Genomic DNA, 288358 nt, shown 5'->3' on the forward strand with positions numbered 1-288358 from the left:
TACAATAGAGTGCTAAAATCAGGTGGATGAACTGATTATACTTAAAATCATATAAATGTGTTTGCCCCACTCCCCTATACTCCAAAAACAAAAGGTGCATTCTATATCCCCCATGACAATCAAATTTCTTGGTTTCTTAGGAAGAAAGGATTTTCCATGTCCTGGTGCTAATTTTTAGAATGTAACACAGCCAGATAGATTATGCTGGGTGCGATTGGTAGCAGCAGGATCTGATGCCAGCAACAGAAGGGACACACAAGCATCACTTAAATAAAAGGGTGCAAAGACATCACCACATTAAAACAAAGCAGAAACACGTTCTGTTACTTTAAATCAGTAGTTTTATTACAATATGCACTGACCCACAATTAGAGAAGGAATGTCCTGCTGTTTTCTGAGCGTCTCACGGAAAGCAAATGTAACCATCCAGGCAGCTGCGTCATTCACATCGTTCCAAACACAATGAAAGGCTTTTGTACGTGATAACTCAGAAGGCAAAGTTTTCCTGTTCTTGTCTACGAAACTTCAGTGTCAGAAATAGTCACTGTGAAGTGGGTATTTCCAGGGCAGTGTTCCCTACTTGATGTTCCAAATCCTGGCTCTCGATTTCCCCTCCTGGCTTTCTAGGTGACTTTTTAGGGTGCTACGGGTGGTAGTGTGTTCAGGGGCTACATTGGCCTATTATTCAATATGGCCAGCTCTTATACTTCACTATAATTTAAAAGAAAGGAAAAATTAAGAAAGTTAACTGCTGAAAAATGCACAAAGGTAAGAAGAAATAGCTGGATGTATTAAAAATGAGATGCTCTTTTCACATTAACTCATTTAAAAGGTTACAATTACCATAAACACTTCAATTCCATTAAAGATCACTGGCAGAAGGTTGCTCTTACGTCAGCAAAGGGCCCTGCATTTACACAGGCTCAGGAGAAAGCCGCGTGCGGCGCGAAGAGTCGCTGACCCTGGGGAAGGAGACAGCAGACCACCTGGAGCTGCGCAGGTGTTTTCTCAGGTCTGTTCTGGACAAGGCACCATGGGGCCTTGACAGGTCCCACCTGTCTGCAGTCAGTGTTGCAGTCGGGTGTGTCCGTCCCTTCAGCGCCCAAACGCACCAAAGTGTTCTGGGAAAGAACCCTACAGTGGCGTTTTGGATAAGTTCACTGTCTATTTCAGACCCTGAGAACAGCAAAGGAAAACACCCCAGCATGACACTACTATTTCACATAGAAAAGCACTACTGGGGAACACTTTTGTCTAAAAACATTTAAACTCAGGTGAATACAAATACATTTTTGGTTAATCTGTGCTATAACGTGTGGAAATCCTGTTAGATATTCAGCCTGCTGGGTAGGGTGTTTGGATTTTCTTTTCTGACTGAGTTAGTAGAAGAATATGCACTGTTGTGCATATTACCACATATATGCATAACATATATAAAATTCATATCAGGAAAAAAATTTACATACATACACTTGAAACCTGTACCTCTAAAAATAAATACATTAGTCTCCAACTGGCTAATTCCTTCAGAAACCTATCAGAACACAGTTTCTCAACAATGGCAGATGACCAATTAGCTGCTCTTTAATTTATTATCTACCAGCAAACGGTTTAAAATTCAGACATAATGACAGAAATAGCATTCCCAAAAGAAAATGTAGATAGAATTCTGGCTTTGAAAATAAATGTCTTGACTTCCTTGGTGTTCAGCCCCTGTAGATGTCTGCTCTCTGCATTTATGAGATGGGGGAGAGGGCTTTGTAGCAACAGCGTTCTGGTCCACTGACACCCAAAGGAGTCAGCTGGCGTTTCCTTTGCTGTCCGGTTCGAGGGAACTAAAACAACATTGCTTGTGTTGGGTATCACTCCTATAATCACAGTGAGCTGTGTGTTCTAGTGTAAGTTACAATGTGCTGATACCACTGAGGTACAGCAGCAGCAGCCCTGGCATTTTAAGAAATGTCTCCCAGGAAATGCTGCATGAAGGACCTAGTGGTGTATATCTAAGTTCTACAAAGTAACTCAAAACCACTGTGGCATGGACACACTGGAGATCAGATATTGTAGTTCTAACAACAGAAGCAGATGCAAATCCTCAATATTCTTTCTTTAGAAAGGATGCAGTTGACAAAATTGGAGCTTCACTTTTTTACTTTAACATTTCAAAAAAAATCTCCTTAAAATGATAAAGCCAGACCAAGTCGTTTAACATAGCACAATACTTAACCTTGTCATTCGTTTTTTAATACAAGAATCTCAGAAATGGAGGAAATCCATGATAAACGATAGCAAGAATGTTTAATGCCATTGCCTAAATTTTTTGAAAGGAAAATTTACCACAGCTGAAATACAACTTCTAAAAAAATACAGTGTTCTAGGCTCTTACAGTTCCAGATTGATAACTTTATAAATTAAAGGTAGAAGTTATCCATATATAAACAAGGCCTCTTTTTCATTGATTTCAATCTTGTTCAAACCTTTGGACATTTCAATCTTCAGATTCCACAAGGTAAGGCTGAGTTTACCAAATATAAATAAAATGTTTAAGTCCATGATGTATTTATTGTAGCACTAAGAAAACGAATGCATCAAATATTTACAGGCTGGCTACAATACTTTTCTTTAAAAAATAAAATAAAATAAAACAAAACATGTATCAATGTCAAGCCACGTCCTTGGTTGAATTTCTCTGGCGTAAGAGGAGTGGCAGCATGCTCCTCACGCATCTCTCCTCTCAATCCTGAAGGCAGAGGCAGGACTTAGGTCACAGGTGCGGCCTTTTGGGGGGCGGTGGAGGCATGAGCTCCGTGTCAGGGTCCTGATGGTGCTTTCGTTTCTGTCCTTGAGAAGCTGCTGCACATCTGTCAATGAACTCAAACAGCATCTCCTTGGTGACAGGGTTTGAGATGCTGTTGCACACAGCTGTGGACAAAGGCAGACACGTGTCTCACGTGAGGGTTAATTAAAGCGCTGACTCACCACAGGGAGACGCCGGGCAAGGGGAAAGGTCTGCATCCCAGTATGCCAGCCACTTCCACTGCACCAACCCGAGCGACACGCTTCAGCTTCAACTCTTCTCCACCCCACCCCACCCCCGTACCCCCAAAGTGAGTCGTTTTCCACTGGCTAGTCTTTACTGCTCTATTAGTTTTAAACCCAAACGTTACATACTTGGGTTACAAGGATGTATTCAGTAGGATTTTCTATTCCTCAAAAACAGTTTTATAACATTTTAATCTAGCAAGTGCATCACATTATAGACCGTATTCCAGAATGTCTACTGTGTGCTGCAGTCCTTCAGTCTTTCTCTCAGAAAACAGTCCACACTGAGAAGCCACCATTCCCACTGAAGAGGGAGGTTTTACTGGAGCTGGCAGGTAACACTATTTTATCTAAACTTGTGTGAAGTAAGGTATTACAACAAAGTTACTAATAAATAAAGCATCTTTTCTTAGGTGATCAACATTTAGTGCCAGTCCTTTTCATTTTATTTATCTATTTGGTTTTGGGGAAAAAAGGACATTGGCTTAATTATTCCTATTTTCTAAATTAATTCATCTTGTCTGAACATATCTTCAAGTTTCAACAAAAAGTTTTAAACACACAAAGCTTTACACTTTTATGCTGTAAAACTCAAACAAGTAATTTCTATATTTTCTCATAAGCTTATCATATAATCATCATCATCACTGACTGAGTAGTCTAAAACTATATGATTCTATTAACCTTTACTCTTAGTTTTAATCTTTTATTCTCAATGCCACTAAAAATGCAATCCAGAGCAACAACTACCACTAACAGTTTACCTTATAAATGTAATTTGTGTTGTTCCCCATGAAAGAAACTTACTACTCTGAATTCCCAAAGTATTCCTATTGTACCCAAAGAACACTCAAGGATAGCATAGCAGGTTTTAGGGTTGTTTTTTTTTTTAATGGCTTTCATTTACTTTGTTCTCTATTGTTTGTAAAGCTATTTTAGGATCTGGAAATTATATTTTCCCCTGCTAATTTCGTCTTTTACCATCTGGCAAATAATGGTTGTTATAGTTTTGAATAGAACTGAAATTGTCATGGCTTTTGTTGTTGCTGTTGTTCAACAAATTCAACTTGTATACAGTCCGTGGTCCTGCCCTTTAAACCTCCCTCGGGCACATGGGCACAAGCCCACAGGTCTGTCTACAGAGGAGAACCCGCACACCAAGTGGAGCCAACCGAGGCACAGGCCTGACACAACCCTGATCCTGGCAAGCAAAGGCGGGGCCCAGATGAGTCTGGTGCATCAGGCCAAACAACAGAGACGGCACACTTCGGTTCTAACACTTTAACTTTTTTGTGGATAGGTTGTCATACTCACCCATGGCAGTGTTATAGGCATTAGGAAAACTTTTGTCTGTTCTCTGTCTCATGAAGACCCAGCTGTTGTTCTCAAATTTGCATTCTATAATTTTGTTGTCATACTGTTTTAGCTCTTTAGTCACCTGTATTAAAAGAGAATTGAGGAAAATATTTAAATCACTTGAAAAGCCTTTTGCTTCCACTATGTGACAGACAGATGCATCAGGAAAAGCCGAAAGCACCTCAGTAACTCTTCAGGCGTAGCTCTTTGTCATCTGAGGTGTCTAATCAAGCCTAAGGCTGCAGTATGCACGCCCTTCTACACATGCTCATTAACCTGACATTTTATATATAGTTGTAAAAATGGCTGTCAATATACAGCAATTAAAAGAAGCTAAGCAGAAAAAACAGCCACATCTGGGCCAAAGGCAAACATGTTACCACAGGATCCATGTCTTCAATATTGTCTGCGTCCCTATGGCTTTCAGAAATTGAGTCTGTTGTTTATGTTTCATTGGCTTTCAGAAATGTCTTACCATCTAAATTCCTACATCAAAACCTCAGAAATGCCATTTACTAGTTTTTAAAAAGTTACATATAAAGACTAATATTAGAATCACATTCAGGCAATGTGTATCCTAAATATCTTGCTTTTCAAGAAGTGCTAATTAACCAAAAATCTAATCTTTAGGCTATTTACTCTTTCCATTTCCAAGCTAATATAAATTTAGAGATGAAGCTACTTTTGCTTTTAGTTGGTAGGGGTTTTTGTTTTTTTTTTTTTTGGCTATTTTACCTCAGATGATTAAATATAGATTACAACTTACTCTATAAAGCTAACAAGTAACCATGGTAACTACAAAACCTTTTAAAAGATATTTCATCAGGCTGTGAGATGGTTTTCATAAATAAGAACCTAAGCTTATCTTTGCAGTTTTCAAATCAAATGCCAGTCATGGTAATATTTTAATTCTGTCCTCATCTTTCTCAGCTAACAACTTTCCCTCACAATACGGTAGATTGCAATCATTCAACTTCACTTGCATTATTTGAAATGCTCTCATTTTTCTACCCATATATTCACTACCACCTAGGATTATGAAGGGAAGCAAATTTCAAAAGATGCTTTCAATTCACAGATTAGACAGTGCATGTCTTCATAAAAACTTTCAAACTGTATTGCTTCTTCCTTAATGAGTATTACACTTGATTGAGACTATTTGCATGTTCAACAAACCCAACAGGCCTAACATATTCAGGGGCTCTGGAATCACACCAGCCCGAAAGACTGATATTCCACTTAACAACTTGCTAAATTAATTCTCAAGTATTCAGTATTCTAGTCAAGTCCCCTCCCTTTCTTCCTAGGGATCCATCCCCTTTTATTTTGATATGTTATCTATATTCAAGTACTGGGCAACTCATTCAGTTAGGTAACCCATTCATATTAAACCATATGTAGGCTCTAACAGAGTTAAGCTTCTAAACCTTTCAGTTTCCATTTTCTAATTTCTAAAAAGAGCAAAGGCATTCCTAATTTTACTAAATAGTGTCTTAGTACACACTGGAAAATGAGTTAAAGTGCCTGGCACATGGTAGCCAACCAATAAACTTCTTCATTAAATATAAAATTGGGAAGTAAAAAAAAAGACCTTGCAAGGAAATTCACTAAAGACACCAGGATGACATGGAAAGGTACATTTTGGAAACAGATGCCAAGAACACTGTATCACATGCATTTTATTAAGAATGCTTTGCTATCCACAGTAAGCAGTCTGTACTTTTATTGACTAACAACTGTAGTAAGTCTTTATCATACAACCTACCATTCTTATGTTCCTAGTTTCAGAACTCCTATAAATTATGTGTTGCTCAATCTGACTACAGGAATTAAGCACTATTATGAAGTATCTGTGTGTCTACTTGGGCATGCATTAACAATCTGGAAAACAGAGCTTTCCAGAAAATGCATATACCTTCCACTACACTAACCTAAACCTATTTCCATGCTCAAGAACAAATACATTGGCTTTCACTGATGACACTTAGTTATGTCACCAAGACACACCCACTGCAAGGTACTCATTTAGTTAGATGGTAAAACATATTTAACTGATAAATGTAATACCTCCAATATGTACACAAATTAAGACAGTTTTCACTAATGGTCAGATCAATGGTCATTACATCTACCTCTGTAATGACTGGCATACAGAGGTAGAGTTTAATTTTAGTATCCAAATTCTATTTTGTTACTATGACAATAATCATCCTCAGCCAATTACGTATTATTGGTACTGTTTTAGTAAACAGGACTTCTAGAATAAACTCTGGTTATCCCAGTTGGAGTTAATAAGAAATTGAAAATAATAAGAATAATACTTATAAATCAAGATTTCATATCTGTACCCATTATTACATTCAGCTAATGATATTTTACTATTTTTTAAAAGAGTAATACATAGTATATTTTTTATTGACAAATATTTTTATGTGCCCATTTCACTGAGTACCACACTTTTTATACTATTTGAATCTCCCAATAATTTGGGGTTAAGAGCCAGTCAGATGAAACTGAATCTAGTAGATTTTAAGTCAGCATTTCAATGGCAATACCTGGAATGAAGGGCAGGTAGAAGCACCGTTGCCCCACTCTGCACTAATTTTAGAGAATACTTTTTGCAACCTAGGTTCTGGGTATACTACCAAGTCACAAAAGGCAAACCATCAGTGTTGGCTAAACTGACCCGTATGGATCCTGAGAAAGAAAATACCTACTAAAAAGGGTTCCTGGTGGCTAACTGGGATCAAATTAAAAATAAACCAACAAACAAAAAAATCCAGCCCAGTAGCCATTTCTACACAGGGCCTTTCATGAAAACCACTTTAGGGAGAAGCCTGCACTGAACTGCCTGCCTGCACTGTGTTTCAACCAAAAGGACTGAGGCTTTCATCATCCGACTGGCTCACAGTGACATCCTCATCAGCTTCTTCACTGACCAGAGTGGCTTCATTCTGACCAGTCTGGGCTGTGCCCTTTGGGCCAATCAAACTGTGAGAATTTGGGATCCTTATTGCATGAGGACAGACCAATCAGGGCCAGAGGTGGAGACTTGCATCTAAGTAAGTCAGCTTCCCTCTGGCTCTGGGAGCGTACTTTCCCTTTCCACCAAACCCTGTTTTCCTGGCTGGATCTGAAACAGCAAACATGTCCCACCAGAGCCAGAGAGAGCAGACCAGCACGGAGCAGAGTAGAGCGGTCTAGCTGGAAAGGGGCCTGGCCCCAGGGCTGCCTCACATCCACACTTTCTTCACAGCTGTGCTGTGTCATAATTGAACTGTTTTTCACGGAATAAGGTTTCCTTCTTCACTCACCTCAAATTGGGGATTCCTATTGGCAGTGAATTGGTGTCAACAACCACCAGTTGCCACCTGCACAAAGTAGGCAAAGATGCATTTCTAAACCTACGGTGTGACAGAAGCTGCTAGGTACAACTCACTGTCCTTGCGCTGTGTGGGCTGTGTGGGCTGTTTTGTTATCAAGGGCTCATCCTCCTTTTAGAGAAACTGCACAAAGGCTTGAGGAGAGGGGGATTTCTCTGAACTGGTTTGCTCTAGAGACACTTTAAAATAACAATAATAACCTTAAATATCCTTAGAATTAGAAAGCCACCAGTGAGTTGTTTTTTAAACTTTTGATTTTGAAATAACTTTTGATTCAGAGAAAAGTTGTAAAAATAGTATAGAGGGTTCCAGTATTCCAGTCAACCTTAATTTTTAGATTTTCCATATCATGCTACATTTATCAACTGTAAGACATTAACACTGGTACAACACAATTAACTGAACTGCAACCTTCATCCCGACTTCATCAGTTTTTCCACTGTCTTTATCAAGGATCAATCCAGGAAACCTCATTGCATGTAGTTGTCATGTCTCCATGTTCTCTTCTGATCTGTGACTGTTTTTCAGATTTTCCTCAACACTTTTGAAGAGTACTGGTCATATATTTGCAGGGCATTCCTCAATTTAAGGTTTTCTGATGATTAGACTGAGGTTATGTATGGACTTTGGGGAAAAGTGCAAGAGAGGTGTAGTACCATTCTCACTGCATAATATCTGGGGGTATGAGACATCAACGTGGTGATCACTGGTGAGGTTTGCCCTGACCACTTGGTGCTGAGGGGTCTGCCAGGCTTCCCTACTGCCACGCTGCTATCTTTCTCCTTTCCACATTCTATTGGTTAGTTACAAGCCACCATGTTCAGCCCCACTCAGTGAAAACAGAAGTAAACCCCACTTCCTGGAAGAATTTGTGGACATTCACTAAAAATACCACAGAAATTAATACATTTTTTGATAAAGATATTTTAAGGCTGTACAAATATCCTGTTTCTCCTTAAAGTTTCACCCATTAATTTGAGCATTCATCCATGAATTCTACCTGCAGCAATCACTACTGTGGTGTTCTAATGGAATACTCTACTTTCTCCACTTCTTCTATGTTTATTATCTATACTTCCCGCAAGGAAGATTTGTCTCTTTTCCCTCATTTATTTATTTGCTTATTTATAATAGTATGGACTCATGAATATGTATTTTATTCTTTAGTTTATAATAAAATACTACTGTCATTTATTTTGTTGCTCAAATTGTTCCAGTTTTGGCCACTGGCAATTCTCTCAGGTTGACTCCTATGTCCTTTTAACTTGCTTCTACCTTTACTTACACAATAAATATATTTTAGCATTTATATTCTAGTAATACCAGATACTACTCCAGGCTCCAGGCTCATCTTATGTTTTCTCTGCTCCAGCCCTGGAGTCAGTCCTGGAGTCCTCTACCAGGATTTTGTAACAGAATTACTCTTCAACAGTCCTGGCTATGCTAAGGAAGACTATGCCACTACTTGTTTTAATCAGAATTTATAATTATTACTGAGAAAAAGAGAAGGAGGAAGGAAAAAAGGAATGAGAGAAAAAGAGAGAGAGAGAGAAATGGCAATGAACAAGATATGAATATGTCTGTACTTATGAGGTTTCCACCTCATCTTTTGTGACCTGCTCTCTGAAACTAAGTTGGCCATTTTTTCTTTTCTGAAGTTATCATGTTACTTTCTGACAACTCAAGTCCTACCTCCATAGTGTGACAGAAGGTATATTTAAAAAACATATCTCAAATAGATGAACTCAAATCTTATTTTTATAAAAATAAGATTTACATAATTTCTTCACTTCAACCAAAGTAATTTCTTCAATTTCTAGCACTTAACGAAGGCAGAGAAAATAAAACAAGTGAATCAGAAATAAAGTGGTATTATAAAAGTTTCCCTTATGGTATAATAACAAGACAAATTAAATCTGAATTATTAGACATATAATCTTTTAGAACCACTACATTATAGTAATATAGTAAGCCCACGACATATTACCTTTAGAAAATGTACCCATTTACCAGAGGAAGTGAAGCATTTCACTAGTTGCCCATTTTAAAAATATGCTAGACTGTATCTACCAGTTAAAAAACAAAAGCTCCTGTGCTTTTTGGTTTTTAATCTGCTTGTGCCTGTGCCTCTGTAACGAAGAACCACAATGTAAATGCCATACCTGGCATCTGCTAGGTTAGAAACACAGCAGCAGGGAGTCTCTACCTCATGTACAGAAGGGGTCTTCAAGCCCTGCAACCAGGCGTTCAAATAAAGAAAGTAGCCAATAAAAAGAAAGCACCTAAAATTCTGTCATATTTATCCTAAACGTTATTAGAGATAAGTCACAACTTCCGGATATGAGACTTCCATTAAACTATAGATTATTACCTTCTAATAAAAGCAGTTAGTCACAGTTATTCAAAATATAATAAATTGTCATGTAAAATAACTGGACAGATAAAACAACATGTTAGTAGTGAATGAAGGAATAGGACTTCTTTTCTCCTCTGTGTTTTGCTGCATTTTCCAAACTTCCTACATTATACATACTTAACTTTTAATAACAACTTTTTTCAATAACAAAATATTACAGATAATGTTTCATAAAAAATGACAAATATTAAGTTGGCTTTTAATGAAGAAGTAAAAAACAATAAAAAGCGATAAATATTTAAATAGAAAAAAAAAGTCCTAGGAAAAGGGCCTAAGTCCACAGCTCACAAACTACAATCAGGCACCCAGGGTGCCACAACACCATCACAGAGGCACTGGAGGGCATTTGAAATGTTTAGGGCAACACAGTAGTATGTGGTGGATACCATGCAAACTGCTAGTTGGAGGGAGTCCACAATTTTCACGTGAGATTCCTTTAAATGATGTTATATCTTTGCAAAGCTATGTGTCTGGCAGTTATGTGACAAAAACCAGGTTATCACCAAAATCAGTGTGGAAAAGCAAATGAGACCAATAGTGTACCGCCTTACCCCAAGGTCTGAGAAGTTACGCAGTCCTTAACATGTGCAAAATTGTTAGGACATAAACACTTAAGTTGAGTGGATCTATCCACTTCATAAATGGAACCCATTAGGTATTTCTTGTGACTTACAGGTTCTGTGTATGAGGCAAACTCAAGAAAGTTTGACAACCTTAGCCCTAAATTATTTTCATCCTTTCCCGGTCCCTAGTCTCTAAACCACAGGTGGCAAACATGAGGCCCTCGGGCTGAATCCACCCCTCCCCCTTGTGTCTACCCGGCCTCAGCGCTGAGCTCTTGCTTACCTGCTAAGGAGTAGTTACATTTATGCAGTCCTAAAATAACATTCGGCCCTTTGAAGGCAACTACGAGGCTGATGTGGCCCCTGGCGAAGATGAGTTTGAAACTCCTGCTCTAAACCCACACGTAGCCTTGTATCTAGCACTTAGTAGAAACCAGAGTAGTGAAAAAATCTGCCTGAGGTGCGGAAAATAGAGCTGGTACAGAATGTGAAGTTCAAGTTAATGTCATTCATTTCATCTAGATCACTAAAATATGTACTCCTCATTGATCCCTCCATCCTCAGCACAGTACCCAATCCAGGGTAGATTCTCAGGGAGAATGTTTACTGAATTCATGAGAATCATGAGCCTCTGTTTATCAACCAGTTTGCCTGTTGATGGCTGATCAGGAAAAGTAAGCTAGTAGTCCAGTCTCTAGCCTTTCTCTGCTTCCTTCCCCATTCTCCTTTCCACTCTTTCTCCAGCCACCTCTCCACCCTCACCAACAAAACAAAAGGTTTAAATATCTTGTATCTCCCCAGTTTATCATTTGAATAAATACAATGCATTTGTACTCTCTATTTCTAGTACCAAAAGAGCAGGTGACGCCATGAGTAGTCTTGCTATCCTGGGAGCAAAGGCAGCATCTCCCCATTGACAGCGAAGAACAAGTAGAAGGAAGGGAAAGATAAAGAGAGATTTCATGTCCACCCTCCCTTTATTGATCAGGCACTATCAACCATGTCTAGAACTGTATGATTCACCTTTATATAAGTAAATATTAATTATTTATTTATTGAGCAATTAGTATGTGCAAAGCATTAAAAATTCATGATCCATATACATAATCTCATTTAATTTGCACCACGACCTTATGAGGCAGGAATTATATTGCTACCCTTCGATAGGCTTGGAGTCTAAAGCTTAAAGCAGTTAAGTATCTCACCGAGAGTGACAGACATATAAAATGAAACAAACAAGTCTCAATAGGTCTTCCTGTCCAATGTCAAATGCTATTTCATATCTTACTAGCTATTACAGAGCCTGGCACTCTATGGACAATAAACATAGAGTGAAACAAACAAGGTTATTTTCCTACCCAAATTTTGCTTGATATTGGGTATAGAAACCTCTGCACATAGAAGCATAAAAAATCAGTTATATGAAAACAGAAAGTCATTGGACCTAACTCGGCCACAGTACTAAGCTGCAGAACCATCCTTTCTGCCATCTGACAAATACTGAGCAGCCATGTCCCAGGCACCAGGTCGTAGACTGGTGATACAGACACAGTCCCTGCCCCTCAAAATGTATAGTCTAGTAAACAGTCAAGCAAATAACTACAAATCATGATAAGGGCTATGAAAAAAAGAGACTATATAATAGAGACTAGTGCAGGAAAAAAGATACCTGGTTTTAGGTGGGTTAGTTTTGAGGAATGATATTAAGGTTGAAATTTAGAGGATGATAAGAAGTTGGTTTATAGAAAGAAGGAAGGTAGGAAGGAGAGAGGGAGGGAAAAGTAGTTATTAACAGGATGTCTGAAGGCCTACAGTGAAAATGTTCGTAAGATATTAAAGGAACCAAAAATAAAGAATGTTCTCTAGGACAGGGCAGGGGAGAGCAATGGCAAAAAAGGTGGGACAACTGTAACTCAACAGCAATAAAAAATGGGGGGTCCCACATAAGCCTGATTTATTCCCAAACTCTCTTACACCATTTTATATCACATATATACAGTCCAGCTGTCTAGCTGACATCTTTATTTGAAATTCCCATAGACTTTGTAAACCCAACATGTTCAAAATTCAACTTATCTTTCCCAAATCTATTTCTTCTCTTGTCTTCTCCATCTCAATAAATGGTAATTGCATTTACCCAGCTTCTCATGACCAAAACCTTGGTGTCTGGGTGATCCCTTCCCTTTTTACTTCTCCTCATAGTCAATTCACTACCAGGGCTACCAATCCAACCTCTAAAATGTATTCTAAATGTGTCTATTTGTCTCCTCTCTTCCTGCCATTATCACAGTCCAAGCCATCACTGTCTCTCAGATTCCTGCAACAGCTTCCACACCAGTGTCTTCTACATTTTCCCCATCTTATCAATTCTTTATAGTGTAGCCAGATTACACTCTGAAATATCTACATCCAATGAAGTCATTCCCTTGCTTAAAAAAAAAACAAGTAAAAGGCATACAAGTAAGAAAGGGCGAAAAAAGACTACCTCTCTCATAGGAGACATGACTACTTACATAGAAGAAATCTATAAAGATGCTTTTAGAATTAATAAGTATGTTTAACAAGGCTGCAGAATACAAGCGTAATTACACTGGAACCAATTTTATGTCTATATATTAGCAAAAAGTAGTTGGTAATTTAAAATTTAAAAAGTATCATTTACGATAACAATCAAAAACATCAAATACTTAGGGATAGATTAAAAAAAACATGCAGGACCTGTATGTTGACAACAAAACACAAATAAAAGAAATCAAAGGGTGAATGGTTTACAGGAACAATTATAAAGGACAGTGGACAATAATGGGGGGATGGAAACAGGGGAGGGAGGTGGGAAGTGGTGGTTGGGAACAGGCAGAAAACTGTACTTGAACCATAAATAAATAAATAAATAAATAAATAAATAAATAAATAAATAAATAAATACCAAAGAGTATCCAAAAAAAAAAAAGAGATATACCATACTCACAAACTAGAAGTCAATATTGTTAAGATATTGGTTCTTCCCGAACTTATCTATAGATTCAACATAATCATAAGCAAAATCCCAACAGGATTTTTTATAAATATAGACAATCAAATTCTAAAATTTATACAGAAAGCCAAAAAAACTAGAATAGCCAGGGGAAACAAAACAACAACAATGAAGTTGAAGGGCAGACTGGCATTAACTGATTTTAAGACTTAGTAAACAAGACAATGTGGTACTGGTAAGTGGAGAGACACATAGATCAGTGGAACAGACAGAGAGCCCAGAAGTGGACACATCTTTAGAAAGTCAATACTGCCCTGACTGGTGTAGCTCAGTAGATTGAGTGCGGGCCTGCAAACCAAAGGATCGTGGTTTGATTCCCAGTCAGGGCACATGCCTGGGTTGTGGGCCAGTTCCCAGTGGGGGATGCACAAGAGGCAACCATACATTGATATTTCTCTCCCTCTCTCCTTCCCTTCCCCTCTAAAGATAAATAAACAAAATTTTTTAAAAAGTCAATTAATATTTGACAAAGCTATAAAGCCAATGCAACAGAGAAAAGATAGTCTTTTCAACAACGGTGCTAGAATGACTGGATGTCCACATGCAAAATAATGGACCTCAATGCATAGCTTTCACCTTACACAAAAATTAATTCAAAATGGAAAATACATCTAAACATAAAACCTAAAACTATAAAATTTCTAAAAGAAAACATAGAAGAAAATCTTTGTAATATAGGGTTAGGAAAGATTTCTTAAAAACACCACCAACAGCATGATCCATAAATATAAAGTTGATAAATTAAACACTGTCAAAATTTAAAAATTATGCTCTATGAAGAATATTAAGAGAATAAAAAGATAAGACATATATTAGGATAAAATATTTGCAAATCACATATCTGACAAAGAACTTGTATCCAGAACACACACAAAAAACCTTAAACTCAATAACAGGAAAACAAAAAACTAAGTTAAGAAATGGGCAAATGATCTGAACAGACACTTCACTAAGGAAGATATATGGATGGCAAATAAGCACACAAAAATATGCTCAGCACATCACTAGTCATTAAGGAAATGCAAATTAAATGACAATAAGATACTACTATACATGTATTAGAATGTCCAAAATAAAAAATATTGAAAATATCAAGTTCTGACAGCAATGCCAAGTAAATAAACTCTTAGACATTGTTGCTGGGAGTGCAAAATTGTACAAACACTTTGGAAAACAGTTTGGCAGTTCCTTTATAAAGCTAAACATGCACTTACCATAAGAGCCAGGAACCCCACTCCTGGGCACTTACCCAAGAGAAATGAAAACATGTTCAAATAAAAAAATGGAACACAAATGTTTACAGTACTTTTATTCATAACCACCCAAAGCTGTAAACAACTCAAATGCCCTTCAGTTGGTGAAGACAAATTTTGGTACAGCCATGCAATGGGATACTATCCAGCAACAAACACTACTGACAAATGCAATACATGCACAAACTGAGAATATAGTAGGCTAAGTTAAAGCAGCTATACTATACTCTAAAAGCTTTAGAGTATGCGATTCCATGGAGACAACATCCTGGAAAAGGCAAAATTATAGGAATAGAAAACACATCAGTGGTTGCAGAGTTTGGGAGTGGAAGGAATGGTCGATTACAAAGCGATGTCATGTGGGATTTTTTGAGAGATGATGAAATTGTACTGTATCTGGATTCCAGTGTTGTCTACGAGCCTGTATGCATTCCTCTAAACTCATTGAACTGTGCACCAAAAGGATTGAATCTGTTGTGACTCAAATTTTAAAAGGTGAACTAAATAAAAAGAAATGAGAAAAATAATAATTATAAAAATTTAAATCCAATCATGCCCTCCCATTGTCAATGGCGTCCTATTACAAAGCACTAAAAAACACAGACCCTGCTTATTTTTCTAGATCATTGGGACTGCTGTAGAGCACTCTCCACCTTTCCTGTACTGGATTTATTGTTATTTGTAAAAACAATTTTTGTTGATTATCTATTTAATAAATGTGAACCAAAATGGTTAATAATGACAAAATCCTTTCTTGGTATTAAGTGCTGTTCTAAGTGTTTTACATGGATTAATTTAGGCCTCATGACAACCCTAGGAAGTATCCCCATTTTTACAGATAAGAAAAGTAGAGGCACAAATTAGTTAAGAAATTTGATTAGGGTCTTGAAGCTAGTATGTGGCAGTGAAACATACTGCATCCCTGCTACGTTTCTAACAGTGCCTATTTAATCTGTGTGAGAATCTAACGAGAGTGGATCCAAATGTGGAGACTGAGGCCCAGAGAGTTTAACTAAGTTGAAAGGATACAGAGCTAATTTGGTTTAGTATCACAATTCAAATTCTAGACATTTGTGAATCAAAAACCTGTGTTCTACACCTTTTTGGGGATTCTCTGAGCTTCCTGGATATCTTAAAAGTCTATTTCCTTTGCCAGATTGGGGAAGTTCTCCTTCATTATGTTTTCAAATAAGTTTTCCATTTCTTGCTCTTTCTCTTCTCCTTCTGGTACCCCTATAATTCACCTGTTGGAATGTTTAAAGCTGTCCTGGAGGTTCCTGAGCCTCTCCTCATCTTTTTGAATTCTTGTTTCTTCATTCTGTTCTGGTTGAATGTTTATTTCTTCCTTCTGCTCCAAATTCTTGATCTAAGTCCTGGTTTCTTTCCTGTCACTGTTGGTTCCCTGTACATTTTCCTTTATTTCATGTTTCACAGCCTTCACTTTTTCCTCTATTTTGCAACCATACTCAATCAACCATTTCTCTGAGCCTCCTTATTACCAGTGTTTTGAACTCTGCATCTGATAGGTTGGCAATCGCTTAGCTGTATTTTTTCTGGAGCTTTCACCTGTTCTTTCATTTGGGCCATATTTTGTCGTGGTTGCACCTGTTATGTAGTAAGGGGAGGAGCCTGATATATTCACCAGGGAAAGGCAACCCACACTGCTCCATTTTGGTGCTTGTTATATGTGGAGGAGAGGTCCAAGAGGGGTCCATTTGCTCAGCCCTCAGCTACCTTTCAGGCACTTCCTCTCCTACCCACAGGCAAATTGGGCCCTTCTGGTATTGATTCCCAGGTGGGTGGGTTTGTGTATGCTCTAGAACCCTGTGGGTCTCTCAAGGACACACACACCAAGGCACATCGTAATTGCATTACCCAAGATTAAAGATAAGAAGAGAACCTTAAAAGCAACAAAAGGAAAGGAGACAGTTACCTACAAAGGAGTTCCCATAAGACTATCAGTTGATTTCTCAAAAGAGACCGTGCAGGCAAGAAGGAGCTAGAAAGTATTCCAAGTCAAGAAAGGCAAGGACCTACATCCAAGATTAATCTATATAGCAAAGCTATCATTTAGAATGGGAGGGCAGATAAAGTGCTTCCCAGGTAAGGTCAAGTTATAGGAGTTCATCATGGCCAAGCCCTTATTATATGAAATGTTAAAGGGACTTATCTATGAAAAATAAGAAGATAAAAAATAAGAACAGTAAAATGACAGCAAACTCACAACTATCAACAACCAAACCTAAAAAAAAACAAACTAAGCAAACAACTAGACAGGAATAGAATCACAGAAATGGAGATCACATGGAGGGTTATCAGCAGGAAGGGAGAGAATGGGGAAAAACGTACAGGGAATAAGAAGCATAAATGGTAGGTACAAAATAGATAGGGGAAAGTTAAAAATAGTATAGGAAATGTATAAGTCAATGGACTTATATGTACAACCCATGGACATGAACTAAGGTGGGGGAATGAAGGTGGGAGGAAGGGTACAGGATGGAGGGAAATAAAGGGGAGAAAAAAATGGGACAACTGTAATAGCATAATCAATAAAATATATTTTAAAAAACCAAAAAACTTGTGTTCTCCTTTCCCTGAGAATCTAGGCTCTAAGTTGAAAAAATATTCAAGGAGGCAAAAGTAGATTACAGTTGTGGACGCTTTTACTTCTTGTGTAATAAAGTGTAATTTAAGTAATTATTTCCAAAGATTACATTCCACGTGGGAGAGTGCCTGGGAAGCAGATGAAGTGACGTGTAATGGATGAAGGGCAGGAGGGCATATTTATTGGCTTGAAGCACGATGACTATCAAGTTTCTTTTCCTTCACTTTCCAAATGCACACCACTCTGACCTGCATCATCTCTCTGATGTTTGCTATTCTAGTTGCAGCACAAACCACAAATCATAGCAAATTGCAGAATTTCTCAATCATTAAGGATTTACAATAGGTTAATTTTAAAATGGGCTGCACTTCACAGCTGCAATGCTTTTGTCTGATTTCTAGACCAAATGAGAAGTCATTATTGGACTGAATGATCTTTCCATAGGCATGACTAGAAAAAGGAAAAGGTCATGTGGACAAAACAGGTAGCTCTGCCAGGTAAGGTAAGGTAAGGTAAGGTAAGGTAAGCTAAGGTAAGGTAAGCTAAGGTAAGGGCAACGGCTTACTAAATAGACTGTCAAATAGGCAGCACAATATATTGCTCCCTGTCTGTTAGTACCAAGCATGATAAGAATTACAAGCAGATCATGAATTCAGTGCATGCTTGGGATAACAAAAACGACACACAACCAACGAAAGCTTTACAATCCAATATGCATATCTAACACTTGTTTTTCTCTCTAAATGGTTTTAAGTATAAATGACAGGCTTATCTGAGATTGCTTGTTTTTTAAGATGTCTTTGCCACAACCAATACAGATAAATAAATCATAGAGTATGTATGTCAGACTGAATTTGACAGATGATTTAACTACTTCTGGCAGTAACAAACACCTATACTAAAATCATTTTAATAATCATTAAATAGCTAGCTTAATGAGGTTCATAATATACTGAATTGTTTGTGAACTAGGCAATTCATTAGGATGTCAATGCATAGCTCAAATTTACCTCAATGAGTCCATTTACTTTCCAAGGACTTGCTAACAATTTGAATCCAACCATCATCAGTTTAAAAAAAAAATTCTTTAGCAACATGTCCAGGTGTATATATATAAATTTATCTCCTTTCTCTCACCCAACTATCCAACTATATACTTTTTAGAGACCTTGAGGGAACTGTCCTCCAGAAAGATCTACATGGCATGTGGCAATAAACCAAAATGCTACAATAACAAGTGAGGATTTCTTTCCTGTTCGCCTACCATTTAGGGCACCAACAAAAATGCTAAAGTTCCTCCCTTTTGATCATCAGCTCTGCAAGATGTCTCAATTTGCTCGAGCAGTATGAACAGGCACCACAGTCCACAGACCCATACATCTTTGGATTATTAGCTTGCGTACACAGAACTCTCTAGTTTTGTTATAAAGTCTGGTGATGATGAGGACTCATCTGAGCAAACACAGCTTTCCAGGATTCCTTTCGGACAAGTCTGTACCTCAGGTCAATGCCTGCCCCCACTGTGATCTTCTAACTACAGGGGCAGTAAGCTGCCTCTGATATGTCCAATCGTCCATCCAGTCATTCATTTACTCTTTGCCAGGCACAATGAATTCTTATTTTTATACATGCTTTCTCACCAACTACATTTCTTCTTTAAGAAAGAAATCCTAGAGTTATTGACAAAGGCACTGCATAAAGACAGAGTGATAATAACACTGCTCAGAACCCTTGGAGGCTCAATTTTGTGACTTCATGTACTCTCTGAATGACGTTCACAACGGGAATGATTGAAATCTGCTTCATCAGCTCCAGGACTGGGGAGCTCAAAAACCATTCAGAAGATGTTGAGTTTGAAAAGTATTATAATAAATGATCTGCACCAAGTTTCACACACTCTAAATACTTCCCTTAAAAGAAATTTTTCTCCCAAAACACATCACAATTACCCTTCATAAAACCCATCATTTGGAGACGATAAAGAAAACCTGGAGCTCATCAAACCAAACACTTTCATTCTAAAATATCCAAGTCCTAAAGTACATCATCCATTATCTCTATTAATTAGTGTATCATTATGTGTGAACATTTGTGCACATCAAATTCATTATTCTGGAAACTTGTACTCAAAGTTAAGTTAATGTTTTTACCTAAGATATTATTTTCATCAGAGATACTTTTAAATTATTGACTGAGTTTTTTTCCCCCTTCATGTGGAAGGGGAGGGGAGAGAGCTAACATTTACTAACTATCTGCTATGTAGCCAGCACTGTACAGGGCACTTTATATACATTATGATTTTTACAATTATGAGGAAAGGTTGTGTTTGGTTCTAGAGCTCTACATCACTGCTTCTTGGTAATATCTAGAAAATTCAACACACGTGAAGAAAAGGAAAATTTTATTATTATTCACTCCTAATCAAGAAATTACTAAATTAGCCCTGGCTGGCATAGCTCAGTGGATTGAGCGCGGGCTGGGAACCAAAGTGTCCCAGGGTCGATTCCCAGCCAGGGTACATTCCTGGGTTGCAGGCCATAACCCCCAGCAACCGCACATTGATGTTTCTCTCTCTCTCTCTCTCTCTCTCTCTCTCTCTCTCTCTCTCTCTCTCCCCTCCCTCCCTCCCCTCTCTAAAAATAAATAAAATCTTAAAAAAAAAAAAGAAATTACTAAATTATTAAACCAAAGAGTTAATGGAATATCCTTTGCAGTCCCCATAAACTAAAAAAGATATGTGGACTCTAGTAGGTCATGTTAAATTTAATATAATCTTCTAAAAAAGAAATGATAATAATATACAGGCTGCATGTTACACACACACACACACACACACACACACACACACCTACCAGCCTCAAATGCACCACTGGTCTGAAGAAAAGAGGTCTGGAAAGAAGTCAGAAAGAATCAAGTGATAGAAATCTTAAAAGTGGGTAGGGAGGAGACAAAGGAAATTCTAAGTGTTCTAAGGCAGGTCTGTGGAATGGAGATAAAGTGCTTTTCAGTTCAGTAATATGCAACAAAGAGAAATTCCAGTGATGATTAGAGCTGTTTAATTTTTTAGTAGGCTCTAGCAATTTATAAGTCTTTTCTGTCTTGGCAAGTGGTTTACCCGCTTTTATTTCCAAACTTGAAAAAAAGGAAGAGGGGGATCATTGCAAAGAATTATGCATCTATATAACATGTAAAAAAAACTAGCTATTATCTAAAGATTTCTACATTCAGAAATATCTTCCTGCCTAATCTTTGAGAAATCAGAATGGTCACAATTCACAAATCCTGGAGATTTCATTAGAAACCAGATTAAATTTCTCATTTAGTTTCTTCCCTCACCACCCCGCACACTCCCTTAGGTTATTGTCCTGTCTTTGAGGAGGATAACGAGATTGTCTTGTAGTGGGAATAAAGAACAAAAATCAAAATCAACTGGGTAAAAAAATTCCTGTACCTTTAGACATTCACCACTCAACTGCTCTAATCAAGCCTTCAGAGACTCTACTTCAAATAAGGTGGCAGTGTTACCTATTAGAAAGGAGGTCTTTTCTGAACTACAGTGCTAAACTACTTGGAATTAAGTCTGGGGATAAATAAAATAGGTGTTTTTACATCTTTTCTCTAAAAAGTAGCACAATCCTGGTGTGTAATAAAAATAATATATCAGTTAAGTGGTATGTTTGGCAGGAATGCTTTTAAATCATCAGTATTTTATGAGATAGTCTCACCAGTGCACCTCCTTCTAATGTTTAAAAGTCAGCTCAATTCCACGACTATCAGAAATCGCCACATGAGTCTCTGAGGAGTGCTCCCCCTACTGCTGCCATGCTGTCTGTGTCCTTGCCAACTTTTAAGCCAGTACACCTGCGACCCTGGGCTCCTGCAGCTTCCACTGCGGACGGGCACAGGAGGGTCTACTCTAGCCAAATGACAATACAGGGAGTATGTTTGTTTGGAGGTTTATTTAAAATTGGAGAACACTATGGAGTGTTGGAAAGTAACAAGCTGAGAACACTTAGAGCATCTGCTTTGTTTGCCAGCTGCCACAGAAGACCTGGTGATCCCCTCCTGGTACAGTTCTCTGCCCAGAGGCCCCAAATTATCACTGCTTTAACTGTCTTGTCACCACACTTCAGATGTTACCACCATCATTTCCATTTTTGCTTTCAGAATATTCCAAGAACAACAGTTCTTTGAATTTTACCATCTAATTGGTGCTAAATTTACATATAGTCATGCTTCCCCAACTTTGGTGTTAAATGGATATTCTAGTCCTTTTCTGTCCTTAGGAAAGGGAAGGGAGGTAAGTCCCTGTTTTAACTATCACACAAGCCTACAAATTCACTAGCACATGAAAGCTTTGTAGCCCCACTCCAGAGCCTGCTGATGGCAGAGCAAACAGCTGGATTTAACCCCGAATTAAATTATGAAATATGAACTCCAAGTTACACAGGCTGGCAATGGTTTGGCAAGTTAGGGGAAGTGGCAGAGTGAACATTTGTGACTTAAAAAAAAACATCTAATATCAAAAAAGTAAAAGTGCCATATTTTGCCATGCATAATGAGCACCCACATTCTTGAGTGCATTGTACATGGGATTATCATGCCCGTTATTATGCCCACTGTCTGTGATCGTTAAACCCATGTATAATGCACACCCTTATTTTTCCCTGAAAAATTTGGGCAGAAAGTGCACATTATACATGGCAAAATATGGTAGCTCGTTCTTAGTTATATTTCCTTTGCTGGTTTTGTTTTTTACTGACTTGGTTTTTTGTGCTTAAATAACTTTTTAGAAACCAAACCCAACAGTGAGAACAATTATGTTGATAATGCCAGGAAATTTGTTTGCTTTGTTAAATTGAGCTTCAAAAGCACTTCAATTGAACATACATTTGTGATCACCAGTAATGCCTATTCTTAAATCCATTTAAAATGTTTACTTTATTACAGCTTATTATAAATGTGAGTCTGCAATGCAGCACCATGGCTGCTCAATTTCCAAGCCATAATTTTATGATAATCATATGAAATGTATTCATGTGTCAACACAACTGCTGACAATGCCCCAAATGGGACTGTTTGCAGCTCTGAATTTCCAATGGCTGCACAGTTCTATGCTCTGTAACACTAAGAACCTTCACAAGTAAACTCTTTGTCTGAGATTTTAATTTAGTTTACAACATGTACTATTTTGCCACACTTAGCTCAGTTAAACTGCTACTATCCCAGAATACAGGCGAGCTCCTACAAGAACACTGATCCTAAATACTCAAACATATGAATGGGTTAAATGAGTTCTATGACTTTATTTTATGGCTGGATTTACAAGTTTTAGGCAGCCTTCAAGTACCAGAGGGAGTGACACTGGAGAATCCCTCTGTATTTGATGTTTCCTACTGCACATTGAAATACCTGGCACCTCGCAAAAGGGTAAGCAAACACATATGCAGGCTCAATAATGAAAAATGGACAATGGGTCTAGAGGTGTCCTTCGCTCTAGTGGTTTCTCTGTAGCACTCACAAAGAGGCTGCCCTGGCAGGCACACCCACTCACCCATCTCTTCCATAGTCCCTTTGGCACAATGTGCTGGCAGAGAAAAGCTGATGCTTGACCGAATAATTTCAGGTGATATTTTTCTTTACAGAATTGAGCCTGTTTTGTCAGCTCCTGAAATATCACATGATACACTGTTTTAGAGTAAACTTCCTTTCTCTCACCTTAGATGATAGGCTCCTTGAGCAAACAAAACAAGGACCTTCGTTTTGTTCACTCTCACATGCCCCTGAACACATGAAGGTGTTCAATGCACATGTTGGAAAAAAAAATTGGTGAACATTACACAAGGAAATGATAAGAAAAACATTTGATTTCAAAACATTCCAGGCATTATTCAATGACTTCCATCCCCTGGACTGACCACTCTCTGGCTCTGGCCTTTGTACTTATCTTCCCTGTAAATGGCAGGCATACCATCTTCTCTCCCCTCTGGCCCAATTCTCTTTCACCAGGTCACTTTCTCTGGGAAGACCTCTCGAATTCCAGATTCTTGTGCTTCTTCGAGACACTCTCATAGTACCTTATCATTCCCTTCTTTTAGAAAGATGCCTACTGAATTCTCTCCAGCCTGACAATAAAGCTCAATCAAGATGAATTTTAATACAGTACCTAGCACATAGTATTAAAATTTTCATATGTATATACATGAAAAGTTATGTATTTCGGGCCTGAAAACCAAACCAAAATAGAATAAGCCCAACCTAATTATATAGTCATATGGGTAATTAGTAGTTAAATCAACCATAGCTTTTTGAGTAGAAGTCCCTTTAAACCATGCCGCCACATAAAATTAGGTTTCTCCTACCTTTGTGGGTGTGGGTATGATTTCTAGTCAAACTGAAAATAGGATGTTAGTGATTGGGGAGAAGTGAAGTGGGAAACAGGGAGGAAAAAAAGGCAAGCAAACCATATACTATGTATTTTTATGTCAGGTGGGAAATGAACATGCAAAATAGTCAAGGCATCCTACTACACCATCTTCATTATAAACCAAGCATTTTCTGCTTCCTAAAATATGAAAGCTAATGACTCATCCACCCAGCACTTATCGATATTGTTCACGGTAAGAAAAAAAGATAAATGTGTCATTCCCTTCTGCATCAAGTATCCAAATAGATGAAGCACTGTAAATATGCAAATTTTAAATAACTGATTCATTTACACAGTTTCACTGATAGAAACTCAAAGGTCTTTATAAACATTAACCCTTCACATTCTTGTGAGATAGTTGTGTAAGATTCCTATTTTAAACAATGACTTGGGACCCTATAAATAAAAATGAATATACAATAGGTTTCTACCTTCCTGTCTCCCACTCTATAAAAATGAGCCTACATTTCCTTCTGAAGTAATTTTCCACAAGAAAAAAATCCTAAGAAATATCTCCACCAAAATTTCCCACCAAATCTGCAAACAGAGGAGATGGCAAACTGTCTCACAAAATACGACTTGCAGAATTAGTTCAGAGTGGCCTCAATAAAAATATTCAATAGGACTGCACAAAGCTGAAAGGCTGCAGACCAAGAGAAGACAAGACATATGACTTGCCACTGAGAGCCTGCCCTGAGTATACAAAGGGTTGGCTACAAGTCCCTAATAATTTATCACTTTATTAATTATCCAACAGATGACTTAATGAATAGCCTACTAATAAGATATAAATTAAAATTTGGAGGGTTTTTTTAAATACCCATTAGGAAAAGTAATAATGAGACAATTTTAAAGGAGGCATTTTTGCAAAAAAAAAAATTGCAGAAAATAAAACTTGGAAAAATATAAAAGATTAACTCCTGATAAATATTTAATATGTAAGGGAAATGGAAAACCTATAATCACCATGGAAAGAGAAATGATAGTAGACAGATTATCAGAACAAGAAGTAAAATGAGACATTCCATTATATTTATATATTATTGTTATTATTAATAGTTTTTACTTCTTTTAAGAGGGAGGGGGAGCACATATTACTGTAATAAGAGGTAGAATTTCAGTGAAGACACTTGAAGGAAGAAAAAATATATTACTGCTAGATGTAGAGCTGGGGTTAGGTTTGAGTACTAGTTTGCTAGGCTCACTCTTTTTTTCCATCCTTTCACTCTATATTCACCTAGAAAACTACAAAATGCCTAGATAAAATAACAGGGGAGAAACAACCACAGAAGCAATAAATCCCTTTGTATTTGTTTTGTGTTGGGGGGGTGTACTTACTAGTATATCTGTATGTATATGATGCAATTGTATATAATGTATTTGTTTTTCAGATTTTAAATTCTGAATCCAGAGCTTATAGAAGCATGTAGGAAGTATAGAGAGGAGTAAGTCAAGCCTTCCAACTGAGGCTAGGGTAGGAACAGAAAGCGTGTCTTTCATTTTTGAACCTTTCAAGGCCTAGAAAGATGAACCTTGATGCACATGTATACAACTGCCTGTGAGGTCAGGAAAGGCCAGAATCAGGAACAGTATCCTATGCTCTGGACCACCAGCCCTGCAGGCTTTACTCTATATCCTGCTGCCCAACATACACATGAATTCAGCATTTGGATGTATGTGACTGTTTTTATGTACAGTCTCCACATCTGTCGACACAAAACATGTGGTAGCTAATACCTGCTTTGGTATCTAAAAATGCATCATGGATCTAACCCTCTCCCGGTATTTGATACAGAAATGGGGGCACATTCTACTTTTTAAGAGATATGGGTCGTTTATACAACAAATATTTCTTCAGCTTATTGTGCATTCATATTCTGATAAACCAAAAAGGTCTTCTCTACCACCACCTGCAGGGAGGTAGGTAGAAGTGTATTTGTAGCAGAAAGAAACCATCAGAGCGCTTTTAGGGTCAGGGCTATCTCTGCCCTGCCAAACGAGAGGAAGGCCTCATTTGACCTCTGTCTTTGGTATATACATTTGCTGAATATCTTGGAGTGAATCCAGTTCTTTTAGGGAAGCCAGTATGGTTGCAGCCTCTGATAGACCTAACTTATTCTTAATTCTGCTCTATGAGAAAGGCTGTTGTAGAGTAGTTCCAATCCATTACTGCTAATTAATATATCATCCTTCAGTAAACTAGATCAAATTTATGAGGAGGAGTAGATGTATGTTACCATAGGCAGTGTTTACAAATTCAATCAGTCAGTCATTGAAGGTTTCAAATTTACCTTCCTCCGATTCCAAAGATCTTACCCATGCAATCCAAACAAAATTCTCAAAACACTTACTATTTTATTTGACTCAGTATTTTCACCTTTGTTTTATAAATCCTTAAAAGTCAAATAATCACAAATGACTGTATTTTAGTTTTGGTTAAAAAAAACAAAACTAGAAAGGATCTTGGGCATGATTTAATAAAAAATAACATTTTTAATTTTAAGAAACTGTTTTAGGACAAAGAGGAGAACCCCAAATCTCACATCCAAGGTATTCCCTTCTAACATACCACAGTGCTTCTTTTTTACTCCCTCACATATTACTACAAATCATCCACTTTAAAGACAATTCAGTACACAGTAAGTATCATCCTCATTTTGCTAGATTACAGAGACAATTTAAGAACAAATACTACAAGAGAATATGAAGAACTCTGGAGTAAGTGGAACTAGACTAAAATCCTGACTCAAGGGCTTTTAACACATGTGCATTGTGCTCCAGGCTGCACAATCGTCAGGCTCCATGCTACCCTGCAGTATGCTACATAGTTCTTAAACTATGTAACCTGGAGTGCAAGGCTCAGATCTGCCAGGTGGTTGCTATTGGGACCGAATGTGTTAACCTATGTAAACACATTGGGGGAGGGCAACTGTGTTAGTCTGCTTTCCTGTTTTTACCTAGGATTATACTGTACTCAGTTAATAAAGAAAATTATGATAATGTATTGATTAAACAGAAGAATTTTTCTTTCATTCCATTTCCTTCAACTTCCATTTTAAACAAGAAAATAAAACTAAACAAAGTGAAGAAACTAAACCCTGTGTGGTTCATTCTTACTTATTCCATATATGCCTCAGCTCACAGCTATTAATGGTAGGAAATGAAAGCAAATAATACACTATATGGCTTATTTTCATTCTATTTTTTCTCAACCTAAATTGGAGAAGGTTAACTCTTCAATGAGGTTATTTATGCATTAAAACCCAACTAAAACCTGGCTTTGAAACAGCACCTGGGGCTCAAAACGTCTCCTTAGGTTGGAACCCGGGCACAGACAGGAGCTCCTGAGCCCAGCACACCCACACACCACAGGCACCAAGTTTTAGGGAGCCCATGTCTCCTAAAACAAACATTATTTTTTTAAACAGAAAAACATGATTTTAGTTATTTCTTCACTTAGTTTCCTATACCACAATTTCTCAATGAAAGAAAAAGAAAAAAGTACATCTGAAGATCCTAATGATCTGGGTCCCAAGGTGACGAAAGAATAAGACCCCTACTTGTAATGGCTGATTAAATGCCTTGGGGGAGGGCGATGGGGTAGAAGGAAACACCATTTTTCAACCTAACCTTTATAAGCGGGGTATTTTGTGCTAGGTGCTTTATCCATACAATTTATACAATTCATACAGTTTTTCTAAGAAGCAGATATTTTCATTCCCATTTTATAGATGAAAAACAAGGTATATCCACTAAAGTCCATAAATTGGATGAGAATCCTACCAGATGTGTCTAATTCTAAAGTCTACCCTAAGGTTCAGGGATTAGTTTGCTTTTCAATTGAATGGCAAATCTATGCATTTTAATAGATTCATGAAAAAATTTCCATAAAGATTTCTAAAAACTAATTATGAAAGTTAATCTCACATCCCATAAAGGGCATAAACATGTCTCACACACCAGCCTGCCACATTTCTTAGAGTTAGATCTAAACCAAAAAAGCACAAGAACCAAAACAAACTGAAATACTGAAGGGTTCTATTCTTTTGGATAAGATAATATTTTTTCTCTCATCTGCCAAATGCCCCTATTGGCTACATAGCATGAGCAATTTTCTCACAGGAAATTTCATATTTATAGCAAGCTAATTACTCTCTAGAAGTGACTGTCATATGTATGTGGATGGTTTTAGGATTCGATTTTATCAAAAGCTGAAAAATTAATTCATGCATTATCCCATATAAGCCTTATGTTTTAAAAGATTAAAAGCCACTGCAAAGAGCTATTCCAGGGAATTTCTGAAGACTGCCCTTTACTAAAACATCCATTAATCTACTCTTTGGGGGGATTATATAATCTACAAGGCTGTTTGCTATAATAAATTCAATATTCAACCTAACTGTGGAGAAAATAGCTGTGTATTAAAAGGAGTGTTTTTATGTTTTAAAGCTGAGAACAAAAAAACTTATATCTTAATCATGTTGTACTATAGTAAAACATAAAAACAAGAGATTCTAGCAAATAAAATGCTCACTAATTTTCCTTTCTCTTAGTAAATCAGATATGTAGGTATTAGTGGCTCACATGTTTACATTGCTTTCTACTAGTTAGGCAGAGGCACTTGCCCATTTTTACAGATGTTTTTAATATACACTTTTCTCAAAGCTACACTATGCTATTTGCCACACAATAACTGTTTTCTCTCAAGAGAGAAATGTTAACAACATTTTGAAAACTTCAACTTATTGAAACATGTACCTATCTGGGAGCTTCTCATTTTTTATCTGCGTAAGTGAATTATGCTACTTTTGCTACTGTCAAACAAAGGAAAACATTTAAAATGATTATCAATTTGATTCTCATTCTTAATTTTTCCCCTTGAATATAGTAATACATTTTAAAAAATGATGTCAAAGATGCTACTTTACTATAGCAAAATATTAAAACAGACATTTGGTAGAATCAACATATGGTGCATCCCTGAAGAATATGAGGAATGTTTATTTTTTTTTATTTTTTTTTAGAGAGGGCATCATTTATTTCTTAATCAACACTGAGTCTCCCTAAAGTGTGTGGTATTATTAAAAGAAAGGTCTTCAGCCGTTATAAGGCTTTTGTATAAGCAATCCAAAAACATTTTATACATTTCCAAGTCTACTCACTAACATACAGGGAACCTGCTATTCATATACTTCAATCTGTGTGATGTACACTTCCTCACTTCAAACATGGAAAGTTTCAGAGGCAAATAAAGATATATAGAAGTAAAATCTTACAAGGTAAATAAGAATACAGGCAAATATAAGATTTCACAGGCAGTATATAGGTATTTGCCAAGTAACATACATTGCTTCCAAAAGAAAGGATTGTCCCTTGCCAGAAATTGATTCATACCTCTCTATGGCTATTTCTGTATTATTACTATTTGCTTTTTTGCTATTTGTGTGTGTGTGTGTGTGTGTGTATCTTAAGTTCCTGGAAAGATTTTACATTTTTTATTTTTGAATCCCACCACAGTACTAAAAAATACCTAGCACTTGGTACATGCTCAACAAACATTTGAATACCAAGGTAAATGAATGATGGATGATGATGATAAATGTGGTGAAGATAGCAGCCATACTCGGGGCCAAGCACTGTTCTAAGTGTTTCACATGCATTAGCTAATTTACTATTACTATCCCTGCCTTTCTCTTGCTATCCCTGCTTTACAAATAAGAAAACTGAGGACACAGAGCACAAATAGCTTCCTCCCACTCATGTAACTTCTTCATGCCCTTCAATTCTTGGCTTAAGAATTAAGTGACATCATTGGGAAGGTCTTCCTTGACCCATGAGACAAGGCTAGCTACCCTCGCTACCCATTCAAATAACCCCTTCACTTTCCCTGTCATTACAGGCATCACTCCTGAAGAACTTAATCAGCAGAACTGTACATTACACAGTAAGCTCCAGGAAGGCAGGAACCCCTTCGGTCTTTTTCACTACTCTAACCCCAGTACCCATCAAAGTACTTGGCACATAACAGGGCTTAATGAACAGAAGTTTAATGAATGATGCATAAAATATGGCAGGTATTCATTAAATGTTCATTTAAGGAATAAGTAACAAAAAATGAGTGAATGTGAAGGGACATAGACACAGATGATGTAATTGCCAGTAGGCATTTGAAAATTCAAAACAGATTTAAGAATGAGGATTAGCTGGTAAAGATTTGAGAGTCACCTATAGACAATTACTCCACAGTGATAAATAACCACAAACAGTTCCAACATTATGGATGATCCATTTCTGAATACATATTATTTGTCTATTCAGTAGAACTCAACGTCATATTTAAGTTGTAAGCCCCTAAAATAAAATTCAGAAAGGGTCCTCATAAATTATAAGATAAACGAAATCACTCTTTAAGGGTTTCCTCTTAATAATAATATATTGCTTTTATGAGAGTGCCTGGAATCTGCCATTAGCATGTTCCAGTTGGGCAGAAAATCTCCCCACTTACATTACACCTAAGGAGTGTCTACTTGAAGTTGACCCTGGTGAAGCTGCACTGCACTGCCTCCAAGGTCATGTCCCATAAGTACACAAACACTAGCGATAAGTTCTGTGTTGCAGAGCTAGAGCTAAACCTATCTCAGTTTGCAGATGAACTTAAAAAAGCAGTATTACAAACCACACTGTACTGCAACTGCTAGACAAAAGTGAAAATTCCTGTAAGGCACTGACTAACAGCATAGAAAGCAGAACTGGTTTAGTCATTTTATTCAAGAAACTTAAAGATGTGCAAGTTAAATTGGAAAAAGTATTTGAAGTTTCAAACCTGTTTGTCATCACTTGGTAAAACTGCGAGTAGCAGTGACAGAGACATCAGCCACTGCCACAGTAAAGAAAGGGCGACTGAGTAAAGGCAGCAGGTTCACTGAATGAAAGAACCACTGCAAACAAAAGAACCTTCTTTCTGAGCATATCTGTTGGTGCTTTTTGCCTTTGGGGCTGTATTCACACATACCCAGCCTGCAAGTAAAATTACATTCAAAGATTTAGGATCACAAGAGCAGTGTATGTAATTAAAAGAAATAAAGGTTAGTCTGAAGGCTCTTTCAACAAACAAAAACATTGCCAGTGTTGTACAACTGCCTTAAGAAAAAAAGAAGTATTAGCACCCTCTCATAAAAGAAAGGAAGGCCCCCAGCAACCACACATTGATGTTTCTCTCCCTCTCTTTCTCCCTCCCTTCCCTCTCTAAAAATAAATAAATAAAATCTTTAAAAAAAAAAAAGGAAGGAAGGAAGGAAGGAAGGGAAGAAGGGAAGAAGAGAGGGAGGGAGGGAGGCCATGTCAGTGAATTGCAGTACTACACTTTCCTCTGAGGATGCAGTAACACCTTTAGGCCCACTGGTCAAAGCTTGTGGATATATGTAATTGGGTGCAAATTAAGGCTACTGAGTCAACATGTTTAGTTACCTAATTTTCCCTATACCTTTTGGTACTTCTTAACTTACTGGCAGAAAAAAAAAAGAAGCAACAAGAAAGAAATTGCTTAACTTTGATTTTGAAAAATGACATCTCACAGCAAATCACCATCCACAAAAGCACAGTAATCTTGGGCCACTTTCTGAGGCACTAACTGCCTTAAGAGACTTTAAAAATTCCTGAAGCTGGCACTTTATTAAAGCCTAGACAAAAAGCCTAAGATGAGACTCAAAAGTTACACAAGTATATATTACAGAATATGTTAAGAAGGTAGAAATGCTTCTAATATATCAGAGGAAAAACATGAACATAAATGCTTAATTTAAAAAAGCTACATGGGAAAGAAATATTTCATTAAATTATAATGATATAACTAAAGTTTTTAACTGTTACATTTCTATAGATTTTTTTTTCAATGCATTGCTGTATGGGCTGACTCCCTTAAAATATTTGATCAACATTCCTGAATGAAAAATTTAAGTCACCCATCCAAGTACTAACCAACTATATGGGAAAACATATTTGCCAATGATACCTCAGACAAGGGTTTAATCTCCAAAATATATAAAGAACTTACACAATTCCACTCTAGGAAGACAAGCAACCCAATTTAAAAATGGGCAAAGGACTTGAACAGACACTTCTCCAAGGAGGACATACAAAGGATCCAGAGACACATGAAAAGATGCTCAATATCACTAGCTATCAGAGAGATGCAAATTAAAACCACAATGAGATACCACTTCACACCAGTCAGAATGGCCATCATAAACAAAGCAACAAACAACAAGTGTTGGAGAGTTTGTGGAGAAAAGGGGACCCTAGTGCACTGTTGGTAGGACTGCAGACTGGTACAACCACTATGGAAAGCAGTATGGAACTTCCTCAGAAAACTAAAAATGGATCTGCCTTTTGACCCAGTAATTCCACTGCTGGCATTATATCCTAAGAACCCTGAAACACCAATCCAAAAGAACCTATGCACCCCAATGTTCATAGCAGCACAATTTACAATAGCCAAGTGCTGGAAGCAACCTAGGTGCCCATCAGTAAATGAATGGATCAAAAAACTAAGGTACATTTACACAGTGGAATTCTACGAGCAGAAAGAAAGAAGGAGCTCCTACCCTTTGTGACAGCATGGATGGAACTGGAAAGCATTATGCTAAGCGAAACAAGCCAGGCAGTGAAAGACAAATACCATTGATCTCACCTTTAACAGGAACCTAAACAAGCAAAATACAGCCAAAGACACTACAATAGAGAACAGACTGACAGTGACCAGAGGAGAGAGGGAAGGGAATTTCAGGGGAGAATGGGAAGGGTTTATAGGAACAAATATAAAGGACACATGAACAAAAACTAGGGGGGGTAGAAATGGGTGGGAGGTGGGGAGGGCTGGGTGGGTGGGCTGGGATGGGAGTAAAGGACAGAAAACTGTACTTGAACAATGATTAAAATAAAATTAGAAAAAAAAATTTAAGTCAGCAGTATTTATCCAAAACACTGGTATGAGAACAAAAAGAGTGGGCTTAGTGAGTTAGAAACCCTAGGGTCCAATCTCAAATGTATCATTTACTGGCTGCACAAGCACAGGCAAGTTACTCAACTTCTCTATGTCTCAATTTTCCCCTTTAACTAATATTTATAAGATGTTGAAAATATCAGGAGGAATAGATAATATGTCCTGGGTACATAATATGTGCTCAATAAAAACAATTTCTTTTGCTCTTAATAAAAATATCTTATTATTTTCTACAGCTAGTACAATTAAAGTCTTATGTTACAATTCCATTTATGCCAGAGCTAAGTTTTTAAAATAATCATTGATCTTAACACAAACATGTAACTGAAAATAAAAGCAAAGGTTATTTCAAAAAGGAAGAATACACATCAAACTAGAAATACACAAATTCTATTATTGGGTAGCATATGGCCAGAGGCGAGGTTTCGTCTTCCAGGTTACCCTGCAGAAACACTGACAGGAGTGTATAACAGTAACAGGACTCTATAGGAGTTCGGTTTTTAGATTTATTTATGTATTGCTTATTAATAATTATTATTTATTTTTACTTGATTTCCTGATGCTACATGTTTAAAGTCACAATTCTGAAGATAAATGTCTGAAGAAGATGTGAATGAAGCACAAATCACCTTTGGTGGAGAGAAGGGTGTGATGAACTGATTTCTTTCTCACAATAAAACTCTACACTGAACAAACATGAACCAATCAATCTGTTGTTTTTTATCCAGCATACAATTCTGTGAAAAATAGGTTTAATCTTAACTTCTTAAGCTGCACATGCATTGGCACATACACACTCACAGATGAAAATAACTGAAAAAACTACAGAAAGGCAGGCTCTCCCATGTTCTGAACGGCCAGATTCAAAGATACAATTAGCCACATTAAGAAAGGTGCTAAAGTGCATTCCCTTTATGGCACAAATAATAGCTCAACTTGAGCAGCAACCGAATGTCAGAAAAAACAAATGGAAACATTAATTTGAATTGTTTTTATATTAGTTCCACTTCTTTGTTTCTCTTAGAAACACTTCAAATAAGAAGAAGACATAAAAATATTTTACCCCCTGACAGTTATGACTTTCAGAATCTGGGACCATTCTGTTATTGTCCATGTCAGTAACCATTATTATTAGTTTCTTTACCTGGGGCATAAAGAAGCCATCTGAAATAATATGAATTATGAAGAAAATGCCTGTTCTATGTTTAGTTTGGCTCTTACCTAAAATGTTGATATTTCTCTAAAAAGGTATTATGGCTCCCTAGTTCCAACTTAAGTATTCTTAAAGTGATCTGTATAGTTTTGCTTTTTTTTTTTGTAAATTCTCTAACACCAATTTACCTCTTCAATCATATCTCCTATCACTTCCTTACATAAACCTTTGCTCTTGTGTCCAAGGCAAGTCTTTATAGTTCCACACCGCATTTCCTATTTTCCTAAAGCACCTGGCATCCTCTATCCCTAGAGAGGGCAAACAGAAAAAGGCAATCTACTTCTTCCTTTCTCCTCCATCCACCCTCCACCAACAACCTACCACTGCCCTGATTGGTAGGAAAACACAGTTCTTACTTCCTTTGTGAGTCCTACCTCACCTGCCCCAGTCCACAGTTCTTCCTCAGCTTTTGACATTTATAGCTAATTCCAAGTATCTGACACATCATATTCTAACTTGTGGTGTTAGATATATTTTTGCAAAGAGATTTCTTCCATCTCTCCAATCAGACTATAAATAAGTTGGGGACAAATAAAACATCCTAATAATCTTTATATCCCCAGGATCCACCAAAATACCTTGTACATATATACTTAATGTTTGTTTCTTTTGACTATCAGGTAAGTCTTGATGCATATAATGGAAAAGAGAATGGTATGTATAGTCAAGGGAATAGGGATCTATAAACATTAAAGAGGAGTGGGAGTTAGGGAAAAGAAGGGTAAAACAGAATGGGAAAGGCTGATAGAAGGAATTTACATTTGCTACAGAGGGCAACAGGAAGTCACTGTTGGTGATAATTTAAAAATGAAAAAACAAAAGCAAACCCAAACTAATGTAAGACAAACTTATGACAGGTTCTGAAGGCACATGAATTAAATAGGAGACTGAATTCATGCAAAGTCAAGATGCCTAAAATAGAGACTCATCAAAGAGTGGAAAGTTTTGTGGAGAAAAGTGGTATAGGTCTACTTCAAGTCCACAGACGAAGCAGGTATCAACTGTCCTGGTCAACAGAACAGAACAGAGCAGAACAGAATAGAACAGAAAAGCAGAGACCTGGCCTCAAGGAAAGTGGATCTTTTAAGGACATCTGGAACTTTGCCAAGAATGTGTGGCATTCAAAAAAATAGACTTATCTTCACTTTTTCCTCCCAAACTATAACTTTTCATGATTTTTCTGATTTAATAAATCATTCAGGCCAGCATCTGATAATCATCACCAGACTTAAGACTTTATTTAGGGTGAATGACTACTACAAGAGCTTGGGTGTCTGTATCTTTTAACAGTGTACAACAGCATGGAACAGTTCATCACTAAAAGTGACTTACCTTGACCAACACAATTTCTGTCTTTCCCTTGTGTGACCTCATTCCTCTCCAAAAGTCTCCATGTTGCGACTTCTAATGACCATATCCCATACATGTTGCCTTGCCTCGTCCATGCTTTTGCTAAACCAGAACTACTGTGAGAACATCTCTGGGCTTATTCTCAGTCACTGCCTTTTTCATCATCCAATTACCCTTCTGCTATGTAACTAACCTGCTCCTCCTGAAACTTAAAAAAATATGTTTCTTCTTCAGGCAATTTTATTGTAATTCTTTTTTGCAGCTAAAATCAGCCCTATGTAACCAAAATGCCTCTAAGATAATCAATCTTGAAAAACATTAAAATGTTTTAATTCCAGCTATGCTCACAAAGCATACTCAACTTTGAGCCAGAAAATGAGAAACTATTTTTCACTGTACCTAGCAAAAATGCCACACCTTTCTGAGCTAATCAGAACACACAAAATGTTTATATACCCGATTTCTTTATATAGCCGATTTCTTAAAGTAAAGTAGATTTCTACAGACTATTTCAAATTACTAACTATACAATACTTTCACCCAAATCTCCTGGATATCAAGAATAACAGTAAAACAAAAAGCATTTAATGCCAAAGAAAAATAAGTAGTATTGGTCTTTCTAAAAAAATGATGGCTGAGGAAAAATATATGACACAATAAACTTCAAAATAGATGCTCTGGGAAAAAGAAAGGAAATGTTCTGTTTTGTTGTTGTTGTTGTAATTAGAAGCCTTTTAACATCTCAGAGATTCACAAATGTTCCCAATACAAGAACTCTCCACTCTTGCTATGAAGAATTGATGAACATAAACACTCAACACAGACTAAATAAGTAGCTGAGTAAGATTTTAACTGAGCTCTTTATAGTCCCATCTCTTCACGTAAACAAACCGCAGTGACTATTCTAATTCCTGTGGTGGAACCACATTCCCTTCGGTCAAGTCATTTAGTGCAGTCATTGTCCTAACTAGTAGTGTATTGACTGCAGGGATAATTTTGGCCTACTGTGCAAGCAAAACTCAGAAGGGCTTCAAGGACTATAATAACTGCACATGATAAAAGTGCAACAGAAAGAGTAACTAGTATATACTAAATACTACACTCTAAACTAATACTCAACAGGAGACAATACTACCTGTAGGCGGTATAACCTTGGGTTTGTCACTCAGTCTTATATGTCTTCCTGATCCATAAAGCTGGAAAATGCTAAGGACAGCTACACTGTATAGGATGCCTAAAATTAGTAGTCAGCAAATGTTGGCTATTACCGGTATATCTTTCTGTTTGATAACAATACTAACTGTAACTATTCACATTTTGCTTTTAAACAGATTATCCTGTTTTCCTTCTTCATATTACAAAGTTTCCAATTACTAACAAAGAAAAAAAGATACAATATCCAAAGAGATAGCAATATGTTCATAACATTTGATGATAAAAATTTAAAAATTATTATACATCAGGAATACATTAAATATTTTTCTTTGCTTTTCAAAGTTTCAGACTCCTTTGATCAAAAAACAGTTTTATATTAAATGAATTTTTCACTAAATAACTTGCTTTTATTAACTAAGACTTAGAAAGTCAAATCTAATTCTAAAATATTACAATCTATTAAGAAGAAATTCTGGATAGTCAAGTAATCTAAAATGTCATTTTTAAATTTTATTAGGCAAGGGTATGCGTGAATATTCCTTCATAACTGACTATTTACTGAAGAAATTATTTTTCTCCTTCTGTGGGAATAAAATAAAATATATATAACTTCCAGGTGTCTAATATAAATCTAGATGAGAAACTGGCATTGTCAGAAATATGACTTCAGTAATAGTCATTTTAGATATGATCTTTTATATTTACATGGTTATCAGTGCCTTTGACATTCAAGTCAGAGAGCTACTTCTTTTTGGAAGTAAAAAATTGGTAGGAAAAACACAATAGGATGTTATTTCCTTTCACCAAAATAGGGGGTCATTGTATTATAAATACCTAAGTAGGCATGACACCATCTACTTTTCTGATAACATTACAACATTACAAAAAAAAAAGAATTGTTTATTCTTTTTTTCCAAACTATGTTTAACAAGAACTCAGTCTATTTTTTTAAATTATAATATGCTAAAATAATTTCTAATATTTTTCAATAAAATGTCTAGTTCAAGATGGAAAGCTATTGAAATTTTCAGCTAAAAAAATGCTTTCTTAATTGAAATTAATTTGAGGACTATATTTAAAAATGTTCTCCAAGTAATATATTCACAAAATCTACATTTCAAATAAAGCTACTGATATTAATAATTTACAACCACAATCTTAAATTAGAAATAAAATTAATTTAAGTATTTTTAAAGGGTATTTTTTAATTTTTTTATTTTGCTTTTTGTGTCTGCATTCCACAAAGGGATAATCACATCCACCCTTATTACTACAATTTAAGACACTGAAAACTTGCCTCTTAATTTACAGTACTACAGAAAATTTGGCCATAAAATCTGTCACACAAATCTATATCTAATTCCACTGCTTCCTCTCAGTTTCTCACTCGTCTCCATTTCTTTCTATTTTTTTTTTCATCTAGGGGAAATCTTACCTTTAATTCTTTCTCTACCCTCAAAATACACAGAATCATTTGGAAGACAGAGTAGGTGTGGAAGGCTCCCTTCTGTTCTTGAGAATTAGGATTTTTTTTGAAACAGAAAAAAGCTTTCTTTGGCTCTATAAACCATCTTAATTCATTTTCCATTTATCCCTCCTAGACTGCCCTCCTCCCCCTTCCCAGGAACTGACATCTCATCACTCTCTTCCACTCCAAAGCCACTTCAAGGGCTATCACAGAATCAGGGGCAGGACAGCTTCCGCTATCATCTGCACTGCGTAAATGTGGCATTCTCCTTCCTGCCAGAAGCATATGGCAGCATTAGCTGGACAAGTTCTACCCTGCAGCAGTGTCTGCCAAGCTGTGAGTCGTGACCCATTTTCCAAGAGAAAAGTATATTTAGTGGGTTGAGACTAGCATTTAAAAGTCAAACGAACTGAAAAATAAACAGAGCAGAATGGAAAATACAGCTATTGCATCACACTTATTCTGAAACTTTGGTTTACATTTTGTACATATAAATATGTGTACTGGATCTCTATGAAAAAAACATTTCTTACATTCCGACAAATCATGGTTAAAAGCCTGTAAGCCGCTCTAGAATACTAAGTTCTAGGGACTGCATCTTTATCTAATGAAATACTTCAGATATTTTAGAGGTGTAAAATATAGATGTTAAATAATTTCTTTTAGTAAAATATGTTGATCCTATAAGCCACATATGTTCTATAAGGTAGCAAAAAAACAAACCAGATTTCCTATTTTTTTAGTATTTCATAGAAAAACCTCAAATAAACAGTTTACCGTTAAACTTAATTTACCCTAAGAATGAAAACTGAATAAGTTATGTCAGCTCCAAAATATTTTTAAGCAATAAATAGCAATCTGAGCTCATTATACCTTAAAGGAAAAATATTCTCCTCTATTTTGATAGAAAAAAGTCTGAAGAATGATTTGATAAGTTTTCCAATATAATTTCAAAAATAAAGAAGAAATCATTATTGCCTTATATCTGTTGCATATACATAAGAATACAAACACCAATCCTATTCCTCCACTGTAGAGAGATTTTCAAAAACTCAGGCTCAGGAAGCTGATCACATGAGACTAAGACTAATGGTACTCAGTCTCTCAGCAGGAACAGGACCAGGCTGAGGCAGAGAATAAGTATTTTCGGTGTATAGTGTGGTCCCTCTTATCTGCAGTTTTGTTGTCCATGATTTGTTACCCTCAATTAACCCCAACTCCAAAAATATTAATGGAAAATTCCAGAAATAAACAATTCATAAGTTTTAAATTGCAAGTGATTCTAAGTAGCGTGATGAAATCTTGCAACTTCCCACTCTGTCCTACCTGGGACATAATTATCCCTTTGTCCAGTGCATCCAACTCTTGTGTATATTACCTACCCATTCGTCACTTAGTAGGCCTCTCAGTTATTAGACAGACAATCATTGCTTGTGTTCAAGTAACCTTTACTCACATAGGCATTTTATCACCTCCTACCATCTGAAGAAGGGTGAGTAGAATTCAGTAAGATATTTTGAGAGAGACCACATTCACATAATTTTTATACTGTTAATCTCTTACTGTATCTAATTTCTAAATCTATTTTTATCACATGCATGTATATATAGGAAAAAACAGTCTATAGAGAGTTTGGTACTATCTGTGGTTTCAGACATCTACTTGGGGTCTTGGAACATATCTCCCATAAGTAAGGAAAACTACTATACTGATCAAAAAATAACTACCTCAGAATAATGGCTATATTCCCTACTTTTCACATGGTTACTGCATGGAATTCATAGTTAAAATACACAAGACATTTCTTAGCTGTTCGGCAGTGTCAGAGTGGAAGCTGTCTGACTCAGCCTCACAGTCACACACTCTTCTTGGGCTGTCAGAACTGGAAGAGGCAACTAATGCCAAGACCTGCAGTGGGGGCAGCCCTGTGGCCTTGAGACTTTTCATAACAGCCCTCGAGTAGATTGAAAGTGATGTTGACAAGCTTCAGTCCCTCTTGGTTTCATGGAATCTGGTTGCTAAGTGAAGCCTCAAGGACTAGAAACCTATGAGAACAGCATTAGTATTTACTAGACTACAAAATGCTCTAGAAAACAACACGGAAAAATGGGTCTAAAATGTCAACTACTGCTTAAACCTGAATGTCTTCAAAAATAAACTATGAATAATAGTAGATATATATATATACACACAAGTAAGATAAAGGTATTATTCAAAGATATGCAGAAACAACTTCCTCTCCAAAATAATAGAATTCTGAAACACTTCTGACAGCTTGAAAGCAAATACATAGGAACTCAACAAAATTTTATTTTAATCAGAACTTCCCTTTTTAATTTCAAAGACTGCAAATAAAGGTATAATAAATTATAGCTCTTAAGAAAAGCCTAAGTCACATACAGTCCAGTACATTTAGAATCAATATCTCAATAAAGTTGAAAGAAGCTAGTCTTGAATGAGGGTGAAATCTGCTTCATTTCTACCACAAAACAATAGCTATGGATGTGAGGCAATTCCTTTCTTACTCTATATTACAACTCATTATAAAACAACCAGTGTTCCATTTAATTTATTCTATTTTAGGGCAAAACAAGAGAATTATCATGCAGGTTCAAAATCAAGCTTTTCAAATAACAAATTTGCCCTAAAAACTTAAAATTTATATGTTTTCAATACCTTTATGGTTAATAGTAAAATATGGGAAAACATGTTTTATTTATTTGTTAGGGTTCTTAATTTGGGGTCCTTAAATGCACTTTAGTGGGGTCTATGCACCCTCTGAAATCATAAGTAAAAGTGCGTGTGTGTGTAAATTCACAAGATTCTCAAAGAGATCGGTGAAGTGAGAACGGAGTCACTGCCTTGGGTGAAAGGTATATATAAAGGACTGAGTTTATTTTAAAATAGGAACTTCCTGATGACTGATAGCAAATTTATCAACTAATTTAACATTTTTCCAAATATCTATTAGCCTTTTTGTTTTTCTTTTTCTGTTGATCTTTATAAAATAGAGTTCCTTTTACAAAATATAATTATAACATGTCTTTTTAACAAACAGAGCCCCTAACACTAAGCCATTCATACTTAGTCCTGTGTGTTAATGCATGAGAGTTCCTTTTCCTAAATATTCCAGTGAACAATTTCCTACCTTTATTCAAAAAATTTCAACAACCACTATTCCTTAAGAAAAGCAAAGCAGTTTCCATTTATCAAAGGTTACATCTGATGTCTGCAACACAAAACATAGTACTGTTACATTTAGTTTAATGGGGAAAAGTGGATATAACAAACACTGGTATTTCATATCTGAAAGAAGTCAGACACAAGGCAAGGACAGAAATGAGCCTTAAATTTCTAGATTAATCAAAAGCATTTAAACTATGATCTTTTTATTGTCCTTTAGTTAACTTATAAATATCCAGTAAGGTAGAAAATGATACAGCATATTCAAAAGAACCATAGGAATTATGAAAAAAACCTAAATAATTAATAAGGATAAGAAATCCTTCCACAGTGTACAAGAGAAACCTTTCCCACAGCAACATTAAAGGGACAGATGCCCTAAAACAATGGACATTTTCTACTGAGTTGATTATTCCAGGCATAGAGGGTTGACAAAGGATCGACCTCTGTCACTGGGCTTGTTAGAAAAGGACTGGATAAAGAAAATGCTATGTTAATGAATCAGGTAAGGGATGGAGAAATTACCCTCATATACACACTTAAACTAACACACTGGGAAAAACATGTAGAACATACACACAAACAAATTCTATACTTCCCTAAATATATCAAGTATACTTCTCATTTTGTAGTTATTTCAGTTTTAATATGAAAAAACAGGATTTTCCAAACCAATGGACAGTGGGGAAAAAAAACCTGAGTTATCAAAAATGTTCCTGCTGAAACTTATTAGAATTCCTGGCTATACAATGAATTTAATGAACAGAATAGTGAGAGAGGTTTATGAAGAGACTCTTGCCAATTTCATTCATGTTCCAGGTATATTAAAAATAGAAGAAAAATACTTTATCTAAATGCTTGTCATTAAGGAATCAGAAAAGTTCAAGAAAGTCCACAACTTAAGATTCTGATGATGGACTTTTTAGAGTGTTTTGATTTAAGATGCATTAATTAAGGTATTTTATTAAAGAGGTGCTGATTCTATGGTAACTCAGATTTTTCATTTAAAAATGTCAATAATGTGACGAGACCTCCTCAGTATTAGGCATCATGAATGTTCTAGTCAGGCTCAGTCTATTCTGAAAAATTTCTGGGTTTCAAACCATAAAAATATATGCAGTGGAAAGGAATTTAAACTCATACCTCTCAAATGAATAGGAGAAAAGTAGTTCATAGAGCCAATAAAAAATGTGAAGAAAAATAAAAAAAACTAAATAAACAAAAAAAAACAACAAACCAATAAATTGTATAGACCTGCCAAAAAACATTAACAAAAAGTTGTAATGAAGAAGAAGAATGATCACAAACCTTTCTTTTCATTATCTTGAACATTCATAATATTACTCCATTGCAATATTACTCCATTACTCCATACTTCTTGCAAGAAGGCCTAGATAGAATCTACAATTAACCCCCAACTAATATTACTACAACACAATTTTTGATGAACGAGTGAATGCTTTCTAAGATCAGGAATAAGGCAAAAATGTCTCTTCTCACCATTTCCATTCAACTCTGTATTGTAGGTTTTAGCCAGTGTAATAAAGCAAGAAAAGCATGCAGATCAGACAAAAACAAGGAAAACTATCCTTATTAGGTGGCATGATCACTTATATAGAAAATCTTATGAAATCTATGAAAAAGCCACCAGAAATAGTATAGTAAAACTGTAGGATTTAAACAAAATTTCATCATCTTTATATACTTGCAATGAAAAAATTGAAATACTTTTATAATAGGATCACAAATATAAAATATCTGAAGGTAAATTTATCTTAAAATACCAGGACCAATACATGGAAACAACAAATATTGCCAAGAGATATTAAAGATCTAAATAAATGGAAAAATATGTAGTCTTCATGAATCAAAAGATTCAATATTGTTAAGATGTCATTTCTCCTCAAATTGATTTATAGAGCCAAATCAAACTTCTAGCAAGCATTTTTATTGAAACTGACAAGATGATTCTAAAATTCACATGGAAATGTGAACCTAGATTAGCCAAAACAACTCTGAAAACAGAACAAGGTGGAGGATTACCACTCCCGGACTCTGCACAACTTACTATAAAGCTGCATAAATCAAGACAGTGTGGTACTGGTAGAAGGACAGACACACAGGTCAGTGGAACAGAATAAGAGTCCAGAAACAGACTCATACGTATATTTATGGGTAACTGATTTTTAACAAAAATGAAAACGTAATTCAGTGTAGAAAAGTATTCTTTTAACAAATGGTTTTGGAACAACTAGATATCCATGTGCCCCAAAAAAGGTGAAGGGAAGACATTCCTCCATACCTTGAAACTTGAATCATATACAAAAAATTAACTCATATAGATTATAAACCTAAAATTATAAAAATTCTAGAATACATAGGAGAAAAATCTTTGTGACTTTGGGTTAGGCAAATATTTCTTAGGTCAACACCAAAAGTATGAGCCGTGAAGAAAAGCTAGAAAAATAAAAATAAAAATAATTTTTTTAAAAAAAGCTAGTAGATTTACTTCATCAACATTAAGAAATTCTGCTCTTTGAGAACCCTGTTTGGAGAATGAAAAGACAAGCCACAACTCGGAATAAATGTGTACAAATCACATACTTGATAAAGAACTTAAAGCCACAACATATGAAAGAATGCTCACAACTCAACAGTAAGAAAACAAAAAACTCAGTTTTAAAATGGCAAGGTCTGAACACATTTTACTAGAGATGTATATAGATGGCAAATAAGCACATGAGAAGAATCTCAACATCATTAGTCATTGCAGAAATTAAAATTAAAACTACAATGAACTACCGCTACATACCTACAAGAATGGCTAACCTTAAAAAGACTGACCATATCAAATATTGATGAAGATGTGGAGAACCTAGCACTTGTACATCTCACTGGTGAGAAAATAGGTTGGTAGTTTCTTAAACACACAACTGCCCTTAACCCAGCCATTCCTGTCTTAGGTATTTACCCAAGAGAAATGAAACTGTGTATCTATACAGAGACTTATATTCAAATGTTCATAGCAGTTTTATTTTAAATAGCCAAAAAGCAGAAACAACTCAAGTGTCCATCAACAGGTGTAAAGATAAAGAAATTGTGTTCTAACCATTTCATGAAGTACTACGCAGCAATTAAAAAAAAAAAGAATGAATTTGTTAAGTGGAACCCTGTGGATGAATCCCAAAATAATTATGCCAAGTGTAAGAAGCCAGGAGGGGTGGGGGCACAGAATACTGTATGGTTTCACTTACATAAGACTCTAGACAATGCAAATTAATCTATAATGACCACAAATCACATCAGTAGTCACCTGAGGACTAAAAGGGGAAAAGGAAAGGCAGGGGAGGGGGTACAATTTCAAAGGGACACAGGGAAACTTTTGGGGTGATAGTATCAGAAATGTAAGCATATAAACATTTATCAAATTATACACTCTATGTATGTACAGTTTTTTATGTTAATTACATCTCAATAAACTGTCAATATTTTTTAAGGGCAAACGGGTAATCTAAAAGATTAATCAGTAGCTCTAAACTTTACTTTTTTGAACTAATCACTTAATCACTTAAGTGTTTTCATTAAAAACCAACTCTATCCTGGGCAAAAATATTAAAATAATTCTTAACAAAACTGAGTTAATTCTTCAGCAGAGATATGCAAAAGCAAATAAAATTAATAGTTTACCATAACAATATCTTTGATATGTTGATGGTTACTTGAAAATTTTTGGTGAGTTTTGGACAAGTGAACTACATCTATGAAAAGTATACTGGAAAATGAACAATCATACCTTGATTTGTGCAAAGGGTCTTTCATAACCTCCAACATAGAGAAGGCCAACATTCTGAGGAAGTAACCTATAAAAAAATAGCATTATTTTAAAAAATACTCTTCCTTAAGTGTAAGGTTACATAATCATCAAAGTTATATAATAGATGAAAAATAAATACAGTGAAAAATGACTATCTATGCAGTTTTTCTTGTCTTTTGCACCATGAAAGAGTAAGTAGCAAAGAAATAATTCTTATACTTCAGAAAATAGTGGGTAAATGTAGAACAGCCTAATATATTACTAATTCTAGCTAAATTACTATGTAGTATCTCTGGGGGAGAATTAAATGAAGTAATGCATACATTGAATAATCTATAAGGATTCAATTCAAGAAACACTCATTGCATGCATTTACTTTTCACTAAAGGAGAAAATGCAAAACTAAATAATTAGGTCCCAAAATCTAACAGGAAAACCAGACATATAAATAATTAACCCTAACAAAAGGTGGACACTGATAAGCGCTATACAGGTATACAGGCATTTGTCATTGCAAAGCAGTGAAGTAAGAGGTACTTGCTATGGAGGGAACTGAAAAAGTTTTCATAGTTGGAAATTGCGCTTAGCTTTATAGGGTGGGTAAGGCAAACAAATTTAAGGGAAGTCGTATGGATGGAGTAAAGGATAATTTGGTTGGAGGTGAAAACCCAAAGGAAGTTTGGAATGGAACATGAAGAATGTTGAATGCCTATGTTTATTTTGTAAGCAATATGAAATCACATTTTTATAAGACATACTTAATTCTAATAAATGCACATGAAGATAAAAATCAAACCATACATAGGGTAGAAAAAATAATGGTTACTTTCCCTGAATAACCCCGCCCTTCCTATTCCCACTTCAAAGAGGTCCATTATGCATGGACCTGAATGCATGAAGACACTGTGAATGAAGAAATACCAGCATTAGAACGGTGCTTGTAGAATGTGTAGTGGTGCTAGGCAGGAAAAGAGCGTAATTAAATATCTAGTGTTTATTTCATCTATTATCATAAATATTTTCCTAATGGACACCTTGAGTTAATGGACACAATATCAGTCTTAACATTGTTGTACATAAATACAGAGAAAAAATTGCCTATACCCCACCCAAAGCAACTAGACCAAAATATGTCGCCTCAGAATCTAGACAAAGTTAATAACCTTTTATGGAAGGTAAAAAAACATTATCTCTAGGATGAATGTAAATTCTATTACATGAATCTGAGAATGGAATATTGAGTAGTATCTAATGTAAAGAAAAAAACTGCAAAGTCAAAACAATCAAATGGAAAATTCTCAGTGTACCATATTGGTCAAATCATAGAAAATACGAACACAACACTTTGCCTCCTTGCACAACCAAAAGAAGGACTATGACAAATTTAAAAACAAAAAAATAACCAGGACTGCCAGAAAATCTAATTGTATGGAAGTCGCATAACCAAGCAGTTAAAGAAGAAACATTCATTCAGACTGGTAGGAGAGGCGGATACAGGCATCCGGGGTGGAGAGGACCACAGCAAGGGGGTGGATGGTGAACCAGGTGGTCCCATAGTTGCTTGCAGATAACTGGGAAGAACAACCAGGGAGCAAGACAGACAGAGCAATCCAAGGTTCCAGCATGGGGAAATAAGGCCTCAAAACCTCTGGCTGGAAAACCTGTGGCAGTTGTGGCGGCGGCAGAAACTCCCAGCCTCACAGGACAGTTTGTTGGAGAGACTCCCGGGGTCCTAGAACATACACAAACTAACCAACCTGGGAATCAGCACCAGAAGGGCCCAATTTGCTTGGGGAGAGTGGGACAAGTGACTGAAAACCAGCAGAGAGTGGAGCACGAGGCACTGTTCCCTCTCTGACTCCTCCCCCACATACAGCACCAGAACGCAGCAACAACTGGGTTGCCCCAACCTGGATAATACCTAAGACTCCATCCCTTACAATGTAATAGCTACACTGAGATAAAAAAATATGGCCCAAATGAAAGAACAGGTCAAAGCTCCAAAAACAGAACTAGGCAATGAAGAGATAGCCAACCTATTAGATGGAGGGTTCAAAACACTGGTCATCAGGATGCTCACAGAAATCATTGAGAATGGTCACAAAATAGAGGAAAAAGTGAAGGCTATGCAAAGTGAAATGAACAGAAATGTACAGGGAACCAACAGTGACAGGAAGGAAACTGGGACTCAAATCAAAGTTTGAAGAAGGAAGAAATAAACATTCAACTGGAACAGAATGAAGAAACAAGAATTCAAAAAAAAATGAGGAGAGGCTTAGAAACCTTTGGGACAACTTTAAACATTTCGATATCCAAATCATGCAGGTGCCAGAAGGAGAAGAAGAGCAAAAAATGGAAAACTTATTTGAAAACATAATGAAGGAGAACTTCCCTAATCCAGCAAAGGAAATAGACTTCCAGAAAGTCCAGGAAGCTCAGAGAGTCCCAAAGAAGTTGGACCCAAGGAGGAACACACCAAGGTACAACACAATTACATTACCCAAGATTAAAGATAAGCAGAGAATCTTAAAAGCAGTGAGAGAAAAGGAGACAGTTACCTACAAAGGAGTCCACATAAGACTATAAGCTGATTTCTCAAAAGAAACCTTGAAGGCAATATGGGGTTGGAAAGAACTATTCAAAGTCATAAAAGGCAAGGACATCCATCTAAGATTGCTCTATCCAGCAAAGCTATCATTAAGAATGGAAGGGCAGATAAAGTGCTTCCCAGATAAGGTCAAGTTAAAGGAGTTCATCATCACCAAGCCCTTATTATATGAAGGGACTTGTGTATTATGTAAGTATTTATATAATATGAGTATTATATAAAGGGACTTATCTAATAGAAGATGATCAGAAATATGAAAAGTAAATAACAACAAGCTTACAACTATCAACAAATGAACCTAAAAACTAAGCAAACAACTAGAACAGGAATAGAATCACAGAAATGGAGATTTCATGGAGGATTATCAGCAGGGAGGGAAAGGGGGGAGAATGGGGGAAAGGTTCAGGGAAATAAGAAGCATAAATTGTAGGCACAAAACAGAACAGGGGAAGGGTAAGAATAATATGGAAAACGGAGAAGTCAAAGAACTTGTATGTATGACTCACGGACATGAACTAAGGTGGGGGGAATACTGGTGGGAAGGAGGGTGCTGAGTGGAGGGGAATAAAGAGGAGAAACAAACAGAACTGTAATAGCATGATCAATAAAATATATTTAAAAAATAAAATATGAACAGAAGCTATCCTTTTAAAGTTAGTGACTTCAAAACCCTACTTCAACAATTCCAAGATTTGCATTTATTTATATTTTAACTTCTCTGATATTAGGATGCCCCTGATACTCTATGTTTCTTATAATCATTGTCACCTGGTGATGGTTTTAAGGTGGCTGTGTGATTATTTCCCACTTATTCAGTTCAGTAAGACTAAGCATACTCGCAAAGCACTTCCGATTTTATAAAATACAGTAAGTATTCAGTCTCCTGGGAACATCCTATGCTCCTGGACATCCTTTAAAGGCCTATAAAGCATTAAAGGCCAGGGAAAGAATGTTAATAGTTGGTGAACATAATCCTAAATTAAGCCAATTTAGCAAAAACTACTTAAATGTAGTGATACTTGTAGTAATTCATTTTATTTAGCATGTTGTTGAAGGTTATAAAATGACAAAAGGCATTTGTTCATTGGATATAAGTAGAAACCATAGAAAATGTCCCCAAATCTCAACTGTGAAATGAAGAATTCATTAGCCATCAACTGATAAATCAATTACTCCCACTAACAAAACTTTAAATCTCTCATAAACCATTGTTAGCATCATAAATTTAATGTTAGTTAAATGTAACAGTGGTAATTTATTTCTTATATAACAAGCATTCACAAAAAACCTTGATAAACCCCTTTTAGAAGTAAAAATAGCGTACATACAAATAGATTCTATAAAACTAAGTGAATAAAAGCTGGCTGACATTTAAAAATCAATATGCCTCTAATTACTATGCAGATGAGTTTCAGGAACCTTGCCAAAACACTAGTAGTGTGTCCTTTGTCCTCTAACATGTCTATCTAATAATTACTTTTTTCCTAAACAAGAAATTTCTTAAATATATCACTTACACAGCATATATATATTTCACTTTTTAAGTACTCTTTTTTCTCATTCATGTACCTATTATTCCTCACCATAGATTACACTACCACCACCTTTTGAGTGGGTTTTAACATGTATCTTAATTTGAAGGCCTGCCAGATTTAAAGTAATGAATACTTTGAGAATACAAATTCACACTTCCAAGATGGGACATTTCTTAAAATGTTTTTACCTTTCAAAAAAAATTATTTTGCCAAACTGTATACATAATTATTGTCAAATAATAGGCACCATTTTATGATGACAGAGTACTTGTGTATAATAAATAAAGCAATCACATTTTTAAATCTCCAGAATAAGGCATTAATTCAACACTGATAGATGTATTTATACGTATATGTTAAAATGGAAACCCTGATAACTGTTTGCCCTAAATTACATGAACACTGACATAACCTTTATACAATAGCTAACAACTCTCAAAATATTTGCCTGTAACTAAATGCTTCTATAACGTGCTACCAAAGCAGCTGGTTTGGCAAGGAGCAGTAAAGAGGCACTGTTGAAGGTAGGGGGAGACTCTACTAGAGTTTTTTGGAAAAGGGAAAGACAGACAAGACTAATGTTAATGTTGTTTCAATTTTCGAAATACAAATATTAACAAGTATCTATACTAGAGAAAGAAAGCTGTAAAATTATTTTCAGAAAAGCTTCTTACATAAAGGAAAATAAAATTTGTCAGGTAATCAAATAAACATTGTTTTAAAAAACACCCATTTAACATAAACTAATGATGTATGAAATATTGCTTTAAAAGAAAATTGTCTATAATTATTTCAAACTGAAAGTTTAAAAAAGAAAAAGGGAATCTTTTTAAAAATAAGAATAAGCAAAATAACTTAAAATTAACGGTTCTATGTATAAGCCATAATTACAATACCCACTAACAGATATATTTTTAAACTACAACAAAAAACAACAACAACAAAAAAACAAACAAAATATAACCAGAGACATTGAAATTAAGAACAATATAACAATAGCCAGAGGGGAGGGAGAAGGGGACAGTGGGGAGAAGGGTTTTCAGAAACTGCTATAAAGGACACATGGACAAAACCAAGGGGGAGGGTGGAAACAAGGGAGGGAGGTGGGTTTGGCTGGTGTCAGGGGGATTGGTGGGGAGAAAATGCAGACAACTGTAACTGAACAAAAATAAAGTAATTAAAAAATAAAATAAAATAAAGATTTCAGAACTTTTAGGAAAAAAAAAAAAACCTTGAAAAAACTTATAGTATCTTGAGTACTGATTTACGGAAAATCACACTTCTTAGCCAAACAGCAAGTTCTACAAAGAGTAGACTGCATCTAATAGACCTACCTCTAGAAGGAAAACAAAAAGAGAAAACGAATGCACTTAATGTGGGATCAATAGTGCTCTTTTGAATTTGAGAAAATGCATAGTACTGAGAAGGCCTACATTCTTTGGGACATCCAGCAGAAAGTAAAAAAAAGCAACACATGTGCTTTAGGCTCAGATAAAACTCGGATGAGCCACTGAGTGAATTTATTATTATCCTTAGAAACTTTTCATAACTTATTCTATACTGCATTGCTTTCTAAACTCTAGGAAACATAACAAATGCTCTAAACTTTTGTAAAAAATAAACAAAAACTTGTCATCACCAATAACATGTTTAAATAATGTATGCGTTAATAGAAATAAACTACCTAAAAATGATGTTTGATTAAGTGAAATATATATTGAATGAAATAAATAAAATAAATAAATAAGATGCTAAAGTAAACAATAGAAAGCTGGATCAGTCCTGATGGGTATGGCTCAGTTGGCTTGGGCATCGTCCCACAAAGCGAAGGCTACTGGTTCAATGCCCTGTCAGGACACATGTCTAGGTTGTGGGTTTGGTCCCAGGTTCAGTGTGCATGAGAGCCAAGAGATCAATGTTTCTCTCTCATATCGATGTTTTTCTCCCTCTCTTTTTCCCTCTCTCTAAAAATAAATAAAATCTTTTTGTAGAAAAGAAAAAAAAAGCTGAATCATTCTGCAAAGGTATATAAGAAATGCTGAGCTACCAATATTCAGAAAATACCCTATCTCACATCATACACAAAAATCAACTCAAAAAGGATTAAAGACTTGAATGTAAGACCTGAAACCATAAAACTCAGTTGTTGATTGGGGTGCTGTCCTGTAACCAAAAGGTTGCAGGTTCAATTCCAGGTCAGGGAGCACATGAAGGCAACCAATCAATGTTTCTTTCTCTCTCTCTCTCAGCAATGAAGAAAATGTTCTTGGGTGAGGATTTAAAAAAAAGCCCTCCTAGAAGAAGGGCTTCTTTGACACTGGTTTTAGCAAAGATTTTTTAGATCAAACACCAAAAGCAAAGAAAGGAAAAACAAAAACAATAAAACAGTGGGACTACATCAAACTAAAAATCTGCACAGCAAGCAATCAACAAAATGAAAAAGGAACTACAGAATGGGAGAAGATATTTTGCAAATCATGTATCTGGATAAGAGATTAATATCCAAAATATATGAAGAACTCACATAGTAAAATAAATTAGATAGACGATAGATAGATAGACAGATAGATAGATAGATAATCATTGAAAATGGGCAGAGGAACTAAAAAAACATACAAATGGCCAAAAGGTACATGAAAGGTACTCAATATCACTAATCATCAGGGAAACCTAAATCAAAATCACAACGAGATATTACCACCTCACACCTGTTAAAAGACAAAGATAAGTAAGTGATGGTGAGAATGTGGAAAAATAGGGAACCCTCTGCTCTTTGCATTGTTGGTAGGGATGTAAATTAGTGTGCCCGTTGTGCAAAACAGTATGTGGGTTCCTCAAAAAAATTAAAAACAGAACTACCACATGATCCAGCAATTCCACTTCAGGGTATAAATCTGAAGGAAATGAAATGACTCTCTGGAATAGACACCTGCGCCCCCACATTCACCGCAGCATTATTTATAACAACCATAAAGAAGAAGAAAATCATGCCATTTGCAACAACATGGGTGGAACTTAAGGGCATTAGGGTCATTTTATTTAGCATCCCTTTATGCTAAATAAAATAAGTCATACAGAGAAAGACAACCACTATGTGATCTCATTTGTACATAGTATCTAAAAAAAAATAATCTCCTAAAAACATAGATCATACTGATAGTTGCCAAAGGTTGGGCAGGGGGAAAACTGGGTGCAAGGAGCCCAAGTTATAAGCTTCCAGTTACAAGATAAATGAAATGTAAAGCATGATGACTACCGCCAACAATACTATAGCATGCATCTAAAAGCTCTCATCACAAGCAAAGAAATTATAACTATATCAAGTGATGATTGTCAACTAAACTTAGCACAGTAAACAATTCACAATTCATTATAATATACACCTTAAATCAATACAATATTGTATGTCAATTCTATCTCAATCAACTAAGTGAAAAAAGAAATACTAATTTACAAAAACATTATTCACATACTGAAAGAAGCCACCAAGTAAAAGAAATTTATAACATGCATTATCTCCTAAATTGAACACACACATAACCTAGGACCTGGCAATTCCAAGTTTAGGTATATGTCTGACAGACGTGTATGCATGGTCTTAAACACACACACACAAAAACATGTTTGGCTATTACGGCTGATCACTCTGGAACTGCCATCCTTCCAAAAAACATATTATATTATGTTTTATATATGAGCAAAAAAAGCCAAACACAAAAGAATATAGGTTTGCATTTAGGTAAGGTTCTGAAACAGGCAAAACCAAATCCTACTGTTTAGAGTAGGATAACTCCTTGGTGGGAGGAAGAAGTCTGTGAATGAGAAAGAGCATGCTGGAGGCATCTAAGATGCCATTTCTTTCTTGTGCTGAGTAAATGGGGTTGCTTACAATGTAAGATGTACATTTATGTTTTCTGTACATTTCTATGTGTATATTTCATAATACAAAAGGTCTTAATATAAAAAGCACTAAGGAAAAAACCAACATAAGCAATCAGTAAGAGAGTAAGAGTGACTCTTAACTTAGGGGCATAATATTAATTGCTACATTAACATAGTTTAATATTCCTGTATAAACAGATGCATATTTTAGGAGATAAGGAATCCAAAAGTCACTCATCCCCTTCTCTGTATTGGAGCTACTTATTCTATGGCACAAATACAATGTGAAAACACAATAATCATATATCTAGACATAGTGGTTTTAAATACAAAGGCATTCAAATTCAAAAGAGTAACAATTACATTAAAAATGTATAGACAAACGTTCCACCCGCAGCCAAGACAGAGCAGAAAGGACTAGGCTAGGCCCTCCTCCTACTAAACAACTAAAAGTGCAGGGCGGCATAACGGTTTTCAGAATTTGGACAAGAGGCAGCACAGGTGAGTCGTACCTGAGAAAAGGAAAACAAATTAAGTGATTCCTACCACTGCCCCAGCTGACTACCTGGAGTTTTTAAGACCATAACACCTGGGAGAATCCAGGCCTATAGAGACTAAAACATTTACCATCTGGTCCTCTAGAGAAAAAAATGGCCAATGAAAGCACATGTCCACAACTTTCACAGAAGTGTATTCTTAGTAGCTCCAAACTGGAAACATCCCAAATGTTGATCAACAGATGAATGGGTAAGTAAACCATGATCTATTTACGCAATAAAATACTACTTATCAATACAAAGAAATGGACTATTGATACACATATAAATTTAATACTAAAAGAAACACTGGGGGTAAAGGGAGGAAATGTATGTTTCCATTTATATGAAACTATAAAAATTACTACTTCCATTTATATTGAATTCTAGATATTAATCAATAAAGCTATAAAAAATGTACAAACTTCATCTTCTAAATTCTGTTAACTATACTAAAAAAAAAGAAAGTCTACAACTGTTCATAGACCACACAGTGAACTGAGCCTACGAATTAACTCTAAATTAATCCACCCTGACTAGTCTACATGGATAGGTGACTCATTATTTGAAGAATTGCCTGTGTAAACATGCACAGAATAGGTTGTAAAGTGGATTTTAATAGGGAAATCATTAAACACATATAGCTCTCTGCCTAGTTTGTTATTTAATGATCCTAAGAATTATTCTATGCTGACTTCTACCTACAAAAGAAGAGAGGGGAGAGTGATTTATGTAGGGATTATCCTCATATCTATAAACATCTGGAATCATCCGAATCATCATCATATCCATAAATTTGCATCTCCTTGATATTGACCCCATGATATATGTGTAAATCACATTTGTTGAAAGGTTAAATGGAATAAAATTTTCATTTCCTGTATTGGGAAATCCCAAATCTTATTTTTTTCTCCTCTGTTTTTGTCGTATAAGTTCCCCTGGTACACTTCAAACAAGAATTTGAAGTCTTCCTTTTCCCCTGGGAAAATGCAGGAACATTATGTTAAGAAGCTGTCTCTGCAGAAAAAGGAATACAAAAGATGCTTTGGAGAATAGAAACAGAAATTTAAGCTGAACAAATATAATTTACAATTCAATTCTTTTTAGTCTAAATTACAGCACCATGTCACATGTTACCAGCAATTTCAATAATAGCTATGATCAATCAAAAGGAAAAATGTTGTTTTTTAAAACCAGAGACCCCAGAATGACTAAGATTATCATATTCTACACTGAAAAGAATTACCTCAACTCTGAATTTCAGCTTCATAGAACTCTCCACAAGGCTGACTGACACATTAACTAACCAAAAACAGAGAACTGCCTAAAGTGTCTCATTGATAGAATTCACATTAAATTCTCATTGATAGAATATACATTAAATTGGTCTTCTCTTTGCTATTAATTATAATTTGAATACTCCTCTAGTAAATACTACATATGCATCCCTTTTCTTAAAATATGGATTGTGTTATTACCTTTTTCATTGCTGGGCATGTACTAGCTACCTTTATTTTTAAAATAAATTAATTCTTTATCATTTTCATGTTTTTAGTTATAAATATGAATCAGCTTATTTTGAGTTAGCCCAACAGCTTGTTCCTGCCTTATCTGAATCAGTTACATTCTTTTGTTTAGAGTAACTACTGACTGGTTGTAGTTTGTAAAGCCCTTAAAAAACTTTTTACCTAGCTAAATAGCTCTGTAACAGATTTTGAACTATGACAATTCATTTTATCCTTTATTTTGATATCTGCTCCAAACACATTTATAACTAATGATAACACTAGAACTATTTTTAATTACTTCTAATTTAAAAGTAGTTGACTAGAATGTTGACCTACATGTCAATTATTTTGCTTAAAAATTATATTTATACTTGATATATGCCTTGATCAACTAACAATTAAAAGTCAACATAATGTGTGATATAGTTCAACCTCAATAATGTCACAACTATAATCTAGTCTTGGTATTCAAGAGTCCCATTGTGCTGGGCTAATACAGGAATTCATGAGAGGCCCATAGTGTTGTCCACACTATAAAGCATGATAGTTTTAACATTTCTTAAAACCATGAATAATGACTAAATATTACGTAGCTGACTAGGCCCATGCTTTACAAATGACTTAAAGACCCTCCTATCTGTATGGTGAGACTAATTTGATTAGTCTCAAAAAATGAGGTGGAGGTATCTAATAATCCAATACATTTTCATTCACTTTTCCATTATATTAAATGACTTAGGTGAATTCTTGAAGCAAGTTATGGTCATTACAAGCTTAGAATGTGCTCAGCAAAAACATGCGGGGTAGTCACACAATGTTATCTTCTCCTCAAACTAACCAGTCTTTCAGAATGACTTAAATAGCATGGAAGCATAATTAGTCATTTCATGAAAATATTTTGAAGATGCTTTAAAAATCCATTTATCTGTACACCATTGTTCACAGCAGCATTATTCATAATGGTTAAAAGGTAGAAACAATTCATATGACCATCAACAACTGATAGACAAAATGTGGCAGATGCTACAACACAGTGAACTCTGAAAACGTTTCATACACTGAATGAAATAAGCTAGTCACAGAAGGACAGACAGTGTGTGTTCCCACTGATATGAGGTACCTAGCATTGTCAAGTTCACAGAGACCGAAAGCAGAATAAAGTGACTGGAGGCTCAGTGAGGAAGGAATGGGGAGTTATGTTTAATGGATTCAAAGTTTGGGACTGATAAAAAAAGTTCTGGAAATGGATGGTGGTGATGGCTGCACAACACTGACAAGGTGCTTAATGTCACTGATTTGTGCACCTAAAAATGATTAAAACGGTACATCTGATGTTATATATATTTTATCAAAAAATTTTAAGGGCCAAAAATATCCATTCCTAAAATACAAGTCTATGAGAACAACTTCCAACATTTTTCTCTTTTCAATTCCCACAAAGGTTGCCCCAAACCTCCTCCTTTCTCCAATCTTCTCTGGCCCGTCCCTTTCCCATCTCACTCCAAAAAACACTTTCAGTTCCCACTGAATGAAGAAGATCCCATCTTGAGTTTATCCAACCTTCAGTTCATCTGTGTGTATAAATACATTTAGCTTTTCTCCTCATTTCTTTGCTAAAGCTATCTGGTCCTCCATTTATTTGATACCTTCCCAACTTCAACACTTAATCTTTCTTTTCTCAAAGATCTGTAATCTTTTATTTTCTTTCTTTCTGTCAGTTAATCAAGAGCTTACAAGGTCAGAAACTGTCATTCTGAGGCTGAGCTAACTAAAAATCACTACAAAGTGGATAATATTTATGGGCATAGCCCTAAGAGAGATGACTCACAATGGAGAGTTCTGGGTCCTTTCTACGCAGGCTGTGCCAATACCATGGAAAAGGTGGTTTCAAACCATTACGTAGGTCTGATTCCTAACTGTGGTGTCTATTAACCACTGTAAGCAATTCATTTAAATCCTCTTTAGCATCGATATTTCGTTGGGCAAATGAGTATGATTACTTCACAGAGATATTTTGAGGATTAAATTAAATAATATATATATATTTAATGTTTGTTCAGTCTTTATCAGTTGAATACATGAAATAACCACGGTATATTCTCAAAATATATTACATTTAAAAAGAAAAACATGTCTTATATACAATATTGTAGTTTGAAGTTAATGACAAATAAGTGAGTATAAATATATGAATCTGTCAGATTTATATGGCACATGCATGTGCAAAAGAGGGAGAAAGAGAGAGGCCACCAGCAGTCAGAGGGAAGATGAAGACTGACATAACAGCACAGATGAGTTATCTGAATGCTAGAAAAGTACATACTAATGTAGAAGACCTAATTTTCCACTCTGTTGCGGCCAGGCTCACCTAACTCTTTTTCTTTGATGACACAGTTACAAGGCAAACTTCTGATGACTACATTTTCTGAGTAGTTAGATTAGAAATGAGATGCTGAAAATAGCAGGTCTGAGTATGTATATATATGTATTTATGTGTGGTACACACATGCACATGCAATAACATATTATAAATTAATACTGATACTTACAAAAGCAAAAACAACAATGACTGTAGTTGTTATTTACTGAGAACTTCAATGTGCAAGGCCCTGTGTTCAGTGTAACTACATTACATTGATCTTCTCTCTGGTGACTACTCTTTAGTATTAGAAATTTAGGACTGTAATTTAATTGTGTCAAAGAATCTCATGGATTAGATGCCATTATTAATTATCTCCATTTAATTGATAAGGAAATTAACAGAAATTACTAGTTGGCCTAGGAACACATAGCTTGTCAGAGGTAGAACTGAGAATCAAACTTCTCTTCCTCCAGCTCTTTGATCTTAACTCTTATTTTGTACAGGCACTGTTTTAACAATGAACAAGTTTGGTTAAGGATAATTAATTCCCCATAATACGAGCCACTCTGAGTGACAAAATCAGTGTGGGGCCTGTAAAGCTCTATCCAACCTCTTCAGGCGTGCAGAGTATCTCTTCTGCCAACCTACTTCTTAAAAAGAAAAATAAGAAAAAAAAGAGAGAGAGGAAAAGGCAACAAGGGAGGAAAATTAGGTCAAGCTTCTATGCACCTTGACTCTCCCTCATCTTCTCCCTTTATGGAAATGGAATCATTCATTGCATGCTATTGGTTTCCAGGGCATGCCAGACTCTGGGCCAGGAACCAGAGACCATCCTGGCCCTCAAGAGCTCAAAGCCTTAGGGAGGCAGATGTTTGAATAAACTACAAGAAACTAAGACAAACTGGCAACACCCACATAAATTATACACTGTGGTAATCTTCTGACCTCTATAGACTTATAAACCTGGAAACTCGAGGCTTGCATGTCAAGTACAATTCCACATGCTGGTTTTTAGAGAATTCCTTTAGATATGCTCTGGCTCAACTTTGGAACCACTAATAACAAACACTATTCAAAGGCCATGAAACATCATCATCTAACATTTTATACCATAATCCCAAGCCCCTAGTACACTGCCTGACCCAAGGTGGGTAAATCAATGGTTGCTAAGGAAGTTAAAAAAAAAAAAAAAAAAGAGAACAACAGAACAAAACAAACAAAAAACACCCACATCTACTTAGGGAAACCACTGATATTAAGTTAAGCCTAAAAAAATACTTGAGAAATGTAATGCAGAATTTTAAATGAATGCATGTGAAACAAATTTATATGTAGATTACTTTGCCAGAAAATATTTTAATATGCAAATCCAAAACTGACAGCTTAAGTTGTTACATGATCTAAACAAGATAAAGATCACCTGGTCATAGGGAAATTTAAAGTAGGATTCCCACAAATGAGATGACAGATGAGACATAATAGAAATAGTGAAGATGCTTTATAGCTTCCTAAAATTCTTAATTCAGTTTTAGAAAAATAAACCTGAAATATTCATACAAAATTTTAAAATATTGCTGCATTACATCCTTAGCTGGAATAAAACATCTGAAATCATCTATGACATTAAGAGTCAATAAACATTTTTTTATAAATGTTCTGGCTATGACTAGTAGGGCCCAATTTATTCCTAAAATTAAACTTAAGTCATATACTTCATACCCTAAAGTTTTGTTTTTATTATAGAAGCACCAAGTTTAGAGCCTCCTTTCACTTTCTAAAAGATAATTTCAAAACCATTTGGAATTCAAAATAGCCTCTTTATAAGACTAGAATTTCTACTTCAGAAATCTTACTTGATTATAGATTAGTTATTGGGATTAGAAATGAGAATTAGAGATGGAGAAAGAAGTCAAAGTCAACATAAGCAATCCCAACCATAAAAGGACTTTGGTTAACAAGCCAAGAAGAGATCATCTGCTAATATTCTTTAACTTCAAAAAGTTGTTCTCACGACTGTTTTAAAGTAATGAGAAAGAGCAAGGCAGCAACTGCTGGCCATTCTCAGCATCAATATGAACATCGAGTATGTCATCAATGCAGTGAAATGCCCTTTTGCGGGGAGGGAGAGCAACCGTTAGGTCTGTTTTGGGTGGTTAAATGAGATAAAGCAATGTGTTGCCCTGGGATCAGATTAGTTTTACAAGAAATTGTAGCTTAAGATAAAATAAAATAAATCCATATGTTACAAAGTGCAAACAAAAGTAAAATCTGGGGAAGGGATTATTAGTCAAAGAACATGTATAAAACACATGGACATGGACGGCAGGGTGGGGACTGACTGTGGGAGCGGGGCAGTGGGGCTGGGAGGAGGAGCATAAAGGGGGAAAGAGTGGGACAGCTGTAATAGAATAACAATAAAAAATTAAAATAAGTAAAAAATGCAAAGGTGAACAAAAAATAAAGGTATACACAGATACTCAGAGAAATTAACTACTTCATAAGTACTTAAATTTCAACAGTTTGTCATTCATCAGAGAAATAACCAAAAGATCATAAATACAGTGGTCTAAAGTGAAGACATCCTGAAGAGAAATGGTAAATTAGATTGTATTTATCTATAATTGCTATAACTAAAATCATCCAAAATACTATGTTTCATTTTTTCTTAGAGCACATATGTTGTTTATAAACTACCTACCAATATTACTTGCAAAGTACCTACCAAATTTGTATTTCTGGAAATTTTAACCATAGTTTAAAAGCTATCTAACAATAAAAGTGAAACTCAAACTATGTAGTCACCTATAAATTATGAAAAGCAGAGTACTGTTAGTTATAACCATAACAACACTATTATAAAAACAACCTCATACAGGTTTACAGTTAGAAATGAAATCTCTAATAGACTAAGTATATGTTGATATAAATAACTGAACACAAATGATGGTTCAGTTTAGGCCACTGATTCTTCATACATCTCTTTTAGGGAAAGAAGAGAGAGTTCTTGGCGCTAGGATCACTGTGAAAGGAAAAAATCCATTTATACAAGGACTGTTTGTAAGAGAGACTTAATATATTAGAAATAACATTATGTATAATTTCTTTATAGGAATATTTAAGCTTAATTTTCTCCCCTTTTTATTAATATTTCATTACTGTTCCTTCTCATTGCTATTCCCCAAAAGGGTGTTTACAGAAATAAATGAAAAAACTGAGACATTATAATATAACAACAAAAAAGATGTAGGAATAAAAAAAAGAAAATTTATGTTGACTGCATCAACAAGGAACACCATTAATTACACTGACAAGAAGTCCTCTTGCAGTAATACAAGTGCAGAAAGAACTTGATACTTACAAAGCCTTGCCTCAGAGAAAGCGACATGTCAGCATTCAAATGAGAACATGGTGGTAACAAGTTTATATAGTTAGATGTATAAAAGGGAAGAGCTGGAAAAGCTTCAATATAGGACTTTGCTATTAAAAGGCTTAAAATCTAAGACAAGGTCTCAGATCTTTTCCTGATTTTCCTTACTACTCAGCAATTGAAAGCCTCTGTTTTCATCAATTCTGCCTCTTTCATGTCTTGTGCATGTGCCACAGTCATCTATCTGAAATATCCTTATTTTCCAATAGCCCCCATTTTTCCAGACACAGCTGTAGTGCCACCTCCTGTATGAAGTCTACCTCCATTGCTTTGCCCTCACTGACTTCCCCTGCTCTGAGTTCTTCCACAGCATCAGCAACCTGTGCCACACAGTTTGCTCCTTATGCATATGTTGTCATACAATAGTTCACTGTTGTTTCACGAGTGTTTGTTTTATCCCAACCATATTGTAACTCCCTGTGGGAAAGTGACACGTAATCTTTCTTCTATATCCCTCATATTGCTTATCATTGTCCTAGGTATTCAACAAGATATTCAATAAGCATTTGCAGAATGCTGCTTATACTAACAGCCAATATGTATTAAGGCACATGTATCAGAAATTGTGCTAATTGACTTGAATCAATTTAATCTTCATAATGTCTCCATGACCTAGGTTATAGTAAATATTCATAATACTAATATTAAGCACATTTTCTCATAAGAAATTAAAGCTGTTTTTGGTAACAACCAGGATCATAGTTCTGAGTTTTCATCTAAAAAGAATATGCTATCCAGAAAAAAACATGAGAACTATTAAACTTGGTACTTTGTGCTTTCAATCTATGAAAAGTTACCTAAGTACAAATGGTCGAAAAAATTGGGCTAACTAATCACCTAATGCTTCAAACTCACCAACTGTCCCAGGTCCTTCAAATCAGAGCTTCTATCACTACCTAGAACTCACTAGTAAATGCCATAACCCAGGCACACAGTAACCTTGAATAGGTAAATTTCCAGTTATAATAAATACACTTTATAGCTTCCCTCACATTTAAAAAAAAAAAAAAAGTAAGACCTGGCTGGTATGGCTCAGCTGGTTGGAGGGTCCTTCCATACACAGAAAGATTACAGGGTTCTATCTGCAGTCAAGGCACATGCCTAGGTGGTAAGTTCAATCCCCCCATCAGAGACCCTATGAGAGGCAACCAATCGATGTTTGTCTCTCACATTGATGTTTCTCTCTCTCAGTCTCTCTCCCCTTCTTCTTCTGTCTCCCCGCTCCTTTCCCCCTCCCTTTCCCATCCCCCCCTCTTTCTCCCTTCCTTTCTTTCTAAAAAAGCAATGAAAAAATGTCCTTGGGTGAAGATAAAAAAAAAGTAAATTATATGGAATCCACCCTTTTCTTCCTAATTTTTATTTATTTATTTATTTATTTTTAGAGAGGGAAGGGAGGGAGAAAGAGAGAGAGAGAAACATCAATGTGCGGTTGCTGGGAGCCATGGCCTACAACCCAGGCATGTGCCCTGACTGGGAATCGAACCTGCCGATGCTTTGGTTCTCAGCCCACGCTCAATCCACTGAGCTACACTAGCCAGGGCTTCTTCCTAATTTTATTAGGGTAAAAACGTCATTAATGAAGAAGAAAATAATAGTGGCCTTATTTAAACAATACTAACTGTCCTTTTTTGTTAAGCTCACTGCCCCCACAACAAACTTCAGAACTTGATCTTGATATTATCAAACAAAGGTCCCTTGTTCAATTAGGAAGGATAAAGGGTTAAGTGTGAAAATTTAAAGATTGCTTTGAGGAGATGATAATCACTTCAATATATAATATAAATAATTATATAATATATAATGTAACATAATAAATAGAAGTTATGTGAATAAATATATCTATAATACAAAAAAAACATTTAGCAGATTAGATATTTAAGAGATCACTTTGTAAGCCAATATGACTCCAAATTTACTTTCCAAGAATGCTCTAACAGGATAGATTTAATCTATAATGAAACACTTGCTACATTAAAAGATGTTATACAGCCCTGGCTGGCATAGCTCAGTGGAGCGCAGGCTGCGAACCAAAGCATCGCAGGTTCGATTCCCAGTCAGGGCACATGCCTGGGTTGCAGACCACAGCCCCCAGCAACTGCACATTGATGTTTCTCTCTCTCTCTTTTTCTCCCTCCCTTCCCTCTCTAAAAATAAATAAATTTTTAAAAAGATGTTATACAAAAAAATTTTACAAATTATTAAACAAATTTAAAATATCTGGCTCAAAAGTAATGACCACAGAAACACTATCTAAAACGCCTTGAACAAGGCCAAAGGGCTTTGACTAATCTCATACATCCAGGTCTGTTTCCATCAATCATTTTACAGTGCTGTTCTAAGAATAGGGAAGGTAATAGAGGACTAAGAAGTAAAGTTGAAAAAGAAATGAAGATGAAGAGTAGGATGACAGCTAGTGGGGGGCGGGGTAGGGAATAGAGGGATTGAGCAAAAAGGAAAAAGGGCTCATTGACATGCACAACAATATGGGGACTCCTGGGGGTAGGCGGGTATAAGTGGACTAAAGGGTAATGGAAAATAATGCAATAAAGATTAAATAAAATACAAAAAAAGAGTACAGTTGATTCCCCAGAATCTCATATGATCAACAAACACACTGTACTATAAAGCCTTTTTCCTCATAAAAGTTTGCTATTCTGCATTTGCAAACTGTTGGGCCCAACAGACAAACCTCCTACCTACCTTCTAAGACTAAATTTTTAATTTCTCCAACTCTGATTTATTCTAAAGAATAAAGATGGTGGTGCGGATTTTTTTAGTGACACATCCTATAGAAATAAACTTTCTACAGTGAAAACTTTTGAACACATGGAGGAATTGATGATGTCCTAATATGATTTTTGAAAACTGAAAATGTCAAGTCTATTAGCCAGTGGTAAAAGGTGCCAGAATTAAAATGCAATCCTTAGCTCCTTACTTTAATAAAGAGATATACTGTGTGTTTAGAACCAAGTGACAAGCATTTCCAATCTTGCTACTAATATTCCAGCCAAAGTAGACAATATCAAACATCTTTCTTTCTTATGTTTGATCTCATAAACAAAAAGACTTCTTTCCACAAATAGTAGAGATATTATCTCTGCTATTCTATCCCCTTCACACAATTTTCTAGGTAGAAATCCATTTGGGAAAAGAAGAAATCAGTGATCATATCAACTAGATTCTTCTCTTAAAAAACTGAACTATGTACATATTTTTTATTCTGTCAAATGTTATAATAGAAATATTTTTAAAACACCAAGTAACCATAGCTATAAAAATTATGAATTATACCTGACATATAGGACATATAAGATACAACAGATCCATCTTATATCTGCTGCCTGTGTACTCCATTAAGATGTTGACTGTCTGTCTGTACTAGAAAGGAATACATCACATTTCAGGGAACAAATACCATTTGGTGTAAGCAGAGGTAGATCTGTAGCAGTGATCTCACCACAAAATTAAGAAAATTATTACAGTGAGCTCTACACATTTGAGAGAGAGAGAAAGAGAGAAAGAGGAAGACAGAAAGTTTTAGCATTTTTATTCTTTCAGGCAAGGAAATGGCTAAGAACTATTTCACAAAAGATAGTTTTCTGAAATATGGGGTTGCAAACTAGGCCAATTCCTAACTGATATCACATTTTCCTAATTTAGAGAGACTGACAGCAATCCCTTTCCAAAAAATGACAAATGCTATTACTAAAAACATTCACATGCTCTCCAAAGTACAAAAGGCCTTTAAGGTCATAGGTACTACATTTTATGCTGGAACAATAAACTCTATCCTCAAGAATATTATCTTTTAGTGAAAGACACCAAAAACAAATCAAGCTCCACAATTCAGTGTAATAAGCTGAACGCACAGAAGGACCAATGCATTCAGATGCAAGGGGACCATCACACAGGACTTAATCCGCCAGTACGTTTTACTTCTCAGAATTTCTGTTTTTTCTTTCTTTTTTTCAATAGTATATTTGAATTGATGCCATATTAATACATTATGTAATTTAGGTTGAAGGGCTGAGATTTTCCAGGACTAGGCAGGAGGTGTTCCAGTAAAGGCAGGGTGGGAGAAAGGACTAGCCTTTCAGACTGTGCAACCCACAGCCTCTTTCATCTATGCCACAGTGATGAGCTATTTCTCTTAAATCCCTTTTTTGCATTCCTGGGTAGAGGAGGGCATCTACAGCTAGCACAGTTCCTCCTAGCTACCTCACTGACCACTGCCTCAAGCGTAACAACCCTGCTTTCTAAGGTGACCCCTGAACCTCACAACATGTATTTTGCTTGCATGTGAGATCTGCTCCTACTAGACACTTTCATACCTGCTTGTTTCTCCTCCCTCCCTGAGTTGGAAGCTATTGCCTAAGGTCAGATCTCAGCTCTGGGCATGGAGACTCCAGCTCCAGCTTCTGGACTTTAGGGCTGGTGCAAACCTTTAGGTAGTCCACTAGAGCTGGTGCTTTCTGAAATCTGTCACTGCTCTGGCCCTTTGGATCTGCCCAGGCATTCTCTACCAGAATATGCAATCTGGCTTTACATGCAGTTTTACAATCTGGCTTAATCTGTAGTTGTTATAACCCACTATGACTTTAAGGCCACCACAGCTACTCATCACTGTATAGGCCAGTATGAAGACTAAGATTTAGCCCTGGGCGGTGTGGTTCAGTGGATTGAGTGCCCACCTGTGAACCAAAGGGTCACCAGTTCAATTCCCAGTCAGGGCACATGCCTGGGTTGCAAGCCAAGTCCCCAGGCACTTGAGAGGCAACCACACATAGATGTTTCTCTCCCTCCCTCCCCTCTCTTAAAATAAATAAAATACTTTTTTAAAAGACCAACATTTATATAAACCTGATTTATATAAAATTATATAAATGATTTATTATCTAATGACTTTCATAAGATTTACATAAAAACAGGAGTACTGTGAAAACCTTATCAATGGAAAAATTAAATTAAAACTGACAACTAACTTCAATATATTAAATCTGCCACTGAGCAGGTGATTCATCAATGGAGAAATGAAATCCAACTGTCAACCAGGTTTTGTTTTTTTTTTAATCTTTACCCAAGTACATGCTCACTGATTTTTAGAGAGAGGGGAAGGGTGGGAGAGAGGGAGAGAAACATTGATGCAATAGAGAAACACTGGTCTGCTGCCTTCTCCTGCACACCCGGACCAGAGACCAAACCCACAACGTAGGCATGTGCCTCGTCGGAGAATCCAACCCGCAACCTTTCTGTTTACAGGATGATGCTCCAACCCACTGAGCTTTCAACCAATTATTTTAACTTTTACAATGAAACTGGCCAATTAATTATGCTGGGAAAAATGCTTATGGTAAAGAACTTCAGGGAAACTACCTAGAACGGGTACTACATATTAAAGTTATTACTGAGATAATTAATTTTTCTTGTACTAAGTATTCAAAATCTGGTTTATGTTGTGTATTTACAGCACATCTCATTTCAGACTAGCCACATCTCAAATGCTCAATAGTCACCCACAGCTAATGGCTATCATACTGGAGAGTGCAAATAAAGAGTAAGCAAACCATCTGTTCACCCAGGGATGTGACCTGAACAAAAATTCTCAAAGAACTCTATTGAACAAGAAAGAAAATTCTGCTGCTTCTTAAGGTGGAATCTGTTGTACCCATTGTAGCTAAAACTGGAAAGTAACTGCTCATATACTTTCTTCCCCTGTGAAAACGGCCCAACAACCTAGGATAAGCCTGGGCCACTCGGACAGAGCCTATCACTTGACATCATTCTGGAAAGTTAGAAGATGGAGATACTATGCAGCAAGTAAGTATCTTGAATCTAGAGGTCATACGTTCTTTGTGGAAAAAGATACTATCCTAATGTCAATCCTAATACTATCCTATCTGTTTGATATAAATCAAACAGATAATATCATTTGGGTATCTTAAATTTTTATAATCTACAAGACATATACATATATATAACACACATATATCACATTACTCATAATTGCATCTTCCTAATTATTCAAAAACACCTAAAAACACCTTAGCAAAAATGTATTTTGACAATCTATACAATCCAGCATATATGTTCAAACACATATTGCCTATTCTAAGAAATGTATTTATGGTGGAGTAGTATTGTTTAATATGTATTACTGGTTCCACAGTAATAATAAAAGCTTGCTTAAAGAGCAGTCTAGTCTTTGGGTATCCGTTTACAATCTACAGACTCCCTTCAACACACGTTACATCTCATTATAACAACTTCATGTACAACTGTTCAATGGGCTCTATCAACTTACTTTGGATAACTACTAACTAGTACATCTAAGTTAACAGGCTTCATATATTGAAGAGTGTACATGCAGCAAACCAGCCTACAGCACTAAGGAGATCAAATTAAAATTAAAAATATTTAACAAATACTTTAATATAGTGATCATACCTGTAAGTATCTACGTGGGTAAACTACTAAAGAGAGAGGTTATGAAAACCATTCATTAGTTCTCTCATTCACCCATTTATTCATTTTTGAGCTCCTACTATGTGTCAGGCACTGTAACTGGATTAGTCACATGAGAGGCATTTTATTAGAATGAAATAGAACAGAATTAGGTGGGGCTGTTTTAAAATAATTGAGCAACAATCATCTGATTTTTCATCATGTGAATTAAAAGATTCCTGAGGAAATAAAATCTTAACCCTAACCAGGTGAAGGAAACTATGAATAGATAATAAAACAAAAATGAATATATAATTTAAAAGCCCAATGAGAAACAAGCTGGAACAGAAACAAAATCAACAAATCTATATTAAAAACCCGATTATCAGAAACAGGTCATATGTTTCTTTTGTCTTCAGGGAACTGAATTCAATTCAGAGCATGTACTTGTGAATAGGCAAAGTGTAAAGCACTTAATTAGGTACTGTGGGGGTCAAGTTAACAACTCACTGCAATAGAAGGCAAAATATAATAACTGTGAATAAGAAACTATGGGACTACCAAGGTAGAAAGAATTAGTTTGGACTTGGGAAATAAAATTTATCATCACTTAGTTTCATTATAAGCATTCCTACCCTTACACAGCTAAGATAAAGGCTTTATTCCCCCCCTCCGCCCCAGAGGACATTAAAGATGTCAGGAAAGGGCCTAGGACAGAAGAAGCAAGTGGAGGGAGCCTAGGTGGGGCTGCTTTGCCTCACCAGAGAGGCAGAGAAAAGGGAGCCTTGGAAACAGGCCCAGGGAGTTGGCCCAGGACAGGCTACCGGTGCCCACTGCTCCCTCACTGCAAGTCGCATGGGGTCCCCCAGAGTCCAGGAGATGTACACCTGTGGGGAGAGAAGAGAAAAGAAGGGAGACGGCACGCTGGGTCCTTTGTTTTGAGGTTTATTAAAGACTGGAGTTTAGGAGAGGCCTTAGGGAAAATTGCAACAGAATATTCACCAGCTTTTCCAGATGTGCCCTTTCAGGGTCATGGTCTCCACTACTGATTGGTCAGCCCCAGAGCAGGAGTTGGGTGGGGGGAGCAGTCTTTAGTTACCACAACTGGTCCTGGCATCGCTCACCTGGTTTTGCTGCTTTTCTGGACCTGAAGATGAAATATAACTGAGGCCTAGGGCTTTATTTTTAAACTATTTTTACTGTTACCTCAAAATGTGTCATTTTAAAGAAAATACCCAGTGAGCAAAATAGAAGCACTGAATGGAAAAGCATTACATTATGACCCAGCCATACCTGACACTGAATAGAATTTTAACAACTGAGTGCCAAAAGAGAATCCTGGGAATAGGAGAAAAGGTGAAAAGGAAGACAAAACAAACAAACAAACAAAACCAGAGAACTCTCCATGGTGCTTAATATTAATCCACCTACAACAGGATTCTAATTCCCAAAGACAATACTGAAAATGTGCTTCTATGATCAATATATTTATCAGGATAAGAGCTTAATTTAGAACCTAGAACCATAATTTTTAGTGATGAATTTTTCCTCCCAACAATACAGTTATAAAAAGAAAGCACACCTACATTTCATATAAATATTTCAAACTGAGAAGACAAGTATGAAAGGCAATTTAAATAAACCATTTTCCTAATTTTAGCGTATTTTACACAATAGTATTCTTTAACATGATAGCCTTGATAGCTTGTCGGCCTACCACAAATCTTCAGTAAGTTTTATTCTGCATATGTGTAATATATAAGGTGTAGATATGGAATATATTAAATGGCAAGTATATGTACTATATATTTGCCATACATATCACATTTTCCATTTTTCTTTAAATTATACAAAATTTCAAATAACTTCCATATTTCTTAAGAAGAAAATATTTTTTGAAGTTATTGTCTTGCATTATGGGGTTTTTATTATGCTGCATTTGAAAGAAAGGGTGTGATGATGATGAAACACTGATGCATCAGACTGAAAAATTAGATATTTACGGACCATGTCTGATGCTAAAGTTCTAATTGGATAACCCTTTTTCCTCTCTTGCTCTCATTCTGAAAGATACATAAATTTAATTTGGTTACTGGCATGGTCTGTTGGACTGAACACAAGATGGTAGCAAAAAAAATTAGAGTCCCAATCTTTGTCTATTGTTCCAGCTATAATCTCAATTCACTGAACACTCTTGGATAAGTCATAAACTAAATGACATTTTTCCATTTCCTCATCTATAAAATGGAGATAACTGTCTTACTTCATGAAGATACTATTTACTTTAATTAACAACCAGGTAAAATATTATGAAAATGGAAAATGATGAAAAACATTCAGTCAAAATAAAACTTAAACTTTTTTAAAAAGTACTTTTTAAAATCTGAACTGAATACTCTAATAGTATTTGTTAAAAATCACCTGACATGCTTGACCTTTACCTTTCAAAGGATATGGAGCAACTACAAAATAAGAGACAACATAATTTAGAATAGATGGTCTGACCAGCTCATTAGCTCCAGAGGTGATCTATGGCTTTGTAATAAAAGACTAGGCTCATTTAACAATACACAACACAACAAAATTAAAAGATAAATGACTGCCCAAAATGAATTTAACAAAATAGGACCAGTTTCCAGTTAACAACAGAAATTATAGGAAAAAGCCCTGGCTGGTGTGGCTCAGTAGATTGAGTGCTGGCCTGTGAATCAAAAGGTGGCCAGGTTCAATTCCCAGTCAGGACACATGCCTGGGTTTCAGGTCAGGTCCCCAGTACAGGGTGCACAAGAAGCAACCACACACTGATGTTCCTTCCCCTCTTTCTTCCTCCCTTCCCCTCTCTCTAAAAATAAATAGATAAAAATCTTAAATAATAATAATAATAATAATAATAATAAAAAGAAATTATAGGAAAAGACTGAAGTTATTGTTCAATAAAATACATTCTTTCTTTCCTCTCCTAATCCACAAATTATGTTTACTAAAAAGTACATACAATGATATATTTGAAAACTAACTTAGTAGAAATGCTGCAGGCATTTATTACTTGCATCTTTCTTTTCTCAATTCAGATATCTTAGATGAGAGCAAACGGCCTTCCTAAAGACATATGCATCACTTTTGATTTAATTCAAGAAGTAATTAGTAAGCAACTACAGGGTCAGTGGTTCTTAAAAGGTTACACATAATTGAATTTCTGTAAATTAAATGATATGTTCCTGGGACTTCTCCCAGGAAGATAAAGTAGACAAACTTCCCCCTATTTCTTCTACTAAGTACAACGGAAAACCAAGGACATCATATACAAAGTAAACATAAAGCTCTAAAAGGTGGAGAGAAGAAGGCAGTGTAGCTGGGGAGCTCAGGATCCAAGGAACACACGATAATGAATAGTTTGGGTTTTCTTTTAGCTACATTTTCAGACTGAGTACTAGAGAAACCAGGAAGCCATAAATGTCAGTGGGAGAAAACAAAAAAGAAAAAAAAAATAGGGAAAAAAAAAACAAAACAAAACAAGAAGGCCTTCTTGCTCTACCCAGGAAGGGAGCAACTTAGCCAAACAGAAAACTTCTAGATAATTACCACTCTATTCTAGGGAAACACTACATGGAAAAACTGCCCATTCCAAGCTCTCACAGCAGAAGCCAAGTAAGGAGCCTACACTTCCATCCTCACCAGACTGTAACCAAGAGCCCCAACTCCCAGCCAGGATATGGACAGAGAAAGCTGAATGGGGAACCAAGGAGCACGAGACACCCCCAATCAGATTATCATTGAAGACCATGGGAAGAACCAAGACTTCCACCTCCACCCTGCTACAAAGAGCCACCCTTCAATCTCTTGTTGGGTTGGTCTAGAAGAATCAGGACTTTCACCACCAACCAGTGATAAGGCTGTCTCATCTCAAACCAAGTATCCCCAACGGAAGCCACGTGGGGATTCTGAGACTTACACCCCTGTCCACCAGAACCATTCCCCCAATCCAAGTTCTACAAAGGCCAAATGGGAAACCTGGGCTTCCAGTTCCACCTGGCACTAACAAGGCGGCACCTCCTTTCCCTGCTTGGAGAGGTGTCAGGAGAGGCGTGCTAAAACAGAAGGCCTAAACAAGTCAAGACCAGGGTCTTACAATGTCCAACACATCCAGGTTTCAGTCATAAATCATCAGTTACACTGAGACTCAAGAAAATTTTAACTTTAATAAGAAATTATATACTCTTACTTTTACTTTATTTGTAAATATCCTTTATTCATTTTTTAATGAGTTTTAAGTGACTGGATTTTCCAAAATTAATGATAGACACCAAACCACAGATCCAGGGAACTGAGAGCACATAAAGCAGGATAACTACTAAAAGTTTTACACCTGTGCACATCATAGTTAAACTACAGAAAACCAAAGACAAAGAGAAAATCATGAAGAAAGGGGGAGAAAAACACCCAACCTATATATAAAGACATAAAGAATTACATTAGATTTCATGTCAGAAATCATGCAGGAAAGATGAAAGGGAGTGAAATTTCAAGTATTAAGAAACAAAAGTCCCACCAACCTAGATTCTTTATCCAGCAAAGTTATCCTTCAAAGGTGAATGACAAATAAAAAGATTTTCTAAGAAAATAAAAACTAAAGGAATTTGTTGTTGGAAGACATACTCTGTAAGAAGTTAAAAAGAAGTTCTTAAGAGGGAAAATAAATTACATAGATCAGAAACTCAAATCTACATAAAAAAGAGTGTTAGAGAAGAAATAAATGAAGGTAAAACAATTTTTTACTACTCTTATTCTTAATTGATCTAATAGGTAGCTGTTAGCTCAAAGTAATAACAGTAGCAATGTGTTGGGTGATCATAGCATATGAATAAGCAAAATAAATGGTAACAAGGCTATAAGAAGTAGAAGGGTGGAATTAGGAATACTCTATCAGGTGGGATGTATATGGTAACTCTGTACTACCTCTTCAATTTTTCTGTAAACCTAAAGTGGTTCTAAAAACTGAAGTCTATAAACAAACACACCCCTTCCAAAACAGAAAGTAACAATGCATTCATATAAAAAACTTTAATAATCTATAAGTAGTTAATACATTATTAATTCCTAATATAAAATAATCGTTACATAATGAAAACTACTCTTTCCTTTAGAAAATAAACACCAATTTAAATTTTTGCTACCAAGTTATATGATGGAAAGATCAAAAGGTAATAGAAAAACTTTATATGATTTTCACAGTAGCCAACAGAATTTATTAGATACCTATACAAGGGAAATGCAGCACATGGGAAGCATTCAATAAATTGATTATACAATAGTCAACACACTTGTAAAAAGACAAAAAGTAAAGCAAAATTATGAAATTGGAAGCTTTTGGAAGGAGTGTGTTAAGTTAGAGGGTGCCTCATGTTGGGTCACCACCGAACAACTCACAACTGAAACACTTCTAGTTGGATGTGAGATGAGTAAGATGGAAAATACCGAGGAGCAAAGGGAAGAAGCAAAACAAAGAGATAACAGGCTCCATATAACAGGGAAGACAGTGAATAATATTGCTAAATTAACATCTTTTAACACAGAAGAACACCTCTGGAACAATAACATAGAAAAATATATATTTTTATAAATTTTAAGATACAATAATCTTCCAATTTCAAAAAGTCACAAAATATGAAACTTTGATAATAATTTCACTTGATTATATCCCTGTCATTGCTAAACACTTTAACAATGGATTTTACTATCCATTGTGCACAACATTTGCTCATTAAATATGGCACAAATGAAGGGTAAAGGTAGGATCAATAGAGTATTAATAGCTGGCAAAAATGACAGCAAAAATCTATTCTAGGACTAGGAGGAAGAGGCAAAGCAGGAGCAGGTGGGACATGAAAGGAGAAACGTCACAAGAAAGGGCAAAGTGTCAGTTTCCCATATCCAAAAGGAAGAAGTTTCATTGATTTAAAAATAAATAAATAAATAAATAAATAAATAAATAAATAATCGATCTTTTAAGGGCAATATGAAAAACTGAAGACAAGATTTATGTTTGTGTGTGAAAATAGAAAGTAATTAAATATAAGTTTTTGCTTTTAGGAACTATTTTCTATCATGTAACAAAAGCAGATTTTTTAAAAATGCAATTCATATAGAACAGATTGAAAAGACTTTCAAATGTTAAAAATGTTTACAATTCTGTCAGTTCAAATTTCACACGTTAGAACTAGGATATATTCTCCCTATGTAACTTCTGTGTAAAAAAAAAGTTTTAAATTATGTCCTGCCTAACACATGCTCCATGTATCTAAGCTCACACTGTTTAATTTTATTATAAAACTCAAGCAAATCCCAAATTTGAATTGTTATATGAAGATCCTATTAAAATTTATCCTTTAGATGTATGAAATAGTTACAATTTAGTTTTTAAAAGAATATCAACAAAACATATGACAAGTTATAAAGCATCTCTCACAGCCAAGTGGATCATTTCTCTCAATCCTTTAAGCTAATATTTAATTTTTATAAACAAAACCATTAAATAACATATAGTATATATTTACACATTAATAGTATCTCATAGGAATAAATAAAATGAATTTTAAGCAATTATTCCCAAACTGCCAACACCCAGGCATCATCCTATTCTTCTTTCAAGAAACCAAATTTATGTTGAAATCCCAATTTCCTTTTCCAAAAGCTGAATATAACCCACCCCACCATTCTTTTGACATTGTTTCTGTAAATGCTGACTCTGACTAATATGTAACTTGGAGATAAACAGCGTGTTCATAAGAAACCTAGGAACTGATCTCAAAAGATACAGACTCCGACTTTCAGATATCCCAGCTCCAGGAGATTTGCTGACCTTCAGCCGTAAAACCAGGATGACACATTCCACACCATCGCTGGACCAGTTTCAAGGTCCTTATCAGGCCAGATGGTGCTGGTCTGCAGTACAGCACTTTTCAACACCTTCCCCTTGATTTCTTTGTTCTATTGTTCCTCTTCCTCCTTATTAAACTCTACCTGCACTGAGATGGTCTTTGGGATGAGAGTCCCCCATCTTCTCAGGCAGCTGGCTATCTAATAAACCACTTTTCTTTGCACCAACGGTTGCCTCTCAGTATTGGCCTTCAAAGCAGCAGGCAGCTGAATATGAATTCAGTGTCAGGAAGAGAAAGATAGAGAAGACAATAAAGGAATTCTGAGAAACAGGTAGAAAAGGATCTCTAGGAGAAATGAAAGAGAGCCACTCTAGAGTTCAGACCTGCTGAAAAATGGAAGAGCAGGACTGAAGGCAATCACACGATGAAATGGGAGGGGCAGTGCTCCACTTTGTCAGCCCGGGCCCCACTGCACACACTGAAGCCAAAAGATGAGACACCGAGGTCCCACAACCATCATGAAGGTCCTCAGCAGTTATGTGGTCAAGAGAATATTTTCAGAATATCTACTGAAGACTGATTAAATACAGGAAACTATCAATACTGGTTGTATGTGAATACAAAATATAGAGAACTTCTCGTGGCTCTAAACTTTTGTTTTTCCCTTCATAAACACCTATTAGCTTTATAACTGAAAATACACCCAAACAAATAATTACCAATTACTATGATGTCTTGGCCTTCCAGTTGTTATGAGTAGGATCATATATTGCCTTCACAGGGATGTAGGTCATAAAGATAATTATATAATCTAAGATTTCACAAAAAATAGCCGAAAGTCATATCTTCATCAACCAGTGCCTTTTCATTTATGGTGTAATGGCAACACGAAAACAAAATGTCCTGCATCCTACGAGCATATAGTATAAATGAAAAAAATGCTGATTCAGACAAGACATAAACAAACAAAAAAAAAGTACTTTTTAAAAAATCTTCACCAAGGACATTTTTATCATTGCTTTTAGAGAGAGAGGGAGAGAAAGAAATACTGATATGAGACAGAAACATCAATTGGTTGCTTCTTCTACACACCAGGACTGGGGTTGCACATGTCCACACTAGGGACCAAACCTGCAACATAGTTATGTGCCCTGATCGGGAATCAGACTCACAACCCTCCGGTTATGGAGCAATACTCCAACCAACTGAGCCACACCAGCCAGGTACAAAAAAGTACTTTTAACATAATGTGTTAGATAAGGTAGAAAGTTGACAGTTTATTCCCTCCCCCCCCAAAAAAGGAGAAGAATCAACAAACTCAAAGAGAGAAATCATAGATAACCTAGAGGAAATGACTATTTAAAATTTCATCAATTCTGTTCAAACATATTTTAAATATGCAATGGAAAAGCATATCTTTTTAAGAAATGCTTTAAAAAGGCCTACAACTGCTGACTTTCATATCATATCTGTTTTAAAAACTGGTTTGAAGTTTAAGCATTAGTTACATGGCTAGTTAACATACCTTTGAAAAGCTATCATCACCATCAATTATGTTTCCTTCACCTTTACTATTTTTGGTCTTCAGGTTAAAGTTCCAAATATATTGGGGGAGAAAACTTGTCACAAGTTATCAGTGGAGACATGAGCAGGGCTTGGGACACTCTGACTGTGATCAAGAGTACTGCAGTTGAAGGACCCAGACTGACTGACAAGGTTGGGAGAAGTTAGTCCCAGACATGAGAGAAAATTTACCCTCAAACACCAGAATTCCAGGATAAAATGAGATCACAATTGCTAACAACTAAAGTTTGGCAGCATTTACTTAAAATTTGTGTCAGTTTTTCACATTTTTAAGAGGGCTTATTGAGCAGTGATTAGAGATGAATTTTCTAGAATTAAAATTCTGAAGAAAAATGGAATGTTATCCCTAGTCTTCCATTTACATACCAGGCAGATGCAGAGGCAAGCTGCTTAGTCACAGCTTAGGACATCATCTTTTATTTGGAGAACAAATACGTTGAACACAGAAGCAGTGTCAAAGGAGAAATAACCTGGCATTATAGGGTCAACCCTAATTTCCAAACACATGAGAGCCTGCTAAACTTCACAAAGCTGGACCAACAATTTTAACCTGAAATAGTAACATAAGTTTACATTAATCATTTTATATTATAAGAAAGTGTGCAAGAGAGCAAAAAAGCAAAATACTGTATTGTTCAGGGAGCAGCTTGGAAATCATGAGTAGAAAAAGAGTAAGTTTGGAGGATGAAAAGGATTGGAATACTGACTGCTATATTTAATAGCTATGGGATTTTTTAGGCAAGTTACTGCACCACATTAAACTAGGTTACTTATTTCAAATGAACATAGCCAACACCTACTTTACAGGCTTATTGTGATGAATTGAAGTAACAAAAACTACTTAGTACAAAGCCTGAAAAAATATTAAACACTTTGTTAGTATCTTTCTCCTTTTTTCTTAGAGAACTAAAAATATCATATTTAAACAATATTCTATTTGAATTTGAATTTGCTACCACACAATAAATTTTATTACTAAATATAATTTGTTAAATTCATCATCTCTAGAACATATAACTTAGTAGAGGAAATAAAACAGCTTTGTAAACAACCAAAAGTTGTTCTAAAATAACTGCTAAGAATAGGAACATTCTCATCACTGCCTTTAAAAATACAGATGATGAGAGGGGCAGAGAAAACGAATCTTAAAGTGGCTCTTTTTCTTAGGAGAATATTATTTCTGTTAATAAATATAACTTTTTATGTTATGACATCAGGTTGATTCTTCATAAGACAAGACATAATTTCAATGTAGAGTCATTGCAACTTATACCAAACATGGTGAGAAATTTGGAAAAAAATAATTATTACAATCACAGAATTGTAATAATCACAGAATTACAATTGCAGAATTGTAATAATCTGTTATAACAACAAAACTTGGAAAAGGATGGTCTTACTGAAATGAGATAAACCTAGAGTATTTAGGAAGTTAAAATAGCTTTCATTTTCTTTACAAATAAAATGGTTCATATAAATAATAAGCTAAGAAAATTGGTCAAATTATGAATATTTTGGTTGCAAATAAAACTAACTACACATACACACGCCCATATCCCAGTGTGTTCAGAGGTTAAAGCAAAAAATTTCTGGAAATAAAACATTACCATAGAACACTGCAGTAGTAATTGTTGTAGGTAGGATCTACAAATGGAAGCTAAAACTAATAGGTGAAAGTTTTAAAAGAAATAGGATATTTGGACAGACCAAAAGCATCTCCTCCAAGAATTTATTAATTGCAAAAAGGAAATCACCATATTTACGAGGGGAAATCCAGCAGACACCACCTTAGCCAAGTGATCAAGGCACATCACCAGTACTAAGACATGTACATCATACACTCTCTGATATGAAGCACTGAGAGCACGTCTCTTCTGTGGTATTCTTGAAAAATATGCATAACTTCAATCTAATCATTAGAAAATACCAGGCACACCTGAATTTAGGTACTGGTTTGAGTATCCCCAAGCCCACCCTCATAATCATTCACTAGGAATACTCACAGGACTCACAAGTTGTTATACTCATGGCTATGGTGTATTCTAGCAAAAGGATACAGATAAAATCAGCAACGGGGAAAGACCCAGGGGACAAAGTCCAGAGAAAACCAGGCACAAGCTGAGTGAATGGCATAGGGAACCTCTGCACTATTTTTGCACATTTTCTGTAAGTCCAAAATTATTTCAAACTAAAAAGTTAAAAATATTTTCCTGACTTACAATCTGAATATTCTAGATTTAAAAGAATATTTTGTTATGGAAAATTTCGAACATACTCAAAGATACAAAAAAAGAAATACAGACATTGAACTGTCGTGTAACCCTGGCTGCAACAAACACCAACTCTCAGTGAATTTGCTTCATTTATTATCCCCACACGCTCACTCACACCTCCAAATTCTTTTTTTTAAATCCCAGATATAATGCCATTTTATCCATATATATTTCAACATGTATTTCTACAACACTCTCATTTTTTAAACATAATTACAATACCCTTATCCCATCTAAAAAAAAGGCAATCCTTCTATCATTTAATATCTAGTCTATGTAGTCAATGTTCAAATTTTTCTTATTGTCTAATTTTTTTTTCAGTTAGAAGCAGGATCCAAAGAAAGCTCCTACATTTCAACTGTTTAATAAATCACTGAGGCCTCTTTTGTTTCTCATTCTCTCCCTTGCCTCTGCCATTTTACTTTTAAAGAAACCAAGCTGTCTCCATTTCCCCCAACTACTCCCCACCCCCAGCCATCCCCAACTGTACTTGAATAACTATAAAAAAAAATGGGGAAAAAAAAAAAGAAACCAACTTGATTATTATCCTATTGTCCAGAATTTGTATTTTGTACCACCACAGTGCTATTTTACATTCTTCTCAAGTCTACTGTATTTATTGAAAACGGGTAGACTAGATAAGGTTCATGTAAGTTTATTTCTTTATTTTGGCATGACTAGATCATAGAGTCTCAGACTTCGACCAGAAAGTACATAATACCTGGTTATCTCCCTTTCTGGGGTGTGAATGTCATTGGGGATCACTGCCTAGATCTGAACTATCCACTGAGGAGCCAAATATGACTACTGAGCATTTAAAATGTGGCTAATCCAACTGAGATGTGCTATAAGTATAAAACACACACCAAATTTCAAAGACTTAGTACAAAAAAAGATATAAATGATCTTGTTAATATTCTGCATTAATTACATGTTAAAATGTCAATATTTTAGATATATTCAGTTAAATAAAAATATACTATTGAAATTCGTTTCTTCTACTTTTTATTGTGATTAGAAAATTTTAAATTACATATATGACTCACTATATTTCTGTTGTACAGTGGTGGCCTAAATACATTAGGAGTTGCAAAAATGGTGATAGTCAATCATTCTTTCTTCATTACTTGGCTGAAAATATCTTCGATAAAGAGAAACCTATTCCTCACTATTTGCTTACCTGAGGTATGTATAATCAGTATAGGAAAGGCAGAAGAAAAGGTTTGATTCTTCCCTTTTATCAGTTTTCAAAATAATCACTTGGTCTCCTTATATGCTCTAAATATAACTGTGTGCCAGTTATTACTTGTAATTGTGCCAATTATCAATTTACAGCCTCCTAGCTCTAAATGCACCATGCTTGCTCTGCTTTGTCATACAGGATCAGGACCCTGTAACATTTCTCCTTTGCCAGCTGGTGAAATGTCAGGCTTTGTCAATATACAGCAGTGAAGGCACACCACACGACCACAGCACAGGTTCTGGTATGCTTGTTTCCTATGGTGCAGTTGCCAGCTGAATACTGTGTGGGAAACTTTCACCTCAGTGGCTCAAGCAGACCAGCTGTAGCCTACTGACATTCTCTGGCAAGTTTCTCCACCACCACAAAGAGACTTCCAACAGTTTGGTTCTAGTTTTCCAGCACTCTGCAGCAAATTTCTTCATCTCCTTCCTGCTTTCTGTGGTCCAGCTGTGACATGCTGCTATCCCCTCATCCTGTTATTAGATCTAAGCCAGTCCCAAAACCCAAAGACCCTTGATGGAAAGGAAGGCAAAGTTCCCTTTAAGAAAAGACCCTGCAGTGCTGACACAACTATAAATTTTCTACCGAACCTTCCCCCACAGGAGCCTGATGCTTTTTCATAGCTCAGCTGTGCGAGAGAGAAAAATAAATATCCAAACCATTCTGAAATTATCACATACTGACTCTGGGGAACTGACACTAATTCTGGGAGACACAAAACACAACTATTGCCCATGAGTCAGTGAGGACTTAACGAGGTCCAGTGATAGGTGAAGTCTTCGCACAAGTTTGACTCTGTTAATGGCTGCAAAAGCACTGCAAGTACTAATTGTGAGGTTACGACCAAATTTTAGTGAGGAAGTAAATTTGAAATTGCAGACTATGCAAGTAATAGGAGTCAACTCTATAAAGTCAATCATAAAATTTAGAGCAGAAAGTTACTTTAGAGATCATCCTTCTTATGTCCTCATTTTTCAGATGACAAAAGTAAGCAGTAGAACAGTTGCATGCACAAGCAAGGTCAAAACCTAATTAATAAAGGTCTTCACACCAAAAAAAACAAAGAAAAAAAAGGAACTTCACAGAGAATAAAGAGTATCAGGATAGGTTGACTGACTTCTCTGCAGTAAATTACAGCTTTATTAAGTTATCATAACCATGGTAGCCTTCATTATGTAGCTAGTCTTACTTTCCACCATTTTCTTTGCATACTAGAAGGGCTGCTGTCCCCTCTGATCAAATAAGGAAATACAGTACTTTCTTAGTTCTACCCAGTAACCTGTAATAGCAAGCATCAGATGAAAGAACTCTGCATCTTTCTAGAAACCTACATTCTTAAGGAGTGGGTAGGACACAGGAAAGAGAATGTGTCAGGGGAGACACAGGTGAATACCGATAGAGGCAAGCACTTTTCCTTCTTTTCAGAGGAGATCCACAAAGTTGTAATCACTTTAGCCTACTGTTTAGAGTAGGTGGCCCAGCAGAATGTCTAGGAATTGGTCTCCCATGAATCTTTAGCTTGACCTTGTTGAAGTTAAGATGGGGATGATAACTAGTAAACATACTGCATTTTTCGGGCTATAAGATGCACTTTCCCACCCACCCGCCAAATTTGGGAGGAATAATGGTTGTTAATGCTGCTGTTGAGTTCTGTTTACATTTACATTGGTGAAATATTATGTTATGAAATATTTTACCACATTTTTTGCCTCAAAATTTTTATCCCTATTTTTCTCCTCTAAAACCTAGATGCATCTTATGGTCCAAAAAACTCGAGGTTCTGGTACCAGGTTCAAAATGCTATATTATTAAAAAATTTAGCAGCTAAACATCAAAAATGAATAATAAGCTTTATTTTCTAATATATATTTGAATTGATTATATAAAGAAAAATGGAAATACCCAAGCCCATTAGGTGGGGAAAAAAAGAGAAAGAATTACCTTGATAGACCAATGTCTGATTTACTGGTACCCAAAGTGATAGGTGATTATAATTCATTTAAAGAGAATAAATTTAGTAAATTGTAAGGAATCTAGCAAATGTTTATGATTTTCTAAGAAAAGACCCTGCAGGTGTATTCGGTTCCTAAAGCTTCTGTAACAAAATATGTACCCCAAAATGGGTGGCTTAAAACAATGGACATTTATGTCTCACGGGTCTGAAGGTTATAAGTCTGAAATTAAGATGTTGATGGGCCCATGCTCCCTCTGAAACCTGTACATAGAATCCTTTCCTGCTTATTGCAAGCTTCTGGTGGTCTGCCACTGATCTTTGGCCTTCCTTGGCTTACAGTTGCAGCACTTCAATCTTTGCCTCTGTCAAGAGGATGCTCAGCATTCTCTCCTTGTGCATCTCCGTATCTCTGTTCCTCTCCCTGTATCTCCTTTTATGACACCAGTCATATTGGACTAAGGGCTCACCCTACTCCAGTAGGACCTCATCATAACTTACACCTTAATTACATATACAAAGATCCTATTTGCTTCCAAACAGGGTCACAAGCACAGGTACCAGAGCAGTCAACATACCTTTCAGAGGGACAAAATTTAACCTACTGCACTAGGCAAGCAGTAACTAAGAAGGAAGGAGGGGAAGCTGGCATTAGTAATGTCTACTAATGTCAAACAATGTACTAAGTGAGTATAAGAATAGCACAGTAAAACCAGTTAGAGACTACTGGAGTAGCCCAGGTAATACAATGCTATTTTGAACTAAGACTGGACACCTGGAACAGACTAACAGCTGTCAGAGGGGAGGGGGGCAGAAGGGGACTGTGTGGAAGATGGTGAAGGGATCACCCAAAGAACATATATGCATGATCCACAGACACAGACAACAGTGTGGTGATGGCCAGAGGGAAGAGGGGGCGGTGGCTGGGTAGAGGCAGGCAAACGTTGGGAAAATAGGGACATCTGTAATAGTGTCAACAATAAAAATAAAGGAAAAAATCATGTTTATGGAACAGAGGAATATCAATAGATTTAAGTAATATCTAGGAAGTAAAACTGTCAGAACTTCATTGAATAACCAGATAAGGGAGACAAAAATGACTTAGTAGGTTTCTGGCTTGTGAAACTGATTGGAATATTCTGGCAACTTAGCCAGAGTTATTTTCTAAGACAATATCAATTCTTTTTATAATCTTCACTAACTTTACAAGGTTAGTCCTAATTATTTACTATGGCTTTATTCTTGGTACTCTTTACTCTTGGCCTATCTCAGTCTGGTCCTTACCTACTTTATTCAAGCCTCCAGTTCTATAACCTCTAGTTATTTAATAAATATTCTATGTGGGGGAAAATAAAAAATGAATGAATGAACAAATATTCCATGTGATTTCATAGCTTGTTTCAGAATATATCTTGTCTTCAATGCCATGTCTATATATTTACAAACTTCTACTCAAATAAACCACCTTCTTTGGGAGCTTCTTTGTGCTATTACTGACAATTGAAATATTTTTATATGTAATAAGGTTGTCTGGGCTCCTGGAGTACTTTACTCACACTGATAGCATAGCATTTGTCACACTGGTGTTTATATCTGTTTCCCTACTCAGCTACTCACATCTTCAGAGCAGGGCTTATCCATCTTTTTATTCCCAGTACCCACCATCATAGTTTGCACATAATGGTTTCCATAAATGCTTACCGAATAGTGATTAATCAGTTATAACTAGCACTGCTACTTACCATGCTGAAAATCTAAAAGTAAATGGAAGACAAGTAAGATGGTGATTGTTTTTATAAATTACATTCTGAAAAAAATGAATAAAGGTCTTTGTTTCTTAGTAATGAATTCATGTAATTTACAGTTAATTTATTCTAAAATCCCTTGAGACTATGTAATATGGCCTATACCTTCTAGAATAAACCCATATTTAAATGCCTAAGCAATTCTTAAATCTAAATAGCACATATTCCAACTCTACCTATAAAAATTACGTTACCCAAAAGAGGTAAATTTGATATTTGAAGAACTCATATAATTGTATAATGTTCAGTAAAAATATTCTTGATGCTTACATGTTAACTTATATATAACTTAGATGGTCAATTTTCAAATAACTAATGAAAATAAAATGTACTTTTTTAAATAGCTACATAATCTAGACTTGCTTTGATGACTAAAAACATGTGCCTAATACCTGCAATGGCTTCTGTTTATCAACATAAACATGAAGGATCTTTCTACAGCTATAGCTATAGAAAACTTCCATTTTACAGAGGTTTCTAACTAAAAGAATATAAGGTGGTACTTTATTATAAATACAATAGTTAAATCTGTAGTGTTTACACTGGACAATACTGGTATAGTATATAGGCACTTAGAAAATCTAAAGCTTAAATTGCTATTACACAGTGATATGCATTTCCTACAATTAGTGTAGTGTTTTTAAAACAAAGATCCTAAGTAACAGGTGCCAATATAATAAAATTAGGTATTACCATCACTATTTGTAGCTTCACAAAAAATTTTGGATCATAACTGTTCCTACTATCTCATCATTCAACATTTGGAAATCCAGTTTGCTCAGATAGTTTTCTGATATACACAAAGAACAAAATGAGCTTCTTCCATACCCTCCCCCTATTTTTTCTCCCCTGAGATTCAATGCTTAATATGAGTTCCATTTTCCAGAGATAAAAGGACTGCATTAACAATGATGTGCTCTAGCTTTCTTTTGACAATAAATTACCATATTTATATTTTGAAGCTGTCATATGCTAGAAGACATTAAATATCCTCTTGTCACAATTAACTCTTTAAACCCAATTAAATGGCTTGGTTCAAAACAGACTGTGAAAATTAAAAGAATATAATTTTATTAGTAATTATTTTGCAATTATTTTCATTATCAGTATTATTTAATTTATTCCATAATTGATTTTAGCTGAGCAATGCAGTGGCTCAAATCTTTCTTCCTTTTACCCTTAAGATATAAACAAGAATTTGAATATGCTCTGTTTAGCAATAATACATAATAACTTCCTAAGTACCCGAGGCCAAATCCTAATACAACAAACTGTAACAAATTGCTCATTTTTAAAATCCCACACATAATTATATCAGATGTAAGCCACTGGACTACAACATAAGGGTTTCATTTTACTAAGGCTTAGTATTTTCATTTTAAATACAATTGTTTCTGCAGTAGACTAATGTAATGTCACAGAAAATAGCTCTCCTTTTTGCATACAATACAAACTTAGAAAGAGAAATACATTTTTAGGGATAAATATATATTTAGGGGAAGATGGGAAAGGGTTGTCAAGGAACATGTATAAAGGACCCATGGGTGTGGTGGCGGGAGGACTGAATTTGGGAGGTGGGGGTGGGTAGGACAGGAGGAGAATATGGGGGAAAATGAGGACAACTGTAATTGAATGACAATAAAAAGGAATAAAGAAAAAAGAAAACTAAGAGTAAGGTAACCCACAAAGGAGAGAAAAAAAGTCAAACTGGCATTAGCTTTCTCATCTTTAACACTGGGGCTGAAGGCAATAAAGAAAGAGAGGAAACAACTGCACCTCAAGAATTCTACACTCAGGTAAGACATATTAACCTGGCAGGAAAAAGATATTTGCAGATACGCAAGAATTCAAAGTAATAACCTAGGTGATTCCATTCTGAGAAAAAATACTCAAGAAATGACTATCCAAAGAACAAATGAATCTGAACAAAAAAGTGAAAATGAAGGAAAGAAAATGAATCTTGCAATATGTACATGGTGTTAAATTTAAATTAGATAATGACAGACTAACTGGCAATGTACAATATAAGATCTCAAAATATTCTCAAAATAAAAAACATATGCAAGGTTATAAGGAAAATCTATACCCACAGCACTGTAAAAAACAAACATTACAACCAAAAAAAAAAAAAAAAAAAAAGACCTAAGGCTCTCTCCATCTACCCCTCAAGATAGTCTGTAGTCAAATACTGTTTTCTTAAATTACTTGGATTAGTTCTCTCCCCACCACCTTCAATGTGATTCAAAGTAGGAATTTAAGTAGTACTTAATCCATACACTATTCCCCAGAGATATCTATCTACCAGACAACCAGGTTCACAACACATAACCTTAAGAGAAACTGCAAATAAGGAAAAAAATACATTAGAACAAATGACACAAGCAAAATGTTCTCATTGTAAACAATAATTTTAAATAAATAAATATAAAAATTAAACTCCAAAGAACCAATGATGAAAACGATGTTGACATCAATTTGGCTTCAGTAAATTATCAGGTGAAAGTAATTTGACTCCAGTGAGGTCATAAGCAGATGTTTTGAAACCACATGCTCCTCTTCTAGTAGCTATTCAAAGTAGGTGCTTTGACTATGGTATTTATTTTTGGTAGAAGACCTGGGAAATTGTTCTGCAGAAGGTAGGTAGGATGAAATGAAAGAGTTATCGGGGAATTGCTAATCTGACAGCCAGGCAGAGGAAGTGAGTAGTCAGCTACAGCTTTTCCTTTTCTCTCCCAACCCACACTGGAAATAAAACATAATTGAGAATTTGATATAGTATCATTCAAAAGATGAAAACCCAAGGAACCATTTATTTTAAAATATGTTTGGATAATAAGAATATTTTCAAATAAGATAACCAAGACAGTTACTATGGGCCATTTACTAAAAGATGAAAATAGTCATATCACAGGTATACCCCCAAAGTAGGACCAGCTATATGCCAAACAGCTCAGTCATTAAGTGTGCTGCATGACAATACTGGTTATACTAGTGTTGTTTCTCTAGTTGCATTTATTTAAAATAATTTTTAAATAAAATGTAAATAAAAGAGTTAAGCATTTCATTCCAAAACAGAGGCAGAGGGAGAACAAGAGAAATAGGCACTGCTCAGTGAAGAAATAAGACTTTTTCCCCATATAGTTTATTACCTATACTCTTGCTGACTCAAACTTTTCTTCTACAAGAACATTTTTTTCAACACTTTAAATACTTTACCACTATAATTTCTTTCTTAAAAATAATAACACCAATTCAAATAAGCATGAGAAATAGAATTCATCATTTTAACTTTTAAATAAATCTGACCAAAGGAAAAAAAAAACACTTTAGTCAGCAAAGTAAGAGGACTTTTTCATACATTTTCAATAGAAGGTAAAGTAAAATTATGTAGCCTATTCCATTTATGTCATCATGCTTGCCAATAAGCTAGCATTTCTCAATTGCAAGCTCACAGACCTGAGCTGTTTAAGACCCGAGCCCCTTAATAGAAGGAAGAGGCCAAGTCCCCTGAAGAAGGAGCTTGAAAAACTACCACAGGTATAAACAAGTATACAGTATAAAACTGCTGTTGGCAAACTACAGCACACAGGCCATATCTGACCTGACACATGCTGCTGTAAGTAAAGTGTTACTGAAATACAGCCACACTCACTCATTTACATATTGTCTATGTTCACTTTTGCACTACAATGGCAGAGCTGAGTAGTTGAGACAAACACTGTATGGCTGGTAAACCCTACAGTAATTACCATCTGGCCTTTTATGACCAAAAATGTGCAGACCCTTGCTAGAAATCTCCCTCCAGTTGGCCTTTAAAGGACCATCAGCATCTGCTAGAGTGACTATGCTCTGGAAAAAAGGAATACTCAGACCAACCAGAGATTAACAGATACTAACTTTGCACAGACACTAATAGCCAGGAACCCAAAATGCCATTTTGGTCTGTCAGTCAAAGAGAGAGTTTAGGGTGATCAGGTGATAAGTAGGTTTCTGGCTCAAGTTTAAAATTAAGTGGGACAGTATGTTCACAGGGATAACCTGTCATCACTTTCCAGTTCCTGAATGTATACTTGGAAGAGAAATACACAGCACCTGGGAGAATTTCCACCTTAGCTCTCTGACCAATGGAGTAAGCATCATTTTGCTAGGAAAGGCCAAATGAAAGCTCCTCGCTTGCTCACCCTGCCAGGGATATAAAGCAAAAGTAATAATGCATCCCTATCTCTAATAGGGATGCAGAGATTAGTGCCACCATCAAAGACTTAAATAGATGACAAGGTGATAATATTGATCACATATCCATTTAAGTTAACTGATTAGCCTATGTAGAAGGTGGGTGATCCTGAAGAATGATTATGAATTATCACAAATTTAACCAGGTTGTGACACCAATTACAGTTGTTGTTCCAGATGTGCTATCTTCAATGAAGCAAATCAATACAGTCTCTGAGCTCTAATATAAAATTCCACGATGGCAAATACTTTTATATCTATATCAACATGAGGTATCATCAGAAGATATCTGCCCAAACCAAAGGGTCATCAGTTCGATTCCTAGTCTAGAGCACATGCCTGGGTTGCAAGCCAGGTCCCCAGTAGGGGGGGACACATGAGAGGCAACCAGACATTGATGTTTTTCTCCCTCTCTTTCTCCCTCCCCTCCACTCTCTAAAAATGAATGAATGAATGAATGAATGAATGAGTAAATAAATAAAGGATATTTTTGCCTTTGCCTGACATAATTAGTTTCTTTTTTTTTTAAGATTTTATTTATTTATTTTTAGAGAGGGAAGGGAGGGGGAGAGAGAGAGAGAGAGAGAGAGAGAGAGAGAGGGAGAGGGAGAGAGAGGGAGAGAGAGAGAGAGAAACACCAGTCTGCAGTTGCTGGGGGTTCTGGCCTGCAACCCAGGAATGTACCCTGGCTGGGAATCGAACCTGGGACACTTTGGTTCCCAGCCCACGCTCAATCCACTGAGCTACGCCAGCCAGGGCTCTATCTGGCATAATTAATAAGTATACTTCATGGCTGTATACCTGCACCAAGTTATAATCTCAATATCAACTCTCCCACTCTCTTACACAGTATAATCCAGAGACAGTGGCCATTTTTTCTTAACAGTTAATATGTATTTAGTTTTATTATGTAATATGTAGTGGTCTAAATGTTTTTATGCATTATTTCATTAAATTCACAGAAGAGGTAGGCACTTCTGTTATCCACATCATACAATTGAAGAAACAAGTAACACCAAGGTTAAGTAATCTAAGTAGTACAAGGCAGAGCCAGATCTAAAATCCAAATTGTAAAATTCTAGAGCCCTGTCGCTTAACAGGATCCTCTAGTCTGGTGAATAAAAAAGCTATTTTGTTTGCATGTTTATCCATTTGTCAGTTGGTGAATATTTGGGTTGTTTCCAACTTGGGCGTACTGTAAAAAATGTTGTTAAGGAGAATCACGTACACATTTTTCTGTGTCAACATATTGTATTGGGCATATTGTAAAAAATGTTGCTAAGGAGAATCACGTACACATTTTTCTGTGTCCACATATGTTTTTATTTCCCTTGGGTACACACCTGAGAGCACAATTGCTCAGTCATCTATAAGCCTATCTTCAACAATCTCTGAGGAACAGCCAGAGTGGCTAAAGGCTCCAATTCTTCCACATCCTAACCACCACTTATTATTATCTGTCTTTTTTATTTTTTTTTTCCAGAAACAGTGATGATTTTGATATTTCACAGCCAAAACACTGATCCACAATGCTGATGACTTTGGCCTCAGGCTTACTGAGAGTGATGAGGAGGAAGTATAAAGTTTTTTAGATATCTCAGTAAGACACATATTAAGGCAGAAGATGAGAAATAAAATCCACACAAATTAAGGAGTCCACCAATGAAGTAACGATTCTAGGAGTCCAATGGCCTAAGACCTGTGAGATAACTTCTCCAAGATGAAGGACAAGTTACTCATCTTCACTATTTACTACTTAAAAGGGAGGGAAGGAGGCATAATGACTGACAAGCATTTATAAGTTCGGGAAGGCTCTGAAACAAGTCTAAGCTGTTGTATAAGCTGCTCTACCACTTGAGCCTTATGATCCAGTATGTCAATTATCTGATGCTTCAGGCAAGCCCCAAAAAGAGAATCATATCACAAGTTTTCAGGGGTTTAGAGTAAAACCATGCCATTTCCTAAAGACCATTATTCTTTGAGAAAGAGATCCTAGCCTGCTTGTTATAGGGCCTTGAAAAAGACCAAAGCCCAGATCGTAGGAAGCAAGTAACAACAGGATGACCTAAGTTGCCCATGAGGAAATGGGTGTTATTTGAACCACTAAGCTTCCGTAGGAACAAACTATCAGTAACTAAAAATGTTACATAAGATATTGGGCTTGAGCAGGTCCAGAAAACATAGGCCGAGGTATGGTTTTCTTTCCTGGGGCACTGCCTCCTGCTCTTCAATTCATATCTAACATCATGGAGGGACTTCTTATAGCCAGATGAATGAGGGAAAAAAACTTAGATGCAGCTTAAAGTTAGTTCCATGAGGCTCTGGAACAAACAGGAACCAGAATGCTACACAATAACAGCCTGAGACATCAGTGATGGGGAATCCTCCAGATCAGCCAACCTTTGAGAAGTACAGTCTGGATGGAGAGATGCCAGAAGTGCAAATCTACACTAACTGCTAACAGTTTGGAAGACTGGTCAAGGACATGGAAAGCACAGGACTAGAGGATTCGTGACAATAGGTCTGGGGAAGGTTATGTCGAGGAACCTCTCAGAATGTGCACAGATGAAGAAATATGCATCCATCACAGAGAAGACTCAATAATCAGGTGGCCAAAATTAATCATTCTGAATGTCAATTTCTTTTCCCAGCCATCCCAGGGTTTATTCAATGAGCCCTTGTGAAAAATGGCAATAGTGGCAAGCACAGAAGCTATGAGTGGGCTCAACTACATGGACTTTTCCTCACAGCAGCTGCTCTGGCCACAGCTACCACCAAGTGCTCAACCTGCTAACAGCTGAGACCAACACTGAGGCCCATGACATAGCCTCGTTCTCCAGAAGGACTAGCCAGCCTCTGACCCACAGAGTGAGTCTCATTATGCTAGTTTGATAGGATATTACAGGTCATTATGCTAGATGATTAGGTTCTAGGTACTTTCATTACAGCATCTTTCCTGCAAGCATTTTTGCCACAAACATTTTCATTGTGTAAGTAGTTGGCCATAAGACAATTTTGCTGTTAAAAAAAAAACTGATTAACAGTTTGATAGGTTTTTTGGGGGGGATCTGTTTGGTTTCATTTCTCCACTAATAAATTAACTGCCTTCAGCAGATTTAAAATGTACTTAAGCTGGTTGCCTGTTTGGTTTCATTTTCCATTGATGAAGTGGTCAATTTAAATAGTTACTGGTTTTAAATAACTATTTTAAAATAGTTAGCATTTCTTTCAGATAATAACTTTTGCCCCAAGAATTAGCTGATTTTTATTTTGAAAAACACTACACTGACAGGAGAAAAAGAGGCACCCAGAGGCCTCTTTTAGGGTACAATCTTGAAGCCACATTTCCTATAGAATGAAGACAAGTGCTTAGGTACAATCCACAAAATAACTTACTTGTGTAGTATTACAATGAATCCACACATTTCAAATATCTTCAAATATTTTTTATTTTGCAATAAACTTTTACATTTTGTTATTCATTTTTAATTTTGATTTTCCTTTTTACAGCTTCATGGCCAATTAGTTATGCAGCAGAAATGCTTATAGCAAAGATGCTACAGTGATAATACCAGGTAAGGTTAATTACACTGCCTTCCATCATGGAGGGGGCAGCAATTTATCCTCACTGGGTCACATAATTATCCAGATAAAAATATTCCTTTTTTCTCTTCAAAGCTTCTATCAGCATCATCTTCTATGCACTTAAGGCATGACTTATTCATTAATATGGTCTGCCATAAGATTTACTTCATAAAACAGCAAGTGGGACAATGGGCTCATGGTCTTGAATTTCACTGGGCTTACCCCCCACCTAGAAGCATCTGGCTTAACAGAACAGTAGAATGGCCAAGTGAAAAGTCAGTTACAACACTAACCTTAAAAGGATGGTGTTCTTACAGGATGTGGTACATGTTTTAAAGTCATGACCAAATACAAAGTGTAGTGTTTCCCTTAGCCATGATATATGAGTCAAAAAATCATCCTCATTTCAGTATTATTCCTAATCATGTACTCACAGAATTTTTGTTTCCCACCCCTGCAGCTTTGGTTTGGGAATTTTAGTTTGCAAATACACAGAAGTAGACAAGAATGATCCAACGAACTAAAAAATGAAACTGTGAGTTGACCACTTTGTGTTCCTGACATAAATGAACCAAAAGGCAAAAAATAAGATTACTAGATGCATTGACAGATTCCATGACCAAAGAAAAACCACTGGGTAGGACTATGTCTAAACCCAGCATGTTCTCTGAGGTGCCTCTTAGTATTTCCATGCCCAATAGTAAAAATAAATGGAATACTATATAAACAAACAAACAAAAAAAGGCAAGACCACTGAGGATCAGATCTATCAGAAATAAGGTTTTGTGTTATTCCACTAAGTAAAAAACCTCAAGTCCTGGCTGCGAACAAAGGAAAAATGAACTGAAGAGTGGAAAAAGAAAGCTTCAACCTTGGTCTCATGGTCAGTGTGAAGATAGCTAATGACTAACTTCACAATATAGTTATTAAGTAATAAATATTCAGATAAACTGACTGAATTTGAGGAGTGATTAACATAGCCCAGAGAAAGATGTATCTCCCAGAAATAGATGAATGATTAGCGGGACTCTGTAAGAAGTAGCCTGTGCTAATATTAAGCTATTGTCTCTTGGCTTTAAACTTACTATGTTCCATTTTGTTAGGCTAGAAACCCTTTGGGATGTGTGGGAGAGGGGGTTCGAGTTAAAAAAAAAAACCACAGGATGAAGAAGGGACATATTCTTTCCCATTTGCTCAAAAGTCTCCTACCCTGTGGGTGACAATTGATTCCAGCCCTAACAGTTGGTTCCACTGAAGTTTTTTCCATAGTCACAGAACCAGCTTCATTGGGCCCCCTCTGAAAAACCAACACCTGCTGGCCAGCACTAGCCCCTTCCTCAGGATGCCCAAATACAGAGCCATAGTATCCATCCTCCAAGATCTTGAGGCAACACCACGAGCTAGCAGTATCTTCTTATGAGTTCTACAGGGCCTCCTGCAAGCTTCTAAATTTTAATCACTCACCCTGATTCCTTGTTCCCCCGCCCCTTTGTGTAGCAGATGCTACTTGCAGTTATTATATCTTCAACACTTATTCTGCCTTTTCAGTTCATTAATAACTGATAATAATTCCTCCTAGTACATTAATTCTGTTAAAATAATTGCTGTGGTTTCCATTTTTGACCTGACCCAAACTGATATATCTATTACCATTACATAACCATGTGGGGATATAAAACCAAACAACCAAGTTGGCTGCTATGTCTGACCTCAATTTCAAACCTCTAAGAAAATCATGTATTGCAACAGGCTGGACTCATTTGTAAAAGACACTATTTAGAGACAATAGAATGTTTTAGCAATTTTCCTGGAAATACACATATGAAGATGTGCATACATATTACAAAAAACTTAAACAGTAAAATAGACACTGAATATTTTTAATCTTCCCCTATTATAAGTGATACTTCAATAAAATCGTATACATACACCCTTTTGTATTTTTCTTTGTATATAAATAAATATATTTGAATGTATATTGGCATATACATTCACGCATTTACTATTTTTTGAGTGCCTTTTATATACAAGCCACCATGCTAGCTACAAGGACTACAATTACGTAGAAGGCAGATAAGATCTCTCCTTTCCCAAAACTTGAAGCCTGTTTTCTCAGAATATATCCTACCTTACTAACCACTAGAAGAACTGTACCAATTTGCACTCCTACCAAACAGCTTGGGAGAGTGCCTATCTGTTCACACCCCAATCAAAAGGGACAATGTTGATATTTGCCAATGTGGTAGATAAAAAATTAAATTCCACTGTTGTCTTAGAATGTATTTTTTTTTATTAGGAGCAAACATCTTTATACTTTCACAGAGAAGTGTTGCTTCTTCATTTACAGCACTTTTTTCCCTACTTGATAATACAGGCTATCTTCTTAATCTATGAAATAGATTAATAACCATACATTCTGCTGAGCTTAAATTAATAGTCATAACCACCATGACAAAAATGATAGAATTCTATGCTGAGTTCTTTACATGCATCATCTTTTTTAATCCCTACAAAACCTCATAAAGTAGTAGTATTTTTCCATTGAGCCCACTAGCTTGTAATTGTGAAGTCTCTAAGGGCAGAACCCATATTTACTTAGTTCACTCCTACAAAACAAATTGATGGGTAAGCACAATTACTGTGGACGTTTCATAGACGAGAAAGCTTAGAAAGATGAAGTAGTGGAGCTAGGGTTCGGTCTGTGCTATCTTGGCCAACAATCCATGGTCTTAACCGCTATACATATTGCCAAGGTGATTTTAAGACACAAAACACCTACAAGTAAAACTTTTTTGCTATATTCTTTGTTATATTCTTGCTATGATTATACAAATAAATTGAAGATATACACATTTTAAGAGGGAAAAATTAACAGGGACTGAAATTAAACAGGAAATGATTTCCACAGAAAACTGAACCTGTACAGTTTGGCAAACAGAACTGTTGGGAGTGACAAAAAGAGAATACGGACTTTTAAATCTAAGTTAGAACAATAAAAATAATAGCAAACATAGCTTATCAAGTGCCATTTGTTCTAAATCATCTTACATGTATTAGCTCATTTAATCCCACCAAAAGCCTGATAAGGCCAATTTATCAACGAGTCATTTGAGGCATGAAAACAGAAATGTGCTCAAGGTCACACAGCTAATAAGGAGGTTTAAATCCAGGCAGTCTGGCTCTAGAATCTGTGCTTTAAAGTAAATATCATGCTACACAAACTGTAAGTTTATACTGACTGCTGTAAGTCACTGACATTATATTCAAGGGTTTGCACTTTACAGACTACAGACTACCTTGGTAATCCTGGTTTTTGACAATGACCATAGTTGCTGGTTGTAGGTTAATATAAACACAATATTTTTTAAATAATGTACAGCTCTCAGATGAAAGTCTACATCGTATGTCTAAAAAAACTCAACACAATGTACATAAATTGCTAAGACACACAAAAGTTATTTTAGGCCATGATAAAACAAATGTTATTATACCTCACATTTTCTGAAATGATACTAGAAGGAGTGAAAAGAGCAAAGTTTAGTTTTAATTACCATCAACAGGACATTTAACACAATAAATTCTTCTAACTACATTAAATTTTAATCTAACTAGAATCGATATTGCAACCACTTTATTATAGCAGCTGAATGAGACTCAAAACCATACTTTGAAAGTCTAAAAGACATCATTAAAAAAGAGTCACTGCAGCCATTTTCAAAGATTAGTATTTACATTATACCTTTCAAGAATTTCCACTCCATTCTAACCTTTGTAGAAATACCTAGAAGTACAGCCAAGAAAAAAAATAAGCTTGTTTGGTGGCATTTTAATATCTTATTCCCACTTCACAGGTCACATGCTGTGATTCTGATCATTCAGAGACACGGCTACTCTCTTTTCCAACTATTACAGGCATATTGCTTACTATGCTTCCTAATACATTGCACCTAACATAACCATGAGATATAAACCCATTAGGTGAAAACTGCTATAATAAATAACATTCTTTACATTAAAAAGCACATTACTCTGGCTAACTGAATAATTCATGTTCTAGTAATAGTTATCATGTTATATTTCATATTAAATACCTTATTTTGGAAAACTGACACTCATATTACATAAATAAATTATGTACCTACACCAGTATAACTTGCATATTCTTAGCAGAAAATCACCTTAAATGCTGACATTTTGGTATGTTTTAAAGATGCACTAGAATCAAAAGTAATTCAGGTTCTTATAAAAGAAATTAAATAGGTAAATTTTTTAAAGAACAAACTATACTTAAAGACATACAAAGAATAAAGCCAAAACTAGGATGACAAACTAGTAAACTGAATTCCATTTTGCTACTTTTAATTGCAAATGGACAACTGCAAGGAAAAATATTAATATTATCATTTTTGCTACTCAGAAAAATGGGCTTTCCACATTTAGCTTCATGTAGCTTTTAAGAACTGCTAAGAATTATGACCAGTAAAAAACAAAACAATTTTTCAAAACTCAATGAAAGTAATCAATAAAAACACAGGAGAGTTTATAGTTTATACTCTTTAATTAATAAATACTATTAAATACTATAAATATAGAATTAGGCAAAATGGAAGATCTAGTAATGACACAATTTAACAAATCTTAGTTCCTTTGAAGTCTTATTTGAAAAATTTATATTCATCTGTGTCTTCAAAAAGATTCTGAAAATTAAAAAAAAAAAAAAAAACAGGGGGTAGGCAGCCCCATCAGAATCAATCCCTCAGCCTCTACTGTTGTAGAAGCAAGCTGGCCTTCTATAAGGCCCTTCGGAAGGTATATCAAGCCTATACTCCACTGATGAGTAGCTTCCACAGTACACTAGCAACCCAGAATATCTGTACGCCAGGTGGTTGTCAGGAAGAATATACTTGAATTTACTACTTAAAATATTTACCCAAAGATTTAAAATACTTAACAGTTAACCAAAACTGTATTTCAAATATAGTTTTATACCTCACATACAAAATACAAAACTGTATTTTGGAGCCATTTCCCAAAAAATATTTATTAATAATAATTAATTAATCATATTATTAGCAGTATACTAATATAATTACTATACCATTTGTAATTCGGAAACTATTCATTGATATTGCTATTAATATCAATATTTATCTAAAGATTAAATAAGAAAAATAACATTTTTGGATAAGTATTGATAAATAATAAACTCAAGATCAGATGTTATGGGTTACCAATATTATTTATCTTATCTAAATGTTTTATATTACTTGATGGACTATATTTAAATATTTCTATGAATAATCAAAAGTCTGTCTATCCTTGGATTAAACTGGACCAATACAGAGCAAAATACCTAAAATCATATTTTGCTATTAAGTCATAAACTCTTATTCAAGAATGTAAAATATTAAATACTCTATTTTAGAAAAATGATACCTATATGACTTATTAAAATCCCTTCTTTGGTTAGGATTCAACATACTGCATAGTATCATTTATTTAAAAATGCACAGTCACTTAAAAACAATTTTCTGGAATCTGGATTCATAAAACTGATCACACATCCTTCATTCCATTTGGTACGAAAAAAAGCAAATCTGTGATTTACCTTTGGCAAGTGAAAAGGATTTCATAGCATACATTAGTAAAGTTTTTAATCTCTCTGCCAGTGTCATCTCATTTATTTTATGATTTCCTTGATTAAACATTTCTTATGTAAGATGCAATAAAATTTTATGGAACAAGGTAAAATAAAACAATGAAATCATTTTAAAAAGATTAACCAGTAAATGAAAAAATTAAAACTTAATGAACATTATAAAAAATCTCAATGAAATTCAACAATTAAAACTTTACCTTAATAAAGTATGGATAAATGTTTGCTATGCAAATACAAACACAGTTTCCTCTAAAGTAGAAAAGGCTTACCTCAAAACATTTAATTATAACAATGTTCATATCTTATTTATAATTCACTTGGCAGGATTACTTTCAAGTAAAATCTATTTTCACTTTTACAAATTAATGAAGTTCATTTTTTATATTAAAAATAACTATTTTAAGACTAAATTAGTAAAGTTTAATGGATGCTACAAAAATATTAGCTGTAATAGGTCAGAGGAGAAATCTGTGAAAATGACATAGACACAGAGATGTGTATAAAAGATATTGTCAAATTTGATATTTCAATGTTTTTTGTAAAGCATATGTAAAATACCAAGTAAACAATAAAGACTTGTATAAACTATCATTTCACATTAGAATGGTGTGAGAACAAAGGTGCATACTTACCCTTCTCCTCCCATTCTTGTTATCTTCAGGCGAAAATCCACAGAATTCAGACTGGGGGGCTTCCATTTCAAAGTATCATCACATCGACCAGGTTTATATTTCTAAAGTGAATTAAAATTATGGTAGTTAATGAGGAGCTAAGAAATTAACACTTGACTTATTAGGTATAGCAGCAATTACTTTTTAAGCAAAATTACTATTCTTTTCTGAATGTAATTTTTGTTATCTTCAAATGATGAGTAAAACTAGATATTACCTTCTTTTTGTCCAGAAAAAGAGTGAAACTTGTTATTCTTTCTAATTTCTCTATGGCTTACAGTAAGTCTGATCTCTTTTAAAAATTTTTGTTTTTTCCATGTTTAACTTTACTGTGGGATAATTTATAATAAGTAAAGCTAACCAATGAAATTAGCAAAATGGATAAAATTATGTAACCATCACCAAAATATGATATATAGCATTTCAATCACTCAAAATGTTTCCTCCTAACATTTGCAGTCAACTCCCCCGCAGCTACTCTCTGGCAATAGTGACCCAAGATGTGCCTTTTATAGAATTCACAAGAGATTCCTCAAGTTTTTGAGATTTATCTATGCTGGTGCATATACTAGTAGTTGGTTGTTTTTATTACTGACTAGGATCCCATCTTATGTACATAAAACAGACTATTTATGTATTTACAAGCTGATGGATGTCTGGGTTGTTACCAATTTTAGACTCTCACGAATAATGCTGCTCTGAACATCTTTGTGGACATGTCCTCATAACTGCTGGGTAAATACCTAGGAGTAGAATAGCTGGGTTGCACAGTAAATGTATGTTTAATTTTATAAGAAACTGTCATTTACCATTTACTGTGGGTCACATGGTAAACTTAAACGTAAAAGTTTAAGTTTATAAAAAACTGTCAAATTGTTTTCCAAAGTGGTTGTAACATTTTCCATTCCCACGAGTAATATACGCGTGAGGTCAATCTGCCCTCCATCCACCCTAGCAGTAGGTATTGTCAGTCTTTAATTCTAAATTTTTAATCCATAAGTGTGTCTCATAATTTTGTACTTTTTTAATGACCAGAGACATTGATCTTTTAATTTCCTTATCTGCTATCTGTGTCCCTTCTTTGGTACAGTCTGTTCAAAATTGTATCCCTGTTTTTACTGGGCAGTCCCCTTATTATTTACTTGCAAAAGTTGTTTATACATTCTGGATAAATAGCCTTGATTAGATATATGTACTGCAATGTCTTCTACCAGTCTTTATCCTGCCTTTTCATTTGCATAACAATTTCTTTTGAACAGTAAAGTTATTTTTATTTTAATGAGTCTAACCATTTCTCTTCCAGTATACTGATATGAGAAATAAAAATTTAAGGTGTACAATATGTTTTGACATATGTATACCTTGTGAAATGATCAACACAATCAAGTTAATTAACATATCCATCATCTCACATAGTTACTTTTTTTTCCCTTTTTGGTAGTGAGAACATTGAAGATCTACTCCTAACAAATTTCAACTATACATTATTATTATTAATAATCATAATCACCATGCTACACATTAGGTCTTTAGAACCTACTCATAACCGAAACCTTTGATCAGTATTTCCCATTTTCCCCTAACCCCTCAGCCTCTGGTACCACCATTCTATTCTGTTAGTTGAACTTTTTATTTTTAAAATTCCATACATGTCTGAGAACACGTGATATTTGTTTTTTTGCATCTGGCTTATTTCACTTAGCATAATGTACTACAGTGTCATCCATGTTGCAAATGGCAGTAGTTACTTCTTTCTCAAGGCTGAATAATATTTCACTGTATATGTATACCACATTTTCTTTATTTATTCATCAGTTGAAAGACACTTAGATTTTTTTCCATAGCTTTGCTACTGTGAATAATGTTGCAGTAAACATGAGAATGCAGATATCTCTTCAAGATACTGGTTTTCTTTCTTTTAGATACATACCCAGAAGTGGGATTGCTGGATTATACGGTAGTTCTAGTTTTAATTTTTTTGAGGAAATTTCATTTTGTTTTTCATTATAGCTGTATCAATTTACATTCCCACCAACAGTACACATGGTTCCCTTTGCTTTCCACATCCTCACCAACGGTTACATTCTGACTTTTTGAGAATGACCATTCTGACTGGTGTAAGGTGATATCTCACTGTGTTTTTGATTTGCATTTCCCTGATGACTAGCAATGCTGAGCATCTTTTCAAAATCATATATTTTAAATTTTTATAATTTGTGTTCTCTGTGTCCTCTTCAAGCAAACTTTGCCTATCACTATAATTTTCTACTATGTTTTCTTAGAGATATTTTATAATGTTGGCTCTTATTTTAAGGTATACAATCCATTTGAGGTCAATTTATTTATATGGTGTGAAATAAGGGATGAGGTTCACTGTTCAAAAGAGAGATGGATATCACACCAACCCAGCACCACTTGTTGAAAAGATTATCCTTTCCTACTTCTGGCCAAGATGGAGGCATAGGCAGACACACTGTGCCTCCTCACACAACCAAAAGAAGGACAACAAATTTAAAATAAAAAAAAACAACCAAAACTACCAGAAAACTGAACTGTATAGAAATCCGACAACCAAGGAGTTAAAGAAGAAACATTCGTCCAGACTGGTAGGAGGGGCAGAGACTGGCAGCCAGGTGGAGAGGACTCACAGCAAAGCAGTGGCTGGAGGACCAGGTGAGTCAGCAGCTGGCAGACAGGTCAGTCCCACATTAGTGTGCAGATAAACCGGGAAAAATAACTAGGGAGCGAGACAGACTGTGCAACCCAGGGCTCCAGTACGGGGAAATAAAGCCTCAAACCACTGATTGAAAACAACTGTTGGGGTTGCAGTGGCAGCAGAAGAAACTCCCAGCCTCACAGGAGAGTTCGTTGGAGAGACTCACAGGGTCCTAGAACCTTCACAAACCCACCCACCCAGGAACCAGCACCAGAAGGGTCCAATTTGCTTGTGGGTAGTGGGGGAAGTGACCCACAACCAGCAGATAATGGGGCAAGCAGCACTGCTCCTTCTTGGATTCCTCCCCCACATATAGCATCACAACAAATTGACTTGTGTTGCGCTGCCCGGCTGAACAGCTAAGGCTCCGCCCCTTACTACATAACAGGCATGCCAAGACAAAGAAAAAATGTCCCAAATGAAAGGACAGATCAAAGCTCCAGGAAAAATACAACCAGGTGAGGAAGAGATAGCCAACCTATCATATGCAGAGTTCAAAACACTGGTTATCAGGATGTTCCAGGAACTCACTGGGTACTGCAACAGCATAAAAAGACCAAAGCAGCAATGGTTGCATTATGTGAAATAAGGAAAAATCTACAGGGAACCAACAGTGAAGGGAAGGAAACCAGGACTCAAATCAACAGTTTGGAGCAAAAGGAAGAAAAAAACATTCAACCAGAAAAGAATGAAGAAATAAGAATTTTTAAAAAATTAGGAGAGGCTTAGGAACCTCCTGGACATGTTTAAATGTTCCCATATCCTAATTATAGCGGTGCCAGAAGGAGAAGAGGAAGAGCAAGAAATAGAAAACTTAGGCAAAGGAAATACACTTTCAGAAAGTCTAGGAAGCTCAGAGAGTCCCAAAGAAGTTGGACCCAAGGAGGAACACACCAAGGCACATATAATTACATTACCCAAGATTAAAGATAAGGAGAGAATCTTAAAAGCAGCAAGACAAAAAAAGATAGTTACCTACAAAGGAGTTTCCATTAGACTGTCAGCTGATTTCTCAAAAGAAACCTTGCAGGCAAGAAGGGGCTAGAAAGAAGTATTCCAAGTCATGAAAGGCAAGGCCTACATACAAGATTACTCTACCCAGCAAAGCTATCATTTAGAATGGGAGGGCAGATAAAGTGCTTCCCAGATAAGGTCAAATTAAAGGAGTTCATCATCACCAAGCCCTTATTATATGAAATGTTAAAGGGACTTATCTAAGGAAAAGAAGATCAAAACTATGAACAGTAAAATGACAACAAATTCCCAACTATCAACAACTGAACCTAAAGAAGAAAAAAACAAAAACTAAGCAAATAACTAGAAGAGGTACAGAATCAGAAATGGAGATCACATGGAATGTTATCAGTAGGGGAGTTCGTGGGTGAGTGGGAGGGGAAGAGAGGGGGAAAAGGTACAGAGAATAACTACCATAAACGGTAGGTAGAAAATAGACAGGGGGAGGTTAAGAATAGTATGGGAAATGTAGAAGCCGAAGAACTTATATGTATGACTCATGGACATGAACTAAAGTGGGTAATGCAGGTGGGAGGGGGTGTGTAGGACAGAGAGGAATAAAGGGGGGAAAATGGGACAACTGTAATAGCATAATCAATAAAATATATTTTTAAAAACATTTTCCTTTCCTCACTCAGTTGCCTTGGAACCTTGTCAAAACCAATTATTTACAGAGAGAGAAATATGGCATGTAGATAAACATGGCTAACCTCCTCACACAACCACATCAAAATTACAACTAAATTACAGAACAACCATTAATCAGAACCTCCAGAAATCAAGATGAATGGAAGTCCTATAACCACAGAATTAAAGAATAAACCACATCAAGACTGGTAGGAGGGGTGGAGATGCAGAATGGGCTGTTCCCACACCCACATGTGGCAGATAAAAATCAGGAGGGATATCTCAGGAGCAAGAAGTCCCAATCCCACAACAGGTTTCCCAGCCCAAGTTTCCAGTAAGAAGATGGTAAGTCCTCATAACTTCTGGCTGTAAAAACCAGAGGGGATTGAGGCTGTGGAAGACAGAAACTGTTGGAGTCCCAGGCAAGTCTTAACAGGCCCACACATGAACTTACTCAAACTCACTCCCTTTGAGCTCCAGCTCTGGGGCAGCAGCTCAAAGGCACCAGAGGCACACAGAGAGGAACTGAACTGTCATCAGGGTGATTGCTGAGGGACAGCTTTCTCCCAGACAGAACTGCTGGCAGAAGCCACTGTTCCTTGTCTGAGTCCTCCCTCCACAAAGTTGCCAGGCAGGCGCCACACCTGAGACTCCATCATCCTGGCTCACACTATTTGCTCCATCCTAGCAATGCCCTGAGGCTCTGCACACTCAATTTTCAGGCCCACCCAAACTGTTTCCAGTGGCTTTTCCACAGGAATGGTTTGTCTTTGCTCATACTTCAGATTTTTCCTAAATCCTCTCAAACAAGCAGACTCTGGCCCCATCAAACACCTCTTGCTAAGTGGCCCCAGGCCCAGCACTAGCAGCAGCTGGCCTTGATTCACAGTGTAGACTAGCTTGGGCACCCCAAGCCCTACACTAGTAGCAGCCACCTTCAGATTGTTTTGTAGCTTATGCCAAGTGGCTCTGGCCAGAACACTGGTGGTGGCTGACTTTGGCCTGCAGTTCCCGGGGAGCCTCAGAGCCTCTGCACCCAGTGGACAGCTACAGACAACAGCAAAGCACCACCACCCAACCACCTCCACAAGCAACACACTGAAGGGGCAGACTCAGTGGACACCAGAGCCCTGCTATAAAGTAAGCCCTGCTCTGTGGAGTGGGCCCCTGCACAGGTGATCCTCCACAGTGGCCAGAGGTTGGTGGTCAGAGGTCACAGCCAGTTGTTGCAGCTGATCAGCCCAGGTAAATTCTTCTCACTGACCTGCCAACACAATCAAGGCTCAACTACAAGAGGAGGGGGAACACAGCCCACATGGTCGGTGCACTTTGAGTACCCAGGTTAGGTAATAGGGGAGGCTGTACCACTGGACCCTATAGGACACCTACTACTACTTTAGGCCACTCTACTAAGCCAGGGAGTCATAGCAGCTCTACCTGATATACAGAAACAAACACAGAGAGGCTGCCAAAATGAGGGGACAAAGAAACATGGCCCAAATGAAAGAAAAGAACTCCATAAAAAGAACTAAATAAAACTGAAACAAGCAATCTACTAGATAAAGAGTTCAAAATACTAGTTATAAGGATGCTCAATTAGCTTAGGGGAAGAGCAGATGAACTCAGAGAGAATTTCAACAGCATAAAAAAAGGACATGGAAATCATAAAAAAGAACCACTCAGGAAGAAAGGATACACTAGCTGAAATAAAGAACAATTTACAAGGAATCAACAGTAGAGTGGATGAAGCTAAGAATCAAGTCAGTGATTTGGAATATAAGAAAGCAAAAAACACCTGCAAGAAGAAAAAAGAACCCCACAAAATGAGGATAATGTGAGGAGCTTCTGAGACAATTCCAAGCATACCAACATTCACATCATGGGGGTGCCAGAAGAAGAGAAGGGGCAAGAAACTGAAAACCTATTTGAAAAAATGACAGAAAATTTCCCTAATTTGGTGAAGGAAACAGACAAAGAAGTTCAGGAAATGCAGAGAGTCCCAAACAAGATGAACCCAAAGTGCCAATGGTTGAACACAAAGAGAGAATCTTAAAAGTAGCAAGAGAAAAGTAGTTATCTACAAGGGAGCCCCAGTAAGACTGTCAGCTAATTTCTCAAAAGAAACTTTGCAGCTTAGAAGAGATTGGGAAGAAATATTCAAAGTGATGAAAAGCAAGGACCTACAACCAAGATTACTCTACCCAACAAAGGTATTGTTTAGAATTAAAGGGCAGATAAAGAGCTTCCTAGACAAGAAAAAGCTACAAGAGTTCATCATCCCCAAGCCATTATTATATGAAATGTTAAAGGGACTTATTTAAGAAAAAGAATATCAAAAAGACGAACAATAAAATGGCAATCGATCAATATATGAATCAAAAAAGCAAAATAAACAAACAAAACAGAAACAGAATCATAGATATAGAGAACATTTTGATGGCTTCCAGATGGGAGTAAAGTCTGGGGGATGGGCAACAAAGGTGAAGGGATTAAGAAGTAGAAATTGGTAGTTACAGAATAGCCATGGGGATGTAAAGTACAGCATAGGAAACAGAGTAGCCAAAGAACTTATAAGCATGATCCACTGACAGGGACAATGGTGTGAGGTTTGCCTGAGGGAGTGGTGGGGTTTTTTTTGGTGGAGTGGGGCAAAGGTAGAAACCTTGGGCTGTAATAGCTGTAACAACTGTAATAGCATAATCAATAAAGTGTAATTGAAAAACAATTTTTATAAATATAGAGATTCCTATTCTCATCAATATGCTACATTAATAAACATGCCCTCCTTCCTGATAACAGCATATTGTCTTGATTCCTGAGTTATATCTTTTTATAATAAACCATTTGTAAGTCTTGAAACCAGGTTATATACATCCTCAAAGTTTGTTTTTATCTTTCCAATCTCTCTTATCTAATGTAGCATTTATTTTTCCACAGAAATTTTAAAATGAACTGGTCAATTTCTATGAAAAATAAGTCTCCTGGGATTTTGATTAGGATTATACTAAATCACTAGATCAATTAGGGGAGAGATAATATCTTAAGAATATTAAATCTTTCAATATTAAATCTTTCAATATTAAATCTTTCAATATTTATGAACACTGCTAAACTATTTATTTATGTCTTCTTAAATTTCTCTCCACAGTGTTTGGTAGTTTTCAATACACAGGTCTTGTACAACTTTTGTTAAAATTATATTTAATATTTTGGTGGGATCATCAACATAAAAAATCAGTTGTGTTTCTATAAAACAGCAATGAACAAACAAAAACACAATTAAGAAAGCAATTCTATTTACAATAGCATCAAAACCCAAAATACCCAGAATTAATTTAACTAAGGAAGTGAATGATACATATACTGAAAACTGCAAAACAGTAATGAAAGAAGATAAAGACCTAAAAATGGAAAGATATCAATCCCATGTTCATACATAGGAAGTGTAATATGTGATTTATTATAGGAAATAATTATTTGGTCTTCCTCCCTCTTTCTGGCATGGAGCTCCTAAAACCCTTGGAACTTCTTAACTAATGAGAGCAATAAAGTTCTTTTGTTATCTTAATGAGGTGACTTTGAAAAACACCTAAAGATAGGGGCTGATTGCCAGAGGAGCCAACCTTGTGAATAGGGAGGGCTAACACTTTCAATCCCACACCTCTGACCTCTGGAGAGGGGAAAAGGGCTGAAGCTGAATCAATGGCCAGTAGGTAATGATTTAATCAGTCCTATAAACTGAAGGCTCTGTACAAACTCAGTTCAAAGAGGTTCCAAGTTGGTGGACACCTGGAGACTGGGGGAGAATAGTGTGCCTGCTGAAAGCATGGAAGCTCCACACCCCTTCCCTATACTTAGCCCTATGCATCTCTTCCATCTAGCTATTCCTGAGTTATATCTTTTTATAATAAACCATTAATTCAGTAAGTAAAGTGTTTCTCTGAGTTCTGTGATCCACTCTAGCAAACTCATTGAACCCTGGGAGAGAGTCATGGGAACCTCTGATTTATAACCAGTTGCTCATAAGTACAGGTAACCACCTGAATTTATAAATGGCATCTAAAGTCCAAGGAGAGGGTTGCTGGAATCTCCAATCTACAGCCTGAGATTGAGGTTGCTGTCTTAAGTGTGAAGTTTGGGGCAGTCTTGTAGGACTGAGCTCTCAATCACAGAATTTGATGTTATCTTTGGGTAGAGCGTGTCAGAATCAAGCTGAATTGTAGGACACACAGCTGGTGTCAAAGAATTGCTTTTTGGTGCAAAGAAACCCCCCTTCCACACTGGAATTGGTCTCAAAACACCAATTTAGGGAGACTTAATATTTCTAAGATGCCAATACTACCCAAAGCAATCTACAGATTCAACACAATCCCTATTAAAATTCTAAAAGCATTTTTTGCAGAAACAGAAAGACTGATGCTCAATTTCATATGGAGTTTCAAGAGACCCTGAAGAGTTAAAACAATCCTGAAAAAACAAAATGAAAAACCCAAAGTTAGAGGACTCACACTTCTCAATTTCAAAACTTAGTAAAAGGCTACAGTAATTAAAACACAGTTGTTGACACAAGGATAGACATATGGACCAACAAAAAAGAATCGAAAGCAGAGAAATAAACCTGTATGTCGATAGCCAATTGATTTTTTAACATCTGGATTTCCACATAAAAAATGAATGAAGTTCGTTCCCTACCTTCCACCATACATAAAAATTAACTAAAAATTGACCAAAAATCTAGGAGCTAAAACCATAAAACTCTTAGAACAACGCAGGGGTAAATTTTCATAATCTTGAGTTTGGCAGTAGATTCTTAGACATAATACTAAAAGCATGAGTACTTAAAAAAAAAGATAAATTGGACTTCAACAAAACTAAAAGAAACTTTTATGCATCACAAGACATTACCAAAAAAGTGAAAAGACAACCTATAGAATAGGGAACCATATACACATATCGGATATCATATAAGAGTTTAATATCTAAAATAAAAAATTCATACAACTCAACAACAAAAGGACAAACAACCCAATTAAAAACTGTCAAAGAATTTGAATGGACATTTCTCCAGAGATGATATACAAATGGCTAATAAGCACATAAAAAGATGCTCACTATAATTAGCCAGAAGGGAAATGCAAAAAAATGCAAATCGAAACCACAATTAAGATAACACTTCATACCTACTAGGGTGGCTATCATTTTTTCCTTAAGGGAAAATAGCAAGTATTGGGGAAGATGTAAAGAAATTAGAAGCCACACATTGCTGCAGGGAACATCAATACAATGATGCAGCTGCTATCGGTAACAGTTTGATGGTTCCTCAAAATGTTAAACATAGAATTACCCTGACTCAGCACACCACCACTTCTAACTACGCATCCAAAAAACTTGAAAATGGGGACTCAAATACTTACATGTTAATGTTCACTGCACATTATTTAAAACAGTCTGCTTTCAATTCTTTTTTGTTGGTCCGTATGTCTATCCTTGTGTCAACAACTGTGTTTTAATTACTGTAGCCTTTTACTAAGTTTTGAAATTGAGAAGTGTGAGTCCTCTAACTTTGGGTTTTTCATTTTGTTTTTTCAGGATTGTTTTAACTCTTCAGGATCTCTTGAAACTCCATATGAAATTGAGCATCAGTCTTTCTATTTCTGCATAAAATGCTTTTAGAATTTTAATAGGGATTGTGTTGAATCTGTAGATTGCTTTGGGTAGTATTGGCATCTTAGAAATATTAAGTCTCCCTAAGTTGGTGTTCTGAGACCAATTCCAGTGTGGAAGGGGGGTTTCTTTGCACCAAATCATATATGACTGGATAAACATAATGTGTTATATACATGATACAATGGAATAATACTCAGTCACAGAAGAAATGAAGTTCTGATACATGCTACAAAATTAATGGACCTTAAAAACATTACGCTAAGTGATATAAGCCAGACACAAAAGGACAAAAACTGCATGAGTCCATTTATAAGAAATATCCAGAATAGACAAATTCATACTGACAGAAAGTCAATTAGAGGTATCAGGAGCTAGGGGCAGGGAGAAGGAGGAGTTACTGCTTAATGATTACAGAATTTCTGTTTGGGGTGACGTAAAATTTTTGGAAATGGTTGTACAACACTGCCCATGAACTTAAAAAGGTTATAGGGCAAAAAAGTTTTAAATGTATTCTGGGAACATAGTAAAAAGAGAAAGTACTTTACTTATGTGGCTTAAGGGCTGATTACACCAGAGTAAACTTGGTAAGCCTTGAAGAATAATCACTCATGCAGACTTGCAGCATGAAATAAATGTGGGCAAAACACAGGAGTAGAAAAATAAAGCATCTACAGAAGGAGAGACAAGTATGTTGATTCGGCAAAGGCATTATGGGGCATTGTTGATGGGACAAGGGCATTATGGACAAGTATGTTGATTTGGCAAGGGCATTGATTCGACAGTATTATGAGAAAGATACTCAGGAAGGAAAAACTGCTAAGTGTTCTCATTACTAACATATTTTGTAAATACAAAAGTCAAACTGCATTCTAACAGATTTTTGTAAGTTTGAGAAAAACTGCAAAAACCCAAGTGACAGGATCACTTATTTCAAACAGAAGTCCATATAACAACAAATTTAGTATAACTTAAGTTTGGCTAAAAAAGACAAATCATTGAAGTTGATAGGAAAGACATCTTATCCATAGCAAATTCAAGAACAATATATGTTATTTCCCCCTAAGTCTTATATTTTTATGATTATAAAAATCAAATATACAATATTTCAATGGAAGTTTTCATCCACTTATTTGCCCTATGAGATTCATTTAGGTAATATATATCCTTCTGGATGATCACAAATAAATCTTAGACTTGCTAAATATAATTTTTTATAAATGCTAAAACTAAAATTTTCCTGTTGTCCACCCATTAATGAAAAAAATCTGATAAAATTTATTATTTCTTCTAATAAAGCATATCTGAGAGATATGTCACCAGCCTTTCAGTAAGAGTGGTTCATTATGGTAGTGGGGTAAAAAAAAAGAGCAAGGGGAAATAGGAGTGTAACTCCCCATCCAGCCCATTTAATACCTCTGCCAAGGGAGTATCTTACTTACACAAGCCACCATTTACTTCTGTTTCCTATTTATTTATGACTTTGAGTTTGAGACCTTTAAAAACCAATACCGATTGAATTATTAAATTAAGAAAACTAATTATTGTGTAGTTTTAAAATATTCTATAATAGATGCCTAATAATGATATTATTTGTACAATAAATATTAAACATCTTTTACATTCTTCTCTCTGGAAATCAAGACTCTGTTGTCCAATGAGACTGTAATATGTACCAATTCTTCTATTTTTATAAACAACTATTCAGAAACTAAAATCATTCCTCATCTCACAGCAAATCAAATCATTTATGTTAATCTGAAATTCTAGACTTGATATGACTGAGAATTTCAAAGTATCTTTATGAAAATTAGTTAAATATATGATGAAATATTTTAATTATATTTTTAAAATACTGTACTTCTCAGTTACTGAATGTAAATTTAACAATGCACAGATGCCATAATTAAAATATACTTAGACATCTATTAGAATGTAAATTCTACTTCACCAAAGTCATGTCTAATTATATGCCTAAGACACCTAGTAAAATGTTCCATAAATACTTGATAAATAATAAAGTACAAAATTTTAAAACCTATTACAAAATATTAGTCTTGGGTATAGTTAACTTTAATTTTAAATGGATTATTTTAGATTATGAAATTATATTAGCAATATCAGTGAAAGATTATGTGTATCAATCACTATTTAAAAATTCCTTTTTTCATAATCCCCAAAATACTATGGGGAAATATATAATAGAAGGAGTTAAACCTTTTAAAAATAAATATTTGAGTTATCAAACTTGAAATGCACAATCTTGCTCAAATCTAAACAAGGATACAAAAATATTCTTTCTAGCTACATGTTCCAATGTATAATTAGGGAGTAATGCATTTCAATTTCATTAAATTCACCAGCATGTATCTAAATGAAAATAATTATCTAAGCTATATTTAACTGACACATACGATACTTATAAGAAAAACATCTGATTTTACCAGATGAGCTGTCAAATAAAAAATTGGGGATTATGTCTGAAGATGATTACCAGTATAACCTGAGATAGCCATGATCATCAAAAATGTAATGAATGCAAATGTCAGGCAACAAAAAAATGTTCAGGAAAATCTTTACCAAATGAGAGCAGAACCTGGCTTTAGAGGAAGAGGATGGCCCTGTGCCAAAGAGAAGTCTCTAAAACTAAGCAAAGAGAAACCAAAATGGAGGCATAAATGATATTGTTCTGTTGTACAAAGCAGTGATTCTCAACTAAGAATTGATTTTGCCCTCCAGAGAATATTTGGCATTGACTGTATTTTTTGGTTGTCAAACTGGGGAAGGGAGGGAATGCTACTGCCATCTAGTGGGTAGAGCCCAGGGATGTTTCTAAACAGCCTACAAGGTACATTGGCAGCTGGCCACAACAAAGAATTATCCAGCTCAAAATGTCAATTGTACCAAAGTTGAGAAATTCTGCCATAAAGGAATATAAAAGTAATAATATCAATGAGAACAAGATATTTAGTCCCTCTTTGCCTCTACTAACTACCCACTTCATGATTTTAAGCAGCTCAAAGTGTGGGCTTTATCTACCTTGCTTATAAAAATACAGTATTTTGTTTGCCTAAAACAGAGCATCTATACCAGAGATATCTACAATAGGGCTATTTGCAGCCCTACTCTATGACTTCCACTAGTAAAATGTGAGCAGATATGTTATCATAATACACATTCCAGGCCCTACATTGAAACCATAATGCCTTCTTCACAAGGATCACACCCTGAAACTAAGAAAGATCACTGGCCTTACCATTAGTTTTATTTTTGTTGCTGTTCTAGAATTTAGTTTTAAAGAAAACATAAGAAATTCTAATTGGCAATACTAGTGAATAGAAGAGTAAAACAACTCTAGACTTAGTGACTTCAATAGATCCTTTGTCCACGTTTCACTAAGAAGCAAATAGCAAAGAACTATATGGAGGGAAATTCATTCATTAGATACTAAGTACCTACTACATGCTCTGCACTATACTAGTTGAAGAAGACAGGAGCTCAACCACATGAGGCTTTTAATCTAAATCTGCAACAGATTACAAAGGTGCTAAAGTGAACACAAGAGTTGATAAGTATAACAGAGAAACATCAAAATCAGGGTGACAGGGGTAAAGGAAGTTTTCTTGAGTAAGAAAAATGCACAAATTGAATTTTGAAAAATAATTAGCTTACAAGAAAGTTCTAAGCAAGAGGACCAAGAATGTATTTGAGTTGAGGGAAAGTTTGCTCAAGTTTTCTGAGACTAAGTTAGCTCACTACTCTATGCCACTCTTACTGATATAAAGAGGAAAAAGCCATTCTCCAAGAAAAATGTGTCAAGGCAACCACTGACAATAACATCCATGGATGTCAATGGATGTCAATGGCATCCATTTCCGAAAAGTCAAAAACTTGAAAGAGATAGTACGGAGAGGTATCATGGAAAGAAGCAGGGGGAGAAAATGGAGAATTTCATTTTCAAAAGCTTGCTGACATTTCTCATTTACTTAGAAAGGTTTTACTGCCACTTATGGAATCTGAAGTTGTGATTTGAGAGTAAAATTATTAGAAAATCGATGAAGCTTCTTGGGTTATTCAAGTTGGTGAAATTAAGAATACATTGATTTACTACTTGTATTCTCTTATTCAAAAGTCTATTAATTTGTTCTGGCTGTTATTGTATTAATATAAAATAGCCTGTGGCTTGTATTTCTAATGAAACACTTTTTAAAAAAACTATATTTACTCAAAGACTTCTCTGAAACTCCAGCTTTAGTTTCTATATCTGGGCAGTTCCACAGAACTACAAGTGATTTTAAGTTTTAACCAATAAGGAAACTAAGATAAAGGCCAGTTAAATGAAAATACGCAGTTGTTATCAAGACCAGTTACTAGACCTGAGTAAAAATACTAGAAAAATGAGGGGCCCCAAAAGCATACAATAAACTCCATCTTATTATAGATAAAACAAAAGGACAACCAGAGAGGTTATGACTAATTCAAAATATACCCAAATCACTGTAACACAGAAATCTTTCTACCATTAACAAAATAAAATGTATCATTTATCCAAAGGTAAATAATGAAAGGCTAAATCAGTTGTTTTCTAATTACTCTTAGTCTCATTTTCTGTGGAGTGGCAAGCAGGAGAGGAAAGCAACTGGTAAGTGGCCTGGCTAGTTTTCCTGTAAGAGAAAGCTCAGACAGCCTAATAAATTTCTTCAGTACCCAAAACATGTAGCCAAACTCTACCACCCAGGGGCCAGGGAAAGCCTTACTGAACCAGGTATGCTGACCTATCTTCACCATAGGCCTAACCTCCCAATGCATTGTGACCCTACTCTCCAGGTGCACCAAAATGCCTCCCCTATTCCATCAGTCTGCACTCTTTCACCTTCCATGCCATAATGTACCTTGCTATGTCAAGTGTCTCCATAGAATGTTAAGCCCATCTGAAAGCTGAAACCCTGTCTTTATTCATTGTTATTATTTCTAAAACTCAGCAACGGACGTGACATACAGTAGATAACATTTACTAGATGAAGGAATGAGTTAATATACAAGTATTCTACAACTCAGTATTAACTCTCAATATCCAAGACAACTGTTATCTTGTATAAAATTCCATTTACTTTTAGAGCTAGCTGACTCACTGTTTCTCTTCTTCTCTGGTAAACACATGTCTAAATAAAAGCAGTCTACTGATAGGTGATCAAACTCTAGATAAAAGTTAACATCTGCAGCCTAGTTACTTTATACATCAACTACGTTAACTGCCTTTTTGTTGATGTGTCCTGCATAGTATCACTAAAATAATTGTCTATGCTCCTAGTAGTGGTATAATGAAGAGTATTATGGGAAATATCACACTCATGTAGTCAGATCAGCTTCCCCAAGCAACACTACATCTAATTTGATATTCTAAGGATAAATGGGACTAATACGAAAAAGAAAGTACTTTGAAACAAAAAAAAAGTTTGTGCAAATACGTATTCATTTATAGAATATTTCAGTTTGTAGCTTTTACAAAATGAATTAGTGTATAAAGAGCCACTAATGGTATCACTGAACTTCAACAATAAAAGGGGAATCAATTTTTTATTCTAAATTGGCAAAATGTATGCTTTTAAATATTTCCTCCTAAAAGGGAGAAAACCATACTTGAACAATGATTAAAATAAAATTTAAAAAAAAATTTCCTCCTAAAATTCTAAATTGCCATAAGCATAAGAGTTGAGAGATGTCAGTAATACCCTTTATTTTTTTGCTGATTCTAGTATGTCCCCAGATGCTAAAAGTAGAGCACTAATAAAATATACATTTAAAAATATGACAGGCACAAATTCTGAGAAGCAAAGAGCAAAATATGCTCCTTTTCTTGAAAAGTGGGGTAGGAATAAGAATGTATTAACATATTTGCATTTGTTTATACATGCATAAAGGAACTGTAAAGAGATAAATTTAAAACTAACAATAATAGATAACAGAGGGACAGGAGAAGTGTGAGAAGGAGAGTACTTTCTTTACTACATGTTAAAATTCTGTATTATATAGTTAGAAATTTAAATTTAAATTACAAAAATACCACTGTAAAACAGAATTTTTAAAAACCTACCATTAACATTTCAACATTAAATATAAGTTATCTATAAAAAAGAACTATCCTTAATTCATTGTGTTTAATATGTTTCATTTAGATGAACACTGCTTTGTACTTTATATATTTACCCTCTTGGAATCCACTGATTCTTTCATTTTTGTGAAGTCCTTATTTATATTTACCTGCCCTTTCTCTGCTATCAATATATCATCATTAGCAGTGTCTTTTAGTTGTACAGTAACATTATATATCTATATCCAGCTGCAACTGATTACAAATTATTCATCTTTAGCTATCTATTTTGTCAACAAAATTCAATGGAAAAGCAAGTATTTTACTTAAGAAAACTAAAAAAATTATGTTCTCCTTTTTCTTCCTTACACAAAGCAAGCTAAGAGTATTTTGCTATGTTTCAAAAGCTGAACGGGAAAAAAAATCTTAAATAAACAAGGTGTATTTTCTTTCTTGGCACTTAGCTATTACAATTCTTTGGAAATTATTGTATTTTTCAATAAAAAAATAACACATTTTGGTAAAAGACAGAATGACACTTTTCTAGTCTGCCAGGAAACAGAACCTATCTTCAACTGAAGACCTATCAAAATATGCAAGCTAATGTCATGGCAACAGAAGCACTCACCATGGTAACATCATCCCTGCTACAGAGGAAAACCACTCTAATTCATCATGTACTTCAAGACAAGACATTAGACTAATTCCAATTTTCATTTTACAATCTATCCATAACATTCAATATACCTGGAAGTAGTAAAGATTTAATAAAAACATTAATATTTCACAGAAAGCAATATTAAAATCAAAGCTGACTCAATTTACATGCAAACTGATTAATGTGAAAGCCATAAAATCACGCTAGCCCACCTGACAGAAAATCAAGATAGTGATGAAAACATAAAAGAAAACCAATTACATCACTATTGCTTGAAAGTAAATACTAGGCACAATATAGAAACAATGATATATTTTATTAATCATAGCATAGCTCGTAAACAAGAAAAATCTTTTTAAAAATAAAAATACTTCCAAGATTTTTATTATTATCTGTATTTTATAAATTATTATGCATAATTGTTTTTATTTCCTAGTGATGGATTATTAATGGCACAAAAATTCTTATCTAGAAACACGTGTCTCCAGATGTCAAAAGTAAAATCAAACCTGATTTTTAAAAGGTTAGAAATTAATCAGTTATTCCCACAAATAAAATTTTACTATGCTACATAAATCATTAAAATCCTCTTGTAAAAGCTAATAAACAAATGGTTATTACCAACTTTGTAAATTAAATCAAAAGCTGTAACAGCTATCAAATAAAAGATCTACTACCTATAGCATATTAAAATGCCAAATGGCCATTTTAAAATATTCATTTTTAGGTGACAAACCACAAAAGATTAGCAATTCTAAATGTCAATGAAATCATAAAACTGAAAACAATATATGTAAGAGTCAAATAAAACCTAACTGGCTTCTGTACACACTAATAACTGATGGAAAATTCAATTTGAAAATGCCTCTTTTTAAAAAAATTACCTCTTCAGTCTGATAAAAGTTTGAAACTTAAGCCTTAAAAAGTACCAATTTTTCTCAAAATATTTTGATATTTTATCAAGTATAGCTTCCACTTCAAATTTTAAAAACCATTGTAAGTAAAAATATCAGTTAGCCCTGGCTGGTGTGGCTCAGTTATTTTTGCATCAACAGGGGGAAACCAAAAGGCTGCTGATAAAGAGGAGAGTAAACTGTCTTCATATCTAATTTTGGCCTTTAACCTGAAAGCAAGGGGAAATCACTAGAGCTTAAGGAAGATCACTCTGAATGCAGTATGAAAAACAAAGTGGGTATTGCAGGACCAGTTAGGATACCACTGCCATGGTCCAGGGAAGAGGCAATGAATGACGTCAGATAGAGCTGCGGCAATGGTAATGGAGAGAAAAGGAAACAATGTGAGATGCCTCTGGAGATGCAAAATAAGACCTGGAGAAGGATCAGAGGGATGAAAGAAGGAAAAGGGTCAAAGAGGATGTCTAGACTGCTTATTTAAAGTAAGGTAGAAAATGCTAGGAAAAGACTGGTTTGTACAGTTTGCTTGATTAGGGAGTACAGATGATATTCAGGTTTTAAAAGTTTCTGATATTTTTGAGAAATTCAAAAGGCAGTATCAGGGTGTCCAATTAGATACACAAATCAACTGTAAAAATCAGCTTAAAAAGTCGAACGTCTGAGTCACAGGCTTTTATGAAATAACTAAAACCATGGATGAGAATGAGATTTCTAGAGAGAACAGAGCATGAGAAAAAAATGAAGGTCCAGGACACTGTGTCTTGAGAAACTCCAAATTTCAATGGCTAGTAGAGCTTGAATGACACAGAGAGAAACAGGATAAAACTACAAGAAATCTGGAGCATGTGGTGCCAGAGAAGCCACAGAAGAGAGTATTTCAAGAAAGACTGAACAGCAGTATAAACCACCACTAGATAGTTGAGTAAGAAACGGTGAAAAATTATCTTGATTTTGCAAATGAAGAGAGATTGTTGGTGATCATTCAAGAAAAGCAGTTGACTGATATAGTATATACTTAGGTGAAGCCCTTTTAAGCCACAATCTGCCCTGATTGCTGTAGCTCCATTGGTTGGATGTCATCCTGCAAAGCAAAAGGTCACTAGTTCAATCCCTAATCAGGGCACATGCCTGGGTTGTGGGTTCAGTCCTGGTCCAGACAGACACTTATGAGAGGCAACTGATCGATGTTTCTCTCTTACATCAATGTTTATCTCCCTCTCTCCCTCCCATCCCCTCTCTCTAAAAATTTTCATTTTAGCCCTGGCTGGCATAGCTCAGTGGATTGAGCGTGGGCTGCGAACCAGAGTGTCGCAGGTTCAATTCCCAGTCAAGGTATATGCCTGGGTTACAAGCCATGACCTTCAGCAACCGAGCATTAATGTTCCTCTCTATCTCCCTCTCTTCCCTCTCTAAAAATAAATAAAATCTTTTTAAAATTTTTTAATTTTAATTTTAATTTTTAAAAAATAAAAGATAATATAATCTTATCTAGAAGCACAATATATAAAAGAAATAAATCAGGGCTACAGTGACATAAAAAGAGTACTTATCTGGTAACCTATTCCTCTTTAGGGATGTCCAATCTTTTGGCATCTCTAGGCCACACTGGAAGAAGACTTGTCTTAGGCCATACATTAAATACACAAACACTAATAAACAATGATGAGCAAAAAAAAGGTCCAGGCATAATTTTCATGATATCCACCACCACAGATAAGCAAAAAAGTCCTCACATAATAACTTTAAGTATGCAGTGGCCTTTTCGATAACCTTTTTTTTTTTTTAATGACTTTGTTTCCCAAAGTTTTTTTTTAAGATTTTATTTATTATTTGGGGGGGGGGGGGAGACAGAGAGAGAGAGAGAGAGAAACATCAATGTGCGGTTGCTGGGGGCCATGGCCTGCAACCCAGGCATATGCCCCGACTGGGAATCAAACCTGCAACACTTTGGTTCGCAGCCCAAGCTCAATCCACTGAGCTACGCCAGCCAGGGCTCCTTTCAATAACCTTTTAAAATCATTGAACGAGTCTCAAATTTGAGATCGCTAATGTAGAAAATGTGCATATCTAAGTAATAAAACTTAGTATAAAACTTAGTAACAAAACTAAGTAATGTTTTAAGTAAATTTATGATTTTGTGTTGGGCCACATTCATAGCCATCCTGGGCTGCATGCAACCTGCGGGCTAGACACCCCTGCTCTATGTGGTCCCTTGAGGCAATACACAGAAACCTAGAACTTCAGAAATTAGTATTTTAAAATCATTGAGTGAGATAATCATCTCTGATTTTCTTTAATTCTGTAAATGTACTCAATAATTTAATTTACTTTGTTTAAGGTATGGCTTCCATGATAATTAATGACTGCTCTGAGTTCTAGTAAATATCAGCTACTGGTGCATTTCTTTATAAACAAAAAATATCCTACACTTTATTTTTCTGAATATATCATCCATTAACTTTTTTCTTTTTCTTATAAAAGTAATGAACTATGTACATTTCTGGATGTGTTACAAGGTTATGTCTCTGAAAAATAAAACATTAGGTCAAGAGGTAAAAAAAAAACCTTCTTCTAAGCTGGTGTTTGGGGTTTGCCTTCAATAGCATCACCATTTTAAGTATCTATATCAGTATTCTTCAATATTCTCCAGGATTAAAAATATTTTTTATGGCAGAAGTAACATCTTTTACCCTTTATTCAACTTCAGTTACTATAATTAATGTAATGGAGCAGAATTACCTTCTTGCTAAGTTTTAAGTAACTAGCACCCAACAAATGTTGTAGGCCAAGGATTTTTTTTACGAGTAAATTAACTTTTCATCATTCGTTTGCCTTTGGAATATTTCTGTGGTATCAGAAAATAGACTGAAGTTTAAAAGTCAAGCCCTGCCTACACTGGGTCAGGACTTTCTTCTCCCATCAGACAGACTCACTTGGACCACTAGGCGGGTCACTCAGAACAGTACCTTTCTTTATTTATTTGAATTATTGAGTGTTCAAGGGAGTCAACACATAAAAACACCACATTGTACATTCCAGAAATTTTCTGATATATGTAGTAGATTAAACATGTGCATTTATATCCATTTTGATTTGGAACCTCACTAAAATGGGAGTTACAGAAAAGATATCAACAGAAAAAGAAAAATAGGAGAGAACACAATGACAGAAAACAGCATGTTAATACGTTTTTGAAAGATAGGAAGTAGATGTAGAAGTTAATAGTCCAAGAGCAAAGAAAACTGAACACTAAGAAAAGGATACTAATGCAAAGCAATTCATGTTGCACGCTGCAGTTCCCCACTAAGGGTTAAGTAATACAAGGATCCGATAACTGAAAAGGTTGCCAAGAGGCAAAAGATGATGGATGGTACCAAAAACAAGGAGACTGGTTGAAAATCTGTAAAAGGAGCATTTACATCTCTAGATTTCCTCTTCTACCCCAGGCAAAATACAGGAAATATGTTTATTCTGTGGAAAAAATTAAGGGAAGAAGCTCCAGTCCAAAAGATTCAGGCCTATCAGAGGAGGAAAACTGAAACCTGGAGAGTTACGTCACAGTTTACCTCACCCTTTATCTTCTCCACTGCGAGAATACTAACAGCCAGGCAAGTGTCACCAAGCAAGAAACTAAAGGCCTGGTCTCTGACCAGGCTAAAGAATTTCAAAGAAAAGAACTACAGATTCTAACATCTGGATATCACCCAATTTAAAAATAAAGGATAAAAATTTGTAATCATTTTTTAACATGATAAAAAATACAGGTTACCTCTAAACTACTATGCTGTTCTAAGAGTCTATCATTTTTTACCCTGTCTACACTTAATTATTAAAGCTGAGTTTATCAAAGGCTTTAGATTTTCCCAGGAAAAAAAAATTAGAAATGTTGGCAAAGCTTACATTAAAAGGTTCTTGGCCTAATTAAGAGTCTTACACTTCTCAGTCAAAACTTACTTTAAGTAGAAAGCCTAAGGAAGAAGGGTAATTTATGAATCTTAAAGCTTACAAGGGCAGAATCAGAAATCACACTAAGTATACTGCTATTAGTTGGACATGCCATATCCAGTTAGAGATCTGTGGTAGGCTGAAAAATGTCCCCCAAAGATATCCAGGAAACTTCATTCCAAATAGAACACCATTTATACCATAAATAGAAGATGGCATTGCTTACCCTAAATATAAGTAGTCCTAAATTAGATATGATAGAAAGGAAACGATACTAATTCTAGTATACAATGCTCTTAAAATACTGTAAAACTAAGCCCACACTAATTTGGTTGAAGAGGGAAAAATCAGAAAGTCTTGGATATTAAAAACTAGAAAATAAACATACTTTATCCTTATAAACAGAGAAAATGGATAAAATCTGGCACAGGACTAAGTCTCTAATGTGATGCAATGTAATTTAATTCCCTGTCCCTGGACCATCTAAAATCACATCTCCTCCCACCATTGGAAGCTACACCTGTCTGTAATCAACTTACGGCAACTGAAAAGGAAAATTAAGGTCTTTATATGCAATAGCAATCATAAAAAGTCCATTTCACTTGCTAAAGAAAGAAAGCTTGGTAACAATGTCTAAGAACAGTGGTTTCAATGCCAAAGAATTAGGTGAGATTAAAAAAACTTAAGCATTCCTTCTTTGAAAGTTGTAAAGAGATATGATAAGAGTCATGAATTATTAGAAAAATGTATTTTAAACTCTGCTTTCTTTAGCAGAATATCATAAATACTGTGTTTTCTATTGTCATTCAAGTTCAACTAGTTAATAGAAACTTATATTTTCATTTTTTAGAAGGGGTAGGAAAGTTACTAATCTCTTGGAAGAAGCTAAGTACAGTCTCACCTCTGGCTTTGGCAAATCAAAAGTTTGAAAATGGAATACATGAGACTACTCCCATGACAGTAGCCTAAAGTGAGGCCACAGTAAGATTAAAAAAATCAGAGTGAAACTGAAAAAGCAAAATAATGAAAATTACAAAGGCTACAACAGCTGAATATAAATGAAATTGTGCATATGAGTGAGAAAATTGCCTCCTGCTTCCCATGAATGGATTTGTACTAAATTGGAGCCTATTTAGGATAGCCGCATTAATACATTTTATACTCAGAATACCCTTTAGAAGATTTAACACTAACGCAGTAGGAATGCAAAAGAACTACTGCATTAAATACATCAGGCAGGCATATAACTAAGTACCACATCAAGCCAGGTGCCATTTTATCAACTGACAGCAAATCCCCACAAAAGGGAACACTGAAAACACTATGAAAGTATATACAGGATGGGGCAAAAGTAGGTTTACAGTTGTTGAGTATGCAAAATGAAGAGTTTAATCTTATACTATTATTTAGTAATTACTGTGATATTTTCCACATGAACAACTGTAAACCTACTTTTGCCCCACCTTGTATTAGTGGTAAAAATTACATAAGTTAGCAGTGGAAAAGTGTACTTTGAACAAATAAGAAACTAGACAGAAAATTATCATAATCATGCAAATTATCATTACAAAGGAAATATATCAAGAAATAAAGACTGAAATCATTAAAATTTCATAGAAAACAGAATGGATTAACCACAGACTAATAACTAGTATAGTACAATGCTATGCCATTAATTAAACTTTTACCAAAACAGGCAGTTGTGAAACATTTTTTAATGAAGTGTCTTGTATATAGACACAAATTTAAGTGTCTCTTATGCAAAATTTATAAGAAATTGACAATGTCCCAAGATAAATAAAATGTGACCCTTTCAGAGCCATTCCATATACTGTATAATCTTAATAATTTGGAGGTAAAGTGTATAAAAGTGAAAATCCTATTAAAATGATGACAGGAGAAAAAAATTCAATAGGAATATAGTCATGTGATAGTAATGAACTTCATAAAAAGTCAGTTTTATCTATTGTAACTATCTCTATTTCCATTTAAGAGATATAATGTTTTTAGGAAAATAAAATAGTAAGAGTTTTTCTTTCTCTTTCATTAAAAATTCTTTACCTAATACATTTTCACAGAGACTGGCAGGAAGAAGGAATTCTTAAGTATTGCTTACTATAATAACATAGTCACATATATTGATTATCATCGTATGATCATCACAGAATTTCAGGGTTAAACTGCTACAGCCTGTATATTTCACAAATTAAGAACTGGAGAACCAAAGAAATACTTAGTGGCTGATGTCAACCAGAGACCACTTCCAACCCACTGGGATGTCTCTGAGGAAGATGTGAAAGCAGCAAAGCTCATGTTACTGTTTCGTGAATAATGGGTGTTTGCATTCTGGACTCCTTGCAAGGAAACAAGTGGGAATTTACAGTCACTGAAAAGATTTTTAAAAGTAAAAAGATACAGCATAAATCAGAATATTCATATGTACATGCCACAAGAAGAATAAAATAGCTATAAATTCAAAAGATATTTGCTTATATTAGTAAACTATAAAACTGGTCAAATTTGAAAGGCTAGGGGAAAACATAAGAATACATTTGCATTTCTTTACTGAATATTTTCTAAGCCCTTTTGGACCAAACACTATCCTGGACACTGGACATTTCTACATAAATAAGAAAGGACAGGACGAATAACCTTAAAGAAGCCCACAGTTTTTGTAAGATAAAAACGTAACAGTAGGTACTTAGTAAGGGGGTGGTTATTTTACTATTATAAGAAACAGCAAGGCATCTTGAAGGTGTTTTCTTCTTTACATTCAATATTATTTTGTATTAGTTTCACGTATACAGCATAGTATTGTCTGTGTTTCCTATGCTGCATTTTTTTATTCCTGTGACTATTTAGTAACTACCAATCTGAACTCCTCAATCCCTTCACCTCTTTCACCCAGTCCCCCAACCCTCTCCCCTCTGGCAGCCATCAGTTAGTGCAGATCCAAAGGTATATTAAAAATTATATATACCATGATCAAGTAGCATTTATCCCAAAATGCAAAAATAAATCAACATTAAAAAATTATTGTAATTTACTACAAAAATGTCATAAAAAGGGAAAATGGCATGATAATCTTAACAGAAAAGGCATCTGTTAACTCCTCAAACCATTTATAACTGACAAAAAAATTTTGTAAATTAGAAACAAAGCAGAGATCCAAGATGGTGAAGGAGTAAGTAGAAGCTACACTAACCTCCTCAAAGGCCCAGTCTGGAATTATAATTAAATTGTAGAGAAATCATCCAGAATAACCACCTGAACACTAGCTGGAGAGAAGCCCTATACCTATGGAGAGACAAAAGAAACCACTTCACCCCAAGAAGACTGGTAGACAATGCGGAGAGGACACGAGAGGCCTGGCTGGGCTCCCACAGGTGGCAGCTGAGGTGCCAGGGGGCTATTTCAGAGGCCAGGGGTTTCCCCTTAGAAGTATAGGGTCTAAACTCCAAGCTGGGCTCCCCAGCCTACAGCACCAGAACAGGAAAGTAACACAGATAACATCCAACTGTGAAAAGCAGCAGGTTTCTGTCTGCCAGGGACAGACAGCTGGAGACACAGTCAGCATCTTAATGAGCCAATAAACAAAATTTCATATGCAGCCACTTATCCTGGGTGCTCTGGCAGAGGGAGGGCAGTGTGTTCTAGAGATGCTTCAGGAGAGTCTAGAGAGAGAACTGAAGGAACAGCCATTAGGAACCCTGTGCTGAGTCATTCCCCATACTACTGAAGCCACTATTCTCAGGCAAAGCACTCCTCTCCAGGGGCATCAGCCTGAGGGGATGCAATAACCCCACCAAAGGAATTACTCTGCCCCACCCAGTGGTGCTTAAACCCTGCTGCTGATTACAGCTTGAGGCTATATCACTGATCAGTTAAATAACTAAGGTAGAAAATACAAAGAAGTAGCCAAAATGGGAAGACAAAGAAACAGACCCCAAATGAAAGAAAAAGAATTCTCCAGAAGAGGAACTAGATGAAATGGAGGCAAGCAATTTATCAGATAGAGAGTTTAGAGTAATAATTATAAGGATATCTGACAGCATCAAAAAAGACATAGAAACCATAAAGATGGACCAGTCAGAAATAAAGAATGCAATATCTGAACTAAATAACATAACGGAAGGAATAAACAGTAGGTTAGATGAAGCAGAGGATCAAATCAGTGATTTGAAAGACAAAGTAGGAAAACCACCCAGGCAGAGCACCACAAAGGAAAAAGAATTTTAAAAAATGAGGGGAGCTTAAGAAACATTGTGGATAACATGAAACATAACAATATCCACATCAAGGGAACACCATAAGGAGAAGAGAGTGAGTAAGGGATCAAGAACCTATTTGAAGAAATAATGACCGAAAACTTCCCTAAGCTGGTAAGGAAAAAGACACACAAGCCCAGGAAACTCGGAGAATCCCAAACAAGTTGGATCCAAAGAGGCCTACACCATGACACATAATTAAAATGACAAGGCTTAAAGACAAGGAGAGAATCCTAAAAGCCACAAGAGAAAAGAAGGTGGTTACATACAGGGGAGCACCAAATAGACTGACATCCAACTTCCCAGCAGAAACGTATCAGGCCAGAAGGGAGTAGTGTGAAATATTCAAGGTGATATAAAGCAAGGATCTACAAACAAGGCTACCATTTAAAATCAAAGGAGAAATAAAGAGCTTCCCAAACAAGAAAAAGCCAAAGAAGTTTGTCATTACCAAACCAGTACTGCAACAGATGTTAAAGGGCTTGCTTTAAGAAGAAAAAAAGAATGAAAAAAAAATGAAAATAGTCTAACAATAAAATGGCACTAAATATGCATATATCAATAATTATCTAAATGTAAACAGCGTAAATGCTCCAACCAAAAGGTGTAAGGTAGCCTAGTGAATAAGAAAACAAGACCCATATGTATGCTGCCTCCAAGAGACACATCTCAGATCTAAATACACACACAGTCTAAAAGTAAAGGGCTGGGAAAAGATATTTCATGCAAATGCAAAGAAAAGAAAGGTGGGGTAACAGTACTTATAACTGACAAGATAGACTTTAAGACCAAGGCTGTAGTAACAGACAGAGAAAGACACTACATAACAATAAAGGGAACAATCCAACAAGAGGATATAACCGTAGTAAACATTTACAGACCCAACACAGGAATACCTTAATATGTAAAGCAAATCTTGATGAACATAATGGGAGAGAATCTACTGAAATACAGTCATAGATGGGGATTTTAAGACCCTATTAACTTTAATGGATAGATCTTCCAGACAGAAAATCAACAAGACAGTGGCCTTAAATGACACACTACATCAAATGGATTTAATTGATATCTTCAGAATATTTAATACCAAAGCAGCAAAATATACATACTTTTCAAATACACATGGAACGTTTTCTAGGATAGACCACATGTTAGGACACAAAACAAGTCTCAATAAATAGAAGAATGAAATCATAGCAAGCATCTTCTCTGACCACAATGCTATGAAACTAGAAATCAATCACAAGAAGAACACTGAAAAACACACAAAGGCATGGAAGCTAAATAACTTGTTATTAAACAATGAGTGGGTCAACAATGAGAACAAGGAAGAAATCAAAAGATACCCTGAGACAAATGAAAATGAGGACACAACAATTCAAATCTGTGGGACTCTGGCAAAGCAATTCTAAGAGGGAAATTCAAAGCATTACAGGCCTAACCGCTCCCTCCCCAAAAAAGAAAAAGCTAGAATAAACAATCTAACTAACTTGAAAAAGAACAACAAACAACACCTAACCATAAGTACAAGGAAGGAAATAATAAAGATAAGAGCACAAATAAATGAAAGAGTCTAAAAAGAAACAATACAAAAGACCAATGAATCCAAGAGCTAGGTTTTTAAAAAGATAAACAAGACTGACAAACCTTTAACCAGACTCACAAACAAAGAGGACCCAAATGAATAAAATTAGAAATGAAAGAAGAGAAATAACAACTGACACCAAAGAAATACAAAGGATTGTAAGAAAATACTATGCCAAAAAATGGACAACATGGACAAAATGGATGAAACTCCTAGAAACATACAATCTTCCAGAATTAAATCAGGAAGAATCAGAGAACCTGAATAGACAGATTACACCTAGTGAAAGTGAAGTAGTAATCATAAACCCCCACAAACAAAAGCCCCGGATGGCTTCCCAGGTGAATTTTACCAGGTGAGTTTTAGTACAAGAAGAACTAATACCTTCTCTTTTCAAATTATTCCAAAAAAATTCAAGAAAAGGGAAGACTCCCAGACTCATTTTACAAGGTCAGCATTATCCTAATTCCAAAACCAGATGAAGACACTACAAAGAAAGAAAATTATAGGCCAATATCCCTGATGAACACAGACACTAAAATACTCAATAAAATATCAGCAAACCAAACACAGCAATGAATAAAAAAAGATCACACACCATGATCAACTGGGATTTATTTCAGGAACACAATATTGGTACAACATTCACAAATCGATAAATGTGATCGCCACATAAAGAAAATGAAGGCTAAAAACCACATGATCATATTAATAGATGAAGAAAAAGAATTTTATAAAATCCAGCACCCATTTATGATAAAAACTCTCAGCAAAGTGGGATGAGAGGGAACATACCTACACATATTAAAGGCCACATACGACAAACCCACTGCCAGCATCATACACAGCACACAAAAACTGCAAGCATTCCCATTAAGATCAGGAACAAGACAAGGATATCCGCTTCCACCTCCCTTATCCAACATAGTACTGGAAGTCCTAACCATGGCAATTAGACAAGAAGAAATAAAAGGCATCCAAATTTGAAAGGCAGAAATAAAACTGTCATCATTTGCAGATGACATGATACTATACACAGAGGGCCCCAAAGATTCCACCCAGATGCTACTAGAACTGATAAATGATCTCAGCAAAGCAGCAAGATACAAAATTAACATCTAGAAATCAGCTGTATTTTTATATGCCAGTAACAAACTAACAGAAAGGGAAATTAAGAAAACAATCCCATTCACTACAATCACTACAAAAAATAAAATACCTAGGAATAAACCTGAGTATGTAAAAGACCTGTACTCAGAAAATTATAAGACACTGAAGAAGATACAAAAAGAGGAAGCACACACCATGTCCATGGATAGGAAGAAGTAACATCATTAAAATGTCCAAACTACCCATAGCAATCTATACATTCAACACGATTCTTATCAAGATTCCAATTCTAGTTCTGTAGTTCACAGAACTAGAACAAATATTTCAAAAATTTATATGGGGCCACAAAAGACCCTACATAGAAACAGCGATGCTGAGAAATAAGAACAAAGTTGGAGGAATCACACTACCTAGTATCAAACAATACTATGAGACCATAGTAATCAAAACAGCCTGGTACTGACATAAAAACAGACACATAGATCAATGAAACAGAATAGAGAGCACAGAAATAAACCCACACCTTTATAGTCAATTAATATTTGACAGAGGAAGCAAGCACATACAATGGGCTAATGATAGTCTATTCTATAAATGGTGTTGGGAAAATTGGACAGATACATGCAGAAAAATGAAACTAGACCACCTTTTTATACCACACACAAGAATAAATTCAAAATGGATCAAAGACTTAAATGTTAGACCCAAAGCCATTAAAAAAAAATCACTGAAGAAAACATCAGCATCAAAATCTCAGACAATGCTCATAGCAATATTTTATTAGATATATCTCCCCAGGCAAAAGAAACAAAAGGAACTACATCAAACTAAAAAGGTTTTGCACAGCAAAGGAAAACATCAACAAAATAAAAAGACAACCCACAAAATGTAAGAACATATTCACCAATACCATCTGATAAGGGGTTAATACCCAAAATTTATAAAGAACTTACAAAACTCAACACCAAAAAAAAACAAACAACCCAATTCAAAAATGGGCAAAACACCTGAATAAGTACTTCTCCAAAGAGGACCTACAGATGGTCAATACTCAGTTAAAAAGATGCTCAATGTTAGTTAATTATCAGAAAAATGCAAATTAAAACCACAATGAGATACCATCTCACACCTGTCAGAATGGCTATCATACATCAATAAATCAACAAACAAGTGCTGGCAAGCATGTGGAGAAGGGGAACCCTTTTGTACTGTTGGTGGGAATGCAGGTTGGTGGAGCCACTGTGGATAGCAGTATGGAGATATCTCAAAAAATTATAAATGGATCTGCCTTTTGACCCAGCAAACCCACTTCTGGGAATATATCTAAAGGAACCCAAAACACTAATTCGAAAGAACATAAGCACCCTTATGATCACTGCAGCATTATTTACAATCACCAAGATATGGAAGCAGCCCAAGTGCCCATGAGTAGATAAATGGATAAAACAACTGTGGGACATTTACACATTTGGAAGACTACTAGGCTATGAAAAAGAAGAAAGTTTTATCCTTTGCAACAGTATGGATAGACCTGGAGAAAAATATGCTAATTGAAATAAGCCAGTCAGAGAAAGGGAAATACCATATGATTTCACTCACATGTGGGATCTAATGAACAAACTGAACTAAAAAGGAAAATGGGGACAGTCTCATAGATGGAGAGGAAGATAATAGCTGTGGATGGGGAAGGGAGGTGAGGGGGTGAAGAGACAGAAAAAGAGAAAAGGACTCATGGACATGGACAACAGTGTGGTGATTGCTGGGGGAGGAGGTATAAAGGGACTAAATGGTAATGGAAAAACAATACAATAAAGATTAAATTTTTAAAAACAGAAAAAAGAGAAACAAAAATGTCTTAAAGTTATAAAAGGTATCTAACTAAAATTTACCAAAAATATACATAATGGAGAAAATTTAAGCACATTCCTTTGGGGTTCAAAATAAAGTAATGTCCCCCTCTCCTCCATCCAATGAGAGTCAACATTTAAACTATTGCTAAAAGTCCTGGCCAATATATAAAACTAAACAATTATTAGAACTAAAAGTGTTCAGCAAGATTGTTGAATCAACAAAATAAATCAATCAACAGTGTGACAGTACACTAGAAGTAGCAAATTTTTTCAAAGGCACCGTTTACTATAAAAATGGAAATTACTAAATATCTAAAAAATGGATTAACAACCATTAAAAACTTAAGCTCAACTGGAGAACAGAAAAAGACCTGAGAAGAGCTATACCTTATTCATTCAATTTAACACTATAAAAACACTGATTTTCTCCAAATTAATCTAAATTCAAATCAATTCCAAATAAACTCCCAAGAAGAATTTTTGGGTAATCTGACAAACTGAGTCTGAAATGTATACATTAAACAAAATATCCACAAATATTTAAGAAAATATTGGCAAAGAGCAGGGAGTCTTGACTTATCTGATATCACTTACAAAATCATTGTCACAAGAAGTGTGGTAACAGAATGGGAACAGACTAATAAATCAACTGACTATACTAAACATCACAGTCACTTATGGTCAGGCCACTTCTCTTACATACCACCAAAATTTCACACATGCATGGGTCTTAACGATGAGTTTAACACAATGAAGTTTATTTTAATTATCATTATATTTAGACTTTAAATCTTTCAGTCTAGGGAGATTAGGCCTGGAAAAATACTGAAACTTAAAAGATCTAACTTCTATCTTTCCTAAAATAGAATTTTCTACAATTTCTGTCCCCAGCCTCTAAATCTGCCCTCCATCTCCTCCTCCTTCAACCACAGATTTTCCCTTTATCTCTTTGGCAAGGAAGGCTAGATGGAAGACAGAAACCAATCACATATCACATTTATCTTAACTTGCATAATAGCAGCATTTTACTACATACGCAAAGCATATATAGTCGAGTGTTTAATACATAGTGTTCAAAAATATTAGTTTCCTTCCTTTTTTTCCAGGTATCTAGCTTGATGCCTCTCTATATAACTTCACAACTAGCCAATGCCCTAATTTCTAAGGGCAGAGTTAGTGAAGGCAAAATGCAGCATATGCTGAGGGGTACCATAGGAAATACAACTCTCTTCTATAGAGTAGTGGCACTCACACTTGAACATGCATCACTCACTTGGAGAGCTCGTTAAAGCACACAAATTGCTGGACTCCACTCGCAGTTTCTGATCACTAAACCTGGGGTGAGTGGCTTTCCTGACAACTTCTTGGGTGGTGCCAATGCAGCTGTCCACAGGCCACATTTGAGAAACACTGTCCTATAAAGCACAGGATCTCAAGTGAAGGCAATTTTGCTCTCCAGGGAAAAATTAAGCAGTGGCTGGAGAGGTGGAAAGGACAGGGAATACTGGCATCTACATCTAGTAAGTACAGACTGAGTACATCTCTAAACATCCTATCATGCACAGGACAGCTCCCCACAGCCGAGAATTACCATGCCAAAGACATCAATGGTGCTGAGGCTACAAAACCCTGATTCAGAGTAAAACAAAACTTACTCCAAATAAATGATTTGACTGATAAGTTGGTGAAAGTCCTTTAGTGAGTTTCAGAAATTTGACATGGAATATTCAAAAAACTGTATTTTTCTTCAAGTATAGATAACTCTTTGAATTTTACTCATCCACAGCAAAATGAAGTTTTAGAAATGTTAATACTTAAAGGTATATTGGCCTACAGTAAGAAATAAGCACTAATATAGCATTATTCATAGATTTCTAGTAAAATAAAACAAATTAACATTCATTTTCAAGGACAAGAAAATTATTATATTAAAAAACTAGCTTTCTTGAAAAATAGTGATCAGCTATGTTTATTTCTTAAACTGAGTGAAAAACAAAAAACTGTTCATTTCACTATTTTATATATTCATCATAGATGAAATGTTTTACAACAATCGGTTTTAGAAAAAAACAGTGATTACACAAGCAATCCACACTGAGCAGTATGAGTCTGAGGAAAGTACTTTATGCACACATGCACGCACACACATGCACATGCACACGCACGCGTGCACACACACACACACACACACACACACACAAACTTACTCCAGTGGGTTGAAAAATAAGTCCATCCATTTCATGGCTAACTTCTTTGGCAAAATTTCCTTCAAGTAGCTATAAAATAAATAAAATTAAACAATCACTTTAAAGTATTTTAAACTTCTGTAAACTTTGTACAAACTTTCTTAAATTTCAAGAACTGAAATACGAAATGGGAGGGAGGGATGGTCCAGAGGAACATAGGTTAATATAAGTTTTTTTTAATACATAAAGATTTCCATTCCATGGAAGGCTAGATACCTTGAATAACAGTCCTAACTACCACAGACAAAATGATGAGCAAAATGCTAATAGCATATTTTTAAATGCATTGCTGAGCCAGCAAAAAGAAATTTTAATATGAATTAAAATTCATTGTAGATTAAAAGCACTGGTCTCAATGACAAAGTAAAAATAGAATCTCTGGGAAGTAATAGATAAAGGGAATTAAAAATAAACACATAGCACTGACAGGTGTGGCTCAATTGGTTGGGTATCACCCCACAAAGTGAAAGGATGCCGGGTTCAATTCCCAATCAGGGCACATGATTAGTTGCAGGTTCGGTTCCTGGTCAGGGAGTGTGAGAGGCAACTGTCAACGTTTCTCTTTCACATCAATGTTTCTCTCCTCTCCTTCTCCCTTCCCCCTCCCCTCTCTCTAAAGATAAATAAATCAAATATTTGGAAAATAAATAAATATACATATACAACAAAGGAGATAACAGAGAGACCTGTTTGGGGATAGAAGGATGGGGGGAATCCTCTGAGAAGCTGTAACCACAGCTAGTTCAGGTATGGAGAAAGCAATCCAAAAATACATTTTCTGTGTTTTTCCAATCCCTCAAGCAGAAAAAAATTTAACCTTTCTTTTTTGTCTTACTTTGTCTTTTTTATATTTTCCAAGCACAGAATTTCATTATAAGGGATATACAGTACAAAATAGAAGTAACAGTTTTCTCAATGTCTTATCTACTCAAGGGCAGAGTTATACACTCAGTGCTCTCCTATTATTTCTGAGCAAGTAGTTTTGTTTTTTTTTTTTAATTGAATTTATTGGTGTAACATTGGTTCACAAAACCATACAGGTTTCAAGCAAACAACTCAATAAAACATCTGCATGCTATATCATGTGTCCACCGCCTCAAGCACTGTCTCTTTCCAACCTCATTCTACCCCCGTTTGACCACCTCCACCTAGTCCCCACCACTCTTTCCCCCTGGCTATCACCACCCTGTTATCTGTATCTATGTGTTATGTATATATGTTCTTTGGTTACTCCTTTCACTCTGTCCCCCACCCTCCCTTCACGCTGATAGCTGTCAGTCTGTTCCATGTGTCCATGCCTTTGTTATTATTTTGTCAGTTTATTTTGTTCATTATGGTATTTGTCTTTCTCTGACTGGCTTATTTCACTTAATATAATAACCTCCAGATCCATCCATGCTGTTGCAAAAGGTATGATTTCCTCCTTTTATACGTCCGTGTAGGATTCCAATGTGTAAATGTAACACAGAGTTTTACTCCACAATCCACTCATCTACTAATGGCCACTTAGGCTATTTCCTGATCTTGGTTATTATAAATAATGCTGCAATGAACATGGTGGGGAGGTGGGCATATATTCTTTGGATTTAGTGTTTCAGGATTCTTAGGATATATTTCCAGAAGTGAGAGCACTGGGTCAAAAGGCAGCTCCATTTTCAGTATTTTGAGGAAACCCCATACTATTTACCACCATGGCTGCACCAGTCTGCATTCCCCCATGCAGTGCATAAGGGTTCCCCTTTCTCCACATCCTTGCCAGCACTTGTTTTGTGTTCATTTGTTGATGATAGCCATTCTGTCAGGTGTGAGGTGATATCTCATTGCAGTTTTAATTTGCATTTCTCTGATGATTATTAACATTGAGCATCTTTTCATATGTCTATTAGCCATCTGTAGGTCCTCTTTGGGGAACTATCTATTCAGGCCCTTTGCCCATTTTTAAATTGGATTGTTTGGGGTTTTTCAGCATTGAGTTATATAAGTTCTTTATAAATTTTGGGTATTAACCCCATACCAAAACTGAAAATCAAAGAGCAGTAGTAAAGATGTTTATAGAACGCAGACAGAAAAGCAGTAAGAACACAACCACTGAAACAATTTGACTTAGCTGAAAATTATAGGACATTCCACCTAATAAGAGGAGAAAACACAATTTTTCCCAAGTGCATACAACACATTGATAGGTCCAAGTAATACAAAGAATGTTTTCTGACCACAAAGAATTAAATTATCTATCATTAAGCCCTAGTTGGTGAAGCTCAGTGGATTGAGTGCAGGCCTGTGAACCAAAGGGTAACCAGTTTGATTCCCAGTCAGGGCACATGCCTAGGTTGCAGGCCAGGTCCCCAGTAGGGGATGCATGAGAGGCAACCACACATTAATGTTTCTCTCCCTCTCTTTCTCCCTCCCTTCCCTTCTCTCTAAAAAAATAAATAAATAAAATCTTAAGGAAAACAACAACCGTCCTAAAAAAAAATTATATATCAGTAAGAGAAAGATATCCAGAAAGTCCCCAATGTTTGGAAACTTAATAACTTGCTTCTAAATAACACATGAATAAAAGAAAAAATCAAAAGGAAAAAATTTAAATATTTCATATTGAATGAAATGAAAATACAGTAATTGAGATTTGAGAGGTACAGCTAAAGTGTGTTTACAGGAATATTTACTGTACTAAATAACTAATTAGAAAAGAAGAAAGGTCACAAGTCAATATCAACTTCCACCCTAAGAAACTAGGACTACAGATGCAAGAAGGAGCCACTTGGCCTGAGATTGGACCACCAATGAAGAGGACCACTTTCCCTGAACCTCAGACCTAGACATTGTCCAAGAGGTTCAGGGCTCAGTAGATGGCGGAGAAGTTGATGAAATGTCTTGCGAGTCTTTAAAGATGGAAGTTGTAGTTAGAAAATAGTATGTCTGACTTAAAATTTTAAAGTAGGAATAAGAGCCAGGGATAAGTTGCCAAACTCAAAGTGACTAAATCAGAATAAAGTCATTGAGACTAAATTTCAAAGAAATAGTGAGGTCAGGCTTATAAAAAGGTCAAACCAAACAGAGCAAGTTGTATTAAAGTAAGGTTGATGGGCAGCCTTTGAGAGAAGTTTATGTCAGACACTGTCTGCAAGGAAGAAGTAGTTACAAGGAACCAAAAAGAGTTAAAGACTTAGTTAAATATCATAGCTTGAAATGTCAGGTTTTATTTGAATAATTTAAATATCAAATAATTTTAAAATTCACTTTGGTATTCTTTTGTCTCTAATATTATATTCCAAAACAGAATGTCCTATCCTTTTCAACTATCCTATTTTTCTCCTCTTCTATATTTTAAGTAAAACTAATTTATGGAATGCACTGGTGTTCTTATGTAAGAAGTACTAAGGTTTTCTTAGATAATTTGTTGGATGGTAACATCTCAATAAAACAATAATTTCATTCAGTGTTCCTTAGGGTCGATATTTCCTGACTGCTTAATAATGCTGGAAACCCACCAAGCAGCAGGATGCCTGGGGACCCAATGATAACGTAAGCCTGGGCATACTAGTAAATAGTAGACATGATATATCAAGTAATAATTAATAAAGTATGATAGTATTTTATAAAATTTACTTATAAAATTTACATTTGCTTATCTGTGAAGATAATAGCATCACAAACACCATCATAAATATCCTACAGAAGGCATTTAACTTTCCATGGGTGGAACTAAGATTATGCCAGGTGATTGACTGACATTGATACTTTATACATCTATAAATCAGGAAGTAATTGAGAACCAAATCATTATAAATACATAAGCACAGAAAGATAATACAAAGTGGCTTGAAATTAGAAACGAGGAACAAAAGAGAAACTGTAAAGTTACAAAGCATAGCAAGGAATCTTTTGGAAAGAAGCAAAATGATAGCTTAAGACGACAAATAAGAAAATGAATCTGCAATGTAATTGGGAATGGGAATTGGCAACATCAATTCATTATATTATAATATTAAACAAGAAAAGAATAAACTACCTCTGCCTTTCTGTTATGGAGTATTCTACTCACATCAGATGTTTTCTGAGCAAATATTCCCACATAACCCCAATTCATTGCCTCAGAAGACTCAATATAGTAGCTTGTATCTGCTGATATTTTTACCTGGTTTCATAACAAAATTCAAGGTCTATTTTTACCACCCCCCCGATATGACTCTTTATTCTTCTTTCATCTCCCAAAGTCTAACTTCTGGTTTAGGCTAAGATTACCCAGTGCTTCTATATCCTCAATATTCCTCTAATCAGTATAGAATCATTCTATAAAACACATCCCTTTTGCTCAACAAAAATTCAGTATCATCATCTTTGTTTAAAAACAATGAACTGATTTCTATTATTTACTAATAATGCCTAAATAACTATAATATTAAAGTTGGTTCATCAAAATATAAATAGCCTCTAGAATATTCTCATTGGCTCTTTTATTAACCCATATTACTGCAATGAAAATTAAGCAAACTAACTCTCGTAAAACCCTCTCAACAAATTAGAATATCTAAAAACAAAATTTCTCTAGAAAATACAGTTTACTATTTTGGGTGGTTGTTAATCTTATTTTTAATCTCATAATTGAGGCATCATTTATCCATTCAGTCATTCAATGCACATTTAGTGCTAATAACTGACAGCCATTCTAGCAAATGTTTGAGATTTAAAAAAGATCGATCAGTCTCTGTTCTGGAAGAACTAATGCCAGGGTATCAAAAGTCACAAACTCAAATGCCTCTACATGCCAGGCCTGAACGGGACTGGATATAAGATTACAGGGACTAGTGAGAAATATGATGAGCTGGAGAGGGCATCTTCATCTACAAGCAAATTCATATTTTTTAAATATTGTATGTGCCCTGACTGGTGTGGCTCAGTGGATTGAGCACCAGACTGTGAAGCAAAGGGTTGCTGGTTCAATTCCTAGTCAGGGCACATGCCTGGGTTTCAGACAGGGTCCTTAGTAGGGGGTGTGCCAGGGGCAACCACACATTGATGTTTCTTTTTCTCTTCCTTCCCCTCAATTTAAAAGTAAGTAAAATCTTTTTTTATTTTAAAAATTTAAAAAATAAATAAATATTGTATGAGCTTAAACTTTCTGGGGCCTACCTAAATACACACAAAACAGTAATTTTACAGTAAATGCTTTTAATAAAAATGTTTAAAGATTTCTGAGGGGATAGAAAAGTAACTAAGGGAACTAAAAACCCAAAGTCATTCTGGCTCCAGAATCCATGTTCTTAACCTACTTTTCTAAAGCAGGGGTTAACACTGCCAGTCTAGGTTACATGTGCCTTTGACATACTCTGATAGCACCTGTGCTTTTCTCCACCACAGGATTTTCCTGTTTGATTGTCTGATTACCAAACTGAGCTGTGGACTTTTTAAGATCAGGAATCACATTTTATTATCACTGTATCCTCAACATCTATTTATAGTAATCTGCCACAGAGTAAATTCTCACATCACACATGTGTTAAATAAATAAAAAATGAATTGCGCAGTGACAAGATTGTTAAAGATAAGCAAATATAAATATATTGGTTAGGTAGAATATACATGGAATGTATTACATCCCAAGCAGCTGTGTAAAATAAAAACATTAAAATTTATAAGATATTTAAAAGTTGTTGATTTGATGCATATACAGCTTATTAAAGGAGCAAGTATTTTTAAACGCTAAAATCACCATTCATAGTTAATAACTTTCTCACCAACCACCCCGTATTGCCTTCATTATCTCCCATGGGGACAACAGTAAAAGGTTCCTAACCGGTCTTTTTGACTGTGGGTTCACTTTTATTCTCTAACCAATTTCTACTAACTACTGCTAGAACTGACTTTCAAAACAATTTGTTGTGTCACAGTCACATCTAAAAACCTTTTAATGTGCCTCACTGCCTATAGTACAAGTTTCCTTATCATGTATTTTTTTAAGTTCTTTTTTTTTTCAAGGCAACCTCTACTAAATGTTTTTTAAAATGTTTATCCAGATTGCAGCTGGTAAAAGTATAAGTGAGTATTTTCTTTGTGGATAGAAAAGCATGACACATTAGTCTGGAAGGATACTTAGCATTTTTGGAAGGAATGGAAGAAAAGACGGAATACTTAGCCATAAATACATGAGACAATTAAAAATAAAACTAATAAGCTGCAAGAGTGGCTGGTCTGAATATCACAAGAAAAAAAAATTACAGAGATAAAGAAACCAAGGAAGAGGTTTATAATTTGAGCATAAAGGGAAATCATACTTACTTATAAAATATAATTTAAGATTTTTGAACAAAGAACAATATGGTAAATTGCAAAACAATCTATCTCATTCAAAAATACATCCTTTGAGTGTGTACTGAAGCACTCAAAGGATGAAGCACTCTACCAAAAGAGACATCTGGCCTTTGCCCCCCACTACGAGGAGCTGATCTCTAGATCCTGGAATGTCCTGCCTGACGAGACTATCTGTGCTTGTTGGAGAACCTAACAATATGATTTATGATGGGGCTGTGGAATATGCCCTTATCAGTTCTGACCTCCAGAGAAACTGGAGACTAAATGTATTAGCCAAACCTCTGGAAGGGGCTAGAAACTAAAGGTCAGCCATGCAGACAGTGTGTGACTGAACCACAATATAAACCTCAGATTTTGAACACATGGGTGAGCTTCCCTGGTTGGCAATATTCTAATATTGCCATACATATTAGCCAGGGGTAGGTAACAGGACAATCAGAACCTTCACATTTGGGCCCCTCCCAGATTTTACCCGGCATGGCTTTTAAATTTTGGCCAGTTTTATTTTGTATCCTTTAGTTACAGTAAAAAGGTAATGGTAAGTATAGTGCTTTCCTGAGTTCTATGAGTCTGTCTGGTAAACTATTGAACCTGAAGGACTCCCTGGGAACCTCAGATTTGTAGCCAGAAGGTCTAAAGTGAGGGTGGCCCTGGGACTCCCATATTCATTTGCAGCTGGTGTCTAATGGTGGGCAATGTTGTAGGGACTGTGCAGTTGGCCTAAATTCACTGCAATAAAAGTGTCTGTCACTGTATTTCTCTAATTGCCACAATTTAGACTGTCCTCCAAATCACAACCGTCAGCAGGAAAGCATATGACTTCCCCTGCTGGGCATTATTGCCAAGAGGCTATTCAAGCCATGGCAGTCTACAGAATGATGCCATTGTCACCCTGTCAGTTAATGGGTAAAGTGACCCAGTTCAGACATCCCAGATGAGATCTTTAAAGGACACTGAGTATCTCTGGATGAGGGCAACCCATACTGAGATATCAAATGGCATTTATCTGTAAACTACACATGTTTTATAGCCCAATAAAGTACCAGGAAAATGGAAGGAGACTTTAAGAAATAAACTTTGTTTTCCACAATATAAAAAACATATAACATTTCCTGTATTCTTTGTATCAACTTTAAGCGAGCATAGAAAGTTCAAAACCGTAAAAACAGGACTTAAGATTTTTACCTAGACCACTGTATAAAATATTTCATGAACAAAATAGCAAAATGTTATACTTCTGTTACAGCGATTTTATTTCTAGTACTTAAACATTTGTCAACTATTTAATGCAGCAAAGATTAAATGGTTCATGAGACTTAACTAACACCATTAAAGAATACTTGCTTTCATAGCTATATTGCCATTAATCTCTAAATGCAACTTAAAATTCTTACTATTTCTCTTTGGTGCAGCTACCTTTACATTCTCTCCCCAAGAGGCCCCATCCTACCTCAGCCTAGTGTAGGGGCGCACGCATGCGCACACAGCATATGTGAACACGGATCTGCCCTCAAAGTCCCTAGGCTATGACCAGGAAATCTATGAACATGCAAAAGAAAGGCCAATGATAAACATATGGAAAAAATGAAAATCCTTGAGAACGAGGAAAAGAAATGGACAGAACAAGCAGAAGAGACCCATAGTTTATGATGAGGTACTTGACACAAAATAGTAGGTTTCAGAGGTAAGGCTAAGCAAAGTGTATTTTAGGTATTGTTAGGGTAATGCACTTAATAAAAGCACTGATCTAGAATTATTATTCTGTCATTCTGAAGTATATAAAACTATGAATCATTGAAGATTCTACTTGAAAATAACATTAAAAAAAATCTTTGGGAGCTTCCTAATATCAGTAATAAAATCTACCCTAATTATATCTTGATGAAACACTGAGGTACACTACCAAGATTTAGAAAAGGAGACCTAGATATGTAATTACCTAAACCTTCATTTTTTCCTGGATGTAATCACATCCTTGGAAAGGGGAGTGGGGGTGAGGGAGACATAGGGTGAGAGAGACTTACTCTCTCATTGTTTCCAAATAAGAATATGAAGACTTTATATTCTACAGCATAAATAACTCTAGTCTAACATGCCTAAAAGAATCCTAAACATATGTAAGGCTTTCACTTAAATGCTTTTCTTCTCAGACAGCTCCTCTTGCCATAGTTCTGGATTAAGTATACTTATCTCACCTCATACATATTAGACAGATAGGACTAAAAGCTACATTCTTGGGTCTGTTACAGTTTGGTTTTTCTGGTCATCCCATCAAAAGTAATGGGTAGCCATATTTTTTTTTCTCTACTTGCACAAACACTCTTAGGCCCATTTCTTTCAGATACTATGCCCAACTCTGAACATAAACAACACCTAACTCATCCTTATTCTTATACCTCCTTCATCACCCAAGTCTATTCCCATGACCCCAGCCCTCACTACCCATTAGATTTAAAACATTTCATCTTTACAGAGCTAAGATGATTCAACATTTAACAGTTTGACTTCTTCTATCCAAGTATAATCTTTGTGAGGCTAAGTATCATATCTAATTACTCCTGAATATTTTAAGCACCTAAAAACATATTAGTCAAATACACTATCATTAAAAAATAGATAGATTAAGAATATAAGCTCAAGGCATCAGGTTAACCAGAAGTCTAATTTAACTTTATCCATGTGGAACCAAATATAGTCATCCTAAAGATTAATGCATGTTTGCTGATAAAATAAGGCTATGAAGACAGTGACCCATTCATTACAGGTCTCACATCACAGTTTAAAACTTGCTGTCATTGTGCTGCAAAAACCATCATCAACAGGAGAAAATGATCTTGGTATAATGAATACTGAGAATAATTTTAATGATATTAAGTTGGTCTCTCCAAAAACCAGTAATAAATAGAATTTCACAAATTTAATCACTAATTCTCTTCTAAAAAACAAACCATATTAAATCTCCAAAACCATTTATGTGGCTAGAAATTTTTCTTCTCAGACTCATAATAAATAGAAGAAAAGTGGATTCTGTTCATTTGTTTAATAAAATTATACCCATAATAAAAGTTTCAATATAGATAATACTATGTCATTAATATCTTTAACCTTTTTTTTGGTTAATAATTCAAGAATCATGGCAAAGTATTGGGAGATTTTAATTCAGAAATATAGTTGTTGTGATAATACCTATGAACTAGAATAAAGTATTGATAAATTAAAATATTGTTCTTCCTTACCTTAAGTATCCCCCAGAAGTAATTTTTATATATTTTTAGAAGATAAAGGGGGTAATACAAATCATCTTTTTTTCTAAAATGCCTTTTTAGCATCTCAAAGGAACTGCAGAAAAGAGAAGGACATTAATAGTAAGATCTCAAGTAGGAAGAGTCTTATTATACTAACAGAAAAAATAACAGAGGAAGCAAGGTGAGGCTCAATGATTGAAGAGCTCCAAGAAGATGGAAAGTAGCAAGTTCTAGAGAAGGGGATGAAGAGCTTAAGCAACTAATAAACACATGACCCACCATAAATCCCATCCAAAATATAGGATGTGCATTATCACAGCAATTTAAAGCTATTTCCAACACTTTTCTTTTTACTTTTGTATAACATCCTAATCTTCTGGTCACATCCACCAGTTACTCTACCCTTAACTTTAATTTTCCAATGCCATCTACCAAACTCACAAGACCTTTAGCCCTTGAGTCAAGGTCTACTTCTTTATGAGTGCCACCATCCTGCCAGCACCCATATATAGACAATCCACCCAGAATCCTAGGATCCAAGGCCCTCAATTTTATCAGCTCTACTGACATTTGCTTCTACTCTACCTCATTGATCTCTTACACCACTCACAAAATTTGACTCAAAATGGATCACAGACCTATTCAAACCACAAAACTATAAAACTCCCAGAAAATAACAGAGGAGAAAATCTACATGGCCCTAGGCACAGCAATGGCTTTTAAGGCACAATACTAAAGGTATCAATGCATGAAGAAATAATTGATAAACTGGACTTCATTAAAATTAAAAACTGTTCTGCGAAAGACAATGTCAAGAGGGGAGAACATAAATCACAAGTTGGGAAAAATATGTGAAAAAACCCATCTGATAAAAAACTATTACCGAAAATATACAAAGAACTCTTTAAACTCAACAATAAGAAAATGACCAAATGAATTTGAAAATGGAGAGAAGACCTGAACACCTAAGACATACAGGTTGCAAGTAAGCATATGAAAAGATACTCAACATCATATGTCATTAGAAAACTGCAAATTGAAATGACAATGAGATACCACTACACACCTATTAGAATGGCCAAAACCCAAAACGCTGGCAACACCAAATGCTGAACAGGATGTGGAACAACACGCACTCTCATACACTGCTGGTGGGACAAAATAGGATAGTCACCTTGGAAGACAGTTTGGAAGTTTCTTACAAAGCTGAACACACTCTTATCTTACGACCCAGCAACCAGACTCATTAGGTATTTACTCAAATGTCCACACAAAAACCTGCACATGGATATTTATGGCAGCTTTACTCGTAACTGCCAAAACTTGGAAGCATTCAAGATTTCCTTCTGTAAGTAACTGAAAAAATAATTGTGGTACATTCAGACAATGGAATATACAAGGGGGCACACCCCCAAAAAACAAAAACAGAATTATCTTCTGGAGGGCCAGCCCCTTGTAGCACAGGCTTCCCCCACTACATAAATTTTCTAAGGAACCCATCTGAATCAGCGTACCAGCTGGCATTGTGAGAGGCTAAGTTCGGCTTCAGTGAATTTTTTTTGAAGACTCTTTCAACACATTTGCCCATTTCATGATGGGCAATTTACGAGTGGACCTGCCCACACCATGCTGAGCGTTCGGCAGTTTTTGACCAGAAACAGCATGATCCCTGTGCCCCATCCTCCCTATTCATCTGATCCCACCCTGAGCAACTCTCTTTTGTTTTCTTGGATATAAAAAGTCCTCAAAGGGAAATATTTTGCTGATGTGGAACAGTTAAAACAAAAAATGTCAGAAGCACTAAAAGGCATCAAAATTGACAAGTTCAAAAACTGTTTTGAGCAGTGGGGAAAAAAGTCTCTATAGGTATATTGCATCAAATGGAGAGTACTTTGAAGGTAACTGAAGTTTAAACATGTAAGAATAAATACACAATTTTTTATAAATTAATTCTAGGTTTGGGGAAAGAAGAGGGATATAGGATGCAACTGACCAAACACTACCAAACAGCACTCTTTCCCCACTGTTTACTATGTAACCTTCGTCATAATTCAAGTGACCACATATTTGTCTCTGTTTCCTGTTTTGTTCCTACGTAATATACCTGTGTGTGCTAAAATGTTCACAGCAAAACTATTTGTAAGAATCAAAGATAGAAACAACTCAAATATCTATCAATAGAAAGGATAATTATAGTACAATCAGACTATACTGCAGTAAAAATCATCAAACTATGTCTACATATAATAAGAGATTAATTGTACAAATGTTAACCAAAAGAAGCCAAACACACCAAATACATTATATTTCTTTACATTTATATAGAGTTCAAAGACAATTACATGTAATACTTATTAAAAGAGAAGTGGGCAAGGTGATAATTGCTGGGGAGAAGGGGACAGAGGATAAAAATCAGGAGGGCATCCAGGGACTTTGGTATACTGGTAGAATTCTGGATTTGTGTAACAGTGCCAAAGATTTGTTCTCTTTGTGAAAATTTTTTGAAGCTACAAACTTGTAATGTACATTTCAGTATATAGTATATATCTATGAAGAACTTTGTTTAAAACACATGTGAAAAAAGAATTTGCTAAATTTTAGAATGCATTATTCTCAATAAATCTGAAAAGCAAACTAAAATATAAGGTGTAGAATCAAATATACTAAAAAAACGAACCCTGGCTGGCATAGCTCAGTGGATTCAGCGCGGGCTGCAAACCAAAGTGTCGCAGGTTCGATTCCCAGTCAGGGTACATGCCTGGGTTGCAGGCTATGACCCCCAGCAAACGCACATTGATGTTTTCTCTCTCTCTCTTTCTCCCTCCCTTCCCTCTCTAAAAATAAATAAATAAAATCTTTAAAAATATATATACTAAAAAAACAAACGTGAATATAGAACATTCTAAAAAGCTTTCTAATAATAGAGAACAAAGAAATATAAAGAATAAAAGACAAAACATACAGAATAAAAATATACATTAAAATTTTAAACAAAATATAAATAGGTAAAACTATTTATATTAAAAGAAAAACAAAAGAGGTTAGTTAATATTTCTAAGCAATATATTAGTAAGCAAAACTCAAAGTAAGTAGAAAAATGTTATCTACTTTTTGGTAATAAAATTTATAATGGAAAAATAAAAGCAATAAATATGTGGTTAATTTTTTTAATATTAGGAAAAAAAGACAAAACCTAATAAATAGTCTTATGCAGAATGTTTGAACCAATGAATATGAAGCTTCTCTGAAGTAAATTCTGAATGTCTTCCTGAATAAACATAAAACCATACCCAATTAATTAGATAAGAGGATTATGCCATATATGGGGAGTACTTAATCAAGTTCTTTTTGCTTGCACCCTGTGAAGTCATCATCATGGACTAAATTTTCTACAACTGAATGTTATACAATATATTTAAAATAATACTTCAATAAGTAAAACATCACATAAAATAAGTAGCCACAAATCAATCCTACTACAAATTTTATAAATTATTTTAAAATTTTATTGCAGTCCAACAATAACACACAAGTTTCCCATATTTTAGTTTTGGTAAGACTGGCTCAGCTTGGAGCATAAAAATTACTAAGTTGTGTGTTCAATAACCATGACATAAAATCCAACTAAAAATATATTATATCCCTGATTTTCCTTACCCACTACAAAGTTTGTATTTCTTAGCCATGTCTCTATTCCCATTTATATATCATCTTTTCAGTTCTTGGGGAAGAACTGAAACATATATTGAAGGTTTTAAGAAAGCCTGAAGGTATTAAATATTCTACTCTTCCAGCAATGTGATGAGTGTAGTGAGTTTTGTTAATTAAAAACATTAAGATGTAGTATAAAAGTTACTTTTAAGCTCATATGCTGGAGGAACGAAGCTATGTACCTTCCATCATTTCAACAATGACTAATAGAGGGTTCAGTTATTCTAAGCAACTGGAAAGGGCAAAAGCTATTATTTAACTTCAGTCTTTCACTTAAAAACTCTAAAAAATCTATTAGGTTGGGTATTAATACCAAAGTACTGGCCTACACTGATGAAAGTTAGTACTTTTTTTAAATTGTTCAATTGAATTTGAAGATATTCGTGTGATATATCAATCCTGTGCCTTTGTTAACCTGCAGTAGATTCACAACCAGACTTGGTTAGAACAATTATTCTATCAGACTTTTTTGAAAAGAAAGAGCCTCCTAATCAATTTAGAGGCCAATAATCTTTTTTTCCCGACTCTACTAAGATATATCTCCTGAATGTTAACTGTAAAAAAAAAAAAATAATAATAATAATAATAATTGAACTATTATATTGAGCAAACACAGAAATTATCCCACATTACAATATGATCTTTCATAGAAATATTTAAAATATATCTGGCTTAAGACATAATAATTTCTTCATGTTTCAGTAACAAGACTTACTAAATCAAACAATGTTTTCTGGGACAACAGAAAATTGAGAATCACAACACAAAAGCAATTAAGAATTCTCTTTATTATGTATTACTGTGATTTTCTTAAAATTTCCTCCAAAGTGGTAAATGAATGAGACTGAAAGGATCCATCAGGCCATATTCAGTTTCAATAATGAATGATATTAATGCAAAACTGAACACTAGAAATATGAGATTATAGAAAGTTATTCTCATTTTATCTTGCATCTATTTTTAAGTAAAACTAGTTTCATTATATCTGTAATTACATAAAAACTAGGCATAATCATTGAAAACCTCTATGTGTAAACAACAGACCTTCATATTTAGGCAAAGATTCTTTCTTCTCTTCAACCACAGTTACAATAAGAAACTCTCAAAGGTTATTTTTCTTTTACTATGATACAAAAAAACACACAATATTGATAAAGTAACAGAACACTTGTATATACAAATAACAAACCTTATGGCTAGATTTTCTTTATGAACTACTTAGTCTTGGACAAACATTGAAGAACTATAAACTTATTTTTAGGTATAAAATAAAAAATTAAAGAAAAGACAATACCTAGGAAATAAATCTGAACGGCAGATGAAATACATAAATATAAATAAACCTAAATTTCCTACCTAGCAAAGTATGCAAAAAAATTATAGGTGAATACTTGACAAATTCCTATTAAAGTGGATGACTATATGCCCTTGAAAAATTAAATGTAGTAAAAGAATAGCTTTTGTCATTCTTTGTTTAATCCTCCCAACAGTTATTAGAAAGGAGATCCTCATGTACAGGGTGGAGCAAAAGTAGGTTTATAGTAGTTCATATGGAAAATAACATAACAATCAATTAATAATACAAGAAAAAAACTGTGTTTTACACACTCACACTGTAAATTTACCACTGCCGCACACTTTACTCTTTCATTCTACATAGCAGTTTATTTTCAAAACAATAAACATATCATTGTAAAAATATTTTCCATAGAATTTTAGCAAAGCAATCAAACTGCACAAGAAAATATGACTCCAAGAACAGAAAAGCAACAAGATATTGAATGTATCTTCTAAGAGATTATTAGATCATTCCACTTTTTTCTCTCTTTTTTTCAAATTTATTTTATTTGTGTGTGTGAGATGGGGTGGGAGAGGCAGAGTATAAAAGTGCACTAGTTGAAAAAAGACAGGAGGATCCCAGAGAGAAGAATGTATTGGAAAATAGAATATTCATATACTCCATCTGCTCAGAAGATCACATAGTAAGGGTACAAAACAATGCTGCATTACATTCCAGCACAGTCTCAGCCAGACAACTGCCATGAACGTCAACTGGCAACTAAAATTTAAAGAGAAGGCAGAAAACAACAATCTACAATTCTTGTCACCTAACAAGTACTAGGACTAAATGAATCTTTCATTATTCAAGGAAGAGAAGTTTCACCATCATGAAAAGATATAGAAAAAATAGAACTTTAAAAATAAATTCCATTTAAAAATTCCATTAATAAGGAATAAAGTTTTAGAAAAGTTTTATATCTCAGTAGGATGCCAGAGGACAAAACCTCTTAAGAAAAAGAAAGATCAAGTAAGAAGAAAAAACTAGGTAAGAAGAAAAACATTACAAAATGAGATGAAAGGGAAGGTTAATAAAGGAAAACTATTGCAGAAAAGAGAAAAGGAACCACTTTAGAGAAAAGAAAGTGACATTACAGAAAATTAATTTTTTATGTGATCCAATCTTAAGATTTTTCAGAATGCAGGAGGAAAAATAGAAAAAAATTAAGACATCATATTATATAATCAACATCCAAGATAAAAATTTTAAGTATGTCCAAAGAAACCAGAACACTTAGAACTGATTCAAATAGACTACCAGTCAAGACAGAGGCATAGGTAGATACACTTTGCCTCCTTGCACAACTGAAAGGACAACAAATTGAAAATGAGAAAAACAACCAGAACTGCCAGAAAACAGAACTGTATGGCACTCCAACAATCAAGGAGCTAAGGAAAAAACATTTATCCAAACTGGTAGGAGTGGCTGAAACCAGCAGCCAGGGTGGAGAGGATGCTCAGCAAGGCAGCAGGGGAGCACTAAGGAAGCGAGGCGGCAGATGGCTGTCCTACATTTGTGTGCCGGTAAACCAAGAGGAACAACTGGGGAGCACGTATCCAGGGTTCCAACTCAGGAAACAAAAACTTCAAAACCTCTGGCTGTAAAAACCTGTGGGGGTTACAGCAGCAGGAGAAACTCCCAGCCTCACAGGAGAGTTCACTGGAGGGACTCACAGGGTCCCAGAACATACCCAAGGCCACCCACCTGGGAACCAGCACCAGAAGGGCCCAATTCGCTTTCAGGTAGCAGGGGAAGTGACTGAAAGCCAGTGAAAAGCCAAGCAAGTGGCATTGTTAACTCTTTGACCCCTCCCCCATACAGCACCACAACACAGCAATGTGGGTTGCCCTGTCCTAAGATTCCACCTCTTACAACATAACAGGACCACCACAACAAAGAAAAATGGCCCAAATGAAAGAACAGATCAAAACTCCAAAAAAATGGAGCAATGAAGAGATAGCCAACCTAACAGATGCAGAGTTCAAAACACCAGTAATTATGGTGTTTACACCATGAAGAAATGGTTGAGTATGGTCACAAAATAGAGGAAAAAGTGAAGGTTATGAAAAGTAAAATAAAGGAAAATGTACACGGAACCAACGGTGAAGGGAAAGAAACCGGGACTCAAATTAATGATTTGAAACAAAGGGAAGCAATAAACATCCAACCAGAACAGAATAAAGAAACAAGAATTCAAAAAAATGAGGAGAGACTTAGGAACCTCTGGAACAACTTTAAACATTCCAACATCTGAATCATAGGGGTACCAGAAGGAGAAGAGGAACAGCAAGAAATCAAAAACATATTAAAAAAATAATGAATGAGAACTTTCCCAATCTGGCAAAGGAAATAGACTTCCAGGAAGTCCAGGAAGCTCAGAGAGTCCCAAAGAAGTTGGACCCAAGGAAGCACACACCAAGGTACATCATCATTACATTACACAAGATTAAAGATAAGGAGAGAATCTTAAAAGCAACAAAAGAAGACAGTTACCTACAAAGGAGTTTCCATTAGACTATCAGCTGATTTCTCAAAAGAAACCTTGAAGGCAAGAAGGGCCTGGAAAGAAGTATTCCAAGTCATGAAAGGCAAGGACCTACATCCAAGATTACTCTATCTAGCAAAGCTTTCATTTAGAATGGAAGGGCAGATAAAGTGATTCCCAGATAATGTCAAGTTAAAGGAGTTCATCATCACCAAGCCCTTATTTTATGAAATGTTAAAGGAACTTATCTAAGAAAAAGATCAAAACTATGAACAGTAAAATGACAACAAATTCACAACTGTCAACAACTGAACCTAAAGAAAAAAAAAACAAAAACGAACTAAGTAAACGACTAGAACAGGAACAGAAAAATCACAGAAATGGACATCACATGGAGGGTCATCAGCAGGGAAGGGGAGAGGGGAGAATGGGGAAAAAGATACTAGGAATAAGAAGCTTAAATGGTAGGTACAAAACAGACAGGGGTAGGTTAAGAATAATATGGGAAATGGAGAAGCCAAAGAACTTGTATGTACGACTCTCAGATATGAACTCAGGTGGTGGGGGGGCATGGAATACTGGTGGGAGGGGGGACGCCAAGAGGAGGGGAATAAAGGGGAGAAAAAAATGGGACTATTATAATAGCATAATCAATAAATATACTTAAAAAAATAACTGATTCAAGTACAAGGGGCATTTAAGGGGCATTTTTTTGAAAATCTACTTGATTTAGCACTGTAGTTAGAAATGATATATATATACTTCACCCCCCCTTTTTTAAATCCAAATATATTTATTGATTTTAGAGAGAGTAAGAGGGAGAGAAAGAGAAACATCAATCAATGGAAGAGAGAAACACTGACTGGTTGTTTCTCCTACGTGCACCAACTGGGAACTGAACTGGCAACCTAGGTATGTGCTCTGACCGAAGATCAAACCTGCACCCTCTTGGTGGACAAGATCCCATTCCAACCAACTGGAGCCCCCAGGTCAGGGCTTTACTTCACTCCCTTTAACCAGAGACATCAATAAAATTACAGGAATGAAACTGATCCAGAAAAATAAAAAAATAATTGGAGGACCATCAGAAGATGATAAAATTTCAATAAATTTCTGAAATACAGAGAACAGAAACCTGCTGACAGATAAACCACAACAACAGAGGGAATATCAATATCACTAAAAGAGAGGAGAGAGCTGACCTTCAGTAAAGTGACAGCTGAGGGGAACAACTCTGAAACTTCTAGGCCATCAAACAAGAGCAATAAGGATCAAGTATCACTTACCGATTACATTTGGAGATTTCTGCCATCTAAAAAAATATATCCTGATGAACAGTTTGGGACATTTTGACTTGAAATACTAGTTAGTAATGCTTACAATTTTCTTCATCTAACAGTAGCAAAATAAATTCCAATGACACATAGGAATATGTGTCACAGGAAAAAATGAACTGTTAATACTATTTAAATTTCTTTAGTCAAACGTAAATGGTATGATATAAAAGAACATCATCTCTAAGAAAAATCATAAAACTGCCCAAGGCTTTGATCAAATTCAAGGCTTTCAAATTCCTGTCTTGAAATTGCAGCTTTCTCCTTCTCCTCCTGGAAATCACATCTAAGCAATAAAGAAAGATTTTGTGTGTGATTTTTTATCAAAGAGACTTTTTAAGTAACCCCAGCTTTCTGTTTAACTCAGAGGTAAATATAATCCACAGACTCTGAAATACCAGAAACCTCAGGAGAAAAAAGTCTAAGAAAACTTCAAAGTATGGCTGGAAACTGCACAAAAACACACTCCCTAAAAGTAAACAGTTTGCCTGTAAGTATAAAAGTTAATTTCAATGTTTGAAACACAGTGCAAAAATCAGGGTGAAAGGACTGGGAACAGAAGTACTTCAGCTCCTGGACAAGTTTAGAGCAACAGATTTGGCAAGTCTACTTAGAAGAATCACACAGAAAAGGCACAGTACCCTAGAGCAATTCCGGTTCTACAGCGGACGTGAAACTTTAGGTAGCATAATCTAAAATATCCCTCCCCAAATCCCCCTCACATAGCAACCTCGTGCAAATAACTGACCAGGAATGACTAATTTACTTAAAGATGAGTAATGTTAATTTAGGAAAACTAACATGGCATCGATACAAAAATACCAAATAAAAAGGTAGAAATGCAATACTAATAGAGAGCAGACTTGGCAGAAAAATACTGCTGTACAATGATTGAAAATTATTACCAAACACCTTTACATGACTTTAAAAATATAATTCTCATTGTTATAAAGAAAAACAACAAAGCAATAATGTAAAGATTTAAGGAAATGATGGCATAACAACTGTTATCTTATTCAAGTAAAAGATAACATAACAAAACACAGGAAAAGTTTAAGGGAAAAAATGATCATCACACAGAAATTAAGACACAAAAGAGGATATTCTTTAAAAGACCCAACAAAATGAAGTGAAACGAAGGTAAACAAGTTTTAAAGGACCTGGGCACCAATATTAGATTTAGAGCAGAGATTGTCAAAGTAGTCCCTTGACCAGCAGTTGTAGTTTCACTCAGGAATTTGGGAGAAATTGCAAATTTTCAAGCTACCACAGACCTACCAAAATGAAAAAATCTGGGAGTAAAACTCAACAATCTGTTTTAACAAGCCCTCTAAATAATTCTGATGCACAATGAGAAGTTTGAAAACATCTGCTTTGGAAGATGGAAAAAGAGATGTAGTATGAGCATAGTCAGAATGCCCAAAGAAGGAAACCAAACAATATAACATTACAAATATTTAAAGAAACAAGTCAAGAAAACTCCAAACCTGAATCTACATATGAAAAGGGCGTGTCATACTAAACTAACCTAGCAAAGTTAACTCCAAGACATATCAAGTAAATTACTGAACTTCAGAGATGAAGAAACAATCTTTTGAGCAAAGAGACAAAAAGATTAAGTTAATTAAAACAGGGGTTGGGGGGAACCTTCACAGTAACATTAAATGGTAGAAGACAGTGGAACAGCACTCACAGGTTCAGTGTGAGCCAAGGATTTTATATCCCTCCAAATAATCCTTTAAAAGTAAAGGTTATAAGCAAATATTTTCAAACATGAAAGAACTAAGGGACTACTGTTCTCAGGAAGTATTCTTGAGAAAACTACTAAGAGATAAACTTCAGCCATGCAAGAAATAGCTGAGAAATTTATGGGAAAGGACTACTATTCTAAACCATTAAAGAGTACTTAACTGTGAAAGAAAAAGAAAGATATAAAATCATCTACCCTAAGAATATGAAAATATAAATAAAAATTGAGAGGAGAAAGGATAAACTGGGAGTCCAAGTTTCTAATTTAATGCTAATAAATCAGTAGAACATAAGCATATTTAACAGTAGGAAAGTAATATCATTAAAAAGTAAGAGTAGAGAAATGGGAGTAAAAGAGAAAGGGTGCAAACATATGCCACTTATAGTATTCATAGATGAAAATGTAATAGGTGATGTATAAAGAAACACAGAACTAAGGATATCATATAAAAATATAATTATGAACCAACTACAGTGAAAATACAAACCATGCAAAAACACCAGAAAACTACAAACACATTGCACTCACACACATTTCAAAAGCAGATGAAAGATTTATGTTTAACTATAAATATAGAAATGGAACAGAATGACAGTATTGATACCCAACATATCTGTTATATGGATAAATGTAAGTGGAATAAATCACTGTAAATAATAAAAGTTATAAACATGTTCACATGAGAACTTGCATTCAAATGTTTATAGCAGTATTATCCACCACAACCAAAAAGTGGAAATATATCAAATGTCCATCAACTAAAGAATGGATAAACAAAATATACTGAAGTATTATTTAGCCATAAAAAGGAATAAAATACTGATTTATACTACAAAGCAGAAGAATCTTAACAACATTAGGCCACAAAGAAACCAGTCACAAAACACCACATATTGTATTATTCCATTTCTATGAAATGTCTAGTACAGGCAAGTCAAAATAGACAGAAAGTAGACTGGGGGCTGTCAACAGCTAGGGGTTTGGGGAAGTGTGAGGAATGGTTGCTACTGGGTACACAGTTTCTTTTGGAGGTGATGAAAATGTTCTGAAATTGATTGTAGTAACGGTTGCACAACTCTGTACACTGAATTGAATTCAATAAAATTATACATTTTGAAGATTTTATTATTTATTTTTACAGAGAAGGAAAGGGAGAAAGAGAGGGAGAGAAACATCACTGTGTGGTTGCCTCTCGTGTGCCCCCTAGTGGGGACCTGGCCTGCAACCCAGGCATGTGCCCTGATTGGGAATTGAGCCAGTGACCCTTTGCTTTTTACAGTTTGGTGCTCAATCCACGGAGCCACACCACCCAGGGCAAATTATACATTTTAAGTGAATAAAATGTATGATATACAATTACATCTCAATAAAGTTTAAAACTTTAACAAAACACTTACAGTGTGGATCACAAAGAAAATACTCTGCTATATACAAAGCACATTCTTAAAATAATATAATTCCAAAAAAATGTGAATTGCAAAACAGACAAAACCAAATATAAAAAGAAACAGGACTCACAATATTAGTTACAGAATTAGAAGTCAAGGCAATAAAAGACAAAACAAGTCAATAAAGAATAGTTTATGATTCTAAGAAATAAAAATCCAAATGAATAAATAAAATCTATAAATTTATTATCACCAAAAAGCATGAATATTAATGAAGAAACTTTAGAAGGCATTATGATTAAACAGACACTAGTTTTAGGAAGCTTTGATTCAACATCCTTAGTCTAAGACAAATCAACTGAACCCAAAATAAATATGAATATAAAAGACTAAAATAAAACATAATTAGTAAAGCAAATATACCTGACATATATCAAAATCTTTACCAAGAAAAATTTTAAATATCATTATTTGAAGTACCTGAACAGAACAAAAATTGATGATACTTTATAATAAGTCCAAAAGCAGAAAAAGATAATATTCCTTCATTTCAGCAAAGTAAAATTTAATATTAATAACAAATTCAGAGAATAAAAAGGCCCTTCCACCGTGAAACTTCACAACTCTGACAAATGTGGAAAATACAAAAACAAGTATCCCCATAACTATTACTACAACTTAAACTTGTCTGGTGTATAACTCAATCAGATGACAGAAAATTAATTTATAAAAATCTAAAAAGTTAAACTCTATTTATATTTAATATGACTGAATATATCTAGAAGGTCCAAGTGAATCAACTAAAAATTTTATTACGAACAATAACAAAATGCAGCAAAGCAGTTGGAGAAATAAAGTTAGTATACAAAATCAACAGCTTTTGAGTTTAAAAATTCATCTTATATTTTTAAAATCTGCAAAAGTCCTACAGCTGACATCACCCTTCATAGTTAAAAACAAAACCTTCCTGTCCAAAGATGAGGAACAAACAAAGTTATTCACTCTCACTACTTGTATTCCACATTAAATGAGACAGAGGTGTCTAGCCACTGCAAAAGAAAGAAAAGATATGCAAATTGAAAAGGATTAAGTAAAAGTGCCCTTTGTTTGCAGCTGACATGACTGTCTATGCCAAAAAGGTCTGATGGAATCTATAAAAAGTTGTAGAAATAATCAGTGTTTCACAAGATAAAAAATTAATATATAGAAAAATCAAAGTATTCCTATGTATTACTATAATTAGAGATTAATTTTTTAAAATACTATTTACAATTATCAAAAAGTATTAAATAAATCTTTAAAAAGTCAGATGAGTAAAACCTGTGTTTACAACTATGAAAATTTCTTAGAGAAAATTAAATTTAAAAAGAGATATACCAGGTTGATAAATTAGAAAATGTGACATTGATAGAATGTCAATTCTTCACCTCAATTGATCTATATACTCAACAAAACTTCAATCCAAATCTCAGCAAGCTTTTTTGTCAAAATTGACATCTGATTCTAAAATTCATATGAAAACGCAAATAACTAGAATAGTCAAAACAACTTTTTTAGAAAAACACAGAAGATGGAGGCAGAAAAGGTAACTGCTACACACACTTCCTCCTAGAACCAAACTGAAGTTCCAATTAAGATATAGAGCAATCCATGTGAATAACCAGCTAAAGACTAGCTGAGGAGAAGTCTTACAACCAAGCATTTGCAGAGGAAACCACATCAAGACTGGTAGGAAGGGCAGAGACATAAAAAGGCCGGACCTGCTCCTAAGGGCTACAGCTCAGGTTCCAGAGGGATATCTCAGCTGTAGAAGCTACCCCTGAGAAGCGTGGAGTCTCAACTCTAAGGCAGGCTCCCAGCCCAAAGCCAGTAAGAGATGCCCACCTAACATTTGGCTGTGAAAATCAGCAGGAATTCTGGCCACCAGGGAGAGACATAGGTCTGCTAGAGACCACAGTGACCTCTTAAAGGGCCAATGCACAAAATCTCAGCCACTCAGTTCCAGCAGAGGGAGGGTGGTGAGGGAGACTGAGGTTTATGGCTCTAGGGAGAGAGCTGAGGAGACAGCCCCTGGGCAAATTAAAACCACAATGAGATATCATCTCACACCTGTCAGAATGGCCATATCATCAATAAATCAATCAACAAGTGCTGGCAAGGATGTGGAGAGAAGGAAACCTTTTGCACTGTTGGTGGGAATGCAGACTGTGGAAAGCAGTATGGAGATACCTCAAAAAATTAAAAATGGAACTCCCTTTTGACCCAGCAATTCCACTGCTAGGAATTTAACCAAAGAAACTCAAAACACTAATTTGAAAGAATATAAGCAACCCTGTGGTCATTGCAACATTATTTACAATAACCAAGATCTAGAAACAGCCCAAGTGTCCATCAGTAGATGGGTGGATAAAAAAGCTGTGGCATATTTACACAATGGAATACTACTGAGCCATAAAAAAAAATAATAATAATAATTCTTTTTAATTTTTTTTAATCATCACCCAAGGATAAGCTTCTTGATTTTAAAGAGAGAGGAAGGAGGGGTGGGGGTAGAGAGAGAGAGAGACAAGGCACATTGATGTGAGAGAGAAACATCAACTGGTTGCCTCCTGTACATGCCCCAACTAGGGATCAAACTCACAACCCAAGTATGTGCCCTGACCAGGATTGAAACCGCAACCTTTTTTGGTATATGGGATGACATTCCAACCAACTGAGCCATGTGTCCAGGGCAAAAAACAAATAATTCTTTTTTAATTGGCCTTCAAACTGGAAATGCAAATAAAACTGTAATTTGAGAAACTGATACTTGTTATTACCATTTTGGATGCTCTCTTATAACTATGTACATTCAGTTAAACACTAAACAACATATTATCCCTGTACTGTATTTGATGGATCAAATTACACAAAAGGAAAAGGCTAACAGAGCTATACTAATAGTCTTAAAATCAAAGTTATCCTAAAAATTTTATAGATATACAGAAATGAAATTCTATTTTCTATGAAAAAGTATGTATTTTTCCATAGTTGTCAATTATTTAAAACCACATAAAAATTGGCTTCCCTCATAAAAATGATATCCCCTGACAAATGCTTTATCATTCATAATATCACTACTTACCATTCCCATTAGCAAAGATAAAAATAATAAGAATCTCTAGAACAATAATCTGTCAACTGTAGCCACTACCCTATACCTGGTGTTACTACAGTCTTCCCCTTTGGACCACCTCTGCTGCAGAATGTGCTTTTCTTCTGCATACTACAACCAAAAACAATTTCAAGAGAAATTGAGAACAAAAATAACAATGAGAACTGAAAAGAAGGGAAGAAGAGACTAATAATTAAAATCCTAAATAACAGAACTTTTAAAAAAATCCTACAGTTTTTAAAGGGGATTATATAAGTTATGTATAAAGAGAGAAAAGTAAGAGCATCATGTTCTTCTAGTGAAAAAACACATTAAAAGTTGTTCAATATGACTGTTTCAGATCCCTAAAGAACAGTTCTCATAGTCAGCCACTGCAAAATATTTCTAAGAAGTACTGATTTTGACAAATGAAACTATCCTAAGATACATTTTCTTAAGTGCTGAACTTTGATGTATGACAGCACAAGCTGTCAAATCAGTTTTTTAAAAAATGAATGCAAACTGACACAATTTGGCTTTTGCCCAAATTATAATTTAGGAAACATTTCTGTAAGACTACACAGCTCCAATAAGCAGATTTCCACCAAGGGTGTGGCCCACATTAACTGGCAATGTTATCCTTACCCTACCAATTGGGCAGGGCACAGAAGCGTAAGGGCTCTTTCTTTCAAGCACCCCTATCATATGTCTGCTGCCAAAACAGGCACAAAAGGCAAGCAGTGAACTGTGGGAAGATCACAGCTGCAGAAGTCAGCCAACAGTCCCATGCCAAGCAGCAGTTACGCAAAATATTAATGAAAAAAGCATAATTTGATGTTTTTTCTTTTCAATGTATTTATATACTTATATATTGAGAAGAAAAAGGCTCAATAGTGCTGGAATTATTGCTAATATTGTATCTAAGGACAAATACCAAATCAAGTGGACATGAGTAGAAACAGGTAAAATACAACAAAAACTTACATCATCTAACATATGAGATTATATTAGAAAGGAGATTAAAACTCAATTGCATATGTTGCTGTATCTCCTATACTATTCTATCATAACCCCTCCTCCAAAAAACATTATAATTTCATGGTGCATTTTTACTATCAAATACTATGCAGCACCCAAAAAATGTAGCAAATCTCTATGCATTGACATGGAAATATTTTCAAGCTACACTGTTAAAGTAAAAAACCAACAGTCCCAGAATATTTAATATGATGTATTTTAAGTGTCCCAAAAACAAAAATAAATAATAAAAGGAAACCTTCCATGTCTGCATGTATATACATATATAAGTAACTGGTTATTTTAAATAAGACTATGTTTTAATAATCTTGGTCTTCAGAAGGCCTAACAAGTTATTTTCACTTATAAAACTCTATGCTTAGAGCTTTGTAAAAAATGTAATATAGATCATAAAAGCTATGGATCAAAAACTATTATGAGAAATAAGGAAGCAACCGAGCTTAAGTTTCCAACACTGAGAATTTTACTAAAGAAAAGACTGTACATGTTTGTCCAAAATAGGACCATAGTCAACAAATTTCTGGGAAAATCAAGACAATTAGGCAGGAAAATGTTATTCATATTCTTCTTACAAGCTGAACAAGGATACATTATAAGTATTACTTAGAAAATATTACCTTTCTTGAAGTAGAAATGTCAAAAAATGGCTTATTTCTGACACTAAATGGTTCCTGTGTTTTGTCAATGAGCCCAGCCTTCATTTTTTCATGTCGAGGATTTATTATTTCTCGTTCTATACACTGCAGACGAACATTAAAATCACAGTCTCCAACAGGCTGTGCCTAAATTAAATGAGACAATTATTTCAATTTCAACTCTGAAAACTGTTTTTTCAGCATACATTATCTAGGCTCTCACTCCATACACAGGAATCTGTGAAAACCGCGTCCTTTGGACCTGTCCACCACAGAGCCTGCACAACCACACGTGCCAAACCTGCAAATGAACTTCACTAATGATGGAAGCATACCTAGGCACAAAACGCACACACAGTTATTTATTTCAAAATTATGAATGCATAAAATAATACGGGAAAGTGGTATAAATCTAATATAAACTGACCCAAAATTTTCACATCTGAATTAAAGTATTAATATACTCACTAATCATTTTTATTATTTTTGTGAATTGGTAAAATTATATAAATTCATAAAATCTGTATAAAATCTAAAATCCACATAATTCTAAAAAGTATAAGCAAATAACATATCAAAATAAGCAACATCATCACCTATAATGTTTTTTGTTATTTAAAGTGCTAATACTTTACCAGCATCAATAATCAGAAGATATTTATTTGACAAATATATCAACTCTGAAAACTAGAACAAAGTTTATTTAATGTATTCCATTCAACAGTTATAAAGAAGTTTTCTTCTCCCTCATATGTATATATACAATATGGTATACATATATAGTATATATGGTTTAAACCATGAAATAAAAAGTACATGTAAGTTTCTGTATCAGTTGAGGGTAGGAGTTTGCCCTATCCTAATACTATATACAAATATACTTAACACATCAACTGGGTGACAGTAATCATCCAGACTAACAGCACCACTTCAATAGAATATCAGGAACCACTCTTCTTTATTTTGCAACTGGGCACCCTTCTATGCATTTTTCACTTTTCTTCCCCTTTTCTAATCTATTACTCAACCTAACATTTACCCAAGCAAATGTTTACAAAGGGGTGGCAGCATTTCCTTAAGCTGTAAACATTAAAGACCTTAGAGGATGATTTTTTTCTCAACTTTGACAGGATGACAATTTTGAATCTCAGTAAAGGAAAAGGAGCAAGACAAAATAACCAAGAGCTAGCTATGCTGTAGAATAAGTTCTCTTTACATGAAGGCACGTAACTCTTTGTAAAGGGTGTTTATTGAGGAAATGCTAATAAGTAACCACTTAGTCCATGTCTAACATTGTCCATGTCACCGACCTCATCAAAAAGTTAAAAAACCTAAAATGTTCAGTTTATTTATTAGGCCTATCAGATTAATTCAGACCCCCATAAAATTAAAGTGAAATAAGCAAACCCTCTTTTTTAAAGAAAATAAAAAGTCTAACAACTGTTAAAAATATTAGTCTAAATTCCCTCCTCAATACATTTTACTTTAAAATATACATAAATTCACCAAAACAACAAGAATATATACAAGTTTTACCTTCAAATCTATCCTGCCTATTGTAAAGGAAGTTCTCGGTACGTAGGTGTTGAATCAGTCAGAAGAGACTACAGAAGTACTCACTAACTGCTGACTAATTGGCCTTCCTGTTTTGAATTCTTTCTCACTTCAAAACACTATTTATGCTGCCACTACACTTATCTTCCAAAATAATAAAAGTATCATTACCATAACTAAAACCTTTAATAGTGTCCTATTAGAAACAGAACTCAGCTAAAATGCTTATTTGAGTAAACTGGCCCCCTATTCACCCACCCATTCTCACTTCCTGCTATGTACCACATATCACCACATATCAAGTATGCTAACAACCATCTAATTATGGGTGATCTACAAGACCCAATCCTTCAAAAGTAATCTGTGTCACTTTCTCTGAAAGCAATTCTATGCTTAATGACTCAACTATACCCAGGGTAAGTTGGAATACTTCCACCTCTCTATTACTTCTCATATATTTCTGTATCTCCCATATACCTTTGTTGTTATATTATATATTTATTGACATTCATGTGCTCATCCATAAGACAATGGTCTGTGAATTTTTTTTATTTTGTATCCAATTTAAACACAGATCCTAACAAATATATATAATATATGCATATTAACTTCTAGTAAATTGCATACATGTACAACTGTATAATGTTATAAAACAGATAAAAATCAAATTAATATATAAAAAATAAGCGGCAGTTCTCCCGTTTTCTTCTCAACCCCAATGAACTGCTGTTGTGTAAGTGGCCTTCTTTGGAGGCCAGTGCATTAAATTACGAATTCCATGAAGACAAGAAATTGTGTCTTATTCATTTGTGTTCAATACCTAGAACAATACTTGGCTTATCAAAGGTGATCAAGGAAATTCTACCTGGACAAAAGAATACACTAAGAAACTAAAAAGTTTTTAATTACTTTTTTTAATTTTTATAATAGTGACCTTAATTTGGTGATTCAAAATACACAAAGTGGTTAATCATCAATGAAAGTTCCATAGTAAATTAAAGAATAAAATATATTATACTTTCAATTATAAATATATCCTACTATCAGAAATGTAAAAAACATGACTTTAAAATCAATGAAATATGGTAAAAGGCACTCAACAAGTATTTGTTGAATGAATGATTATAGACTTAGCAATGAAAAACATAATTTAATCTTTTTACAGCAAAATATGAATGAATTTCTTAAACAAGACAACTGCACAAACTTTGAGTTCTAATAAGTAATGATTTCACTAAAATTGAAAAAACTTTCTGGCTCTATGGATACTAATTTGGAGACAATATTGTTTGCTACATTTATATCCAAGAAAGTATTAGAATAAAGAAAATAAGGAACTTCCGGCCAAGATGGAGACACACTGTGCCTTCTCACACAACCAAAATAATAACAACAATTTAGAAACAAAATAACAACCAAAACTGACAGAAAATTGAACTGTATGGAAGCTGGACAACCAAGGAGTTAAATTAGACACGTTCATCCAGACTGGTAGAAGGGGAGGAGTCGGGCAACCAGGCAGAAAGGGGTCGAGGCAAAAAAAAAGCAGTGGCATCGGGCGCACAAGGCACCCCAGATGCACAAGATAGCAACAGGCAGACCCTGGGCACACAGGCAGCAACTGGCAGACCCCAGGTGTGGGGTGGCAATGGGCAGACCCAGCGAGGCAGTGGTCATGAAGCAAGGCACTGCACTCAAGGCGGCTGGATGACCAGGTGGCCCCACATTCTCACTCAGATAAATCAGGCAAAACAGGGGAGCAAAACAGACAAGCAACCCAGGGTCCCAGCACTGGGAAATAAAGCCTCAAACACCAATTGAAAACACTTGTGGTGGTTGAGGTGCCAGGAGAGACTCCCAGCCTCACAGGAGAGTTCACTGGGGAGACCCACAGGGTCCTAGAATATACACAAGCCCACCCAAAAGGGTATCAGCACCAGAAAGGCCCAGTTTGCTTGGGGGAAGAGGTGGAAGGGACTGAAATCGGACGGAGGGCTGAGCAAGTGCCATTGTTCCCTCTCAGACCCCCAGCCCCCACCCCCACATAATGCGTCAAAACCCAGCAACTGGGGTGCCCCACCATGTTGAACACCTAAGGCTCTGCCCCTCATACAGGGGTGACCAGATCCAAAAAAAAAAAAAAGGCTCAAACAGAGGTACAAATCAAAGCCTCAGAGCCAATACTTTCAAGTGACCAAGAGATAGCCAACCTATCAGATGCACAGTTCAAAGCACTGGTGATCAGGATGCTCACAGAGTTGGTTGAATTTGGTCGCAAATTAGATGAAAAAATGAAGGCTACAGTAAGAGAAATGAAGGAAAATGCACAGGGAACTAATAGTGATGGAATGAAAGCTGGGTCTCACATCAATGGAGTGGACCAGAAGGAAGAAAGGAACAACTAAACAGAAAAGAATGGAGAAATAAGAAATAAAAAAAAATGAGAAGCTTAGGAACCTCCAGGATATCTTTAAATGTTCCAATATCTGAATTATAGGGGTACCAGAAGGGGAAGAGGAAGAGCAACAAGTGGAAAAATTATTTGAAGAAATAATAAAGGAGAACTTCTCCATTCCGGCAAAGGAAATAGACTTCCAGGAAGCCCAAGAAGCTCAGAGAGTCCCAAAGAAGTTGGACCCAAGGAGGAACACACCAAGACACATCATAATTACATTAGCCAAGGTAAAAATGAAGGAGAGAATCCTAGAAGCAGCAAGAGATAAGGAGACAGTAACCTACAAAGGAATTCCCATCAGACTGTCAGCTGATTTCTCAAAAGAAACCTTGCAGGCAAAAGGGGGCTGGAAAGAAGTATTCCAAGCCATGAAGGCAAGGACCTACATCCAAGATTCCTCTATCCAGCAAAGCTTTCATTTAGAATGGAAGGGCAGATAAAGTGCTTCTCAGACACGGTCAAGTTAAAGGAGTTAATCATAACCAAGCCCTTATTTTATGAAATGTTAAAGGGACTTATCTAAGAAAAAGAAGATAAAAAACATGTATAGTAAAATGACAGCAAACTCACAATTATTAACAACCACACCTAATACAAAAACAAAAACAAAGTAAGCAAACAGCTAGAACAGGAACAGAACCGCAAAAATGGAGATCCCATGGAGGGTTAGCAAGAGGGGAGTGGAAGGAGGAGAGAGGGGGAAAAGGCACAGAGAATAAGTAGCATAGATGGTAGGTAGAAAATAGACAGGGGGAGGGTAAGAATAATATGGGAAATGGAGAAGCTAAAGAACTTATGACACATGAACATGAACTAAAGGTGGGGAATGTGGGTGGGAGAGGGTGTGCAGGGTGGGGGGGAATGAAGGGGGGAAATGGGACAACTGTAATAGCAAAATCAATGAAATATATTTTTTAAAAAATAAAACAATTTCTAAACATTAAGAAGAAAAAGATTGGCAACCAAATAGGAAAATCAAAAGATTATTTGAACCTACCATCATTTTTCACAAAAGAAAAGTCCAAACAAGTAGAAACAAACATACAAAATACACTTCACTTCCCTAGTAATTAGGGACAAGCAAGTGAAAACAAGATATTTCACACATAGCCATGTGGCAAAAATTAGATATGTAATAATACCAACTGTTTTAAAGTGGTACAGTTACTTCTGAAAGGAATTTAGCAATGCAGCTAATAAAGCTGAAGTTGCCAATTTAACTGGAATCTCCATGTTGTAGGAATGAGGCACTGGACTTTTTCAACACTTCCCAGGTGATTACATCCCAGGAATAAGAATTGTCCTAGAGAAACTTTGACACATGTGGACAAGAAAAATATATAAAGCTGTTCAATACAACAGTAGTCTAACAGCAAAATATGGAAACCCAAATGTCAATCAATAGGAAAAAAAGTACATACATTTATATAATATAATAATCAATAGTAATGAAAATGAATGAACTAAACCTACAAAATAATTTGGAGCAAATGTTGGGGACCACAGTACAGTACAATGACATTTATATAACACTGGAAGCCCTGCAAAAGAACACCACATCTATTTTATAGACATACATTGGTAGTAAAGGTATCGAAAACATTCATGGGGGATAATAAACACCAAATTCAGGGTAGAAGCTGTTGTTTCTGGATAAGAGGTTCAAGGATAAGATGACAGAGGTGTGCACAGTAAACTTCTACTAGATTTGTAATCATTTATTTTCTTATTAAAAAGTGGAGTAAAAATGACAAAGGTAAGCTTCAACAAATCTGATGGTCAGTACATAAGTATTTCTTACATTATTCCCTAACTTTTATGTATGATAAACTTTTTTTCTAAAGAATTAGAAGTCTATCGTCTACCACAAAGTTCCCAGGCTAAAAAATGAACCTACACTAAACACATTTTAAAGCAGGGTTCCATATCAAGAGGCAAAGGGGACAGCATTCCCCTATTCCCAAAGAAACAAAGCAGCACCAACTCTTTGTCTTGTTACGAGCCAATGAACATTATTCCAAGATCTGTGATTACAGTAAGTCAATTCTGGAAAGCATTACTTTTGAGGAATATAATAGTCACAAAAACAACAAATCTGAAACTTCATGGTTCCTGACCCTGAGTTTCCTAAATTTGAAATTGACTGAAATACAGAAATTCAACAAATGAGGTACATACACTGAAAATTTCCAGGAAAAAAATGCCTTTAAGTCACCTAGATTAACATAATTTTCGATCTTAATACTACAACTTAAAACAATTGAAAGTACATACCCCCAGAAAAAAAAATTTGTTAATTTTTATTATAAATCTACAAAACCTTAAAACTTAACACTTTTAATTCCAGAATCAACCGCTTTCAGTAAGCTTGGAACACTAAATGATTATGCAATCTAAATAATGTATTTCAAGAACAGTGATTATACCTTTCCACAGATGTACACTACTGAAAGAATTTTTTCCACTTACAGAATTCATCTTGTACTGTCTAAATAATGTCAACATTCAATTAAACATTAACAGGCAAACTGATTATTGGCTAGTCTAAAACTGTAGGGAATGGGTAGAAAATATAATTTCCCCTTTTCTGATTATCTATTCATAACAGGGAATTTTGTATTTTGTTTTAAGTTTCATGCTTGTGCTCAACAATAACATATTTGTGCTTCCAAGTTACACAATCAACACTCATAACCAATCAATTTCTTTTTTTTTTAAGTGCCAGCAATAAAGTTTGGGGACTTTTTTTAAGTCAAGCACAGGATAACTAAAACCAAGAAGTTTCCATTTTATAATATTCTATTTTGTTTTATCAGTTAAACTGTTTTTTTCTTTAATCATTTGAAGTACCTAAGGAATCTAAAGACAAATGTGCAAAACATTAGGCAATAAGAGAAAGAAAAAAATGTAAAAGTACTGACCAAAAAAATCAAATGAGTAAACTGGAAGAGGCACAAATTTTCTTTATTATTCTATAGCAGTAATACTTATTCATTTGTTAAAAACATCTATCAGTGAAAAATTTTATTTTATAAGTTATAAAAGGTACTTACATTAAATTTAATTATGTCATAAATCAAATATCTAGGAACAGCTTGTCCATTTACTTTGTCAATAATCATTTCCTTGAAAGAGAAAAAAATAAGTTTCTTCATTCTTTAACAGCAATTTCTTTAATTTGATTGAAATATAACAGACATACAGAAAGCACATAAATCATAAATATACAACCTGATGAAATTTCAAGTGAACACACTCAAATCAATATTGTCAGCACCCCCAAAATTATCATCATGAATCTATTTTGTATGAGATAAAATGACAGAATATCTCCTCATTTTTATATTAAATTACTATGCTATGTTTTGTTTTATGTTTGAATTACTAAGCAACTATTAGAATAAAAAGACTATGAATTTTAAATGCCAAATATCAGGAACATTTTTTAAATAATTTTTGTTAAGTCATTATTGATTTATATTTTGTTATATACCAGTTACTTTAATCATAAAATCTATAGATATAAATGGTACCCTTATAACAGATACAACTCCCATACGACCCACACGGTCTTTCTTGGTTCCACATCCCTCTACTATGATGGAAGGGAACAGAGAAAAAACAGTATGATATAATATCACCTATTAGAGCCATTAAATAAAAAGAGCTTAAATTCTACACTCTGACAGAAAAGAGATAAAAGACACTAAAGAATGATTACAAGTATATAATGCAGTATTTTATAAAATTTTAATTCTAATAGGTTTGACCTAAAGTTACTTTACTCCCCTCATAGTCTTCCTAGGAAACTAAACAGGTTTTTAATCTAATTTCATGACAGAAAATCCACATACAACCATCTAAAATTACAAACAATACAATGACCTGGAACAAATATATTTTGTTATTTTAAGAAACTATTATCAATTAATTTCTTTCTCAAATATGTTTGTTAAGCTACAGACATCTGATTGTTGTCTTGAACCCAACTCTCGACATAAATTGTATCATTCATTATTTTAAACTGTTTACCGAAATATTTTAAATACTTGTATCTGAGAAATTCTATGAGCCAACAAAGCAGTACTAATAATAGGTTTTAATTATTCTTTTTGAAACAGAAAGTAAGTAGCCATCCAGGTTCAAACAGCAGACATCTCAGAACTCTCCCCCCCGCCCGCCACCGAAATTACCTGACAAAATGAGAGAAAAAAATCTTTCTTTACACATTAAAAATAGCAAAAAATAAAATGTATTATCAACAAATAAAACAAGTAAAAATGAATAAACAAATGAGTAAGCTTTAAAAACTGACAGCCACAGAAACTACTAAGATTCTGTTAAAACAAAAAGGCACTGCAGGTTTCAGCTCCAAGCCCACTGAAGTCCCAAAAGCCCTACTTGTAAAATTAAAAATTCTTGTAATTCACTATTACCCACAAATATACCACATTTTGCCATGTTTAATGCACACCCATGTTTTAGCACTACCCATGTATAAGGTGCATCTTTAGTATTGCCCATATAATAAGTGCACCCTTATTCTTCCCTCAAAAATTTGGGCCAAAAGTGCACATTATACACAGCAAAATACAGTAGCTAGATACAAATTCAGTGGCTACTGTTATCCACATTTTTCCCCTCTTCTGATTTGTAGAATAATAAAAAGAGCAGAGTACTATTTCTGCTCCCAGGCTCCACACTGAACTGAAGAAATAATCTGAGTATTACTGGAAAAGATATGGTTCCCAACTAGCTGAAGAAAACATTCACCAAAAGTTTTTTAAAAGCAAACAGAACCCAGGGATTCTAACAAAGACCAAATACCTAGGGTGAGTTCTTTCCAGTGAGGCCCTTGGCAAACACCAAGTACCCTTCTCCACAGCAGCCACCTCTGCCCCAAGCTACAGAAAAGTAGGTGAACATAAAATACCTAAGCTTAACACTTAGTTAATTGAAGGCCTTGTACACTTTGGTGGGGTTGTAAAATGCTGAACCACTTTGGAAAGTAGTATGGCAGTTCCACCTAAAAACTTGAAATAGAACTATCATGCCCTGGCCAGTGTAGTTCCACTGGAGTGTCGTTCTGTAACCAAAAGTTCATGGGTTCAATTTCCAGTAAGGACACATACCCAGGTTGTGGGTTCAGTCCCCAGTTGGGGCACATGCAAAGACCAACTGATATTTCTCTCACATCGATGTTTCTCCCTCTCAATCTCTCTCTCTCCGCCCCGCCCCGCTTCCCTCTTTCTCTCTCTCTAAAGCAATGAAAAAAAAATTGTCCTTGGGTGAGATAAAAAGAAAAAATAAATAAAATTATGATATGATCCAGCAAATCCATTTCTGGCTATACATCCAACAGAATTGAAAGCAGGGTCTTAAAAGAGATATCTGCATACTATCATTTATAGAAGCATTATTCCAACAGCTAAAAGACAGAAGCAACCCAAATGTGAGACAGATAAATTTGGGGTGTGTGTGTGTGTGTGTGTGTGTGTGTAGTGGAACACTATTCAGCCTTGCAAAGGAAGGAACATTGAGGACATTGTGCTAAGTGAACTAAGCCAGTCACAAAAAGACAAATACTGTATGATTTCATGTATACAAGGTATCTAAGTAGTTAAATTCATACAGATAGAGAGTACAATGATGGTTGCCATGGGGTAATGGGGAGCTGTTTCATTGGTACAGAGTTTCAGTTTCACATGATAACCAAGAGTTCTGGAGATGAGCCCTACAACTGTCCCAGCTTACTGCCCAAGGAGTGTTTCCAGGATTTGATGCAGGCATAGGGGCCCAGGGCGGAGTCCAGCTTTTTCCCTGAGTTGAGAAAATGGAACAGGTTGTCTACAGAGACCAATGAAGCTAGAGTTCTGAGGGTAGAGTATGAGAGAGAGAGAGATGTGAGAGAGAGATGCCCAGAGAAAGAACTCCAGACATTTGCAGAAAGACCTCCATGAGTATTCAGCAGAGAATGCATGTAAGGAAACTATTCAAAGCCAGGAAAGAAAAGTTTTAGAGGGAATATATCTGACACTGACACAAGGTTGAGAATAAGGTGCCTGTTCCTGCCAGCCAGACTAGAAAAATCTCTTCCTTCACAGGGCATTAGTACTCAGAAGGATTTTGTCTCAGTAATGGAGAATAACTATCCCTAAAAAACCTTAAAAGCAATACTAGAAAGGTACAAAGTTACAAAGGTACAAAGGTTCCAAAAAATTAACTGCATGCCAGAACAAGCTCACAAGTATTTGTGGGAATACAAAAATATTAAGACCCCAAAAAAGTAAAATTCAAAATGCCTGGCATTCAATAGAAAATTACCAGGTAAACAAAGAGGCAAAAATACACAATGCATGAAAAGGAGAAAAATCCATTGATACAGGCCCCAACTGAAAGAACTGTTAGAGTTAGCAAGCAAGAACGTTATGATGGCTTATTACAACAGTATTTCATATATTTAAAAGTTAAGTAGAGACATAAAAGACACACAAATGCACACAAAAGGCTCCAAGTGAATTTCTAGAGGTAAAAATGTCTGAGGTAAAAAATACCATGGTCGGGATGAACAGCAATTTAAGATATTGCGGAAGCACAGATTAGTGAAGACACAGCAATAGAAACTATCCAAAATATAACAAAGAGAAAAAAGTTTGTTGTTTATTTTGTTGAAAGAGTATCAAGTAATTAAATCTCCAAAAAGAGAAAGGGCAGAAATAATGACAAAAAATTTCCTACTTCTTATGAAAATTGTAAAAGATATTCAACAAACCCCAAGCATAAGAAATCTCAAGAAGATTATACCAAGGCATGTCAACTTTAGATCCCTCAAGAGCTTGTGAGAAATTGCTCCACTGTATTTTTGTGTTAAACATTATTGGGGAGAAATCTGAAGTTTCAATCCTACATTATGGGCTCCACCAAAAGAAAAAAAAAATTCCTGAATGTTTGACTTTTCTAACCTCCTTACTTTTCTATATTCCATTCCCTTTAAGTCCTCGGGCACCCACCCTTTTCTGCCTATCCATTTCTTGAACTCAAACTATGTATCAGGCATTGGTCTAAGTGCTGGAGAAATTAAGCATATAGTCCTTACCTTCAAGGGACTTAGAGTCTCAGACAGGAAAACATATAGGGAGCTAGGTCCAATGAAAAGCTATAGTTTTAATGAGAGACAGCCATAGAGATAGAATGACCATGTAGTTTTAATGTTTAAACCAGGATACTTCTGAGACTGAAACAGATGGCTAATAATAATTACACTAATGAGACAGGTGTACACCTATACTACTAGTCCAGCCAAATAAGGACATATGGTATAAGCTTATTTATACTTGAAGATTAAGAGAAAGGTTTGATAATAAGGTGTGAGATCCATTAGCTGAATCCTGAAAGATGCAGCTGATATTTTCTAGCAGAATGGTGGACAGACAAAATGGTATTACAAAAGCAACAAAAAAGATGGTCTGCGGTACATTGTCCAAAGCTCAATATAGGAGAAACTTACAGTGCAAGGGCTCGCAGTAAAAGATGACAGTAATGATATTGGCATGTCCCAGATATAGAGAAGATTACGCTGAGTAGTTTGGATTTCATGCTATGTGCAATGAGGAAGCTTTGAAAGGTTTTAATGAGGGACTAATTAACTATTCTCTGGGAAACCTGTGGGCCTTCAAAGCTCATCTCAAGAGTAACCCACCCACTCTTTAAAATCTTTCAGGTGAGGTCCACTTATTTCTAATGATCACATCCATCTAGGTGATAAAATGTTATGAGATTAAATAGTAATAGTCATTTTGAATATTAAAAATCTTTTGAATATACTAAAAACACTGAATCATACACCCTAAAGTGGTGAATTTTGTAGTATGTTAATTACATTTTAACTTTTTAACCTCAGTAAAACTTTTTTAATCCTAAAATCAGTTCTTCCGACTGAAGAAAAATGATGGAACCCCAGATACACAGCACATAATTAAATGTCAGCTACATACATACTGATTATACATGTTCCACAGACACAGCAAAATAACAAAGGTACATCAAAATATTAAGAACAAACTGGCAGTACCCAGGGTGGAGTTGGGAAGGGATAATGGGGGAAAAGAGGAAAGGGTTTTTGGGAACAACTATAAAGGACACATGGACAAAACCAAGGGCAGGCTGGGATCAGGGGAGAGAAGTGGGGATGGCTGGGGTTGGGAGTGGAGGCGGGGAAATGCAGACAACTACTTGAACAAGAATGAAATAAAAATAATAATAATAAATAAAACAAAAAAAAGTTAAAACATAATCCCTTCTTGACAGCTGAATTTTTCTACTCTATAATGTACAAACTTTCTAAAACTTTTTAAGTGAGCATGCATATTCCCTTATAAAAAATTAGCAGTTGAAAGACATGCCATTTCCCCAAGATTCTTGCTATTAACTTTAATGATGAAATGCCACAGCCTCCTCTTAACCTCAATGTAAAATTGACTGAATTTCACTGGTTTGTTTCAAATGAATTAATGCCATATTTCTAAACTTCTATTTTCCACATTTCGTGGGTCAAAGAACGTCAGAGAACAAAACAAAAGCTTTATTGCTCACATCTGACAGCCAGACAATTAAGTAGTTTGAGTTATTCTTGGATTTGGAATTTCACAAAAACAATTTGCAAATGAAAATGTAGAAGAAACAGGAAACTACAGAAGACTGTTTTAATTAACTGGAAAAATAAGTATGGCAACTGTAAGTCTGGTCCAAGTAAACTGACATCATGAATCACATTGCTATTTTAAAATCTCACCAGAGTTATTATGCTGCTCTCAGTTAACCAAGTTTGGGTGAAAATAAATAGTATTGCTAAGTTAAATCTGCAGATGGTTAAACATCTAAATTTTTAAGCACTATTTCCTACCTGGAATGCCCTCAGGCCACGTCCAACAAAAATCTCTCTATAGAAATCTTTCTATATCTAATGCCAATTCCTCTATTAAAAACATCTTTAGTTCTTAACTAACTAGATGCAATGTATTTCTTCTCTAAACCACCACAGAACTTGTTTTAAATACCAATCCTTAGGTTATCATTTTATCCATTACCAATCATTCTGCACCCCTACCCAAAGAAGTAAAATGTCTCAAAGGTGAGACCTTCTCCTCACCCCCCTAAGCAATGCCTGCACTCTTAGCACAGCAACTTGAACGTGACAGGCACTCAAAAAACATTAGTTCAATTAAAACTATACTAAATATTTACAAATGCTGTGATGTAAAAGTTGTTTTCCTCATTTTGTTTTATCAATTACAATGCTAAAAAACTCTATCTTAAAAAAACAAAAACTAAAGTGTCCTAGCTGCTCCTGCCGACTAACCAGCAGGGCTGCCGCACTGGCTGTGCAGTTTATGTACAGCACAGCACGCAGGTGCCAGTTACATCAGCTGCGAGAATGGCGCACCCTGGGGATGTGCAGTGAACAACACATCCAACCTTACGCAGTGGCTCTGTCTCCCACAAGGGCATGTGTATACGTGTGCATAGCACACATGTACACATGCACACATAGGTTACTAAAATTTGTGTATATACATATGCATTTGTCATTTTGATTACAAAATGGTAGTTCACTACACACCTGGTTACAGAAATGACAGTGTACTAGTGGTCCCACAGAGTATACACAGTATAAAGCACTCTGTGCTTTGTGACTCTACAGTTACTCTTGGCTCAGTCTCCATCTGACTCTACTACCTTCTTACTATCTTCCTAATCTCCAGTACCTAGCTCACAGTCATCCTGGACTCCTGCCACCACTCATTATGACACATCTAATGCTTTTCTTGATCTCATTTCCACTGCTCTGTTTCACAGGACCTGAACCACTAACTCTCTCGGGGTCACACCCTGAACCTTCTCATCACTCAAACTAACTCAAACATTCTATTCTCCAATCACAGTCTTCCACCTTCTGGACCTAGAATATTGCACACTCCAATATGTAGTTGGCAAATAAAAACAAAGAACAAGAGATGGGAGCAACAAGCATTCAGGATACTTGGAAAGTGGTATTCCCTCTTTTAAACAAATAAATGAATATATGTCTTTTTGTATATGTGATTTTCATTAGGGTAATTCCATCATTGAGAGTTTAAGTGAACATTCCCAAGCTACCACCTATCATCCCAATTATCTGTTCATTTAAACCAGAATCAGAGGAGCAAATTTTATCTTAAGACAGGAAGTACTGTCTGTGAGTGATAAAGGTTCGACACTGAAGATAGAAAAGAAATTTTAAATAATGTGAGTAGTATCCCTAGAAAAAGGAGACTGGAAGTTCTGGGAAGTTATAAGAAAGCTACAGAACCCTGTTTCCTCCAAGGAAAGGCAGAGACGGTGTGGTAGGCCGGTAAACCATACAACCAAACACAGAAAACACAAACGTCTGACAACAAGCCTATCAGAGATTACTCTGCAGAGAATGCAGATATAAGCTTATCGGTGTATAGATCTGCACATAAAGTATAACATACTAATCAAGACTAATAGCCTGTTTACCCAAAAGCTAAAGAGAGAGCAAAATCTAAGTGGCAAACTTCAGAACAGCCAGGAGATTGGGTATTCTTGGGCTGTCAGACATTAAACTACATGCTAAAGTTACAGTATTTAAATCAATATAAAACTACCACTGGAAGACCAAAATAGTAATGAAATGGGAAAATGAATCAAGAAAGAAACAATGGTATGTATATAAAAGAATCCACCATACAATAAAAAAATGATAAGGTCAATTAAAAAGGAAAAACAGATTAGCTGAAGGGTATTGAGGCAACAGTTTCAACATCTGGAAATAAATAAAACTGTACCCCTATTTTGTCCCTTTTATCAAAATGTATTTCAGATAGATACTGAAATACTCAAATACTTAATGATGTAAATTAAACCATAAAAGTACTAGAAAAAGTGAAGGTATTATAATAATTCTGAAGTAAAATATCTTTTCCTAAAATGACACAGAAGCCAAATATTACAAATCAAGGGATTTATAAATTTACCTACATAAATTTAAACTTGAGCCACCAAAAATAATAGAAAAAGTAAAAACACATTTTTCAAAATGTTTCATGAAGTAATATGCCCAATAGACAAAAACTTCTCATAAGTCAATATGAAAAATGATAAACACCCACTAGAAAAATGTATAAGGTTTTGAATGGACAACTCACAGAAGAAATATAATAATTCATAAATAAGTGAAAAGGAGTTAAACTTCATTAACAATTCACATAAATGCATATTAAAAGAGGTAAAAGAGGTAAATAATTCATTTTATAATGTGCCAGACACTATTACGGCACTTTATAGATTCTCCAACTTAGCATCTTCACAACAACATCAAGAACTAAGTACTGTTATTAGCCTCACTTCACTAGAGACGAGAAAACTGAGAAAATTATATAAGGTCCCTCAGGTAATAACTGATGGAACCAGTAAGACACCACAGTTAGAGTTAGGGCTCTTAACCCCTATATCGTACTGCCTCTTAAAATGGAAAAGTCATTCTTTCCTTCGCCAAAGTAAAAAACATTAAATTCTCAAAACCCAGTGTTAAGATAACATTCAGATTCTTTACATATGGTTGTCAGAACTGTACATGTATTCAAACTTTCTGCAATTATACGTGTCAATATTTAAAATGGGCATGCCCTTGAAGCCAATGTAGTGAACACAGTAAAACCCATAACCACCCCTTCTCCTTGGGAGCACAACTCCTCCTGCACTCCAAGTGGTACCACTACCAGTGACATCCTGGCCTCCACTGTCACTCTTCTATGGGTATTATATAACTCAGATGCAGCCTTTGGAGTCTTCCCTTGGACTGACCTATGGCTATTGGGAGAAAAAGTTACCTTTCTGCTTGGGCTGCAATCCAATTTGCCTACCAGGTGGAAAGAGTCTTCATGCAGAATGAGAGCAGACAAACAACACAAAGAAAGAGAGAGCTTGGCTGATATCATCTGAGCCCGCAGATCCAGCCTGAAGCAAGCCTACCGGAAATTTAATTATTTGTGCCAATCTACTTCCTTTTTTACTTTAGTTACTTTGACTTGGACTTCAGTTACTTGCAGTCAAAAGATTCTAAATATATATTACAATTTTGCCTCTAAGAATTATCTTAATTATAAAATTGCACGATTGTGAAAGGGAAAAAAGTATAAGGATATGCATTCAGGCATGTCTTACGATAGAAAAAAAAACCACAAAAAATCAAAATGTCCACCAAAAGAGAACTAGTTTTTAAAAACCATAAAACTATTTCTCGAACATGCCTGATTAGAATCACTTGGGCACTTTTTAAAAGTACAGATACCATGGCCCCTGGGAAAATCTAATTCATTACTTCCATGTTGGACTATTGGGATGGGTCATGTATTTAACAAGCAGCCTCTACAATTTTCACAATCAAAATAGTTTGGGAGCCCAAAATTATGATGCATGCATATACAATGGTATATCATTCAAGCCTTTATATGAAAGATGTCCAAAACAAATTGCTAAGTGGAAAAAAAAGACAAGCTACAAAACTCATGTAACATTTGAATCCTTTCGTGCAAAATTATGTAATTGTCCATGTGTGTACATGTTTGAGCAAAGCACTCATTTCCAACAAGGGGAGAGGTACAGCAATTATTCAGAATTTACTGGGACTAGATCAAGTCCCAACTCCCCTCAAAACTCCTATACACATTCTGTTTAAGAATCTATACTGTGAGCTGCAATTACTACTATGAATGTTATATTCTTCAGGAACAGACATAAGACTGAACACAGTGGCACAGAGAAAAGTCTGAAATAATGTTTATCAAAATGGTAACAGAAGTTACTCCAAAGGTAGAAGTTCAGGTAATTTTTACCAGGTTTTTTATAATGTTTTATATTATTTTAATATTTATGTACAATGAATCTATATTTTGAGAATTGGGGAGAAGAAAGCTATTTGCATAAAAGAAAGTTAAAACATTTTTAATCAAGTAATTTTAACATTATTAAAAACATATTTTTTGAAATGGGAAAATTCTTATCACCTTTCAAAATTAAAATGTTAAAGTATAGTGGCTGATGTAAATAGCACATGTCTTGCCCTGCTGGTGTAGCTCAGTGGATTAAGCACTGGCCTGTGAACCAAAAGGTCACTGGTTTGATCCCAGTCTAGGGCACATGTCTGGATTGTGGGCCAGGTCCCCAGTGGGGGGCGTGCAAGACGCAGCCATACATTGTTGTTTCTCTCCTTCTTGTTCTCCCTTCCTCCTCCTCTCTAAAAAAATAAATAAAATCTAAGCCCTGGCTGGCGTAGCTCAGTGGATTGAGCGCAGGCTGGGAACCAAAGTGTCCCAGGTTCGATTCCCAGCCAGGGTACATTTCTGGGTTGCAGGCCATAACCCCCAGCAACCGCACATTGATGATTCTCTCTCTCTCTCTCTCTATCTCCCTCCCTTCCCTCTCTAAAAAATAAATAAATAAATAAATAAATAAATCTTTTAAAAAGAAATAAAATCTTAAATAAATAAATAAAATCTAAACATTTGCTGAATGAGTGAATCCATATTATGTGAATAAATCATTAAAAATAAACAAATAAAAAGCACGAGTCTCTTAAAGCAAGTATTAGTCCATATAGCTAAAGAGATAAGGGAAAATGTAGTATGCTGTATCACATAATTAAAATTCAACTGACAAGTAAAATAATAAAATAAAATTAGCCTTTTTCAACAAGAATTTTTTTCAAAAAAATCAAGAGTTAACCTTTTTCACTTATTCTCATACCCAAGACAATGATCTAGTGACAGTAATGCAAATAAAAGATAAATGGAATTTAACATCCTAATAAAACTAGATTCAACTCTTTTTTAAAAAAGATTTTATTTATTTATTGAGAGAGGGGAAGGGAAGAAGAAAGAGAGGGAGAGAAACATCAATCGACAATGCATATACTCCCTGATAGGAATCGTATCTTCAACATCTCGTTCACAGGCTGACATTCAAACTACTGAGACATAGGGCAGATCTAATTCTGGATATGCCAGTTATACTTCAATTTAAAAAAACTTTAAAAAAACTAGATTTGAGTCTAAATTTACTATTTCATTAATAAAACACTTTCATTCCAACAGAAAGAAAAATAGCAATGTTAATTTTTTTAAAGAATAAAATATGACTTACCCCATCTAAGAGAGTATTTGATAAATGTATACGGAGATCTTTACGAAATGGGAATTCTAGATTTGAAACATGAAATACTGAATTATCTCTATCAATCATAAAAACTTCATTTGTGCCATCAATCAACATCATGTATCTGTAAATAAAACATTAAAAAGGCAGTATTAACAACATAATTCAGGAATAGGATAAAAAGAAATAATAAAGTTTTTTTTCCTCAGACTTAGCATAGCTATAAGGAATAATGTTCACTAGATTCCTTCCCATCCCCTATCATTCAGATTAAAGTACCACAAATAACAAATGTTCTTTTTTTAAAAAAAAAGTCCTATGAAAAACACAGGGTATAGAGAAATCAAAGCTTTTTATGGAGACAACATGATGCTAAAGGGCAATTTTATGACCCATTTAGTAGAGAACAGTTCTCTTATTCTTATTATATCTCAAACATCAAAGTTTATAGAACATACATATATGCAATTAATTGTATTTTATGTATTACACTCTCCCGTTTGTAGTACAAAAAAATAAAGTAATTTGCAAATGACCAGACTTCAAACTACCCAATGCTCTTTCCATACCCTACAGTTAGCAAAACAGCCTCTCTCCTTGCATCAAAATTACAGCATAGCCAGACATCATCATTTCAGGTATAATTCTTATTTATTACTATCAAATTAAATTTTTAAACTCTGGGGAAAATGGCTATTGGGTAGTTGGAAAAGGGTATAGGGAATAAATGGTGATGAAAAAAATAAAAATAATAAGTTTTAAAAAAATAAAATAGAATACTCTGCTCAAGATGCAGGTATAGGTAAACAGAGCTTGCCTCCTCACACAACCACAAAAAAATTACAACTAGACTACAAAACAAGTTATCACCCAGACTCATCAGAAAATCAAGATCCATGGAAGTCTGACAACCAAGCAATTAAAGAAGTCACACTCATCCAGACGGGTAGGAGGGTTAGAGAGACAAGGAGAGGCCAGGAGATGTGGGACAGGCAGTCACACACGCACATATGGTAGATAAAAATCAGGAGGGACACCTCAGGAGCAAGGGATCCTAGCCCACATCAAACCACCCAGCCCAGGTCTCAGTGCCAACAAGATAAGTTCCCATAACTTCTGGTTGTAAAAACCAGTGGGTGTTGGGGCAGTGGAAGAAACTGCAGGATTCTCAATAGTCTCTTCTTAAAGGGTCTACAATGGATTTAGGATTTACGCAGATATTCCCTTTGGACTCCAGCACTGCGGGCAGCCACTGTAACAGCACCACTGGCATACAGGGAGAAATTGATGTGTCTAGCATCAGGGTGAGTACCAGGGGACAGCTTCCTCCTGCACAAAACTCCAGAGGCCAGGCAGTGGCACTGTCCCCTTTCTGAGCCCTCCCCCACACAAAGCCACAGGGTGGCAACACCATTTTGGATACTCTATCAACTTGGTTCACATGGGTTGCCCTACCCCGGCGATTACCTAAGGCTCCACCCCATCCAACGTATAGGTGCACTTTTCTACAACAGGCTACCCTACTAAGACAGGAAGTCAAAGCAGCTCTACCTAATACACAGAAATGAACACAGGGAGGCTGCCAAAATGAGGAGACAAAGAAATATGGCCCAAATGAAAGAACAGAACAAAACTCCAGAAAAAGAACCAAACAACATGGAGGTAAGCAATCTTTCAGATGCAGAGTTCAAAACACTGCTTATTAGGATGCTCAAGGAACTCACTAGGCACTTCAACAGAATAAAAAAGACCCAGGAAGAAATGAACCTTACATAAGTGACATAAAGAAAAATTTATAGGGAACCAAGAGTAGAGTGCATGAAGCTGAGAATCAAATCAATGATGTGGAACATAAGGAAGAAAAAAAACACTCAATCAGAACAGCAAGAAGAAAGAAGAACCCCCCCAAAATAAGGATAGGCTAAGGAGCCTCTGGGACAACTTCAAACACAGCAACATTCACATCAGAGGGGTGCCAGAAGGAGAAGAGAAAGAGCAAGAAACTGAAAACTTAATTGAAAAAATGATGAAATAAAACTTCCCTAATTTGGTGAAGGAAACAGACATACAAGTCCAGGAAGCAGAGAGAGTCTCAAACAAGATGGACACCAAGAGGAACACACCAAGACACATCATAATTAAAATGCCAAAGGTTAAAGATAAAGAATCTTAGAAGCAGCAAGAGAAAAGGAGAGTTACCTACAAAGGAGTTCCCATAAGACTATCGGCTGATTTCTCAAAAGAAACTGCAGGCTAGAAGGGACTGGCAAGAAGTATTCAATGTAATAAAAAGGAAGGACCTACAACCAAGATTATTCTATCCAGCAAAGCTGTCATTTAGAATGAAGAGCAGATAAAGTGCTTCTCAGACAAGGTAAAGATAAAGGAGTTCATCATTACCAAGCCGTTATTATATGAAATGTTAAAGGGACTTATCTGAGAAAAAGACCAAAACTATGAACATTAAAATGGCAATAAAGTCACAACTATCAACAAATGAATCTAAAAAAACAACTAAGCATATAAGCAGAACAGAAACAGAATCATAGATATGGAGATCATTTGGAAGAGTATCAGTTGGGAGGGAAAAGGAGGAGAATGGGGGGAAAGTACAGGGATTAAGAAGTACAAATTGGTAGGTACAGAATAGGGGGATGTTAAGAACAGTATAGGAAATGGAGTTATATGCATGGCCCAAAGAACTTATATTCATGACCCATGGACATGAACTGAAGGGGGGGATGCCAAAGGAAATGAGGGGTACTGGGTAGAGGGGGCAAAGTGGGGAAGATTGGGACAAATGTAATAGCATAATTAATAAAATACATTTTTTAAAAAATATTTTCAAAGTCAAGCTCATGAGAATTTCTATTGGCCTTTATCTTCTTTTAGGGAACCGATGTATGGGGGAATTTATGTACTTTAGAATGTATCATTCTTCAAAGGGGCAAGTTATGATCAATGTTTCCCATCAGTGGATGATCAAGAATGAAGCTCTACTTCATACCACACATAAAAATAAACCCCAGGTGGGCTCAAGTTCAGGAAATTACAGATAGGCAATGCTACCAAATATATAATGGTAAGATTTGGGATAAAAATGGAGACCATATCCAGGTACCAAACTATTCAAAGAATGAGAGAAAATTGACAGCAAGAAATCAGTAAGTTAAAAGGCATAAGCTTCGAAGGAACAGAATAAATGAAAGAGTAGAAGAATAACAGTCTGGATGTACCATTGAGAATGAAGAAGAATGCTGACAGGTCTGTCCAACCTCCAACCCACGGGTTGTCAGAAAAAAAGAATAACTAAAAGATGGAGCTGAATCAAGTTAAGGCCAAGGAACAGAGGAAACATTAAATGAAGAGATGGTAGCGAACATAGAACATGACACCTAACATAACAGAGGATAATCTGTATCCCATAAACAAATGTTCTAAAGAGCAGAGAGACATGTTTAGGCCAGGCAAGGACAAATAGGAGAGCTGATTACCGTAAAAGAAATACGAGACAACAGGTTGAGTGAGTAGCAAGCAGCAAGGAGACCAAAGGGGCTAGACTTTTCGATTGGGTTGGAAGCAACCTGTTACTAATGATTTCAAAATAATTCGTCCCAGCAGGCCCTGGGGGGAGGAGATAGAGAACTCGGAATCTTTGCTACATGGTGAAACGGCTGTAGCCCTCCTAGATCTGGATTATGGAGACTCAGATTTCACTTAGGATAAGTAAAATCAGCCTCATTCTGAACTAAGTGTGCATCTGAGACTCCTAGACCAATTTCCAGGCCTGTAGGCTGACAACAACAGGAATACTTAGTTCCCAAAGCCCTCCTACACATGCTTCTCAAAAACAGCAATTTCCAAATAGGGAGAATCTTGGCTTCCTGGAAGGAATAAGCCTTGCCCTGGATTGTGTTTCAAAAGAATTTAAGTCAGCATAAGGAAAGGTCAAATAAAATGCAATTGTGATATCTTCTACAAAAATAGTATTGAAGACACAATCCATCATGCCATTTAAGGACCTAGACCAGCATTTTACAAAGCTTAATATGTACTTTAAAAAGCATGTCATAATAAAATAAATCAGGGAAATAGTTTATCTTTCTTTGAGAAAGCAAAGATACATATTAGGAATATTTAAGGTTATGAAAAAACCTATAATAAGTTTGTTTATCTTATTTAGCCCACTTTTTATTAAACTCAATCCTAATATGTTAATATTTAGCAGAGTAAGTATTCTATATTCACAATTTGAGGAAAGCTGACTTATGCTAATAAACTTCAGAATTCAGAAAAAAGAAATGGTTTGTCTCTTCTGATCACATGACGATGATGACAGAAATTATATTTCCCTTTTCACTGGGTACCCAGAAGCTCATAATTAAATATAATGTTCAAAATAATACACATTAAATCCCAGGGTGCTGGTACATTTGTTTTCCCTGTCATAAATGTTTATTTTCTATTCATATTTTAAAACACTTATTTGACATATCAGACCCTTCCTTTTACTTCAAGTGGAACATCTAACAGAAAATACTATATATATGCTCTGGCTGGTGTGTCTCAATGGATTGAGCAACCACCCGCCTGCGAACCAAAGGATCAATGGTTCGATTCCCAGTCAGGGCACATGCCTGTGTTGCAGGCTAGGTCCCCAGTAAGTGGCACATGAAAGGCAACCACACATTGATGTTTCTCTCCATTTCTTTCTCCCTTCCTTCCCCTCTCTCTAAAAATAAAAAATAAATAAATAAACTTTAAAAAAAGAAAATACTGTATATATACACTTACAGGTAAACAGAGTAGAGGGCCAAGAAAGAAAAGGGTTTAGAAGACAGAATTCCCTATAAAGGATTGCTCATGGGAAACACTGCTTATACCTACAGAGATACTATAGAAATTACTTCGCAGCTAATATTTCGGGATTCTTCTGCACATAAAAATTTTCAGGCTTTCGAACACAAGTTTCTGGAATATGATATTTAATTTGAACTCCAATCTTCCCAAATCATGTGTTCTTTTGTTATATAATACCTGTAACAAGTAAGGAGCTATTTTATGTTAGTGAAGGAAGGTAAAAAAGTGGAAATATTTCTACAATATTCCAAAGTTTCTAACAACAACCAGATCCTTTAAAAAGAGGCAACGATACCATATACTGTCAGACACTGGTTTAGTATATAATTAACCATACCTTCAGGAGTGTAATATAACTTCCTATTAAATAGGAAATTACCTCAATTGCAAACTTAATACTCATAATTACTAAGTTGTTTGTATTATATTCATTCTCACTGAAAGACAAAAATTAATTCAACAGAAGTTTCACTGAATTAGAAAACTGGACTCACTTTTTATATTCAAGTATATACACCAAGGAGCTATATAAATTACAGAAATTTATAAATTGCTATACTTTACATGCTAGTTTTCCAGCTTTACTAGAAACAATCTTTTATAGCAATCACTGAGATGTGAGACAGCTAATCAAGTAAGACCATCAAATATAAATTAATGAAATTTAGGAAAGTACATAATTAAAGAAGAGAAAAATTACTTTAAAATATTGGTGACTAATAGTATCTCAAGTCCTGATTCACATTCCAAATATTAGTAGTCTGGGAATAAAACAAAATTTAAACTTTTTATAATTTAATTTCATTACCAATTCAGACTAGACTTCACCATCAATTAAGTTTCTAGTTTATCTTACACTCTATGAAAACAGAGACCATATCAATTTTGTTCTTTCCCACAGACCAAGTGCCTTGCAGAGTCTATTTAAATACATACAAAGGGCACTCAACCAATACTTGTTACACAAAGCTACATGTATAAGGATGTTCATCACAGCATTTGGTAACAGTGAAAACTGAAACCTCAAATGTTCATCACACAGGAGATCAGTTAAATAAATACTGCATATCCATGTAAGAGCATACTATTCGAGCATTTTTAAATGATGATAAATAGGTTCATTAATATAGAAATAGATTCACAGTATATTAAATGAAGAAAAAGCAACTTAAAAACCAAAAAGAGTAATATGATTACAGGGGGTACAGAGATAAAATTCTGTATATACAGTAAAGACAGACAGAAAAGCCTACACCAAAATGTTAAGAATTGTCATCTCTATCTGGAATTACCAATACTTGCCTTCCTCATTTTTTTTGTATTTCCAGAAATGTTATAAACAGAGGCAAATTTCTTTTACAAGCCCAGGAGAAGGGGAAGAAAGAAATTAAAGTTACAGAAGAAAAAAAAAAATATATATATATATAAAAATGCAGTCTAATCGGAGTCCAATAAACATTTCCATTCATAATCTGGCAATAAAAGAAGATGAGATGCTAAATCTGTTCATCATACCACAACAGCTTCAAAATTATCAGGTATTTCTCTTCTCCTATTACATAGTGTCCATTCTAGAGCTTTTTGGCAGGCAATAAAAATAGAAAAGTTGATCACTTAAATCAATGCATTTCACCACCACATGTATTCATTTGTAGTAACTCCTATCAAACTCACTATGTTTCTTCTTTGATAATAGTTAATTAATCACTTTTTTAAAAAAATTTACTTAAGGACCAACCAGGTATCAGGCACAGTGCTAGATGATAGGGACGTAATTGTGAACAGCACAGCCTCTCCATGTAAATTCATGTAATTTACACCCATAGCAAGAAAACAAAACATTAAATAATAATCCCAAGCACAGTTAAGTACTGAAAAGGTAAAGCAGAAAGTGCAGCAGGAGCACACAGAAGGTAAAACTGGTTCCAGGCCAAAGATCAGGAAAGATATCCCAGAGGGACTCTCACGTGGCTGATGATAACAGCAGGTTACTGCACCTTACTGAACAATGACATGGTACTGAATGATTACTGTATACTAATTCATTTAAGACTTACCAGTGAGCTTACTATGTAGGTAAAATTATTATCCCCATTTTCCAGAGAAGGAAACTGATACACATTAAGTAACTTTGCAAGGTCATAATGCTGGCAAAACAGCAAAGTTGACATTAAAACCTCAACAACAGCCTATCTCTATAATCTCTACAGTATAGAGCTGCATTATGCAAGAGTTAGCCAAACAACCATTGTGAGGAACAGGGTAAACAGAGGGGGAAGGAGAGGAGAGGAGATGTTGACGATAACCAGTGCTTGGTACACAATCTACCCACCAGGTGCAGACAGAAACAGAATAGAGCTGTTAAGAATTTTTAAAAATTCAGAATACTGAAGCATAAACAGAAAGGAAATGGGCCCTGGCTGGCGTAGCTCAGTGGATTGAGCGCAGGCTGGGAACCAAAGTGTCCCAGGTTCGATTCCCAGCCAGGGTACATGCCTGGGTTGCAGGCCATAACCCCCAGCAACCGCACATTGATGTTTCTCTCTCTATCTCTCTATCTCTCTATCTCTATCTCCCTCCCTTCCCTCTCTAACAATAAATAAATAAAATCTTTAAAAAAAAAGAGAGAAAGGAAATGGCATGGTTTGAGACTACAGAAGTATACAAGAACTTAGCAATTAATAAAAACTTTTATATTATCCTAGAAAATGGAAAACACCTTGAGGGAGACAAACAGAAACCATAATAGGTAATTCAAACACAGGAAATTTAATGCAGGAAAACAGATATGGGAAATCGGAAAAGGTTAAAAAAAAAAGGAAGGTTAAGATAATTACAAGATTAACTGCAGGAAGCACTACCACCTGAAAGGCTGGAGGGACAAAGGGGAAGAGGCGTATCATGAGAAGTTAGGAGCTTGGAAGGGCATTATGCCTGTAAGAGGGTGGGGAAGGTCCATGGAGCTGGATGCTCAAATCTCTGGAGACGACCTGAAACTCAAGTCAGAATTTCTATGCAGGGGGCTCAGAAGGGAGGGGACTCAAACTGCTTAGGGAACACAACCCAGTGGATAAATATGATATAAGTGGTACTCTATCTACCCAGGATGCACCATCCAGACATTGGTACCTCTGAGTGGGAGCAGCAAGGCTGGTGATGGCAATGCCAAAAGCTAGAGAATGAAGTGATAGTTGTAGTTGGCTGCTGGAGGTATAAAGAAACTTGAAACAAGAGCAGTCTCTTCTCTCACCCTTCTAAATTCCTGCCAGTGCCCTAATGGTAAAATCCATCAAAAAGCAAGCTGGCATGGGAGTAACAGAATTGTAGTTTGCAAAGTTCTAGTCCCCCATCACAATTTAAAAGGGTAGACTGGAGCTAGAAACAGTAGGTAAATAATCAGCAGACCACTGAAAGATTTTTTAGCAAACTGACAGCATAATCTGACCTGCATTTTTAAAAGTTCACCCCCACACAGTGTAGGAACCAATCTGTAAACCAGGGAAATTATGAGGCTTCTATAGTACACCAAGTGGGACTAAAGTAGCAACAGTATCTTAAAAGCAAGTGGATAAATTCAAGACATTTAAGAGGCAGACTGACAGGACAATGTGCTATTGATTAGATATGGGGCTGAGGGAATAGGAGAAATCAAGGATGACTTCCACACTTCTGGCATGGGAACTGGGGGCATTTTACTTACTAAGCCATGAAGCATTTAAGGAGGGAGGAGTAATAGCTCAGTTCAGTTTGGGAAAAGTAACACACACCATGCTTTGAAGTGGATATGGATAATTTCATTATCATATTGGAAACCAAAAGGTCCACGTTTTCTCTATCCCTGTCATTAGCAAGCTGGAAACAAGCTAAGGATCTAAGCCAGACAATCAAATGCTCCTTTCTCAAAACTTCTGACTGAGTGACAGAGACACACAAAAATATCTGAAAAATTATTCCAAGAAATAGTCAGGCATTATCAGCAAGTGTCAATGGTAACTTCCTACTCAAAGTATTCCAGTGCCTGACCTTGACTCTGGTCCTCGCTGCCTGGCTTCCCTTGATTCCTATCCATTTTCTGAGACTGGTTCTCCTGAGAGCCTGCCAATTTATTCTTTTGCTTAAATTAGCCAAAGTTGCCTTCTACTACTTAAAATCAATGTAATGTTAATGGACATGCTTTTTTTTTCTCTTTGCCCAGTACATACAGCTTAATTTAAGTAAGTTAAATGCACCTATGACATAACTCCACTGTTATTATGTTCCCCAAAATATTCTCAATACCAAGAGTTACATGATACTAGCTCTTTACATAATATAGCTGTATGCTAAGAGACATGCCACCTATTTCCCATATGTTGAGTTCAGAGTTTACTTTCCCTTTGTATCTTTTCTCTCATAAGAATTCACTGCCAAACCTCACTATTTCTATACCAGCTACATTTCCTCTCATTTCTACTCCCAACAGAATTGGCACACAACTCCCTGAAACCTAATTCTCAAGTTTATAGAGATTCCAAAATAAACTCAGGTACACTGAAATGTCTTACAAAGAAAATCCACAGTTTAGAGCCACTTCCTAGATACATTTATAAACCTGCCTGACATAAGGCCAGCTGGTCAGACTCTGCCCCCACCCACCAACACCTACCACACCATTCCTTATTCTAAAAGCTCTACAAGCACAGCTGACTTGCCAGACTCCAGCTTTCTTCCTTCCCTATGGGGGCTTATGCACAATGTGCCTTTTTTTCTCATTAGCCCACCACTCAGTAAATTTTATCCCTGGTAATCTCTTCTGGAAAGTATATCAACATCCTCTTTAAAGTATTTTTTCCAATTATTTCAACTCAAAAAATTATGTATGTTTTACAAATTTTTAAATAATCAAATTTCTTCCTTCTTACCTCATTCACTTAGTTCCATTAATGAGCCTTAGAAAACTCTGACCAAGGCTAGTGAATGACACATCTGTATCAAGCAAAATTAAAAGTTCTAAGGTTTTCACTCATCTCAATAAAATCAATTATCAGTGCCTGAGTCCCCTTCACAACTCTATAATACTCTCAATCTATCTCAACCTTATCTTATAAAATCAAATGTTTTCCCTAATAGAGATTTTTAACTAGTCAAAATAATGTTTTTATAAACTTCTTACATTTGTTGCAATTATAGTTTGTTTAGTTAACCAGTGTTAGGACAATACATTTTATCATTTTTCACATCAGACATATACTATAATTTAGCTACCTCAGGAATTAAGCAAGCTTAACCAGCTAGGCTATGATCCTAGCCACCATGCAGACTGGAATTCTATGGAAATGCAACCTAAAGTTGTGTCTACTAATGTAACTTAAGGAATTTCAGGAAAAGGCTTCAGATAACTTTAAACATCATTGTTTCCATCACTTCCACAAAAGGATCAACATTTGATGATCAAATAATGTAATCCTACACATAACCTTTTCTTTCAAATAGCTATTGTCTATCTGACATAAATTTCATTTCAACCCTTGACAAAAATTATTTGAAGTACAGCTTTATTTCATTTTCCCAGAAATTCAAAGAATTCACATTAAAGTTCATTCTTATTTTTACATTAACAAATTAGAGAACAAATACACCCCTCCTAACCTTTAAAAAATGTTTACACTCGATCTTAGCCAAGAGGCCAAGAAGTGATTTTTACATTTTTAATGCTGATGTTAACAATCACTGAAATGAAGGCAGAGTTCCTACCTATTCTCTTCATCAAAAACAATCAAAATTTTCATTCAATATTATGAAACATTCCAACAGGTGGTTTTTAATCCTATCAAAACAATTTAAAGTCTTGAAGCAGATGTGATTACATTCACTTTAAGCCCACAGCTTCATTCTCTATTATGTGATCACTTACATACATACAGCAGCAATCAGACATTACGTATTATTTAATTTTAAATTGCCAAGCCCATTCACTTCCCCACCAACTTAATTGTCAAATTTGTCTAATTTGATCTTAAAATGTTAATTGTACGTTAATCAGCAGGGCAAAAGCATACCACTGAACATTTGGACAATTTGCCAACATTTAGGTTTGGATAGTTTGCCAAGCTAAGCATAATCATCTTTATTTTATGTTGTTTATACAGCAAATTTCTACTATGCTCTGTTCATCTAAGTTTTGTTTAAGGTTGGTATTTGCTAAACTATGCCTATGGAAAAATCATCAGTCAAAAGACTCTTTTATTTCAATTTAGGTAGCTCATCACAAGTAAATCTTGAAGATGTAGGAATATCTACCAGTTAAAAAAAATATAAATTATCCAAGCTTTCTCCTTAAAAATCATGTGTGCTTACTCCTATTAACAGAATTGATAATTTTCAAAGCATAGGTGACTCTGTTTCAAGAAACCCCCATCAATCAGCAAGGCTTAAAGAGTCTTGTGCAAAGCCTAAATATCAACACTATAAAAGAGTCTGGCAAGTTGTAGGGGCCAGTGTCAGTTTCTACATCCTTCCCACTCCATAGAATTAATGATATGTAATAGATGATCACTGTATACAGATACAGAGCAAGTTTGTTCTCAACCACCCAACAATTAAAAAAAAATTATTTTGCTTACTTTGTTTACATGAAGGTCAATGGTGGTATGAATGTTATCATTATGGGCTTTAGGAAGAAAATTCCAGTTCCAGAGCTTGTAATACCAGACTCAATCATGTTTTTATCTAGACCCTTAAAAAACAAGCTGGCAAGTTGAAGCCAAAAATCTCAAATTACAAAATGATCCTAACTGTCCAACTCCTAAGTATATATATACTTCAACTTCAGAATTATAACTGTTTCAATTTCCCATCCTTCGCTGCTCAGAAATTGTGCATGCTTCTTGTTAAGCCTATGTATCTGAGTGTCATATCTGCATTACTACAAAATCTTGTCCTAAAATATGTATCTTCAGACTCTTACTCAAAACTTCCTTCCACAAAATCTCTCATATACCAAATAACATGGCCAGGCCAAATCCATCTATCACTCTAAGTTTTCCAAAATGTCTAAATCTCTTATGTACAACAAACAATTGCCTCTGGTAGAAGAGAAGCATCCAGGAAGCAAGCAGGAGCCTGAAAATCCAGTTTGGGTTTTAACTCTACTTTGTAATTGAGCTGATTTATAGCTAAAATGCAACGAACACTAAAAAATAATATACTCTAAGTTCATTTGCCCACATTAGCATTAAAGTTATTTGTATTACATACCATTAATTGTATATTAAGATATAGTAAATAGCAGTCAAGATACCTGTAGGCAAAACAGAAAGCACCAACACAGAAAGACACTGGGAGTCTACTGTGGTAGTCAAAACAGGCATCCCAGACTGGCTCTTCCTAGCTGCTGACTTTGCACAAACCACTTCCCTTCCCTAAGATCAGTTTCTCCTCAAAAGTCTCCATCTCCTAAGGTGGTTTTAAGAATTAAATGAGTACACCCATGTTCAGAGGAACATTATTAACAATAACTAAAGTATGGAAGCAACCCAGGTGTCCACTGAAAAATAAATGAATACATAAAATGTGGTACATATACACAATGGAATATTATTCATCCTTAAAAAGGGAAGAAAGTTCGAACATATGCTAGAGAATAAATAAACCTTGTGAACATATGAAATAAGCCAATCCCAAAAAAACCAAGTACTGTGTGATTTCACTTTTATGAGGTACCTAGAGTAGTATAGTATCAGAGACACAGAAAATAAAACGGTGGTTGCCAGCAGCTGGGGGAAGAGAGGAACAGAGAACTACTGTTGAATATTTATAGCGTTTCAGTTTTGGAGATGAAAGCATTCTGGAGATGAATGATTTGTTTGTAAACATTATGAATGTATTTACTACCACTGAACTATATACTTAAAAGTGTTTGAGTGTAAATTGTATGTTATGCATATTTTAACAAAAAATTTTTGAAAAAGAATGACTTAATACATTGAAGAGTGCCTGGCACATGGTAGCAAAACACCAGCTATTATTATCATATTATGTCTAAGGCACAAAGTAATTACTTAATTAAGACTGGATACCATTATTATTAATACTACAACTACTACTTTACCCATTCAGAAGAACTGAAGTTATTACTAAAACAAACCTTGGGTAAGGCAGAAAGGATAAGTTTAAGAACCCGGTAGGTAGAAGAGAACATCCCTTCTGAACAGAGAAGAGAGACACATGAATGCAGAAATTCTAAAATGCAGAAAAATAAACCATAGGTTTAATTCCCTGTAAAGGTTACCAACAACACACAAACTCAAGCTTATAAGCATATTTACATAGTAAACATCAGACAACTGCATTAAATAGTTCATTCATTTTTTCATGAATAGGTGCAACCAAAGGAAATTTTGTAAAATCAGAAGCTGCACCACTCAAATGAGTGATAACTCAAAACGGAAAACTCATAAAGAAGAACTTGAATCAGGTGGTTCTCTCAATCTGTCTAGGAAATTGTTTTCTAAACACTAGAAAGATAAAAAACAAACGTGAGACTAAAATATTCCAATGTACTAAAACAGCTTCTTAAGGTTTACAAACAATGGTACATATAAATACATGATAATTCCAGGAGCTACTGTATACAATGGCAAATTATCATGTTTTTGTCCCACAATCTAACTTATTAGGATAAAAATTAGTAACAGTGTAAATTAAAGTATAATTAACTCTATAGAGCTACACAGTCCCCTAACCAACCCAAAAGAATCATAATTATTATCATAACAATAAGAGATGACTGATAAAATCCCTTCCTATGCACAAGTTTTTTTTAAAGGTTTTATTTATTTATTTTTAGGCAAAAGGGAAGGGAGGGAGGAAGAGTGAAAAAGAAACATCAATATTTGTTGCGTCTCATGTGCCACCTACTGGAGACCTGCCCTGCAACCCAGGCATGTGCCCTGACTAGGAATCAAACCAGTCACCTTTTGGTTCACAGGCCGGCAGCACTCCATCCACTGAGCCACACCAACCTGTGTACAAGTTTATAAAATCAATTAATTAACAGAGTTTTGAGGAAATACAAGGTAGAATACCAAAGCATACCTTTCAACTAAGGAAAAGAACTGTCAAGTCAGGACTGGATGTATTTGCTACCAACAACATGCATCTTGCTAATTACCACTTCTATAGGCTAGAATATGCTCCCTCCTCCATTCACTAGTCTACAAAGAATTAGAGAATTATGGAATCTTAAAGGGCTGGAAGGGTTCTTATGTAGTCCCACTTTACTCAAGTAGTGTGTGCACATATATACACAAACACATACACCATTCTACCCCACCTCCAGTGCTACAACATTCTTAACAGCGCCTAAGGGACAAGAAAAACCAGCTAGACTCAAATACAAGTGGGAATCAAAAGTATCCACACAGGTACTATCTGGTTATATTACCTCCTCCAGCTGGTAACTGAAAGTATGCATTAATAGTCACTAGGCATAAATAAAAACATAAAGAAGCTTCTACCTCAAAAACTAGATTGAATATAATATAGATATTTTTAGTATCTTCTAAGCTCATTCACATTTGCTTCTTAATGGTCATCTAAAGTCCAAAAAGTGCACTTTAAATCAATAATTGGATACAAACATAGTATCCAATTATTGATTCAATAAATCAATTTCTTCAAAGCCTGAAAAGTGACAAGGTTAGATGAGAAAATCTTAACATTATTTTTTTCTATTTTTTAAATTTTTTTTTATTATTGTCCAAGTACAGTTCTCTCCATTTTCCCCTACCACTCTCCCCCACCCTAGCCACCCCCACCTCCTACCCAACTTTGGCTTTGTCCATGGGTCCTTTATACATGTTCCTTGATTACCCTTCCCCTTCTTTTCTCTGCTATCCTCCTGCCCCTACCCTCTGGTTACTGTCAGTTGTTCTTTAGTTCAGTGTCTCTGCTTCTATTTTGCTTGCATATTTTGTTGATTAGGTTTCACCTATAGGTGAAATCATATGGTATTTGTCTTTTACCACCTGGCTTATTTCACTCAGCATGATGCTCTCCAGATCCATCCATGCTGTCACAAAGGGTAGGAGCTCCCTCTTTCTTTCTGCTCTGCTATGTAGTATTCAATTGTTTAAATGCACCACAGTTTTTGATCCACTCATTTACTGATGGGCACCTCGGTTGCTTCTAACACTTGGTTATTGTAAATTGTGCTGCTATGAACATTGGGGTGCATAGGTTCTTTTGAATTGATGTTTCAGGAGTATAATCCCAGCAGTGGAATTGCCGGGTCAAAAGGCAGTTCCATTTTTAGTTTTCTGAGGAAATTCCATGCTATTTTCCACATTGGCTGCACCAGTCTGCAATCCCACCAACAGTACACTAGGGTTCCCTTTTCTCCACAACATCTCCAACACTTGTTGTTTGTTATTTGTTTATGATGGCCATTCTGACCAGTGTGAAGTAGTATCTCCTTGTGGTTTTAATTTGCATCTCTCTGATGGCTAATGATGCTGAACATCCTTTCATATGTCTCTGGCCCTCTGTATGTCCTCCTTGGAGAAGTGTCTGTTTGGGTCCTTTGCCCATTTTGTAACTGGATTATTTGTCTTCCTGGAGTGGAGTCATGTGAGTTCTTTATATATTTTGGATCAGACCCTTGTCCGAGTTATCAATGGCAAATATGTTCTCCCAAATGGTTGGATGCCTTTTCATTTTACTGATGTTTTCTTCGGCTGTGCAACTTTTTATTTTGATGAAGTCCCACTTGTTTATTCTTTCCTTTATGTCCCTTGCATTATTTTTTATTGTATTTCTTCCATTAACATTTACCCCATACCCTCTTTCACTTTCATCCAACCCCTCCCCTCACCCCTGAAATTCCACACTGCTGTCCTTGTCCTCAAAGATTCAAATTGAATAAAGTTGTTTAAATAAATAAATTACCATTTAAGTGAGGGGGAGAGGTTTCTCTTCATTTTTAAATATTTCCTTATTCTGACAAATATTAATTTTTTTGTCAAATTAAAAACATAAAAGCCCAGCCCTAGCTGGTGTGGCTCAGTGGATTCCAAATGCCAGCCTGCAAAACAAAGGGTTGTCAGTTCAATGCCCAGTCAGGGCACATGCCTGGGTTGTGGGCCAGGTCCCCAGTTGGAGGTGTATGAGAGGCGACCACACATTGATGTTTCTCTCCCTCTCTTTCTCTTTCCCTTCCCCTCTCTCTAAAACTAAATAAAAATTTTTTATAACTAAATAAAGCCCAAAATTGCTAATTAGGCATGGATTATTGAACCAACTTAATCTGTCTTTGATATCTTCATTCTGAGAAAATGGAGTAGATTTTTTTGCTACTTACAAAGTAGCAAAGGTGCTGACAAGTAGTATTTGCATAACCTGGGAACTTGTTAAAAATGAAGAATCCTGGGACTCACCCCAAACTTACTGAACCAAATTTTTCATTTTAACAAGATGCCATGTGATCGGTAGACATGTTAAATTATGAAAACTGTTGGATTAAATAACCTCTAACCACCCTTAACACTCAAACTGCAAAAGAAAATAGGAAATAGAAAAGAAGGGACAGAGGAAGGGATAGAGGAAAGAAGGAAAGGAGGGAGGAAGGGAGGGAGGGATGGAGGGGAGAGAGGGAGGGAATAGAGAAACCAAACAACATAAGTCAAAATAAGTAAAATAAATTTTTTAAAAACATATGAAAAAGGGAGCTTTCACTAACTGCACCTGTACAAAGTCATTAACTATAGCTTTTCCTCTCTTCTCAGCTACAGAAATGCTAGGTATTTAATTAATGCTAGGTATCGTAAAAGGAACAAAGAGGAGTGAAAAAGAAGACCAAACAAGAACACAAGTTAGTTTCAGTCATAATCTTCTAGTTTTCATATTTTATATTATGTAACTTTTACACTGTTGGCTATACTGACTGAATGTTAATATCGATAATAATCTATTTCCAGTAAAAGGTTTTACTAAGTCCCAAAAGAGGTTTACATAATAGTCCATGAATTATAACTGAAAATGGGAAATAAAGTGGGCGGATGACTGAGGGCTCACTGCTACATGGACTTCCTGTGTCTCCTCCCAGGATAACCCCTTGGAGATGTCTTGGTAGGTAGGGGTGGCTTTCTATTACATTACCCCTTATCTTCCTCCAGGCTCAGAAGTAGATGGTTTGCTTCCCCTTCCACAAAAACTGTTCCTCACATGCGCATTTCCATCTCCTGTATCACGGAAACACTCTTTCCGTACTCCTAGAGAGTACTTCCAAAAACAGCTCTTTTATGCACCTCAAAAGCCACTGAGCAAAACAACTACTGACTCAACAATTCCAAGTAGCCTTAAATTTCAAGAAGACTTGAGGTAAAGAATCTGCTACCTTACAACCTCCTAGGAATAATATAAGAACTAGGAGTCGACATAACAGTCAAAATTTACATGGGAGATTCATGGCTTGCCAATCATGAAGACTTTGAAATGTTTAAAAATATAAATGAAGGATTAAACCAGCCACCAGTTTAACAATTTTCTTCCTTTAGCCTTAAGCACACAACTGCCCAGAGGCTAGAATTTAGTACATTGATTCTGGATTTACACCAGAATCAGTCGAGCACAGGCAGGCTGTTTCCACCTCAGGACTTCTCTCTTTGTTCCTGTTGCCCACATTACTCACCCTTCACTAGCCATCCTCCTTGTAAGAATGCCTACGTTCTTAGCATCTGTGTCATGTCATTTACAGGCAATTATTAAATATATTTCATAATGTTCTCTCATACATTACCATTTTAATTTCACAATTAGATTTTCACCCATTTAAAAGCATGAACCATACCTAATTTTCTTTTTTTTTAATACATACAGATTTTAAAAAGAGACCTTTAACATGGCTATGGCATTTCTCTTTAGAAAGTTACAGTTTGGTTTAATATTTTATTTTAATGAATCTATTAATTGGGTAAAATGTGTAACCATCAACAATATTTACCAAGTGCTCAGTATTCTACATGCTTTAGATGAAACTACTTAATCCTCATAACATCTATAAGGTGGTTATTACTGTTATTCCTATTTTTCAAATGGATGTGGTTATTACTGTTATTCCTAATTTTCAGATGGACAAGCTGGGACACAGAGAGGTTATAACATAACAGTCCCAAGTCACATTACTAGTAAGTATAAAAACTCCAGGATATAAACCCAGGTTAGTGCTAATGCCCAAGCTCATAATTACTATGCTATTTTGCTTCTCAAAAACATACCTGTTTTATAAGCTACTAAGTATCCTTGTTTTAGAATTTTATTATATTGTTATCTTTATACATCCTTGATTTTATTGGATATACAGAATACCAAATATTGGTTTACAATATCTCTTATTTGAAACCTTTGCAGTTAAATGTATTTCACAATTTTGAATTTACAAAATTTTAGATAAAATCCCCTGGCTGGCGTAGCTCAGTGGATTGAGCACGGGCTGCAAACCAAAGCATCACAGGTTCGATTCCCAGTCAGGGCACATGCCTGGGTTGCAGGCCATGGCCCCCAGCAACCGCACACTGATGTTTCTCTCTCTCTCTCTTTCTCCCTCCCTTCCCTCTCTAAAAATAAATAAAATCTAAAAAAAAAAAAATTTACAATGATTAAAATAAAATTTTTTTTAAAATTAGATAAAATAAAAAAATAAATTAAATAGGCACGAACTAATTTTCCTCTCAAAACATTATTGTCAGTGAAATTGACAACACATTAAATATTTTATTTGGTGGCACCAAGTACACAGTCAGAGCAGCTACCATTTAAAATTTGTTGAAAATTAGAAATTTTATTTAAATCAAGCAACATCCTTTTTTTCATATTACTTCTACTAGAACAATATTTTTAATTATTTTAGTGAAGGGGAAAGAGCTAATCTATAAGAAACTTGAAATAATGTTACTTTTAACACACATTATCCTTTCCACAGATAGTGTACTATAAAGATACTTAGTTATTTATTTTAAATTTACAAATGAACTGTTAGCATAGCTAAGGCTTTTTAAAATAAAAATAATTAAAAATATGGAAGGTGGACAACATGATGATACTCGATTCTATTTAATATTTTTTCATGCAAAGGGGGAAATGTGAGTAAAATTATACCTAAGTGCCACAAATGTTTTAAATGGGTTTTAATTTCTCCATTTTAATAAATAAATGCACATAATGTTCAATGGATCATACTATTAAAATTAACTAGTTTCCTTCGTCCTGTTGTCAAAAAAGTAACAAAAGCAATTCTAGATGAACCACTCTCAACAGGTTAAGTACTAGATGCAACTACATAAATATTGCAGAGACTACAAAAATAAGTATAATATGAATTCATAATATTAAACAACTGCCAAGACCAGATCACAGAGTAGGCTCAATGCATAACACAGTTGCTTCAAGTTTACAATTTAAGCAGCAGTTGTATTTGTCCTAAATATACGGGGTAGGGCAAAAGTAGGTTAACAGTTGTTCATATGGAATATAAGACAATAATTAATAAATAATAATACAAGAATAAAGTCTGTGTTTCATACTCACAACTGTAAACGTACTTTTGCCCTCCCTGTGTACTGTGTTCTAGAACACAGTACATCTAGCCAGTGGTGTACATTTTATTGGGCTAACATAACACACAAAAAGTTTAAAAGCCATTCTAAATAATGCATGAGGAAACAAAATTTACTTCTCTTTATTAAATGCAAAAGTATTTTAAAATTAAAATTTTTTAATTCTAAGATGTTACTAAAATAAAAGTTGTCCAATAAAGCTCATCTGCTAGCAAAAACATCAGCAACAGCAGCAACATTAGAGCCGAGCTAAAAGCTAGAGCTGTACTATAATAAGATGGGCTGCCTACAAAATCCTCAAGAAATCAGATTTCACAATTTAGAAAAGAGCTGTCCCAAGTACTCATTTTTTATTTCTTCCCCTAGTTCCCAGACACTAATTCCTTTTTGGAACCAAATTACCATTAGCATGCAAAAACTGAATATACTTCCTCAGGAAAGCAAAAATACTATATGATAATATAATTTTTTAAAAGAAAGTATATGGTTATAGAAGTTTCTTTCCCAAAATATATTGGAGCATATAAATCACTGTTCTTCATATACAATGTATAGTATCAGATGACTTTTCTACCCTTTGAACCCAAATTTCACTCAAAAAAGAAAGCCACATTCTAATATCATGTTTTTCTACTAGGCTCTTTTGCTCCCAATATAAACGACTGGGAGGAAAAACTCATATGGGTAAAAGAGACTCTTCACATCATTATTTCACACTCTGAGAACACCAGTTTCCAAAAGCAAGCAAAACACTTTTAGGCATTTTAATATGGCAAAATCATTTTTACAAAAATAATTCCAAAAATGACACTGTACAGTCTAGTATTTTACAAGTAAAATACTTCAGATGCAATTCCCAATAGAAAATGTCAACATTATAAAAATTGCTGTATCTTCAATACTGTGGTATACTGACCCTCCAAGTCCTTACTAAATTCTTAATAATCTCAAACTAATATTTTGGGATGTATTCAACATACAACACACTAGGTACAACTAGAATTCTGCCTCATAGAAGCAGCCTGAATCAAAGCTGGTCCTCTGCTGCCATCTACTGAAGTCATGAAATCCCAAAACTAAACCAGAAGTGACGAAAAGATTTTTCAATGATGAACTTGTTCAATAAACCATCATAATATACTAGTTCAGAACATGGTCCTTAAAATATCACTGCAGAAAATACTAGAAAAAGATTTAAAGCACTGGATTTTTTTACTTTATAAAAAATATATATTCTTACAAATGTATCCTAGAGCATACAGAATACAGCAATAAATGATAATGAAGTGTCAGATGAGTACTCATAAAAATTTTATTGCAGAATAATATTATTACAGAACCATTATAAAAACAAAAATTTCAGGAGGAATCCAAATGTCCACACAAGTGTGGACAAAAAAGGGGCCACACACTAACCCTGACAAGCTCAGGGGAGGCCTGCGTGGCAGCATTACCAACTCAAAGACTGAAAGTAACCACACAGAATGGTCTGACATTAAAAGTTATTACCTAAAAGTACTTGATGGCAGGTAGTCATGTCCTAGGTCAGAATCATTCCTGATACACATCAGTCTTTACCTTAATTAAGCCTGTGCATGGCCTTTTTGCATCTACAGTAACATACTTTTGGAATGTTAAAGTAATTTCCTTTTCTCCGGACCCCCTGGCTCAGGCACTGCATCAGAGGGACATGACAAATCCCCTCATTATTACTGAGTTCACTGTTGACTCTTAACTATCCTGCACCCACCTATGTAAAAGAAATATGTGTTTATTTTTTTTATCCCACCCCAGAGATTACCACACTTTGCTTTCTCCCACTGCCCTAATCTATCACCAGTGGATCTCATATAACCCATTTATGTCTTCTCTTTTGATTGTAATGTATAAAATAAGGTGCAAACTAGAATTTTGCAGAGCATTTTCTCAATCCATTGAAATTTTGCTTCCTGCGGACTGTCATCAGTTTGGCTCAAATAAACTCATAAAAATTCTTACAGATTTGCACTTTTTCCATGGCAGAATGAACAGAAAGGGGACACTGGAAGTCAGGAGAGGAACCAACTTAATTGTACATCATCAATAAACCATACCACAGAGCCAAATCCTCCCATGTGGGTTTCAGGAAATTATTTTCCTTTGTATATCGCCAGAGTCCCACTTCCACCGGTAACAAAAGAACTCAAGTGTTCAGATTCAAAGAGGTCACCAAGTACCCAGCACAATGATTGGAAAGGTGAGTGGGAGGGGGGAAACTTCACCTAATAAGACATCCACTGGGGAATTTTAGGCCAAAAATTGTAAGAAAATTCTAGAAGTTTCCAGGAACAGACCACTGACAAGGAACTAGATTCAGAATAGTATCAGACCTTTTATAAATAGTAGAGGCCAACAGAAGATAGTAAAGTAAGGTTTTTAATATTCTGAAGGAAAAAACATTTTTAATCTAAAGTTTAATAAACAGCCACTATTAAATATATGGCCAGAGCAATACATTTTCATATACCTAAGCATGCATATATATTACTTTCTATGCATACTTTCTTAGGAAGTGATTTAAGGAAGTGTCCCTGCAAAGCGAGAAAATAAACCTAAACAAAGAAAGAAAGAAGAGAGAAAAAGAAACAAAAAACATGGACTCCAGAAAGCCAGATCCAACCAGGATAGAAGTTGGGAACAGAGCTTTATATAAAAGCTAGAAATCACAGAAGATTCTAAAAGAGAAAAGTCTGGGATAACAAAAAAAAATTGTTGGAATTAGAAATAAAATGACTAAAACCTTGAAAAAAATTCAATAATAGGGTAAAAATAATCAGTAGAATAAAAAAAAAGCCAGTTTATATTCAACAGTACATACATTCTACTTTAAGTGGCAGAGAAGTCAGGACTTTGAACTCTGGTCAAGTTAGCTGTCTTTCTGTAATCACTTCCAGCCCTACAGTTGTGTGCTCTCAGTGTATCTCAAGTGTAAAAATGAACACAAACTACACTTCCCAGCTCCCTTGTCAGCTCCCTGGGAGAAAACTGAAAAAAAAAGGAGAAAGGGAGAAACTTATTGATTTGCTTCTGGCAGCATCACTGGTGGCGCTGAAGGCATCAACCACAGGATTACAGGCTCTGGTCCTCAGTGGAGATTCCCCCAGTGAGTGGCCAGTGTACTACAACAGCAACAGCCAGAGCTGGGTTACCTCTTCTCCAGCACACCAGCAGCAAATGCTAACTAAGCAAACTCCAATCAGAGGCTGCAGCAGCTCACTGATTCCTGATCTTGAGGTAACCCTTTTGCTTCTCCACCCTTTCAATGCCTTTGTAACAACAATTCCAGTGATAGAAATTTTTTTAATATTTTCACCAATTGAATTCAACCACAGACTTAAAAGAAAAGCCTTTTGTTTACTAAACAGCATGTAAGTGTAAATGAAGTTGACAATATTAAAATTAGAGCTGTCATAACAGAGGTAGATGGAAGACAGGGAACTCTAAAGTCCTCATCTTACAAGGGTCAACAAACACTACATAGGAGTTATTAGAATAAATAATATACAGGCATGATCAATAAAGAACTAACAATAATAGTTTAACTATAAGAGAAACTAGAAAAGGTAGACACCAAGATTTTGGTGAGGTACATCCTCAGTGACCACACTAGGAACTCACACAAGGTTGATTGATAAACAGTAATATAAACATTTTATTTAGCCCTGGCTGGTGTGGCTCAATGGTTAAGTGCCGACCTTCAAATCAAAGAACTGCTAGTTTGATTCCTGGTCAGGGCATGTGCCTGGTTGTAGGCGAGGTCTCCAATAGGGGGCATGTGAGAAGCAACTACACATTGATGTTTCTCTCCATCTTTCTCCCTCCCTTCCCCTCTCTCTAAAAATAAATAAATTAATTTAAAAAAATAAAATAAAAATAAACATTATTTAGAGATTTGGAGATAATCACAGAATAAGTAAAAAAAATAAGAAGGGTTAAAAGTCATTGTCTTTAGGTATGAGGACTGATGAAAAGAAGGAAGAGATGGGGAAGAGTTCTGGCACTCTCCATTATAAGCTTTCCAGTATTATGTAATTCGTTTAACCATAAACAATATGATTTTTAGTCATTAAAAATATTTATATTTAATATCATAGAAAAAATACTGAGGATATATTAAGTAAAAACAACAGACTAATAAACTGTAAACCATAAATACTAAACAGTTAACACAGAAAACATATTTCACCTAACAGAAACTCTACTGTAACAGGGATCATAACTTCCAGCACCTGGAATGGTACCTGGCACATAATACACACTAAAAAATACTGTGGAATGAATACATTTTCATTTAACTGAACAAAAGATTATATACAGACAGAAAGTTCTGAAAGCATATATACCAAAATCTAACTGGTGATTATCGATGCTTTTTATTTTTGTCCCTTTCCTTATTTTCCTTTTCTAAATTTTCTACAATATAAATTACTTTTATAATGGAGAATATTTTTAATAACATTATCATTTCTTCATTATTATAAGACCAGAATCACAAGACAAAAAGACATTTTTACTGTAACGTATATGAAGTCCGAGTTAGAAAAAATCACAACTACTAATAATGGAAAAGGTTTAGTAGATATAGACTACATTGATCTTGGCCTAATTAAAAGAATTAGGGGGACTTCCAGCAAGATGGAGGAATAGGTGGATGCACCGTACCTCCTCGCACAACCAAGATTAGAACAACAATAATTTACAGAAATAATATCACTCAGAACTGTCAGAGGATTTATCTGAATAGAAGTCGGACAGCCAAGAAGTTGAAGTAGACCCGTACATCCAGACTGGTAGGGGACGACAAGCCGGGCGGGCGCGGGGCTGGCGCGGGTGGGCGGCGCACGGAGTTCGGGGGAAATTTGGCGCAAAATCGACGCAACAGCCATCCAGGGCGCAAGAACGCAGCGGTGATCCCTGGGTATGCAAGCAGCGGCTGGGGGAATCAGTGGGGCAGCGATTGTGGACCAGGGCAGAGCTCACAGCTCAGGAGCCCGGGGAAGTGTCTGAGCCCAGGAGAACGGAACTGTCGCCATTGATCCCTCCCGTCCCCGCTCCCACCCCCGCCCCCACATATAACGTCACAATCTAGCAACTGGGGTGCCCAGCCACAGTGAACACCTAAGGCTCCGCCCCCCACCGTAACAAGAGCAACCAGACCGGAAAAAAAAAAATAATAGGAGAGACAGGGAAAGACATAAGACATGTTTCCAGCAGAACAGATCAGTCCCCCAGGACTCATCCTTTTGAGCGACCAAGAAATAGCCAATCTATCAGATGCACAGTTCAAAATACTGGTGATCAGAAAGCTCACGGAATTGGTTGACTTTGGGCACAATGTAGATGAAAGGATGCAGGTTACCATAAAAGAGATGCAGGAAGATACGCGGAGGAGAGCCAATAGTGAAAGGAAGGAATCTGAGTCTCAAAACAATACAGTGGACCAGAAGGAAGACAGAATCAACCAAGCAGGAAAGCATGAAGAAATAAGAATTCAAAAAATCGAAGAAAAGCTTAAGAGCATCAAGGACACCTTTAAACGTTCCAACATCCGAATTATAGGGGTACCAGAAGGGGAGGAGCAACAAGTGGAAAAGTTATTTGAGCAAATAATAAAGGAGAACTTCCCCAATCTGGCAAAGGAAACAGTCTTCCAAGAAATCCAAGAAGCTCAGAGAGCCCCAAAGAAGTTAGACCCAAGAAGAAACACACCAAGGCACATCATAATTACATTAGCCAAGGTAAAAACGAAAGAGAGAATCCCTAGAAGCAGCAAGAGATAAGGGGACAGTAACCTACAAAGGAGTTCCCATCAGACTGTCAGCTGATTTCTCCAAAGAGACCTTACAGGCAAGAAGGGGCTGGAAAGAAATATTCCAAGTCATGAAAGACAAGGACCTACCTCCCAGATTGCTCTATCCAGCAAAGCTCTCATTTAGAATGGAAGGGAAGATTCAGTGCTTTTCAGATAAGGTCAAATTAAAGGAGTTCATCATCACCAAGCCCTTATTTTATGAAATGCTAAAGGGACTTATCTAAGAAAAGAAGATAAGGAAAGACATGTATAGTAAAAGGCCAGCAAACTCACAATTATTAACAACCACACCTAAAGCAAAACCAAAAGAAACTAAGTAAACAACTAGAACAGGAACAGAACCACAGAAGTGGAGGGCACATGGAGGGGTAGCAGTAGGGGGGTGGGAGGAGGAGAGAGGGGGGAAAGGTATAGAGAATAAGTAGCATAGAATGTAGGTTGAAAATAAATAGGGGGAGGGCAAGAATAGTACGGGAAACGTAGAAGCTAAAGAACTCACAAGTATGACACATGGACATGAACTAAAGGGGGGAACGTGGGTGGGAGAGGGGGTACAGGGTGGAGAGGAGTGAAGGGGGAAATTACAGTGAAGAACTGTAATAGCATAATCAATAAAATATATTTTAAAAAAAAGAATTAAAAAGCTTTCAGGATAACAGAATATTGCAAAATTGTTATTCATTGCATAAATCAGTTAATTAATTCCAGTACTGGTAAACAGATTTCATGAAATCTACCAGTTCTGCAGATAAAAAGTCTCTCTTGATTATTTTAATTAGTTACTTTTATTGAATAGATTAAGGAGTGTCATTCAAAATGAGAATATAGAATGTCTTTATCAGACTTCAAAGTATTATAACAAATGATACATTTATTTGTACTAATCACCATGAATGTTACAGGTTATGCTTTTTAGAACTTCACAGCACCGACACAAATTAAATATGTAAAACACAGTATCCTTTTAAGTGGTCTTCCATCAGAGAGAGTAATGCCATATGGATTACCCAGATTTACATTGATCTGAAATAAAATTTAAATGCCACTTTAAATGATTTGAGCAGCACTTATATATCAAAAGGGCAGAGAGATGTGAAAAATATTTCATTTTTATAAAACAGTCAGTCTTTATAAGAACAGTCAGTTTTATAAAATGGTCAGTCATCAAAAGAAACATTCCAAAGGTTTTGTTTTATTTTACATTTGTCCCTGACATGGCTGACTACTTTCAGTTTTCTTTTGTATAAAGCAGGCATACTTGTGAAAAAATCAATTACAATTCTTTCAAACAATTTTTCTCTGGTTCACACAGGAACAGGTTTGTCTTCTCTTTTTACCCAACCTAGTACTTGCCATTTCTACAATCACACATAATGGACTAGAGCATGTGAGTAAATAACCAGTTCTTAAAGTATCACAGAATTATGCTGCTGACTTTGCTACTATCTACCTGTATAATTGAAGCAAGTATTTTATTTTCTGGATTCTAGCCCCTCAGATGCCCCCACAAAAACTCCAAGTCTCCCTAGAACAGTATAAAAATGAAATATTTACTCCAGGTATAACTTTATGCACCAGTGAATTTTAAAATATTAGACATGAGGTTATGGCTATAATTAATATTAACCAATAATAAGATAGCAGATAAGTTCTTACTTAATACCAATATTCAGTAAAAGTTCTTATATACCATAAGAACAATTGCTTTGCAATCAAAAGAAAAACAGGGCTAAATACAAATTCGTATTTACTCTGATCCCTTCTTTTACATGGAAATGGAAAACTAAGTGAACAAATCTAAATTAAAGTAGTATACACAGTACTTAATTGATCATAATTTGATTTATTCATTCTGTTCCTACATAGCATAAAACACAGTTTGGTTTTTGAATTCCCCTGAAAATTATTTCAGAGACATCTGAAACTTCTTTAATATCCCTCTCAGTATGTAAGATTTCTCTAGTCTAGTTTCTCATTACCTTATCCACACTATTCCTGTCTGAACATTCAGCTCCAGTCATTAGAATAAACATCTGCTACAAACATTACTAACAGGATACACATCAAAGGATCCAAGTAAGCTACTAACTACCTGGGGTAATTATATTGTTCTGCATAAAAATGTTACAGCAGTGAATATGGAAGCTGCCTGAACATAATATAAATCAAGCACTCTGTTATAATCAAGGCATGGAACATGATATAATGAAGGGGGAAAAGGCTTAATTTACCTCTTAAATTTATGTATTTAGTGAATTACTTAAGTTTTTAAAAAAATCTTGTCAAAGCACTGGGCATTAGTAGTAACTTACAATCAATGAGAAAAATACTTCGATTTTTTAATTTACTGAAGTAAATTTTAAAACAAAAGGTCTTTACATTAAACTTACATTTCCCTACCTTAGGCTCACTTTTACACTTTCTAACACTTGAAATATAAAGACAGTCTCTCAAGGAGAGTGTTTGCTATCCTAAGGTGACAAACTATGACCCAAGGGCCAAATATGGCTTGCTATCTGTTTTTGTAAATAAAGTTTTATTGGAACACAGTTATGCTCATTTGTTTGTGTAAGAGTAGCAGGAGAGAGTTGCTTTTGTGTTACAATGGCAGCACTGAATAATTCAGACAGAGACCACCTGGCCCACAAAACCTAAAATATTAACCTAAAATAAAAACCTAAAATATCTAGCCCTTACAGAAGACACTTCCTGAACCCTGGAATGTACAAAGCACTTAAAGCTGGGGATTCTCTCCTAAGCCTCCTGATCCATTCAGCACCTGACAAAGACCCCTGGAAGCAACAAGTTTTCAATATAATTTCTGTATGAATGAAAAAAAGGGAATTCCCAGACCAGAATTCAGGAAGAATAAATCTATCTGCAATTTCCTCCAAGAAATATTATACAAATATATCTTGCTTACTGCCCTGACTGGTGTGGTTCAATGGGTTGGGTACCATCTCGCAAACCCAAAGGTCACTGGTTCAATTCCAGTCAGGGCACATGCCTGGGTGCGAAAGGCAACAATCAATGCTTCTCTACCTTTCTTTCTCCTTCCCTTCCCCTCTCTCTAATAACAAATAAATAAAATCTTTTAAAAATACATGTATCTCACTTACTTAAATGTGTTATAAAAAGCTGACTATCTTGGATTATCATAAATGCCTAAGTGGTTTTGTTTTTAATTCCTGAAACAATTTACCCTGCCCATTCAGTTTTTTCCTGAAAGCAGGTATCTGTGTATATGCGTGTATTTAATATACAAAGTCTGTCCTGAAAAAGTCCAGCCATTGTTAATATAACAAGAATGGTTTGCACGACATCAATGTAACCTGGCAGCCAAGGAGAGTGGACTGGAATGTGCATGCGTGAACCATGATGACTTCACACTACTGGTCAGTGGGGGCAATAGATGCCAATAAGTGAGTATTTGTACTGTGTGTCCATAGCATTGAAAATGACTGAGGGAGTAGAGTAAATCTGCATCAAATTTTGCATTAAGCTTGAACATTTCTCTGCAGAAGCTATTCAGATGATTCAGAAGGCTTTCAGAGATGCTGCAATGAGTACAGTGCAAATAAAAGTGTGGCATAAAAGCTTCAAAGATGGTCAAGAATCTGTTGACAGTGACCCATGTTCTAGAAGGCCTACAACAAGCAGAACACCTGAGAATGTTGAACGCGTACAGGCTGCAATCAACAAAGATCGGCAACTGACAGTGGGAGAACTGGAAGCTCCCACTGTCAATTTTTAAAGTAAATTCAAAATTCAAATTTTGGAACAGGGGATTCCAAAAATGACTGTGTCCGAGATTTTGACACAGGATATTGGCATGAAACGTTGTTGTGACAAAATTCTTTCCATGGTTTCTGCTACCAGAGCAGAAGGAACATCATGCTATGGTTGGGAGAACTGTGTGAGGTCCCAAGATGCCTAACTTTGAAGGAGACTGACATGTCACTGTCCTGTAACAGTATTTCTTGTATCTTGTATCTTCTTCAATAAATGTCTCTATTTTTCATAGTACATGAAGAGGGATACTTTCTGGACATACCTTGTCTAATTCTACATTGTCTAGAAGTCCTAACTAGTACATAATACACACACACACACACACACACACACACACACATACATACACACACACACACAAATTATAAGAATATATAAAAACAGAAAAATATCTTCACATAATATATTCTACATAACAAATTCAAAAAATTCTATATTCACACCAGAAGAACTTACAAGAGGGTTCAGTAAGACTGCTAGTGCAATACCAACATGCACAAATAATTAGTGTCATACTAGTAGACACCCCCTTGCCATGAGTAAGATGGTACTTCTAAATTCAAAGCAAGGACCTCCTTTTGATCATTAGGCATTAGATATTCTATTTGAATTTCCAAAAATCAATTTGAAAGTTTATGACATGGCCTCCTTCCACAACCACATGCAAACAGTGAATTACAATATCAAAACATAGGTTTTTTTAAAAAATTAGCAAAAGATATTCCATATCTCTACACTGAAACCTATGCAACATTTCTGAGAGAAATTAAAGATGACTTAAATAAATGGAGGATAGATATATCATATATCTGTGTTGGAACACTCAAAAACTGTTAAATGACCATTCCCCCCAAACTGATCTTAGATCAGAAGCAAATCTAGTCAAAATCTCACATAAATGTTTTACTCCCACAGTAAAGTATCCTAAGACAGAGTAGATATTCAAGTAAATACTTAGGGGTTTTCCTTTCATTTCTGGTGGAGCATGGTTCTATGATAAATGAGATATTTCCATTATCAATCAAAAACATATTTGCTCAAATTACTTCAGCTAATCATTGAGGGGTCTAACAGATGAGACACAGAGAAAGGGGTATACAACTGCAGAGGAGGGAGAAAAAACAAAAGGAAGATGGCAAAAATCAAGTGACAAATTTTGCAGACTTCATTGTTTTTGCCCGAAGTTTGCCACACTCACAGCCTTGGATACTATGGAGAAGACAATGTAAAAAGTAAAGAATATCCAGAATATGAAATTCATCTGATCAAAACTATGCCTTACGCCCAAACCCCCAGGCCATTTTGTATATAGTTTAAAGCCTAGAGATAGACATCTGTGCTACTTATCTTTTTTCCACTCTTTCTCCACCCAAAGAGGTAGGTAATAAACCCATCTGTTAAGACACTGTTACATATCTATTAAAAATATACATCTCAACAAAAACTCAACTCAGGCTATTCCTTATTACCACTTTAACAGATTCTAAACATATCATAATCCAAAAGAGTAAATCAATTTCAATATTCTGAAATAAGCGATGAGGCTAATTTTTACTAATCCTTCAATAATGCATGTCCCCAGAGAGAAAGGCATGAAGGGGCAAGTCACTCAAATTACCTATATCTGAATCTTTTAACCGTCCCCATGCTTATAGATTCATCCATGCAGAAGGAATACTCCTAGAAGCACATAGGCAAGTTTAAATTTTTCATTTTATCTCTCTATACTGTTTGAATTTTTTATCATATACTAATTAATTTTTGAAGCTAGTTAATTTTAAAGTAAATTCAAAATACTGTGAACAAATTAACATATATATGTAAATAGATTAAAATATATATGTAAAACATACTTTGTTATTTAACTATTTGGAGTCAATATACCAAGGATTAATATTAAAAACAAGATCTGTTTTTGCCCTGGCTGGTTTGGCTCAGTTGGTTGAAGCAACCTCCCGTAACCAAAAGGTCACAGGTTCAATTCCAGGTCAAGACACACACCTAAGTTGCAGGTTTGATCTCCCAGTCTGTGTCCAGACACATACAATCCCCGGTCTAGGTGTGTATGGGAGGCAAACTATTGATGCTAGTCTCTCGCATTAATGTTTCTCTCTCTCCCTTCCTCTCTCTCTAAAAGCAAGTTTTAAAAAATGTCTTCGGGTGAGGACTAAAAAAAAAAAATACTATCTCTTTTATAACCAAAAGAATAAGGTCAATACCACAATGATGGTAGTGGTGATATATCTCTAGGTGATAAAATGACTATTTTTATTTTCTTATTTTTGTTATTTTCTGAACTTTAATGAACTTTGTTATCAAAAAATACCAAAAAACGTTAAAAAATGCTAAGTTCAAAGAAAGATTGTTTCCAACAAAGACAAAATATTTTTGACATATTCCCAAATAATAAAAATAAAATATAATTACTGGAAAGCATATCATGTTGAAATAATATCATTACATTCACTTATTATTAAAATCAAGTTGTATCTTCCCCTCTCCATGTCTCCACATATATCTTTGAATAAGGTTGTTAAAAGTTAAATGTAGCCCTGGCTGGCGTAGCTCAGTGGATTGAGTGCGGGCTGCGAACCAAAGCATCGCAGGTTCGATTTCCAGTCAGGACATATGCCTGGGTTGCAGGCCACGGCCCCCAGCAACCACACATTGATGTTTCTCTCTCTCTCTCTCTTCCTCCCTCCCTTCCCTCTCTGGAAATAAATAAATAAAATCTTTAAAAAAAAGTTAAATGTAGATGAAGAAAGCGTAATACAAAAGGTATAATTGCCATTTTGACATTCAAAAAAACCTCATGAAAATTAAATGCAATCAATATCACCTTCAAAATAATACCTAAAAACTAAAATATAAAAACAGGGTCTCAAAGATATATCCACATTCCCATTTTTATTGCAGCATTATTCACAGTGGCCAAGATACAAAAACAACCTAATGTCTGCCAACAAACAAACAGACAAAGAAGAAGTGGTATACAGCATCCCCCCTTTATCTGTGGAGGACACGTTCCAAGACCCCCCAGAAGCAGCCTAAAAGCACAGATAGTACCAAATTCTACATATACTATGGTTTTTTCCTTTATATACATACCTATGATAAAAATTTAATTTGTAAATTAGACATAGTAAGATACTACCAACAAATATTAATAAAATAGATAAATACTGTATGATACCACTTCCACGTGAAAACTAAGAAAGCCAAACTCAGAGACACTAGTATGGTGGTTCCCAGGGCTGGAGAGGTGCCTGAAACAAGGAGGAGTTGATCAAAGGGCACAAACTTCCAGGGGTAAGACAAGTAACTTCTGGGGATCCCACGTGCAGCATGGTGGTTATAGTTACTAATACTGTATTACACACTCGCTAAGACAACAAATCTTACATTTTCTCACCATGGAAAAGAAATGGTAATTACTACATTTTGCCGTGTTTAATGCGCACTTTTTTGCCCAAATTTTTGAGAGAAAAATAAGGATGTGCATTATACATGAGTAGTACTAATTCCGTATCTATATAAATGCTTTATTTTATTTATGCTTATGCATTAAAAGCATAACTCTACAAAGCAGTAACAATATCCATATACAAAATAATACCCTTTATAACACAAACAAGTATCTAAATATAAATAAATAAATAATTGAATTAAAAAATTAAAATGAAAGGTTTTTTTCCTGAAAGTTTGGGCCAAAATGTGGATAAACATTATACACAGAAAAATATGACATGTTAACTGTTGGCAGTGTTAGCTAACACCAGTAACCATTTTGCAATATAAAAGTGCATCAAATCAACGTACTATATCCTTAAATTACATGAGGTATGTCAATTATACCTCAATTACACTGGGGGGAAAATGAAAATATATATGCACTCCTAATTATTCTAAAACATTTTCCTTATTATGAAAAAGTCAATAGGACTCCTATATTTAATATCTGTTAAAATAATTATTTTAACTACCATAACTATTTGCTAAATAAAGATTTGCTAAACACATATAGCAAAGCTATAAAAATAGAGATTATAAAACAAAAAGAAAAAGTTAAATATTATTGAGGAAGGATAAAATTTGTACTAATAAATACTTTAAAACTTAGGAATGTGAAATCTGAAGCTAAGCTTTGTTGTAAGAGTACAACAACTGTAAGAGTGTATAAAATTACAAAAAGAATTAGCAAGGATTAAGAAAAAAAGAAAAAGTATTCCAAGAAACAAAACATAAAATGAATTAGGGAGACTTGGTAATTTTTAGATTATAAACTGACAGCACATCTGTTAATTTTAGAAGTGCCCAGCAACCATTAAAAGCAAGGTGGGGAACAGCAGACACACCAAAAGCACAATATTATCAAGAGAAAAAACACTTTCAAACTTAAATTTGGTATAGATTTATGTCAAACTAACAGAACTCTGAAACCAAAATTTTAGCAGAATGACAGTAACTATACAGTATTTGAAATATGCCTTATTTTGCTGTTCAGGTCGGAAATTCACACTCCCCAAAGTGTAAACCTTCTCTAACAACAGAGCAATATTCTTAAGCATTAGGGTTGTTTGTATAACTGTTTTTGGAAGTCTAACTTACCGAGTACCATCTGCTTTCCAGCTTACTTTATACGGCTTCTGCTCCAAAAGTTTAATATTTTGCTTGTCCATGGAAACAGGCTGTGCTCCAGGGAATCCAGACCTTAAAAGAAGAATACTTTATTACTGTTATGGCTGGCATCATACAAAGCAATACATGTGTGAAACCAATCTCACATGAGTCACACACTTACAGGTGTTCTCCCTGTGATGAGATTACTGTCAGTTGGAATGATACTAGATTTCACAAGAATGCTAACAAAAGGCTACCATTTTCTTGAGAATAAAGTTAACAAGATTCTAATCACCACTGCTGTAACTATTGGGTTAATTTTTAAATATTAATATATATGATCTAAACACTAAAGCAGGTATGTTGACAAGTCTGTTAAATCAGGAAGAAGTTTAAATCTTGCTTTAGTCATCTAACATCATTTTAGACCCTGTATTCCTCATCATGACACTGCCAACTTGGCATAACTGTGCAGGGCTGGCAAGTGTCTCCTCAAAAAATGCCCAGAAGTGACAAAACAGAAAAAATGTGGATCAAGATTAAAATGTACTGGCAAGGGTTTAACACACCAAAATCAATACTATTTCATCATCATTTTCATCTCTTAGTTAAAATTACTTCTAGGTGATTGATCTGTATGTATCAAACAGTTATTTATATCAGGAACTTTTAAGTAAATAATCCTATTTCATCATGTTCCAGCTGCTTCACAATTTTCTGCCACAGATAGCAATGATCAACAGAAATGATCAAAGACCAAGACCTAAGAGCAACAGATAGGAACGGTAAACTCTCCCCTGAGTCCTCTCCCATGAAATGCCCGATAAATAATTTCAAGTCATGGTAGGGGGCAGAACATATTTAAAGCTGATTCCCTCCAATATTTGATTACAGAAAAACTGAAATATATGACACATTCAATTTCCACTAATTCTCTCTTAATACAATAAGGGCAACCCAAACATTAACCTGCAACAGTAGAATCAAACACACAAAACAAATACTAGAGAGTGAAACAGCCACTTTCTGCTTCTTTAGGAAGAGATGAGTCATCTAATTTTTGACTCAACTGTTTATTACACTGCTTGTCTTGAAAAATATCTGATAAACTCTTACTTGACATCTCTTTAAGCACACTATGTAAACATACCAATTTCAAGAAGCAAAGAAACTATGTTAATGTTTGCTTCTATGTTAAGTATTTCAGAGTAAGAATAAATTTTATTTAAAACAATAAAATATTTATTACCCTTCCCAGCCACAGAACTGATGACACTTCTGCTGTACTTCTCCTAACTTTGGTTGAGTTGTTACTTGAGTTACACCTTTAACGGTTACACCTTCCAAAAAAATAGCACCCTTAAAATAAAAGGAAAAGAAAAATATTTTATTAGAGTTCAAGTCCATTTACAAAGCCTAGACTGAGAAACAGATTCATCTATTTTCACAAATCTGAGCAAACACATGAAACAGAGATGGTCTCCAGGAGGCTCTATAAACTCCCCTAAGACTGCACAGTTTTCTGTAGTCAAGCAAATGATTTCAGTGTACACATACAGCCCAGTGTCTATATCACGTTGTCAAAGCATTCCATAGGCACTCTCCAGAAATCAACAGCAATAATAACATCTACCATTTATTCAGAGCTCAGATTATCTGGCATCTTACACTTTCTCTAATCCTTGTAATAACTCTGAAAAGTAGATTTTATGGTATTTATCTCACAAATGAGTACATAAGACATAAAGATGGCATATAACTTACTGAAGTGGTAAAAACAGAATTTTGAGCCTAGGTCATTCACCAGTGATTCTCATTTTGAGAGGAGTAGGGGAGTTGCATCATTTACTGAACACAGACTTTAAGGGGATAACACCTACAATATACACCTTCGTAAACTACAATGAGAGTATAACGAAGTGGCAAAGCTACAATTGTTGTATGTATCAACATAAAAACTAAAGATTACTCATCATTGAATTTTTAATCTAAATTTTTTAAGTCAGAATTACATAAAGTATCTTCACTATATTTTAAAGCAAGTGTATTTTTAAAATATCAGAGAAGTGAAGCAGATGGAAAATTTATAAATCAAATAAAGAACACTCCTAAAAAACTCTATAGACTAAAAAATTTCTAAATTCATGCTACAATTACTTTCAGACCCATAAGAGGGCTGGCATCAGTCTTAAGAATAATCCATAAAACAACTCTAGCTGTGAATGTAATTAGGGAATAAAAAAACATGCTCTACAAGCTGCAATGATCAACTTTCCAGCAAAAATTCTGCAACTTGAGCCACTTGGGAAGGAAAAAAAAGAATATAATATTTAGTCTGCATACATCCCTGTCAAATATAAAAGACTTCTGAGTTGAATCCAATAGACTGATTCAGATCCTAATTCTGGACCACATCATAGTTATCTAATACGTTGTCTACTTTTTCTTAAGTGTACTTTAGAGGTTTCATGAGTCAAAGGACCAGAGTACCATTCCTTTCTATTCTGTTTCAGCTCTTCCCAGAAGCCAGCAGAGGTCACCTCTGAAAATTGGTCACTATTCACTTGACCCCAAAAACCCCACAAAATCATGCAAATCAAGAGGTTCAAATCTCTGTGTTTACTTTAAGAATACTCATGAAACTGCCCAGGCCATCAAGGGTATGAATATTCAAAAAGCCACCACATACACAAAGGATGTCACTTTACAGAAGCAATGTGTGCCATTTGTCGTTACAATGGTGGAGTTGGTAGGTGTGCCCAGGCCAAACAGTAGGGCTGGGCGCAGGGTCAGTGGCCCAAAAAGAATTTTTACTGCACATGCTTAAAAGTGCAGGGTTTAATGCTGAATTTAAGGGTTTAGATATAGGTTCTCTGGTCACTGAGCACATACAGGTGAACAAAACTCCCAAGGTGTGGTGTTAGAACTTACAGAGTTCATGGGCGGGTTATCCCATATACGAGCTTTCCCTGCCACAATGGGATGAGCCTTACTGAGAAAGAGCAGATTGTTCCTAAACCAGAAGAGGAGGTTCCACAGGAAAAAAAAATATCACTGAATACACAAAAACTTATGGCCAAGGAATAAATTCAGTACAAAATAAGTGCTAACAGAAGTGAAGTGAAAAAAAGAAATTTCTATTTTAGAACCATTTCTACCATTAAAATTAATAACAAATGGGAAGGAGGGAGGGAGGGAAGAAAGGAAAAAGAAATTTTAAAGAAAACTAAAACACGTGGATAAGAATTTTTTACCATGTTTAGTCACTGAGATATACAAATACCTTAAATATTCCTTTTTTTAACATGTTGTTAAATCTTTTTTTAAATAAATATTTTTTTTTATTTTATTTATTTATTTTTAGAGAGAGGGGAAGGGAGGGAGAAAGAAAGGGAGAGAAACATCAATGTGTGGTTACCTCTCATGTGCCACCTACTGGGGACTTGGCCTACAACCCAGGAATGTGCCCCGACTGGTAATCGACCCGACGACCCTTTGGTCTACAGGCCATGCTCAATCCACTGAGCTATACCAGCCAGGACATCAATATTCTTATAAAAGTATATGTTTATACAAATTTTTAAAAAAGCATTACAATTTAATGTTCAGCATCTTTACTCTGAAGGTACTAGTTTCACATAAAGAAGATAACTAGCTTTAACTTCTAAGCATGTTATTTCCTAAGCAAAGTTAAGAAATCAATAATTTCTGAAAGGCAAAGACCAAATTAGCATAAATTAATCCTAAAAAAACAAACATTACTTCATTTTCTAACAATATAAAGACATTAGAAATCTAATCAACATTCAACCAGTACTTTCCCACAATATTACTACAGAGGTGTTTTAATAATTACATGCAGTTGAACTAAGTATTTTTAATTTAACAGAACAAATAAATATTGAGCCTCAGTACAGATTTAACAACTATTGAATTTGTTTACAAAAGATAATTCCGACCATCTAGTAAATGTGTCATCCATTTATTTTTTCCTTAATCTTTTCTGCAATGCATCAATTTCTTTTTTATCTTCCCTTATTTTCTTCTGTAATTATAATTAAGTAAAAAAATAAAGGCACACTTCATTTTAAGTGCTTCAAACATAAGATTTCTGGGTGTTTTCCATGTGTTTAAATTTGCCTCTCTTTCTTTTATGTGGGGCGGGGACAAGGGCTGGGTGGGTACTCAAAGGCATCTACATTCCAGTCGGCGATCCTGCTTCGGTACAACACAGAAGACACTTACACAGTGCAGACGCTGAAGGAAAACACCCAAATCAAAATGGACATTTTGGCACAAGTCCTACAGATTTTATTGAAGTCAAAGTTATTGGTCTTGAAAAATGAAAATGCAAATATTGGTGAGGTATAAGTAAAGCCAGATACCTTAATAAAATTATATCTTGGTTATAAAAATAAGAAATTAAGGATTAACATCAATGTGCCAATATAAACTGAACAGAAGCAAGAAAAAGAAACCACACACAAAAATAATGGGGACTGCCCTGGCTGGTGTAGGTCACTGGTTCAATTCCCAGTCAGGGCACTAGCCTGAGTTGCAGGCCAGGTCCCAGGTTAGGGTCCTGCAAGAGGCAACTGATCCGGAGGCAACTGATCGCTACATCTCTCACACACTGATGAGTTTCTCTCCCTCTCTTTCTCTCTCCCTTTCATTCTCTTCCTCACTCTTTTCCCCTCTCTCTAAAAGTAAATAAATCAAATATTTTTAAAAAAATATTGGAGAAGCCCTGGCTGGCGTAGCTCAGTGGATTGAGCGCGGGCTGGGAACCAAAGTGTCCCAGGTTCGATTCCCAGCCAGGGTACATTCCTAGGTTGCAGGCCATAACCCCCAGCAACCGCACATTGATGTTTCTCTCTCTCTCTCTATCTTTCTCCCTCCCTAAAAATAAATAATTAAAATCTAAGAAATAATAATAATAAAATAAAAATATTGGAGAAGACCACAAACTGCTGATTCAGGAAGCAAGAATACAAGGAAGGTCCCAAACCAGCAGCAGCTGCTTACGGAGGTGCTCATACAACCTTGAGGTTCAAGCCCCAGGTACCAGTCATCACAAAATGCATTGACATTCTGACTAAGAAAGAATTTTTGGAGCACGTTGATGGTGAAAAGGACACCTACAGTTACTGGCTTAACCCTTCTAGAAGGATGTAACTGTGCACTGCAGCAAACGTATCTGGTGAGAAGGATGACAACTAGTTCCCAGCAGCAGCTTGCCACCATTGTTGGGCTCTCCCTTTTTAAACTGAGATCAAGACTCCCGTCAGCCGGTTTCAGATCTACATCAGAACTGCTCAGGGGCAATACAATTCAAGTCTGTAAATATGAACACTGACGCCATTTAACCTAACTTAAGAACAGATGGGAATGAACCTTCCATGCTGAGGGCTGTATGCCAAAGCATTTAAATCAGTACGTTGGCTACACGGTAAGAGCTGCCGTCTTGGGTAGCACTTAGAATGTTGGAAACACTTTGAGAGGGGCCTGAATGGACCTGTGTGTACTCTGCTCTGAAAAACCATTTGTATAGTGTGTTTAATTTTTTTAATGCGTGAAAATAAAGAAAATTAAAGAGGAAAAAAAAAAGAAGTCAAATCTAACTACTCTCTCCAAAAATGGAAAAGGGAATATTTCTTCTTTTGGCAATGAGAGACTAGCTAATTTAGACCAATTCTGCAGCCATGAAAAAATAAACTAGATAAAATGCCTTTTGAACCTATTAAAGACATTGAAGAATTAGAAAGGCAGTAAGGACTTGAAGGACCAAGAATTCAGAGGGAAGGAAAGCCTAACAAAGTGAGCTAGACAGAAATGAGCTAGACATAGCTTTTCCTTCTCTAGAATTTTCCTCTATAGCCATTGCTTCAAAAACAGTAGCTGAGAGGCTAATACAGTTTTCAGCAAACCAGAGGAATGATGAAACGAGGAGGAAGGATTCAGTTAGGCTTCTAGTTAGGATCCCCAAAGGGCTGCACTCTAGAAATTAGGGTGAAACAAAAACAGACCAGGCCCCTGCCAGAACTAAAGCCTAGTTTCTAAACAGTTAAATCCTTGACTGAGTTAAGATGTTCAACTCCTAGTCCTGTGTAGAAGCAAAAGTAAATCTTCTCTGAAGGAAAATAACATGATACATACTCTCAAGTTATTTCCATAATTTTTCATATATAATGCCTAGTAAGCAGAAATACCTTGGTATGTAAATAAAAAACAAAAACAAAACCCTACAACTGACTGGAAATCAAAGGATAGAAGAAGAAAAACTAAAAAAGACCCAGGTGATTCACATATTAGAGTTACCTGATAGAGGCCAAAAGATAAAAAGGAACATACCACAAATGGGACCAAAAAAAAAAACACCCAGTAAGATGAGTTTAAATCTGAAATAAAGAAATCAGTAAAATAAATGCACATGGACTAAATACACCAATAAGACAAAAACTGTTGGCTAGATAAATAAAATCTAACACGATGCTTATAAGCAACATACCTAAAATAACAGATAAAGGTTGAAAGTAAAAGGACAGAAAAAAGATATTCCATACAAACACTATCCAAAAGAAACTTGTGCAATCATACTAAATCAGATATTTCACAATGCTAAGTTAAGACACTGTAAACATAATCTGTTACACATAGTTGTATAAAAACACAGTATTACCACAAAATATATGAAGTAAACATGACAGAACTACAAGGAGAAACAGGTAAATCCACAATCATAGTGGGGAATTTCTAAAATATCCCTCTTAGTAACTGACAAAACAAAACAGGAGAAATTACGCTTGGGATTTTGTTTTAAGTATTATTTCTTTTTCCTAGAAGAATATGCCCATCTTGACTATTTTTCCCTTATTGCTACCTGAGCTCATTTGCAATCAAAGGGATTTAATGGTACTTGATAATATAAAATAAATGTCATTTTTAAGATCCTTTCTGCTGGACAAAAAAAAATACTGCAAACTTTACCCCATTTTGCAAAATAGTAACTCTTTGTTTTAAACTCTTTTACACACTCAAATGCTATACCATAATTCAAAAACACAGTAAGCATATGTTCGTGATTGTTATTCTTTAAAAAAAACACTTACAAACTATATCCCTTATAAAAAATATCCCTCACAAAAATGATATCGTAAGAGGGTAATCATCTATAGTTATACTATGTTATGTTATGCTCTTAGACTTCCCTTAGAATGTGATTCCTATTTTTCCAGGTATGTGATTCAGTAATTTCAGGTATCTAAATCCAGGAAAGGATGAGTTAGACTAAAGAATAATAAACTATTTTTAAATTATTTCTGTGTTCCAAAGCCATTTATACTTTTCAATGGCCTTAGAATTTTGAAGTTTGAAATGTGTAAATACGTATCAAAACAATGTTTTTCAAACAAAGGACATTTATTTAAAGCCCAAAATAACTGTATTATGTGAGTTAGATAAAATACAGCATTTCTTCCTTGCCGTTGAATCACTGTCTACTAAAGAGTTGTGGCGTTACTGCTCAACTGTGATTCCCACACACCTTAATTATTAACTTAATTACCTCACACTTTCCCTAACTTTCCCCTTTGGCCTACACCATATACTTGCATATGTACAAGTACAACCAGTACCTTTCTTCTCAATATATTTATTCCCCCAAGAAAAGAGATAACATCCAGTGTTTTTAGTTAGGACTTTCAGTCTAGAAAATTAATGGGAGGTGGCCAAAGAAGTGTCTGCTGAGTTCAACTTTACAGAAAATATAAAAATACCACCCATGGGACGGAGCAGAATTTATATGTAAAGTTATTTGAACCCTGTGACAATTCTGTAAAGCACTAGCAAAATTTTCACTAGATATTTAAGTGTAATTTCACAATACTTTCCAAAGAAATAATACATTCTCAATGTAATACCTAAGAGTTCTTTGGTTTACCTAAGAAACAAGAACAGAATGAATCTGCATAAGAAACTTTTCTTGTAGAAAAGGCAAAGAGTCATGGATATCAAGAATCTTCAGAAATAGAAAGAATGAAATGACCTCACAAATCCAGTAAAACAGAGTCAAAATTCCATTTTCATAAACTTGCTTAAGAAAAAGAGTATATTTTTAAACATTACCAGTTTTAACCGTTCTTTCCTTCTTTTGCCAAAGGAGGTACTTGACCCAGGTTCTGATTCCTTTTTGCCATCCTCATCCTCATCTTCATCTTCATCATCCTCAAAACACCAATCTGGCAATAGAGGTGGGGGTGGTGCTTCCTCTATATCACCATAGCGACGAAAAAGTTCTTTCAAATAATCACCCTTATAAATTCCCGGTGGTCTGGCTTGAGCAAAAGTGGCAACTGCTGCTTCAATACTATGGAAAACAAACACCATGCAATTTCCTCACTGCTCTCCATTTACACAGACTTTTCAAAACTTACTATATTTAAAGCACCATATGAAATATACAGAGATTTATAAAATAGGTCGCAATCCCACTCTAAGGCATTCAATCTCTTAAGGGACAAATTCATTCTGAAAGTTTTAACATAAGGTACAATGACAATTCCTAAACTCCAGAAGTAAATTTTAATGTGTGAAGAAGAGACCTGGGTAGTTATGTGAAGAATTTAAATAAAGCTTTAAAGGCTGAAGTCTGAATCTGAAGAAAAGCATCAAAGACATGTGAATAGCAGAATCAATGAAAGGAAAAAGCATGCTGGTTTTTCAGGAACTTTCAAGAAACCCAGGCAATTACAAGCATAGGTCCTCAGAGAAAGGCTAACCATAGCTGAATCTGACACAGGACTCTGGAGTGATTGTGTAGAGCAGTGATTTTCAACCAGTATGCTGAGGCACACTGGTGTGCCACAAGAATTTTTAAAATATGTAATATTTGACTATTTAGCCTAGGACACTGATGTCTTTTCCCTTAGACTGTCAAATTAAAAAATGACAACAGCCAACACTATAGCCATCCGATGTGAATGAATCAAAATCATACCTATTTTTTTGTCAGATCAGCAAAAAGTAGAACATATATTTTGGTGTGCCACAGAACTTTAGTCATTAATTTATATGTGCCATGATGAAAAGGGTTGAAAATCACTGGTGTCCAGCACCAGAGGCCAGAAACACTGTGCTAGAAGTGCATGCAGAAGAAAACCACTGAAGATGCATAAACAGGGAAATAAAATATACAATCAGATGTGTACCTCAGCTAATTGTATTTGAGAAGGACCTACTGTATAGAAAGGCTTCATAAACAAAATAATGAGAAAATTCAATTAGTGATAACCCCTTGTCTCAGGAATTTTTTAGTACCTAAAGTCCTAATGTCTCAGGACTAAAAAGGTACTTCACTAATAAGGGGTACTCAATAAAAACTCTCTGACTGGTTTAAATAAAGCAACTCTGTCCCCCAAAAAAACTTTTCCATATAGCATTATAAGTCTTTCCTAGTACTTAACAGCTATAAAAAGATACTGTTAAAAATGAAAAGAACAACAACAGTAACTTCCAAAGGTGAATACAAAGAGAAAATTTTGGGAGAACTTGTCTCTAGTAAGTGAAAAACATCTGGAAAAGAAAATGCATAGTATATGAAATCATAAGCACTCAAAGTGCTACCTAGTACAATAACACCAGGTAATGAAGGGTAGTCTAAGATTAACCAAATCTAAAATGAAGACATACTCAAATTATATTAATCATGACTTAACCAAAAATTTGGCAATATAAAGTGCTAAAACTAAAAAAAAAATCAATAAAATTTCTTTTATCAATTACTAAATATGTCTTCTTCCATCATAACAAGAAAGAAATACCTCCAGTCCATTTTTTCCACCAGAAAGGCACATATGAGGAAACCGGTGCGATTGAAACCATGGGTACAATGAACACCTAGAAAATTAAGTAGCATTATTATTTTAAAATTAATAAATCACTTTGGAAGCCACATCTTTCTCTAAAATTCCAATCTGGCATCAAAACATTTCAATCATTTTATAAAATAACTGCATTTTTAAAAACTCAGTCCTCCCTTACAACTATTAGTGACTTGTCAGTTTCAGTTGCTTAGAATCTAATTTGTAGCACTAGCTAGAAGTTTAAATGCAATATATACTGATTTATTCTAATATATATTTATTAGTTACAAATTGTCTCTAGGATCTAAAGATTTCACTTACAACTAAAAGATTTCAAGCATTTTAAGTGAGGAGATATTTCCATCAAACACACAATCCTACAGATGGACACACACACACACCAACTAGATGCCAAAAATAACTGACTAACTGATAGAAACACAGTACAATAAAAATAAAACTACTCTGAAGTTCTCTAGAAACCAAATGACTATATCTTTACATTGCTTTATACTCTATCAAAAAAAAAAAAAGCTTTTAGAAGAAAAACCTGAGGGAAAAAAATTAATTTCTCTTAAACCTTTTTTCAGGACATATTTGAGAACAGTGTGGTCCTGCCTCTATATTCTGAAGCTGCAAATGAGTCTCAAAAATTCTAAAAATAATCGCATTTTAAGTCATTTTGACTACTTTGAAAAAGAAATAACAACAGCTTGATGGACATTATCAACATAACATTACTGCCAAGTTAACTCACTCTCCTGCAGACCTCAAAACGAAGGCTTTCCTGCTATCTCTGTTTAATAGTAGAAACATTCAAGACTATTCTTTCTTTTTTTATTTTATTTTTTATTTTTTACTTTTTACTTTTAGTGAGAGAGAGAGGATGCAGTGGAGAGAAGACAGCACAGGGGCAGGAGAGAGAGAAACACTGATGTGTCATTCCACTTATTTATGCAGTCAATGGTTGGTTGTTGTATGTGTTCTGACCAGGGATCAAACCCACAAACTTGGTGTATCGGGGACAACATTCTAACCAACTGAGTTACCCAGCCAGGCTGTCTTTCTTTATAATGTTACCTTTTACAAACTACTCTGTGTATATAAAGCAGCCTGACAGAGTATAACTAAAATCAAACAAGAAATAAACTAAGAATTAAAATTATAGCCCTGGTCCACGTGGCTCAGTTGGCTGGAGAGTCCTTGGGTAAACCGAAAGGTTTCAGTTTCAAATCCTGGCTCAGGACACTTGTCTAGTTTGCAGGTTTGGTCCCTGGTTGAGGTGAGTATGAGAAGCAACCAATCGATGTTTCCCTCCTTCTCTCCTTCCCTTCACTTCTCTCTAAAATAAATAAGCATGTCCTCAGATGAAGATTTAAACAATAATTAATTTTAAAAATTTACTTCTAGAAGAAAATACAGGAAAAAATCTTTACAACCTTAGTGTAGGAAAAGATTTCTTAGATAAAACATGAAAAAACACAAAATATTGACAAACTGGACTACTTTAAAATAGTAAGTTTTGTTCTTTGAAAGATGTCACAAAGAGCAGAGATTGTCAGCAGGGAGGTGGGGGAGGTGGTGGAGAGATAAATGGTGATGGACAGAGACTTGACTTAAGGGAGTGAAAACACAACACAGTGTACTGTACGGATGATGTGTTGTGGAACTGTGCACCTGAAACCAGTATAATTTTGTTCACCAGGGTCACCCCAATAACTTCAATAAAAGGGAAAAAAAGAATGGCGTTAAGAAAATGAAAACATCAGTCACTGAAAAAAATCTGCAACATATATATCTGACAAAGAATTTGTATCCAGAATAGATAAAGAACTCTGAGAACTCAGTGAGACAAAAACCCAATTTTCTAAAAACTGGGCAAAAGATTTGAATAGACACCTTGCAAAAAAACATACGCAAAGAGTCAAGAAACACATAAAAAGACGATCAACATCATTAATTATGTGGAAAACACCAATTAAAACCACAATGAGATTCCACTATGCACAAAATTAGAACAACTAAAATCAAAAGCACTGACCATGCCAAATGTAGGCGACAGTGTAGAGGAACTGGAACCCTGCTACACCGCTGGCAGAAATGTAAATGGCATGATCACTTTGGAAAACAGTTGGGAAGTTCCAAAAAAAGTTAAGCATACGCCTATATCAAATGACCCAGACATTCTAATCCTAGTTATTTACCCAAGAAAAATACAAACATATATGCTTCAAAGACTTACATAAAGACGAATGTCCACAGCCCTTGCCAGGTGGCTCAGCTGGCTGGAGTACCGAGCAGTACACCAAAAGGTTGCATGTTCGATTCCCAGTCAGGGCATGTACCTAAGTTGCAGGTTTGATCCCAGTGGGGGCACATATAGAAGGCAACTAATCAATGTTTCTCTCTCACATCAACGTTCATCTCTCCCCACCCCCAACTTCCTTCGTCTCTAAAAATTCAATAAAAACATATCCTCACTGGGGACTTAAAAAAAGAAAGGCCGAAATGTCCACAGTGACACAAAGACAAATGTCCATAGCAACTTTATTCGTAATTGCCAAAAACTGCAAGCATCCCAAATGTCAATCATCGCATGAAGGGATAAACATGTTATACTACCTATGCACTACATAGTACCGGTCCATAAAATGAAACAAATTACTAATAAATGCAATGAAGATGACTTCAAAACCATTATGCTGTTTTGTAAGCATAAAAAGCCAGAAAAAAAGTACATATATAAAATCTAATTTATATCAAATTCTATAAAATGCAAAAATTTGTATAGGACCATAGAAGACCCTGAATCACCTAAGCAATCTTGAGGAAAATGAACAAAATGGGAGGTATCACATATCCTGATTTCAAACTATACTACAAAGCTACAGTAATAAAAACAGTATGATACTGGCATAAAAATCGACATATAGACCAATGGAACAGAATAGAGAGCTGAGAATTAAACCCCTGCATATATAGTCAACTAATATTCAAAGAGGAAGCCACAAACAATCCATGGGGGAAAGGGTAGTCTCTTTAACAAATGGCGCTAGATAAACATATGCAGAACAATGAACCTTGACTACTATCTTACAGCACTGACAAAAATTAACTCGAAATGGATCAAAGACTTAAACATAGATCAACACCATAAAACCTCTAAAGAAAAATATAAGGGCCCTGACCAGTGTGGCTCCATTGGTCCCATAGACCAAAGGGTCACAGGTTCAATTCCCAGTCAGGGCACCTACCCATGCAGTGGTTTCAACCTCCAATTGGGACCCATACGAGAAGGCCGCCCATTGATGTTTCTCCCTCACATCAATGTTTCTCTCTCTCTCTCTGTTTCTCTCCCTCTCCCTCTAAAAACCAATGAAAAAATGTTGTCTGGTTAGGATTTTTTAAAAAAAGAAGAAAATGTAGGGAAGAAGCTACTCGACACTAACTTTTTAGATTTCACCCCAAAAGCAAAATAATTTTTTTGGATTTCAGAACAAAAGTACAAACAACCAAAGCAAAAATCAACAAATGGGACTCCATTACACTGCAGCATTAAAAGCTTCTGCCTAGCAAGAAAAACAATTAAAATTAAAAAGCCACCTACAAAATGGATGAAAATTTTTGCAAGCCATTTATCATATAAAGGGCTAGTATTCAAAATATATAAAGAACTCATAGAACTCAATAATTTAAAAAATCAAATTAAAAAAAGAGTATGTGAACAGACATTTTTCCAAAGACATATGAATGGCCAACACATATATTAAAAGATGTCTAATATCACTAATCATCAGGGAAATGCAAATCGAAACCACATGAGATATCATTTCACAACTGTTGGAATGGCTGTCATCAGGAAGATAAAAGTGCTGACAGAATGCAGAGAAAAGGAAACCCTTGTACACTGCTGGTAAAAATGTAAATTGGTTTAACCACCACAGAAAACATGAAGGTTCCTCTAAAAACTAAAAAGAGATCTGCCATACAATCCAGCAATTCCACTTCTGGGTATATAACCAAAGAAAATAAAAATGGGATATCAAAGAGATATATAAAATCCTATGTTTACTACAGCATTATTTACAGTAGCCAAGATACGGAAAGTGGCCATCAACAGATGAACGGGTAAGGAAGATGTGGGCTTCCTGCCATTTCAAACAATATAAACGGACCTTGACTTCATTATGCAAAGAAGATAAATCAAACAGCAAAAGACAAGTAATGTATGATAATCACATATATGTGAAATCTAAAAAAAAACCAAATTCATAAAAAAAAACAGAGTAAAATGGTAGTTACCAGGGGATGCAAGGTGTGGTACGAAACAGATGTTTAAGGATACAAATTGGCAAAATAAGACCTAGAAATGTAATGCACAGTATAGTGAATATAAACAACATTTTATTATAATCATCAAACTCACTAAGAAATGAGAACTTAATTATTCCAACCACTAAAATGAAAAATAATTATATTCCATGACAGAGGCACTAATTATCACTATAATGGCAATCATATTACAATGTACAAATAAAAAGAATATATTGTATACATTAAAGATTTTAATTATTTATTTTGAGACAGAGGGGAAAGAAGAGAGAAAGAGAGGGAGAGAAACATCAGTGTGTGGTTGCCTCCTGTGTGTCCCCCCACTGGGGACCTGGCCCACAACCCAAGCATGCGCCCTGACTGGGAATCGAACCGGACACCCTTTGGTTCTCAGGCCAGCACTCAATCCACTGAGCAACATCAGCCAGGGCAACATACTGTACACTTTAAATTACAGTTGTATGTCAAATATGTTTCATTTTTTAAATTCTAGAAAATGCAAACTAATCTATAGTGACAGAGTAGAAAGTGATTGCTTAATTTACAAGTAAGGGCTGAAGAAAGGATGGACACAAAGGACAAAAGATGCAAATGCTCTGAATCTTGATTGTGGCTATATGGGTGTCTGTAAAAACTCATCAAACTGTACACCTCAAATGAATGCAGTTTACTATATATGTAAATTGTGCCTCCATAATGCTTTTTTTAAAATTAGATGTTAAAGTGAGATGATAGCACAAGTCTGCAATTGGCTTTAAAAACATTTTCCAAATGTTAACATTCATCTACATGGCTTTGTTTTCAACAATTGACTTTATAACACTAGAAATTTGACATTTTAAAAGTATATCAATAAAATATCATTTTCATCTCATTTCTGTGATAGGATAAATTTTCTTCCCAAAACAGTTTTTGCTACTTAAAAAAATATTGAAAACCAGTATCATAAAACCAGTATCAACTGAACCAAATCACCTATTTCTACATGCATAATAAATAAAATGATCATTAATATTTAGAACAAAAACCTTAGTCAGTGAACAATGCTCAATAAACGACAATACAAAGGAACTGCAGACAGTGGGAGCAACTTGTACAAATGTAAATTTATGAATCAAAATAGTACATACAGCAAACTGCAAATGAATCAGAATAGCTAAAGCATGGAATATGATTAAGAAAGTAATGCCAAGGACAGGTGGAAACAACGAGAGGGTCAAAATCCTGAAGATACTTGTGCACCACACTAAAGAAATTATAAAGGCAATGGGGAGATATTAAAGAATTTTAAGCATGACAATAAAATTATCAGGCTTCAGACAATTTGCTCCAATGGCAGCTCAATAGACCATATACAGGAAGCAACAATAAAGCAAGAAAACCAGTAAGGAAGCCAGTTCATTAATCTATGTGTGAGACACAAGTGTGAGTTACAAAGGTCATGGTGATGGGGATAGGAGGAAAGGCAGACTGTAGAGACATTTAAGGTAGAATCTGCAATCTGCGGGGTCTATGACAATAAATATTGAGAGAAAAGACTTAAAAGGAGTCTTTGTCTTCTGATTTGAGTGATTAATTGGACAGTGGTACCATTTACTAGGTTACAAAGTACAGGAGTTTATATCATCTTACAGCCAAAGCAATGAGTAAGTACAGTTGGACATGTTGAGTTTAAGGTTCTCAGGGACTTGGAAGGATTTGTAAGTAATAACAAAGACCTTCCCAGAGAGGTCTGGCTGGAGTTGTAGATTCAAGAATAATCAATATATAGTCAACTATGGAAGAGGTCTATGGTGTGGATAAGATCACTGAGAAAGGGTATGTAAAATACAAGAAAAAAATGAAGGATGAAATACAAGGAAAACCAACCATTCAAGAATTAAGAGGAAGGTGGGTGGGAACATGATCATTAACAAAGACTAAAAATGAACTGTTATGGGGGTCAAAAAAAAACAGAAAAAGAAAGTTTCACCCTGACTGGTGCGGATCAGTTGGTTGGGCATCTTTCCACAAAGGAAAAGGTTGCCAGTTCTACTCCCAGTCAGAGAATATGCCTAGGTGGCAAGTTCAGTCCCTGGTCAGGGTATGTGCAAGAGGCAACCAACTGATGTTTCTCTTTCACATAAATGTTTCTCTCCCTACCTCTCCCTTTCTCTAAAAATAAATAAATTTTTTTTTAAAAAAAGGAAGTTTCAAGACATTATAAATGTCACATAATGATTAAAAATGAAAGTCGTAGCCCTGGCTGGCATAGCTCAGTGGATTGAGTGCGGGCTGCGAACCAAAGTGTCACAGGTTCGATTCCCAGTCAGGGTACATGCCTGGGTTGCAGACCATGACCCCCAGCAACCGCACATTGATGTTTCTCTCTCTCTCTCTCTCTCTATCTCCCTTCCTTCCCTCTCTAAAAAATAAATAAATAAAATCTTTAAAAAAAAAGACTTCTGTTCAGCTGGTCTTTAAAAAAAAAAAATGAAAGTCGTGATTTGATTTGGGAGTACAGAAGGAAGACTCCAGATTGCAAGAAAGCGAATGAGAATAAATAAATTCAAGTTTCAATCTTTCAAAAAGTCAGCTGGGAAGGAGAAGGGAAAATATAAAACAGAAAAGGAGATGTGGTTGGGGGGGGGGGTTGTTTTTATTTGTTTGGTTTGCTTTGCTTTTTGCAGAGGTGGTAATATTTTATTTAAGAGACTTAGATATGTTTATAGGCTGAGAAGGACCTAGTTAAATCACAGAGGTTGACAAGAACAAAGAACAACGATACAGTATAACTGAAATGAAGTTTCTGAAGGGAAGAAATAAAAAATAAAGAGGTCAGCCCTGAAAAGTTAAAGACCCCTCTTAGAAGTAAATGGCTTTAATAATGAAATTCTATAAATTCTATCATTCTCCATTGCTTTGGAAAAAAGGACTTTTGAAAGTTACACAAAAACATTTGCTGTAAACATACTTTTTTATTCAACACGCATTTTAAACCAACATGTGGACTTCCTCTCTACCTTATATTTCAGACCAACTTATACAATACTCTAATTTTAGCTGTTTCTCCCCTAAACCACTACTGTTTTTGCATTTAATTTTTACTCTATGAAGATCAAATATTTTGATGAATAGGAAATGTAAGAACAATTGCCAATTAAGTGATAAAGGCACATGACTACATAATTTAAGAAAGTACAACTGTAATATTCTTTTTTTAATTGATTTGAGAGAGAGAAAAGGAAAAGGGAGAGGGGGAAGGGGGGGAGAAAGAGAGAGATTTGTTGACTTGTTCTACTTATTTATGCATTCACTGGTTGATTCTTGTGTGTGCCGACTGGTGATTGAACCCACAATCTTGGCATATTGAGAGGGTGCTCTAACCAACTGAGCTACCCAGCCAGGGCCCTCTTTCAGTATTTTTTGTTATGAAAATACATGAAGTTTTTATCTTACTGACAAATCTCTACTCCAAAAAAAGAAAGACTATAGATTCAATGTAACAAAATATTCCATTTATTAAGTATACTACAAACTTAGTCTGATATGTCTTCAATGTTAAAAAGATTTCCGTTTTCCTCAGCTCATTATGAGAATAGGTCCATCTAGTGGCAAATAAAGCATAGTTTATAACCAAAGATTAGCTCACTATTAACTATTTCAAGTCAGCTTATTATTCAAATTTGTCTTCATTTTCTAGGTAAGCTAAGAATAACAAAATAAATTCATAGAGCATTTCAAAAACTTCTAACACTAATATACATATTAAGAGAAAACTACAGTCCTTTTAAAATCAAATCAGGAAAAAAAATCTCCCCAAGAAAAGGAGAAAAAGATGAATTATAACTCTAGAAATATGTATATTGGATATATAGGTATAAATTAGAAGGAGGTGACTATATTATGAAGGACTAGCGGCAACATATCTTTAAATAAAGCCTGATCTCAATGTACACAATTTCCTTTCTATTTCAAATCAGATAAATTATATGAAAAAACTTATCAGATCAGTCTAACTCAGTGATTTTCCACTCAGGCACTTTTGCCCCCAACCCTCCACCTCACCCAAGAACATGTAACAATGTCAAGAGACATTTTCAATTGTCACAACTAACAACTAGGGGGTAGAGGTCAGGGATTATGTTAAACATCCTACAACGCACAGGAGAGTCCATCACGGTAAGTAACTGTCCAGTACAAAAATGTCAATAGTGCTGATGCTGAGACATGGTCTAAATGAGCAACAAAATGAGAACTTTAAAAGGAAACTAATAATTATTAAGAACTTCTAATGTGCCAAGTTACAGTAAATATTTTTATTTAATCAAAAGATGTTTTTTAGAAATGTGTGTGCTACTCATGAAACTATTCACAAAGCTTTCACATGTATTTATAACTAGAAACACATAAAGTAATTAAAAGCATTAGTTAAGCCATGTACATATTATGCATAGTCTACCGTTTACCAAGAAATCAGATGTTTCCCTTTTAACAGAAAACAGATTTTTTAATTTCTCCAGTCCACAAAATTCTGTTTCTAAACAGTATTCCTGTACATGCAAACAAATGTATTATAACTGCATAATCTCTCACTTGTAATTAAAATTTCAAAACAGCTCTAAAAAATTAAGACTTTTGGTAAATCAGGAGGGGACAAAACATGACCTGAACTGATGTGACATTATTTATAGTCTGCTTTTCCCACTTAGTGTGAATATTTGTATGTTTAACTGCAAAAACTTTAATATGTCTAAATACTATTTTCCACTAAAAGGAACTCAGAAACCAGGACCCTTAGAGAAATAACTGAGTCCACATCTGGGAAACATCTTGTGCCAAAAACAAGAAAACCATTTTCAAAGACTGATGGGGTGACATCAAAGGGACACAGAAACCAACCTGAAGGGGCTCCCCTGCCCTAGGATGAAGCCATTTGGACATAAGAATAAATATGGACTGCAACTAACTTAAATACAGCAACTAGATAAAAAATATACAGTTCATATTGATTGTCAAAAAGTAAATTTAATCAGTCACTGCTAGAGACTGCTAAGATGCCAACTCACTATTCTGAAAACTGAGAAATAAAAGAAGGAATCAAACATTGGACTTGCCTTTCCTGTACAAATGGCATTTCAGGATAACAAAGGAATAGTTCCTTACTAAAGAATTCCAGCTAATACATGAAGAAATGAAGAATCAGAAAAATCATTTTGCCATCCCTAATGAAATACTGGATGGATCAAGGCAACAATCGTCAATAGATACTGAAATCATTAGGTAAAAGACAGATGAAGAACTTTACAACAAGAGGAATCAAGCTGCCACCACCTGAACCCCCTTACTCATCTTAGTACCACTAAAAGTGAGGCAACCAGACAACATTTGCTTCCTGATTTGACTTGAAAGGAAGTAATACAACATACTCTATGAAGTAGATCCCACTTCTGGGAATATATCTGAACAAACCCAAAACACTAATTTGAAAGAATATAGGGACCCCTATGGGTCATTACAGTGTTATTTACAATCGCCAAGATATGGAAGCAGTCCAAGTGTCCATCAGTAGATGAGTGGATAAAACAACTATAGGACATTTACGTGACAGAATACTACTCAGCTATTTAAAAGAAGAAATGTTTACCCTTTGTGACAGTATGGATAGACCTGGAAAACATTATGCTAAGTAAAATAAGCCAGTAAGAGAAAGACAAATACCATATGATTTCACTCATATGTGGAATCTAATGAACAAACTGAACTAACAAAATAGAGACAGATTCATAGATAGAGAGCAGGATGATAGCTAAGGGGACATGGGAAAGGTTAGAGGGTGTAGGGATTGAGCAAAAAGGAAAAAGGACTTATGGATACTGACAACATGATGGTGACTGTGGGGGGAGAGGGGTATAAGAAGGGTAACGGGAAAAATACAATAAAAATTTAAAAATAAAAATAAAAATAAAAATACTATTTTTATGTCATATACTTCAAACATGTTTCCCAACTGGCCATATACCTTTTTGCTCTGTTTCTGTTGTTTTGTAATAGAGAAAATTTTTCTTCTAGGTTTTATGTGATCAATCTACAAATCAGTGTAGCAATTAATTAGAGATTTAGACCCTGAAGTGAGAAACTACATTAAAAGCCTGGCTTAAACACAAGATGTGTGACCATGGCAAACTACCTAACTTACCTGAGCATCAGTTTCCTTATCTATAAAATGGAGATACCACCACATACTACAAAGAGTTGCTATAAAAATTCATTCATTCATTCATTCATTCATTCCCCACCATGTCTGCTAAGTAAATAATAACCATTCAAGTATATTTTCTTTATAAAGACTTCCTACATTTCTTAATAACTTTTCTCCTTGTTTTGTACTCTGTCACAGATGAGAGGTGGTTTAACGTGGGAACTCTCAACTCAGATTGCCTAGGATCTGATCTAAGCTCTAACCCTTACTACTATATGACTGACATCGAGGCAGTCAATTAACCTTTCCAAGCCTCAGTTTCTTATAAAATGGGGGTGACAATGATATCTACCTATCAGGATTGCTGTGAGGAAAAAAAATGAGATAATGTATGTAAAATGGTTTACAGGAGTGACTAACAAAGGAGAAACGTTCAACAAATGTTAGCCAATATTATTAATAATGTAATTAATGAGACTACTCTCTAATTACATTTCCTAACTAGTTATTGTTATTCGCAAGAAAGTTGCTCATATTTTCTTATTTATCTGTGTCCAAATATATCCCCTCAACTTTCCTACTATTCCTAATAGATTTCCAGTTAATTCCCTGAATGTGGAAAATACTAATCACTTAAGTTTTTAGAAAGAAATCACAAAAGAAAATACATTGACAACAAAAAAGTTTTAAAACGTTACCAAAACATTTAAAAGGCAAATGAAATTTTTAAAAAGTTTCCAATAGTATATATAGGAAGTTAAGTTATGGCATCTATCTATCAGAAGAAAAACCATTCAATAAGCAGTGTCAAAACAAATGACTGGATATTCTGAAAACATTTAAACTGGATCTTCAATTCAAACTATATGCCAATATAAATACCAGACAGAACAATAAATCAAGGCTCAAAATGAAACCTTAAAAATTCTAGATCACTCCTAACAGCATTATTTACAATAGAAAAAAACTGAAAAATAACCCAAATGTCATTTTAAGACAATTTACTTATTTATTATATTTACTGTTTATTGTCAACCTTCCCCCAACCTAAGCACCCAACTTCCAAACCACACTAGAATATAACCTCCAAAAGAGCATGGACTTCTTTCTGTTTTCTCTATTGATATGTTCCAAGAACCTATACCTGGCAAAAAGTAACAATCAATAAATATTTGCTGAAAGAATTGTCCATCAAGAGGAAAATGAATAAGCTGCAGTATATTCAGCTGATGAAATACTACACAGCAGCAAAAATAACAGTTACATACATCAACATGAATCTCTCACATACTGGAGTGAAAAAAGCTTCAGAATAACACATGTGGTATAAAATGCAAAATTATAAAAACTAAATATGTAGTGTTTAAGGTAGAGTTTCTCAACAGTAATCTGAAGAGGAGTAATGGGGCTTTATCTTGAAAAATATTAAAACTATAAAAATACAAGTTACCATTTGCAAAAGTTAGTCTATTACTATAATAAACAACTGTCAGTGATTACTTTAAAAAAAATACTTCCATATCAATTCATTAGTAAAAAAAAAAAAAAAAAGGAAAACCCAACACAAAATAAACTATTCAACACTGGTAAAGTCAAGTCAAACATACCTATAAGTTCAGGTGGATTTCTTTCATTGAACCGCTCACACAGACGAATAAATGTCTCAGTATTCTCAGTTGTAGGGCACTCACCGTGTCTAGTAGTATGAAAACATCTTTTTAGAAAAGAGATTACACATTTCAGCAAAAGGTTCAAATCTTAAAGAATCTTAATACATGACTTACCCTTTACACTGAAGTTTTATATATTTGATTCCTTCTTTTTCTATGTCGTTTCTGTCATAGAACCTTGAAGTATTTGTCAAATCCACCAACAAGCCCATTTTAACCTTATTAAAAAAAGGGGGGGTGTAGATTTACTAGCAGCTGAATTTGTTCCAAAACAAGCTGACTAAATGGCAACACTCCAGTTCATCCATCTACACTGCAGGAGGTTTTATGCTCTCTGCCAATGAACAATTAACATATCACTTATCCAAGTCTTATTCAAGGTACTAGAATATAGCAGGCAATAAATGAAATAAGTTAATCCACAAACAAATGATGGAACAAGAACATAAGCAAAACAGACTCACTTCATCATTACAAAAGTCTACCTAAAAAAGCAAGCACTGATATAGCTTTTGGCATCTGCCACGCCACCTAAGATTTATCAGACAAGAGGCTAGTGCAAGGGACAGTACAAGGGATCTGAAATAGGCCCCAGCCCAAGCAAGCTCCAGGCACACATCAGCCCAGCATTCCAAGCAACCATTACTACATCACATGTTAGGCAATTAAATTCTGAAGTGAGTATATAGGGAAAAACTGTGTTCAGTCAAAATTCCCTGGTAAGTTCCTTAAATAATCCATCAAGAACAGACCACATGGCCATATTTCTGAATCTCATTAAAGACTTAATCCCATCTTTCAGCCAGTTTTTCTTCCAGCATTGAAACAAAAATCGTTATTTCTTCTGTTGAGCACTGACGAAGTTGGCTTGTGTTCAGGGGCCATGTGGTTGAAAATCCTTTAAGAACTAAAACCATACTCATCCTGGCAGGACAGGCTCACTAAGAAATGCACACCTGAACTGAGTCAAGAAAAAATTTAATCAGACATCTTCCACCTCATTCTGAAGCCTATATTCTCTGAGTAGAGTGGCAAGAAAAATAATCGGTATTTTCTAAATTGTTATTTTTCTCTTTTGTTTTTACTGAATTTATTGAGTTCTTGTTGTTGGATTTGCCTTAAGGAAACTGATTTACATAATGAGTCAACTCCACTGTCATAGCGAAAAAAATAACAAAAACACTTAAATTTCACACATGACAAAAAAGACAAAATGTGTGCTTCTAAAATATAACTAGTTGCCACAATGTGCTCAACTGATTTTTCCAGAGTCCTTAGCTCACATATAGATGAGACAGATCAATCAGATGAGTTTTTCCTTAAAGGAAATATATTTTTGATACTATTTTCTGCAATTTGCCCCCCTGGAGCCTACTTCTCTTCTCTTCTCACAGAGCTTCTGCAGTAATCTTAATTCCTTCAGAGGATATATACTGCCAAATACAAAGACTTAGAAACCACATTACAGCTTCTTAGTGAGTTAGAATTAGAATCCATGTTGTTTGTCTCCAGGTTCAAAATGAGAAGTGAATGTAAAGTAGGCTGAGCAGAAAATAATAAATTTTCTAAATATACAGGAATACTTTAGCCAAAAAAACTGAGAAAGTATATTGTGTGACTTAATTGCCCTGATCCCCAAAGACAAAGTCTGTCCAAAAAAAGTCCAGCCATTGTTGATATAAGGAGAACAGTTTGCACTACATCAAACCTGGCAACCAAGGACAGTGGACTGGAAAACACATGTGTGAACAGCAACAACTTCACAGTGCTGGTCAGTGGGGGCAGTAGATGCCACTGAATGAGGATGTGCACTGTGTGGCCATAGCATTCAAAATGACTGAGCAAGAAGAGCAACAAATCTGCATCAAATTGCATTAAGCTTGAACATTCCTCTATGGAAACTACTGGGATGATTCAGAAAGCTTTCAGGGATGACGCAATGAGTGTAGCACAAATAAAAGTGTGACACAAACGCTTCAAAGATGGTCGAGAATCTGTTGAAAGTGATCCATGATCTGGAAGGCCTGAAACAAGCAGAACTGAGAATGTTGAATGTGTACAGGCTGCAATCAACAAAAATTGGCGAATGACAGTGAGAGAACTAGAAATTAATCTGGGGATTCCAAAAACTACTGTGTCCAAGATTTTGATGCAGAATATTGGCACAAAACATCTTGGGACAAAATCCGTTCCCTGGCTTTTGCTACAAGAGCAGAAGGCACATTGCACTGCAGTTGCTAATGATGATTCAAATCACTACCAATGAACCAGATTTCCTCAAGAAGGTCATAACTTAATCACACATCATACATAGCCGGAGATGAATGATGCATCTACAGCTACAATCCAGAAATGAAGACAGGCCCAGTCATCCCAATGGAAGTACTGGTTCTCCGTGCCCTAAAAAGGCACAGCAAAGTCACAACAGCAAGATCAAGATCGTGTTAACTGCGTTTTTTGACGAGGAAGGTTGTCCATCACAAGTACACCCCACCAGGCCAAAGAGTTAATAAGGAGTACTACTTCTATGTTCTTCATCCGTTGAGAGATGCAATACAACAAAAGCAGCCACAGCTAAGGACAACTGGTGATTGTCAGCTTCATCACAACAATGCACCTGCTCATGCATCACGTCTCACACAGAGTTTTTTGGTGAAACATCAAATCACCAAGGTGACTCAGCCCCCCTACAGCACACATTTGGTGCAACTTTTGACTTTTCCCAAAACTAAAATCACCTTTGAAAGGGAAGAGATTTCAGGCCATTGATGAGCTTCAGGAAAATACTACTGAGCAGCTGATGGCAGTTCCAACAAAGGTTTTGCAAAGTGTTTTGAACAGTGGAAGAAGTGCTGGGAGAACTGTGTAAGGTCCCAAGGTGACTGAGGGGACTGAGGTGTCATTGTCCTATATACAATGTTTCTTGTGTCTTTTTCAATAAATGCCTCTATTTTTCATATTATATGGCACTGAATACTTTCTGGACAGACCTCATATATGTATATGTAGAAATGTGTGTATGTGTATTCATGTGTCTATATGGATGTGTTTGTGTGTAAACATATCTGTGTGTATAACTATACACATACATATATTATATATACATTTGTAATTTTCATAATATGTAATCCCTATCCATAAGTAAAGACAATAATAGTATTACCTCATAGAATTGTTATGAGGTTTAAATAAATTCCTTACTCTGTGCCAAGCACTAGTCTACATGCCTTACATGCATAACTTTTATTTACAAATGAGGAAACTGAAACATGAAGAGATTATGTAAGTTGCCCACAAAGCTCTGTAAGTGGCAAACTGGAATTCAAACTCAGGCTGGATTCTAAATCCAAGCTCTTAGCTCACTGCCTATGAAATATTTAATGCTTTACAAATGTTAACTATTACTTTCAATACAATTACTGATATTAAAATAGAAATCAAAAGTTTGTAAGTAAGCTAAAATAAAAGATATAAACAAATAAAGACCCAAAACTACACCAAGAAAGTGAATGAGTAAAAAGTTTTCAAAATCTAAATGGTGACTCTTCTATCCCATGATCAGAAACTTGCACATAATGGGCATTAATATTTATTGAATGTACCAACACACAGCATACTAATAACAGGCTATCAAGAGTATAAAACAGAGCCCTGGCCAGGTAGCTCAGTCGGTCAGAGCACTGTCCCGATACACAAATGTTATAGGTTCAATCCCCAGTCAGGGCACATACAAGAATCAACCAATAAATGCATAAATAAGTGGAAAAACAAATCGACATGTCTCCCTCTTTCCCTCTCTCCATCTCTCCCTTTCCTTCTCTCTAAAAATCAATTTAAAAAACAAACAAAACAATCAGAATTGCCTCCATTAAAGTCAAGAACAGTATAAGAATATGTGTGCACATGTGTACACAAGTGGCCTGTATAAAAAAGGATTAAACGTGGTTGTTAAAAAAAGTATAAAGTAGAAGAGTAATAAAGATTAATGTTATGAATTGAATTATGTTCCCTAAAAAGATATGTTCAAGTCCTAATTGCCTATGAATATGGCCTTATTTGGAAATAGGGTAGGGTTACAGGGTCTTTGCAAATATAATCACGAAAAGATGAACTCATACTGAACCAGAGTGTCCTTATACGAAAAAATTTTGGACACCAAGACACAAAGAATGTCAACAATGAGGCAAAGACAACTGATGGAGCCGCAAGCCAAGGAATGACAAAGATGGTTGGCAATCAACAGAAAGTAGGAGAAAAGCATGGGAAACATTCTCCCTCCAGGCCTCCAGAAGAAACCAGCCTTGCCAATGCCTTGATTTGGAACTTCTAGCATCCAAAATTGTGAGCAAATAAAGGTCTGAGGGTTTTTTAATAATTTTTTTATTTTTAATTACAGTTGACATAAAATATATTAGTTTCAGGTGTACAATCCAGTGATTAGACATTTACTACTTCAAATGAAGTATTGACCACTCCATTAAACCTAGTAACCATGTGACACCATACACAGTTATTACAGTATCACTGACTATATTCCTTACACTGTACTTCATATACCCATGACTGTTCTGTACCTGCCAATTTGTACTTCTTAAGCCCTTCACCTTTTTCACCCATTCCCCCAACCCTCCTCCATCAAAATGTTCTCTGTATCTATGAGTCTGTTTCTGTTCTGCTTGTGGGTTTTTAGATTTCACATATTAAGTGAAATCATCTGGCAATTTCTCTTTCACTGCCTTAGTTCACATAGCATAATAGCCTCTAGGTCCACCCATGTTGTTGCAGATGGCAAGATTTCACTCTTTTTTTATGATTGAATCATATTCCATTTGTATATGCACCACTTCTTCTTTATCCACTCATCTAATGATGGACATTTAAGTCGCTTCCATATCTGGGCTATTGTAAATAATGCTGCAATAAATATATTGATGTATATATTTTTTTCAATTTAGAGTTTTGGTTTCTTTGGATAAACACCCAGAAGTGTAGTGTTGAGTCCTTCTTTGTCTCTTGTTATAGCCTTTGTTTTAAAGTCTATTTTGTCTGGTATAAGTATTGCTACCCCATCTTTTCATTTTGTTTTGTTTCTATTTTCATGAAATACCTTTTTTCATTTCTTTACTTTCAGTCTGTGTATGTCTTTTAATATGAAGTAACTCTCTTGTAGACAGCATATGTAAGGGTCTTATTTTGTTATTCATTCAGTCACCACATGACTTTTGAAGGGAGCATTTAATCTATTTGCATTTAAAGTAACTGTTATAGATACGTATTTATTGTCATGTTATTATTCATATTTTTTCATTTTTTCTTCTTCCTAAAGACCATTTAACATCTCTTTTAATACTGGTTTGGTGGTAATGAACTCCTTTAGCTTCTTCTTGTCGCAGAAGCTCTTTATCTTGCTGGGTAATCTTGGTTGCAAGTCCTTGCTTTTCATCACTTTGAAAATTTCATGCCACTCCCTTCAGGTCTGCAAAGTTTCTGTTGCAAAATCAGCTGACAGTCTTATGGGAACTCCTTTGTAGGTAAATAACTGCTTCTCTCTTGCTGCTTTTAAGATTCTGTTTGTCTTTAACCTAAAGTTCTGTTGTTTTATACACCCAATTTGTGGTAACTTCTTATAGCAGCCCTAAGAAACTAATACAATCAGTCTTATGTTAGAATAACATAAAAAATTGCAGTTTCATTTAGGAAAATAGTTTGGCACAGTCTTGTAAAATTAACCATGTACTCAACAATCATATTCTTGAGTATCTGTCCAGAAAAAATGAAAACTATGTTCACACAAACAGCTGTACATGAATATTCATGACAGCTTTATTCACAATACCCCACAACTGGAAACAACTCTAATTGCTTAAAAGGTTATTTAACCATTCAACAGGAAAATTATTACGTAAACTCTGGTACATCCACACAACTGAACAGTATTCAGCAGCAAAAAGGAAACTTTTTGTTGACACAAACAACAACCTGGTTGGACCACAAGGGAATTATGCTTAGTGAAAAAAAGCCATTCCTACAAGATGACATACTGTTTCACTCCATTTACATAAAATTCTCAAAATGATCAAAATACAGAAATGATATTCTGTACAGGGCTGCAGGTGGGAATTGGGTCTGGAACAGTTCCATAACCACCACCACAACTCTACATGTTGGATCAAACTGCAAAGAACTATATACACATACACACAAATGAATGCATATATAAACTGGTAAAAACTAAATAAGGTGTACACTCTACTCAACAGTTCTGTACCGATGTCAATTCCCTGCTTTTGATACTGCACTACAAGTACATAAGATGTCACCATTGGGAATAAATGGGAGAAAGGTTCAAAGAACTCTGTACAATTTTTGTAATTTCAAAATAAAAAGCTTAAAAAAAAGCCACCTGAAGAACAAGACAGAGATAAAGTATATTAAATCAGTATCAGAAATGTTTTGCTTCTTACCTTCAGACTCTTTAGATAATTTGAGAGCATACTGGGATGGAATCGATTTTCTTCAGCAACTTGGCTGTCATATTTTGGTCCTAACATTGTCTTCAACGGTAAGAATCTTCCTAAACAACATGAAGATCAGTAACAATTTTCATTTAAAATAAAAACAAAAAAGTTCCAGGTTAAAACTCTGTAGTTAGCAATTATCAAAATCACTTTAAGTGTTTTATATGAACTGTTCACGAAGTATTCTCAATCTAAACTATACTTTTTAAAAGACACTGCCTTGGAACTTCTAAAGACAACATAAATTCTAGAAATGACAATCAAATATAATAGCAAAAGAGGTAATGGACTTCCATGAAGACTCTTAAGTTCTAAACCATTACATTAAAAAAATTACTGCCTTAAGCCCTGGCTGGTATAGTTCAGTGGATTGAGCACAGGCTGTGAACCAAGGGTCACCAGTTCAATTCCTAGTCAGGGCACATGCCTGGGTTGCAGGCCAGGTCTCCAGTGGGGGCCACGTGAGAGGCAACCACACATAGATGCTTCTCTCTCTCTTTCTCCTTCCCTTCCCCTCTCTCTAAAAATAAATAACACCTTTAAAAAAATTACTGCCTTAAAACCATTAAAGATACAGTACTAAAAAACTGATAATGAAGTGAATTAAATAAATTCTTTAAAGTTCTCTAATTATACTTTTTTAATATGGGCTTAGAACTCTCTCCATCTTATGAACCTTATCCTACAGCTAAGCACAAGGATCATGCTAAGAAGCATGCTAACCAAAACCATTCTCCAAACAACTACCAGTGATTATAATCTCAGCAGACTGACTGACCTTTTTGGCCTTTTTGTTCTTTCTGAATCATAATATAAGCATAGGGGAAGTCAGTTTATATAATCAATTTTTACATCAATTTATATTTTAAAATACAATAAAACAGTAACAATAAATATCTACCTAAAATAATACCTGAGTAAAATGTTAACATGTGTCCAGAGTAAAATGTTAACGTGTAAAATTTAACCTAGATTTCATTAAAAGATAACTTTTTAAATGTTTACTTTATATAAAAATTAAGGTCACTCAAGAACACCAATAACCTCCACATTGCTAAATCCAATGGTCAATTCTCAGTTCTCAAACAACTGATCAGTTTTTAATTCAAGAGGGAACTCCTGACTTACTTTTTCACTTGGCTTCCAGGACACATCATCCTGGTCTTCCAATCTCTCCAGCCTCTCCCTCTCAGTCTCTTTTACTGGCTCCTCCTATCTCCCTGACCCTTCCATGTTTTATCCCAGGCTCCGTCCTTGGACTTCCCTTCCATCTACATTCAACTCCCCTGGTGTGTCATTTAGTCTCACAGCTTTAAAAGCCACCCATGTGCTGATACCTCACAAATGTGTATCTCCAGCCAAACCTCTCTCTTAACTCTATCGGTTTTTAAACTGCCTACCTGACTTACTTTCTACTTGATGTCTTACAGACACCTCAAACTTGATATCCAAATTTGAGCTCCCAGTATTCAAACTCCAAAAGCTGCTCCTCTCCTGGTCTTCCCTGTCACAGCAAATGGTAACACCATTGTTTAGTAGCTCAGGCCAAAACCTTTAGTTATCCTTGACCTTGACACCTCTCTTTCTCACACACCCCACATCCAATCCATCAGTAAATCTGATCACATCTATCTTCAAAATATATCCAGAATCTAAGCCTTTTCACTGTCTCTACCATTATCTCACCTAGATAATTATACCTCATTTAGTTTATTTAACAGATATTTAATGAAGCCTATTATGTATGTACCAGCCATTGTTCTAGGTGCATGGAATACATTAGTGAAAAGAAGAAAAAAAAAAACATAAAATCCCTGGTAGAGCTTATTTTCTACTGGGGAAACATGAACCATAAACAATAAACATAATAAGTAAATAATTAGAAGGAGAAGGAGAAGATTCATCCATTAGACCCTCTCTCCAACTATCTAGCAAACTTCTGTTTTCTGGTCCCCTTCCTCTTCCCCATCTCCTCTTCCTCAAACCTCAAAGAATTGGGTTCATTACCTCCGATATTCCATAATATTCTGATTGTCATTATTGCATTTATTACAACAGAACTGTACTTTAAAGTGATGGTTTGCTATTCTCATGAGACTATGAAGGTATGGCACTATATCATAACCATCTCAAATACTTCCTAAGTAAAATGACTTCAAAGTTACCACTGCTCTCTTCATACACAGTAGATACAAAATAATTTTATGTTTAATGACCTTTAAGAAATACGAAGTTTGTTTTCTTCACAGTATTCACCTAAAATCTATCACTCCGAACAAGAAAAAAGAATTCTTCAGAAATAAAGCTTGGTCCTATGGACAGGAGCTCTCTCAGTGGAAGTGTGGTTCAATTAGAGGAGGCTTCATAGTGCAACAGATTATATATAATTACCACCATCTTCTTTATGATTCAAGAAAATTATGAACTTCTAGCACTAATAAAATGCTTTACAATGTTTACAATGAGAAAATTTAAGTTGGTATAACATATTTTCCTCATAGACAAAATATCAAAGATATACAATAAAAATGGGTTACTTTTATAATTAGAAAAGATAAGATAAAAAAGGAGGTAGAAAATGGGAATGAAAACGGTTCCTTATTTTTCACTGAAGCTTACAAGAATGCAGCTAGTATTTCTTGCTCTACTACTATAAAACACTGCAAACCCTTCATTTCCAAAATATACAATGCGGCATGGACACTTCTAGGACACGGACAGACAAGACTTTAAGGGAAATTCAGAGAAATATCAAGAATTCTATGTTGCATTCACTTTACTTTCTAATAAGCATCACAAGCTGAGGCACTATTGATCAGTAAGATCCATCCTGGTTGTCAGAAGGCCTGGGGTTCTGTCCAGGAACCACAATCAACCAGATAGGCGAGCTCAGTGACTCATGAACCACAATAATTAAGAATCTAACATTGGGGGGCCCAAAATATACCAATACTAAAACGGAAAAACTTTTATTCCTGACTCTTTATTTCCAGAGGAGGGAGGGAAGAAAAGGCACACAACTCTATTTCTCAAAGGGGCATAAAGCCACCTGAAGCTCTGCACATCACCGGCTGCTCTCAACCCCTAGTCAGTGCCATGTTTGTTCCATTTTTAATCTAACAATAAGTCAGTGTTCTGTATTTGTCATTGCCATCCTGCAGACTACATTTTTAAGCTATTTTTCTAATTTAAAAATTCACTTTGACAAGAACTTCATTATGATTTTGTTTTTCTCACACATCACTGTAGCAGGTAACTCTAATATTAGAGAAGATACAGGAAATAAGCTCCAGGCTACAAACGATGCCAGACATCCAAGTATAGAGATTTCTCCATAACGTCACAGAGAAAAACCACATGTAAAAAGAAAGGATACACTATTAAGTTAAAGATGGCTGGAGACTAAGACCTATAAAGAAAATGTAAAGAAATGTGATCAAGCCTTGGGCAGGTAGGTAGCTCAGTTGGTTAGAGCATCATCCCAACACACCAAGGTCATGGCGTTCAATCCCCAGTCAGGGTACATACAAGAAGCAACAAATGAATGCATAAATAAGTGGAAAAACAAATCAATGTTTCTCTCTCCCCCCCTTCTACCTCTGCCAAATCAATAAAATAAAAACTTTTTTGAAAAAGAACTGAAGAAGGGAAGCACAATGATTATCAAGCAGTTTTTCATTACAACTTAAAATGCATACAAAAGTGATCAGAACATAAAGAAAATTATTTCATTTTTCATTAAAGAAAAACATTTCTTCACTCTAAGGCTTGCTTTGACTATCTTTCAGTAACACTTTCATCCATTGTTTATGGCTTTATTGACTAACGGTTTTATATGAAACATGAAAAAAAAACTTACAAACTAGAAGAATCAGAAAACCTGGATAGAAAATGACCTAGAGAATCTCCTTTTTCAACAATTTCATCTAACTCGATAGACAAAGAATAGGTATGCACTCATAGGCCACTACAAAATCCTTTGATTTTTGTTTCAAAACACTCTTCTGGAAAAAACACATTCAATAAAAGATTTGTACTTGCAATATATAAAGAACTGTAACAGTTCATCAGTAAGATAAACAACCCAGTTTAAAAATCAGAATATTTGGACACTCCACGAAAGAAGATAGTGAATTATGAAGAAGCATGTGAAAAGATGCTCCACATCAAACCACAATAAGATAATACTAAATACCTACTAAAGTGTGTAAAATTAAAAAGCCTGATCATACCTAGTGTTGAAGAAGACATGGGACAAATAGAACGATCATACAAGACTTTGGAAAAGAGTTTGGCAGTTTTTTTAAAGGTTAAATGTACACCTACCATACAATCCATTCCTATTCCAGATATTTACATAAGAGAAATGAAAGCACATGTTCATACAAAAAACTGTATGTGAATGTTCACTGCAAGTGAATTTGTAATAGCCAAAAACTGGAAACAACCCAAATGACCAGGAACAAGTGAATAAACAAATTGTGGTGTATCCATAACAGTGGAATACTGCTCAGCAATAAAAAGGTATGAACTATTGTTGCATACAAGAACATGGATAAATATTAAAATAGTCCTGAGTGAAAAAAAGCCAGAGACCACCTCCCCACCAAAAAAACTACATACCAAATGTTTCCACTTTTAAAAAAGAATACATAGAAAGTATAAATTATTCTGTGACAGAAAGCAGAGAAGCAGTTGCCTGAAGAGGGAGGAATTACAAAAGGGCAGGAAGAGACTTTGAGAGGTTATGGGTTATGTTGACTGTCTTGACTGTGGTGACGTTTGATTGGGTTGTTTCATAGGATATGTGTATGCACTTAGTCCAAACTTATCAAACTGTACACTTTAAAGTTTGTTGTTATGTCCAACTCAATAAAGACGAAAAAATCCACAATAAGTCATTTAAAATGTTTTTTAAACTCCAGTCTCTTGTCGATCCATCACACCACGGAAAAGTGCCCCTCCTCTTCTTTAGCCCTCCTCCATCTCAAAACTGACACTTGTCCCTTCCCCTCCTAAGAACACTGAAAGGTTCACAAACTTCTAGCTAAGCGTCAAAGCACTGTCCACTGTACTCTTGGGTGCTCAGCTCCAGCCACACAAACTTTCGGTCTACCTTCCCGTCTGCAATACACAGAGTCTTACTGGACAGTGACAAGTGCCCCCACCCATCCACCCACCCCCTCCAGTCCAAGTTCCCACGCACTCATCCACGAAGCTTCATTGAGTCGAGCACATCCCAATCCTGAAATACCACTAACGGACACGCAAACACCGAAATCTCCAGAAGCCGCCGGTGCGGGGGACTGGAAGACCCTCCGTCCGGGTTACCTGCCACCGGCTGGCCGCGCCGTGGACAGTTGAGCCACCGCGGCGGGATCTTGTTGTGAGCCATGACCTGGGCTGCGCAGAGCGGCCCCACTCCGCCAACGCTCGCTGCACCTCCGCTGGCGCCTCGCGGTCCGCTCCGCACGGGACTTGCAAGGCAGCCGAATCCCGGCCGAGGTCCGGGTTACAGCCGCTCCTACCAGGATAACGTCACGGGACGCGCGCCACTTTCATTCAGGATCTACTCCACTGCTTTAGGCGAGCCCACAATGCACTGCTACTTCCGCCCTCAAAGGCCCCGCCTCCTCCTTTCCGAGGTCAAAGGGGAAGAAAAGGAAGTTCAGCGGCGCGCTGGGAAGAAGTTCAGGCTTGAGCGCGTGAGACGGGTTGGTTTTCTCTTGCTCCGCCCCGCCAAGAACCGGGCGCTCGCGTCACCAGCTTTGCGCAGACGCAGTTGCCCTTGTTTGGGACTGGCTGAGTAACACGTGTTTTCTCTTCCCATCCTGGTAGCAGATAGAAACACCACCCCACCCCCCCCACCCCCCAAAAATGAAAAGAAGCCAAGTCTGTGGCCGTGGGCAGACTGGTCTGCAACTTTCACAGCGGCATCTCTTTTACTAATGAAAGGGGCCTTCCTATCGCAATCACAGCTCAAGAGCCAATCGCCCTTTTTCGGCCACCCTTGCTTTCCTGCTGGATCTGGGTTTGGGAATTTGGGAAGTTTTCTCTGAGGGTCAAGAGAAAAGCTTTAGAGAAATTCTAAGGGCGAGGGATTGGAATACCAGAAATGAGAAATTTCTCTTTGGAAAGGTATTTCTACGAATCCATGTAGTATCTTAAGCAAAAAAAAAATTGTTTTTGCTTGTACTTTTCTGGCGCAAAATGTCAAAGTGTATTTGGGAACCTAGGATGGTCGGTGTCTCAAAGTGACCAATGTGTATCATTGACAAAGGCAGAAATTGCCCGGTGAGGTGCTACTGTTGACGGGAGAGACCTGGTTATTCTTGCTGATGCATGTAAAGAATTACATATCAGCAAATCTAGTAGTATGTAATCAGTTTATTAGTGGCTCGCTTCCATGGAAGAGAACAGGACTGGGTAGAGTAGGGGGTGAAAGGGAAAGTTTCAGGGCAAAGCAGGGTGAGAAAAGCAAGAGCGGCTGAAGACCAGGGTGGCAAGGCCCTGGGCAGCCTGAGGCTGGGTGGCCAGAGGCCCTGTGGCTCTGGAACCAAGAGCCCTTGAGAGAGAGAGAGTATCCTGAGTCCCTGAGAAGGAGAGAGAGCGAGTCCTTTGTTCTCAGGACTTACATAATTGGTGGGATAGGAGGGAAAAAGTTACATATTGATTAACGGGTAAATGTGGTGCCAGCTTTCCTAGAAGGATGTGACTACCCAAACTTAGGTATGTGTGGGGGTGTGTTAGCCTGAATCCTTATCTTGCTCCAGACTCCATTTGGTCATCTTGTTGTAAAACAAATACGTGACAGGAGGCAGTTAATTAAAATTGGGGCAATTCCAAAGTTATTTATGGGCTTTTTCTGTAAGCATCAGGGACTCCTTCCTAAAACAGATAGTGACCAGAGATAGGCAATTAACCAAAGTTGTTTTGTGGGCTCTTTCTTTGGATGCCAGGGACCCTCTCCCACATTCAGGCCTTGGGATGAAAGCACAGTTTCAAGGCTTTCTTTTCCAGATAGTGGAAATGTTACACAGAATTTCAAGGACTTGTCTTCTTCCTTGCTAATATAGTGTTTCTTGTGATATTGGAACACCTGGCGATATAATCAGACCAGGCTTAGGACTGCTGAGTTAGCATGTGAGACTTGTCTCCTTCCTTCTCCTGCCTCTGTTTACTATTTATTCCACCTGATTGGTAAAAGGCGTTTCCTGGCAACCAGAGTGATCAATGCTGGCCAGTGACAGTACTGCTGTCTCAGAGTTCTTCCTATGCTGTCTCCTGCTTCACTACCATATGGCGGGGTACTCCTTTGCCCTTACAGAACAAATGGTCTTCCCCTTGCGGTTAAGCAGGGGTGCTCAGAAGCATTTTATAAAAGCAGTGGGGTAACAAGACTTTCTTAGGTACCAGACTAAGTTAAAGTATTAAATATAAAGCTGGTTGATGGCAAATTAACTATATTGTTGCAGCTTGGCTTTAAACACAAATGCTCTATTTGGACTGCAAGAGTATGAGGTGTGGGGGAATATATTTTTAAAAGAAATGGGAAACTTGGGGGGCAGCCCAGTCTGTGTATGCCCACATTGTACAAGGTGAGTGAGTATTCCTCTGTAGAGAGGGCCCAATGGTTACCTTTCTGAAAGAGCCTGTTAGGTCACATTCCTGGTCTGTCCCACTGTTGTCTGCTGAGACCTTTTAATGGAAAGTGTCACTCCTCTCTTGACAGAACAAAATAAGATTGAGTTTCCTTACCGAACAGTAGTCTGCCTAAATGATGCCCAATTCTCTGCTGGCAGAGAGAGCAGAGCCCTGGCTACACCTTGATTTCGGACATCTAGCCTCCAAAAATGTGAAACAATACATGTTGTAAGCCATTCAGTGTCAGTACTTTTTTACAACAGCTCTAGAAAACCAATACAAGGCCTCACAAAACCTGAATCTGCTGCTGTTCTAACCCATGCTCTCTGGTTCTAAAGCTCTTGGAGCTGATGTCCTCTGTACCGAAGTCCCTAGCCTTTTTAAATTTACCTGGTACACTCTTGAGGTTTTAGTGCCCAAAAGTCTGTTCTAAAGAACTCAGACATTCATCCACAAATACTAAATCACTGTTTACTATAAGAGCACTGACATCTTCAAGGGTAGAAACCTTTAGGTGTCTTTTCAGGTGGCAAGCATTTCAAGTATCTGCCAGCACCTCCGTAGTCCTCAGTGGCCAGGGGTCTACTGCCCCTGCTCCTGTCTTCCATCAGAGCACTCTCCCCCTGTGTTAGTTTCCTAGGACTGCCATAATAAAGGGCTACATACCATATGGCTTAAAACAACAGAAATTTTTTCCTCTCAGTTGTGGAGGCTAGAAGTTTGAAATCAAAGTGTTGTCAGGGTCATGCACCTTCCAAAGACTCTAAGGAAGGATCCTCTTTTGCCTCTTCCAGCCTTTGGTCGCCCCAGTCATCCCTTGGTTCCAACCTCTGCCTCCGTCTTCACATGGCATTCTCATCTCCATGTATGGCCATGACATTAGGCATACAGATTAGGGCGATCTTAATCCAGTATGACCTTATTTTAACTTGATTTCATCTGCACAGAGCCTATTTCCAAATAAGGTCACATTCACAAGTATCAGAGGTTAGAAGTCAACATATCTTTTTTGGACAACTCAATCATAACACCTGCCCTTACCTCTGGAAGAATACCTAGGCTTTCAGAAACACAGGCTTTTCTGAACCCCAGGAATTTGGCTGCTGTTTTTCACCGTTTCTCAGAGAGCCATCCTCTTTTTCAGAAAGTGAAAGACTGAGGCAGAGGCCTTAAAAATCACCTTCCATGTCCCTCCCTTTTTCTGCATACTACTATGAGCTACAAAGAATGAAATATGAGCAAACCCAAATTCACCCTCTCTTGCTTCTTTCTGCGGACTGTGCTGAACCGGCTTGAAGAGCATGAAGTGTTCAGTGGCACGCTTTCAACCTCATCTCCTCAGAGGCTTCAGGTATTCCCTCAGTGATCAGTGACTTCTTAAAGGTCCAAATTCATGTCTGCACATTGTTAAAAGATAAACTGAGCCATATTAAAAATGTTATGAGTTTATTTGAGCAAAAATCGATTCCAACCAGGTAGCACCAAACATGAAGTGGTTAGGAGCACTCTGAGGACAGGAGGCAAAGGAAAGATTTATATGGTATAGACAAGGGTGGAAGCAAAAAGGAAATTATTTGTTTGGCTATAATTTAAAGCCTAGTTGCCTGTTGGCGAGTGGTCGTCCCCAGGGTTTTGATTTCATAACCAAGAGGTACTTACAGGTTTCAATTCTGCTTACATTGGCCTCTTGGCATTAGAACCACCTCAGTCTAATGACCTCCTTGTTTAATTAATTTAACAATGTCAATTTCCCAACAAGGTCTCAACATGAAATAATCCCAGTTCCAGGGGTACAAACATACACCTAACCCTAAATACACTCTGCATGTAGAGATCTGACTGTCTGGTGTGGGAGTGATAAAAATAATTGTCCTCCCACCTTTCTGAGTTCTTCTGGCTGGACTAATAATCAAATTAACACTGCATTTATTATGTATGTACTGACAAAAGAAAAATTCTGAGATGTCCTAGTTAAGTTACAACAGGCTAGGGAGTGAGAGAAAGAGACAAGAGTGTTTAACCAGCTAAAATCTGTGGACCAACGAACAAAAGGCTGCTCACATTCCTGAATGAACGTTGGAGCTTTGAATGAACTTCTGTGGTGACTACCACATGCTACCACATCCTGCTTACAGACAAACTTTCAGGGCTATTGCCCATGACCAATCAAACACAGTAAATATTTCTTCTTTACAGACTATTCATCTATCATAGAACTGCCCCTGCTTCACCTTTTCCACTTCCCTTATCTGTAGCCAATGTGAGTTCTTTCAAAACAACCTGCAGCTTTCTTCACTCAACCGGAATGTACACAAGTTCCTTCAAATTCAAGATGCAGGTGCGCTGCCTGCTGTGGCTAGCCCTGCTGCTGGTGGTTTCGACTTTATGCCCCCAGACCTGGTCCTTTTCTGGGTAGCACTTGGCTCAATGAAACCTTTCTTTAAAGCAGAAAAGTTTTCAGCTATGAAATTTTTTCATTTAACAGTACATAAAGAGAAATAAAGTACAACATTGTGAATATAGTCAGTAGTATTGTGATAACTATGTATGGTATCAGGTGGCTACTAGACTCATTGGGTGATTATTTTGTAAATTGTATAAATGTCTAATTACTATGTTGTACACCTGAAACTAATATAATACTGTATGTCAATTGTATTTAAATTTTTTTCTTAAAATTTTTGAGCAGTGCAGACAGGGTTTCCATAAGAAAATGAAACCCGAGGCCACGTGGGGCAGTTGCAACTTATGTGCCATTCTGGACTAGGGAGGGAGAGATAGGGGTCCAGCATTTCAAAGGGAAAGTAGGCAATTCAGAGAGAAAGATAAAACATGTGGTAGACAAAGTCTTTCTGGGCCACCCAGAAACGATAGGACACAGGCTTTGCTAGATCTCTCCCTGTCTGACACACCGAACTCATATATGCCAAGGTGAATATGCTAAGGTTCTCTTCATGAAGCAGGTTTTTCTATCTGAATTCCTTTAGGCAGGCAAAGCGGTAGGGGGCAGGGATCAAGTTGCTTTTTGAGTCTTTTGTTTCTTAAAAATAATACCCCCAAAGGCATATTTTGGGGAAGCAAACTCTGTTCCCCCTCACTGGCCACAAAGTTGTTTGCAAGGATATTGCATCTTTATTTTCCGTAAATCAACTTAATCTTGATTCTGAATTCTTTCTCTGCTAAATAGGTAGTGTAGGGGAAGAAAAACAATCTTTCTCTCTCTGAGTTCTTGGCTGAGAATCCCTATAAAAAGACGGATGAACAACACAAAGAGAAGCAGAAGGTTATTAACATGTGTATCTCCCATATGGATGGGAGATGTCCAGGGAAACTGAGTAACTCCTCTGAGGGCCTAATCCACCACCTTGAACACCATCTTCAGCAACAGACAAAAGAAAGACGTTGGGTGGAGGTCAGGTATACAGATTTAAGTCACTACCTTCTCTGTCGATTAGGTTCTCCTGTCATTTGGGGCCATCCTTCTCTTGGTGGTACAGAGAAGAAAACACTCTCACAAATAGAGATTTCCTCTGTAAATGAAAATTTCCCTTAAAGAAGAGTAACTTCTACTCTGTTTTCAGAACTTCTTCTGTCTGCTATTTATCAAAGATAATCAGCTCAAAATAATTCCTATGCCAAAGAAACATATTATGGGGTTGCATATTCTGCTACCCTTCGGTAGGCAATTCCACCTCTGGCATTCTTGGGGCTTCCTGCCTCCATTTCTTTTTTTTTTTTTAATTAAATAATTCTTTTTTTTAAGATTTTTATTTATTTATTTTTAGAGAGGGAAGGGAAGGAGAGAGAGAGAGACATCAATGTGTGGTTGCTGGGGGCCATGGCCTGCAACCCAGGCCATGGGTTGGGATTCCCTGACTGGGACCCTGACTGGGAATCGAACCTGCGATGCTTTGGTTCATAGCCCATGCTCAATCCACTGAGCTACACCATCCAGGGTCCTGCCTCCATTTCTATGCCTAGAATTAGATATTGGTGACAGGGGCTCAGACAACACATCTCCGGGAATGGGCTGAGCACAGGGGTTGGCCTCTTGTCTACTCATCTTGTGCTGATTCTTACTTAACATGGCTCCCTCTGGTCCAGCAGTTCTCTACTGCTCCTCAGCCACCCTATGAGGAAAGAGCATCTTTCATGAGGCTGGAAACCTCAGGCCTGATGTTTTGAGAAATTAATTGGGGGGTTGATAACAGATTGGACATATCAAATGAGGAAAGCATCAGTCTCCTTTCTTTTCTAGATAGCAACGTCTCCAACTTCTCAATCACCTCCAAGAAACCCAAGTCTATTATTTTAAGTATAAAAACAGCATAAAATGTATATGTTGGCTCAATTCTACTGCAAAGTGAGAAGTTGGATGTATTTCCGATTAAAAGATAAAACTATAATTCTCCATATTATTTTTACAACCGAAAACTAAACCATGTGTGACCACTAGATGGAGCTGAAGTGCAGGTAATCCAATCTCTGACTGCTTTGTAACTGAGAAAGTAGGTCAGTGAGTCAGGTTCTTCAATTACATGTGTGTATGCCCATTCCAAAGGTTTGGTTTGACTTGGCCCTGGTTCGCCACATTCATAATAACCTACATCAGCCTAACCTACAAAGTGATTAAGTAACAGCAACTAACAGAGTGCCTCTGCTCTGAGGTTTGCATAAGTTTCTTCACTGGAAAATATGAAAGATTAAAAAGAAAAAAATATTTGCTTTCTAAGCATTACTGTTAAAACATGAAAGTTTTCAGAGGTATAAGTAACTATCCGCTTCTGTATGCCATAAAAATTACTATTCCTGCTTAAATTATGAGAACCATTGTCTGCCTTTTCGTTTGAGAACAATAACATTTTACATGTGCATTGCATCTTACCTTATACAGAGTGTTCAGGCATTTTCTTTTTCTTTTTTTCTTTCTTTTTTTTTTTGACATGACACTGCCATTTAATTTTTTAATTGTTTTTTTTCCCCATTACCATTTATCCCCTTTATATTCTGTCCCCCCAATCCACACCCCCCAGGAATTTTCTAATTTGAGCTAACCTTCACAGTTCTGTGAGGGGACATTGCCATCCTCACCACTTTATAAATGAGGAAACAGGCTCAGAGGGGTTCAGGAACTTGCTGGAAGACTCAGCCAGAAAGCGGAAGAACCAGGTTGTGAGGTCGAATGTGATGCCGGAACTTGCCAGCAGAGGTAGGAAACCTTCATTCCAATCTAAGCTCTGCCACTCATGTGTACTAAACCTTGAGCAGAAAAATATTACCCTAAAACTCCTGGTTTTTAAAAAACTTTCCATTTGACAAATGACTCAATGGTCCCTAAAACCCGTTCACCTTAAACTTAAATGTACTTAACCCCTGGATTTTTATTAAAATGCAGATTCTGACTTAATAGGTCTGGGGTGGGCCTGAAATTCTCCAGTGGTTCTGCTGATGGGAGGACAACTCCACCTAGCCTTCCTTTTGTGGGAAGCTAGTCACTAACAGGTGCAAAGAAAAATATGTCCCAAAACTAAGAAATGGGCAAACCAAGTATCTGCGACAATGCTTGCAGTTTGAGATACTACTGGGAGCTGTCTATCCGAAAGGAACTTTGTGACTTGGTATTAATCTATCTCTGACATTATTTTATGCTTCCAGAATAATTAGATCCTATTGGGGAATGAAAGTTTGTTATTCCAGTTATAAGACATCAATACATTCATTTGCTTCAATTAACAAAATCAATTGTTTTTTTAATTCATGATTGATAGCACACTTGTCATTCTCAGATGGAACCTATTCCCTACGTAACATCTGACATGAAGCTAATGTTTTATGTCTTTGCCATGCAAAACCATAATATTTACCTGATTACATGCTGTGAATCAGGTAAAGCATCTGTTTCCCAAATAAGTAACCCCTGTATCTCTGTACTGCCACCGATTGCAATATTCTTGTGTACACTTGCTTGCTTGGGAAGCATGAGCTTATGATCGATTCATCTGAAAGACCTTGCACTTACTCTGTGTAGTGCTTTACAACTTACAAAAGCATTTTCTTCTATGTTAATTCATTTGATCCTCTAAAAACACTTAGTAAGTTAGACAGGGAAGATATCATTTTCTGTGTTGCATGTAAAGGGTCAAAGATTCCAGAAAGACTGTGACTCTCCTGACTATAAATCCCAAGCACTTTCCAGCTCACCATGCTGCTTCCCTGCTCTGCCTTGCTTCACTGTGCATAGGAATCTGTGGGCAGAGAGTGTGTCGTGCTGTAGATGAAAAAGAAAGAAGGAAGTGGGATAAGCTTGGAACAACTTTATTTGGAGAAATGAGAAAATAAAAGTAGTAAATTGAGACAAGTTGATGGCTAGGGAAAACCTTAAGTTTCTGATGACATGTTTCAAAACTCCAACTTTGGGTTCTATTAAACCATAATTTCAAAGGTCATTGACTCACTTGTAGCATAAATATCTTAAACTAGCCCTAGTTTTAGGCTCAGATAAATTACACTCAAGTCCAGTCCATTCATTCTATTCAAATGTTTACTGAATGCTCACTGTGTGTGAGGAAATCCAGGGGATACAAAGATTAAGGCACTGTCTTGAATCTTTATAAAAGATTATTATCTAATAAAGAGGATTTATTATTTCAACTACTCATGTATTGATTTAAAAATACAATTTAGCCCCTTGCTTTGCACCAAGCCCTGTCCTAGGTGGAGAGCAATAGCTATGAACAAGAGAAGGCCCCTGACCTCAAGGACTTTACTTGGCCAGTGTAGGATACAGGAAAAAGTCAGTATAAGTGCCACAGTGGGGAAGGGGCTGCCCAAGTTACCAGAAAATCACAGAGAAGGGTGCTCTGTCCCAATCTTGAAGAGTCAGGAGAAACTTCCCCAGGAGGAAGCAACATTTAGGCTAACCCAAGTTGGGGAGGAGGGGGGCCCAAATATGTAAGGGCCTAGAAGCAATGGTGTGGGGTAAAAGTTTAACAACTGTCTCTCTGGGGATAGGCCAGAATGCCCTAACTTGTAGATTTGGCCAGTTTCCTTGATATAAATACTTCCACCGAGGCAGACTTCAAGCTGCCAACATGACATCTGAGGACAAAAAAAAAGGACCACACACTAACACTGACCAGCTCAGGGGAGGCCTGCATGGTGACCTTACCAACTCAGAGACCTGAAGTAACCACAAAGGATGGTCTGAAGTTAAAACTTTCTAAGTAAAAGCAAGTCATAGCAGGCAGTCATGTCCTGGGCCCGTAGCTTCTTTGACAAAGGTCATTCTTTACCTTACTGAGCCTGTCTATTCTCTTTTTGCATCTAAGATAACATACCTTTAAAATGTCAGGGTAATCCCTTTTTTTCCAGACCCCTCAAGAAACAATCTCACTAAAGAACAACAGCCAGGACCCCCTCACTGTTTTCTGGCTGCACAGACACAATTTCTGTGTGCTGCAAATGTTCATTGTTAACTATCTTGTGCTCACCCATGTAAAAGGAATACGTGTCTCTCCATCTTACCCTTCATCCAATCTCAGATTTACCCACTTTGCTTTCTCCTGCCTCCCTAATCCACCACCACTGGATTTCATGTAATCCCCTATGTCTCCTTCTTTACTTATAACATATAAAATAAACTGCAAAACTGCCATTTTCGAGCACATTTTCTCAATCTGTTGAGATTTTGCTTCCCCGCAATTGTCGCCAGTTTGGCTCAAATAAACTCATAAAAATTCTCTGTAGGTCTAAATGTTTCTAACGTCAACATTTTATAAGCCCAGAGCTGGGAAGAGATGTGCACCATAGACTTTCACAAGCCTGTGCGAGTCAGCACCACAGCACCACTGTCAAAAGGCAGAACATTGCGCTCCTGGGGATCCGGGGCAGTTCTGCCAGTGAGAACAGACAGTGTGTGCTCTGCTGGGCGCGGCAGGGGCAGGGGTGGGGCGAAGAGGGCAGTGGGCAGCAGAGAGGAGTGCAGGTAGAAAAAGGAGTGGTGGGAAAATAACTTCATGTAGTTTGAAAGACTTTGAACTTTACCCTGAGATACATATGCAATCACTCTCAGGAAAAAGGGCGATCGTGTTGACAGTAATACCTGTAAAGCAGCAGTTTTTTCAAAGTTTTTCATCTCATGGCACACATAAACTAATTAATAAACTTCTGTGGCACACTAAAAAATATATTTTTTGCCAATTTGGCAAAATTTAGGTATAATTTTGATTCATTCACACTGGACAGCTATTGTGTTGGCTGTTCTTCTTTGTTTATTTGACAATCTAAAGGAAAAGAGGTCAGTGCCCCTGGCTACAATAATAAGGTATTGCATGTTTCAAAAATTCTTGCGGCACCCAGTGTGCCACTGCACCCCAGTTGAAAATCTCTGATGTAGAATAGAGTGATAGCGGTAGAAGCCTCATTGCAGTATTCGGGAGTGTGGGTGAGAAGTGATGGAGCAGACAGAGGGAGAGGAGACGGTGAGTGCAGATAATATTTATTCTTGCCTGTGAAGCTAAGGGGGCAAGGAGCTAAAGCAGTAACTATTGGGTAACTTGAAGCCAGAGGGTTTGACTCGGGGATTTTTTTTATTATCCTCACTGAAGGACATGCTTATTGATTTTAGAGAGAGATGAAGGGAGGGAGAAAGAGGGGGAGAGAAACATTGATATGAGAGAGAAACATTCATCAGCTGCCTCTTGCATGCACTCTAACCTGGGACAAAACCTGCAACCCAAGCATGTGCCCTGACAGGGAATCAAACCTGAAACCTTTTGGTTTACAGGACTATACTCCAAACAACTGAGCCACACCAGCCAGGACTCGGGGATTTTTATTTAACATTTTCTTTTTTTTTTTTTAAGATTTTATTTATTTATTTTTTAGAGAGGGAAGGGAGGGAGAAAGAGAGAGAGAGAAAAACATCAATGTGTGGTTGCTGGGGGCCATGGCCTGCAACCCAGGCATGTACCCTGACTGGGTATCGAACCTGCGACACTGGTTCACAGCCCGCGCTCAGTCCACTGAGCTATGCCAGCCAGGGCTGGATGTTTTTAATATGGAAAAAAATGATTACATTAAATGACTATGACAAAGAGCCAGCAGAGAAAAGAAGGGACTCTGACCAAGTTAGATCTCTGAGGGCAGGTAAAGATCAGATCCCCAGTTCAGATGATCCATTACAGGATAAAGTAATATAAATTCCATGAGATTAACCACATTTTATTAATGCTAACAAAAAGTTTAAAGTAGTACTCTGAGGCAGCCCCTGTCTGTTCTACTCAGCACTGTCTCCCCTGCACCTAGAACAACACCTGGACTAGTGTGAGTGCTCAGCAAGCATTTGCCGAATGAACTAATGTGTGAATGGATGAAAGTAATCACTAATTAGGCACATGATTTGTGCCAAGAATGTGACAATGATTCTTACCCATATTCTCTTTAGTTCTTACCACTCTGCTGTAATGGTTATTTCCATTGTCCAGATGGGGAAGAGAAGCTTAGAGAGATTTAGAGGTGGAGTACATGACATCCTCCCCCCACCCACACACCTAAATGTGCTACTTTGGCATTCCCATTATTTTGAGCTGAAGCCATTTGAAAAAAAGCAGATGCACAAAGGGCTCTCTGATTTACCTTTTTCTACCTAAAAATGAACCATAAAATTCCCCATGAAAAAGTCCCCCTCCCTGTACGAGAAGAGAAGCACATCCTTATCACCAAGACAGGGAGTGGGCACCGAAGTGGATCTGTACAAACACACTGAAATAACCCTGGTCTTCCTCTGGCCTTCCCTTCTCTTCTCCTAGTTGCTTGCCCACAATTTACTGTCCTAACCAAAATCCTTTGTCCTGTCATTTCTTCATAAAGTTAGCATTTACTTGTCTAAATAGTATAAAAGCTTTCTACTCTGGTCACTTCAGGTCTTCATTCTCTTGTGAGGGCCCCCATATGCATATAAAAATGTAATAAAATTTGTATGCTCTTGTCCTGTTAATGTTTTATATGAATTGAGTGCTCAGTCCTAGCTGGAGACTGTAAGAAAGACAAGGAGAATTTTCCTTCCGTGCAGAAACTTGCCATAACCACACAGCTGATGAGTGGCAGGCATGGGATTTCATCCAGGTCAATATGATTCAAAGCTGTGCTTTTAATAATGGCTATGATTTTGAGTGTCTGGCTTTTAAACATTCTATCACTTTGCAGATTACCACATGAGCCAGGACTCATGCCTTAACCCATTCCAGACCAACTGAGTCAGAAGCCCTGGAGGTGGACCCTGGTGTCAGCATATTTGAAAAAACTCCAGCTGATTCTAGTGTCCAGAGAAGGTTAGGAACTACTTCATTAGGGCATGTCCTCATTTGAGATTATAGATATTACCTTCCTGCAGTTTATTTTGAAGCACAATTTTTGCAAGTACCCCAAATGAAACATTTCATCTTATTTTTCCTTGTAAATAAAATACCAGGCACACAGTGAGTGCCCTGTAATTCAACAGTAATGGTAGAGATAATTATCCACTGCCTTCATAGAGAAATATCAAATATTTGAAGTATAAATGGAAAATATTTGAGAAAACTTAAAAAATTTGATGCCTTGCATCAACAGAACAAGTAAAAATAAGCTAACTGTGAACAGACAATATCACAGCAGTTAAGCATGCAGCTTAGGGAGCCATAAATTCCAACCCTAATATTCAGTAACTGTGTGACCCTCAGCAAGTCACTTAACCTCTCTGTGCACTGATTTCCTCTCCTATAAAATGGACACGATGATAATGTCTACTTCATAGGATTGTTAAAAGTATAAAATGAGTTACTATGAATAAAGCACAAGAGCATAGAGGCACCTGTGTCAGCCAGTGTTGTTATTGCCTGTCTTCCCCAGCTAGAGAAAGGATTTCAATTGTTTTTTTCCAACCATTTCTCCAGTTCTGAGAACAGAGCCTGCCTGCCACAATGTGGCCTCTCCATATGCCTATTTTTGAAATGAGATAATTATGTAAAATTAATATCCAGCATGTGTGTGTATTCCACTCCAAAATATTCACTGAATCTGAAGCTAAAAATAGAGAATTTGCTCATAAATTATGTTCCATCATCTTAGTTACAAAGAAATTTGGTAAGCCACTATAAAATAAATTGATAGAACAACTTAAAAAATATGGATAGACAGTCAAACCTTCAATTTTGCATATATCATCATCCAAATAACACTGACCTTAGATTAGAATAAAATGTGCAAAAATGAAAATAGTTACATATTAAGGATATAGAATTGTAGTGACTTTGCCCTTTTTCTTGGTTTCCTTTTACCATTATTACACTATAATTTTTTACACAATCTTTTTTTCTTCCTGACATTAAACTGAAAGCAGTTTCATCTGCTCTTCAAAAAAAGGAAAAAAGACAGGAAATACTCCAACAGTTGAACTGCACTGAATAGTTTATTGTTGCCCTTTTAACAGCTGGAAATTTTTTATGGATGGCTCCAGCACTCCTCGGCTTTTGAAAAAAAAAAATCATTTAGGAAGCTTCTGTCTTATGAGCAATTCGTAACCCTCAGGGAAGTTGGATCAAAAAATGTACAATGTGCCTATGAGTCATCCTTGGAATACTGGTATTTTCTTCAGTAAGCTTCTGTAGTGGGGAAAAATTATCATTCCACACAAGCTTCTGAAACCTGTTATCACTTAGTAGATTAAGTAACCCTTGGAGACAAGGCAATCTCCTGGCTAAGCAGCCTGGAAACAGCTTGCAAACCAATCAACTGCCTGGAAACAGGGCTTGGACCAATCAACCACCTAGAAACAGTACCTGGACCCATCACTGTCTTCTGAGAACTATTTATTCCAATATCTGCTACTGCTGCCTTGCAAAGCAAAACCAGAGAAATAAAACATACCTGAAATATCTCTGTACTGACTTCACTTGTGCCAGCTCACTGATGGCCCTGGCCCATTTGACATGTACCTCAAACTCTGTGCCCTTCAGTGGAATTCATTCTGTACCTAATACTTATTCAACCATGTCATATCCTTTGTGGAATGAAGTAAAGAATAAATACATTTTAGGATACATTATTTTGTACATTGTTGTGGTTTTGATGTTATTTGATATGAGTATATATTTTTTTTTCCATTCAAACTAGGTTGTTCCCAGGCCTGCACACGTTAGAATCACCTAGGGAGGTTCAAAAGTCCTGATGCCCAGGTCTCACCCAAGACCAATTAAAGCAGAATATATCTTAACATTCCACAGATGATTCTAGGGTGCTTCACTCTGTCTTAACTGGATTAAAATCTTGTCAGAGACTTGGCAATTTCTTGCATTTTGCTTTATCTGGCCCCATGGTGCCTGGTAGGGCTTTTCTGCCTAGACTAGGCAACCAGGCAGTAGTAAATACACAGGGAATTACAGAAAGGTGCCTGGGGTTTGAGGTAAGATCGGGATTGTGTCATCCTCTGAGCTCAGTAGTGGAATGTGGAATATTTGTCAGATCTTGCTCTTGTGGATGCAGATCTGTGTTTAAGATCCAACTCTATCTCCACCTAACTCTCTGTCCTAATGTAAGGTCATTGTAAAATGCAGAAATAAAATAAATATTTGAGAGGGTGTCATAAGGATCACCTGAGATCATGTAGGTAGAGCACTTAATTTGGCCTTGATGCATGCTTCATAGATGGCAAACTAAGAATACAGACAAAATAGTTGAGATGACCAACTTGCAAAAGTAATCCTTCCTAGGAGATGATTTGTGACATTAGCAGGGGGCTCAGAAAGTGATCTGCAGTGACAATGTTCAAGGTACATATGCAGGCGTGTTATTTAAACAGAAATGCAATCTAATCAACCCTCCTGTAACTTGAACATTTCAAGTAACATTATAGTAAGAGAAATGTCATTGCCTGCCAGAAAGGCTATAAGTTTTTTTTATTAGAGCACCACTATAGAGATAGAATAAAATAAAATAAAATGTGGAGGAGGTTCATGGAGCATCTCTAGCACTGTATGAAAGACAGAAGATTTCTTCCATGGTGTGAGCACTTTGTCCCAGCTTTGGGAGACTTCCCTGGATCATTGGAATTATAAGAAACCGTGCTGCTCCTCCCACTGCAATTCGACTCTTTAGAATTGCTAGGCCTTTTCTGAGGCAGGAGCTCCTTGGGGCATATCAAACCTTACTCAACTACAAAGCCTCCTGGAAACGGGTATTAGAACCACATAGCAGCTTGATCTTTCGTCCTCAAGAAACCCCTCTCAAAGCCCAACGTGTACTAGGAAAAGCTTTTTAAAACTTAATCACATTTATACTTCAGTTTGTTAAGGCAGGAACATCTCTTTTGATTAATGTTCACTAGTCACAGTAATAATACCAGCTCCCACATACATGGAAGACACACTGTGAACTTGATTGCCCACCCCCCATCTAAAAGAAGCCTTAGAGAGAAGTTGACAATAAACCTATTAAATCTTTCAAGCTGTTCAGCTACTGGCTTAAGAGATCTCACTTTTGCCTTCTCCTTCCTCCCCAGCCAGAAGTCCCACACATATGCATCACACACAGACCATAAATAAAATTAGAAATTTCTCCTACTAGGAATGCAGAGAGAAGATTCAAGTGCATTTTAAAAAGAGAAGACAATTTTATTGTATTATCCAGAAAACAAAGCATTATTTAATGAATTCAAACTATTTTCTAAATGATACCCTTGTGTCCTCACTGTCATTGCAGCCTTTAAATTTCTGCTTAATAATAATACTCCTGTGGCTTGAGACAGCTAGTATAGCAGTAACATGCATAATTTGTCTCCCAGGATATGGATAACATAGACTCAAAGTTGTAATTTGTCATAAATATGTACTACTAATATAATATACAATAACATTTTTATATAGATATTTCATTCCTTTTTTTTTTAATTTTTAGAGAGGGAAGGGAGGGAGAAAGAGAGAGAGAGAGAGAGAGAAACATCAATGTGTGGCTGCTGGGGGCCATGGCCTGCAACCCAGGTATGTGGCCTGACTGGGAATCGAACCTGCGAAACCTTGATTCGCAGCCCGTGCTCAATCCACTGAGCTGCTCCAGCCAGGTAGATATCTCATTTCAATGGCATTTATTGACATAACTCTCCTTTACCCCATTGAATTTTTCCAGTACCTTTGTTGAAAATCAGTTAACTGTACGTATGTGAGTCTAGTTCTGGATTCTATTCTGTTCCATTGATCTGTTTACAACAATTTCACACTGTCTCAATGACTATAGCTTTTTGGTAATTCTCAAAATCAGGTAGTTAAATCCTTCAACTTTGTCCTTTTTAAAGATCATTTCATCTATCCTAAATCCTTCGGAACTTCATATAAACTTTACAATCAGTCTTTAAATTTATTTATTTTTTTATTGTTGTTCAAGTACAGTTGTCTCAATTTTCACCCCACCATGCCCTCTCATCCCACCCATCCCTGCCTCCCACCCTCAAACCTAGCCCCTTTGGCTTTGTCCATGTGTCCTTTATACATATTCCTTAATGGCCCTTCTCCTATTATCCCCTATTATCCCCTATTATCCCTCTCACCCTTCCTCTCTGGTTACTGTCAGTTTGTTCTTTATTTCAATGTCTCTGTATTTTGCTTGCTTGTTTGTTTTGTTGATTAGGTTCCACTTATAGATGAGGTCATAAACAAATCAACAAACAGCAAGTGTTGGAGAAGTTGTAGAGAAAAGGGAACCCTAGGGCACTATTGGTGGGAATGCAGACTAGTGCAGCCACTGTGGAAAACAGTATAGAATTTCCTCAGAAAACTAAAAATGGAACTGTCTTTTGACCCAACAATACCACTGTTGGGATTATACCCTAAGAATCCTGAAACATCAACTCAAAAGAACCTATGCACCCCAATGTTCATAGCAGCACAATTTACAATAGCCAAGTGCTAGAAGCAACCTAAGTGCCCATCAATAAATGAGTGGATCAAAAAACTGTGGTACATTTACACAATGGAGTACTACACAGGAGAAAAAAAGAAGGAGCTCCTACCCTTCGAGACAGTATGGATGGAACTGGACAGTATTATGCCAGGTGAAATAGGCCAGGCTATGAAAGAGAAATACCATATGTAAATTTATTTTTAATTTATTTTATTGACTATGCTATTACAGTTTTCCCATTGTTTTCTTCCTTTTATTCCCCTCCACCCTGTAACCCTTTTCCTATCCACATTCTCCTACCTCAGTTCATGTTCATGGGTCGTACATATATGTTCTTTGGCTTCTTTATTTCCCATACTATTCTTAACACCCCGTCTATTTTGCACCTACCATTTATGCTTCTTATTCCCTGCTCCTTTTCCCCCATTCTTCCCTCTCCCCTTCCCCACTGATAACCCTCCATGTGATCTCCATTTATGTAAATCTGTTCCTGTTTTAGTTGTTTGCTTAGTTCATTTTGGTTTTGGTTTTGTTTTTTTAGGTTTAGTTGTTGATAGTTGTGAGTTTGTTGTCATTTTACTGTTCATATTTTTTATCTTCTTCTACATGTAAATTTATTTTTAAACAATCCTGCTTGTATTTTGACTAGATGGCTTTAACACTATACATTAATTTATGGAGGGTTGGCATCGTGTAATACTATGGAAGCTTCTGATCCATGAACGTTTTGCCACTCCATTTATTTAAGTCTTTAATTTCCCTATATAATATTTTGTATTTTTCAGTATAGAGGTTTTGCATATTTTCTTAAATTTATTTCTAAGTATTTTATGTTTTTATTTTCTTATATGTGGTATTATTTTTCAATTTTATTCATGGACCAGTAGCATAAAGTATATTTTGGTGACTATGTGCCTGTAAAGAATGTATACTCTGTAATTATTGGATCATACAAATATGTTAGGTCCAGCTGGTGAGAGTGTTATTCAGATCTTCTATATTCTTATCAATATTTTGTCTACTTATTCTATCACATACTAAAAATGAAGTATTAAAATTTCTGGGTATGATTATAAATATATTTGCTTTCACATACTTTGAAGCTCTGTTATTAGGTGCACACACTTAAGCTTGTTATGTTCTCTTAATTAACTGAACTTGCATCATTACAATATTATTCTTTATCCCTGGAAATACTCTTTCTTTAAATCTACTTTGCTTGAGATATATAAATACTGGTTTTCTGATGCTTAGTGTTTGAATGGTACAGATTTTTTATACTTTTTAATATTCAAACTGTGTCTTCAAATTTAAAAGCATCTCTTATAAACAGTATATGGTTGGGCCTTGCTTTTTATCCAGCTGACAACCACTGTCTTATAATTGGAGTATTCAGTCCACTCATATTTGCATAATTCTGTTGCAGGTGGATTTGAGTCTACCACCTTGCTATTTGTTTATTTATCCCCTCTCTTCTTTGCTCCTCCTTTTTGGTCTTTTTTTGGGTTGAGCATTCTTTGCATTCCAGCCTATCTTCTCTATTAGCTTTTTAGTTAATATTTTGAAAGTGATTACTTACGACTAGAATATGCATCCTTAATTCATCACAATCTACCCTGAATTGATATTATACCACTTCATGTACAATGTAAGAGTCTTACAACAGTATATGATAACTTTTGATAAAAGTTGTATTTTTTTGAAACTTCACATTTTTATATACATTTATCAAAACACATAAGATGGCACACTTAAGATGTTTGCTTTTGACTATATATGAATTTTACCACAAAAAAAAATAAACAAACATTAAACTGTTGTTAATGACATGCATACTCAAGTGTCCAGGAAGAAGTTTACTGATGTCTGCAACTTCTTTTGATATACATCCCAAAATTAAATGAATTGGTAAATGCCTACAGGAATGACTAGATGTGTGACAAAGCAAATATAGCGAAACATTAATTGTAGAATATAGGTGATTCTTTACATTTTTCTTTTTGAAAACTTTCATAAAATGTTGGATTAAAATCCAGTCTTCTAGCCCTGGTTGGTGTGGCTCAGTAGATTGAGTGCCAGCCTATTAACTGAAAGGTTCCTGGTCAGGGCGCATGCCTGGGTTGCAGGCCAGGTCCTCAACTGGGGGGTGCAAGAGGCAACCAGTAGATATATCTCTTGCACATTGATGTTTCACTCCCTCTCTTTCTCCGTCCCTTTCCCTCTGTTTGAAATATTTTATTTATTTATTTTCAGAGAGAGGGGAAGGGAGAGACAAAGAGAGGGAGAGAAACATCAATGTGTGGTTGCCTCTCGCATGCTCTCTACGGGGGACCCAGCCCGCAACCCAGGCATGCACCCTGACTGGGAATCAAACTGGGTGCCCTTTGGTTCACAGGCCGGTGCTCAATCAGCTGAGCCACACCAGCCCAGGGCACCTTTCCTTCTCTTTAAAAAGAAATAAATAAAATCTTAAAACAACAACAAAACAATCTTCTAGCCCTGACTCAGTTGGTTGGAGCATCATCCCACACACCAAGAAATTGTTGGTTCCATCCTGATCAGGGAACATACCTAGGTTGAGGGTTTAATACCCAGTTGGAATACATATAGGAGGCAACCAATCAACGTTCCTCTCTCACATCTATGTTTTTTTCTTCTCTTTCTCTCTCTGTCTCTCTTGCTCTCTCTCTCTCTCTTTCTCTCTCTCTCAAATCAGTAAACATATCCTTGGATAAGGATTTTAAAAAATTTAATCTTCTAATTTGAAATGAAAATTAAAATACAATTTATTTTGTAATGTTGATTAACTATTGAATGAAACCTTAAGAGCAGAAAACAATTATGCACATACATTTTGTCCTGGTGATGACCTTAATTCCAAACCAGACTTGAATCCTAAACTTACAGCACTGTCTGCACAAGATCTAACCCTTGTTTCCATCTCCAGCCTCACTTAACACCCCTCTTTTCCTCACTCTTTGCACACTGAGCACACAAAACATTCAGTTCCCTGCATGTCCTGGGCTCCTGCTTGCCTGAGGTGTCGAGGCTTCCAAATAACTTTTTCCTTGCCCAGACTGCTGCCTTCCTCAAGCCTCTCCTTCTTTGAAAAATCATGCTGGTCATTTAGGTTTCAACAGAAATATTATTTCCCCAGTGAAGTAATCCCTCATCTCCCAAAGTAGGTCAGGTTCCTATCCTGGAGGAACTATGGGAAAACACCTCTCAGGACCTGAACTGCTTCAAAACCAGCACAGACCATGGAATTTTCTTCTTGAAGAAAGCAGATGTCATTAACAGGCTCGTGACCTTTGTAAAATGTCCTTAAGTAAGGCATTCCCCTTCTTAAAAATCAAGAGTGTGTGTAACATCTAAAAATCCCCATTCGAAAGCCTATTTTGGTTTAGAAATCGAGCTTGCTTGCTTTTTCTGTTATATAATAAGAAGAGAAATATGCCCCCTCAGTGCCTTAATGAGAAGTAAGGGAGCTGTGATTGGATATTACCATGGAATCACAACTTCTTCCCCTGAAAAGCAGGACAGGACACCAGCACAGACACACAGGCGCACACACAGTTGTCAGGCAGCGTGCGCAGTAGCTTATCAGCAGACTGTGGGCAGAGCCCCCATGCACCTGCCCCAGTCTCCACCGTCTGCCCACAGTCTGCCAGCTCTCACAGCAGGACCAGCTGAGCAACCGCAGAGCTCCGCCTTCAGTCAGAGGGCCAGAAGCAGTGTCATCATCACAAGTGAGTAGTGATAACTGGAAAACAGAGGACAAACAGCAGGTGAAAACCTTGACTTGGTCTCTGCCTTTCGGTGCCCTGGGTTGTTTGTCTGTCGCATTGTAAACAGAAGATGTAGAGTAATATCTGATTCTGATCAGAGGAAGGGAAGCAGCTCCTAGTTTAACAAAGCCTAGAGCAACCCCCGACTACACATTACCCCAGACTCCCTGCACTTCTCTTTGTAAAACTCACTCACAGTCCTTTCTTCAGCATTTCTCTTCCCCTTCAGAACTGAAGCTCCATGAAGGCAGAAACACATCTGTCTTGTTCCCTGTGGCATCTTCAGCAGGCAATGTATAGTAAGACCTCAATAAAGATTGGCTGAAAAAAGAGTCTCTATCTCTTCTTGAGTATAACACCATTTTCTACGTTCCATGACTACCCTGAATACCATCGTATTGTGTATATTTTTCACTGTGTTTATTCATCCATTCTGTCATTGAATCAGCTATTTAACTGATATTTATACAACATCTGCTAAACACTGAGAGGGCAAATATTAGTACTATAGGTTCCCTACCCTTATAGAAGCTCATCATCTATAAGATGACCACAGATTAGCAAATAAATCACCAGACAATACGAAAGTGTCACAATGAGGTGTATAAAGGGGCCTATAGACATGGTAGCTAAAGTAGCAACAAGGAACTATTTTCCCCTACCAAATTAGCAAACATAAAAATAAAATCATAAGAGTCAATCTGCACCCCACCCCTGCCTTGTTGCTTTCTAACAGAATCCCAATTTTTCTCCCAGTATACATGCCTCATCAGTGCAGTCAGGTGACTCAAGCTGACTCCATCCTCAGCTCTAAAGACCAATTCCAAATGAACCAAAGATCGCAATTCCATCCAGGAAGGTTGCCAGTGACTGGTTCAAGAGCCCAAGTTTAAGGCAAGTTTAGGGTTAGGGTTAAACTTTTCCAGGAACTATTCTTTGTCTGGGAAGAAGCACATGACCTAAAAATGTCCCAGTCAGATGGAAAGTGGAAGTGTATTTCATTGTCAGGATAGCATGTCTCCCCTGCTCTTGCCAAGTGAGGAAACAGGCTGCCCCAGCCTGCTCTCTGAGGGTGCCTGAGGGCAGTGTTAGCCCATGAAAAGGGAGAGGACATGGGGAACAGATGTAACTGCAGAAAAATAGGGTAGCACCCAAATTATAGAATACCTTGAGAGTGCCTTACTTTTGTGATTTCTGTTACAGCAATAATAGTGGTTATTATATATTCCTTATTATTTATGGCAATTCGAGTTCTTACTTGCATCCAGAAGTACCCTAACTGACAAAGCAAAGGTATTGTGAAGCTATTTAATAGTATGGGGAAATGTTTATGTTAAATTACCAGCCAAAAAAGTAAAATACAAAATAATATGCACAGGATGATTATAACAATATTAAAAAGTCTATAAGAATAGTTACAAAAATACTAACAATGACTGAACTTGGATAGATGTACTATTGAGGACTATTTTTCTAGATCTCTCAATTTTCTATGAGAAATATATGTTATTACTATATTTGAAAATGTTATGGAAACATAGAAGGGTGAATACCTAGCTCTACCTAGAGAAGTCAGAGCAGGCTTTACTAGGAGGAAAGAGGCAATTCTAGGTCACATTTACTTCCTTTGTCAAGTTTGAACAAATTAATTAACACTTACTAGCCTCATTTTCCTCATTTTAAACTAGGGATAACATTACCTACCTCAAAGAGCTTGGTTGGATTTTAAATTATTATTACCATATTGATATTATTGTGATGTCAAAGGCAAAGAGTCATGAACATGCGTGGCTGGTTCAGGGACATTTGCATATTTTATTATGTTGGAATACAGGACACACAGCAGAAAGGGAGCTGAAGGGGAGGCAGCAGGCAGATCATAATATGAGGGACAGAGCTTCAAATAATGCTGAAGCCTTACCCTAGCTGGGAAAGTCAGCCTGAGAGGTCACCTGAGATGGTTCTTGGATTCCACCTGGAATTCCATGTGATTGCTTAGACCTGTACTGGGACTGTTTCACACCATCTCTAATACCAAAAGCCTGAAAAAAAGGCAACTAGGTAAATATCCCCAGGGCAGGGTACATTCCTACTCTGAGAAAGTTAATTTGTAGTTTGCACCAGCAAGCTATTAGCGAGACAGAACAGCTCCAAGTTTCTCAGGACAATTAGGAGAGGACGTTCTGAGAGGAACTGGGATGGCCCTTCAAAACAGACTTGATCAGATGGTCGCATCAGCATAAGATAAGATAAGACATTATGGAAACATGAAGGAGTGGAAAACTTGGCTTTCCTACAGGGAGGATTCGTGCTTTGTCCTGCACAGCAAAGGAACTTGTAGTTTTGGCCTGTGGCAGTTACAGCATCTTTTCGCCATCTCCATTGCCCTTTAGACAATCATGTCACATGCCAAGGAATCTGTTTTTGTCCTGTTGGCCAATGGTTCTTCCCTCTTGTTGAGCCATAGACTTTTTTTGAGAATCTGTAATGAAAGCTACAGGCCCTCACCCAAGAAATGGTTCATATTCATGTCACTTGTCTCTACAACTTCAGAGGGTTTCTGGCCCCTTGTCCATTTATATGTTAAATGTCTGTGGACCAGAAGTTACCTCTGCTGCAGAGAATGGTGGGTCATGGGAAGATTTTTTTCTTAAGAAGATTTTATTTATTTTAACGGGCTGGAATGGGAGTGGAGGGCAGAAAACTGTACTTAAAAAAAAGATTTTATTTATTTTAGAGAGAGGAGAAGAGAGGGAGAAGGAGAGAGAGAAAAACATTGATGTGCCAGAGAAACATCACTTGGTTGCCTCTCACATACTCACACCTGGAGACCTGGTTCACAACCCAGTCATACACCTTGACTGGGTATTGAATCAGTGATCTTTCGGTTCGCAGGATGACACCCAACCCACTGAGCCACACCAGTCAGGGCGAGTCATGGGAAGTTTTAAGAAAAAGAGTGGCTGATCCTTCCAGTAGAATGGTAGAAAGTGGATTTGGAGGTAGATGGAGTGAAACTGAGACTAAAGGCAAGAAAGCTGCTTATGAGGCCACCACAAAAGTCCAAAGGCCTGAGCTAAAGCAGTGTCAATGGAAAAAGAGAGAAGGTGACAGCTTGGTGAGGAAGAATATAGCAGTCTTTGTCACTAGACAAGTGGAAGGTGGGTGAAGAGCACGTGAGTGAGAGGATGGGCTTTGGGAATCCATTTGACTTCACTCCCCAGGGTTGAAGCTTTGGGATGCCAGGACAGCAGACCCTAAGGTACATTACACTTGGGTCTCCATGGGCCATCTCCCTACAAGCACAGCAACCAAAAATGTCCAAGCTGGCAAATATTTATGATCTATAATATTAAGTAATGAAAATAACAGAATAAACGTATTAAAAGTTCTGGTCCTCTGGAAGTACTCTCCATAATAAATCTCCTGTGTCAAATTTTAACAAAAAATAAAACCAGGAACAATTTCTCAGAAAGTATCATTTTATATCAAAACAGAAGTCTATTCTTTAGATAATGTTAGTTGCAGTAACCACCTAGAAACAATCAATTTTAAAAAGAACATAGAGTTCTTCTACAAAGATTTATTACCGGTATGGATTTCCTGTTTTAACTTAATGACTCACCACAAAACCCTTTAGAATTGGAAGGCTCTGTACTTTGCAAGATTGCCAAAGTTAGCACAGATTTATTCCCCTAAGTGTACTTTGAAAGAACCTGCTGTGTAAATCTGAATGCTATAAACCATGAATCTTTTCATATCTAGTTTTCCTATTAATGTTGCCTAATACTTAAAAGAAGAATCATGAATTGGGGAGTGGGGGAAATGTGGGACCTTTACTGCGATACATTTCTGTGCAAAAACTTCTATGGAGCCTATATACAGAGGATCAGACACAGACTTAGCAAGAATGGAAGCAGAGACTCAGGTCCTTGGGCAGGCAGACCCAACCTCATGACCACAATGACACGGACCAATGAGTTTGGGTTGGGGAAATAATCCTGGAGTTCCTGAATTAATCACAGGTAGGGGCTCCTGAAAAAAAAAAGTCTTTCTTGAGTTAAGTGCATCATTATAGATTGTGATAAGTATTGTAAAGGAATGTGCACAGCACTCTGATAATGTCTGATGGGAGGTTGACTTGGTCTAGGAATGCCAGAGGACTTTTTTTTCAAGGAGTTTTTTCTTGTTCAGTTATTTATTGCTGCACAACAACCTACCAAAATGTAATGATTTACAGCAACAACCTTGAAGAACAAAAACCATTTATTTGCTCATGGTTTTGTCATTTGGGCTCAGCTCCACTGGTCCGTTTCTTTGTTGGTCTGGGTGGTCACTCACGTGACCACATTCAGCTGGCACGCAGGCCGGGATACAGCCAGGGTTCTCTCATGCAGGCTCTCCATGTGGTCTCCCTAGTAGGGGATCAGACCTTTCACATGTTGGCTCAAGAACACAAAAGCAGAAGCTGCCACCTTTCTTCAGGCTTAGACTTGGAACTGGCACAGCATCATTATGTGCTAAATCCTACTTGTTACAGCAGTCCCAAGGCCAAGCCAGAGTCAAAGAGGGAACTACACAAATACTGGAAGGTGTAAGTCACCCAGGGCCACATGGTAACAAGCTGCCTGAATGATGTTAGACAGAGATCTGGAAAAGGAGTAGGAGTTAACCAGGTTAAAAGGGCAGAAGAATGTTCCAGGCTGGGGCAACAATATATGCAAAGTAATTATGCCAGAGGAACACAAGGAGCTCCCGAGTGACTGAAAGAAAACCAGTGTGGCTGGAATGAAGAAATCAAGGAGGACGCGGTTACCATCAGGGAAGGGCCAGGCCGCACCGTGCAGTTGCTCACCTTAGAATATCCTGTGTGCAGGTGGTAGAATCCCAAGGAAACTGGCTTGAGCAAAAATATAAACCAAAACAAAGGAGTAAACAAAACAAAAAGAGAGAAATAACTTATTATTTCATATTACTAGGAAGGCCAAGGTACGGTTTCTTTCTTTCTGTGTCTCTTTTTTCTTTTGGATTTCATAGCACTATATATTTAAACATTTAAAGACAAAACCTGAAGAGTTTGGAGGATTCCTTCTCTTCTCAGGATATATGTTTTGTTTTGTTTTGTCTTTCACTTCCCAGACAAGTAGAGCAATAAACTCCACCATCAAATAGATTTTTGTTTGCTTTTCACATTTCTCCACTGCTTTCTTTATTTTATTTATTTATTTTTTTGTGGTCATAGCAGCCACCTTTCAAAATGCTTCCTACTTGTAATAACACCCTATTTTGACATTTTCCATGAGCAGAACTGTGCATATATAAGACAGTTCCTTCATTCGCCATCAGGACATGTCCTGGAGTTGTTCGGGGCACAGTTTATTTCAAGTATTTGCTCTACCCAGGGCTTCAGATGGTATCTCCAGGAATTTGTCTACCTCCATGTCTTAGTATTTTCAGACAGCCTCTGAAATTCTAGGCTCACATTCTCCCAGGTGAAAGTCCTATAGAAAAGAGAGTTCCTTTTCATCTCTGACTGAACAATGTTCCAGGATGGTATCAGCACCAGCCTGGGATTCAATAATAATCAAATGGCACATTCAAATTAGGATCATTTTAAAAGAATTTATTTACCAAGTGACTATTTCAGTGGCGTGCTGCCGCTGAGTCACAACAACTTACAGAAGCTGATTCTTAGCATTTCCTCCCAACTCTGTGTTTCATGACTTCACCTGGTAGCGAAATTGGCATGATGGGAATAGTTACACCACAGCAGTGGGCAAATGCTGCAAATTAAGGCTCTTTCCATTTTCCTCCTTCCCCCCAGCTATTTACCAGCACACCACTGGACTAGTGACAAAAGTGTAGGAAAGGGATAGGAATCCTACGAGGACCCAGGACTGACAGCAGCAGAGGTCCAAGGGAACAAGGGGAGACAGAGGTTACCAGAAGTCCCCAGAGTCCAAGGGAAGCAGTGACCTTTAGTTAAGGGACACCTGCCATCTGAAGGATGTCACAGGGAGAAACCTGGAGGACAAATACCCTGACCTTAATTTTTTGGAAAGAAAAAGCTGAAATGACACAATAAATTATTAAATCAATTAATATTATTAAGCTGTGCAGTATTTTGCTGCCAACTTATTTGCCTAATGCTAAAAAGCTCAGTTCTAGTTTGGGAAAGTCCCCATGCTTTCCTTGCTGGAAACTCCCACAGCCAGGCAGTTCAGGGAGCCAGCCCCCTTCTGTGGTCACAGACTTCCTCCTTCCACCGGTTTCAGATTCACTTCTTGTATACGATTAAAAATCTTATTGTCATTGATATGGGAATTTAGTATATGAAAAAATGGTGCTTTGAAATAGTAGAGAAAAAGGTAATGTATTAAATCAATAGCACTGGGAAAATAAACATTAAAAAATAAATTTTTAAAAGCTGAAATAAAAGCAAACAAAAATAGCATGGGGACAATTGTCTAGTCATTTAGAAAATAAAATAAAATGAAAGGAAGAAAATAAAATAAAATAAAATAAAATAAAATCCCTACCAAGATCATATGTCTACAGAATTGGCAGGAAAGAAAGCCTTGAAGAAAACACAAAAAGCAAAAATCATAAAGAAATAACTAGGAAGGAAATATTTGTATACAAAAATAGATGTGCATATAGATATTTATACAGGTATTTATTACACAAAATACATGTAAAGAATTACTAAAGATAAAAAATAAAAAGGCAAACACTCCAATAGAAAAAAAGGGGAAAATAATATGAAAAGGCAATCCTATGAATAGATGTTCAATTTCATTAGTAATTATGGAAATAAGAATCTACTTTCCAGTGATTTACTTGGCAAAATATAAACATTTGTTATACGAAGTGTTTTACCAAATATACACACATATTATGTCAAGGCATAAGGAAACGGATAGTCTCAGCCACTGCCAGACAGATATAAACTGTTATGGCCACTTCAGCAGCAACTCGACAATACTTTTAAAATTAAAATGTGTGTATCTTATGATCCAGCTATCCTACTTCTCAATGTCTACCCCGGAGAAACAATGAGACATATACATGAAGAGACATCTGCAAGGATCTTCATCCCTGCATTTATTGCAGAATGTAAAACTGTGAACAACCTAAATATCTACCAGTAAGAAAATGCTAAGTAAATTAGGGTCAGTCTATCCATACTGTAGAATACTACATGGCAATTAAAAAGAATGGGGCCCACCTATGTAGACTGGCATGGAAAGCTCTCAAGAATGAGAAGAATAAAAATACAGAATAAAATATAGTGTGACAAAATAAAAGTAAAAAATACAAACAGCCCTGGCTAGTGGGGATCAGTGGTGAGACATTGTCCTGCAAACCGAAAGGTGGCCAGTTTGATTCCTAGTCAGGGCACATGCCTGAATTGCAGGTTTGGTTCCCAGTTGGGGAACGTGCAAGAGGCAACCAATCAATATTTCTTTCCCTATCTTTCTCCTTTCCTTCCCCTGTCTCTAGAATCAATAAAAAAGAAAAAACAATTTTTAAAAACTGATTTAAGGGACCAGAAGTGGCTCATGATGAGTCTTCCCAGGACTGTTACTCAGTTTTACCTGATTTCTGTATGTTGTCACCTCACCAACTATGGGTCTCCATACAGTCCAGCTTGTTCACTCCCTGATTCACAGTCCTTCCTGTTCTTGCATGGATTTGAAGGCTGTCCTTTCCTCCTAGAGTGACTTTGCATCCCTCTCATTTGCTGAGAGTTGGGACAGTGTTGGATTCCTGGGGGAACCAAGCACACCACACATTGTAAACATACCCTTCCTGGCCAATGACTTCACCAAAAAAATGATTCAGGAGGTGCTGCAAAAGAAGGCTGATTGCATTCTCTCCTATCCTCTGCCTACTTTCCCACCCATGAAGTTTATAACCTGGAAAACCTGGAAGGAGTACCTTGTGATCTGAGCTCTGGAGAACAGAGTCACTGTTTACCCTCTTCACACAGCCTGTGCTGCTGCACCCCAGAGAGTCAACAACTGGTTTGGCTAAAGGCTTGGAGTCTGCACCTCCAGGCCCACACATTCTTCCAAAGCACCTAACTACCCAGTAAAGGGAACACACAGAGTAGAACTTGATGTTAATCACACCCAAGATCTGGACAAAGCCATTTCTACAGTGAAAGGAATTTCAGATGTTTCTATCACCTCTTTTTCTGCTAGAATGGATGATGAAGAACAAACACAGATTGCTCTGAACTGTGGTCAGCAGGCTTTGATGCAGGTGGTGGCTTTTCTTTCCCAGAACAGACAGCTTTATCAGAAAGCTGAAATCCTGTCACTGGTGAAGCCTCTGTTTCTGCACACTGGAATGGGACAGTTATGCACAATGGATGAATCTGTCTCCTTGGCAACCATGATTGAGCAAATCAAAAGGCACCTAACACTATCCCATGTTGGCCTTGCTCTTTGGGTAAGAAGGACCTTAAGTCGCAAGTCAAAGTTGTGGCCCTGTGTGCAGGTTCTGGGAGCAGTGTTCTACAGAGGGCAGAGCTGACCTTTACTCACACAGGTGACATGGCCCATCATGATATTTTAGGTGCTACTTCCCAAGGAATAAATGTCAATCTCTGTGAACACAGCAACACTGAATGAGGCTTTCTTGCTGAGCTTCGAGATATGCTGAGTACTCACTTGCAGAATAAGATGAATATTATCCCATCAGAAACAGGCAGCAACCCTCTTCAGGTGGTATAATGCATACAGGAACAAAATGACAATCTACTTTATAAATCATTTCACTCCCAGCTTGAATGCACAACATGAGTCAGAGGTTTTTATCTTTCTGGAAGAATGTTTTAGCATATACATTTTCATTTCTGGTTTGTTAATCTGCTTCACCAGATGTTCTATAGTTTCTAGAGTAAAAACTATAATGTAACTATCACTAAAGAACAAATATCCATTATAAAGTACAACTTAAAGAATATATTAGAGAGACTTCCGGCCAAGATGGAGGCATAGGTACACACACTGTGCCCTCTTGCACAACCAAAAAAGGGCAACAGCTGTCCTTCTTTTAAAAAAAAAAAAAAAACCAGAACTGACAGAAAATTGAACTGTATGGAAGTCCAACAACAAAGGAGTTAAAGAAGACATACTCATCCAGACTGGTAGGAGGAACAGAGATGGGCAGCCAGGCAGAGAGGACTCGTAGCAAGGCAGCAGCTTGTGAACCCAGCAAGGCGGTGGATTGCTGACCAGGTGGCCCCACATTTGAGTGCAGATAAACCAGTCGAAACTGGAAAGTGAGACAGACTGCACAACCCAGGGTCACAGCAGGGGGAAATAAAGCCTCCAAACACCTATTGAAAACACCTGTGGGAGTTGAGGCACAGGGAGAGACTCCCAGCCTCACAGGAGAGTTCATTAGAGAGAACCACAGGGTCCTAGAACATACACAAGCCCACCCACCCAGGAATCAGCACCAGAAGGGCCCAGTTTGCTTGGGGGAAGCGGCGGAAGGGACCGAAATCTGAGGAGAGTAGAGCAAGCACCATTGTTCCCTCTCAGACCCCACCCCCACATAATGCATCACAACCCAGCTATGTGGGTTGCCTCACTTTGGCAAACACCTAAGGCTCTGCCCTCATACGTAAGAGGCGCATCAAGACCAAAAAAATGGCCCAAACAAAACAACAAACAAAGCTCCAGAAAAAATATAACTAAGTGATGAAGAGGTAGCCAACTATCAGATGCACAATTCAAAACACTGGTAATCAGGATGCTCATAGAATTAGTTGAATTCAGTTGCAAATTAGATGAAAAAATGAAGGCTATACTAAATGAAATAAAGGAAAATGTACAGGGAACCAATAGTGAAGGGAAGGAACCGGGGACTCAAATCAATGGAGTGGACCAGAAGGAAGAAAGAAACATTCAACCATAAAAGAATGAAGAAACAAGAATTAAAAAAAAATGAGAAGAGGCTTAGGAACCTCCAGGACATCTTTAAACATTCCAACATCCGAATTTTAGGGGTACCAGAAGGAGAAGAGGAAGAGCAACAAGTGGAAAAGTTACTTGAACAAATAATGAAGGAGAACTTTCCCAATCTGACAAAGGAAATAGACTTCCAGGAAGCCCAGGAAGCTCAGAGAGTCCCAAAGAAGCTGGACCCAAGGAAGAACACACCAAGGCACATCATAATTACATTACCCAAGATTAAAATGGGTAAAATGGATTACCCAAGAGTCTGATGGAGAATCCTAGAAGCAGCAAGAGGCACGGAGGCAGTTACCTACCAAGGAGTTCCCATCAGACTGTCAGCTGTTTCTCCAAAGAGACCTTACAGGCAGTAAGGGGCTGGAAAGAAGTGTTCAAAGTCATGAAAGGCAAGAACCTACATCCAAGATTCCTCTATCCAGCAAAGCTTTCATTTAGAATGGAAGGGCAGATAAAGTGCTTCTCAGATAAGGTCAAGCTAAAGGAGTTCATCACTACCAAGCCCTTATTTTATGAAATGTTAAAGGGACTTATCTAAGAAAAAGAAGATAAAAATACGACCCAGTAAAATGACAGAAAAGTCACAATCATTAACAACCACACCTCAAACAAAAACAAAAGCAAACTAAGCAAACAACTAGAACAGGAACAGAACCACAGAAATGGAGATGACAAAGAGGGTTATCAACAGGAGAGTGGGAGGGGAGAGAGGGGGAAAATGTACAGAGAATAAGTAGCATAAATTGTAGGTTGAAAATAGAAAGGGGGAGGGTAAGAGTAGTATAGGACATGTACAAGTAAAAGAACTTGTATGTGCCATCCATGGACATGAACTAAAGGGCAGGGATGTGGGTCAGGGAGTGTGCAGGGCGGAGGGGAGTGAAGAGGGGAAGTGGGGCAACTGTAATAGCATAATCAACAAAATATATTTAAAAAAGAATGTATTATAAACTCTAGGCAAGGTCGACTAAAATCTCTTAACATTCTTCAGAAGTAGTTCAAGTAACCCTTTCCTTACCTTAATTATAATAGATGGGAAGTGTCATTCTAGATCTCTCTGCCTGTAGTTAGCTAAAATATACTTTAAAAATTTGGGATTGGAACACTTATTTCTAGGTAGTAATCTCTAGGATGTGATAAGATCTGTCTATTTATTCCTATTTTTAGATTACTAATCTCTCCCCTAAATTTCAGTATCTGGATGAGTTTATCAGAATGAAGTCTGGTTTTTTCTTCATACATGATCATTATTTATATAGCTTGTTTCAGTATTTTTTAGGTGACTCATCTGTAATTTTATTAATAATACATAAAGATGATTCTCTCTCAAAAATTGATTTAAAAAAAAAACTACACACACACACACTACATATATATCTCTCTCTCTAAGAAAAAGGCCTAGAAAAATGAGTAGTTGTTCATCTTCAGGGAGCGTGAAAGCGTTGGAGTTGTTTATTAAGTGAGAATTTAACTTTATCTGTAGTGTTTGATTTTTTAATGATCAGAATGAATTTTTTGTATAATCAAAACTTCTCAAAAATATTTTTAAACATCATATTTTATCTTTTTTAAATGGCTGTATTGAGATATAATTCACATACTATACAATTTATCCATTGGAAGTATACAATTTAGTGGTTTCTAGTATACAGCTACAGAGGTGTACAACTGTTACTACTATGTAATTTTGGAACTTTTTTTTTTAAGATTTTATTTATTTATTTTTAGAGAGGGAAGGGAGGGAGAGAGAGAGAGAGATCAATGTGCGGTTGCTGGGAGTTATGGCCTGCAACCCAGACATGTACCCTGGCTGGGAATCGAACCTGGGACACTTTGGTTCCCAGCCCGTGCTCAATCCACTGAGCTACGCCAGCCAGGGCTATTTTGGAACATTTTTAGCATCCCAAAAAGAAATAGTCACTTCCTAGCCGTCACCCACCCCACCCCAAACCCTAGGCAACCACAAATGTACTTTCTAGCTCTCTATATTTTCTTTTTCTGGACGTTTCATATAAAGAAAATTATACAATATGTGTTTTGATATGTTACTGGCTTCATTCACTCAGCATAAGTTTTTAAGGTTCATCCATGTTGTGACATATATCAGAAGTTCATTCCTCTTTATGTAACATTCCATTATATAGCTACACCACATTTTGTTTATCTATTCATCAGTTGATAGACATTTAGGTTATTTCCACATTTTGCCTATTATAAATAATACTGCTGTGAACATTTGTGTACAAGTTTTTGCATGGACGTAAGTTTTTTTTGTCTTGTTTCCTAGGGGTGAAATTGCTGGGTCATAAGATAACACTGTGTTTAACATTGTGAGGAAGTGCCATACTCTTTTCCAAAGCAACTGCACTATTTCACATTCTCACCACATGATTTGTCTTTTGAAAATTGTACTATGGGGTAGATTATGAGAGGCAATGGTTATTTCCCTTTATTTAAACAACCTCAAAAACATTTATGTTTATTTACTTATATAAGTTAAATATATGTGTATATAAACAATGTATAGCAAAGAGCAAAACATAGTAAAGGTGAGTGCCACGTCGGCAAGTTCCCTGGGAGGATTAAGCTCAAAACTGGCTGAGTCATTGACCAGAGCAGTCCGAAAGGGCAATAGGCGTGACCCAGGCAACTCCAGGCTCAAACAATTCCAGGAAGGCTGTCTGTCTGCAAGATGGAAGAAATACTTGGATCCAGTAATCCTATTTCTCTGCTTTGTTTGGGGCTCCACAAGTTAACAACTCAGAAGAGCCTGAGGCATAAGAAAGATAGAAATAGGGTTCAGCTTCAGGGAAGGGGCCTGCTGAGAATCAGAATCAGGTGCAAAGTGGGTAGAACTAGTTTTCACAGCTTGTCAGCCAGAGTTCAATGCCAGGCTCTAGTCCCTGCAGCCTGGGCTGCAGAATACCAGACACTCAAGAGACATGCTGGGAAATGAGTGGCTCTCAGTCACCAGGCATGCCATCACCAGGGGCATTTCCTGACTGCCTCGTTTGGAGGGTAGCTTTAATAGACCCAGCCACAGTTTCTTTGTGACCTGGACAGTATGGCAATATCATAATCAGCACAGCAAGTAGGAAGGATAGAGCAGGGAGGGACTGATAGTAGGAAGCACAGCAATGGCAAGTTTCAAAGAACTTGCACACACTCCAGCTCATTTGCTCACAACCAATGGGCTGGCTTACCCAAGGATTGCTATTATCTTGAAACATTTCTAAATTGCTACTGATAATTTGCCATGAATTTTTACAACTCTTTCCTAAGCCTACAGTTAGGATATAATTGAGAATGTCAGTTTCCCAGACTGGAAGTCCCTCAAAATAATATTCTTTAAATAGGTGTTCAACATTTCTAAATGGAAAATGCATTAAATGAAATTTTATCAATAAAAATTATTCACTTAAGGTTAATTTGGTGTTTTATTTCCACTAGCCAATGTAAAGTTATATGTCCTGGAAAAATACCAGCACAATAATTCCCACTTTTCTGTGGTTCTTGTTCTCTCTAGAGTTTCCTCTTGTGATTTTTTTTTGAACCACATGTAATATGCCTTACATAACTTCGTGGACTCTACCTTATGTGGGATGGCTTGATTCTGGCTGAGTCATGGACTAGAGCAGTCCTTACATGAAGTTATGTAAGGTATATTACAGAGATTAAGTTGTAGATAAGAAAATAAATCACATGCTTCTGATTAACTAAGGCCGTCCCTTCTGTTCAATCCAAGAATTAGTTGATAGAGCCACTTACCTGTGCAATCCTAAAGCATTCCAAAGCGGCAAGGAGATTTTCTTATCTTTAAATTCCACTCAAGGACACTGTTTACTTTAATAGGTCAAGGCAAATTTTACAGACATAAAATTGAAAGAAGCTGTATGTGGAAAACCTGAGCTTGCAGACCCCATATTCTGATGTATTTTATAAGGATTTGTGTCTCTCAGAGGCACCTCAGGCAGCTACCCAGCTGGCTTGACCCTTCACGCAGCTCAGGCCATAATATTCACATTTTTGGTAGGCGCCACCTCTTGGAGTCCTGGATTCTAGATTTCAATGCATGCTATATATAAAGAGACATTTCCTTTTATTTTTGTTGGAAGGACTGTCGGGCTTCAAGCAACATTAGCTAGTTCTGTTTTCTCAGGATTTGAGAAAATAAGCCATGACTATTCGTTATGAGTTTAAGACTTTTTTTGCAAATCAAATCATTTTTATTTTTACCACCCTACGTAACTCTCTCTGCCCTGGATCATTTTTAATGTCTTCCTCTGTATCTTTTCTAGCTCTATCAGATCTTTGAAAAGCACAGACCAGAACCCAATGAAATATGCATCATATAAAATATTACAGGGCCAGGCACTCCTCCAATTACAGTCACTTCTCTTTTTCTACAACAATCCTCAGACCTGTTTCCAACCATTTCCTCTAACACATCTCCCAGACCTGTGCTTGCCAGACACAGAACCCTATTCGAGAATCTGTGACTGCTCCTTCCATTTTTCCACGAGCTGAATCCAATCAAAACAAGATCACACTTGAGACCATACACTTACCTTCATCAAATATTGATGGGAGTTTAAGAATGTGCCAGGCATTGTGCTAGGAATGTAGAAGTGGGAATAGGAAGTAGTTTCAAACATTAACAAAAAGCAGCAGCTCCTAAAAAACACACAATCTAATGAAGGAAACCTATAAATTAAAAATGACATACCTACAGCCCTGGCCAGGTAGCTCAGTTGGTTAGAGCATCTTCTTGATACACCAGGTTCAGTGCCCCTGTCAGGGCACATACAAGAATCAACCAATGACTGCATAAATAAGTGGAACAACAAACTGATGTGTGTGTGTCTCTCTCTCTAAAATCAACCAATAATTTTTTTAAATGACATACCTACAGGTAAATGCTATAGGATTCAGTCAATCTTTCCAGGAAGTTGTATTTGTTTCCTATTACTACTGGAACAATTTTTTTTCACTTCAGGTCCTTCATTATTATTCCCTCTAACCTTCTTGTTGGTGTTCACAGTCTTACCCAAAGGGGTCACTTCCTTTGACCCCTTTGGAGGTCTCTGGCTTCCTAGCCAGTCCCTGCTTCTTTCACATTTTTTTCCGTTTTCTTAAGTTGTCTGAAGAAGACTCATAAGCTGATTCTCCTTCACCTATTTAAAATCCATTGGAAAGGATTTCCTTATCTTCTCTCAGTGCATCAGATGGGACAGGGCTTCTTGCTCATTTGGGGATGGAGTTACTCCAAATTTCTCCATTTGCTTTAATGGTAGAAAAATATTGCCTACAAGGTTACTCTGCAGACCCCTCCACTTGAACTTGTCGCTGGGGCAATTTACTCTTAACTTGGAACTTCCCAGTTTATCACTATCCACAGACTGTTTTCCTCCTGTGGTCCTCACTTTCTCTATGAAACAGAGCCAGAAGCACATTTTCATCAGTATTTGAAGAGAGGAATAAAGAGAAGACATGGCCCTCAAAGGACAGGTGCCCACACCACATAGCAGAGCTGGTTCTGCTGGTGGTGAAACACCACCAGAATGGAACTGGCAATTGGACCTCCGTTCAGCAACCTTGGTGCTTGAGTTCTGGCTAAGAAAGAATTCAGAGCCAAGACTCAAATACAAGAAAAATTTTATTTAGAAAGTCACAGAGGTAGAAGCGAGGTATGGAAGAAGTGACTCAGCTGAACTGTGTGGGCTGAGGAAACAAGTTACAGAGTCTAAAGAAGGGTCCTTGGAACTTATGAGAAAGAAAGTGAAGATATATGTGCCTGGTGGAAGGAGAGGGTATGCTTCAGAGAGAGCATGCTCTGGGGAAAGAAGGGGTGGGGAAAGGCATGGCATGCTAGAGAGACAGACAGACAGACAGACAGACTACTGTAACTACCACATACTTAGTGGCTTAATTCAACACAAATGTATTTTCTCACAGTTTTGAAGGTCAGAAGTCAGAAATGAGTCTTAGCTAAAGTCAAGCTGTTGACAGGGCTGGTTCTTTTTGGAGGTTGCAGAGGAGAATCCATTCCTCCCCACTCTCAGCTTTCAGAGGCTGCCAGCATTCTTTGGCTTGTGGCTGCATCACTTCAGTCTCTGCTTCCATCATCACATTACCTTCTCTTCTCTCTGACTGACCTGCCTTCCTCTTATGAGGACCCTTATGATTAGTTTGGACCCACCTGGATAATGCAGAATACTCTCCCATCTCAGGAGCCTTATTTTAATCACATCTCCAAAGTCCCCTTACTATGTAAGTAACATATTCCTAGGTCCTAGGGATTAGTGTGGATATCTTTGAGAGCTATCCTGTGCCTACCACAGAAGTCAAGAGAGTGTTGGGAACTGCCCTGCCTGGTTTCAGAAGCTGTAACCCCTGCCAAGGCTAAGGCTGAGGGAGCAACCTTTGACCATAAGCCACTAAAAAGACAAAGCTTATCTCCCTGGCAGGAGCACCACTTCTGCTCCTTTTACTTCATCCATAACTGGCCCCCAATGCTTAGTCGGTTAGCCAATGATGGGTAAGATTCCCCAAAGGGGGGAACAACCTAAGCCAGGCACGATCACGTGGGAGGCCCCCAAGGGAGGACTTGAGGGGCTACAGCAAAAGGGGGTGATGGACCCTCACCCCTCAGCTTTGACAAAGCCTGAGTCCCCATTCTGTCTTCAAGAAGTCTCCTAATCTCTTGGCTGCCTTACTTGCCTTGCTCCATCTAAGCCTGGAACAATGACAGAGGGTTGTGTGGCTCTGTGCTGGAAAGAGCAGGTTCCTCGGGCAATCAAGCCTAAGAAAGAATATGTAAAATCCTGTGAAACCTGCTTTGTTTAGAATGCTCTCAGTTGAATGATAAGGGTCCAAGCAAGAAGTAAGTTTGTTCCTCAAAGTTTTACAGCTCTTTAGCTAGCTGACCCTGACTCAAAATAGGCCCTCAGAGTCCTTTGTTATCTGTTGTTTGATCCTTCCTGCCTGACAAAGATTAATGAGCTTTACCTGAATTCTTGTGCAAATGAACCCAATAAAAGCCCATTGAGGACAGGCTCCTGGCCCTTCTCCTCTGAGAGATCAGCCACCTTTCCTCCCCAAGCAGATCATGTCTTGGTAGACTCATTCTCATTCGTGGCAGCCGGCAGGCGGGGTGGGGGCACTGCAGGCGGAGCCCCCCACAAGAAAGCAATGACTTCATGTAATGCTTGAATTTCAAGTGGTAGCAATAGCTAACATTTATTGGGCCTTCTTTCTGTGCAAGGCAACACAAAGTACAATACATGTACTTTCTTTTATTCAATCTTTACACTAGCCCTGGAAGGTGGTAACTATAATCTCCATTTTACAGATGAGGAAAGTGAAGCTCCAAAGGTTAAATAACTTGCCCAATATCCCAGTTAACAAGCAAAAGACTCAGAATTCAAATAAAGGCATCTGACCTAGAGCCTTTGTTCCAAAGGGCTATGTAGTATTGATAAAAAAAAGTGAAGAAGGGCATTCCAGGGCAAGAAAATAGTACATTAAAGGAAGTCTGAAAGAGCACAGAGCCTACAAGAGATAACTGGAGTGAAGGTGTGAGGGGGAAAATGAGGAAAGACAAAGATGGGAAGGGAGATAGGGTTTTGATGGTGATGGACTCCATAGGGGGGAGGTATTTTTTTTTTCTGTCAACAATGGAAAATCATTCAAAGATTTTAGAAAGGAGAATAAATTAATAAAACGGTTGTTTGATCAAAAAATGTAACAGGCAGCAGCAAGTAAATTAGGAGAGACAAGGGGACCGAGTGTGAAGTTATTATAAAGCTCCTACTGTGGAGTTATTGTAAGAGATGATGGAAGCCTGAACTAAAGCCTGGAGTTTAGAGGAGAGCCACGCCGAAGAGTAATGGAAGAGGAAGAATCTACGAGTGTGGCTGACAATATCAATGTATTTTGCCATGTATAATGCACACCTACTTTTCTGTTACGTAATCATGATACCCATGTTAGGTAATCATTATTCCCAGGTATAAGGTGCGTGCTTATTTTTTCCTCAAAAATTCGGGCAAAAAAAAAGTGCACATTATACATGGCAAAATATGGTAGGTATGAGGAAGGCAAAGAAGGAAGAGTTAAGGATGTCACAAGCTTCTGGAATGGCAACTGAGTGTCAGTAATCAAGATGAATAATAGAAATTTCACATATTAGACTGTATGGAAAGCCCTGTGTTTTGATTAATAAAGTAATTAAGGGCTCTCCACCTTCTGAGAAACTGAACCCTTATGATGCAAGGAGACAACCCCCACACAGTGGGCAGACACAGTTACACAGGTCCCACAGCCCAATCAAAATGTCCCTACATCCTAACCACCTGGTCTGATCCTGTTACCACTACTTAATGGAACTGAAAACAGTGATGTCAACAAACCCAACTGCCCGCAAACCGTCACATATTCAAAACCTCCATAGTCTTGCTCCATAACTGAGTAGACATTCTAAGAGGACTTCAAAATAGAATAGAGCTTTTTCTCTCCCCCAGGGAGGGTTTAGACTAACCGAGGATCTAAGACAGCTGCCATGTGAAATAATGAGCAAAAATACCAGAGAGTTTATAAGTGCTAAGTTATGAAATGCATTCCACTCAGAGGAAAGTGATCTAATTTTACTCTCTTAGAATAGCCAGGAATGATATTAATTTTTATTGAGCATGTACTGCAAAACCACCACCTAGAGAATTATTGACTCATTTTCCAGAGACAGTAAAGGAACTTTCCTACGTCACACAATTACTTAAGGGGAAATACCAGGATGTCACTCAGGAGAGATTGCCTCAGAGCTGGCCCTCGGAAAGGTGCAGCAGGAGCCAAGACTGGAAGGTGCATGGGGTCTGGTTCAGTCAGGCCACAGGGTGCAGCAGGAAGGGAGGCCAGGAATCACGTGAGGAAAAGCAGGGAGGCCAGACTTGGCACAAATTGTTAATTATTGCAGAAAAGAGACATTCGGAATTGAGACTTTCAGTTTGCCTACCACCGCTGGGTGTTTCAGATATTTCAGTTTGGCAATAAGCATAAAAAGTTTAGTAACACAGTTGTAAGCCTGGAATATTCAGTGACTGCTCACTGTCATGAGTAAGTATTACAAAATAATAGCTGTGAGAAGGTCATGAGGCAACGGGCCCCACGTCAGAACACTTGTGTGCTAGCTAAGGGTTTTCCAAAATCTTTAGAAACCAGGCCAGCTGAGCCTTAAATTGCTGCTCCACTCACACTCTGGATATGTAGTTTTCTTGGTGGGCATGATGACTTAGCTAGCAGGCTGATCTGCATGCAAGTTCTTACTTGGCCTTTCTCCTGTCAGCAAAATTTACAACTATCTTCTAGCTGCCTTCCCACTTTAGTATTAAAAGTTGTTACACTTCAACTTTTACTGGCAGTAAAGCACATCCAGCGAAGAAAATTTAAAGAGAAGTATGGGGGGAAGGAGGCTGGCAATGAGGTAGATGAAGAAAAGGAGAAAGGTGAGGAAGAAAAGGATGGAGATGAAGATGAGGAAGCTGAGGCAGCTACCAGCAAATGGGCAGCTGAGGTTGACGAGGATGAGAATGTTGACACCAAGAAGCAGAAGACCAATGAGGATGACTAGACAGTAAAAAAGAAGTTAAGTTCAAAAAAAGCAAAATTCCACCATGACCTATTCACCCTCAACTTCCCACCCAGAACCTAAACATGGCTCCCTGCATGTGAGAGTTCCCCTAACCAAATGCAGCGTCACTCACAGATGACATGCACTCTCCCCACCCAACCAAAACCCAGATTTACAAAAGACAAGGAAAAGACCCAAACTTCCAAAGCCCTACTTTTTTATTCTTAAAAATACTTTAATTTTTTAATTTAATTTACTTTATTTGTATTATTTATTTATTTTAGAGACAGAGAGGAAAGGGATGGGATGGGGGAGAGAGAGACAGAGAGACAGAGACAGAGATTTGTTGTTCCACTTATTCATGAATTCACTGGTTGGTCCCTGTTTGTGCCCTGACCAGGGATGGAACCTGTAACCTTGGTGTATCAGGACTGTGCTCTAACCAACAGAGTTACCCAGCCAAGGCTAAAAATACTTTTAAAAGGAAAGTTTTGTTTGTATTTTTTATTTACATTTTATATTTTCTTACAAATTATTAGGAGTCAGCCATTTTTAAGGTTCTCAGATGACCAAATCAGCCTTTGGAGCGATCTCCGTCCTACTTTACCTATAATGTAACCATGTTCATTATAATCTGAAAGGAGGAAAAACGATGTAAAAAAAAAGCAAAAAGAACAAAAACAGCGATCTAATTCCAAGCATTCCAGTAATTATTTGTGTGTGTGCACTTAGTTGTACTAGAAATGGCTGCTCTGTGTGACACAGTTAAAGCAGCCAAAGACAAAAGGCTTCTTTCTTTCTCTTTTTTAGCTTCTGTAGTGGCTCTTGGTTTATTTATTTATTTTGGCCTGTTTGATGTCTGTGTGAAATAATGTTGCCTAACAACAAACCAAAATTTTATTTTGCTGAGTTGTTTAAGACAGAGAAAGAGGAAGGGAGAGAGAGCGCCTGCCTGCTGGTGAGGAGTGTTGCAAGGATGGAATTTCCTAGCACCTTACACAAACTCCTGTTGTTATTCTGGGCAATGTTGCAGTTGCACTTCTGGTTTATGTTAGCTAGTACTGGAAACACATAATGAGTGACCTAGTTCTTTTCTCATGGGTTTTTCTTTTATCAGAACTGTGCCCTGGTCAGCTGCTTTAATTTAATAAGTTTAAAAATGAACACAGTCTGACCCTGACTTAAATTTTCAAATATGGCATTATAATATTTAGTAAATATGAATCCAGTTTTTCAAAATTTTTTGAGGTGTCATTTTATTCTATGAAATGCACCCATTTTAAGTGTATAATTTAATAACTTTTAGCTTATCTATCAAGTTGTGCAACCATCATCACAATGAGAATTCATTTTGAGCTTACTTTTTATTTGAAAGTTTTAATAGGCCATTATTTTCAAGAGTAAATGATAAGCCACAAAAAGGTCTGCAATCTAAGTTATTAATAAAATTGTATTGAGTTATACTTGAGCAGCCAGAGGTCTTTCACACTGCTCTTTCAGATACTTGTGTTTGGAGAAGCTGTGTGTCCAGATAATGTTTCATTATTCCAGCTCATCCCGTGGTCTGACTGTTACTTGATGGCCCCTGAAATGAATGACTGCTGAGTAGTCACAGTTCTCTTTGAGAGAAATGCGTCTCCTCACCACACATGGTAGCCAGAGAGCAAACAACTTCTGATGTTATGAAAAAGGGCTTTCGAAGAGCCATAAAATCAGCTATTTTTGATAGCACCCATGAGAAGTCCCCTCATGGATCAACAATGTCAGGTATTTCTTTCTTTTTTAAAAGATTGTATTTATTTATTTTTAGAGAGAGGGGACGGGAGAAAGAAAGAGAGGGAGAGAAATATTTATGTGAGAAAGAAACATGGATTGGTTGCCTGACATACACACCCCAACCAGGGACCAAACGCACAACCCCAGCATGTGCCCTGACCAGTGACTGGAATCAAACCAGTGACCTTTCACTCTGTGGAATGATGCCCAACCAGCTGAGTCACACCTGTCAGGACATGTCAGGTATTTCTGTTTTTACTTTTCAACCCTAATTCTAAATCTCTTCACACACCTACCTCAGCCACCATGACCTTGCCTTGTGGGATAAATCTCTTTCCAGTCTTTTCCATTCCCACATAGAGCTCTGTGACCTTGATTTTAATTTTTCTTTATTTGATTTGCTTTTCTTTTATGCTTGATGTAATTATTAATCTACTTCCTTCTGTCTAAGGCATCTTTATCGCTGTTTCCTTTCTCCTCTCTCTTCACAAACTATTCCTATAACACATACCAAAAGCTTTTCTTATACTCAGAAATAGAAAGCTTAGTCTGGGGAGCTTCTGAACCCTAAGGTCCTATAGCTAGTTCGTTCAGGAGTTGTGTTCAAAAACTCAGTGTTAAGCATCCCACTTTCTGACCACCACTCCCAGCTTTCAAGCTCTGACTTCAAAATTCTTCCTCTGTCTGGGACCTAGAATCCGTTGATCCGAAAATCATTTCAGTGTTCAAAACATTTTCATGTCTATCCTTACCTAGTTCCTAGCCATGATTCATTTCTACCTACTTTTCTCCCCTCATCAAACTTGCCTGGCCAAGCCCAATCCATGCTAATCCAATGTCTACCAGCTCTCCCTTTGCACCAGTGCCATTGAACTCAGCTGGAGGAAAACCACCAACTGTGAGGAGCTCTCACATTAAATTATGACCACTAACCTCACGTGTGTCCTTGGTGCTGCCTGGCAATCCTACTACATTCCCTAAATGTTTCACCCCTTCATTCTCCAAGTCAACTGTTTTACAACTTCTCTTCTCTCAAACCTCACCTAGCTGATGACCTTATCTTCCATTTCCCTAAGAAAAGAGAAGCAACCCAACCAAAAATAGAGTCTTCTACATGCTCCCATCACCACATCTACTATATCCTCTGCCTCCCCACATGTTGTCATAGAAATTAACCAAGCTCCTGTACAAGATCATCATCTTAACTTGGGTACTAGATCTAATATTCTCTCACCTACCCAAAGATGATGCTTGGGAAATTATCCTTCTGTCCCCTACATAGTCAAATTATCCTCTCTACTGAATCATTCCCATCAGCCTATCAACAGGTTCTAAAATATCTTCATTTTAATACATGACACCAATTTACCTCTCAACTCCATGTCTCCCTCTCGCTACACTGCTTCCCTTTAAACAAAACTTGAAAGTGTTGTCAGTACATGCTGTCTTCAATTCCTCTCTCCACTTTCTCTTTTAAATCTGCTCTGATCAACTTTTCACCCCCGTTGCTGCTTTTGTCAGGATCACCTGTGTGGTCCACACCGTTAAACGGCGTTCAGTTCTGAGTCCTTGTCTTACTGGATGTCGTAGCAGCATTTACGCAGCTAATCTGTCTCCTCCTTGAAACACTTTCATCACTTAGGTACAAGAGATCACTCTTTTATTTCTCCTCCTGTCTGACTGGCTGCTCCTTCTCTGCCTCCTCTCCTACGAGTTCCTTCTCATCTCCCTGACCTCAATGAATGGAGTGGCTCAGGACCTAGTTCTCAGAACATTTTTCCTTCTCGGTGTCTACTTCCCAGATAATCTTAGGCAACATATAATTTTAAATACTGTCAATATGCTGATGATTCCTAAACACACATCTCCAGCCAGATTTTTCTTTTGTAATCCAGATTAACATATACAATCACCTGCTTGATATCTCCAATGTATATTTCTCAGGCATATTAAGTGTGTGTGTCCAAAAGAGAATGCCTAATATCCCATCCCCTAAATCTGTGCCTCCCGCAGTCCTCGCCATCTTGGTGAAGTGGCAACTGCATCTTACCAGTTGCTCAGCACAAACCTTCAGTCTCACCTTGACTCCTGGCTTTCTCTCATACTCTATATTCAGTCTATTGACAAATTCTGTCAATTGTGCCCTCAAAATATACCCAGAATTCCACCACTTCTCACCACCATTATCATTATCACTGTGGCCAAGATTCCATCACCTCTTGCCTATACTACTGCAGGAGCCTTATAACTGCTCTCTTTGCTTCTACCCTTGCTTCTCCACAATCTCATCTGAATATAGCAATCAGAGTGATCCTTTTAAAATGTAAGTTATATCATGCCTCTTCTCTGCTTAAAACACTGTAGCACTGCACTTTCTTCCTACCTCAAAGAGAAAATTCCCAGCAAAGTCTTTATATGAACTACTGGACCTATACAAGCTTGTCTTCCTTACCTCTCTTCCTTGATTCTCTCCCTTACTCACTATTGCAGCCACACTGGCTTCCTTGCTGTTCCTCAGTAAAACAATATTTATTCCTGTCTCAAGGCCTTTGCACTTGCTTTTTCTTTTGTTTGGACCATTCTTCCAGCAGATATCTTCATGACTTGCTTCTTTCACTCCATTGAGGTCTGAATCTAAACATCACCTTATCAATAAAGCTTTCCTTTACACTCCATTCAAAAGAAAAAAAAAACAAACAAACTTTTCACCTTTGCACTCTCTATCCCCCTTACCCTGCTTTATTTTTCTCTATAGAACTTAGCACCATCTGGTGCAAATATATTTATTTACATGCTTTTTTTTTTTACATACCTCTCTCTCCACTGAAATTTAAGCTCCATCAAAGCAGGGACTTCATTTTATTCACGGCTATACTCCCAGAGTTTAGAATGTTTCCTGGCATACATTCTAGAAAGTGTGGACAAAAATGGGGGAGGGAGGTATGTACAAATTCAGTGACCAGAAGCAACCTCACAGGATGATCTGATCATATATTCCGGTCATGTTCGGTAGTCACATCCTAGGCCTATAAAACATTTATCTTCACCTAAAGCAAGCCCTGTCCATTGTTTTTGTGCATCTAGTTTAACACACCTTTGAAATGCCTCTTCTCAGGCCCCTCAGAGGCATAACCATCCTCAAGTGGGTAGATAATCTTGTTAACTGACTTGCATCCAGCTTTTCTCCATCCTCCATGTTCTCTCCCTAATTCCAATGTATAAGAGAAACTGCAAAATGGTCATTCTTGGAGCATGTAATAGTTTGCTTCCCAACATTGTCACCAGTTTGGCTCATATAAACTCTTATAAAAATTCTCTACAGGTTTGGACATTTCTTACATGACAAAGGCAGTCAATAAATATTTACTGAATAGCTACTATGTGCCCTCTGTTAGACACTGATGATAATACGAAACAAAAAATGGCAAGGTTGAACAAACATTCAATAAATGAACATGACATATAATGACCAAAAGTGATGAGTGCTATGAAGAAAATAAATCACGTAAAGAAATTGCCCTGACCGTTGTGGCTCTGTTGGTTGGGTGTCATCCAGCAAACCAAAAGGTAGCTGATTTAATTTTTGGTTAGGGCACATGCCT

General features: G+C 36.3%; 1 protein-coding gene and 1 pseudogene across 2 annotated transcripts; one reads left to right on the forward strand and one right to left on the reverse strand.

Annotated features, from left to right (window-relative positions):
• Window positions 1-323: 323 nt before the first annotated feature.
• On the reverse strand, window positions 324-242616 carry RNGTT (RNA guanylyltransferase and 5'-phosphatase). Of its 2 annotated transcripts, XM_045843818.1 has the most exons (16): window positions 242335-242616; window positions 236950-237059; window positions 230600-230703; window positions 230423-230511; window positions 218261-218336; window positions 216567-216807; window positions 209692-209801; window positions 208431-208532; window positions 174717-174852; window positions 163568-163639; window positions 156488-156652; window positions 130094-130162; window positions 97406-97506; window positions 45243-45309; window positions 4357-4480; window positions 324-2922 (listed from the first exon to the last, which is right to left on the reverse strand). In XM_045843818.1, exons 1-16 carry the CDS (start codon window positions 242396-242398, stop codon window positions 2765-2767), a joined length of 1788 nt encoding a protein of 595 aa, XP_045699774.1. In that variant the 5' UTR covers window positions 242399-242616; the 3' UTR covers window positions 324-2764. The 2 variants fall into 2 exon arrangements, with proteins under 2 accessions (XP_045699774.1, XP_045699775.1); XM_045843819.1 differs by lacking the exon at window positions 130094-130162.
• Window positions 242617-270957: 28341 nt separating this feature from the next.
• LOC123822191 lies at window positions 270958-272107 on the forward strand (annotated as a pseudogene).
• The last annotated feature ends 16251 nt before the right edge of the window (window positions 272108-288358 follow it).

This window comes from Phyllostomus hastatus, unplaced genomic scaffold (assembly GCF_019186645.2).
Source record: "Phyllostomus hastatus isolate PE091 unplaced genomic scaffold, TTU_PhHast_1.1 phas_contig_40, whole genome shotgun sequence".
In the NCBI taxonomy this organism is placed as follows: Eukaryota; Metazoa; Chordata; class Mammalia; order Chiroptera; family Phyllostomidae; genus Phyllostomus; species Phyllostomus hastatus.

Excerpts from the sequence above, each read along its gene's own strand:
- RNGTT (XM_045843818.1), bottom strand. The coding sequence starts at position 242,398 with ATGGCTCACAACAAGATCCCGCCGCGGTGGCTCAACTGTCCACGGCGC. Across the intron at positions 174,853-208,430 it reads TGGAAAGCAGATGGTACTCG|ATACATGATGTTGATTGATG; the intron begins GTAAGTTAGACT and ends TTTTATTTACAG. Across the intron at positions 156,653-163,567 it reads ATGACATAATTAAATTTAAT|GCACAGCCTGTTGGAGACTG; the intron begins GTAAGTACCTTT and ends CATTTAATTTAG.